General features: G+C 40.4%; 3 protein-coding genes, 2 long non-coding RNA genes and 2 pseudogenes across 11 annotated transcripts; 3 read left to right on the top strand and 4 right to left on the bottom strand.

Moving 5' to 3' along the window:
- Positions 1-49,378: 49,378 nt before the first annotated feature.
- Positions 49,379-49,805, top strand: LOC115523047 (annotated as a pseudogene).
- A 25,593-nt stretch (positions 49,806-75,398) lies between these two features.
- LOC115522868 (basic proline-rich protein-like) lies at positions 75,399-77,876 on the top strand. The gene is made up of 2 exons (XM_030328445.1): positions 75,399-75,488; positions 76,770-77,876. Exons 1-2 carry the CDS (start codon positions 75,399-75,401, stop codon positions 77,874-77,876), a joined length of 1,197 nt encoding a protein of 398 aa, XP_030184305.1.
- Positions 77,877-78,082: 206 nt separating this feature from the next.
- Positions 78,083-235,905, top strand: IGF2BP2 (insulin like growth factor 2 mRNA binding protein 2). 2 transcript variants are annotated; one of them, XM_030329468.2, is made up of 16 exons: positions 78,083-78,343; positions 79,927-79,987; positions 192,683-192,731; positions 193,832-193,883; positions 197,477-197,540; positions 199,549-199,821; positions 201,651-201,785; positions 210,716-210,838; positions 211,194-211,329; positions 213,624-213,752; positions 224,915-224,983; positions 225,835-225,951; positions 229,296-229,370; positions 230,745-230,876; positions 232,513-232,626; positions 234,250-235,905. In XM_030329468.2, exons 1-16 carry the CDS (start codon positions 78,166-78,168, stop codon positions 234,394-234,396), a joined length of 1,854 nt encoding a protein of 617 aa, XP_030185328.1. In that variant the 5' UTR covers positions 78,083-78,165; the 3' UTR covers positions 234,397-235,905. The 2 variants fall into 2 exon arrangements, with proteins under 2 accessions (XP_030185328.1, XP_030185330.1); XM_030329470.1 differs by lacking the exon at positions 213,624-213,752 and having other exon boundaries at positions 78,102-78,343.
- Positions 225,129-229,845, bottom strand: LOC115523425. The gene is made up of 2 exons (XR_003971724.1): positions 226,996-229,845; positions 225,129-226,878 (listed from the first exon to the last, which is right to left on the bottom strand). It is a non-coding gene; the product is annotated as an uncharacterized LOC115523425 (long non-coding RNA).
- LOC115523427 lies at positions 230,314-232,519 on the bottom strand. The gene is made up of 2 exons (XR_003971725.1): positions 231,183-232,519; positions 230,314-230,768 (listed from the first exon to the last, which is right to left on the bottom strand). It is a non-coding gene; the product is annotated as an uncharacterized LOC115523427 (long non-coding RNA).
- A 12,828-nt stretch (positions 235,906-248,733) lies between the features above and the next one.
- Positions 248,734-280,968, bottom strand: SENP2 (SUMO specific peptidase 2). Of its 6 annotated transcripts, none has more exons than XM_030328967.2 (17): positions 280,684-280,968; positions 278,425-278,480; positions 273,494-273,627; positions 272,824-272,890; positions 270,716-270,806; positions 267,795-267,963; positions 265,955-266,058; positions 264,550-264,644; positions 264,072-264,123; positions 262,995-263,061; positions 260,929-261,105; positions 259,555-259,686; positions 257,461-257,664; positions 256,405-256,484; positions 253,430-253,514; positions 251,527-251,622; positions 248,734-250,043 (listed from the first exon to the last, which is right to left on the bottom strand). In XM_030328967.2, the coding sequence occupies exons 1-17, from the start codon at positions 280,782-280,784 to the stop codon at positions 249,981-249,983; spliced, it is 1,773 nt and encodes a 590-aa protein (XP_030184827.1). In that variant the 5' UTR covers positions 280,785-280,968; the 3' UTR covers positions 248,734-249,980. The 6 variants fall into 6 exon arrangements, 5 of the variants coding, with proteins under 5 accessions (XP_030184827.1, XP_032450615.1, XP_030184830.1 ...); XM_032594724.1 differs by having other exon boundaries at positions 280,787-280,942; XM_030328970.2 differs by having other exon boundaries at positions 272,824-272,856; positions 280,684-280,940.
- Positions 280,969-282,401: 1,433 nt separating this feature from the next.
- On the bottom strand, positions 282,402-283,460 carry LOC115522867 (annotated as a pseudogene).
- Between the last annotated feature and the right edge of the window lie 4,898 nt (positions 283,461-288,358).

Below are 288,358 nucleotides of genomic sequence, written 5' to 3'. Positions count from 1 at the left end.
GACATTTTTCCAAGCAAGACATACAATTGGCCAATAAACACATGAAAAGGTGCTGAACGTAACTAAGCTTCAGGGAAATGCAAATTAAAACCACAGTGAGATATTGCCTTACACCTGTCAGAATGGCTAAAAACAAAAACACAAGAAATAATAAGTGTTGACAAGGATGTAGATAGAAAGGAATCCCTGTGCACTGTTGGTGGAAATGTAAATTGATACAGCCACTGTGAAAAACAGTATAGAGGTTCCTCAAAAAATTAAAAATAGAAATACCCTATGATGAAATTACTGAGTTTTTACCCAAAGCAAACGAAAACACTGACTCAAAAAGATGTATGCATCTCTGTTTGTTTATTGCAGTATTATTTTTTTTTTAATTTTTTTTTCAACGTTTATTTATTTTTGGGACAGAGAGAGACAGAGCATGAACGGGGGAGGGGCAGAGAGAGAGGGAGACACAGAATCAGAAACAGGCTCCAGGCTCTGAGCCATCAGCCCAGAGCCTGACGCGGGGCTCGAACTCACGGACCGCGAGATCATGACCTGGCTGAAGTCGGACGCTTAACCGACTGCGCCACCCAGGCGCCCCTATTGCAGTATTATTTACAGCAGCCAAGATAAGGAAGCAACCCAAGTGTCCATTGATAGATTAATGGATAAAGAAGAATGGCATACACATACACAATGGAATATTGCACAGCCATAAAATGATGAGATCTTGTCATTTGCAACAACATGGATGGACCCAGAGGGTATTAAACTAAGTGAAATAAGTCAGAACAAAAAAAAGACAAATACCATGTAATTTAACTTAAATGTGGAATCTAAAAAACAAACAAAAAAGCAGAATTGAACTTATAAATATAGAGAAGAAACTGGTGGTTGCCAGAGGGAAGAGGGGTGGAGGGATGGACAAAAAGAAGTGAAGTACTGAAATTACTGTAACATTGTTTACCAACTATGCTCAAATTAAAAAAAATTGTAAAAACAGTATTATATACAGGTTCAACCATTTTGAGGCAAAAATAAACAGAATGAAAAAACAATGAGGAAATCTTGATAGAAAATTGGAAAGTACGACAAAGAATCAAATAAAAATCCAGGAATCAAAAATAAAATATACGGATTAGAAATTCCATTGAGTAGGTTTAAAAGCAGACAGAGACACACAGAAAGATCAGTGAACTTAAAGATATCATAGAGACAATCCAAACTGAAGCACATTGAGGAAAACAAAGCCTAGAAATTGTTAGCAAAGTCTCAGGGATCAATTGTTGGACAATATATCAGGAGATCTACTATATGAGAAATTCAAGGACCAGAAGAAGAGGCAAGAGAAACTGAGACAGAAAAATATTTGTTGCAATATGGAACTTGAATAATGGTCAAACCTTTTTTTTCAAGGTTTCCAAAATAAAAACTCACAGATCTAAGAAGGTCAAAGAACTCTAAGAAGAATAAAAATTAATGAAAACACACTGAAGAACCATCATAATCAAATTTCTGGAAACCAATGAAAAAAAAGAATAAGAAAATTTTTTAAATGTTTTTTTATTTTTGAGAGAGAGAGAGAGAGAGAGAGAGAGAGAGAGAGAGAGAGAGAGAACAAGCAGGGGAGGGGCAGAGAGAGAGGGAGACACAGAATCCTAAGCAGGCTCGAGGCTCCGAACTGTCAGCACAGAGCCCTACGCGGGGCGGAATTCATGAACCGCGAGATCATGACCCAGCCAAAGTCAGACGCTCAACCAACTGAGCCACCCAGGTGCCCCACAAAAAAAGAATCTTAAAAGCAGCCTGAGGGGGAAAAATGCATTACACAGAGGAATAATGATAAGAATTATGCCTGGCTTCTGAAGAGAAAAAAAAAAAAAATGCAAGCCAGAGTACAGTGTAACAGCCATTTAAAGTGTTGTAAAAAAAAAAAAAAAAACAAATAAAACCTGCCAACTAGCATCTACATCAAGCAAAAAAAAAAAAAAAAATCCTTAAAAAATGAAGAGGAAATAAAGCTATTTCCACCAAATAAAGCTCAGAGAATTCATTGCCAGTAGATGTGCTCTATAAGAAATTTTAAATAGGTTCTTCAGGCTGAAAGAAAATGATGCCAGGTGAAAACATGAATTAATAAATGAAGGAATAAGGAACAAAGAGTACTAGAACTGGTAAATATGAAGGTTAAGTCTAAAAGACTGTTTCATTCATTTCTTAATTCATTTGAAAGATAACTACTTGAAGAAACAAGATAACAATGTACTGCAGGGTTTATGATGAAAGTAGAAGTAAAATGATTGTAAACAACAACACAAAGGATGGAGGAAAATGAAAATGAACTATTATAATTTTCTTAAATTATATATGAATTTATATTTGAAGGTAGAGTATTATAAGTTAAAGAAGAACATTGTAAATCATAGAATAATGACTAAAAATATAAAACAAAGACTATGTATAGCTAATAAGCCAATAGTAAAGATAAACTTGGATACTGGAAAACAAAGAATCTAAAAGTAGGTAGGGAAGAAAGAGGAAAAAAGCAAAGACCAAATGAAAAAAGTAGAAAATAAGTATCAAGATGGTAATTTAAGACTGGTAATATCAAAAATTACATTAAATGTAATTGATTAATATTCTAATTTAAAAAGAGAGGTTATCAAAATGGATTTTTTAAAAAAGCAAGAATCAGGGCACCTGGGTGGCTCAGTTGGTTGAGCATCCAACTTCGGCTCAGGTCATGATCTCATGGTTCATGGGTCCAAGACTTGCATTGGGCTCTCTGGTGACAGCTCAGAGCCTGGAGCCTGCTTCAGATTCTGTGTCTCCCTCTCTCTCTGTCCCTCCCCCGCTCATGCTCTATCTCTTCCAAAAATAAATAAATAAATAAACATTAACAAAAAAAAAGCAAGAATCAAGTGTATGTTGTTTAAGAGATTCCCATTAAATAAATGACCAAGAGAGATTAAAAATATAAAGATACAAAGAAGATATGCCACACAAACACCAATCTTATGAAAAGCTGTACAAACACTAATAATCTTATGCAAACACTTATTCTTTTTTTTATGATTTTTTATTTTTAACTAATCTCTACACCCAACATGAGATTTAAACTTATAACTCTGAGATCAAGAGTCCCATGCTCCACTAACTGAGCCAGCCAGGCACAAACACCTATTCTTATGAAAGCTGGAATGGTAATCTTAATATCAGATTACAGACTTCAGGACAAGAGGATTACCAGAGATAAAGAGGGGCATTTTATAATGATGAAAGGATCATATCAACAAGAAAATACAGAATCATAATTCATATGTACTTAATAAGAGTTTCAAAATACATGAAACAAAACTTACAGAACCAAAAAAGAAGAAATAAAAACTTATACTTAAAGATGTCAACACTTCTGTGTCAAGAACTAATAGAAAAAATCAGAATATCAGTAAGACTACAAAAGACCTGAACAACACCATAAACTAACTTCACTTTTTGACATCTATAGATGTCAATACTATATTGAATGACTGCAGAATACACATTCTTTTTAAGTGTACATTAAACATTTATCACAAATGGGCCAAGGAATAAGACACAATAAATTTTAAAAGTTGAAATGCATGCATGGGCAGCTCAGTCAGTTGGGTGTAGGACTCTTGATATCTGCGCAGGTCATGACCTCACTGTACCTGTGTTCAAGCCTTGAAAGGGGCTCCATGTTGTGAGCACAGAACCTGCTTGGAATTCTCTCTCTCTCTCACTCTCTCTCTGCCTCTCCCTCTCTCTTGTGCTCTCTCAAAATTGGTAAACTTTAAAAAAAAGGTTGAAATGATATAGACTTTGTTCTCTGAATGCAATTTCACAAAAACAGAATTCAATAACAGATATCTGGAAAATCTCCAAGTATTTGGAAATTAAACAGCATCCTTCAATTAACCCATGGATCAATAAAGAAACTGCAAGGGAAATTAGAAAATTGCAAATTCAATGATAATAAAGATATATCATATCAAAATTTTCAGGATTCAGCTAAAGCAGTGATTAGGAGAAAATTTCTCAATTAAATGTTTTCCACTAAAAAAGAAGAAAGAATTAGAATCAATAATTTAAGCTTCCATGATTAAGAAGTTAGAAAAAAAAAGGGGGCACTTGGGTGGCTCAGTTGGTTAAACATCTAACTCTTGATTTTGGCTCAGGTTATGATCTCACTGTTTGTGAGACTGAGCCCCACATTGGGCTCTGTGCTGACAGTGCACAGAACCTGCTTGGGATTCTCTCTCTCCCTCTCTCTCTGGCCCTCCCTTGCTTGCTTGTGTGCTCACTTGCTCTCTCTCTCTCTCTCAAAATAAATAAATAAACATTAAAAAAGTTAGAAAAAAATGAGCAAACTAAACCCAAAGGAAAAAGGAAAGAAGGAAGGAAAAACTAAAGAGCTAAGATCAATGAAACAAAAATCAGATAATAGAAGGGAAAAATGAGATTAAAGTTTGGTTTTTGTAAAGAGTGGCAATATCGCTAAACTCTAGTTACATTGACCAAGAGGAAAAAAAGAGAGGATACATATTAATATTAGAAGTAAATGAGGAAACATCACTACAGAGCCTACAAACATTGAAAGGTTAATGAAAGAATGTTTTCAACAACTGTATGCCAACCAATTTGACTACCTGGATGACCAATTCTTTAAAAGACACTATTTTTAAAAATGAATTTGTAATTTAAAGTTTCTCCATAAAAAAAAACAAACCCACTTCAGACCTAGTTAGTGTTAGCACCACTAGTGAATTATATCAAACATCTAGGAGAGACACAATAAAATTTTTTTTAGTAAATAGAGAATAGAACACTTCTCTGCTAATTTTATAACAGCACCACCCTCATACCAAAACCAGATGAAGATATTGTAATAAAAGAAAACTGTACAGTAAATATTCCTTGTGAACGTAAGTACAAGATCTATTCCAAAATGATGATAAATTTAATTCATCAATGTGTAAAAAGTATGCTGCATTACAACTAAATCAATTTTTCTGAAGCATATTAAGTTTGGATCATCATTCAAAAACCAATTTATGTTATTTGCCACATAAAGAGGGGAAAAAGGAAGAAAAGCTTAATGACCATCTCAATAGATGCAGCAAAGGTATTTGACAAAATTCAATACTCGTTCATGATAAAAACTCAACAAACTAGAAATAGAGGAAAATAATTCTTCAATCAGATAAAGGGCATGTATGACCACACTCAGTGGTTAAAGGCCATATATTTTTCTCCCACCATCAAGATCAAGGCAAGGTTGTCCACTCACATCATTTCTTTTTTCTTTTCCTTTAAGAAACTTATTTAATGTTTATTTTTCAAAGAGAGAGAGAGCGCACGCACACACAAGTGGGGAAGGGGCATAGAGAGAGGGAGACACAGAATCAGAAGCAGGCTCCAGGCTCAGAGCTGTCAGCACAGAGCCCAAAGCGGGGCTCAAACCCACAAACTGTGAGATCATGACCTTACACTTAACCAACTGAACCACCCAGGTGCCCTTTTTCTTTTTTTAAAATTTATATTCAAGTTAGTTAACATAGAGTGTAGTCTTGGCTTCAAGAGTAGAACCCAGTAATTCATCTCTTACATATGACTCCCAGTGCTCACCCCAAAAAGTGCCCTCCTTAATGCTCATCACCCATTTAACCCACCTCCCCTTCCAGAAACCCTCAGTTTGTTCTCCGTATTTAAGAGTCTCACATGGTTTGCCTCCCTCTCTGTTTTTAGCTTATCTTTCCTTCCCTTCCCCTAAGGTCATCTGTTGAGTTTCTCAAATTCCACATATGAGTGAAATCATATATCTGTCTTTCTCTGATATAATACCCTCCAGTTCCATCCACGTAGTTGCAAATGGCAAAATTTCATTCTTTTTCATCACCTAGTAGTATTCCATTGTATATAAGTACCACATCTTCTTTATCCATTCATCAATTGGTGGACATTCGGGCTCTTTCCATAATTTGACTATTATTGATAGTGCTTCTATAAACACTGGGGTGCATGTGCGTCTTCAAATCAGCATTTTTGTATCCTCTGGGATACAATTATTTGGATAAGTTCCTAGCACTGCAATTGCTGGGCCATAGGGTAGTTCTATTTTTAATTTTTTGAGGAACCTCCATACTGTTTTCCAGAGTGGCTACACCAGTTTGAATTCCCACCAACAGTGCAAAAGGGTTCCTCATTCCCCACATCCTTGCCAACATCTATTGCTTCCTGAGTTGTTAATTTTAGCCATTCTGACCAGTGTGAGGTGGTATCTCATTGTGGTTTTTATTTGTATTTCTCTAATGATGAGTAATTTTGAACATCTTTTCATGTATCTGTTTGCCATCTGAATGTCCTCTTTGGGTGAGTGTCTATTCATGTCTTCTGCCCATTTCTTCACTGGATTATTTGTTTTTGTGTGTTGAGTTTGGTAAGTTCTTTATAGATTTTGGATACTAACTCTTTATCCGATATGTCATTTGCAAATATCTTCTCCCATTCCTTTGGTTGTCTTTTAGTTTTGTAAATTGTTTCCTTTGCTGTGCAGAAGCTTTTTTATTTTGATAAGGTTCCAATAGTTTATTTTTGCTTTTGTTTCCCTTGCCTCCGGAGACACATCAAGTAAGAAGTTGCTGCAGCCTAGGTCGAAAGAGCTGCCACCTGTTTTCTCCTGCAGGATTTTGATGGTTTCCTGTCTCACATTTAGGTCTTTCATCCATTTTGAATTTATTTTTGTATATGGTGTAAGAAAGTGGTCCAGGTTCATTCTTCTGCATGTTACTGTCCAGTTCTCCCAGGACCACTTGCTAAAGAGACTGTCTTATTTCCACTGGATACTCTTTCCTGCTTTGTCAAACATTAGTTGGCCATATATTTGTGGGTCCATTTCTGGGTTCTCTATTCTATTCCACTGATCTATGTGTCTATTTTTGTGCCAGTACCATACTGTCTTGATGCTTACAGCTTTGTAATACAGGCTAAAATCTGGGATTGTGATGCCTTCAGCTTTGGTTTTCTTTTTCAACATTACTTTCACTATTTTCAGTCTTTTGTGGTTCCATACAAATTTTAGGATTGTTTGTTCTGGCTCTGTGAAGAATGCTGGTGTTATTTTGACAGGAATTGCACTGAATATACAGATTGCTTTGAGTAGTATCAACATTTTAACAATATTTGTTCTTCCAATCCATGAGCATGGAATGTTTTTCCACTTCTTTGTGTCTTCTTCAATTTCTTTCATAAGCTTTCGATAGTTTTCAGCGTACAGATCTTTCACCTTTTTGGTTAGGTTTATTTCTAGGTATTTTATGGGTTTTGGTGCAATTGTAAATGGTATTGATTCATTGATCATCTCTTTCTGTTGCTTCATTATTAGTGTATGAAAATGCAGCCAATTTCTATACATTGATTTTATATCCTGCGACTTTGCTGAATTCGTGTATCAGCTCTAGCAGTTTTTTGGTGTAGTCTTTTGGGTTTTCCATGCAGAGTATCATGTCACCTGCCAACACTGAAAGTTTGACTTCTTCTTTGCCAATCTGGATGCCTTTTATTTCATTTTGTTGTCTGATTGCTGAGGCTAGTACTTCCAATACTGTGTTGAACAATAGCACTCACATCATTTCTATTCAACATTATATTGGAGAGTCTAGCTAACACAATAAAAAAGGAAAAAGAAAGAAAGAAAAGCATACATATTGGAAAGGAAGAAGTAAAACTGTCTTTATTAAGAAGTTACATGATTGTATTAACAGAAAATCTTAAGGAATCTACAAAAAGCTATTATATTTAATAAATAAATTTAGCAAATTTCAGAAAATAAGGTTAATACCTGAGAGTCAACCATATTTCTATACAGTAGCAATGTAAATAAGAAAATTAAATTTTAAAAACATCATTTACAATAGCACCCAAGACATTAAAAATATTTAGGAAAAAACTTCACAGTATGCAAGATTTTTACACTAATATCTACAAAACACTGCTGAGAAAAGTCAAAGAAGGCTTAAATAAATGGGAAGATATGTTCATGGATTGAAAAAAATCAAGGTAAGATATCAATTCTCCACAAGAAAGATTTCTTTTAGAAATTGAAAACCTGATTCTTAAATTTATATAGAAATATAAATGACTGAAAATAGTCAATACAACCTTGATTAAAAAGTACAAAGTTGGAGGACTTATATATACTTCCTGGTTTCAAGATATACTTCAAAGCTGCAGTAATCACTGGTAATATGGCACTGACATAAAAAAAATATGTCAGTAGGAGAGAACATAACTAAAAATAGACCTACTCTTTGGTCAATTGGTTTTTTACCAAGGCACCAAAGGAATTTAATGAAGAAACAAAGTCTTTTCAACAAATGGTGCTGACACAATTGGTTACATATACGGAAAAAGTGAACCTTGACTTTAACCTTGTTTGATACAAAAATTATTTTAAGATGAATTACATAAATTTAAAAAGATAAAGTTATAAAGCTTCTAGAAGAAACCATAAAGTTAAGCATCTAGTTAAGATGAAGTAAGTACACTCTCTCAGCTCTCCCACTGAATGCAACTAACAACCCCAGAGAGAATGCATGGTGTGACTGAAGGCTCTGAAAAGTGAACAAAAGCAGACAAATTGGTGAAGAAAACCAAGACTCAAAGCACTACTAATTCAGCAATAAGTTTCCTTATTTTTCTTCTCCTATATCTACTGAACTCAAAGGCAGCCCAAATCACAGAACTGTGCATCAGGTGTAAATAGAGAGCACCAAGAGAATCCCTCTCTTTCTGGATCAAGGAATGGAATTACAACTTCTACAGGTCAAAGGGCATGGAGAAAATATCCTTCCGTTTTCTTTCTCTCTTTTCCAAACCCTCAGGCAATCAAGTCTTGGTTGCAATCCTGTGGTGGTAATTAGTGTAGGCAGTGGGAGTCAGGTAGACACCTAAAATCTGAGATAAGGAAATACCTCTCTCTGATTGGAGGAACTGTGGTCTGAAGAGAGAGAGTACAGAAATTCCTGTTGCTTTTTCTCTATATATCCCTCAAGTTCTTGCCCCCAGAGGCAAACCTAACTATGGGAAGCCCATGGCAAAGCAAGAAGAATAAAGCATCAACTTTATAGCCAGGGTGCCAAAAAGAGGGTTCCCTGAGAGCTGGAAAATGTGGACAGGGAGGAGAGGGGGGAGCTAAACAAAAGTTCTGAATGAACTCCTTGGCTTATACTCAAGCTGTGGATGCATGGATCTGACCTTAAATAGAATAGCAAGGCTTTGAGGGTCACCTGGGTGGCTCAGTCAGTTGAGCGTCTGACTTTGGCTCAGGTCTTGATCTCACAGTTCATGAATTCGAGCCCTGCATGGGGCTTGGTGCTGTCAGCACAGATCCTCTGTCCCCCTCTCTCTCTGGCCCTCCCCTGCTCACACTCCTTCAAAAATAAACATTTTTTAAAAAGTTAAGAAAAAAAAAGAATATCAAAGGTTTGAGAAGTGAACTATCGGGTAGACTACTGCTCAGGAACCAGGATGGTACCTGGGTGGCTACATGTGAGGGATCAAATGGCACCACAAAAAAATATGAACTTACATTCACATGACAGAAGGTGAGTTATAACTTACAGCCAGAACCTGACCAGGTGGATTGCTTGATAAACAACAATAATAATAATTGAAAAGTAAAAATTATCCATAGGATTTAAACAAGACACAATCTTACAACATATTTTTCAAAATGTCTATGATACTATTCAAAATTATTCAACATAGAAGAGCCAGGAAAATCTCAACAATTTGCCAGGGAAAAGACAACTAACAGAAGCCAACTCTGAGATGACCCAGATATTATAAGTATCAAACAAATGCTTTCAAGCAACTATTGTAAGTAACCATACTCCAAGAAGTAGGGTGAACATTATTGAAATGGATGAAAACTCTCAGCAGAGAAATAGAAGCTGTAAAAATGAACCAAATAATACAGATGGTCAACAGACACATGAAAAGAGGCTCAACATCACTAATCATCAGAGAAATACAAATTAAAACCACAATGAGATGCCACTTTACACCCTTCAGAATGGCAGGTATCAAAAAGACAAGACATAACTAGTGTTGGTGAGGAGGTGAAGAAAGAAGAACCCTTGTGCACTGTTGATGGGAATATAAATTGGTGCAACCATTGTGCAAAACAGTACGGACTTTCTCAAAAATTAAAAATAGAAATACCTTATGACCTAGTAATGAACTTACTGGGTATTTACACCCCAAAAATATAAACACTATTTCAAAAATATATACGCACCCCTATGTTTTCTACAGTATTACAAATAGCCAAGATATGGAAGCAACCTAAGTGTCCATTGATAGATGAATGGATATACATATATATATATATATGTGTGTGTATGTGTGTGTGTATATACACATATATATATTATGGAATATTACACAGCCATAAAAAATGAATGAGATCTTGCCATTTGCAACAATACAGATGGACCTAGAGAGTATTATGCTAAGTGAAATAAGTCAGACAAAGACAAATACCATATGATTTAATGTATATGTGGAATCTAAAAAACAAAACAAAGCAGAAACAGACCTATAAATACAGAGAATAAACTGATGGTTCCCATAGGGGAGGGGCATGGAGGGATGGGCAAAAAAAGGTAAAGAGGAGGGGGGAGGCACAGGCTCCTAGTTACAGAATGAGTAAGTCCTGGGGATGAAAAGTACAACATATAGAATATGGTCAATGGTGTTGTAATAGCACTGTATGGTGACAGATGGTAGCTACACTTGTAGTGAGCATAATATAACATATACAGTTGTCAAAATCGCTATTTTATACACCTAAAACAAGGGCAACATTTTGTGCCAACTATACTTCCATAAAATAAACAAACAATTGCGACAGATATTTTAGAACAGAAAAATAACAAAACTAAAAATTCATTAGATGGGTTCAGTATCAAAACAAAGATAACAGGGAAAAAGTGTCAATGAACTTGAAGATTGAGCATTAGAAATTAGGCAATCTGAAAAAAAAAAAAGAGAAACAAAACACTGGACGGGGGGGCAATGGAAATGAAGAGCCACAGCAAACCTATGGGACAATACAAAAACATCTAACATTTGCATCACTGGAGTCTCAGAACTCTCCTCTCAGAAGGAGAGGAGAAAGGGTGTATTATAAAAGTTAAATTGAGGAAATAATGGCTGAAAGTTTCTCAAATTTGGTGAAAAGCATAAATGTACAGAATCAAGAATCCTCCACCAACCCCAAAAGGTTAAACTCAAAGAAATCTATGCCCAGACACATTATAATCAAACTACTGAAAACCAAACACAAATTTAAAATCTTGAAAGCTGCTGGGGAAAAACAATCCATGACATACAGGAGAATAATTATTTTTAAAACTTCATATTTCTTTTTAGAAACCACAGAGGTCAGAAGGCACTGGAACAAAGACTTCACTGTGGAAAGAAAAGAATTGTCAACCCAGAATTCTGTATCCAATGAAAATGTCCTTCAGGAAGCAAGGTGGAATAAACACATTCACTAGTAAAACAAACAAACAAACAAAAAAAAAACCTAAGAGAATTAGTTTCCAGCAGATTTTCTCTAAAAGAAATGTTAAAGGAATTTTTTAGGCATAAGGGGAATGATACTAGATGGAAATTTCAAACTTCAGGAATGGGAGAAGAACAAATGAAATGGTAAGTCTAGGTAAATATAATACATTACTTTCTTCTCTTTTTTAAAGTATGTACAATAGTTGAAAGCAAAAATTACAATACCATCTGGTAGGGTTTTCAACGTATATATAAATGTATTATATGTGAAAACTACAACAAAGCGAGGAGGGTAAGAGACTTATATGGTGGTAAGGTTTCTCAATTCTGCTTAAAGGGGTAAATATTAATTCTAAGACTATTGTTAACGTAAAGCATGTATTGTAATTCCTAGGGTAACTACTAAAAAAAGAACTGTACAAAAAGATGTGGCAAAACCAAAGCAAAACAATGAATTTAATTAAAATGGGATCCTTAAAAAAAAAAAAAATCAGGGGCACCTGGTGGCTCAGTCAGTTAGGCATCCAACTTCAGCTCAGCTCATGATCTCATGGTTCATGGTTTCGAGCCCTGCGTCAGGCTCTGTGCTGACAGCCCAGAGCCTGGAGCCTACTTCAGATTCTGTATCTCCCTCTCTCTCTGTTCCTCCCCTGCTCATGCTCTCTCTCTCCCTCAAAAATAAATAAACATTAAAAAAAATTTTTTTAAATCAAATAATCCAAAGAAAAAGCAGGAAAGGAAAGATGGAAAAACAGAAGTCATAAATGGAAAGTAGAAGAGTAGACCTAAATCAAAATATATCAGTAATTATACTATATGCAGATGGTCAAACACACTCATTAAAAGACAAAGATTGTTAGATTTAATAAAATAAGAAGACCCAACTATATTCTATCTACTAGAAACTTACTTTAAGTGAAATGATATGGGGTGGGTTAAAAGTAAAAGGATGGAAAAAGGTGTACCATGAAAACAAAAGAAAGCTGGAATGCCTATATTACTATCCGACAAAAAAGACTTCACAGCAAAGAAATTTACCAGGAATAAAGAGATATATTACATAATGATAAAAGAGTTGATTCACCAAGAAGATGTAACATTCCTAAAGGTGTATATACTTAACAACAGAGCTTCAAAATAAAAGAAGCAAAAAATGATAGGATTGAAAGAATATGTGGGAAAATCCACACTTATAGTTGGAGCTTCAACACTCTCAGTTATCAATAAAACAAAATAGACAGAAAATTGACAAGAACATACAACTTCAAAAGACTATTAACTACCTTAAAAAGAGCTGAAGTCATACTAAAGATGTTTTCTGACCATAACAGAATTAAAATAAAAATTGATAACAGTGGGGCACCTGGGTGCCTCAGTTTGTTAAGCATCTGACTCTTGATTTTGGCCCAGGTCATGATTTCACTGTTCTTGAGTTTGAGCCCCATGTCAGGCTCCACACTGATAGTGTGAAGCTTTCTTGAGGTTCTTTCACGTCCTCTGTCTCTGCCCCTCCCCCACTCACACACACATGCATGCTCTTTCTCAAAATAAATAAGCTTAAAAAAATCCATAACAGAAACATTACAAGATGCTAATGAAAGAAATCAAAGACAACCTAAAGAAAAAACATGGTATGTTCATGGACTAGAAGGTTAAATATATTTAGAATGTCAATAATCTCCGAATGTCCTATTCCTTTCCTACAAATATAATCTCACCAACATCATGCACATCGAGTACTAAGCGCCCATTTGTGCACTATTAGTGTCTACCATCACTGCTCAATAAATGGCCTTACTTTGATTTTGGCTCTAGGTTTGGGGGATAAATATAAATGGTTTATGATCTTCTTAGTTAGACAAAATGTGAATATACAAAACACATGAGAAAATAATGGCAACTCTAAAAAAGGCTACAGGTTATGGACCAATGTCAGAATTTGGGCAAGATGAGGTCTGCTACCACAACCAGGAATATGAAGTAAAAACAGAGGCAAGCATGACCTGGAGGATGAGCCCAATTTGATAACCAGCATTTCTACTTTTATGTGTATATCCAAAATAATTAAAAATATATGTCTACATAAAATCTTTTACATGAGGTTTCATAGCAGCATTATTCACAATAGCCAAAAATAAAAAACACCCAAATGTCCATCAACTGAGGAATGGATAAAGAAAATGTGGTATATCTTCACAATGGAATATTATTCAACAATAAAGAAGAATGAAGTCCTGATGCATGCTACAGCAACACATGGATGAACCTAGAAAACAGTACTTTAACTGAAAGAAGACAGACAAAAAGTACCACAGCTTATATGGTTCCAAATGTCCAAAATAGACAAATCTATAAAGACAGAAGTAGATTAGTGGTTGCCTAGGGATGGGGGAGATGGAAGGAATGGGGGTTATGGATAAACAGTATGGAGTTTATTCCTGGGGTGATAAAAATATTCTAAAAATGACTGTGGCTATGGTTGCACAAGTTTGTGAATACAATAAAAACCACTTAATTGTACAGTGTAAAAGGGTGAACTGTATGCATGTCAATTATGTCCCAATAAAACTATTATTTAAAAAAAAAAAGCAACAGAAAGGGAGAGTTACAGCCAAACTATTCTAAATATTTATACAGGGTCACTGTGTAAATGGTGCTCTGAGCCATGCCATGGCCAATATCAGGTCTCAGCAAATTCAACAGTGTATTGGCTAAGATTCTTGTTGCAACTAACCAAAACCTAACACTAGGCTGGCTTAACCAAATATATTCGGAGTTTTTATAACTCTATAAGGACATCTCACATAACCCCGGGGCATTTACAAATAAGCTACGGTTCTGATTTGTTATGCGGTAATAGATAACCAAAACAGATGAATAAGTTGAGGATTCCTATGGGGCTTATTAGAATAAATTATGTAAGATAGGAATCCAAGCTAATTCTTTTCCACACAGTGACACCAGTGTCTCAATACTTGAATATTTCCTAAGACAGAAGGTTATGCTGCCTTATTTGTACTTTGTTCCAGCATAGAATATGATTAATATATAACAGTTACTAAAAAATGCTTACTGAATTGAATTTATATATTCACTTTGAAAATGTGTCATCTTTACTATATTGATCCTTTTCAAGCAAGATTTCTATATTCATGTTTGCCTTTATTAATCCCCTTAGGGTTGTGTTGTTTTCTTTAAATCTCTCTAAGTCAATAAAAAATTCTATTACTATTGTAAACAGAAGCTATTTATACCACACTTCTAGTTATACAAAAATAAAACAGCCAAATTTAAAGAATTTTTAACTGATATTGTGAAATTTTGTCTCAGTATGCATTTAAAATACCTCTAGTAACTTTGTATCAAAAGATACCATTAAGAAAATTTAAAAAAAAAAAGCCACGGACTAGGAGAAAATATTTGCAAATCATATATCTGAGAAATAACTTGTATCCAGAACATATAAAGAGCTTTTACATTTCAATAATAAAAAGACTCTCAATTTTAAAAATGGGCAAAAAACTTGAATAAACATTTCACCAAAAAAGATAGGCAAATGGCTAATAAGCACTTGAAATATGGTCCATGCCATTTGTCATTAGGAAAATGCAAATTAAAACTACAGTGAAAAAAAACTACAATGAGATACCACTTCACATGCACTAGAATGTCTGTAATAAAGACAGAGAATAACAAGTGTCGGTGAGGAAGGGGAATAACTAGAACCCTAATCCATTTCTGGTAGAAATGTAAAGGGGTACAGCCACTTTGGAAAACAGTTCAACAATTCTGTTAAACAAAACAAAACAAACAAAGAAAAAACTTTCTGGGGCACCTGGGTGGTGCGTCTGACTTCGGCTGACTTCGGCTGAGGTCATGATCTCATGGTTTGTGAGTTTGAGTCTGTGTCAGACTCTGCTGTCAGTGCAGAGCCTGCTTTGGATCCTCTGTCCACCGCCCCCTCAACCCCCCCCCCCCGCCTCTTCCTCTTCCTCTCTCTCTCAAAAATAAGTAAACATTAAAAAAAAAAATCCATGCAAGCCAGCAATTCCACTCATAGGAACCTACCCAAGAGAAATGAAAACATATCCATACACAAAAACACATGCGTGCAAATTGTTCCGAGCAGCATTCTTCATAATAACTCCAAACCAGAAGCTCCCTAAATATTCATCACATGATGAATGGAAAAACAAAATATGCTATATCCCTATAATCAAATGCTAATTGGCAATAAAAAGGAATATATTTCTAATACATCCTTTAACATGGATGAACCTCAAAAACATGCTAAGTGAAAGAAGCCAGACACAGACACTATATATGATTCCATTTATATGAAATGTTCAGAAGAGGCAAATGTATGGAAACAGAAAGCCTGGTAGCCTGGGGTTGAGGATGATATGCTGGAGGTGGGAGGAGAGATTAACCACAAACAGGCATGAAGTTATTTTTTGATGTCATGGAAATATCTTAAAAGTGGAGTGTGGTGATAGTTGTACAATTCCATAAATTTCTTCTAAGTCATTGAATTATACTCTTAAAATGGCTCACTGTTATAGTTGTAAACTATACCTCAATAATGCTGTTTTTAGGGAGAAAAAAACACACAGATACCTAATTATGTTAGGGTTTTAATCAAGAAAGGATGCTAGATTGTAATCAGTGCTAGCAAGCACAGCAGAAATCGCCATTTAGTTAAAGGATATGACTTTTTTAAAGAGGGAAGCAACTGTCCCAGAGGAATCTATTCAGGAAATTCTGAGCCACCTTGTTAAAAAAGAATGTTCAACAATATATCATTGGTGCCAACTGTTTCTTTGGAAGCAATTTGGCTATTAACTCCATTCATCCATTCAGCAAAAGTCATAGACTGCTTACTTATTTGCCAAGTATTATTTGTCAAACAAGAGGGGGATAATAAAAAATGAAAGGCATGGCTTGGCCTTTAACCTGTCAACATTTCAAAACTTGTGGCTCCATTAGGAGTTTGGCTCTTCTTCCTTTTCTGACTGCTATCCTCTCTCCTTGACTTCAGAGCCAAGACTCTTATGGCTTCCATGTCCTCACCTCCCTACACACTGTGTTATTCCCTTTTAACAATATTTCAAACATAAAGAAAATTATAGAGGAAAAATAAAATAAACATCCATGTGCCTGAATTAGCTCTTAATCTTTTTAGATCTTTTTTCAGGTTTTAATCTTGGGCCTTCAAAAAAACTAAAATATTACAGACTGAGTTGAACCTTGTTGACACTTCTTTTTTCACAGAGGTAACTGGAATCCTGAAACTGGATCCTGAAATCATTCCCACACATGTTTATATACTATTATTTTATTTGCATATGTATTCATAAATGTATGCCAATATTTTATAATTTATAACCTTTATATAAATGATGTGATACTTTATATTTTTCCTACATTTTGTGTTCTTCACTCAACATATGTTTCTCAAGGTTGATACATATTTTAACTTCTGTTTAGTATTCCATTATATGAATAAACCAGAATTTATTTATCTATCCTGTTGGACATTTAGGTTGTTCCCATTTTTTTTCTATTGCAAACAATACTGCAATAAACATTCTTGTACATATTTTCTAATGCAAATATGCAAGGTTTTTTATGGGCTTTACATGTAGGAAGGAAATTTCTGGGCCATTAGGCTTATGCTATTTTTTAAGTTCGGTAGAGATTTCCAAATTTCTCTTCAACAACTGTTCAATCTACACTCCCACTAGTAGGACCTGAGAATTCCCATTTGTCTACATCTTTGCTAACATATGGTTTTATCAGATTAAATTTTGCCTATATAAAAGATGTAAAATGGTATTTCATTGTGGTTTTAATTTACTTCTTCCTGATTACTAGGGAGGCTGAGTATTTTTCATGTTTGTTGACACTTTAGATTTCCTCCTAAGTTATTGTTATTCTTTAATCATTTTTTATTGGAATGTTTGTCTTTTTCTCATTGATTTGATGTGGTTCTTTAACCTTTGACTCTTACATGTATTTATCTTTTTTCAGTCTGTCTCTTTTTTGCGGTGATCTTTAGTAAAAAAAAAAAAAAAACCTGTTTTTAAATCTTAAATGTCAATAAACACATAAACTCTTCCTCTGTGATCTGTGCTTTTTATATTTTGTTAAGATATCCTTCCATATATTATTTTTAATTTTGTTAGGTGTGCTAATGGTTTCATGTTATTTGGAAAAAAAGTCCTTATCAATTGTAAAAGAATACTGGATTATTTACAAGTGAAACTAAATGGTATCTGGGATTTGCTTTAAACTAGATCATCAAAAAATGGTGGAGGTATGCAAAGGAAACAACACTGGAAAAATGTTAATAATTATTGAAGATGGGTAACAGGTACATGGAGGTTCATTACTCTGTCCTTTATTCTTGGTTTGGAATTTTCCAGAACTATAAATTTAGAACTATAAATTTAGAAACTATAAATTTAGAGATAAGTGCTCTGCTAATTCCAAGGCATAACAATATTCTAAATCACCCACTTTTCCAAGTTTTTATTTAAATTCCAGTTAGTTAATATACAGTGTAATACTAGTTTCAGGTGTACAATTTAGTGATTCAACACTTCCATACAACACTCATCACAAGGGCCTTCCTTAATACCCATCTCCTATTGAGCCCATCTCCCACACCTCCCCTCCAGTAGCCATCAGTTTGTTCATCAGTAGTTAAATCTCTGTCCCTCCCTCCCTCCCTCCCTTCCTTTCTTCCTCCCTCCCTCTCTCTTTCCCATTCATTTATTCATTCATTCATTCATTCACATCCAAGTTAGTTAGCATATAGTGCTGTAATGATTTCAGTAGATTCCAGTGATTCATTCCCTATGTATAATATCCAGTGCTCGTTCCAACAAGTATCCTCCCTAATGCCCCTTACCCATTTAGCTCATCCCCCCACCCACAACCCCTCCAGCAGCCCTCAGTTTGTTCTCTGTGTTTAAGAGTAAGAGTCTGTTTCTTGATTTGTCTCTTTCCCTCCCCGTGTTCTTTTGTTTTGTTTCTTAAATTCCACATATAAGTGAAATTATATGGTATGTCTTTCTCTAAGTTATTTCACTTAGCATAATATTCTCTAGCTCCATCCATGTCCTTGCAAATGGCAATAAATCACTGACTTCTTAACGTGCTGCAAACTCTCTTCTATCCTCACCATTCCATTGAAACTGCTCTGAAAAAGCCATCAAGGACCAAAATGAATGGAGTCTTCTTACTTTACATCTTATTTGACCTCTCTGTAGAATTTTAAAATGTTGGTAATTCCTTTTTTACTTTTAACTTTTTATAATGGGAAAGTGTAAATCTATATAAATGGAGACACAATAATATAATGCCATCCCAAGAGCTCATTACTATCTTTAACAATAATCAACTCATCTTATGTATGGAAAAATAAACAATTAACAAAATGAAAAGGCAACCTACTGAATGAGGTTTGCAACCCACATATTGAATAAGGGATTAATATCCAAAATATATAAAAACTCCTACAACTCAATAACAACAACAAATCCAATTTAAAAATGGGCAGAGGAACTAAATAGACATTTTTCTAAAGAAGATATCCAATGGCCAAGGTACATGAAAAGATGCTCAACATCACTGATCTTCAGAAAATGCAAATAAAAACACCTTGAGATATCATCTCATACCTGTTTGAATGGCTGTCATCAAGAAGACGAGAGATAAGTGTTGGTGAGGATATGGAGAAAAGGGTGCACAGTTGGTGGGAATGTAAATTGGTTCAGCTACTATAGGAAACATATGGAAGTCCCACAAAAATTAAAAATAATTTAAAAATTTTTAAAAATCAAAAAATTAAAAATATCTGGCAATTCTACTCTTGGGTATATACCTAAAGGAAATGAAAACGGCACTGAACAGATAAATGCACTCCCATATTTACTGCAGCATTATTCACAACAGCCTATATATGGAACCAATCTAAGTGCCCATCAAGGGATGAATAAAGAAGATATAGTGTATATATACAATGGAATATTATTCAGCCATAAGAAAAAGAAACCCTGACATTTGCAACAATATAGGTGAACCTTGAGCAAATTATGCTAATGAGGTAAGTCAGAGAAAGATAAGTATTGTATGGTATGACTTATATGTAGAATCTACAAAAGCCAAACTTGGGGCACCTTGCTGGCTCAGGTGGAAGAGCATACAACTCTTGATCTCGGATTGTGGGTTTGAGCCCCATGTTAGGTGCAGAGATTACTAAAAAATGTAAATGAATAAAAAAAATTTTTTTAAGAAAAAGAAAAAAAGCCAAACTCATAGAAATAGGAAGCAAAATGGTGGTTACCAAGGTATGGTGGCTAAGGGAGATAGGGTAGATGTGGTTTAAGGGTAGAAACTTACAGTGAATAATAAAAAGCCTAGAGATCTAATACACAGTATAGTGAATATAGACAACAATATTGTATTATAATGTTCAACCTTGCTAAGAGATCAGAACTTAATAATTCCAATCACTAAAAAGAAAGGATAATTATGTAGTGTGATACTGGTGCTAATTTTTGTTACAGTGGCAACCATACTATAATATATAAATGTCAAATTCACATATCGTACCCCTTAAATTTTCAAATGTTATATGTCAAATGTATTTCAGTAAATACAACAAAATGTGTTATGAAAAACTTTCCACATGAAAAAAAGGAAGATTTTTTAGAAGCATTTTTTCAGCTTTCTAAAATAAGCAAAATAGTCAATTCATAGCCATGCCTGTCATCTATTCTTCCATCTACTTGCTTCTTTTCATATTATTTTTAAAAAAACACAAATATTTTATAACTATTTAATATGCATTTACTAAATTTTAAGGCTTGATTTAAATTTGTGAAAAAACAATGGTATATTTTTAAAAGTAAAAACCAGTATCGGGGAGCCTGGGTGACTCAGTAGGTTAAGCATCTGACTTTGGCTCAGGTCATGATCTCACACCTTGTGAGTCTGAGCCCCATGTCAGTCTCTGTGCTGCTAGCTCAGAGCCAGGAGCCTGCTTCAGATTCTGTCTCCCTTACTCTCTGCCCCTTCCCCGCTCACACGCTGTCTCTCAAAAATGAATAAATGTTAAAAAAATTTTTTTTAATTCTAAAAAACCCCCCACCAATATCTAGAAAAAGAACAATTTCTTAATATCAAATATTCAGTGTTTAGTTTGCAATGGTCTCAAATGTTATAAATTTATGTCTACATTTTACAATTTGTTTGAATCGTGATCAAAAAAAGATCTATACATTGTGATTTGTTGGTATATACCTTCTTTTTAATTTTTTTTAATGTTTATTTTTGAGAGAGAGAGACAGAGTGCAAGTGGGGGAGAGGCAGAGAGAGAGGGAGACAAAGAATCCGAAGCAGGCTCCGGGCTCTGAATTGTCAGCACAGAGTCCAACATGGGTCTCAAACACATGAGCTGTGAGATCATGACCCGAGCTGAAGTCGGAGGCTTAACCGACTAAACCACCCAGGCACACCTATACCCTAATTCTTTCACTCTAGGATCCTCCCCCATTTCTCTTTTTTCCTCGAAATCTGTTCTTTTAATAAAATGGCTCATTTTTCCTGAAGAGTTCCCCACAATCTGTATTTTGCTAACTGAATGCCCATGGTGACATTTAACATGTTTCTCTATCCTCTGATTTTTTTCCTTGTAAATTGATAATTGTATGAAAACAGGAAATTTGGTTATTTCCTCATAAATTGGATGTAAAGGCCTGGTCACATACAGGTTCAAATTTTTTTGGTACAACTTCATGGAGTAGTATTGTGGTCTTCATTAGTAGGCACATGATGTCTGTCTGTCTCTTTTTGTGATGTTAGCAGCTACTGAACATCAGTAACTAGATCCACTAATTCATTAGGACTTGCAAATGGTGATATGTAAAGTCTATCATGACTTTTTCATTTGTTAGCTGGAATACTTTTATAAAGAAATCCTGTCATCTACTATTTGGTTACCCGGTTCCTTTACAGTTCATAAAGGAAAAATAGAACATGATAATTATTTCTTCTTATTTAGCAGTTCTCAAAAAGATACACTGTTTATTTGTATCTTCCAACAGTGATCAATTAATTTGTAGTATTATTAGGAACAATGTTGACTTAAACAAATTGATATAATGCCCCATCTTTGGCTAGTGGAAGACTCTTAAAGTTGGCTTCTAAGTTCTTTTGATAAGACCTTAGTAGTCTTTGATAACTTTCTTGCTCCAGACATGGAATCAGCCATTTCTCCAAGGAATGCTAGTTCCTTTTAGTGGGAAAACTATTTTATGATCCCAATTTGGTTACCAGCATGCTCATTTTTTCAAAAGTTTATTTATTGAGACAGAGAGAGTGCATGAGAGGGGAAGGGGTAGAGAGAGAGGGAGAGAGAGAATCCCAAGCAGGCTCAGTGCTATCAGCACAGAGCCTGATGCGGGGCTCGAACTCATGAACCGTGAGATCACAACCTGAGCCAAAACCAAGAGTCGGACACTTAACAGACTGAGCCACCCAGGCACTCCCCAGCATGCTCATTTTTACTTACTGGTTTCAGGCCTTTGAAATGGACTTCTTTTTCCTAAGATACATTCATCATGAGTTTATAATGACACTTCCAACTCAGAGTGTATACTTAACTTCTATCTTATATTTGTATTTTCTTTTCCCCAGGTTGAGAATGCTGGTTCTCAGTGACACTGGGAATGATGCTAGAGTATCACATAATTACTTATTTTCTTCATCCCACAATACACATTCAACAGTCTCAGAATAATGATGTCAAGACTAATATGAATAACATGATTGCCACAAACAGTTTAAAATTCTTTAAGTAATTTTATCCTTAGGGTATATCCCACTGGGATAAGCAATCAAATTACTATTTTACACTCACTTGAAATAGGTCCCTTCTGAGTGTCTTTGCCACTAACTTGATTTACAGTTTAGTTCATTTATTTTGCTTTTAATTTAAAAAAAAAAGTTTGTTTATTTATTTGTTTTTGAGAGAGAGTATGAGCAAGGCAGGGGTAGAGAGAGAGGATCTGAAGTGGGCTCTGCACTGACAGCCAAGAGCCCGACATGGGGCTCAAACTCACAAACCGTGAGATCATGACCTGAGCTGACAGCAGACACATAACTAACTGAGCCACCCAGGCGCCCCTTGCTTTCAATTTTTAAGAGGCTGTTTTTAAATCTTAATTTTGTTTTATAATTATATAAAGTGTTTACATAGCTGTTAAGTAAAATCCACAAACAACTGTACCTTCTATTCCTCCCCTCTTCACTCCATTCCTCCCTCCTACAGATAATCTTTCAAAAAATGTTATGGCTTATCTTTCCATATCTTTTGAAATATAAGCAGTTCTTTTACATAAATAATTTTTAATAGGAGATCCATTTTATTTGCTCTCTTCCTTTATTTTTCTCTCAAGATATTTTTTAGGATTCAGGAAGACACCCCTCCCCCCCGCCACACAAACACCCCCCAGACAATCCACCTTGAATCCCCCAACACAGAAAAAAGAATCTGACAGGGAGAAGAATCAGGCAAAATTCTTGGAAAATAAGGACTTCCTAGGCAAAAGGGATGTGTTGGGTATTAGAGGAGAAAGCAGTCCTACTCAGCTCCCAGCACCTTGTGTATGGCTGGTGAAGGTGGAAGGCTGGCTAGAGACACTTTTCTCACAAATGTCCCATCTTCCCCTGTCAGAAAGTTAACTGGAGGTTCTGCTAGATGGCCTGGTTTTGTGTTGTGTTTTGTTTTGCTTTCCCCTGAAGATCTGGCTATTTGCAAAAACAAAAGACCAGGTTTGTGGAGAAATCTGAGAAACAACAGTTTTGGTTTCCTAGTTGGTGGGGAGTAAGGAACACTGAGTCGTCCTCCTAAACCTGACCCACTACTGCCCAAGACCTACTTTGGCATCAATTTGTTCAGTGGTTCCACTGACTGTCAAGGAGCAGTCTCCATGTGTGGGTAGAAGAGTGATGGCCCACTACACTATTGTGTTTGCTTCTTGCTGGAAGCTAGAATGGACAGAAACCTAACTGTGTGGTCTCAGCTCTTGGAGGACCTCAAAGACTACTCTATAAATAGGCCAGACACTACAGATTACCTGAAGGACTATGACCCTAGATTCCAGCCCTTAAATCCATAATGCACAGTCACATTAACCTTCAGATTCTTATAGACCCCTCAGGGCATGTCTACTCCTATCTTCTCACCGTTCCTGCTCTGCCCAGCCCTTGAAGACACTCCGCCATGCTGTACTCAGAAACTGGCTCCACTGACCCAATACAGTGAATCTAAGTATTAGGTGAGTGAGGTACTAGATTCCTGATGATACCAATTCTACCACTTGGTCTCTTGTGAAGGGGACAGGCTGCAGGACAGCCAGGGGAACTGGACTACTGCCCTAAGCCCTTTGCTATCTCTAGGAATTCTGAAAGTAACAGCCTCTCCAGGGTCAGCAAGGCCCTAGATTTCAAAATTTCAGAAATACAAAAAATAAAAAGCATGTCTAATATATCCAATGAGCCAATGCTCAGAACTCTAATTCCGCATATACTTATCTATTGACGTGTCATCTTCTTCTGCTGGTCTATTAGAAAAAAAATTTTTAAGACAGTTTTTTAATTTTTTAATGTATATTTATTTTTGAGAGAGAGTGAGAGCACAAGTGAGGGAGGGGCAGAGAGAGAGGGGGACAAAGGATCCAAAGCAGGCTCTGCACTGACAGCAGAAAGCCCTATGTGGGGCTCGAACTCATGAACCATGAGATCATGACCTGAGCCTAAGTCAGACACATAAATGACTGAGCCACCCAGGTGCCCTGAAAAAATTTTTTAAATATAATTAATTTGTATTAATATCTTTAGTACTTAGCGCAGTGCATTTTTGCCCACTATAAGCAGTCAGAACCACATAGTTAAGATTGAGAGAAGCAGAAGATGACAAGAAGGCAATAGGTCGTTCTAGGAGGATTCTCTTCCTTCTGTCCATGTGTACAAGTGAGGCCCTTCAGGGTTCTATCCTGGGCCATTTTCTCTTCTCACCATACACTGTCTCCTGACACAAGTTTAACTGTGACCATGGGTCTCATTGTCTTAATAAGCAGATAACTAACTCCCTTCCCTGAATCCTCAACAAAGGTTCATATATCCAGGAAGCCATAAGACTTCTTTCCTTGGACATCTCGCTGGCATTTAAAGCTCAACATGTTCAAACTAAATGATACACTTCTTCTCCAAATCAGCTCCTCCTCCCACTCTGTATTTCAGTTTGTGTCACCCTTATTCTCCTCCATGTTTTACCTGGAGACCTAAAGAGCAACCTTGACTCTTTCTCTCCCCAACCCCCCTATCCCATCAATCATTCAATCTTAGTGACTCTGTCTTCTAGATATAGAGGAATGGGTCTGTTCACCATCTCTCCTACTGGCCTGCACAAGGCAATGTCCCTTCTTATCTGCAACAACCTCCTAATTGGCTTGTCTTCAGTCTTCTCTATAATATAGACATACTTTCATTTAAATCACAGAGTCAGGGCTGATTTGAACTTGTATCAGTCTTAAATCTTTTAACAACTTTTTAAAAAATGTTTATTTTTGAAAGAGAGAGAGAGAGAGAACACTAGTGGACAGGGACAAAGAGAGAAAGAGAGACAGAGGATCTGAAGCAGGCTCTGTCTGACAGCAGAGAGCCCAAATTGGGGCTTGAACTCACCAACCGTGAAATCATGACCCAAGCTGAAGTTGGACACCCAACCAACTGAACCACCCAGGCATCCCAAAGTCTTATATTTTTTCAAAAAAAAATTAATATTTTTAGGGGCACTTGGGTGGCTCAGTTGGTTAAGCATCTGACTCTTGGTTTGGGCTCAGGTCATGATCTCAGGGTTTTGTGGGTTCGAGCCTTGTGTCACATTCTGAGCTGGCAGCATGGAGTCTGCTTGGGATTTTCTCACTTTCTCTCTCTCTCTGCCCCTGCCCCACTCACACTGTCTCTGTCTCTCTCCAAATAAATAATTTTAAAAATATTAATATTTTTAGTAGTTTTAGAATGCTCAGTTATGAATACAGAAAAGTATACAGTTGTCTTTTTCTTTATATAACTCTGTTTATTGACTTGTTTCAATGAGCATGTATTCTTATTGCATTTGAAAGGAAAATAGGATAAGCTTTAAATGGGGAAAGCTCATGTGAAAGAGAGACTGGAATCGAATTGCCAGAGAAGGAGAATGTTATTATGAAAGCCAAGGCAAGAGAGAGGTTCAAAGAAGAGGGGTGGTTACAATGCCAAGTGCTGCGGAGAGCATTCAAGTGGGATGACAACTCAAAAGCATAGAGTCTGCCAACTGTGAAGTCTTTGGTGGCCATGGCAAGTGCCATTAAGATGGAATGGTAGATACCAAAGCAACTGCAGTGGTCTGTTGCAAAGAGGCAGAGACAATGAAATTTGTCTGTGATGGGCAAGAGAAAGATATGGTGGTAGCTAGTGAAGAATACCTTCGGCAGAGAATATTTTTAAGGGTAGGAGAGGTGAATGGTTTAATAAAGAGACTTGTAGCTCCCAGAATGCTGAAAGAAACAAATAGGCAAGACTGGTGTCTTACTGTCCCTTTATAAGGCTTTAAACCTTGTGAAAGAAGGACTTCCTCCACTTGACCAGCTACAAGGATGACAAAATGACATGGGTGACAAGAATACTGATGCCAAGAGGCTGCAACAGCCAGGCCATCAGAGCAGGGGATAGGAGAAGTGCACAAGACTATCAGGGTATCAAGCCTGGAGCCAGAGCAGAGAATACTTCTTGAAGTGGGAAGGTGGGTGCCTCTAGCTTCAAGAAATGTGGGGTTGAGGAATTAAAAAACAAAAAACACCTTCAATTGTCAATACTTACGGTATTCTATCCTCTTTTGATTGTACACCTTTTGACTGTGACCAGAGTAAGTAAAACATTTTCGCATTGTGATCTAATACAAATATACATAAGAAGCAAAAATTTCACAAACAAATATATATTCCTGCTATGTATAATAAAAGGTAGGGGCACCTGGGTTACTTAGTTGGTTAAGTGTCTGACTCTTGATCTCATGGTTTATGAAATCAAGCCCTGCATTGAGCTCTCTCTGTGCCTCTCTCCTGTGTGTGCATGCACACTCTTTCTCCCTCTCAAAATAAATAAATAAACTTTAAAAAATATAAAGAAAAAGTACTACAAAGTTTGTGTTAAATAAAATACAATATAGAAACGCACCAAATAAATAGTACAAAAACAAAACCTGGGAAAGACTGCAATTTGGAAAATGTGAATCTCGTTTCTAAGTTCATACAACCTGCTTAGTACTTTTCCTAAAGACAATCAACAAACTGGTTACAGGTAGCTCCAATATTTGAATAAATTTTTTTAACTTTTAAATTTTATGTTGAGAGTGAGAGCAGGGGAGGGGCAGAGTCAGAGAGAGAAAGAGAGAATCTCAAGCAGGCTCCACATTGTCAGCACAGAGCCCGACATGGGACTCAAACTCACAAACCGTGAAATCATGACCTGAGTCAAAATAGAGTCGGATGCTCAGTCACCCCTGAATAAAATATTTTTAGCAATCCCTATCAAAATAACACCATCATTCTTCACAGAGCTAGAACAAACAATCCTAAAATTTGTATGGAACCAGAAAAGACCCCAAATAGCCAAAGCAAGCCTGAAAAAGAAAACCAAAGCAGGAGGCATCACAATCCTGGACATCAAACTATATTACAAAACTGTAATCATCAAGACAGTATGGTACTGGCACAAAAACAGACACTCAGATAAATGGAACAGAATAGAGAACCCAGAAATAGACTCATAAACATATGCCCCAACTAATCTTTGACAAAGGAGGAAAGAATATCCAATGGAAAAAAGAGAGTCTCTTCAGCAAATGGTGCTGGGAAAACTGGGCAGTGACATACAGAAAAATGAACCTGGACCACTTTCTTACACCAGACACAAAAATAAACTCAAAATGGATGAAAGACCTAAATATAAGACAGGAAGCCGTCAAAATCCTTGAGGAGAAAGCAGGCAAAAACCTCTTTGACCTTGGCCGCAGCAACTTCTTACTCAACATGTCTCCAGAGGCAAGGGAAACAAAAGCAAAAATGAACTATTGGAACCTCATCAAAATAAAAATCTGCTGCACAGTGAAGGAAACAATCAGCAACACTAAAAGGCAACTGACAGAATGGGAGAAGATATTTGCAAATAGCATATCAGATAAAGGGTTAGTATCCAAAATCTATAAAGAACTTATCAAACTCAACACCCAAAAAACAAATAATCCAGTGAAGAAATAGGCAAAAGACATGAATAGACACTTCTCCAAAGAAGACATCCAGATGGCCAACCGACACATGAAAAAATGCTCAACATCACTCATCATCACAATGAGATACCATCTCACACCTGTCAGAATGGCTAACATTAACAACTCAGACAACAACAGATGTTGGCGAGGATGCGGAGAAAGAGGATCTCTTTTGCACTGCTGGTGGGAATGCAAGCTGGTGCAGCCACTCTAAAAACGGTATGGAGGTTCCTCAAAAAATTAAAAATAGAACTATCCTACAACCCAGCAATTGCACTACTAGGTATTTATCCAAGGGATACAGGTGTGCTGTTTGGGAGGGGTACATGCACCCCAATATTTATAGCAGTACTATCAACAATATCCACAGTTTTGAAAGAGCCCAGATGACAAACAATGGATGAATGGATAAAGAAAATGTGGTATATATATACAATGGAGTATTACTCAGCAATCAAAAACAATGAAACCTTGTCATTTGCAACTATGTGGATGGAACTAGAGGGTATTATGCTAAGCAAAATTAGTTGGTCAAAGAAAGACAAATATATGACTTCACTCACATGACGACTCTAAGATACAAAACAGATGAACATAAGGGAAGGGAAGCAAAAATAATATAAAAACAGGGAGGGAGACAAAAACATAAGAGACTCTTAAATATAGAGAACAAACAGAGGGTTGGGTGAAGGGTTGCAGGGAGGGCAAGAGGCTGAATGAATAAGGGGCATTAAGGAATCTACTCTTGAAATCATTGTTGCACTATATGCTAAGTAACTTGGATGTAAATTAAAAAAAAAAACTCCATAGGGGCGCCTGGGTGGCGCAGTCGGTTAAGCGTCCGACCTCAGCCAGGTCACGATCTTGCGGTCCGTGAGTTCGAGCCCCGCGTCAGGCTCTGGGCTGATGGCTCAGAGCCTGGAGCCTGTTTCCGATTCTGTGTCTCCCTCTCTCTCTGCCCCTCCCCCGTTCATGCTCTGTCTCTCTCTGTCCCAAAAATAAATAAACGTTGAAAAAAAAAAAAACAAAAACAAAAAAAATCCTCTCTGCAAAAAAAAAAAAAAAAAAAAAACCAAAAAAATTTTAAAGGTCAGGTTATTTATAATAACAAAAGAAATAACCCAAATATTCTTTTAGAAAGAAATGGTGATGGGGCGCCTGGGTGGCGCAGTCGGTTAAGCGACCGACTTCAGCCAGGTCACGATCTCGCGGTCCGGGAGTTCGAGCCCCGCGTCAGGCTCTGGGCTGATGGCTCAGAGCCTGGAGCCTGTTTCTGATTCTGTGTCTCCCTCTCTCTCTGCCCCTCCCCCGTTCATGCTCTGTCTCTCTCTGTCCCGAAAATAAATAAACGTTGAAAAAAAAAATTAAAAAAAAAAAAAGAAAGAAATGGTGATAATAACTATATATGAGACATATATATAATGGAATACCACGCAGAGTTAAAAATAAATGAGGACTACATTTATACACTACTATAGAGTGATACTCTGGACATACTAGTAAATGAAAAAAAGCAACCAAAACAAGTGTGCATGGTATGCTAGAGGGATGGAAAGGCTAAAGAAAAAAGGGACAGAAACTAAAACTTTCTGAATATATCTTGTTTGATACATTTGATAATGGAACCATGTAAACATTTTACATAATTATAAGGTGTGTGGTTTTAAAAGGCAATCCCTAAAAATCAGAAGTAAAATGAAACAAATAAACCTAACTCTATATTGAATGAACAGGATAAACACAGAAATATGAATTATTTCAAATGGGTTTAAAACTCTATTTTGTGTGTTCTTGGTGGGATATACCTTACAAAAAACTGAAAAAAATCTTAAACTGTTTTTGGTAATCATAATGCTTGTGTTAGCGTCAGTACTGTTATCCTAAGACTGGTGTGTGTGCATGCGGGATAAAGCAAAAAAGTGATTATGTTGGTATTCCAGTGTGAGAAAAAAAGGAGAACTGGATTCAGATAGATGAGGTTAAGCCAAAATCCTATGGTCCTGGGGCGCCTGGGTGGCTCAGTCGGTTAAGCATCCGACTTCAGCTCAGGTCATGATCTCACAGTCCGTGAGTTCGAGCCCCGCATTGGGCTTTGTGCTGACAGCTCAGAGCCTGGAGCCTCCTTCAGATTCTGTGTCTCCCTCTCTCTCTGACCCTCCCCCCGTTCATGCTCTCTTTCTCTCTGTCTCAAAAATAAATAAACATTAAAAATAAATAAAAGAAATAAAAGAAAAGCAAGGGAGGGTATGTTAAAATGACCTAGGAACCAATTTTAAGAGGCATCCATTGCCCCCAAATGGGACATTTGCTCAGTTGCCCAAATGTCCACAAGAATAATAAATTGGAGGCGGGGGGTGGGGAATGCCTGGCTGGCTCAGTGGGTAGAGCATGTGACTTGTGATCTCAGGGTTGTGAGCTCAAGCCTGCTTAAAAAAAAAAAAAAAAGAAAGAAGGGGCACCTGGGTGGCTCAGTTGGTTAAGCATCCAACTTTCGCTCAGGTCATGATCTCCCAGTTCATGAGTTCAAGCTCTGCATTGTTCTTTCTGTTGTCAGCACAGAGCCCACTTTAGATCTTCTGTCCTTCCCCTGCTTGCGCAAATGCACTCTCTCAAAAACAAACATTAAAAAAAAAAGAATGGGGGAGAGACAGGAAGATGGCGGCGTAGGAGGACACTGGGCTCACTGCGCGTCCTGCTGATCACTTAGATTCCACCTACACCTGCCTAAATAACCCAGAAAACCGCCAGAGGATTAGCAGAACGGAGTCACCAGACCCAAGTGCAGACGAGAGGCCCACGGAAGAGGGTAGGAAGGGCGGCGAGGCGGTGCGCGCTCCACGGACTGGCGGGAGGGAGCCGGGGCAGAGGGGCGGCTCGCCAGCCAAGCAGAGCCCCCGAGTCCCGCTTGCAAAAGCGGAGGGGCCTGACGGACTGTGTTCCGACAGCAAGCGCGACTTAGCGTCTGGGAGGTCATAAGTTAACAGCTCTGCTCGGAAAGCGGGAAGGCTGGAGGACAAAGGGAGGGTGAGCTGCGGAGCCCCCGGACGACAGAGCTCAGTTTGGCAGGGAACAAAGGCGCTCGCCAGCGCCATCTCCCCCGCCCATCCCCCAGCCAAAATCCCAAAGGGAACCGGTTCCGGCCAGGGAAATTGCTCGCTCCGCGCAAACACCCAACTCTGTGCTTCTGCGGAGCCAAACCTCCGGCAGCGGATCTGACTCCCTCCGGCTGCCACAGGGCCCCTCCTGAAGTGGATCACCTAAGGAGAAGCGAGCTAAGCCTGCCCCCCCTGCCGCCGTGCACCTTGCCTACCCACCCCAGCTAATACGCCAGATCCCCAGCACCACAAGCCTGGCAGTGTGCAAGTAGCCCAGACGGGCCACACCACCCCACAGGGAATCCCGCCCCTAGGAGAGGGGAAGAGAAGGCACACACCAGTCTGACTGTGGCCCCAGCGGTGGGCTGGGGGCAGACATCAGGACTGACTGCGGCCCCGCCCACCAACTCCAGTTATACACCACAGCACAGGGGAAGTGCCCTGCAGGTCCTCACCACACCAGGGACTATCCAAAATGACCAAGCGGAAGAATTCCCCTCAGAAGAATCTCCAGGAAATAACAACAGCTAATGAGCTGATCAAAAAGGATTTAAATAATATAACAGAAAGTGAATTTAGAATAATAGTCATAAAATTAATCGCTGGGCTGGAAAACAGTATACAGGACAGCAGAGAATCTCTTGCTACAGAGATCAAGGGACTAAGGAACAGTCACGAGGAGCTGAAAAACGCTTTAAATGAAATGCAAAACAAAATGCAAACCACCACGGCTCGGATGGAAGAGGCAGAGGAGAGAATAGGTGAACTAGAAGATAAAGTTATGGAAAAAGAGGAAGCTGAGAAAAAGAGAGATAAAAAAATCCAGGAGTATGAGGGGAAAATTAGAGAACTAAGTGATACACTAAAAAGAAATAATATACGCATAATTGGTATCCCAGAGGAGGAAGAGAGAGGGAAAGGTGCTGAAGGGGTACTTGAAGAAATCATAGCTGAGAACTTCCCTGAACTGGGGAAGGAAAAAGGCATTGAAATCCAAGAGGCACAGAGAACTCCCTTCAGACGTAACTTGAATCGATCTTCTGCACGACATATCATAGTGAAACTGGCAAAATACAAGGATAAAGAGAAAATTCTGAAAGCAGCAAGGGGTAAACGTGCCCTCACATATAAAGGGAGACCTATAAGACTCGTGACTGATCTCTCTTTTGAAACTTGGCAGGCCAGAAAGAACTGGCACGAGATTTTCAGTGTGCTAGACAGAAAAAATATGCAGCCGAGAATCCTTTATCCAGCAAGTCTGTCATTTAGAATAGAAGGAGAGATAAAGGTCTTCCCAAACAAACAAAAACTGAAGGAATTTGTCACCACTAAACCAGCCCTACAAGAGATCCTAAGGGGGACCCTGTGAGACAAAGTACCAGAGACATCACTACAAGCATAAAACATACAGACATCACAATGACTCTAAACCCGTATCTTTCTATAATAACACTGAATGTAAATGGATTAAATGCGCCAACCAAAAGACATAGGGTATCAGAATGGATAAAAAAACAAGACCCATCTATTTGCTGTCTACAAGAGACTCATTTTAGACCTGAGGACACCTTTAGATTCAGAGTGAGGGGATTGAGAACTATTTATCATGCTACTGGAAGCCAAAAGAAAGCTGGAGTAGCCATACTTATATCAGACAAACTAGACTTTAAATTAAAGGCTGTAACAAGAGATGAAGAAGGACATTATATAATAGTTACAGGGTCTATCCATCAGGAAGAGCTAACAATTATAAATGTCTATGCGCCGAATACCGGAGCCCCCAAATATATAAAACAATTACTCATAAACAGAAGCAACCTTATTGATAAGAATGTGGTAATTGCAGGGGACTTTAACACCCCACTTACAGAAATGGATAGATCATCTAGACACACGGTCAATAAAGAAACAAGGGCCCTGAATGAGACATTGGATCAGATGGACTTGACAGATATATTTAGAACTCTGCATCCCAAAGCAACAGAATATACTTTCTTCTCGAGTGCACATGGAACATTCTCCAAGATAGATCATATACTGGGTCACAAAACAGCCCTTCATAAGTTTACAAGAATTGAAATTATACCATGCATACTTTCAGACCACAATGCTATGAAGCTTGAAATCAACCACAGGAAAAAGTCTGGAAAACCTCCAAAAGCATGGAGGTTAAAGAACACCCTACTAACGAATGAGTGGGTCAACCAGGCAGTTAGAGAAGAAATTAAAAAATATATGGAAACAAACGAAAATGAAAATACAACAATCCAAACGCTTTGGGACGCAGCCAAGGCAGTCCTGAGAGGAAAATACATTGCAATCCAGGCCTATCTCAAGAAACAAGAAAAATCCCAAATACAAAATCTAACAGCACACCTAAAGGAAATAGAAGCAGAACAGCAAAGGCAGCCTAAACCCAGCAGAAGAAGAGAAATAATAAAGATCAGAGCAGAAATAAACAATATAGAATCTAAAAAAACTGTAGAGCAGATCAACGAAACCAAGAGTTGGTTTTTTGAAAAAATAAACAAAATTGACAAACCGCTAGCCAGGCTTCTCAAAAAGAAAAGGGAGATGACCCAAATAGATAAAATCATGAATGAAAATGGAATTATTACAACCAATCCCTCAGAGATACAAACAATTATCAGGGAATACTATGAAAAATTATATGCCAACAAATTGGACAACCTGGAAGAAATGGACAAATTCCTGAACACCCACACTCTTCCAAAACTCAATCAGGAGGAAATAGAAGGCTTGAACAGACCCATAACCAGCGAAGAAATTGAATCGGTTATCAAAAATCTCCCAACAGAGTCCAGGACCAGATGGCTTCCCAGGGGAGTTCTACCAGACGTTTAAAGCAGAGATAATACCTATCCTTCTCAAGCTATTCCAAGAAATAGAAAGGGAAGGAAAACTTCCAGACTCATTCTATGAAGCCAGTATTACTTTGATTCCTAAACCAGACAGAGACCCAGTAAAAAAAGAGAACTACAGGCCAATATCCCTGATGAATATGGATGCAAAAATTCTCAATAAGATACTAGCAAATCGAATTCAACAGCATATAAAAAGAATTATTCACCATGATCAAGTGGGATTCATTCCTGGGATGCAGGGCTGGTTCAACATTCGCAAATCAATCAACGTGATACATCACATTAACAAAAAAAGAGAAGAACCATATGATCCTGTCAATCGATGCAGAAAAGGCCTTTGACAAAATCCAGCACCCTTTCTTAATAAAAACCCTTGAGAAAGTCGGGATAGAAGGAACATACCTGAAGATCATAAAAGCCATTTATGAAAAGCCCACAGCTAACATCATCCTCAACGGGGAAAAACTGAGAGCTTTTTCCCTGAAATCAGGAACACGACAGGGATGCCCACTCTCACCGCTGTTGTTTAACATAGTGCTGGAAGTTCTAGCATCAGCAATCAGACAACAAAAGGAAATCAAAGGCATCAAAATTGGCAAAGATGAAGTCAAGCTTTCGCTTTTTGCAGATGACATGATATTATACATGGAAAATCCAATAGACTCCACCAAAAGTCTGCTAGAACTGATACATGAATTCAGCAAAGTTGCAGGATACAAAATCAATGTACAGAAATCAGTTGCATTCTTATACACTAACAATGAAGCCACAGAAAGACAAATAAAGAAACTGATCCCATTCACAATTGCCCCAAGAAGCATAAAATACCTAGGAATAAATCTAACCAAAGATGTAAAGGATCTGTATGCTGAAAACTATAGAAAGCTTATGAAGGTAATTGAAGAAGATTTAAAGAAATGGAAAGACATTCCCTGCTCATGGATTGGAAAAATAAATATTGTCAAAATGTCAATACTACCCAAAGCTATCTACACATTCAATGCAATCCCAATCAAAATTGCACCAGCATTCTTCTCGAAATTAGAACAAGCAATCCTAAAATTCATATGGAACCACAAAAGGCCCCGAATAGCCAAAGGAATTCTGAAGAAGAAGACCAAAGCAGGAGGCATCACAATCCCAGACTTTAGCCTCTACTACAAAGCTGTAATCATCAAGACAGCATGGTATTGGCACAAAAACAGACACACAGACCAATGGAATAGAATAGAAACCCCAGAACTAGACCCACAAACATATGGCCAACTCATCTTTGACAAAGCAGGAAAGAACATCCAATGGAAAAAAGACAGCCTCTTTAACAAATGGTGCTGGGAGAACTGGACAGCAACATGCAGAAGGTTGAAACTAGACCACTTTCTCACACCATTTACAAAAATAAACTCAAAATGGATAAAGGACCTAAATGTGAGACAGGAAACCATCAGAACCTTAGAGGAGAAAGCAGGAAAAGACCTCTCTGACCTCAGCCGTAGCAATCTCTTACTCGACACATCCCCAAAGGCAAGGGAATTAAAAGCAAAAGTGAATTACTGGGACCTTATGAAGATAAAAAGCTTCTGCACAGCAAAGGAAACAACCAACAAAACTAAAAGGCAACCAACGGAATGGGAAAAGATATTTGCAAATGACATATCGGACAAAGGGCTAGTATCTAAAATCTATAAAGAGCTCACCAAACTCCACACCCGAAAAACAAATAACCCAGTGAAGAAATGGGCAGAAAACATGAATAGACACTTCTCTAAAGAAGACATCCAGATGGCCAACAGGCACATGAAAAGATGTTCAGCGTCGCTCCTTATCAGGGAAATACAAATCAAAACCACACTCAGGTATCACCTCACGCCAGTCAGAGTGGCCAAAATGAACAAATCAGGAGACTATAGATGCTGGCGAGGATGTGGAGAAACAGGAACCCTCTTGCACTGTTGGTGGGAATGCAAATTGGTGCAGCCGCTCTGGAAAGCAGTGTGGAGGTTCCTCAGAAAATTAAAAATAGACCTACCCTATGACCCAGCAATAGCACTGCTAGGAATTTATCCAAGGGATACAGGAGTACTGATGCATAGGGGCACTTGTACCCCAATGTTCATAGCAGCACTCTCAACAATAGCCAAATTATGGAAAGAGCCTAAATGTCCATCAACTGATGAATGGATAAAGAAATTGTGGTATATATACACAATGGAATACTACGTGGCAATGAGAAAAAATGAAATATGGCCTTTTGTAGCAACGTGGATGGAACTGGAGAGTGTAATGCTAAGTGAAATAAGCCATACAGAGAAAGACAGATACCATATGGTTTCACTCTTATGTGGATCCTGAGAAACTTAACAGAAACCCATGGGGGAGGGGAAGGAAAAAAAAAAAAAAGAGGTTAGAGTGGGAGAGAGCCAAAGCATAAGAGACTGTTAAAAACTGAGAACAAACTGAGGGTTGATGGGGGGTGGGAGGGAGGGGGGGGTGGGTGATGGGTATTGAGGAGGGCACCTTTTGGGATGAGCACTGGGTGTTGTATGGAAACCAATTTGTCAATAAATTTCATATATATATAAAAAAAAAGAATGGAATTATTTGAAATACTTCAAATATGTTCATGAATTTGTAACGATCCTTTAAAAAACAACAGCAAAACTTATTAGTCACCTTTGGAAGATGCTAGGGAATCAAAATATTCTTTTGAAATCTTGCACTTTATCTTGTTTTTCCTATACAAACTGTACCTGAGGGTAAACAAACAGTTGAAGAGAAATTTCTGTTTATATAAATATGGCAGATAATAAGTGAAGAATGAGATGGGGCACCTGGGTGGTTCAGGAGGTTGGGCATCTGACTTCGGCTTAGGTCATGATTTCACAGCCCGTGAGTTTGAGCGTCGTGTCAGGCTCTGTGCTGACAGCTCAGAGCTTGGAGCTTGCTTTGGATTGTGTCTCCCTCTCTCTCTCTGCCCCTCCCCTGCTCATGCTCTGTCTCTGTCTCAAAAATAAATAAAAACATTAAAAAAATAAGTGAAGAATGAGATAAAATTGCCATTTCGCAAATAATAATGAAATGATGGGTCTTGGTATCGATCGTCAGTGATTACTAGTATCACATAAAGAGACGACGAGACATTATATACCTCCTGATAGAAAAATACACCTATTTATATCTTGCCTCCCACCCCCAAAACTGAACCTCAATCTGATGAAGCCTGCAGATCTAATTACCAATTTACAGGAAATAAATTGGACAGAGGACCATGGTAAGCAATACTACAGGGACACAATCAGCAAAATCCAAAATCCAGACTATGGAAAACTCTGCAGGATAAGTGAATTGCTAGGAAAAAAAGAAAAGAAACAGAGGAGAGCTATTGGATAGGGTTCAATCAGGAAAGAACCTCTTTTGGTGATATAAAGGATTTATTACAAGACTTATACCCAACATAATTGGGAACCAGTTGGGTAAGCAGTCAGTGTCAATCAGTTACCCCTGCATCTGGTGCTGGGCCTGAAGTCAGGGAGGCTGACAGGGGGAGCAAGAACAAGCTGGGAACCCTATCTGTCTCTCATTAGAAACTGTGTTGGTCTCTCACCAACGCTAAGCTTCCAACTTTGATGATGTGGGTGATCTACAGAAACACTAGTGTAATTCTTAATAGAGCTGCACATAATGCTGGACCATTAACAATTATGTTCGCCAGTTAAACTTGAACATGCCTCTATTTTTCACTTCATCATTTTTTACTCTTAAACAATAAATTTTATTCTTTAAATAATCAATTTTAAAGCATTTGGTACAAGTTCAGTTAAAATGCTACAATCATTACAAACTCAAAATATATTGCATTGATAATAATGCCTTTTCTGAAAAACACAAAGTTCTTATCTAAAATCCATTAGAAAGTATCAATAATTCTGCCAACAGCAAATAAAATCATACTAAACTTTGCTTCAAACTTAGCTGCAACTATACAACATTAACCCTTCCATTTTCATAGTCAAATTTATCACAATATACCATGGAACAAAAGATCAAATGACCCAGTGCTAACGAGCTCATGAATTCATCACATCCCTCTCTCTAACCCCATTCATTGCAATTGGTCCAATATGGCATTTTTGCTAAGCAACCTTATGATGAAACTCTGGTGTTTTCTTTAAAAATATTTTTTTAAATGTTCTGGTTTTTTTGAGAGAGATAGAGTGTGAGCAGGTGAGGGGCAGAAAGAGAGACAGACAGAAAGACAGACAGACAGAGTGCAGGTGGGGGAGGGGCAGAGAGAGAGGGAGACACAGAATCAGAAGCAGGCTCCAGGCTCTGAGCTGTCAGCACAGAGCCCAATACGGGGCTTGAACTCCTGAACCACGAGATCATGACCTGAGCTGAAGTCAGATGCTTAACTGACTGAACCACCCAGGCACCCCTGATGTTTTCTATTCCATTATGTTATAGTATATTATATTTAATTTAAAAATAAAAAAGCTGGTCAAGAGCTACTAACTTGATTTCATGACCTAGTAATGGACTGTGCCCTTGGCTGGGTTATATCTACAATATTAAAATTCCCCTTCTGTTAATGTTTAAATTCACTTAACTCTTTTGAGTCTCTGTATTTATTTTTATTCTCCACGTATGTGCTTTTTGATTTCCACTGTTCTTACTGTGATCTTTACAAGTCAGGGATATGATAGAAATTCTGAATGTGGGTGATTTTGTAAGTCATGCCATGGTTTCTTTCTGCCTTCAAACAGAAAAGTCAAACTTACTATACAATAACTCAGTTTTCTTAGATTTCTTCTTATCCAACATCGCAAGGACAGGTCTTAAAGTCACTCTTATCATAGGTTCCTAAAAGTTATTTCTCAGTTTCTATTTGCAACTCACAAAATTCTATCTTTTTAAAAAAATTTTAAACACCTGACAAAGAGGTATCTTGAAAAGGAATGAATGGATATTTTTCTGATTATTCTATTGCTATGTGACAGATCACCCCACACTTGATGGTGTAAAACTGTAATCATTTTATTATGCACAGCATTCTGTGGGTAAGTAATCCAGGGAGGGCACAGCAGAATGGGCTTATCTCTTCTCCACATGTCTGGGGCCTCATTGAGACTAATGGTTTCTTCACTCATATGTCTGGTGGCCTACCTGGGATGCCTTGAGGCTGGGCTCTGTGGAGTCTGTCGACTGGAGCTCTTACTGTGGCCTCTCCCTCTGATGTGGGTTTGTTTTGCATCTTTTCGTATACATGCCCTGAGATTTAGGTTTCTGGGTTGGTGTGGATTCATCACTTATTTGTTCAGTAATATCTATTCAGATTTGTATTACTTTGCTTGATGTCTTTGGCTCATTTATTCACCCGCAAAATATTATGGGTCTGGTTGTTTCAGGCACAGTGCTGAGCACACAGATGCAGAGCTTAGACACAGCTTTTCCTTCAAGCACAAATGCACTTTAATGAATGAGCATAGACTCCAATATCAGGCAAACTGCACCTAGAATCACAGCTTCATCACTAACTAGTTGGAACCTTGCTTGAAAAATTACATAGGCCCTTGTCCTCTTTTTCCTCCTGAGGATTACTCGTTTAACTAAGACAGTGCCTGGAACTTGGTGGAAACTTAATATGTTTATTCCCTTTAAAAAAAAAAAAACTCAGTGGAAAATTACTAATTATATCCATACATTCACAACAGCATGAAAGGGTTAATATAAAGGTGTATATATAAGATAATCGGTGTACAGGAAAGCACCACCTGGCTTAGGCTGACATCTTGAGAAATTTCCCATAGAATAGTAATTCCCATCTGGTGTGGGTCCGAGGAAGGAGTATGGAAGCTGATGGGGAATCTTTGCATTGAAGGGCAAAGGCTCAAAAAAATGCATTCAATATTATAACATTATTTGATAAATGAGGAAGTGAAAAAGTATGGTTCTGACAAGGAAGACTACATAAATACAAAATCACTCCAGATGATAGATATTCAGATGTAGAGGATATATTCTGCATATAAGCAATTCTCAAAGAGGAATAATCAGAGTCTCAGGGGAAGGCTGGTATGAAATGAAGACATACATACACATACATATATCCGCTAAGGGTATGGTTTAAAATTTTTTTTTAACGTTTATTTATTTTTGAGAGAGAGAGAGAGAGAGAGAGCACATGAGCAGGGCTCCAGCCAGGCTCCCCAAGGGTATGTTTTTTTTTAAAGATTAAGAAACTTCGGTAAAAAACATAGTGACTAAGCCTTGAATAGCAAGTAGGAATTAGCTGGGTGGAAAAGAGAAGAAAAGAAAATTCAGGGTAATAGGACCAGCCTTCACAAGTGGTCTGGGGTGTGACAGAGCTGGGCTAGTGGGAGGACTGCAGGTGGTGTTACATGGTTGTGAGTGAGGGGTAGATGAGCATAGAAAGGTCGGCAGAGACCAAATCTTGAATCACTCGTATGCTCTACTGAGGGAATACTGAAGGCAGTTGGGAGTCTCTGAAGGATTCAGAGGGAGAAAGTAACAAAGGCAGATTTGCTTTTCTAATAGTACCCATAAATTTCCTTCTGCAGTCATGATTTCTTCTTTGAGCTCTCAGAAAGTAGTAAGTACAAGTTTATTGACCCTGGCCTTATTCTTAGCTGGGAATGCTGCTTCTGCCCTGGTAGATGTCCTCTTTTTTGTGCTTTCTCTTTCTGTCAGAGATTTCAATCCTTATGGATTGCACAGGTGGACGCAGACAGGTGTGCTGTTTTGAAGCGGATCTTACTAAATTGCTACTTTGAACTGTCACCATTTTGGTTTTTATTGTCTATTTTTAAAAAATTTTTGTTGAGTTTATCTAGGAAGTTTCCAGTGCCGAATTTACTGGGAGATAGCAGGAGGAAGTGAAAAACATAGTAGGCTTATAGTTCAAGTACTTTGCCCTGCATGACTTTGAGTAAGTCACAACCTCTCTTAGCTTCAGTTTCTTCACTTGAAACATAGAATAATCATCTTGTAAAACTGGGGTGGGGATTAGAGACAATGTTCACCAAGTGCCCGAATCATAGGTGTTCAATGACAGTAACTTTTGCAGATGTTGTCAGTGCCCGCTCCCTGCCCTTAGCACTCATTGTTCCCATATAACTAACAGCTACTCACTTCAAGCACCTGTGACTGCCTGCAGGCTTTCTCTAGCCACAGAAGTGCGATCAGCCCTAGCTTGGCGTAGGCTACAAATGCCAAGGAATTAATGCCCCCAGAAGCAGCCCTTTCAACCAATGGGAGTCTTTAGATTAAAACTCCTTCTTTCTTGTTCTCTGAGTGAAACAAAGCGAAGCCAATTCTACATATTGTCCCAGAGGTCTCCAATGGATTGTTAGTCAATAGTCACCAGTCATACTTCTCATTAAAGAGCACTGTATTGGCTTCTTTCCCTTCCCAGTCTCACTTCTCTATGCCCTACCAGTGATCACCTCCCAAATATATTACTTGCACTCAAATCCTTGTCCCATGGTCTGCTTCTGGGGAAGCCAGCTGAGGACAGTAACTATTGCTCATTCATTCAATAGTTATTTTAGTACAGACAATGTGTCAGGTACTGTTTTTTTACTACTACTCCATCCTCCTATACAATCCTACATCTGGGATTTCTGGTTTCTTACATTTTAAAAATTATATTATTAAAAAACTAACGGAAAAATGTAAGGAAAACTCTTCTCCATAATCTCAGCAACTTAACACAAAAGCTACTTCTATGTCTTCCTATTCCCTTCTATTCTTTATCCATGCATGCACATATTTCACAGTTGCAGTTGTAGGTACAATCCAGTATTCCGTGGTTTTTTTTTTTTTTCCACTTAGTTTCCTACCATACTCATTTTCCCTATCCTTTACAATTAGCACTTTAAGGCCTGTGTTATATTCTATTACCCTACTGTAGGACATTGGGATGGTTAATTTTATGTGTCAACTTGACTGAGCCATGGAATACCCAGGTAATATTTGGTCAAACATTATTCTGAATGTTAATGTGCTTAGATGAGATTAACATTTCAATTGATAGAATAAGTAAAGCAGACTGCCCTTTCTAGTGTGGGTGGGCCTCATCTAATCTGTTGAAGGACTGCATAGAAAAAGGCTGACTGTACCCTAAGTAAGAAAATTCTTTCTGTCTGTCCACTTTTGAATTAGGACATCAGCTTTTTATTTCCTTAGACTCAAACTAAAATCAGTTCTTCCTGAGTCTCCAGCATGTCAAGTCACTGTGCAGATCTTAGGACTTAGGCCAGTCTCCATAACTGCATGAGCCAATTCCTTACAATAAATCTTTTTATACACATATACACACTATTGGCTTTGTTTCTCTGGAAAATCCTAATACAGACATGCAGGTTGTTTTTATTTATTCCAATTATGGCTAGCACTACACATAAAGTCTTTACATTCACAATCTACTTGTTTTTAATTTTATTTTTATTTTTTTAAATGTTTATTTTTGAGAGAGACAAAGCATGAGTGGGGGGGGGGGGGCAAAGAGCGAGGGAGACACAGAATCCAAAGCAGGCTCCAGGCTCTGAGTTGTCAGCAGAGAGCCTGACACAGGGCTCGAACTCATGAACCATGAGATCATGACCTGAGTCGAAGTCAGACACTTAACTGACTGAGCCACCCAGGTGCCTCAAATCTTATTTATCTTAAAATAGCAGTACACGAACACTGTACAAATTGAAAATATTTTCCTTCCTCCACAATGAAGCTCACTATTACAAATTTCTTGTACATCCTTCAGGAAGTAGACTATACCTGTATCACACAACTGACAGCATGCTACTCATATCATCCTGTGCTTTTTCTATTCAATGATTCAGCTTGGTTATCTTTCATGCCAACATGCACTGCCTCAGTGCTTCTGACAGGCTTCTTCCCTCAGCTCCCCTTGCTGCTATTTTTTGTGACAGTACCTCCTCAGCATAGGGACTCCCTCTTAGGCAGAAAAATCACTATCCACCTTCTCTACTAATTCATTTAATCACTCTTTTAGTCACTTGACAAATGTTTACTGAATATTTACTATGAGCTGAGCACTTTGCAGGCCATGGCACAGAATGGTGAGCAGAAGAGGCCATACATATCCCTGCCCTTGTGAAGTTCAGTTTAGGGACACAGAATAATGAGCCAGAAATTTCAGAGAATCCAGGTGAGTGAAGTGATGAAGGGTGTGTGTGTGTGTGTGTGTGTGTGTGTGTGGGTGGGTGGCAGGGGGTGGGGGGGGTGGCAATGGATGACACAAAAAGGAAAACCTGGCCCAGAAGGGCTTTCTGAAATAAGTGTCACCTTGCTGAGACCTGAAGAATGAAGAGTAAGCCAAGGGAAAGGACTGTGGGAAAGATGTCCCTTGCAGGAGATGATAAGAGAGGAAGAAGACAGGAGAGGGAGAATGGAGGGAAGTAGAGACAACTTAATATGGGGAATGCTTAGTGGGCCAGAGAGATGAGGCCAGAAAAGTTGGCAGGAGCCAGGCCATGGAAGCCTCATGGACTTTGTCCTAGGGGCACTGAAGGGTCTGCTTTTGTTAATTCCTTCAGTTTGATGTTTTCTGTCCTTTAAATATTTAAATACTTTTAACCTATTAATTTTTTCACTACATACTCTGCATTATTGTTCAGTGCTGTTCTAGGGTTTACAGTAGGCATCCTTAACATATGCAGCTTAATTTAGAGTTTATATTGTATCCCTTTATGTAAAAGGTAGAACCTTAAAACTACATGGGTCCATTTACTTACCCACTCCCATCATCCTTTATGCAACACTTGCCATTTGTATTGCTTCTGTGTACCTTATAAATCCCACAAAATTGTTAAATTTTGTTTTAAACAGTCTTATCTTTAAACAATTAAAAGGGAGAAAATAGTCTTCTATATTTATCTAGATATTTACCATTTTTATGTTCTTCATTCCTTCCTAAAGATGAATGTTCTTCATTCCTTCCTTCCATCTTAGGATCATTTCCCTTTTGCCTGAAAACTTCATTTAGCATTTCTTATTGGAGAGCCCCAGGAAAAAAATTAACTGATTTTTAATGTGCAAAAACTATCTTTTTATTTGCATTGTTGAAAGATATTTTTGCTGGGAATATAATTCTGGGTTGACAATATTCTCTAGCATTTAAAAAATGTTGTTACTGTGAGCAATTATACATCAACAAATTGGATAACCAAAAAGAAATGGATAAATTCCTAGACACATACAATCTTCCAAAAGTGAATCAGAAAGAAAGAAAATCTCAACAGACCAATTAATAGTAATGAAACTGAATCAGTAATCAAAAAATCCCCAACAAACAAAAGTCCAGGACCAGAGAGATTCATAGATGAATTCTACCAAACATTTAAAGAAGAGATAATATCTATTCTCCTCAAAGGATTCCAAAAAATAGAAGATGAAAGAAAGCTCTCAAATACATTCTATGAGGCTAGCACTACCCTGATACCAAAACCAGTCAAAGACACTACAAATAAAGGAAACTACAGGCCAGTATCCCTGATGAACATACAAACAAATATCCTCAAAAAAAAATCAGCAAATCACATTCAACAATACATTAAAAAGATCATTCACCACAATCAAGTGGGATTTATCCCTGGGGTGCAAGTATGATTCAACATTCATAAATCATTCACTGTGATGATATACCACTAACAAAATGAAAGGTTAAAATCATATGATCATCTCAACGGATGCAGAAAAAGCATTTGACAACATTCAACATCTGTTTATGACAAAACCTCTCAACAAAGTGAGTATACAGGGAACATACCTCACCATAATAAAGGGCATATATAACAAGCCCACAGCTAACATCTACTCAATGGTGGAAAACTGAAAACTCTTTCTGTAAGATCAGGAACAAAACAAGGATGTCCATTCTCACCATTTTCATTCAAGATAGTACTGGAGGTCCTAGCCACAGCAATTAGGCAAGAAAAAGAAATAAAAGTCATCTAAATTGGCAAGGAAGAAGTAAAATTTCCTATTTGCAGATGACATAATTCTACATATAGAAAACCCTAAAGATCCCACCCAAAACTGTTAGAATAAGTGGATTCAGCAAAGTTGCAGAATATAAAATCAATACACAAAAATACATTTCACTTCTATCAGGAAGAGAATTTTAAAAATCTGAATTACAGCTGGATCAAAAAGAATAAAATATCCAGAAATAAATATAATGAATAGGTGAAAACTGAAAAAATACATATCTATATTTCAGCATACTGAAAACTATAAGACACTGAAGAAAGAAACTGAAGACACAAATAAATGGAAAGATATTATGTGCTCATGGATTACAAGAACATTGTTAAAATGTACATAATATCCAAAGCAATTCCAATGGTACTTTTCACAAAAATAGAACAAACAATCCTAAAGTTTATAGGGGACAACAAAAGACCCAGAATAGCCATGGCAATCTTAAGAAAGAAGAACATAACTTGAATCATCACATTGCTGATTTCAAATTATATTACAACTCTGTAGTAATCAAAACAGTATGGTATTGGCATAAAAACAGACACATAGTAGAACAGAAGAGACTCAGAAATAGATCTATACATATATGATCAATTAATTTATCACAAAGGCACCAAGAATATACAATGGGAAAAGGATAGTCTCCTCAGTAAAAGGTGTTGGAAAACCTGGACAGCCACATGCAAAACAGTGAAACTGAACCCCTATTTTACATCATATTCAAAAATCAACTAAAATGGATTAATTACACATAACACCTGAAAACACAAAACTAGAAGAAAACATGGGGGTAAACTCTTTAACAATGGTCTTGGTGGTGATTTTTACAATTTGACACTAAAAGCAAATGGAACAAAGCAAAAAATAAACAAGTGGGACTATATCAAACTGAAAAGCTTCTGTAAAGATCAACAAAATGAAAGACAACCTACAGAATAGGAGAAACTATTTGCAAATCATATCTTTGATAAGGGGTCACTATCCAAAATATAGTTAAAAACTCATACAACTCAATAACAACTGCTGTACAACAAAAGATATGGAGACCATGCAGAGAACAGGCAAAAGTGATGAAAGCATGGTAAGGAAGGGAACTTCCCCCACCCCATCATGCTACGAACTGCAGAGGGGAGGGAGAGTATAGGGAGAACATGAGCAGATTCATCTGCCCTGGGGCATGGATGAAAAGATGCAGTTTATTATTTATTATTTTATTTTATTTTGGAGAGAGAAAAATTATGTGAGTGGGGAGAGAGGTGGAGGGAGAGAGAGCTAGAATTTCAAGCAGGCTCCGCACTCAGCGTAGAGCCCAACGTAGGGCTCGATACCACGACCCTGGGATTGTGACCTGAGCAGAAATTGAGTTGGTTGCTCAACTGGATGACACCCCCTAGTTGCCCTTTTAAACTGCTGCTTTTCTGGGATGCCTGGGTGGCTCATTCTGTTGAATGTCTGACTCTTGATTTCAGCTCAGGTCATGATCCCAGTGTTGTGGGATCAAGCCCCATGTTTGACCCTGTGTTGAATATTGAGCCTGCTTGCGATTCTCTCTCTCTCTCTCTCTCTCTCTCTCTCTCTCTCTCTCTCTCAACACTGCTCCTCTCCCCCACTCATGCTGTCTCCCTCAAATTAAAAAAAAAAAGGCAACTAGAATATAAAGGAAGCCCTAGAACCCTGTAAAACAGCAAGGAAGCTGCTGGAACTCTCTCCAGGTCAGAGGTGCTGGTGAATGCCACAGTTTACGCTCCCCCTCCACCATGATAGCACAGATGGAGAACTGTGCAGGTGCCATAGCATGCCTGTTGCCTCAGTGAGCACTGGGCCTATAGTTCACACCAGCCCTGGATGCTCTGGGGCACAGAAAAAAAAAAAAAAAGCTGTGGGGAAAAAAAACAACTAGAATATAAAAGATCCAGCCCTAGAACCCTGCGAAGTGATGGGAAAGCTGCTGGAACTCTCTCAGGGTCAGAAGGGATGGCTAATGTCACAGTTGTGTCCCTTTTCCACTTAGATAGTATGGACAGGAGCAGGGTCCAGGTATCCCAGCCAGCGTCTCATCTCAGCGAGTCCTGGGTCCCTGGCCAAAACTAACCCCAGCCATCCCACTGAGGCCACCCCAGCATACAGCACACTGGGATACCTCCTGTTAGCTTTCACTACCGCCATCGTGACACAATGACACAGGCACAAATCACTTCAGAACACTCTAGGCCCATACAACTTTGACTTCAGATGGCTTGCTAGGGCACCCCTGGCACAGAGTGCTCTGAAAACCCTGGCTGATTCCTGCCTAGGCTCCAGCCACCCCACCAGGGCACCCTTTGTGCAGAGAGTCCTGGGAAGCCCTCACTTGTATCTACTTCAGCTTCAGCTGTCCTCCCAGGGCATCCTCTGTATAAAGCACCCTGGGACCTCCTGGCCCATGTCCTACTTTGACTCCAGCGACCCCATCAGGGAACCCCCCGCCCCCACACACACACACATGGAGAGCCTCAGGACACCCTGGCTTGCCCCCATTTTAGCTTTAGCTGTCCTGCCAGAGTAACCTTTGCATAGAGAGCCAAGGGACTACACCAGCCCACACCTACTTCAGCCTTAGCTGTCCTGCTAGGGTGCCCTCTGTAGGGAGAACCTCAGGACCTCCTGACTTGCACCACTTCAGCTTCAGCTGTCCTGCCAAGGTACCCTCTGCACAGAGAGCCCTGGGACTGTCCCAGCCTATATCCACATCAGCTTGGCCTTCCCACTAGGGCAGCCTCAGCATGGAGCACCCAAAGACTCCAGACAGACAGCCAGAATCACCAGGCATACATAGTCTACAGAGGGGACGACCATACTTCAAATTTAGGAGAAAGAGCTATTCCTTCAAGTTTAGGAAAAGCAGCTATTCTGCCTAATTCACAGAAACAAACATAAGAAAATCAAGCAAAATGAGACACTTTCCTTCAAGTTAGGAAAAGCAGCTATTCTACCTAATTCATAGAAACAAACAGAAAGTCAAGCAAAATGATGCAGAGGAATATGCTCCAAACAAAAGAGCAAGACAAAAACCTCAGAAAAAGAACTAAATAAAACAGAGAAAAGTAGTATGTCTGAATAAAGAGTTTAAAGTAATAATCATAAAGATGCTCACTGAACTAGAGAGAAGAGTGGAAGAGCTCAGTGAGAACGTCAACAAAGAGAGACAAAACATAAAAAAGAACCTATCAGGGTTGAAGAATACAATAATTGAAATGAAAAACCCACTAGAAGGAATCAACAGTACATTAGCGTATCGCTAATGGACCAGAGATCTGGAAGATAGGGTAATGGAAAGCATCCACATTGAACAATAAAAGGAAGAAATAACTTTAAACAATTATCTGTTGGACAACATCAAATGAACAAATATTTGCACTATAGGGGGTCTCACAAGGAGGCGGGGGGGGGGGGGAGCAGAAAACTTATTTAAAGAAATAATAGTTAACAAGTTCCCTAACCTGAGGAAGGAAATAGTAATCCTTGTTCAGGAAGCAAAGAGAATTGCAAACAAGATAAACCCAAAGATGTTAACACCATAACACATAATGATTAAAATATCAAAGGTTAAGGATAAAGAGAATTTTAAAGACAGTAAAAGAGAAAAAGTTACATTCAAGGGAAACCCCATAAGGCTATCAGCTAATTTTTCAGCAGAAACTTGATAGGCCAAAAGGGAATGGCATGATATATTCAAAGTACTGAAAGAGAAAAAAATCTACAACCAAAAATACTCTACTTGGCAAAGTTATCATTCAGAATTGAAGGATAGATAAAGAGTTTTCCAGACAAACAAATTTAAAGAAGCTCATCACCACTAACAAGAAGCGTTCTTTCAGTGGAAAAGAAAAGGCCATAATTAGAAATAAAGAAGTTGTGAACAAAAAGATGTAAAATATGACAACATATAAGTAAGACATGGTGGACAGGGGAGTAAAAAAGCAGTTCTTTTAGAATGTGTTAAAACTTAAGTGACCACCAACATAATATAGACTGCTATATACTTAAAATGTTATATATGGATCTCATGGCAACCACAAGCCCAAAACCTACAACAGATACACACAAGATAAGGAGAAAGAAAAGCAAGCATAATACTACAGAAAGCCATCAATCACAAGGAAAGAGAGCAAGAAGGAACAAAGAACTATAAAAACAACCAGAAAGTAACAAAATGGCAATAAGTACATTCCTGTCAATAATTACTTTAAATATAAATGGTCTAAATGCTCTAATCAAAAGACATGGGGGTGGTGGAATGGATTAAAAAAACAACAAAAATCTATATGCTTCCTACAAGAGACTCATTTCAGAGGTCACAGCTGTGAGCCCTCCTCTGCTTGTGCTACCCCCACCACTATTGCTGGGAGGTCTGAGTGCCTGAGCTGCAAACCATGGCCTACTGCTGGCAGGAAGGGAAGGATTTAATTATATTTGTGACCAAAGAAGACCATTAAACTCCAGCAAAGCAGAGCTGGTGGCTGATGACCCCAATGATCCGTATGAAGAGCATGGATTGATCCTGCCAAATGGAGACATTAATTGGAACTGCCCATGTCTTGGGGGAATGGCCAGTGGCCCCTATGAGGAACAGTTCAAGTCAGCCTTTTCCTGCTTCTACCATAGCACAGAGGATGTCAAGGGGTCAGACTGTGTAGACCAGTTCTGGGTCATGCAGGAATGTATGCAGAAATACCCGACCTCTATTCCCAGGAGGATGAGGAGGAGGTGGAGGAGGAAGAGGAAAAGTCAGCAGAACGTTTAGAAGAGACAGCTCCCACTGAGGCCACTGCAACCAAAGAAGAGGAGGGGTCAAACTAATAAAAGGACATAAGGCACTGGGCTCCAGTCCTTCTGCCTAGGAGTGATATGAACCTTTTGCAAAATGCCTTTTGGTCATTCTCTGAGAAACTGTCCTTCCCTCTGTTGTTCTGTGCATTATAATGTACAAAATAACTTATTTTGATGATCTTGATGGTCTTGGTCTTTTGACATATACACTGGAAAAACATGTATGTGTGTCTCACATAAACCTATCAGCAAATGTAGCTGTCACTTTTGAATTCTTTTCTCAGATTATCCTGAATTTTGTCACTTTGAAATAATGTGCTATGATCAGCACATTATCTGGGAGTATCTTGTGAGTGAGCTGATTTATTCTTACTGATTATATTAGATTTCATACCCCTTTAGGAAGTGAAATAGAAACAAGAACATCTTTCTTTACAAATGCTGGAGTGGGGCCATTCCTAATACAAGAGGCCAAATGATCAGATACTTCTTTCTCGAAAACCATCCTGACCTTGAATATATGAGGGAATACTATATTTCATTTCTGATGCATTTTGGTTTCCATTTTTACCTCGACTCCCAGTGTTTTCTGTGTTTGGAAACTGGAGCTTTGGACCCTCTGATTCACAATCCCTTCCTAGGTGAAAAGAAAGGCTATTTTTGTTGTTGTTGTTATTCCAAAAACCCTAGTTTGGGGCCTGTGTTCACAATGGCTCTGTGTGAGCCTGCTGGGAAACAATGTTCTTGAGAGGTGGGGACGTAATTGTTACCAAAATAACAGCCAAGAGAAGAAACAATGTGAATTAAGTAGTCAATTAAAAGGAAAACATGATAAAAAAAAAAAAAGAGAGAGAAATACTCACTTCAGATGTGAAGACACATATAGACCAAAAGTGAAGAATAAAAAAAGATACTCCATGTAAAAGGAATCAAAAAAAGAGCCAGGTAGCAATACTTACATCTGACAAAATAGACTTTAAAACAAAGACTGTATCAAGAGACAAAGAATGTCATTACATAATAATGGGATCAATCCAACAAGAGAATAACAATTGTAAATATCTATGCACCCAAAAGGGGAACACCTAAATACATAAAGCAAACATTAATAAACATAAAGGGAGAAACTGATGCTAATACAATAATAATGGGGAAGTTTAACATCCCACCTACATCAATGAATAGGTCATACAGGCAGAAAATGAAGAAACAGTATCTTTGAACAACACATTAGACCAGATGGACTTTATAGATATACACAGAACATTCCATCCAAAAACAACAGAATGCACATTCTTTTCGAGTGCACATAAAACATTCTCCAGGATAGATCACATTAGGCCACAAAACAAGTCTCAGTAAATTTAAGAAGACTGAAATTATATCATGAATCTTTCCCAACCACAACAATATGAAATTAGAAATCAATCATAGGAAAAAAATTTTAAAAACACAAACATGTGATGACTAACCAGCATGCTACTAAACAACTAATGGGTAAATGAAGAATCAGAAGGAAATTTAAAAAATTCATGGAGACAAATGAGAATGAGAATGAAAACACAGTGGTCCAAAATGTTTGAAACACTGTGAAAGTTGTTCTAAGAGAGAAATTTATGGTGATAAAGGCCTACTCCAAGAGACAAGAAAAATTTCAGATAAATACTCCAACTTTACACCTAAAGGAACTAGAAAAAAAAACGAACAAAATCCATGGTTAGTAGAAGGGGGGGAAAAGATTAGAGCAGAAATAAATGAAATAAAGACTAACAAAATAGAAAAGATCAATGAAACCAAGAGCCAGTTCTTTGAAAAGGTAAACAAAATGAATAAACTTTTAGCCAGATTTATCAAGAAAAAAAAAGAGGGAAGACCCAAATAAATAAAATCATAAATGAACAAGAAGACATAATAACCAACACTACAGAAATACAAAGGACTATAAGAGACCACTATGAAAAACAATATGCCAACAAATTGGGCAACCTAGAAAAAAATGGACAAATTCCTAGAAACATACAATTCTTCCAAAACTGAATCAAAAAGAAAGAGAAAATCTGAACAGACCAATTACTAGTAATGAAATTGAATCAGTAATAAAAACATTCCCAACAAACAAAAGTCCAGGACCAGATGGATTCACAGATGAATTCCAGCAAACATTTAAAGAAAAGTTAATATCTATTCTCCTCAAAGGATTCCAAAAAATAGATGAAAGAAAGCTCCCAAAATACATTCTATGAGGCTAGCATTACCCTGATACCGAAACCAAAGACATTACAATAAAAGGAAACTACAGGCCAATATCCCTATGAATATAGATATAAGAATCCTCAACAAAGTATTAGCAAATCACATTCAACAATACATGAAAAGGATAATTTACCATGATCAAGTAGGATTTATTTCAGAGATGCAAGGATGGTTCAATATTTACAGATCAATATGATACATTGCATCAATAAAATGAAAAATAAAAATAATATGACCATCTCAATAGATGAAGAAAAAGCACTAGACACAATTCAACATCTGCATGATAAAAACTCTCAACAAAGTGGGTTTAGATGGAACATATCTCAACATAATAAAGGCCACAACTAATATCATACTCAGTGGTGAAAAACTGAGAGTTTTTCTTCTAAGATCAGGAAGAAGGCAAAGGTGTTGACTTTCCCAACTTTTATTTAATATAGTACTAGAAGTCCTAGCCACAGCAATCAGACAAGAAACAAAATGCATCCAAATTGTAAAGAAAAAGTAAAACTGTCTCTATTTGCAAATGACATGATATATGTTGAAAACCCTTAGACCACACACACACAACCTATTAGAATAAATGAATTCAGTAAAGTTGCAGGATACAAAATATCAAAATCAGTTGCATTTCTATACACTTCTAATGAAGTAGCAGAAAGGAAAATTAAAAAAACAGTCTCACTTAAAATTGTACTGAAAAGAATAAAATCTGTAGGAAAAACCTTAACTGAGGAGGTGAAAACTCTGAAAACTCTAAGATACTGATGAAAGAAACTGAAGACAACAATAAGAAATGGAAAGATACTCCATGCTCATGGACTGGAAGAATATTGTTAATAATAAGTTGGAGGTTTCACATTCCCAGATGTCAAGATATACTACAAAGCTGTAGTAATCAAAACAGTACAGTGCTGACACAAAAAGAGAGACACAGATCAATAGAACAAAACAGAGAGCACAGAAATAAACCCATGCTTGTGTGATCAATTAACTTATGTCACAGGAGGCAAGAATGAAAAAGACCGTGCGGGAATGGGCAAAATGGGTGAAGGGGAGTGGGATATATAGGCTTCCAGTTATGGAATAAGTCATGGGGATAAAAGGTAAAACATAAGTAATATAGTCAATGATATTATAATAGTGTTGTATGGTGACAGATGAAAGCTACACTTGTGGTGAGTACAGCATAATGTATAGACTACTTGAATCAATATGCTGCATACCTGAAACTGATGTAACAATGTGTATCAACTATACTTCAATAAAAAAGTAAAACTTCCAAAACTAAATAAAAAAACAGGCAGAGGACCAAATAAAATCACTAATGAAAGAAGAGAAATAAGGGTGCTTGGGTGACTCAGTCGGTTGGGTGTCCAGCTTTGGCTCAGGTCATGATCTCACGGTTTGTAGGTTCAAGCCCCGTGTCAGGCTCTGTGCTGACAGCTAAAAGCCTGGATCCTGCTTCGGATTCTGTGTCTCCTCTCTCTGCCCCTCCCCGGTTTGCGCTGTCTCTATCTCTCAAAAATAAGTAAAAATGTTAAAAAAAAAAAAAAGAGGAGAAATAACAACTAATAACACAGACAATTACAGCAGAATGTTATGAAAACCTACATGCCAGCAATTGGACAACTTAGAAGAAATGGATAAATTTCTAGAAACCTATAACTTACCAAAACTAAAGCAGGAAGAAATAGAAAATTTGAACAGACTAATTATCAGCAATGAAACTGAATTAGTAATCAAAAAACTTCCCAACAGACAAAAGTCCAGGATCAAACAGCCACACAGATAAATTCTACAACATTTAAAGAAGAGTAAATACCTACTTTTCTCAAACGATTCCAAAACATAGAAGAAGGAAAGCTTCTAAATTCATTGTATGAGGCCAGTATCACCCTGATACCAAAACCAGAGTAAAACTACAAAAAAAGAACTACAGGGCAAGATTTCTCATGAATATAGATGCAAAAATCCTCAACAAAATATCAGCAATATGAATCTAACAATATGTTAAAAAAATAATTTACCATGATCAAGTGGGACTTTATTCCTGGAGATGTAAGAGTGGTTCAACATTTGCAAAACAATCAAGGTAACACATCACATCAGTAAGAGAAAGGATAAAAGCCATATGATCACTTCAACAGATGCAGAAAAAGCATTCAACAAAGTACAACATCCATTCATGATAAAAACTCTCAACAAAGTAGGTTTAGAGGGAACATACTCAAGATAATAGAGTCGTTATGTGAAAAACACACAGCCAACATCATACTCAAAAACTGAGAGCTTATCCCCTAATGTTTGGAGCAAGAGAAAGATGTCCACTCTCACCACTTTTATTCAACACAGTACTGGAAGTCCTAGCCACAACTATTAGACAACACAAAGAAATAAAAAGGCATCCAGACTGGTAAGGAAGAAGTAAGATTCTCACTATTTGCAGATGACATAATACCATATATAGAAAATCCTAAATACTCTACCAAAAAACTATTGGAACTGATAAATGAATTCAGTAAAGTCACAGGATACAAAATCTATATACAGAAATCTGTTGCATTCCTATATACTAATAATGAAGCAGCAGAAAGTGAAATTAAGAAAACAATCACAGGAGTGCTCAGTGGCTCAGTCAGTTGAGCCTCCGACTTTGGCTCAGGTCATGATCTCGTGGTTGACCAGTTTGAGCCCCGCGTCGGGCTCTGTGCTGACAGCTCAGAGCCTGAAACCACCTTTGGATTCTGTGTCTCCCTCTCTCTCTGCCCCTCCCCCGCTCATGCTCTCTCTCTGTCTCAAAAATAAATAAACATTAAAACAAAATTTTAAAAAAAGGAAAACAATCACATTTACAATTGCACCCAAAACAATAAAATATCTAGGAATAAACTCAACCAAAGAGGTAAAAGACTCGTAGCCTGAAAACTATAAAACATGGATGAAAGAAATTCAAGACAATACAAAGAAATGCTCATGGGTTGAAAGAACAAATATTGTTAAAATGTCGATACTATCCTGGGCACCTGGCTAACTCAGTGGAGTATGCAACTCTTGATCTCAGAGTTTTAAGTTCAAGCCCCACATTGGCTGTAGAGATCACTTCAAAATATAATCTTTAAAAATAAAGTAAAATGTCTATATTACCCAAAGCAATCTACAGATTTAATGCAATCCCTATAAAAATACCAACATCATTTTTCACAGAACTAGAACAATCCTAAAATTTGTATGGAACCACAAATGACCTCAAATAGGCAAAGCAATCTTGAAAAAAAAAAAAAAAACAACAAAAAAGGAGGTACCACAATTTCAGACTTCAAGTTATATTACAAAGCAGTACTTAAAACAGTATGGTACTGGCACAAAAATCCACACATAGATCAATGGAATAGGATAGAAAGCCCAGAAATAAACCCGTAATTATATGGTCAATTAGTCTTCGACAAAGGAGAAATGAATATACCATGGGATAAAGACAGTCTCTTCAACAAATCATATTGAGAAAACTGGACAGCTACATGCAAAAGAATGAAACTGAACCACTTTCTTTCACAATACACAAAAATAACCCCAAAATAGATTAAAGACCTAAATGTGAGACCTGAAACCATAAAAACCCTTCAAGAGAGCACAAACAATAATTTCTTTGACATTGGCCGTAGCAACATTTTTTCTAAATATGTCTCCTGAGGCAAGGGAAATAAAAGCAAAAATAAACTATTGGGTCTACATCAAAATAAAGTTTCTGTACAATGAAGAAAACAAATGAGCAAAGGAAAAAAAAACCAGAAAGACAAAGCAAGAAACAGACTCTTAACTGTAGAGAACAAACTGACAGTTACTAGATGGGAAATGGGTGGTGGGATGGCCGAAATATGTGATGGGGATTAAAGAGTACACTTACTATGATGAGGAAAAATAAAGGAGGAACTGAATAGACATTTTTCCAAAGAAGACATTAAATGGCCAACAGGTACATGAAAAGGTGCTCAGTATCACTAATCATGAGGGAAATGTAAATCAAAACCACAATGAGATATATCACACCTGTTATAATGACTGTTATCAAAAAAAAAAAAAAAAAAACAAGAAATAACAAGTGTTGACAAGGATATGGAGAAAAGGTAACCCTTGAGTACTATCGGTGGGGCTGTAAATTGGTGCACGTATTATGGAAAACAGTATGGAGGCCCTTCAAAAAATTAAAAATAGAGCTACCATATGACCTAGCAATTCCACTACTGGGTTTTTATGTGAAGTAAAAGAAAACACTATCTCAAAATGTATCTACACCTCTATGCTCACTGCAGCATTATTTACAATAACCAAAATATGGAAGTAACCTATGTCCATTGATGGATACAAAAAATGTGATATCTATATCTATATCTATATCTACATCTATGCATGTGTATAAAAAAGAAGGAAATCTTGCTGTTTGCTATAACATGGATAGACCTTAAGGGCATTATGCTAAGTGAAATGAGTCAGACAGAGTAAGAAAAATACTGCATGATCTCACTCTTACGTGGAATTAAAAACAAAAAAACCCCACAAGCTCACAGATGCAAAGAATATTGGTGGTTGCCAAAGGCAGAGGGTGGAAGGTGGGCAAAAGGGTGAGTGATCAAAAGGTACAAAAAAAAAAATGTTTTACTGTCTCCATGTTTTCACTAAAAGTCAGCAGTTAACTGAAGCATTGTCCCTCTGCATGCAATGTTTTCATGATTCTTCCCTTTATCATTTTTCAGCAGTTTGCCTATAGTGTTTGTAAGCATGGTTTCTTTATATTTCCCCTGCCTGGATTTCACTGACTTTAATTGGTAAATTCTACCTCTTACCAAATACAGGAAAATTTTATCTATTATTTACTAAAGTTTTTTTTTTTTTTTTAACCTCACTCTGACTTTCCTTTGATAACACATATCCTGAATTTTTTATATTGTCCCACAAGTCTTGCAGGCTTTTTCTTTCTTTTTCCACCTTTTTTCTCTGTTATTCAGATTGCATTATTTCAAGTTCACTGGATCTTTCCTCTGCCATCCAAAACCTGCTGCTAAATTCAGCCAGTTAATTTTTCATTTCAGATATTGTATGCTTCAGTTTTAGAATTTCCACTTAGTACTTTTTTTTATAGTCTGGATGCATCTCCTTATGTTTTCCTTCATCAGGAGCACATTTTTTCTTTACTCCTTTGAACATGGTTATAACAACTTTTTGTTGTTGTTGTTATAGTAACTTTTAAATCTGTATCTGCTAATTTCAACATTTGAGTCCTCTCACCATTGGTCTCTGCTGATTATCTTTTCTTTTGAGAATGGGTCACATTTTCCTGTATCTTCAAATATATCTTGGATCTCATAAATGCTATATTGTAGAAATTCCAGATTTTGCTATACTTCTCCAAAGGATTTTTTAATCAACTAGCAGTTTTCTTGGACTTAAGCTGTAAACTCTGCCTTTTGGAAGGTAGCTCAAATGTCAATTCAGTTCTTCTTAAACTCAAGTATCTCCAATGCATATGTGGTTCAGGGGCCAACCAGAGATTTGGATAGCTTATACACAGAATTTAGGGGCTTCTCTCCATGACTCTCCCCTTTCTGAGATTCCACCTTCCCCTTTCCAGTACCTGGGATTTCCCTGAACTTTGTCCTGTGATGCTTTAGATCAGAAAGACAGAAAGAGTTCTGTTTTAGTCAGATCAGACAGAGCTGACTGTGGCTTGTCTTTAGGCAAAAAGCTTCAAAAGTGGGTAATTTTCTACGACATTCTTTCTCTGAGTATTTCCAGAATCTGCTTCCTTTTGATTACTCTCCAATGTCCTCAGGTTTTGTGCTTTTGTATTTTGTCCAATTTATAGTAGTGTGTGGGAAGACTGAGTCTGCCAGAAGCCACTAAGCCAAAAAACCAATGGTGTACTCTTGTTTTGAATCATATGCTTAGGATATATTTTCAGGATGGGGCGCCTGGGTGGCTTAGTTGGTTAAGTGTCCAACTTTGGCTCAGGTCATGATCTCACACCTCATGGGTTTGAGCACTGCGTCAGGCTCTGTGCTGACAGCTCAGAGCCTGGAGCCTGCTTTGGATTCTGTGTCTCCTTCTCTGCCCTTCCTCCACTCACGGTCCTTCTCTCTCTCTCTCTCTCTCTCTCAAAAAAAAAAAAAAATTAAAAAAAATTTTTAAGTGATATATTTTCAGGAGTGGGATTTGAAAAAAAAAGGTACAAAATGTTTTATAATTTGCTTGCTCATAGATATTTCTTATTAAATAATACTAAACATTTAGAGAAACTCTCTTAGATTTATTTTATTGTTTTGATTGAAGTGTTTAAAAAAATGTGAATAGGGACCATAAATGTGGGACGAGTGATTAGACTTAAAGATTCACAGACTGAATCACAGTTCTCTAAAACTCACATAAGATGCCCACAGTGACTTGGTTTCAGGATCTTCCAACTCCAACCTCAAAGGCTACTGAACCTAGAACCTTATATCCTTTAGATTCATACATTTGCTGTGGCCTCATGAGCAGAATGTATTCCCATGACCTAAAAGAAAAGGACTTCCTGATGAACTCTGGAAACCAGCTTATTTCTTCTCTTTTTCTTACTGTTCATCCTTACTCTGGGCCTGGCCCACAACAACTGACTTTCCCTACCCTAGAACTTGAGAGATTTGAGGTTTGTGCTCCTTTTCTCTCAGAATGCCATGCATTTCTATGTGAATTTTTCCCTCCTCACTGGAGACTAGCTCTCATACCAAGTAATGAGGCAGTCTGCATGAAATAAAAGGCCTTGCTATCCCTTTCCCAGATGGTAAGAACTTGTAGACCTTACATTTGTATGACCAAATTTGGACTTGTATTGCCATATCAAGAGATTCAGTTTTATTGCTTAACACGAACATCTTTATGATTCACATCTGCCATAATAATTCTATATAAAATATAACAATCCATAACTAACTTAAAACTATAATCATTTATTTTTTACTAAGTATCTTCAAGGGCACCTGGGTGGCTCAGTCAGTTAAGCGTCCGATTTCAGCTCAGGCCATGATTTCGTGGTTCGTCAGTTTGAGTCCTGCATCGGGTCTGCTGTCAGCACAGATCCCATTTTGAATCCTGTCTCCCTCTTTCTCTGACTCTTCCTCGCTGTCTCTCTCAAAAATAAATATTAAAAAAATATTAAAAAAACAAAACTGTGTACCTTCAGATTATCTGGGATTTAAGCTTTATGCTGCAACCTGAGTCTATGTTTGCTCCATGTTTTCTCACTCCCTTTAGACCAGAGGTTGCTTGATTGTTCTCATGGCAAAAGGCAGGAGTACAAGAAATAAGGCTCAAATGTGCTAGTCCATTTGAAGCCTTCCTTTGCATTACTTCATCCTTAACCCACTGGCCAAAGCAAGTCACTTGGTCAAGCCTCATATCAAAATAAATAGAATCCATTCTATCCATCATGAGGCCACAACAAGGGTATGAATGTAAAACACTCTTACAGGGCAGTGAGTAATTGGGACTAATAATTCAATCTACCACACTTATGGTATCACAGTTGTATTTATTTTCCACATTTTTAAAATGTTTATTTTGAGATAGAGGGAGATCGAGAATCTTGAGCAGACTCCATGCAGTTGGCACAGAGCCCATGCTCACCAACTGTGAGATCACTACCTGAGCCAAGAGCAAAAGTCAGAGGCTTAATTGACTGAGCTACCCAGGCACCCCTTCCACGTGGTTTTTAATTGTTTTTAAAGTTTATTTATTTTGAGAAAGAGAGGAGGGGAGTGGGGCAGAGAAAGAGGGAAAGAGAATCCCAAGAAGGCTCCAGGCTGTCAGCACTGAGCTGGATGCAAGGCTCGATCCCACAAACTGTGAGATCATGACCTGAGCCGAAATCAAGAGTTGGTTGCTTAACCGACTGAGCCATCCAGGTGCCCCTCCACATGGTTTTTTAATTTAAGGAACATTCAGCAGACGTTAGAGCATGGACTTTATAGTCAGGTAGACTTGGGTTTGAATCTTTACTCCAGCATTTTGCTACCGATGAGAACTTGGGCAAACACCCTCACTTCTCTGAACCATGATTCTATTAATTTAAACCCTATAAATACTTTGGCATGTTTATTTTTTCTATGCATATATTAATTTCCTCCACAAATATGTAATAATACAATATATTTAAAATTTTTTTAACTTCAAAATAGCATTTCCCCAGACAGTAAAAATGTTGGGAAAGAACGATTTTTTTTTCTGCTCCGCTCCCCAATTCTTATCAGAGTTAAGGTCCTAGCGGTGAGGGCGGGGGTGTGTCTCAGGCTGTGCTCATGACAGAATCATATGGAAACCTCCATAAAAATATGGACTCTGAAGGCCCCCAGACTTGCAAAGACAGAACTCCTGGAACTGGGCTACAGTTCCCCACTCCCACCTTTAGGATGGTCTGATTTTCATAGTCAGTGGAGGAAATTAAATTCCTAAAGGGACCCAAGCCACTCTTTTCCTTCCTGAAAATCCTGGATACTCTGAATGGTTATCCACATATTTTAAACTGCCTGCCAGGTTCATGGAAAAGCATAGTTTTTAACTGCTGCATAATTTTGATCATATGGATGTAAATTTATTTTCCTTTTGCTGGGCATTTGGGTTGCTTCCAATCTGTCCCTATCTCAAGTAAATTATGTTGCAATAAACATATTATACATAATTCTTTGACCATATTTCTGATTATTTCCAGTGGAAAGATTCCTAGAAGTGTGATCACTGAACCAAAGGGTATAAACATTTTGAAGGCTCTCGTTAAGCACTATTTTGCCAAACTGCTTGACAAAAAGGTTATACCAATTCACTCTTCACACTAGCATAATCTTTACATAGTGTTGTTAGTGCTTTAAGATGGAACTCTAAAGGGATTATTTTCACTTAGGGTGAGAATGTGAAACTGTCACAGAACAGAATCAAATGTGGCACATTTAAATATAAATTTCTTTTAACAACTGAAGTTGGAAGCAATAAAATCTGTGGATATAAAAATCTGAATGACAAATGGAAGAGAGGAGTAGGAAATAAACCAGAACCTCTGTCAATACACTTCTAAGAAAAAGAGGAAAAGAAACAAAACAACAAAATGAAGTCCAGCTAGAAAATAACTTCAGGACAACAGAGGGGGCTCAGAAACATGCTGAAGAGGAAAATGATGTAACGGGAAAACACCTTATGTTCTAATCAAATTACTGGTACACAGAGGTGATCAGAGGAATTCACACTGATGTGAGGAGAGGGAAAACACTGAAGATGAAGCCGGTAGTAGTATTCGGAGCGCAGCCTGCAGATTCCACATCATTAGGGCAATCCAAAGGTTCGCTGGGCTCTGCTCATGTCTAGATCAGGTGGGCCGGGGCCCCACTGTGCCCACCCAAGGTCCACAGCCCCACTAAGCCTTCTGCTGATTCACAAGGGTATATATTTTGGAGAGCCCCTCTCCTCCCAGCTCTGGTTCTTCTGAGACCATCTCTGTTCTCCAACATGTCCATATGGTTCCCTGCTCCTCTTTCAGCAAGCTGCCACTCTCACAGAACATTAGTGTGTTTAAGTTTATGAAGACATGGAGGGTTTGGGGGAAGGGTCACACTGCCCATTATGCCACAAAGCACTTAAAATGACATTTCAGGCTGTCTGGTTTATAAACGTCCTTTTGATCATTCCCTACTGGTTTCTCCCTAGGTTTTACTGCATGCAGGGCCCTTATTCCCACAATATCCAACTCCTCCCCTCTCTTCATTCCCCCATCCTGTAGGGAGCACCTTCTCCTCACCCTGACCCCCAAGAAAAATTAATTTCCTGCTTCTGTAAGTGCAGCCTTCTGGCCCTTTTTGGTTGCCTGAGCCCTAGCCAGCCCTTACGCCCTAGGGGCTTATCATGGTATTTCCTGAAACTAAGACAGCTACTTTCCCAAGAATTCTGCTAATAGATCTTACCGCTGAAGAACACTCCCAGAAGATGATTAGAGTCAGCACTCTGCCTTCTGCAGGTAACCAAGACTCAGATTAAATGAACTGTCCCAAATTCCTAAGAGTGAAGTGGTGAGGACTAGTCTCCAGGTTTTCTGTTTCTAAAGCTGTGTCTTTTCCATGTCAAATTTATGTTTATCACGTGACGGTGGCCACTGTTTGGCTTCTGAGTTTAGTAAGTGTACTCTAAGAGCTTCAATCTCTCATCAAAAGCAGCATCCCTGCCATCAATCTTTGTGCCTTTTGTTTCTGGCAGGAGTAACTGAGTTGGACAATTCAAAATTCTTTACTGCTGGATTCAAAAAGTCTGACAACTGCTAAGTTGAATACGATCATAAAGCTTGTAGATACAGTAATCATCCACTTGTACCTCAACCTCTTCCCTTCTCTCTGAAAAGGCAGCCAGACCAGATGAAAAGCTTAGAGTTGGGCATAATGCTAGTCTTGAAATTTAATCATATTTCCCGCTGACTTCCATTATCAATTTGATGATGCCTTATCACAGAAAAAAATGTTTTGCTTGTAAGAAAAACAATACTTAAGACCACAGTAAGATTTAATAAACTATTCTTTTAAAAAACAATCAAAGAGAACCACAATGCATAGTCAGTGGACTGAACCAAAAGCAAATCGATATTTTATAAAGTTGCAGAAACCCTCCTTCCGCTGACTGCAGCACAGTGAAAAGATGCTCACTGGTGTCTTGCCTGACTTTTACATTTAGTCTTTCAGTCTAGGGCGAGCCCAGGATACATTTCCTTAGAGGTAGGGGTTAGAGATTTGTTTATTTCACTGACCTGGTGAGGGCTGCTGATAGGTCTATGTTAGGTGTTCTTCTTAATTTAGCAACAACCATAAAAAAATTGCCTATAAGCAGCTGCATGTGTGTTATTTAAAACTATCCATATAAGCAATATTAAACTTCTGACAAAAACAACAATTTTCATTTTGGCATAGTACTTAGCTATTCTTTTTGCTGGTATTAGCTAATCAGATCATTTGCTCCTGAAGATCACTTCTGGGGTGATTGCTAAAAATGTCTTTCATATAAAGAAGGATTTTTTTTTTTTTTTAAGTTACCCGGGAGGGTATATATCCAATTTGTCTAAAATGGGGAAAAGTTTCAAAATAAATGTTTAAAACTTGAGTTACCTGGGATATAAAAATAGATACCTCCCAGGGCGCCTGGGTGGCTCAGTCGGTTAAGCGTCCGACTTCGGCTCAGGTCATGATCGCACGGTCCATGAGTTCGAGCCCCACATCGGGCTCTGTGCTGACAGCTCAGAGCCTGGAGCCTGTTTCAGATTCTGTGTCTCCCTCTCTCTCTGACCCTCCCCCGTTCATACTCTGCCTCTCTCTGTCTCAAAAATAAATAAACATTAAAAAAAATAAAAAAAAATAGATACCTCCCATTAAAACTAGAATTTAGGGGCACCTGGGTAGCTCAGGTCATGATCCCTAGAGTCGTGAGATCGCACTCTGCATCAGGTGCAAAGCCTGCTTGGGATTCCCTCTCTCCTCTGCCTCTCCCTCTCCCCTTGCTTGTGCTCTCTCTCTCTCTGTCTCAAAATAAACTTAAAAAAAAAAAAAACCTAGAGGGGTGCCTGGGTGGCTCAGTCAGTTAAGCATTCGGCTCAGGTCATGATCTCACACTTGGTGAGTTCAAGCCAGCTTCGGCTTCTCTGTGGTCAGCACAGAGCCCGCTTGGGATTCTCTCTCTCTCTCTCTCTCTCTCTCTCTCTCTCTCTCTCTCTCTGTCCCTCCCTGCACATGCACATACATGTACTCTTCCCCTCTCACTCTCAAAAATATAGAAACATTTTTAAAAATTTTAAAAAAAACTAGAATTTAGTCTACCCATTCTAATATCAATGGTATCTAATATCATTGGGTTTTAATATTTAGAAAAGAAAATCTCAAAAACCAATTATGAAACATGGTATGGAGGATTATTCAGTTGAATACAGTAATACATCCAGCCATGCTTCCTCCTTCCTCTTCTCAGAAACACTGAGAACCAGAGATAATTTCCCTGGCTTTGAACAAAATTATACCAGGCAGTACCATATTGTGTCTTCTCTATCAACATTACCAGAAAATGCCAACAATGCTGGACTTCTAGAAATTTTGCTTAGGTTTATTCTATTTTTTTTTTAGAGAGAGTAAGCAAGCGAGGGGGGAGAGAGAAAGAATCCGAAGCAGTTTTCATGCTCAGCATGGAGCCTAATTCAGGGCTTGATCCCACGACCGTGGGATCATGACCTGACCCAAAATCAAGAGTTGGATGCTCAACCGACTGTGCCACCCAGGCGCCCCGCTTATGTTTATATTTAAAAAAATTTTTAACATTTATTTCTTTATTTTTGGGAGTCAGAGAGAGACAGCAGGAGCAGGGTAGGGGCAGAGAGAGAGGAAGACACAGAATCTGAAGCAGGTTCCAGGCTCTGAGCTGTCAGCACAGAGCCCAATGCAGGGGTCAAACCCATGAACTGTGAGATCATGACCTGAGCCGAAGTCAGATGCTTAACTCACTGAGCCAAACAGGCGCCCCTGCTTAGGTTTATTTTAAAGTCATGTATAAGTCAAATACTTCATTTGAGCAAAACTGCTAATTAACAACTCTGGTTTGGGGACAAGTCTATTTCTTCCTTTGACATGTTCCCCTGTTTCCAACCCCCTTTCTTTTTAGGTGTATTTGTTAGAGAAAAAGTTAAAATTAAATCTATATTCACAAAAATTGCTGAGCACCATTTCTAACCTGGCACAGATGTTCCAAAAACACACAAGATAAATTGTAAGTGTCCGGTGAGGAGGGCCATAGCCAAGAGGGTTACGAATAATGGCAACCAATCCTATTGCCATAGGTTACCTGCTGGTTTTGTTTAGCTCAAGTTCTTGCCTTTCTAGGTCTAATGGCCATCCCTTGTCCCAGATCTGACTCACAGATAGTCTCATTTCACCCTGCTGAAGCCAGAAGTAAGAATCAGGTTCAGTTCTAGGCATCACAGAATTGCATATGCAATGGTGGGTGATAGAGTGAAGAACAGACCCTCGTTCATGTGGGGGAAATTGAAGGATGGGGTATTTGAAAGAAGTGGAGGCTATGATGACTGATAACACTAAAAGGCCTAGAGGAAGCTGTTCTTTGTAGCTCCACAAAGAACAATGCCTTGCCTCACCTCCCTAAGTCTCGGATTCTTCCTTTATAACATAAGTCAGTGGGCTGGAAGATCTTGCTCTAAATGGCTTTGAGTCTATAATTGGCTGGGAAACTGATTTCAGCCCAACTCAAGGAAAATCTTTCTTCCAATCAACCAATCTTCCAGTAACAGGCAGCTCCAGGACATGGTGAGCTTCTAGTTCGTATGGGCAGAGTTGGGACAATCATCTATCAGAAAGCCTATGGCAGGATCTCCTGCATCCTCTGGGAAGATGGACTAGGTTACTGTTAAAATCCTTTCCAACTTTGTCTAGAAATTTTCCTGTTTCAAATAGTTGCCAGGAGAGAAACTCCCATTGTAGTGATGCTAAGGTGCTCAAAGTCAAGAACGTCAGGAGGAAGAGGGAAAGCAAAACAGTCTGTGTAGTAAGACCGCAATATCCTCATCTGAGTGACAGGCCTGGTGCCAGATACTTGATAAATAGTAGTTCCATAGGTAGGTATTGTTCTCCTTTTACAAAATGGAATTGAGGCTCAGAGAGGCTACACAACTTTATTAAGGTCACACAGCTAGTAAGTGGAAGTTAAGGAATTCAATTCTAGGTCTACTGACTTTAAATTCAGCACTTTCCACAATGTTTCCCTATCTCGAAGGAGCAGTGTACAGTGCAGGAGTGTACAGGAGGCAGAGAACATAGAGAAGGCGTAGAATACCAAGGAGGCCAAATGCAGTATAAATAAGAAACCCTGAATTACAGACTAAACTTCCATGGCCTGTAGGCAGGGAGAGGGTGTTTACTTACATGCTGAGTTTGAAAGGCCACTGTACCAATAATGAACATCCAATTATAAAACAAGAGGCTCCTGGTGTTTCTGCTGACATGACTGTTTTGGACTGAATGTTTGTCTCCCTTCCAGAAAATCTGCCAGATTCCCTCACTAGGACTATCCCCAATCTCTTCAGGCATTTACCACTTTTCCACCTTTATTATAATTACTTGACTCATGTTCCTTGAGACCATAGATTCATTGACTAAAGTTGTTTTGTTTTTTATTGTTATTTTATCCTTTTATTATATGCTGTACATCTATATACTTAAATGCATCATACCACTGCTTGGATAGCTTCCATGTGCCCCTCCAAATCCACTCCTCACACTTCCTTGCCCTATTGTGTGCTGGAAGCTGCCTCTTACAAATGGCACTAATGGGATCCCTTGCACTCTGCCTTCTGCTTTGGTTCAGCCATTAGGAGGCACAGGCAGGAGTGGGAGAAGAGTAAGACGATACTTATTCCCTCAGCTTCCAACTTGTCAAGCTGCAGTGAGCAGTGACCATGTTCTACCCAAGTCTGAGGTTTCTACTAGGTAGTCTGCCTCTCCTGCAAATCTCTTGATTCCATTAAATTGTCCCTCCCTCCCATCATGCTTGAGGCTAAGCTCCCAGTTGCTGCTTGAGCAGGGCAGCTTTACCAGCCCTTGTTTATACCACCTAACCCCACCCAACACTTATAAATAGTGCTTTATCAGACTTTCAATCACTTGAGAGTGTCATGTTTCTTACCAGGATCCTAACTAACACATGTACCAAAAGCCTCAGGAAGGAAGGAAGGAAGGAAGGAAGGCAGGCAGGAAGGCAGGAAGGAAGGAAAAGAGAAAGGACTCTCACTCTCATAGCTCTTACCTTTGGTAATTATCTATGTATTTGGAACTAATTTGCTTATATCCTTCCTTGATTTATCAATTTTGGCCATTATCTATCTATTAGATGGATTTCCCATTGAGGTCAATGACACTTAACCCTTCCACATCTCCCTCTTTCCAACACAGTTAGAAAGCAAGGTCTTTTGTTAGATGAGACCGGTGAATGAAAAGACAGCTTCTGTTCTTAGATAGGATGATTCAACATCAAGAAGACGTCTGTTATCCTTAAGTTAATTTATAACGCAATGCAATCTCAAAAAATACCAACTTTTTATGGAGCTTGACAAGCTAGTACTAAACTTCAAATAGAAAAACATGCAGGGGTGGGCTGGCTGGCTCAGTTGGGCATGTGACTGTTAATCTTAGGGTTGTGAGTTCAAGCCCTACATTGGGCATGGAGCCTACTTAAAATAAAAAGTAATAATTACAAAAAAAAGAAAAAAGAAAAACAAGCATGCAAAAGTAGCAGGAATATACTTAAAAACATTATTTTATTTAAAAAAATTTTTTTAGGGGCGCCTGGGTGGCGCAGTCGGTTAAGCGTCCGACCTCAGCCAGGTCACGATCTCGCGGTCCGTGAGTTCGAGCCCCGCGTCGGGCTCTGGGCTGATGGCTCAGAGCCTGGAGCCTGTTTCCGATTCTGTGTCTCCCTCTCTCTCTGCTCCTCCCCCGTTCATGCTCTGTCTCTCTCTGTCCCAAAAATAAATAAACGTTGAAAAAAAAAAATTAAAAAAAAAAAAATTTTTAATGTTTACTCATTTTTGAGAGAGAGAGAAAGCGAGCAGGGGAGGGGTAGAGAGAGAAGGGGACACAGAATCTGAAGCAGCTCCAGACTCCAGAGCTGTCAGCACAAGGCCTGATGTGGGGCTCAAACTCCTGAACCACGAGATCATGACCTGAGCCAGAGTTGGGCACTCAACTGACTGAGCCACCCAGGCGCCCCAGGAAAATACTTTTAAAAAGAAAAACAAATGAACAAAAGAACAAAACAAAAGAAAAAGCCACAAGGAGGATTAGGTACATTGGACATGAAAACGTACTATAATGCCTTTCTAACTAAACAGTGTGGTATGGGCAAATGAACAGACCAGTAGAAAAGAAAATCCAGACAAAGAACCAAGTATCTATGAAACTCTACTATGTGATAAAGTTGGCATCTAAGAATACCCAGCTAAAAGGAATACCCAGCTAAAAGGGTTTTTTAATACATAGTACTGGAATAGCTAGTTAGCTATTTGGAAAAAAGGGTAAAATTAGATCCATACCTCATACCATACACAAGAACAAATTCTAAATGGATCTGAATATACAAATGAAGCCGCATAAATTTTATTTTAAAAAACGAGTGAATTCCTCTTAACCTGGGTGTAGAAGAAAATTCTGTAACTATAACTCAAAATCAAATGGAATGAAAGAAAAGATTGATAGACTCCATAAAAGCAAAAATTGTACATGGGAAAAAACACCATCAACAAAGTCAAAGAATCTGGGAGAAAATGTTTACAACATGTATCACAGATAAAGGGCTGCCATTTCTCACATTTAAGTAACTCATAAAAATTGAGGAGAGGGGCACCTGGGTGGCTCAGTTAAACATCTGACTCTTGATTTCAGCTCAGGTCATGATCTCCCTGTTTGTGGGATTGAGCCCTGAATCAGGCTCTGTGTTGACAGTGCAGGGTCTGTTTGGGATTCTCTCTCTGTCCCTACCCCACTGGCTCTCTCTCTTTCTCTCAAAAATAAAATAAACATTAAATAAAAAAAAGAAAAGAAAAAAATTGAGGAGAAACATAGGTCAAAACCTAACAGAAGAATGGACAAAAGACATGAACAGAAAATATGCCCCCCAAAAAGGAAATAAAGGTGATTCTTAAAACATATGAAAAGTTCCTTCTCACTCATAATAAGAGAAATACAAATTAAAACCACACTGAGATACCATTTCTCACCTATTAGACTGGCAAAAATTAAAAGGTATAATCACACACCTTGTTGGCAGGCTGTAGGGGAATGGGCACTTGTATACACTGCTGATGAGAATGCATATTGGTATAACCTTTATAGAGGGGAATTTCACAACATATGTTTAAAACACTCATATGCATATCATTTTTTGACCTAGTAATCCCACTAAGAATTTACCTTGAAGATAAACATCCAACAACACAAAAATGTAAAGGTTATTATTCATAGCATCAATGTTTGTAAAATTAAAAAATACTGGAAACCACTGACATGCACATATATATGGCATACAAGTACTAAGCAGGTATTAAATAAAAAAGAATGAGAGAGATCTCTATGAACTCGTATGGAGTGACTTCCAGGATAAATTAAGTGAAGAAATCAAAGTGCAAACCAGTATCTGCAGTATGCGATCTTTTTTATGGGAAAAAAAGGGAATAAAAAAACCATACATGTGTATGTTCATTTGTGCAAAAAAAAGCCACAGGAAAGACAATCCAGAGGTATTAAGATTGGTTCTTCTCAAGAAACAAGACTCTTAACTATAGAGATCTGATGGTTACCAGTAGGGGGTGGGTGAAGGGTTAAATAGGTGATGGGGGATTAAGGAGTGCACTTGTTATGCGGAGCACCAGATGATATACAGAATTGAGTCACTATATTGTATACCCGAAACTAATATTTTTTAAATATTAAAAAAAAAAAAAAGACTGGTTACTGTCAGGGGCTGGGTAGGAATGGGTTGGGTAGAATAGACATAATGAAAATCATCTAATTATACCTTCTGTGTTGTGAGACCATGTTAATGTTTTATATACTCAAAGCAACAACAAAGAAAAAAAGAAAAAGAAAATTAACAATGATGGGGAGGGCAACTAAAATGTGCAAAACAAATGAACCAACCAAATTTCAAATGAATAAAATAACCTACGCTGAAGGGGGAAATAAAACACAAGTAACTTCTGAACACTATAATTGAACTGTATACTCTCAGACTAAACACAAAAGAATTCTAAACTAATATTAGATAACAGGAAATCAGCTAATAGACTTTTTTTTTTTTTCATGAAGGCATTGGTTAGCAATTCCATGTATTTAAGGATGAAGCAAGTAAGTAAATATATTGTGGATAACGGGAGCCAGTTTTCTCATCGTTGAGAGTTACAAATATGAAGCGGGAGAGAACAGAATGAACCCTATAGTGTTTCACTAGAATCAGAAGTATCAGTATGAACACATGATTTTTAAAATAGCAATAAATTGGTCAGTATAGACAGGCATACATAGATCTGCATGTGTGTATATTTACATAATCTCTTAGACTTTTTGGTTGAGAGGGTCTAGAATCAACAATATTCCAGAAGCAATGAGCATATCCAACATGCAGATCTTTGTTTCTAAATACTGTTCACTGCTAAAGAAGCACCAGGGCTCCCCAGGTAAATAGCTGATTATATAGGACTGAGGCAGAGAAAGTACAAACTGGGAACAAAGTCAGAAGTTTACACGAGTCAGCTTGAAGGGGTTCTTACTAGCTAAAAGCAGGACAATCTGAGAATACTTAACGACAGTAAAAGTTTATAACACTTTGAATAAAATATGAATCCATACTGATGTATTAAAAGGGGGACAAGGGAAACCTCTTCCTTTCAGTAGAAAGCCAACTAATACAAAAGGAATGATGAAATTAGCATCACCATTTGGCAACCATAATACTAATTCGTCTAGGCAAGAATCAATAATAGATACTAAAACTAGTGGTTGAAATTATGAGGAATAACAGAGTATCTCCCCAAGAGTAACTTTATAATAGAGAAACCTGGTGCACACCACTGTCAGCAAATGAGCAAAATTTTATCACCAAAGTTAGTAATGGGACAGATCAGTATCCTAAGCCTACTGATACAACGTACAATAATCACTTCTGTGGTATTCCTGCGAGGAAATCTAGAACTAAAATCTAACCATGAGGAAACATCAGACAAACCCAAATTGAGGGGCATTACAAATAAGTAAGCTTTTCTAAAATCAGTAATGTGAAAGTCTTGAAAAACAAAGGACTAAGGAACTGTCCAGATGAAGGAAATAGACAAAAGAGTGAAATGTAACAAATGATTTGGAATTTTCTTTTGCTCTAACAAATATGATTGCACAATTGGTGAAGTCTGAATAAGGTTTGTAGATTATAGTATTGTTTATTTCCTGTTTATTTTTAACAATTATAATGGGGTTATGTAAAGACTGCTTTTTTAAAGCAGATATAAACTGAAGTATTTAAGCATAAAGGGACATTGTGTCTGCAGTTTACTCTCAAATGTTTCAAAGAGGATAAAACAAATGTGATAAAATGTTGACATCTGGGGAATCTGGGTAAACGGCACATAGGACATCTCTGTACTATTTTTGCCACCTTCCTGCAAGTCCAACATTACATATATATGTTACGTATGCTTAAAATTTACATATGTGTATACATAAACATATCAAGTTTTTATATATGTTTAAACTAAAACAACTTTTGGTTTTTAAAAAATGTAGATTCCTGGGCCCCATCTGTGAAATTTTGGGTTCAGGAGTTCTAGTGGTAGGTGTTGGGAATCTGTATGTTTAAAGTTTTTCTAGTGATTATGATGTTTAATCTGGTTTAAGAATCATCCTCTGCCAGAGAGTAATAAAAATTTTACTACTCAAGAGGTAAAAAAGAGCACCCATTTATCTGCCATCCAGCTTTCAAAACGAAAACAAAACCCAGTCACAATGGAAATTCCATGTATACCTTGCCATCTACTCATTTTTTTTCCCTCCTAGAGGTAATCATCCCAAATTTGAAGTTTGTCATTCCTATGCATGTTTTCATACATTTATACCATATAAATATGTTCATATCAGCAATAGAATTGTTTTGCATGCTTTCAGACTTTATAAGTGGTTCATAACAAACACTTCTTCCTACAATATAACTTTTCATTCGGCAAGATATATTTTGGTATTTAACATTGATACAGGTAGCCTATTACATTGATTTCATCCAGAAGAGAGGGAAAAACTAAGGATTCCAGAAAAAATGAACATGCACATTCTTTGACCTGATGTAAAATATTCAATTTATGATTATACCACAATTTAAAAAAATCCATTTTCTTGATGACGGATCTGGGTTCCATTTCTTCACTAATCCTCATGCAAAAATGAACCTCGTATATATTTGTGCACATATAGAATTTCTTTAGAGGAGAAATTGATAGGTCAAAGGGGGTGCATGTTTATTCATTTTCTCTGGAGTCATCAGTTTTTTTCCCTTTTTGGATCATGCATGGTTGTCCACAGCAATAGGAGAGAAGGCAGTGTCTACGGGCACAGATGCAGGTATGTGGGCTGATAAATTTGTTGAAGTGTTCTCATTGCTTCTATTTTCTCGGTGAAACAGAGAGCAAGGTTATCAGTTGAGACCTAGGGTGGATGAAGAGCAATTGGAGGGAAGAGGATGTGGAGAGAGGTGAGATACGTAAAGGCGATCTAGGAGAATGGGAGATTGCCAGGGAGTGCTATAGGCCTACGTCTTCAGTCCTACTAGATATTGACAAACTGTTCTTCAGAGGAATTATACCAACGTACACTCTTACCAGCAGTGGATGGAAGTTTCTGATGCTGTACATCTTCACCAATCCCTGTATTCAGAATTTCATAATTTTTGCCAAGTTAATGTTTGTGAATAGTTTTAATTTCCTCAATTTCTCAAGTTGAGCTTATTGTCCATTTGTTTCATTTTCTGTGAATTAGTTAATTCATGTTTTTTCCCATTTTTCTAACAGTTGTCTTTTTCTAATTTGTAGGTTCTCTTTATGCAGTTTGGATAATATACCAGTGTTTACATTATGACTATACAAATATTTTCACTGTTGAGCCTATGACCATTGCTCCTTTCTTCTATGACCATGTGTTTTTCCTAGAGTTAATGATTTCCTTTTCCATCTGCCTAGTTTTCCATATACCTGTGATTTTTTTCCCCAAATGCTCCAACATGCTTGGCATCCTATTAGAAACAATTACTATGTGTTCATACAGAAGTTCCATCTTTTCGTTCCTTGAGGTCCTCTCTTACTTAGCCACCTATCCTCTTGTTCCAATCTGTGTTGGTTGCTCTTTGGAAAACTGCATTGGTGGCATTCTGGATCTTCTATTCATCATCTCCTGGGTTGGATTCCAGATTTCCCAAATGTCGTATCTTCTTCTTCCATGGTTTGGCTGACACTTATTCTCTGGTAGCTTCCCCCAAAATGAGGATATATCTGGATCCTTGAATGTCTTTTTTTCCCAAGTAAACTCTATGCCCAGGATGGGGTCAAACTCAGGACCCCAAGGTCAACAGTTGCATGCTCTTCCAACTGAGCCAGCCAGGTGACTGGCTCTGATCTTTTTGCTGTGCTTTCACTAAACCCTTTCAATCTGAAGAACTAGGTCTTTAATTCTGGAAACTGTTTTTGTTGTTGTTGTTTTGGTGGGAGGCATTATTTTCTGTTCTCTTTTTCTCAAAGTTGTTTCTGAGTCAACATTTGAATCTGATTTTAGGTGTGGAGCAGATGCTTTATTATGTCTCTATGCTTTTGCATTTTCCTTCTGCCTAGCATGCAGACTCCTTCTCCTGTCCTAGCAAATCCCTGCTTATCTTTCAAAACCCATTTCTGATATCAGTTCTTCCATGACGATCCCCTCCCTGACCCTAGACTGAACGAGATGCTCTTTCCTCTATGCTCAAAGTCTTTTATGGCATCTCTAATGCCATTGTATAAAGTGTTTATATATCTGCCTCTGCCCCTTTCCCTCCACCCCCCACTGATCCTAAATGCTTTGATAGGACAATGTTTATCCATTTCTGTATTCTCAGTGCCTAACAGTGTGTAATGGCATGAATAAATGAATGGATTCAATGAGGGGAGAAAAGTGAACATTCTCTCCCACTACATGGCAAGCATTGCACAAGATAGGTACAATCTCATATGCCTTCATTTAATCTTTTGAGCAAATCTCAAAGGATGTATAAGCAAATTGCTTATACAATAAATATTACCTGAACTTCTATTATGTGCAAGGTTTGATACTGGCCAAAGGATGAAAAAAAAAAAAAAACAAAAACAAAATTTCATTTCTCTAGAAATTCACCATATAGAAGACTTCTTTTTCCTCATATAATTTTTAAAAATTGACAATTCACATACCAAAAATTCACATTTAAAACCCACACTTCAATGGCTTTTAGTATATTCACAACGTCATGCAACGATCACCACTAGACAAGATATTTCTTATCTGTATGAAATGCCGTGTGTATTCTGGGGTCAAGTCAAAGGAGGAGGCAGTCTACCAGGGGAACAAACATTCCAGAGAAAGGAGATGTGCAATGAAGTAGAGCTGAGACAGCCCAGTATTTGAAAAAAATATGAAAAATACAGAGAAGCAGGAGTTTATGAAGTAGTAGGTTAGACTATTTTACAAATGAGGAATCTGAAACTCAGAGAGGTGAATTAACTCAAATAAGGTCAAACAATTTTTCTTCTACTAATTCAAGAAAAGCTGCTAAAAGACCTTACCCTACCACTACATCATTCCCAATGAGCAAGCAGGTGCTGACGCCACCAAATACTGAATTGGCTACAAATATTGCTTTCCCCCCAGCCTTCTGGCAAGGAGGCTTCATTTTCCCACCCAACTCCGTGCATTACCTAGCACCATTGGCCGTTCAGACCACCATCATTAGTTGAGCAAAAACATTTCTGGTGTGTTTTTGTAGATTCAGAAGGTTAAGGTGACCACAGTGAGGCTATCAGAAGGTGCTCTGTCCACAGACAGAAATATTTTGGTCATGAAAGTCCAAGGGGTGCCTGGCTGGCCCAGCAGGTGGAACATGTGACTCCTGATCTCGGGGTTGTGACTTCGAGCTCCATGTTGGGTGAAGAGATCATTAAAAAAAAAACTTAAAAAAGTCCAAAATGAAGACTTAACACTTCACAGCCTCTGTTTAGCTAAAATATGCTTTCCAGTCCTGTTTCAATCTCTCTGTATGACCAGGAAGAAATTTTACTTTTCTGGACCTCAGTTCTCCTACCTGCAGAGTGACATTAGGAAATCTTGTCCCAGCTACCCCACTGCAAGCTTGCCCAAAGGAATCACTGAAAAATCACGAGGCTCTGTACTGCCTTCAACATTCTTGAGGAAAAGGTTAATATGCCTAAAAGTAATATGCCTAATATAAAAATGTCTCCAAATTTTTGACCTCAGTTAAACAATCATAAAAATCTTGGCTTATTAGGCTTAAGTTCAGTCTAGATTCATCTCCATTTCAACTCTCTAGGAGGGAATAAGTTAGGGGAACTCAGGAGAAAATAAAGTTTTGTCAGGCAGGGGCAATGACTTCTGGATTTCTGCTTTTCCAAGTTGAGGCTGTCCTGTTCTCTACCATGTGAAAGAGCAAATCTGCATTCTAGGATATGAAACTGTGTGTGCTACAAATCAGAGGGATGGTGGAAACATGTCCTCCTTACAAAATGCTGGCATGACAGAAGACACAAAGTACAGCAGTGAACAGTTACTTCTCAGAAACAATTTTCAAAGTGACCAGGTGAAACATGCTGAGAGAGTTCACCAGAAGCCACCTTGGCTAAGAATCTTTAGATCCTTGCTGCCCGCTACAGAATCCATGCTAAAACGTTTGTGGTTTTGCAAACGTAGGACCAAGGAATTGATATGCCTGAAAATATTCCACAACAAAAAAGCTTTACTAACCTTTCAGAGAAGAGCAAGATTAAGTACCCCTGCCACTCTCATTTCTCTTAGAAGATGCAAATTTGAATTATTGGAAATAAATACCAATTAGGGGCATCTGTGTAAATAATCTGAAGATCACTACCTCTTGGTCTGCATAGGTTTATATACACACAGTTTTCATTTATGATTCTCCAGTACATTTTGGTAGGAAAGCATCTACGCTCAGTTTATCCCACTCCAGGAGCAGTAAAATCCAATCCTTTTTTAGAGAGAGGAAATTTGAGAATATTTGAGAGCAAAGCCAGAATTCAAATAACTGCAATATCTAGGTAAAAATGTATCCATTCTTTCTCCTCTGGACAACGAATTATTTAAGGAGATCTCCCTCTCCAAAAGAAAATATTTTAAAGCTCATCAGCTCCTAAGAAAAGCATTAAATGTGTTGCCACTGTCTCAACACCCTACTCAATTATCTTTCATATGGACTTCAAAACAGCCCTTCAAGATTTGGTTGTTTTCTTCTCTTTTCTTTCTTTCTTCCTTCCTTCCTACTGATGAAGAAACTTAGGCTCACAGATGCTGGAACGTTCTAAGCCACACAGCTGGGGGCAGAAAGGAGGAAGGTCTGAGTTCTAAGCCTATAGGCCTTCCACCTGCCAGGGCGTCCCAAACAAGAATTACCTGGGAGTACTTAAGGAAAATACAAACTCCAGGCTCACAGTCAGTCTTCAAAGAAAGGGGCCTGGAAACATGCTTTTAAAAAGACAAACAAACAAACAACACAAACAAACAAGCCGTGCTCCCTCCTACCCCTTGGTTAATAGAAAAGCTTAGGAAAGACAGTACATCACAGCCCAGCCAAGAGATCTGAAGCTGTTCCATTTTCACCAAGAGACCCCCCCCCCAACGTCCCCAAGAACTCTTATTTCTCTCGTCAACCCATCACCCCCACTAAAGCCCCCACAAGTCCAGATCTTGGAATCATCTTCTGCCCTTTCTTCACTACTGAATCCTGCCAATTTTCTTCTTCCCTGCAGAATTTTATTTCCTGGCTGGGACTAGGCTCTAACCACCAGACTTCCAGCCGGGCCCAGGAACTCCCAACCGCCTCCAGCCCTTCTGGCTCCTTCCCTAGCCCCTCGGCTCGGGCTGCTATCAACGCAACCCTGCCTCTTCCGTCGGTCACGTTGTTTCCTCCGCTTGGAAGGACCTCTTTCCTCTCCGGGCCCTTCCCAGCGGTTGGGGAACTCCTACACAGCCCAAGCGCCTCCGCTTCCAGCCACCCTCGCCTCCCACCACCCCTGCTCTGGGACCGAACCCGGCCTCGAAATCCAGCAGCAAGCGTCCGTCCTCCTGGCCGCAGCCCCTACCCCCTCCCCGCTGGCCTCCCCACCCGCCACCTGGCTTCGCAGCGGCCGTTCGGGAAGCCCTCGGCACTTCCCAGAATAGAGAGCAGCTGCCAACGTCAGGCTGCCGCCCGCCGCGGGGTTCCGGGCGCACGGGGTGCGGGCGGAGGGGACGTGACTACGCTCTGGCCTTCCGTCTCCCCCAACGGGCCGGGAAACTGAGGCCCAGGGCTGGCGGCAACTTCTCCAGGGTGCACAGTCCCGGGCCCCAGGCGTCCCGACCCCCGTCCGCGATCCCTCGACCACACGCGCCGCCCGGTCGCCCCGGAGAGCCGGGCGAGGAGCGGGTCTCCGAGCGAGCGCTCCGCCCGGGACCGCGCAGGGCGCCAGACGCGGCCAACTCGCCGCGAAAGTTGTTGTCTCCCAGCCTGCCCTCGCCTCTCACCTCCGAGACACACCTTCTCGCGGGCCCTGGCAGCCGCACTCTCACATCCGGTCCACCTTGCGCACACCCCTCTCCACGCTCTCTCACGGCCCCTCTCCCTCCCACGCCTGCAGCGGGCGGCCGCTCCCCCGCGCCCCCTCGTGCACTCCCACCCGCGGCCGGGGCGCGCCTTCCCCGCCCCGCCGCACGCCTGGCCTCCGCGCCGCGCCCGCCCGGGCTTCTGGCGCCCGGGAGCCCCAGCCCCGGGCCGCGACCCGCTTCCGCCCGCCCGGCGGGCGGCAGAAGCCAGGGTAGCCGCGCGGGGGGCGAGGGGCTCGGCTGCGCGGGGCGGGGAGGGGGCGCTCGCTCGCTCACTCTCGGCTGCGCACACGCCCGTACAAACTCTCACACAGACACACGCGGGGTGCGCTGCCGCCGCCCGCCGCTGCTCCTCCTCCCGCCACCGCCTTGAGAGGGAGAGAGAGGGAGGCAGAGAGAGCGCTTTGTCCGCGCGCCGCCGCCCGGCCCGGGACTCTGCCCCGAGGAGGCAGCCGCGCCGAGTCCCCGCCTCCGCCTCTGCCCCCGGGCGGGCCGGGCCGGCCGCGGTGGGGGGAGCCAGGCTGAGGGTGGGGGTGGGTGGCGGGCGGGCGGAGGGCGGGGAGGGGGGGCGGAGGAGGAGGAGGAGAGACGAGGGCAGCGGAGGAGGCGAGGAGCGCCGGGTACCGGGCCGGGGGAGCCGCGGGCTCTCGGGGAAGAGACGGATGATGAACAAGCTTTACATCGGGAACCTGAGCCCCGCCGTCACCGCCGACGACCTCCGGCAGCTCTTCGGGGACAGGAAGCTGCCCCTGGCGGGACAGGTCCTGCTCAAGTCCGGCTACGCCTTCGTGGACTACCCCGACCAGAACTGGGCCATCCGCGCCATCGAGACCCTCTCGGGTGAGCAGTCGCCGCTGCCCCCTCCCCCCGCCTCGCCCAGCTCAGGCCGGGACGGCGCCCGGAGGGAGGCCGAGCCCGGCGGGCGGCGCCCGGCGGGGGCTCCCGCGCCCGCACACTCACTTCCACGCACCAGACCCTCAACTCTCGCCGCCGGCCCGCTCCCGGGACGGCCCGCTCCCCTCCCCCCACCGCTCCGGATTCCCCCCTTGCCCTCCCAGCCGCAGCCCTGGGGCGACCCCCGTGCCGCTCCGAGGGTGTCTGGGGCTCGCTCGCTCTCTGGGGGCACCCCTCCTTCCCTATGCTCCCGGGCTGCTCTCCAGAGTTTCCCCACCCCCATCCTCAGAGAACCCCCGTTCCCTCTCTTCCCTGACCTTCGCGTCACCCCCTTTGTCAGGGACCCCCTTCCAATCCTGCATCTCTTTCTCTCTTGACCGGACCTTACCCCTATCCTTGCCTCGTGCCCGGGACCTCTCGCCCTCTGGCGTCCCCTGAGCCGCACTCTCCTTTGGAGCCCCCTCCCCACCTCGCCTCGCGGTCCCCCACTTTCGGCACCCCCTCGGCGCCACCCTGATGATCCCCTCCAAGGTTTCGGGACTCCCCCAACCCCAATCCCTGCACGACGGCACATCTCTCTCGGTCCTCTCCCGAACCTTAGTCCCCTCTCGCTCGTCTCTCAAGCGCTCCTATTTTTCTCTGAATTTTTTGTCCGATTTTATTGAGAAGAACTCGGGGCTGGGGGCTTTCCGCCGCCTGTCCCCCCGCCTCCCGCTCGGCCAGAAGCACCTTTTTACGAGGTGCCCTGTCTCAACTCGGTGGGGGCCCGGGCTGAGAACCGGGAAAGAGGCGACCGGGGGGCCCGCGAGAGCGCTGGAGCCCAGACGGGAGACGGAGAGCGACACACACACACTCGCGCGCGCGCGCACTCACCAACTCTCCCTCTCGCACACGCACCGCTCGGAGCCGCGCTCGCCCCAAGGCCGGGAGCCTGTGCCCCCCGAGCCCCGGCCCGGCGGAAGACCCTTCCCCACGGGTGCGCGGGGTGGGGGCGGGGCGGCGGCGAGGCCAAGGTGACACCCTGGAGCCGGCCGGGACTGGGCTCTCGCAGCTGCGGCCCCGGGGTGGGGGGAGGTGGGTGGGGGGCTTCGGTGCGTCTTCTCCGGGCCACCGGGTGGAGAAGTCAGGGAGGGGAGCGCAGCGGAGCCCTCGGGGCCCGGGTTAGCGGAATGGAGAGGTGGGGGCCGGGAGAGGAGCGGGGCCGCGCCAGCCCTGCAGCTTGAGTTTCAAATGAGCTCATCCTTTCAAATTGGCGCCGCTCTTTATTAAATTTGTTTTTCCGGTAATGCCACCCACAGCTATACCTGGGGTCGGATCCGGGCTCGCGCCCTTCCCACCTCGTCCCGAGACACGGGGCGCCCACCTTGCTTCCCACTGGCAACCAAGTTTGCCCAGCTCGAGCCCGGTAGGAGACCCCTTGAGGGCGCCCGAAGGCGGAGCCCGAGCGTGGAGTTCTGTGCGTGCCCCTCCTAGACCCCCGCCGGTTTGATCTAAGGAAGGTTCTGAGTGCTTTAATTTCTGTTTTAAAGGTAAAGTGGAATTGCATGGGAAAATCATGGAAGTTGATTACTCAGTCTCTAAAAAGCTCAGGTAAATATATTTTGCTTAGTTATTTTGTGATAGGGCTTAACGTATAAATACCACAGTACACTCAGTTTTTTAAAAATGTGCTTTTATAGTTAAAAAACTGCTTTTGTTTGTTTTGTTGGTGGAGATAACGTAGTTTAGAAAGTTAGATTTTTTACTTTCATTATATAAGGTGTTTACTGTACTTGGAAAATATCTGGTGCCTTATTGGGGGGTGGGGGGTGGCGAACTCTAGCTGTGTGAAATTCGCTGGGACCGTTAAACTTGTTTATCAAAACTTGCCTCCCACCCCCCTCACTCCCACCCCTACCCCCAGCACAGTGGCTACAAATGCTTGTCAAGACTTCCTGTGAGATGTTAAGAGTAAATATTTACTTTGTCAACTAAATTGCTTAACTAAACTTCGCGATTAATTAGTTTTCTTTTTTAGATAGCTTAATGTTGAATAATAAAATAATTCAGTAAGAGGTCAGTATTTTGCATAGCATTGTAAAGAAGTGGGTTGTTTGGAATGGGTGGCAGTTAAAAAGCCAGACTTTTTTAGTCCCTGAGACTACTGAATATTGCTTCTGAGCGTTTTGTTGTTGTTGTTGTTGTTGCTTTTAAGATATGTTTGAAGCTAAACAAGTATCTCTATGAGTTCTGTAGCTACATTTAAGGGCACTGTTGTTAATGAAGGAGTAAAGAATTTTGTGGAAGTTGGATTTCTCCACAGTGATTTGCCTGCAAGAGAAATATCTCTGTGAGGAGAGAATGAGGGAGAACATCTTTGTTTAAAGCTTATTGTGGACTTTAAATTGGGCCCCTTTATTACTCATTCTAGGTTTTTTTTTTCTTCTCCCATGTGTTGTAACTTAGTTTATATCCCGTTCACATACATTTCTTCACCATTAGTCATTAAGTAGCTGGACTGAAAACTCTTAAGTCTTTGATTTGCCACCTTTACATTTTCTGATACTCAACAGTGCAACCACTTACTTGATTTTTGCCAGGATAAAATAGATTCTAAAACAAACCATAATAATTTTATAAATACTTAGATGTTTTGTTGAAGAGGTTTTAAAAAACTGTGGGCTCATTTTCAGATACTTTTATTTTAACTAAGCAACAGAATATCTTCTTTGCAAATGATTGTGGCGTATCAGAAAGCTTATGCCTTTAAAAAAAGGCAAAAGTTATGATTTGCAGTTTCAAATGAAATATAAAGCTAGTTTTTCTCTCTAGGAACAGATGTAATGTGTAGCTGATTGGTTTTTCAGTTAAGTATTCTAAATTTGTATACTTCTATATATGTGTGTGTGTGTACTTTTTTTTTTTTACCTGAGAAATCCAAGTTGAAGCTTTCTGATGTATTAAGTATTTATTAAGAAATTTAAATCACTCATCTTTTACAACACTTGAAAATTTGATGAAAATATTGAACAAGGTTTGAAAGAACCACCTAAAACATTTGAAGGGCTATTATTCTATAAATGCCGAATTCTATTGGCTGTATAGCTGTTCTGAGTCCTTTTTTGGGTTATAATTAATAAAAAAAAATCACTAGAATTTTAACTTTGGTGAGTTGGTGTCTCATTTCATGTTATGAAGTGCATTATCTCATGTTGCAATGTAAGTAAAATACTAATTTAAAGTTACTAACATCTCCTAAGACTTCTCACAAGTATACTTCTTCTAAACTTTTTCTTTCAAAATGCAGGAGTTATTTGCTGTTAGCCAGAGTGTCATTTAACTAATTTTGTTGTGTTTATGTAAGAGTTCAGAATTAAAAGCATGTCCCCAATTTTTAGTATTAATTAAATAAAGAACAAACTAGGACTTAAACAGCCTTATTAGTACAAGATTTCTTTGAACATGTGGGCAATATAAAATACCTAGGAGGTAGATTAAAATGCGCTGTGTATGATTCACTACACTGAAGACGTCTGACATACCAAATGTATGCATAAGCTGCTGTTTTAGAGGGTTGCATCATTTCTGATTGGATGGCTTTACTCTTTTTTTTCCCCCTTTACTTTATTGGTTTAAAATGCAGGAATTAGTTACTTGTTCTGCAGGCTAAGGGAGAGATGTCTAATGACTGGTGTTGTGTACTGAGCTCAGACCCCTGGGATGAAGCAGCTGTATGTTCTCATGTACAGGGCACTACCACGGTGCTGGCTTTCAAAAAGCAGGGTACTGTGACATTTGAAACCAAAGCTTTTATGTTATATGGTGACTATTTTGGTGTTCCTTTGTTGCATTTCCATGAAATTTAACAAGTTAGAAGCAAATTTGTCAGCGTTAAGTCAGTTCTATATGTGGTTTTTGTGTTAGTTGAAGTGAAAATGTGAAGAAAACAATTCATCCTCATTGCTTGCTTACTTAAAAATCATTCAACAACTGAGTGCTCATTTTCTTTATATTGTTCTGATTTCTTTCTGCTCTCAGGAATGAGTTTTAATATTTACATTCCAAATAGACTTTTTAAAGCTAATGATAATTTGGGAGGAGATGTTTTTATCTTAAGTTATGAAATTATTGGCATGCCATTTGCTTACCAATTGGGTCTTTTGTTAAATGTCATTCTAGCATCATTTTATATGTGCTATTATAGTAGACAGACTATATAACCATTATATTCTCGGGGTCATCAGAAGTAGAAAACTCTTGTTTTTTTTTTTTTTTTCTTTTTGGTACATGTGTTTCATTCTTATTAGATGCAAATTATTGTAATGTAAATCATAGACACACCACCTATTTTTTACTTTCTAAGTTGGTTTCAGGCTCTGCTGAATAAAAATCTTTGGATCTTTTTTCTCTATTCATATTTCTTGGTAGTGTATATGAATCAAAGATTGCTTAAAGAGGAAGAAACTGGAAATTGCTTTAAAAATCTGTTAAAAGTTGTGGAAAATGCCTTGACAGAAATTTCATTTTTCTTGTTTTTAGTTGGAAAAAAATATATATGTACATATCTGTATATGTACCTACACACTTGCACACACACACACACACACACACACACGCACCCACATCACGTATATTGTTTGGAGCGAGAACATACGCTAACCTGAATGTGCTTTGTAACTAAAGTTGAATGATTCTGTGAGAAACAAAACTTTCAAAAATGTGATTTCTGCCCACTGCTAGGAAGTAACCAAGTGGTATAGACATGCTTTCACTGAGATGGTGTGAATACTATGAGATAGTGTAGGAAAAAGCTATGAATTTGTCTTTCATGAGTTAAAAATCAGTAATTGTGTTGTCTCCAATGCAAATGAATTCAGTCTCCTATAGGAATGTTAAAGAAAACAGTATCTCAATTGTATTTTGCTTGTATGTACTACATTGTGTATAGTTGAATTAAATACCAAAAAGAAAAAAAACAAAAACAAAAACAAAAAAAAAACCCATCCAACCTCAAGCCCTTCCTGCAACAAAGGCTTTTGCTGCATCAATTTTTAATTTTGAAAAGATTTTTTTAGGTTAAAATTATATGGTAGGCTTCTATTTAAAGAATTTGTTGAATTAAAAATTGATGCCTGAATTTAATTAAATAGATTCCATGTGTGGATATAATGTATATTAATATAAAATACATGTCAAACTGTAAGATAACTTTAATTTGGCTTTGAGTTGGACATTACATTTCCCATTTTAAAAAAGGCTAATAATTTTTTCATATGGTTCTAGGCTATGCCATAAACAATTACACATTTTTGTAACCTTTAAGAGATAAGTATTAGAATTAAAATACAAGCAATAAAAAAAACAGTTGATAATTCAGGTGGTAGTGTAGGTTTAAAATTCAAGCTTACAAATATTAAAAAACTGGTCATTTGATGTTTTTACCTTATTTAGTTAAATATTAAAAGCCACTGAAATCTACAAATCAAAATAGTTTTTATGTACTGCTTGATTTTCCAATTTGTCAAATTCATCTCCATTTTAAATTTGTATTGTAGCAATTTATGAAAGTTTTAAATGGCTACATAAACATTAATTCTAAAAGGTGATTTGGTGATATGTGATGCATTTGTCAAATTGTGTTTTTTAAAATAATATTTCCTTGTAATTATGGCTGGGGATAAGATGACCAGTAAGGGATGGTCTCAAAGGTTTATTTTTTATTATTTTAACCTGAGATTACATAAAGATGAGAGAAGATTAGTAATATTTTGTAGCACCTTTTATACGTAATGATATAATGTATTTTCTTTAAGAAGAGTTTTTATAAAGGACATTAGGCAGTTTGGAACTAATTGCATATCAAAATCAACATTTCACTATTTTGAGTAAATGTTTTTATTTTATGGAGGTTGATCCAGTTTTTCAAGTGGGGGGGGTATGTAAATGATGTTGAAATGTGCATAAAAGGATAGGAACTTGGGCACATTTATTGAAACTCAGATTTCTACAGGAACTATTTACACATATTTGATACTTCTCAGCTTTCTAAATATTTGCTGTCTATCGCTGAATCACTCTTCCAAGTCTTCTAATGGAATTCTCAAAAGTAGATGAGCAATTGGCCAGTTGTGAGAGGATATTATTTGAGCTAAGTGTGTCATCTCTGTGATTCAGTGGGGTGTGTGCACATGGGTGTCTGTGTGCGTGTGTGCTTTGTGGGGGACAGTAGTTTCAGACAGATGGTATCAGGAGGGAAGAGAAGGAAATCTTTAACTGAGCAACGATTGCTCTGGATTTCAGTCTTGACAGGGCAAATGAAAATTGCTAGGTGTTTGAACTTTGTGACAAAGGGAATCAGTATTTGCTTTGAGTGATGCATGACTCTTATAGGTGCTTAACCTTGTGGAAGCCAGGGCTCAGGTACCTGTGTGGCTTCTTCAGTGAGCTTGCTGCTGGGAGGACCATCCAATGCACAATCTATTCTTCCTTTCTTTTGCTTGGATATCCCTTCTCACTAGTAGAGTTAGTTAGCTCAGTGACTCTGTGAAGGCTCTGATGATCTATGAGCCATTTTTATAAATGATAGAAAATTAAAGATTTGAATATGCATTTTCACTTAGGAATTCTATACTGTGGAAGACAGATTATTTTACATAACAAGTACTCTGACGGAATCAATTTCATTAGAAGCATAGTATTAGACTGGTTTCTTTGGAGACTTAAAAAAGTTGAACTATAAGTTTCAAAATACATTTTTAAAAATTCCACTTAAATGCCACCAACGTGTCTTCATTGTTCTTTTCTGCGTTGAAGAACAGAGTAGTGTGACTTGGCTGAGCCAGTTTTTTAAACCAGTTTCCTAAAACTTTTAGTCAAAAGCATCATGTCTCAAAAGTTATGATTGACTTCTTAATTTGAAGGATGGGATAGTTCTGTTGAACAAAACATGCCCAAATAGTTTATTAGTCAAAGTTTATCCTTTTTACACTGAAATTCAAGTCCAATTACTTTGGGTAGTCATTCAAAACACTATCACTGAAGAAAAACATAATAGCAAATAAACAACAAACACCTACTAGTAAAGATAACAGTGCTTCCTCCCAGTTATCATCATTAAAATATTTTTTAAAATCTTTTACTTTATAATTTAACTTCATGCTTACAAAGTTATAATTTTCATTTGGTGGCATGGACTCTATGGGTTCTATTTTGGGCAGCAAAATTGCAGAGTGCTCAAAGCATTATTTTTAAGGTTTTTCTTTTCCTGTTTTGATCATGTACTTTGGTCTTTCCATAAAATAGTGAAGAAAAATTATTTTCTTTTATAGAAAAATTCAGATTCTGTTGTGCTTTGGCTTCTAAAGATGAGGGAGAATATAGTAATTATTTCTTTAATTTGGTGTAAAGTTTGGTGGCATATGGAGGTAAAGATTAAGTAGACCAGAGAAAATGGATGCTTTTGCACTCATAGCAGGCAGTCAAATCTAAAAGCTAACCCAGCTAACCCATCATTTAATAGATACATGTCTCCTTCCCAAGCCTCTATTTCTCACTGCATAATAAGCTTGCATTTTTGAGATACATTTTGTTCATTTATTCCTGGATTTCCTTACTATTTATCTGTTCTATACTTTATTCTGAAGATGTGAACATTAGTTAGAATTGTTTACTCTCAAGAACATTTCATTAAAGAGGTGTTTTAATAAGTCCAATAAATGAAAAGAGTTCTGATGCATATTTTAGACTTTCTGATATTTACCTATATCATAAGAAATGTTGTTACCTAATGACCAGGAAAATATGTATGGGACCATTGCAGTGAGAATGGTATTTTCAGTTTTTCTCATTATCATATAATTAATGTGTGCCTTAGGGGGAAGCTTGGATTTTTAATTTTTGTTTCAAATGTGCTCAGAAAGGTGGTTTCATGATTCCATGCATTGATATGTGAATAATGCTATTGTTATCGCAGAGAGATACACATATTTTTTATGTGCCTGTATCTTATATTCATATAATACTGATGATGTCCCAGCCTCTTCACATTATTTCATTTATTCCAAATAATAATGGGAAGAAGATGGGACAATTAATATCATCCCCTTTTTCAGATGAGGAAACTTAGTTTCAGAGAAATTTAATAATTTGCCTGAGGACACATACCCATTAAATAGTAAAGCTAGGGCTAGAACCCAGGTCTTCTGATCCTCAGTCCACAGTGCTGAGACTTTTTTTTCTTCACTTGTTTAAATTAAAAAAGTCAATCTAAGTGTTGTATGGTTCAAAAGGTGCCATTCAAGAGTAATGGAAATAACTGAAAATAGATTTGTTTGTGAATGACCCTTTGCAACAATCTTACTCTTACATCATGCTGAATGATCTGTACTTTGTTATTTTTTTTTTTAGGAAAAAAATAATTAGAAACAGTCAATTTAAACATTAACAGCAGCATTACCTCCTTTTATCACCATGCTTGCCCATAGACAGAAATGGGGTTGGATTTTATTGTTGTTGTTGTTGTTACATTGCTTTTTTCAGTGGCTGCATTCCTGTGTTAAGAAATAGAACACTGCCAGGGAAGATGTATCTCTCGACATCTTGAGCCGCACGCATTAGGCAGTGAGCTGTAGCCCTGGTTAAGACTAGAAGCCATGTGGAAAAGGAAAGTCTAGCTCAGGGAATTGCTTGGGTGGGTTCTTCCCAGGTTTTAACCAACCCATTGCTGGAGGTCAGGACTGTGTTCTGGTTTGTTTTCCTGGTAACTGTCAGATCTTTCCCTAGATTTGGTGTTTCTCTGCTTCAGTTTCTGTACAGAATCTGGCCTTTGGCTTCTCCGTGGGGATGGAATGAGTATTAGTAGGACAGCATCCATGAGGTTTTCAGAGTTCCTCATTAATGACATAATCACTCAAAAACATATACTAAATAAGCATGTTAGGTACAGTCCATTTCCCCTTAATTGTAAACTTTTCCTGTATTTATCCTCTTGTTTCCTTTAACTGTTGTGTACTATCATATTTATATGGTGGTGGAGGGAGGAAGGCATGATCAAGAAAACAATAGGTGAAAAGATTATTTTCAACCCCCCCCCCCATTTCTTTAAGTTAGTATAGTCTGGGGTAGGGTGTTGCATGTTCTGTGCAGTTCTGACTTGGAAAATGGGCGAAGAAAGGTAACTAGTAGTTAAAAAGCAGCTCGAAGGGTGGGTGATGTGTATTGAGGAGGGCACCTTTTGGGATGAGCACTAGGTGTTGTATGGAAACCAATCTGACAATAAATTTCATATATTGAAAAAAAAATAAAATAAAAAGCAGCTCGTGTCTTAGGTGCTACACCAGGCCTTATGTGTATCTTATTTTATCCTCACCACAGCCGGGGAAGATCTGTACCTCATCCCTTTTACAGATAGGGCTGTGAAGCTTCTGACTCAAAAGCAGCCCCTCCTTTCACCTGACAAAACCTGCTTGCTTCAAAGAAGCAGTGGCCCTATTACCTTTCCTGCCTCCTAATTGGAACATAGTAACAGCACTACTCCTCCAGCAGGAGCTGTGATAATTTTGCATAGGTCACAGGGTAACTTTGTATATTTTTCCCAATGCAGAATAAAAAATCTACATGTATACAACAGATATGCTGAGGAAGATAAGAGGCTGAAGTCCACTATATATTTAATTTAATATAATTGAGAAACAACTGAAAGTGTTAGTCGTAATTGGAGGGCACTTTCTGAAGTAGTCTTACTGTAGAGGCATTAGTAATTATAAAAGATAGATGTTTTAAAAAATCATTGTGGTTGAAAATGAAGTGTAAAAAAAAGACAAGCCATAATGTATGCATTGTGGGGAGAGGTCTGTATTCATGCCTTTGGCTCAAGTATATTTTTTTAAATCCTGAAAAATACAGCCTTTTTTGTCTAGGACCTAGAATGTTGCACAAAGTTTGGCATGCTTTCATTTTTATCTGTACATAAAAATGGCTTAGAGAAGGAAAATGGGGGATTCTCACAAATTGCTTTTCATAAGATGATTCATCTTATTAACATTAGAAAATTTTAAACCTTTTTGACACCTGGAAACAGTGAAAGCACAAGGAGTAGGAAGATCTATATGTTCTTTTTGATACAATACTGAAACCTACTATACAGTACATTGGTGACTTTGTTTTAGGTAAACAAGGTGGAAGTTACAATCATACTATCAATGAAATAGATATGCAAGAGTTGTGCATCTAGATATAGATGTTATTTTTTGATAACATAATTTTACGAACTTAATTATAATTAAAAATAAAAATAATGAGTTTTCTCAGTCAAGAACCTCTAATAGAGCTTAAAATGTTATCAGAGAAGACCTTTCTATTAACTTGCTACCTCTTCTCTTTACTCTTTGCCTTCAAAAAGCACACCAAAAAAAAAAAAAAATGTAATTGAACCGGGATTCTGTGGACAGGTTAACCTCAAGCCAATTCACAAAATAGAAGATACTTTGAAAAAGCTCATGTGAGGACAGGCTGTAACTAACTGTGTTATATGGAGACCTTTTACTTGAGTCCCTCCTGATCTTTGTGATTTTAACAATGCATATTTGAGAAATGAATGTTTTCCTTGTCATTGTGTGGATAAGATTTTGGAGTAAAATGTGCATCTTTGAGAGAGTAGGAGATAGAAGATTAGACAGTTTAACACTGAAAAAAAATGCACTTTAACCTCTTCAGTTAGAAAGAAAGAAAGAAAGGAGGAGGGAGGAAAGGAAGGAGGACAGGAGATAGGCAGCCATAGGAACACAGGTGACTGAGTGAACAGTGTCGTGTAGCTTGTTCATTCTCTAATTCCAGAGCATGGGGAAAGACTGGTACTCACTGATAGTGTGTACAAGACAGTAAATGATTCCAGCGGTGACAGCAGGACTGGAAATCTCACGCAATTTGTTCTTTTCTTTGACATTTAAAAACTCTAGGAGTATGTGGCTGGCTTGCCCCACAAAAGGTTTTGCATTTCTTTCTATGAGGCCCTGTACTGGCCACTTCCTCTCTCTCTCTCATTCTCCTTCCTCTTTGCATTTCTGTGAGGATGGCTGGGCAGGGCTGGAAGGTGCTTGGTTTGTAGGCCTGCCTCCAGCTGAGTGCCCCCTAGGTGGCTGGGTTTGGGGAAGCCAGGAAGGCATGTGTGCGCTTGCTCAATGTGTTGGAATGTATGGGTTCTGTGGCATACACTTACCGGGAAAGTGCAGGAGGCAGGCAGACAGACAGACAGACACACACACACACACACACACACACACACACACCCCACACACACATTCCTCAGTGGTAGTGGGGGTCAAATGTTGGCTTTTTGTGAGGAGTTGAAAGTTTGGGAAGGAATTTCCCAGTGTTGAAAGTTTGGGCTACTTTCCCGCCCCACTAAAGTGCAATTGTATTTATTCTTTGTAAAGGGAAAACATCTTGGGGTGCCTGCGTGGCTCAATTGGTTGGGCGTCCAACTTCGGCTCAGATTGTGATCTCATGGTTCATGGGTTTGAACCCCACATCGAGCTCTGCAATAACAGCTCAGAGCCTGGAGCCTGCTTTGGATTCTGTGTCTCCCTCTCTCTCTGCCCCTTCCCCGCTCACACTGTGTATCTCTCTCTCTCTCTCTCTCTCTCTCTCTCTCTCTCTCTCTCTCAAATAAATAAACATTAAAAAAAATAAAGGGAAACCTTCTTTGTTGTTTTTTATTTTTTGAATACTGTTGAAGGATAGAAAAAAAATTTGTGGATGCATAAATAATCTGGCCCTTCTCCTAGATCTAACTGTACTCCTTCCTCCTTTCTCTTCATACTAATAGTAATGTCTTTGAATAAAGGACACTGAATTTTTAAAATAAGCTTTTGAAAACTCTGAGTTGTGCTGCCAAAGATGATAAAATCAAGGATCTTTAGAAACCAAGTTTTAAGCTCAGAAACGTAGGATTTAGTCTCCCTCTGAGGAATAGATACTCCTCAACCGAAATACTAGTTGGTGAATATTCTTTTTGTTTGCCCCTTAATATTTTTAAAAACTTACATTTGTTTTTTTATTCACAAAAAGTTTGAGATGACAAAAGTTCTGGTTATTCAATTATTTTAAATAAAGAAGGTAGGGATTTAATTTTATGAAGTAGGTAAGTGAAACCAGCGTTTTGTTTTAAGGGTTCTAAAAGACTGGGAACAGGTGGTTGGTTCTAATACAATTCTTTTTACGTCTTAGGAGATTTGCCAAGGAAGAGTTAGCTCTTTGGCTCATTGATTTTTGTATTAATGGTTTGCTGTGCATGTCTGTTTCAATAATGATTTCAAAACAACAATTTTGATATTGAAAATTTGTGGCTTGAGTTCAAATGTAATGATTATGGTGAAGATGTTAACACTACAGCCTTAAAAATTTCCAAGCCAAAGTGCTTTTATTCCTTATGGCAGTACTTTTAACAGTATGTTCCACAAAGCCTTAGGATTCTGAGGAGATGTCAAATTTATGAGAAGGAAGGAGTGGACAATGTTCCTGGGAGACCCTGGCTTCTTAACTACCTTTCAATCAGAACACAGCTACATTCATTGCTGTTTTATATATTGGAGTTCAGTCTAGAATTGGGTTCAGAAAAGGGATTTGCCACTTTGAGAAGTAGTTTGAAAGTTATCTGTCATATAGTATATAGTTTTGGGCCTTGAATCCATTCCTTGTTCAGGCATTCCCGAAGATCCAAAGCTCTTTCTTGAGGAAAGTTTAGACCCTGCCTTTGCTACTTCTGAATCTACTTTCTGTGGAATGGCCTGTCACTTTTGCTTTAGTAACAAATGTTTGTTTTGCCAACTGCATGCCAGACTACTAAATCTTTGGATTTTTCTACAATCAATAGCACAGAATGTTTGCCCGTCAGGAACTTTCTAGGGAACTCCTTGGCCAATGATTGCACTCTGGTTCTCAACAGAGCCATTAGCGTCAACTGACTTTGTTGAGTGATGGGTCTAGTAACATGGACCCATCATAACTCATTCATTAACAACAAGTTTTTGCTTCAGGAGGTCCAAGCAGGTTGGCCCACCTGCCTCTTCTTCAAGAAAGCATTCCTACTTGATATGGTATCAAGCAAGGTATATGGTGTGGTTCTCGGTATGAAGCAGTGATCTTCAAAATATTTTTGACTGGTTCGAATGGACTCCTAACAAGTCAGAAAGGACATAAACCATTATACTCTAATACATCCTTGCACAGTATCAGTTCTGCATGCATGAGTCTTGTTCAAAAACAGGATGTTACTTCAAACAATATATATTATTCTCTCAGTGATTTCTTAACCTGTGGTCAAGGACTCTTGGGGACAGTCCTTAAAGTCCTTGGACTTTGCTTTCTGTGTTATTTAAAGAGCCTCCTAGATGGTTTTCATGCTGAGAGAGGGAGAGAGAGAGTGAATGTGAGAGACAGACAGACAGACAGACATGCACATGGAGGCTTTCCCCTCTGAGCTCTGCTCTTTGCACTGTACTCCATTGTTCCAGCTTCCTGAAAACTGGTCTTCGAAGATTGCTGATGTCACATCATATATCCAAGTTTTGTTGTAAGACTGTTACAAGAAACCACCATATATTTACCGGGATCCACACTCAAATACTGGCAGGTGATATAAGGGGTGGTGAGGGGAGCGGTTTCTATGAAGTACAGGATGGCTATCTCTTCAGTGGGCTTCAGCCAGCTACTACCATGTGGAAATGTAAGGCCAGTGTTCTCAAACCTGGTTTTTCAAAAGAAGCTGGAAGTCAGAGTTCTTATCTTAAATATTGGCAACAATTCAAACATTTTTGTAGATACTGTGAGGGTCAAAAAGATGATAACTTGTGGGTTGAATCTGGCCCATGGCTTGCTGGTTTGCAGCCTCTGCCCATGAAAATCTGCAACTTCTGTAAAATACTGTTGAAGACTCTCTCCATTATGTTTAGTATCTCCTACCCTTAAGGCTTGTCTGGGAGTGAGAGGGAAAAGTTCTTCTCTTCATAAACTGGTTAAACTTGTATGTCTTATCTAATGATGATGATAGCTCTTTGGGAGCTCATTTGCAGCAACCATCCTTAGTCTAGTTAGTTTTCTGGAATAATTTTTTTCCATTATAAAGTACCTTATACTTTTGGGGCGCCTGGGTGGCTCAGTCGGTTAAGCGTCTGACTTCGGCTCGGGTCATGATCTCGCGGTCCGTGAGTTTGAGCCCCGCGTTGGGCTCTGTGCTGACCGCTCAGAGCCTGGAGCTTGTTTCAGATTCTGTGTCTCCCTCTCTCTTTGACCCTCCCCCGTTCATGCTCTGTCTCTCTCTGTCTCAAAAATAAATAAACGTTAAAAAAATTTTTTTAAATAAAAAAATAAAGTACCTTATACTTTTAATTTTATGTAATAATTTATTGTGTTTCTGTTATAGTAAATCATCTGAAATCCTTTTTTTTTTTTTAATGTTCATTTTTGAGAGAAAGAGAGAGACAGCACTAGCAGGGGAGGGGCAGAGAGAGAGAGAGACACAGAATCCGAAGCAGGCTTCAGGCTCCAAGCTGTCAGTAGGTCACAGGGCTCGAACCCATGAACCGTGAGATCACAACCTGAGCCGAAGTCAGGCGCTCAACCAACTGAACCACTCAGGCACCCCTGAAATCCTTTTGTAAATTTAGAATGTATGTATGCTGAATATGTGACAATCTTAGTTTAATGTATATGCTATTTCATAATGCCTGTTCATGAGAAAAAATTAGTCCCCGTTTTCCTATATTTGGAGGAACATATTTCCACATAAGTTTCAATTATACACTCTCCAGTTAAACACTGGGCCAACTATAGGTAATGTTTTAAACCACTTTTTAAGAAAATATGATTCTCATATGTCTGGCAAACATTTTCTTAAGTAAGAACTTGAGTTCTGCCTGCAAGTGAACATCTAGGATAAGGCAGGTAGTTTTAAAGCATAGAGTGTACTTGGCAGGAAAATTCAGTGGTGAAAAGTAGGGCTTTTAAATATTTTGAAAAATGTTTTGGTTACTCTTGCACTTTCTTGTATTTAAGTTGACGAAATTGAAAGCCATATGGATGCTGCTTCTAGGTCTGGGGTGCAGTAAATACTCATTAAGGCCAAAGTAAATGAAAACTACCAGTTACCTAAGGGACCTTACCAAAAAAAGCCAAAAAACAGACAAAACCACCACAAAACAAAAAAGCTGCTAGGACAGTTGGATTAGCATTTTTTTTTTAATTTTTTTTTCAACGTTTATTTATTTTTTTGGGGACAGAGAGAGACAGAACATGAACGGGCGAGGGGCAGAGAGAGAGGGAGACACAGAATCGGAAACAGGCTCCAGGCTCTGAGCCATCAGCCCAGAGCCTGATGCGGGGCTCGAACTCACGGACCGCGAGATCGTGACCTGGCTGAAGTCGGACGCTTAACCGACTGCGCCACCCAGGCGCCCCTGGATTAGCATTTTAAAAATGTGTCTTTTTATTCTAAAACTTACATGAATGAAATAGCTCATTAGCAGTCACTATAATGGTGAGGTAAGTACATGTCTTGGAGAATGTGAGTTCTCAGTTCATCTGTGGTAAGGCACAATAGAGTGACATGTAGGTGTCTGGGAATTCAGGATTTCATTTGGCTTCCTTCATTTGTAAGGGATCGAATGGTCATCGGTTCCATTAAAATAGCCAACTCTGTTTTTTGGACTGGTCTTTTGAACCTTACCATTTTGAAGTTCCATGAGATCTTGCTCTTGTCTTATTTAATTCCACTGCTGCAGCTTGAATGCCTTGAAAAGTGGAATGAGCTGCTCATTAAATATCTTTCAAGTTTTAAAAATTAAAGCCATAATGTATCATTAATAATTTGCTTTTATTTCTTCTTTTTATTTTCAAATTGAGGGTAGGGAGAAATAGCAGTTCAAAGTTTTTACTCTTGTGAATGGGTTTTTCAGTCTTTGTACTGAATCTTTGGCTTAAGTGGAATGAAATCTTCATGGGCATTTTAGGTACAAAGGCCCTTTAAAACATGAGGTATGTGGGGAGCCTGGGTGGCTCAGTTGGTTGAGCGTCCGACTTTGGCTCAGGTCATGATCTCACGGTCCGTGAGTTCGAGCCCCGCATCAGGCTCTGTGCTGACAGCTCGGAGCCTGGAGCCTGCTTCGGATTCTGTGTCTCCCTCTCTCTCTGACCCTCCCCCGTTCATGCTCTGTCTCTCTCTGTCTCAAAAATAAATAAACATTAAAAAAATAATTAAAAAAAAAACATGAGGTATGCTGCAAAGAACAGTTGTACAGGGCTGCAAAATGAGTATTGGAAAGCAGAACTTTAGATTTGGTGTAACCAGAATAAGTTTTGCAAATCAGTCTTTTTAAAAAAATTAAGTAAGGGTGGGTTAATCTTAGTATTATTAGACTCAGTGTGATTACACAAAAATACAACTTTCTCTCTAGGTATTTCTTTCTCCAACCCAAATTACATTAAAAATCTGCTGGGAGGGGTGCCTGGTGGCTCAGTCGGTTAAGTGTCTGACTGTTGATCTCGGCTTGGGTCTGGATCTTGGAGTCGTGAGTTCAAGCCCCGTGTTGGGTGTGAAACCTACTTAAAAAAAAAAAAATCTGCCCGGAATAATAGAAGAAAAATCTATGTATATTTTTTAAGAAACAAAAACAAACCAAAACACAGAAATAGCAGTCCTCTTATTTCAAGATAGTAGGAAGATACAAGCAAGTTAAGTTGTGTTTTTATGTAGTAACTCAAAGATGATCAAGTTAAGCAGACAGTATCTGAAGTTGTTGTGGGAAAAAATAGACAAGTGCAAAAAATGGCAGAATTTACCAATGGCTGAGATAATTCATACCCAAGGAAATGAATGATCTTAAATGTTAATTGCAAAACAAGATACTGTCAGATGTTCTGTATTAGTATTGATGCATACCGATTACTCCAAAACTTAGCAATTTAAAGCAGCAAACATTTATTATCTCTCACATTTTCTGAGGGTCAGGAATATGGCAGCAGTTTAGCTGGGTGGTTCTAGCTCAGCATCCTTCATGAGGTTGCTATCAAGCCCGCTCATGTGGTTGTTGAAAGGCCTCAGTTTCTCTGTGGCTGTTGGCTAGAGCTTTCAGCTCTTCACAACATGGGCCTCTCCTGAGGTCTGCTCACAGCATGGCAGCAAGAGTAACCCAAGAGAGCTGACCCCACACTGCCTTGTACCACCTAATCAGTGAGTTGCACATCAGCACTTCTGCCTTATTTTGTTTGTCAGACATGAGACACTAGTCTACCCCACGCTCAGTGAGAAGGAGTTACTCAAAAAGAGAATACCGAGAGGTGGGAATCATTGGGGGGAGCATCTAGGATTTAACTAAGTCAATCAGGAAAAGTCAACAAATCAAAGAGAGACTTGCTTAGTCTGGGGCATATACTGAGGAGAATAATCTCCTTCTATTAATACTTAGCCCCTTTTGGAATAAAATGAATTCCTTATAAAACACCAGTAATAACAATTGTGGATTACTGAATCCTTTTATAATTCTTATTTAATTTTTCTCAACACCTTCTAGGGTGAGGAAGACACTACTGTCCTTATTTCACAGATTAGGGATCTGAGGCCCAGACTGTTCACATTACTTAGACGGGATCGTATATTTAACATTCAACCCGAAGTGTTCCCCCCCCCCCCACCGGCCTTTTTGACTTTCTTTTCTCTCCCCTAAAGAGTGAGTTACTTTCTCTTTTATAAAACGCAACTTAATTTTTTCCTTTCAGATTTATCTGAAAGAGCTGAGTTTTTTAATGTTTAATTGAAAAGTTGAAAACCCTGTTCTTGTATCAATAAAGATGTTAGCTACTTTTCTGCCAGCAGTAAAATAGCCTTTTTGCTATTTTTGTAATGGGTGAGGTCTGATTTCTCCAAAATTGTGCCATACTGTGGTTAGCCATAGTCTACAAGAGGAAAATATATTTACCCTTCTTTAAAATCATTGGTTTTCTAAGAAATATGCTATTTACCACACCAAATCTGAGTAAATCTTTCTGAGACAAAATGCAGTGGTCACTTTGATACCAGACAAGGCCAATTCTCTCCCCCACTAAAAATGCAGAACATCAGGCCTTCAGATCTTTGGTATCTACCTTTATTATACATTTATCTCTTGAGGAAATTTGATACAGTTTTTGGTGTTAGTCATATCCATGTTGGTGCTGAAGGGTTCACTCTGTAGCAGTGTCTTGCTAAACTCATGCAATCCTATCAACATTGCCTGTAGAATGTCCTATGACTTCAGTCAAATATGGTATTTTAATAGGCCCATCTTTAAATTTTCATTGAATCTTGGTGCTTACTTTACTTGCATTGCGTATTCCCATAACCCATTTAACCTTTTCTCCTAAAGGTCCTGATAACATGATAGTGTGGAGTGAGGAGTTATTTTGGTTCTTTCCTTCTAAATTTGTGTAGACGGAGGTTTATGGAGTGTTAGGGTCCTTTAGGAGTTACTGCTCTCTAGGAAAGATAGATACTTTTTATGTTGTTAAAAAAAAAAAAAAACCTTTGGGGTAAATACTGAATTTTTTACACACTGTATATTCTAGTTAAACAAAGTTTATTCTGAGTTATCCTTTTTGAGAGAGGATTGTCCCTGAGTGGGTTCTTGACCCCTCCTTATTTTAAAATCTTGATGTATTTTTTTTTCACAAAATAATCAAATGATTACATTAAAAAAATTTTTTTCTCCAGAGATTTTAGAGAGGACCCCCCCCCCCCAACTGCTTCAGTGGAAGGACCAAGTTTAAGATTTATTTCAGATTTTTGTCATCTTCAAGAGTTAGGAGGTTAAAGGTGAGCATGAACAATTCTGGGAGCTCAGAGGACCAATGTGATATGTAACTCTACACCTTTTTTATTATTTTTGTAATATTTAAATGCCAGTAGATATTTGCCCAAAGAAGCGTATTTTTTCTTATTCTTCCTCAGTGACTTATCCTCTTGTTACAATCCTAGCCCGGGGAAGAGGGAGGAGGGAAACAGTCAGAAGCCATCTAGTGGGCTGAAGTGCCTCAGATGACCTGCTTGGATCTCATATAATCTCAGTTATTCCTCCTCAAATTACCTCTCCAGTTGGTTTGTTTTCCAAGTCTTAGAAAAGCAGAATTGCAGGTAAAAGAGAATATTTCCTGCTTGGTCACGTGATGGAGCCTGGCTCCTCACAGAGCCATGTGGGTGTCTCTACCTGCAAAACACCTCAACATAAGAGCTGTCCATATAGTTCCAGTTAGGACATCATTCTTCTGAATGTCCCTGGGTATGTGTAGTGGCCCTTGTGTATGGTTGTGTGTTTTTTGGAGACTTACATGTCCTGGTTTTTCAGAAGTGCTTCTGGGCTAATTCAGTTGTTATCTGACCCTCAGACATTCACTATTGTGTCTAACAGCCTAGGGACCACATAATGTAGAATGAATGTTGTTGGGCATTTTTCATCATCAGATGCATCGGGTCCTCTCTGAAAACAGAAGTATCAATTTTTCTGAATTGCTGTTCAATTCTCAACCTGAGTTTATGGTTTGAATTAAATACATTGAAGCTTCATTGATGCAGGTTAGGGAAGATCAATGATAATTCATCAAATGTCTGAATGGGCAGATTTTTTAAAAATTTATATTATCTTCAATTAAGTATTGCAACCTGAGTAAACTAACAAAATTTTGCTAAAGAGCAGTCCTATCAGACCTTTTTATTGAATATAAAAAATGATTTCTATTCATCATATCAGTTATATGTAAATACTTCTGAAATGTGTTTAAATAGCTTATACTCTTGAGTACTTTAAATTTCCCTCTTATGATCTTGTTTGTATTGATTCTTTGGTTGAATAAGCACCCCTTCCCCTCTTTTTAAGAAAAAGGTAGAGTAGATTCCAGTTTTGTGCTATAACAATTAGAATTCATGACATTTCACTCTTCAGTGGGTTATAATATAATCTCAGTTTTTTGTAGGTTTCCAGTGCCCTTGAGATGCAAATAATTTAATATCTGAGTATTATCCTGTTCTAGAAGAATTTAGGATGATGCCTTTGTAATTTTCACATGACAAAAAGCGGTTAAAAAATCCATCCATTCAGAAGAGAGTTCAATTTAAATCATGGCAGTCCTGTGTCACTTAATTGCCAGAAAGTGAAGGTAATTTTGATCAGAGTAATTACACTTTAATAAAATGGAAATACCTCTTTCTTTCAGTACTTTTATTTGGTTAATATTCATCAAGAAGAATCTAATAACCCAATAGAACTTTAATTTGGGGGCTTTTTTAATATTAAAAAAAAATTTAACATTTATTCATTTTTGAGAGAGACAGAGTGAGTGGGGGAGGGGCAGAGAGCGAGGGAGACACAGAATCTGAAGCAGGCTCCGGGCTCTGAGCTGTCAGTGCAGAGCCCGATGTGGGGCTGGAACCCACAAACATTGAGATCATGACCTGAGCTAAAGTCGGACGCTTAACTGAGTCACCCAGGTGCCCCTAATTTGGGGGCTGTTTAAAGTATCCAATAGAACTTTAGTTTGGGGGCTATTTTATTCTTTTTAATTTTTTTTTAAATTTATTTTGAGAGAAAGTGTGCACACACACATTCAAGCTGGAGGAGGGGCAGAGAGTGAGAGAGGGAGGAAGGGAGGGAGGGGGGTGGAGAATCTCAGGCAGGCTCCTCAGTTTTAGCACAGAGCCAGAACGGGGCGGTGGGGAGGGTGGGGGTGGGGGGGTGCTGGCTGGATCCCATGAACTGAACTGTGAGATGATGACCTGAGCCAAAATCAAGAGTTGGATGGAGCCTAATCGACTGAGCCACTCAGGTGCCCCTGGGGGCTGTATTAAGATTTGATCATTTGACATTTGATTCTGTACTACCTTTACAGGTAAAATTTAAATACATTTTAGTTTTGAAGGAAATACTGTGGGTAACTTCTAAGATTGAGCCTAGCAAGCTACATTTTTAGAGATAGGATGATAACCTTCAATATTCAGCTGTTAAGTAGAAGAGGCTGCCTGGGAGTTGTGTTCTAGTGGGAGGTATAGAGCCTGTGGTCTCCTAACCCCTACTACATCAACACTCCAAAGGGTACTTCCGGTGTTTAACTTCTACACTCATTTCAGTTCTTCTAGCAACGAAAAAGTGTTTGTGGGTGTTTTCATCTTGAGAAAAGCTTTTACTTCTGGATATTTTCTCTGTCGGGGGTCTTTAGAGACCTAAGCTTTGTTGATAGTGCTTCAATCTGGCTGGTGGGTAAGAGGGATTCCATACCTAGTTGGTGATGTTGCATTTGGTTTTGAAATTCACTGCCTGCCAGCTCTCAATACCTCAGGTGAATGTCACATAATGTCCCAATAATTTAAAAAACGTTTTTGAGACTCAGTAAGGAATTCAAGTTATTTCAACTCAGAAGAGCGTTACTTGAGCACCTACTGTGTGTTTAGCCAGAGTGCAGGGCACAGTATATAGGATGCAGAAGAAGCCAGCCCTCAGTCTCCACATTAATGAGCTAGGTTTGGAGGAGTCTTACTCTTTCCAAATTCACAGAAGCAAACCACGAGGAAACTGCTGCTTTTCGCCCTTACTATCCCTGTACCAGCTTAACGGGTTACCATATTTCTGGTTAGTCAAGAATACTTCTCAGATGTCTGTGGTGTGTTAAGTTTGGAAGAGAGCAAGACTCTCAACCTGAAATTGAACCTACCCCCACCTTCCCCACCCCATCTGTATGCATCCCTGGGTGCGTTAGGTTTCCCTTTCAGATTACATTTTTTCATCACTTACTCCCAGGTATTCATCCACACTTATGTGTGAGGCATTGTGTGTTAGGCAATTATTGTTGTAAAAAGTACAAAGGTAGATAAACCATAGAATCTGCCTTCAGGCTGGTAGTAAAATTAGCCTGTAGTTCCTGATCACACCTCTAATGCCCAGGGACAAAGTCCAGGTGCACCCTCGTGGGGCAGGAAGTACACTGCACTGCTATTGTTAAATTTGTTTGGGCAGTGGAAAACTGGCAACTGGGCGATCCCCTTGAAGATACAGGTGTAAGGTCCTCTCCTGTGTAAAGATCCCCCAGCTCCTTCTGAAATGTTCCTCTCAGGTTCTCACTATTTCCTCAGCCGTCACCAGCCTGACAGCGTAGTTACCTGTGTGCACAGCAGGCCTGTCTGATAGTCTCCTCACTGCTCTAGGAAATAATGACTTACTCACGGTGTGTGCCCAGCCATCACATAGCTGGTGCTTGCTAATGATAGAAGTGAATTGTCCGATTTTTAACCTGGTTTAACTTTAGTAACTCAAATGCTTAGGGAATGGTACATTCTGATAAACTAAGTTATCTGTGGTAACTGATGATTAAGCAGAAAATCCTTTCTTTGGCTTGCACTGTTGAAAGCCTTTCTAAAATCTTAGATCTCACCGTATGGAGGAGTGGTCTAATATATTAATCATCAAATTAATTTAGAATAAAATTAATTTAGAATATTGTTCAGCTAGAGAAACTTTAAGGCAGTCCTTTTGTGTGGTCTTTTGACCATCAGTATCACCTGGAACTTGGTAGAAATGCAGATTTTCCACCATAGCCCAGGCCTCCTGAATCAGAAATTCCTAGGTGGGTCCAACAATCTGTGTTTTAACAAGGCCTTTACGTGATTCCGATACACTGAGTTTAAGAGCCACTGGTATAGGTCAATTGTTCTGAACCCTGGATCCATATTATAACTGCTTGGGGAGCTTTATTTGAAAAATGAAGTCCCTGAGCTCATCTCCAGAAATTCTGATTTATTTGGCCTGGGTAGGCCTAACATACCTATTTTTTAAGTGCCCCCAGGTGATTCTGAGGTCCAGCTAGAGTTGAGAACCAGTGATGTAGGGGTGGGACAGAAATTTGGAACTTATTCCACATTATCCTCTGCAGCTCTCTTAAAAAATAAATCCAGGGCACCTGGCTGGCTCAGTTGGAAGAGCATGTGACTCTTGATCTTGGGGTTGTGAGTTCGAGCCCCACAGTGGGTGTAGAAATCACTAAAAAATAATAATAATAAACTTAAAAAATAAATCCAAAGTAATTCTTCTTTCACCTAAAGAAAAATTTACATTTATATTTTGCTTATCAGGGTCTCATTGAGCAAGCAGTCCCTACTTTTCATGTCACTGCCTTAATAAAAAAGCAAGTGTTTTTATGCCAGTGGTATTTTTCCACAGGAATAATGTCATATTTGGGTGTTAACTTCCTGATCAAGGCCTTGGCATCAAATAAATCATAGATGGGACCAATAATATATCATAAAATCAATGATACAATAATTATAAACCTCTGTGGTCATTTAAAATCATAATATTATGGTCCAGGTCCAATAAAATCATCATAAATGTGGTGTGCAACCTAGGATTGCCCCAGATGTCTCAGGGCCATAGAAAAATGCATGTGGTTGTGGTAAACACAGTTTCCTGAATCTATTATGTAATAAATATTTATTAACACTATTTGTATGCACTCTTAGAATTTGGAGAGGAAAGATTCACATAGGCTAGGTCTCTAAAAATGTCCAAGGAAGTCTTGGATGGATGCCTTTTCTACCAGTAGACTGATCAGGAGTAAGCTTGAGGGTGGATAAAAATACTGGGATCCAATCACCGTCTGCTGTTGGTGGAGGTAGTTAATGTGGGTGTTTCTATCCCTGAAAAGCTCTTCTTAACGAAAGGACTGATCTAAGATTTCTCCTCTTGGCCTTAGTTCCTTCAAAGTTCTGCCTCTCAGCCAAAATAAAGGTAAGAGAAGAAATGATATGATCAGTACACTTCACATTTGACTGAAAAGCCATAAGTTGTTCAGTTGTTAAGGCCTGCTTTTTGAGGGAGAGACTTCAGATATTCTCTTCAGGGTGGTCCAGTTGGCATTGGGAGGTGAGAGTATGGGGGAATGGTGTGGTGGAAGGATCCCTGGACTTGGGGCCTGAACACCCAGTTCAATCTGGCTGCGCTCCTTAGCACCTGTGTGACTTTTTTTTTTTTTTTAACATTTGTTTTTGAGAGACGGGGAGGGGGAGGGGAGAGGAAGAGAGAGAGGGAGACATAGAATCTGAAGCAGGCTCGAAGCTGCGTCAGCACAGAGTCCAACATAGGGCTCAAACTCAAACCGCGAGATCGTGGCCTAAGCTGAAGTCGGATGCCCAACCGACTGAGTCACCAGGTGCCCCTTGTGTGGCTCTTGATAGAACACCTCTCTGAGCTTCCCTCTTTTTTCCTGTAATGTGAGCAAGAACACACCTTACTCCCAAAATTGTAAGGATTGAATAGGTTAATATAAGTAATTGTCCCCAGCAAGGGAAGCTTTCCATAAAAGTTACTTTAAGTAGTTGAAATATTGACTGGGGAAACAGATGAGGAATTCTGTCTGTATCATGCCGCTCTTGACCCTGGAGTAGAAAGCCTGCTTCCTGATGGGTACTCAAGCAGATAGAGTTCTGGGAAGCTAGGGAAAACAAGGTGCAAATCCTTCCTGAGAAAGACAATAATAACATCCATGGCTTGGGTCTTGGAAAGGCCCAGGAATGGCTGGAGTTTGAGTGTGTTGTCATACTTGTAGCCAGGTCTGCATGTTGACCTGAGCGCATTGTCAGTTAGGGATCTTGGTGACTGTCTGTTGCTCAGTAACTAAAGTGTTGTTTGGACCAAACTGTTGTTTCAAACTTTTCATGGCAGGTATTCCCTGTTGATTCTGAGCTCAGTGGTGTGCATTGATATCAACTACTATAAAATAACCACAAATTCATAGTGACTTAAATGAATCCACAGTGACTCAGTATACAGGTACTATGCTCTAGAAAATTCTAAAGCAATTATCCAATGTACTGCTAGGGAAGATTATTGCCTGTTATATTAGTCTCAATGATTTTTTTTTCTAGCTCAAGTGTTCTCCTTGCCCTTGGACTCTTGTTTCAAGAATACATTAAGTTCTTTAACTAGAAACAGTTCTTTAATTTTTAATATGCTGCTTATTCAAACAGAAGTAAAGGAAAGTAAAAAATGATGAAGGAACATAGTACTTCTCCAAGTTTTTCCATAGATTCCTAGAACCCACAGAATCCATAGACCTTAGGGATTACCTAGACCGCTCTCTCCTACTGTCTCTCCTTAATGCCCAGAGAGGTAAAAAAAAAAAATGTTACACTGGACATTAATACAAAGTCATTCTCCTCATTGTCATTGCGATGCTTTTTCTTCTACCTCACACAGCCTTTAAATGAGTTCTCACAAAATTTGTTTTTTTTAATGAATATAATTTATTGTAAAATTGGCTTACATACAACACCCAGTGCTCATCCCAACAAGTGCCCTTCTCAATGTCCATCACCCATCTTCCCTCTCCCCCACTCTCCCATCCACCTTTAGTTTGTTGTCTGTATTTAGTAGTCTCTTGTGGTTTGCCTCCTTCCCTCTCTGTTTGTATACGTTTTTTTCCCTTCCCTTCCCCCATGGTCTTCTGTTCAGTTTCTCAAAATCCACATATGAGTGAAAACATGTGGTATGTGTCCTCTGACTGACTTATTTCACTCAGCATAATACCTATCAGCTCCATCTACATTGCTGCAAATGGCATGATTTCATTCTTTCTCATTGCCAAGTAGTATTCCATTGAATATGTAAACCACATCTTCTTTATCCATTCATCAGTTGATGGACATTTAGGCTCTTTCCATAATTTGGCTATTATTGAAAGCACTGCTATAAACATTGGGGTACACATGCCCCTATGCATCATCACAGAATGGGAAAAATTTGTTTTTAAGTAAAGCTAAGTTCAGGAACAAAACAGTATTTTTCATTTTCTTGAAGAATTCATCAACCAAGATGATTTAGTTTCTTTTGTTTCCTTTGAGATACATTTCAGAATAGCACTGGTATACCATATGATCCAGCAATTCTGTTTCTGGGTATTTACCCAAAATAATTAAAAGCAAGAACTTGAACAGTTATTTGTATACCTATGTTAATAGCAGCATTATTCACAATAGCCAAAATGTGAGAGCAGCTTATATTGACAGGGGCGCCTGGGTGGCTCAGTTGGTTGAGCATCTGACTCTTGATTTCTGCTCAGGTCATGATCACAGGGTCATGGGATCAAGCCCTGTGTCAGGCTGAGAGTGGAGCCTGCTTAAGATTCTCTCTCTCTCTTTATCTCCCTTCCTCCCTCCCTCCCTTTCTTTCCTTCTGCCCCCTCTCCAGCTTGCTTTCTCTCTCTTAAAAAACAAAGTCCATTGACAGACGAATGGATAAACAAGATGTGGTATATACATGCAATGGAACATTTTTCAGCCTTAAAGAGGAAGGAAATTCTGACACATGCTATAACATAATTGAACCTTGAAGATATTATGCTAGGTGAAATAAGCCAGACACAAAAAATAAAATACTGTATGATTCCACTTGTGAGGCGCCCAGCGTATTCATGTTCAGGGAGACAAAGGAGAATGGTAGTTGCCAGGGGCTGGGGGAAAGGGGAGAATGGGGAGTTACTGTTTAGTAACTGTTTAGAGTTTCAGTTGAGGAAGATGAAAAATTCCTGTAGATGGATGGTGGTCATGGATACACCAGACTACCACTGTATTAAATACTGTTGAACTATATATACTTAAAAATGTTTTACAGAGCGCCTGGTGGGCTCAATCAAAAGAACATTTGACTCTTGATCTTGGGGTCATGAGTTCAAGCCCCACATGGGGTATAGAGATTACTTCAGTTTTTTTTTTTTTAATGGTGTAAATGGTAAATTTTATGTTCTGTATATTTTGTCACAATAAAACAATGTTGGGGGAGAAAAAGATGTGATCTTCCAAATAAAGTCAAGACTCTGAAAGACTTAAAAAAAAAAAAACACACAAGGAAGGGAACTAACTGGCTGAATGAGATGATAAAGTCTGGTGGAAGGAATGCTGGTCTAGGCTCTAATTCTGGTTCTGTCTTTAACCAGCTCTGTGACCTACCCATTTGGCCATTAGTTTTGTCACTTTGTCATCAAAGTGAGGTTGTCGGCTAGGTCATGTCCAACCTTCCTGCCTGCTCTAGAATTCTGTGAGTCTACAAGTCCTTTGCAAAGAAATACTTTTTTAGGAACAACTACTCATGTGAAGGTTAGGAGCCAGACACATCTGTGAAATGAGGGCAGCTCAGTTCTCTAGGATTTGTTCTGACCAACCCTTGACTCAGGCATGTTTGAAAATATAGTAATCTTTGTAATCTGTCCTTCCTGCCACGCTGCTCAGAGGCAGGACCAAAACTCCAGAGTTGTCAGATTCTAGAGCTGTATTTTAATGTACCTGCTTTGATACCAGGCCCAGAGAAAGGGGCTGTTTCTCCCAATGCTTTTGACAGAGTGTGGCATCAGAAATCAGTTTCTGGGAGCACCTGGGTCTGACTTCAGCTCAGGGCATGATCTCATGATTCATGGGTTCGAGCCCCACATCGGGCTCTGCGCTGACAGTGCAGAGCCTGCTTTGGGTACCCTGTCCCCCCCCCCCCCGCCCCTCACCTGAGTGTGCTGTCGTTTTCTCGCTCTCTCCCCAAAATAAATAAACATTAAAAAAAAAATAGTTTCTGCCTTCAAAGATAGAGCTATTCCTCCTAAGTTGTCTTTATTTTCACTAATCAATGGAAAAGGGTTCTCTCTTACCTGGGCTAGTGTATCAGTTATGTAAAAGTTGTTTCTTTTGGGTTTGGAGCATATAGTTTTGTATGAAGTTAATCCTTCCTCTTAGGTTTCACGCAGACTCATGTTAGCAGAGCTTTGCTTTTACTAACCATACACAAGCTGATTGGCAGGCTGAAGCTTACCTTTAGCACACTGTGAGTGTCATGTGTGGGCAGCATGTGGATATGTTGGGTGAGAAGAGGTACAGACAGCCTGGCGTGAAAAATAGAGGCCATTGACTGTGCTGGTTGTTTATATGGATTATCTCCCATCTCTCGATAGCACTGTGAGTCATGGTGGCAACTTTATTCCTCAGAAGAGAAGATAGAGAGGTTCAGGAGGATTGCCACTCTCCCAAGGCCACCAGCAAGAAAGGTGACAGACCTTAGATCTGAACTTCTGTCTGATTGCAGAGCCTGTGTAGTCTTTCTGCTATATGACACTTTCTAATATAGGAAGACATGTAACCATGCTATTTGATAATGTAGAACTGAAAGATTATTCCAATTCAAGAAGGCAGTAATAGAATCACTAACTAGTTTCTGTTTTTAATTTTTATCCCCATAAGGCTGAGATCTGAATAATCTGTGACTGGTGAGCCATGTTTGTGATAGCTGTGACCAAAAAGCAGAACTATTCTTCCATGCCCTTATATCTTAGGACAATAGAATATTCTATTCCTCTATAGAATAGAGGAGCAAGTGCTGTAGGCTGCTTAGGAGAGGGTCTCAGGTGGTTCAGAGCTATCCTAGGAGTCTAATGCTGGTAGTTCTTCATAAGTCTATTTATGGTGTCTTTTAGGAATGCTTATGGTGTGACCAGATACTCTTCTCATTTTGTTTGCACCTGTGTATTTCTAAGTAATAGTGACTCTTATTCCATCTATTTTTAACTTCTCCTCTAACACTGTAATTTATTATAGCATAGGACTTGGAATTTATCTTCCCTTCCTATTCCACTCATTAGTCATTCATATAGACTCTAACAAGTCAAGAGAAATAGAAAGAATGCTATTTGATATTACTAGTTGAGGTTGTGTCCCCTTTGTGTGTTCCTCCCTCCCCCCCCCCACTCCCCAGTATTTTTTCTTAAGGCTAATGTGGTATCTGACAAATAATTTGTGTTCCATGGATGAATTTGATGAATAGGTGAAGGAGCTTGCAGTTTTTCAACGTTTTTATTTATTTTTGGGACAGACAGAGACAGAGCATGAACGGGGGAGGGGCAGAGAGAGAGGGAGACACAGAATCGGAAACAGGCTCCAGGCTCCGAGCCATCAGCCCAGAGCCCGACGCGGGGCTCGAACTCACAGACCGTGAGATCGTGACCTGGCTGAAGTCGGACGCTTAACCGACTGCGCCACCCAGGCGCCCCGGAGCTTGCAGTTTTATAGAGAATCACTGTTTACGTCTTTGATAACATCTATGCTAAATGAATGTATATGTAATCTCGGTCTCTGTCTCTGTCTCTGTCTCTCTCTCTCTCTCTCTTTACTTTTAGTATTGGGGGAAAAGGGCAGATTCTCAATTCCAGAATTAGTTAGACTTCTATTCTGTAAATCAGTGTTTGGAGTGGTCATAATTTGATGGTGTTTGAAACCAATAAAATAATGATCTGCTTTTTAACAGGATTCGCTATGATTTGATGAGTGATTTGTCTATGATCATGCATTTAAGCTGTTGGCAATAATAGTAATATCTTTACTAAAGTGGAATTCAGTATGAGAAGATGCATCTGAGTTTAATGAAGTTCAAACTTAAAGGTATAGCCACTCCCATCTTCAAATACTCAAATAGTCCATATATATAGGAATATCACACCCACCCCCATCTTTCCTTCTCATATTTTCCCACCGTAGGAGACCCCCATTGTCAAAGATGCCCTTTGTTTCTGGAGCAAAGCTTCAGAGGAGGAGAGAAGAGAAATTGGGAATTTTGAGGGCCTGTTCCTGGAACTATATAGCCTCCCTGTTAAAAATTTTTTTAGAACATATTTCTCTGAAGAAGCAGTATTATGGGAATAATTGGTTATATGATACTGTGAGCTCTTAATGGCTACTTAGGATACTTAGGTGTGTTTACAAATCACCATTCTATTAAGTTTTCCATGGCCTTCTCTCCCTCTTCCCACTTTTACAGTCCTACCTAGGATGAACCTCCTGGTGAGCTGCTAGGTCCTATGAAAGCTGGGCCTCCAGCTGATGTCAGCCCATTCTGATGTGCACGTTAGGGGTAGGGTCTCTGTCATCTTTATCTGTGTGTCTCTAGCTCCTAGTTTGGTGCCTGGCACAGAGGACATGCTACCCAATGCTTGCTGAATTAGGTTAAATTTAAGGAAGAAAAACATTTACATTTTCTATTTTCATCCTCATCAGTTTCTCAAGAACTTTCTTATCTAGAACTTGTCAGCACGAGAAGTAGAACATGGAGTGGGTTTATTCACTGATCCCTTTATTTACTTACTCAGCAAACATTTGTTGGTCACCAGGCACTACTAGGCTCTAAAAACATGGCAGTGGACCAGTATGGTTCCATTGCCTGCTCTCTTGGAGCTTATAGTCTGGTGGGGGGAAAGAAGGGCCATCATCAGGAAGGCATTCATTGGGTTGGGTGGGACGGTTACTGGAAATACATAAATGGCTATTTAAAAAATACAGGGACTGGCTTTGAATTAGCCTGTGTGTCTGATGGCAAAATCTCTTTTCTTCTCCTTTTTTTTAATGTTTATTTTTGAGAGAGAGAGAGAGAGAGAGAGGTGGAAGGCAGAGAGAGGGAGACACAGAATCTGAGGTAGGCTCCAGGCTCTGAGCTGTCAGCAGAGTCTGACACAGGCTCGAACTCACAAACCGCTAGATTGTGACCTGAGCTGAAGTCGGATGCTTAACCGACTGAGACACCCAGTCTCCCCACTTTTCTTTTTTTTAAGTGTATTTATTTATTTTTGAGAGAGACATAGCACAAGCAGGGGAGAGGCAAAGAGAGAGTGAAAGAGAGAGAATCCCAAGCAGGCTTCACGCTGCCAGTGCAGAGCCTGATGAAGGGCTTGAGCTCACGAAGCTGTGAGATCATGACCTGAGCCGAAACCAAGAGTCGTACGCTTAAGTGACTGAACCACCCAGATGCCCCCAAAATCTCTTTTCTTAAATATCAGTGATGAAAAAGTGACTTTTACAATTATTTAGAATTGTCCTTGAAAATAAACTAATGAAAGATGTGATGTGGGCAGTCTGTTTTTACATTTTGTTTGGTTACAGAGTAATGCCCATTTACTTTCTTTTTAAATAAAGTCTTAAAGTTGTAATCTGCAATATTAAAAAATAAACTTTTTCAAATATTCTGCTAGTAAATTATTAATTCTTTGAGTTTTCTATTAAGGCAAGCTATCAGTTTTCCTTGCGCCTGGTGACTAATTCAGTTGCATATTATTTCTATTCATAGTTCCCCAATCTTAGGTAAAACTGAGCGGATTTAATGCGAATAGCTTCATCCGTTTCATACGGGTAAAAAAAAATCATGAAAAAGAAAGTTAAGAAAATCATAATATAAAACCAGCAAGATAAAGGGTGATTAGGCTGGTGCCTGGGTTCAAAGAAAGTGAAATTTTTTCTTGATATTCTCTCTGTGATGCAAGATTTCTTTCCATAGATTAGTAAATTTACATGAGCTGTTTGAGGAGATTACATTCTTACAGTTCCCTTAAAGCTCTTTATTACGTACAGCCTGAAGCCCAGTCACTTCTTCATACTTGTTTCTGTGAGTAAATGCTTTATTAAATGTAAAGGGGCTTTCATGATAAAAATAATTGTTTGTGGATTTTTGGGGAGCTTCTTTCTAAGACAAATGTGGGTAAACAGTACCTCCTGTCAAATCGGCCTATGTAAGGGATTCAAGCACACCTGGTAGCAAAGAGGTTTAACCTAGTTTCTCAGATAAAAACTTGAGGTGGAGAAGGATGAGGAACCATCCAGGTTGAGCTGAAGAGCTGTCACCTTTAGCCTACTTTCCCTGTGATGGAGAACTTTATCCTCAGGTCAGTTAGCCTCCTCAGCCCATCTATTAAGGTTCTTGGTCGCAAGGAACAGAAACTCACTTCATCTAGCTTAAGCAAAAGGGAGGATTTTTTTGCTTACTTAGCCACCTTGCAAAATGAGCTGGGATGACATGGGTCTTAAGGACCTTCAGAATGAGGGACTTGAACACAGCTGTAGGTCTCTGGCTCCTTCCCTCTTTCTTACCACCTTTTGTCTCTGCCTATCTGTTAGTGTCATCATTTTTCTCTTACCTCAGATGGGCTTTCTTTACATGGAAGGTGGTGCCACATTCAGTGTCAACCTGTGGATGTTTTAAGGCCTGTGATCTGGGAGAAAACAGCTTGTGTTCTCTACAGTTTAAGTTTGAAAAATCTCAGTGAAGAATTCTGATTGGCCTGGCCTAGGTCATGTGCCTGTGACAGTTTGTACAGCCAAAGGGATGAGATATATGATAGGCTTGGCTTGTATCCCACACCCAGGGAGGTCACACAGACATTGCCCTGAGGGAATTGTTAAAAACAGCCAGAGCGGTTTCTTGCTTTTTTAGTCCATATAGGACCTAGTTCAAACAACTAGTAAGATTCTTTCTCTAATTCATTGAAAATCATTTAAAGTATTTTGCTGTTGTTGTTTTTGTGAGGTTATGGACTTTACACCCAACTAACCTGTGGTTCCTCTTTGATTTTACTCTGTTTTTTCACAAGAGCACAGACTAGCACTCTGTGCTATAGTGTGTTCTTGAGAATTATGGTTGATTTGACTAAATGAACACCACTGGAGTAAGTAGTAAAACCTTGGTTTGTGAGTATAATTTATTCCAGAAACGTGCTTGTAGTCCAAAGCACTCATATATCAAAGTGAATTTCAAGAACCATTGGCTCAGTTGTGATCATGTGGCATTCAGCATCTCATACCACTCTTATTGCAACACATCGCTCATTTATCAGGTTAAAATTTATTAGAAATGTTTACTCATCTTGTGGAACATATGCAGAACAACTTACTTGCAATCCAAGGTTTTACCGTATATGGAGGCATAGAATCATAAAACTTGAGTGGTGAAAGAGATACTAGATTCCATCTGCCTTTAATAGTTTCACATATATTATGGGGTCTCCAAAACACAAAAGACCCAGAGATAAGAGAGGGTGGGTACTTACAAATGTAGGCCCTATTCTGGGAACTGAGGATAGTGATATAAAACAGATAAAGGTCCTTGCCCTCGTGACAGTAAATTTTTTCTTTCAATATTTTATTTATTTTTGAGAGAGAAAGAGACAGAGTACAAGTGGGGTGGGCAGAGAGAGAGAGAGAGGGAGACACAGAATCAGAAGTAGGCTCCAGGCTCCGAGCTGTCAGCACAGAGCCCGACACGGGGCTCGAACCCACAAACTGCGAGATCATGACCTGAGCTGAAGCCGGACGCTTAACCGGCTGAGCCCCCCAGGCAGCCCCCAGGCGCCGCCCCCCCCCCTTATATTTACCTAAAGAAAAATATTTATGTATTTTTTTTTTTTACCTTAAGAAAAATCTTGACAGGCTAACTAAGGATGCCAAATTTCTTTGGTATTTGGCTGAAATCATACCAGGTTAGAACTTATCTTTTTTTTTTTTTTTTTTAATTTTTTTTTTCAACGTTTATTTATTTTTGGGACAGAGAGAGACAGAGCATGAACGGGGGAGGCGCAGAGAGACAGGGAGACACAGAGTCGGAAACAGGCTCCAGGCTCTGAGCCATCAGCCCAGAGCCCGACGCGGGGCTCGAACTCACGGACTGCGAGATCGTGACCTGGCTGAAGTCGGACGCTTAACCGACTGCGCCACCCAGGCGCCCCAAGAACTTATCTTTTAAGAGTGGGCTGACCCAAGGGTGCCTTGGTGGCTCAGTCGGTTAAGCTTCCGATTCTTGGTTTTGGCTGAAGTCATGATCTCAGTGTTGTGAGTTCGAGCCCTGCATCAGGCTCTGTGCTGGTGACGTGGAGCCTGCTTGAGATTCTGTCTCTCCCTCTCTCTGCCAATCCCCCATTCACACTGTCTCTCTGTCTCTCTGTCTCTCTCTCTCTCTCTCTCTCAAATAAAATAAACCTTAAAAAAAAAGAATGGGCCGACCCAGGAACAGAACTGAAGCTCTGATTGTCAATATGTATCTTTGAGTAATTGTTTAAGAAGCCAAACAAATTATTAGAGAATGATGTTTGTTTAGCAGATAAAATCTTTTGAGGTATGGTGTCTGTTGGAGAAAATAAATAAAAAGAGGTCTTGGTGGTGAGAATGACTAAGAGCTCAGTCTTTGAAACTGACAGACTAGGACTCAAATCTGAGCGCTCTGCTTGCTGATTTGGTAATTCAGGCAAGTTGCTAAATCTCTTCTAGCCTCACATTCCTCAGCTGTAAAATGAAGATATCTGTTTCTTTATGGCTTCTTGGTGAGTGTTAAGTGAAAGTTAAAGTTACTTTTTTTAATATTTTTTTATTGTGGTAAAATGCACATAGTATAAAATTTACAGTTTTAACCGTTTTTAACTATACAGTTCAGTGGCATTAAGTACATTCATATTATTATGCAACCGTCACCACCATCTATCTCCAGAACTCTTTCATCCTGCAAAACTGAAACTCTATACCCATTAAACACTAACTCCTCATTCCCCTCTCCACTCAGCCCTGGCAACCACCATTCTACAAATAGTTACTTTTTTATAAATGGTAAGATCTCAAGAAATGTTAGCTGTTATCCCTCTAGATCAGGAGTCAGCAAACTCCAGCCCACAGGCCATGTTTGGCCAGCAGCCTGTTTTGGTAGGGTCCTTGAGCTAAGAAAGGTTTTTTATATTTCTAAAGGGTTGTAAAAACAAAGCAAAAACAAAATAAGAAGAATATGCCACAGAATATGTAGCCCACAAAACCTAAAATATTTACTATCTGGTCCTTTATAGAACAGAAGCTGTTCTAGATTTAATGTACGTATATATTTTATCATGGGGTTCTTCATGAATCTGATTAAAAATGAGTGTGTATGTGTACATACTCTTCCACGTATCTTATGGAGGTTATATGAACCTTTACCCTAGACCATGAATTCTTAGTGGGGCCATGTTGCCCCAAGGGAATGAAATTGGTTCTTGAAGGATAAGAAATGTTAGATATTATAAGGATTTGCGGCCTTCCAAAGAACCACAGTATGTAAACAGATATATAGTGTACCTCTGGTATTAAAATTTCTTGGGGAGAGGGGCTGGGGTGATTAGAACAAATGTCTAGTTAGGTGGTTAGGCTTGTGAGGGGAGTGATAATGATAAAAAGTTTTAGAAACACTGCCCAAGACTGAATTCTGGAAAGAAAGACATGCGTCTCTTTTAGTCTCTGAATATACCAGCATTTAACAGCAGATCTAGAATATTTTCTTTGATCTGTTAAATTCGTTGTAGCATAGTTGAGTGAATGAAGCCTCTGATCTAGCTCAGTGATCCATTCTGTCTAGAAGTTGCTTTCATAGCAAACTGTATAGCACTAGAAATTTTTAAGTTCTTTTTAACCTTAAATAAGTTAGTCAAATGATTAATCTTTCTGATATAACAGATGGTTCTTGCTTACTAAAATAGCATTTTTATTCTTATTTTTTCTTAGATTTGTTTTTTACGCAATAAAATGAGTGTAGGTGTAAAGACCTCTAACCTTATATCTCTGTAACAGTTATATCAACTCTAAGTTGAAAAGAAAACACAGATATATCATTATTTTACCTGAAAAAATTAAGTCGGACTTAGAATATACGGATTTTGATAGCAGGCCACTGAAATGTCAGGAACTTAAGTGATCCTGATCTTGCCTCACAGGCAGAGACTGTCTTAGGTATCTCTGTATCCCGAGAGCCTAGGACATGGCAGGTGATTGGTGAGTGTGTTTCTGGTACTGACTATCCTGGTGATATTTCTGTACATGCTTCATGGTATCCTGGGGTTGTTTCTACTAGCAGGTTACATTCCTGTAGATACAGTTCTACCTGTCTCACTTGGGTCCCCAGGACCAGTTGGTCTTTCCGCCTCTGTCAATAGAGTTTGAGGATGATGAACAGCAGGGCATTGTTCAAACAGCAGTCATTGCACAGAGAAAGTTTTGATGGTATAACAAATGCTAATGTAGTAGTGCCCAGCTCTGTGGCTGACTGAAGAGTGTGGTGTGGTGAATGGTACCGAAAAAGGCAGAACCAAGGCTTCATGCCCCATCTGGGTTGGGAGCTGGAAGTGGTGTCTGGAGAGGGGGACCTTCCATTCCAGCCTGAGTCTCTGAGGGAACAGCCTACAAGACCCAACAGGCCATTACTCAAATAGCTCTACTAATGTTTCCCTTGGGAATCAGGAGCTATCTACCAAGAAGACCTTTATGAACATAAAACTTGTCTCCTAGTACATATTCTTTTTAACATTTCTATGTGTCTACCATATATGTATCTGCTTTCATATAAAAATATCAAAAAACATTATAAAACTTCATAGGGAATTAATATTCCAGAAGAATTAACATTCATCCATATCCTGAGCCCATTATTTAATGAATCCCTGGGAAGTCTTACATTATAGATGGAGAAGCATAGTTAGGCTATTGATCGGGCATTAGCCACTTGGGCCAGTCAGATCTTGGAAGTTGAAGTGTTGTCACATAAAATGATAAAAACCAAGAACTAGCTGCAGAGGCAGTGGCCTATGGTTAGAATGACAAAGTGATAGCCCTCTTTGGGTCTCCTTGGTTTATGTCCCAGAGTTTGTAATCAGCTGCTGGAGTGGAGTCTCTGGGAACCCTTTGTCCTGCTCTCAAAGATGAGAACTCTGGTGACCGTGGCAGTCCCAGTGGCCCTGGGGCTCCCCGTCACCGGAAGTCCTTCTGCACCTCTGCAGAGCTCCATGCAGCCCCAAGAGGCCCACCACTATTCTTGCTGAGGGCCAGGGTGGAATTAGGCCTTCTCAGAGTAGAGGCAACAATCTCTTTTCAGTAAGAGTCCAAATGTTCAGAAACCTATATATGTGAGGGGCACACTTACTTGTATTACTGTTCATGGGTCCATTGTTGGTTTGCAAGTATTTCACATGTCTCAAATTTGAATCAAATGTATGATAACCTCCAATCTTACAATTATCCTTTTCTATAAACCTTAAATGGCCTAGTTTCACTATGACATTTTAGTGGAATTAAACTTGAACTAAAAATTATGTAATTAATTACAACTACTAATTGAATCTAGCCTGTAACTTGATAACACAAGGCCCCCAGCTGACAGGTGGTTAATCCCTACTGCATAACTTCTTCATATGTGTTCCTTAAGATAGGATTTAAAACAAGACTTTTGGTAAAAATCTCAAGTGAGTGTTATTTGGTGACCAGGCTGGAAAACCAGTGACTTCCACCTCCCAAGCCCTCAGCCTGAGGTCCTGGTCTACCTTCATGGAGACTTCCCTCTATGAAAGTCTTGCAACCCATGAGGCTTGCACGTTTACATATTCTAGTTACTGTGTGGACACAGTTAGTCATGGAGCTATTTTCAGACAAGATCAGTGTAGCCGTGCCCATTGATTTACATTCTGAGCTTCTGGGGATGGACTGAAATTACTAGGAATAACCATTGTTTGATGACTACCTTGTAAGTGCCATGGTATAGTGGAAAGGCTTCTTTTTCAAAATGAGTGTGTGATAATATAATTTTCAATATAAACGAATGTGAACTTTTAAAACATGCTACATTGGAGGGGCGCCTGGATGGCTCAGTCGGTTGACCGTCTGACTCAGGCTCAGGTCATGATCTCATGGTTTGTGGGTTTGAGTCCCGCATCAGGTTCTGTGCTGACAGTTCAGAGCCTGGAACCTGCTTCAGAGTCTATGTCTCCCTCTCTCCCTGCCCCTCCCCCAATCACACTCTGTCTCTGTGTCTCAAAAATAAACAAATATTAAAAAATTTTTTTTCAACATGCTACATTGAATAAAGCCATGGTCAAAAGATGAATGCCAAGCAGAGATGGTGTGCAAAACTTATTTCCAGACTATCTGAAGCAAACATATGGTGCCACTGGTCTAGTTGAGTGTCACTATGGTGGAGAGGAAAGGCGGTAGGTTTTGGAGTCAGATAGACCAACGTTGGAAATTAGCTGTGTTCCTAAGCAGGTTGGTCTTCAACCAGTTTTTACTCATTCAAAAGAAAGAGGGGGAAGGCTAATAATTCTCTACATCATCAAAAAGTTCCTGGCACATGAAGTTCCTGGCACATAGAGGGTGTTTTTAGCAGTCTTCTCTGTTGGGGCAATCTCTTCCACTCTTCTCTCCCTAAAAGAAGAAGGAATGACTTGTCTTACTCTACTGAGTCAGGGTTTAAATTTAGTAAGATCCCAGAGTCAGTACATATATGTTTTAAATGGTTATGTGAAATGTGCCTAATATTTGAAATGAGCCGTACATGATTCATGTTTTTAGCAATCTATATATTCTGCCCGATTCTAAAAAAAATCTTTTTTATAAGACAGTTAATTCATTTCTTAGTCACACTATGAACTCCCAGGACCTTATCCCACGAATGCAGTCCTGGTTAGAGCTCTTCATAGAGCCTTGAATGTTTCAAACCCACTAACCTCATTTTGTACATTTCCCAAAAGCAAGCACGCACGCACACACACACACACACACACACACGCACGCACATACATACATGCAATTTATGATCCAACTTTTGGGAACAATGTTAAAACAAACAAACAAAATTCTTAGAAAGTTGTGAGGTGCCTAAAATAGTTTGATTTTTAAATGGTTTAGGAGCTTTTCCCATAAGACATGGTGCTTGCTGCTATAAATAGAGGCATGCATGTGTGTCCAGAGTATTCTCTGTAGTCCCAGTGCTTAAGAGGATCAAGAAGTCAGTTGTATTATCTTGATATCCAAAGTCCAGTGTGAGCTTTTAACCTTGTTAACTCTAAACTTAAAAAAAAATTATTTTAACTTCACAAAACCTCCCAATTGAGAACATTTCACATGAGAAGTTTTCAGATATCTTGTCACTTTCCTTTTTTTTTTAATTAATTAATTTATTTTGAGAAAGAGAGCATGCAGGGGAGGGGCAGAGAGAGAGAGAGAGAGAGAGAGAATGAATGAATGAATGAATGAATGAATCCCAAGCAGGCTCCACACTGTCAGCGCAGAGCCTGATGTGGGGCTCCAACCCATGAACCATGAGTTCATGGCCTGAACCGAAAACAAGAGTTGGCTGCTTAACTGACTGAGCCACCAAGGCGCCCCCTTTCCTTTATTAAGGGCAAAACAACTAGTCCCCTACCCCCTTCACCATTTGCATCGCCACTAGGATTTTCTAATGGGCTTTGATAATTGTTAAAGCTGGGAGTTGGGTACATGGTATCTATCTACTTTCCTATTTTTTTCTATATAAATTAGAGCAGATGCATTTTTAATAACTCAGACTAGCCAGAATTCAACTTTTTTTTTTTTTAAAATCTATGACTGAAGTAACGTGGTGGTATTATTTTCTTCAGTCTCCTTGGGTTGTTCAAGGTAAGGTATTGGAAAAGAAAAGAAACTAAAAATAATTAGGTATGAGATCCCCAAAGTGTACATACTATTTTAAGATTTCTCCAATATCAGTTCTCTAATAAGCTGAGAGTTTCCAGTCTGAAGCTATCTAAAAACTTCCAGAAAATGGGGGTAAGAACCATATTTAAGTATGGCAAGATGACCAGTGTAGTGTAATTGAAGGGCAGAGGACTTGGAATCACACGTGAGAGCCAAGGCCTGGCTTTGCCACTTACTAGCTAAAGGGTCCTTGGGCATACCACCCAACCTTTCTAAGCCTGTTTCTTCAGCTATAAATTGAAGACAGTATGTGTTCTACCCCTTAGGAGTTTCTTTTTAGCTATTACTGTTATACAGAGGCTGGTGAGTTACCCATTTATCTAATGTGCACCATCATCTGTTGAACCTAGAAACTGGGAATATGTAGCAATAAAAGCAATCACATAGGTAATTTATTCTCAGGTAGCTCATAGACAAATGAAGGGAATACAAAAATACACAGAAAAACAAATACCACTTTTGAAGATATTTTTAAATAGTGCAAAATATGCCCAGTACCAGCTGAATGCATGTATTGAAGAAAACAAACAAAAATGGTCCACCATATATGCAAACAAAACTAATTTCTAAGTATCTACAGTTTGTCAAAGGTCTTTAAACTTCCTATCCATCTATAGCCTTACCTTGATCATATTTTCTCTAGATAAACTCACTTGGTATAAGAAGCTGTATAGCTACTTAAAAAATATTGTCCTACAAGAGGTACATGAATGCATTCTCCTTTCCACAGAAAAGCAAATAGATGCCCCTTCAACTCCCCACCCCTACTCTTAATCCCCTTCATCCCTTCCCAAGTATAATCACTCTTTCCTTTTGGTATCTGCCCTTCCATACCTTTTCTCTTTCTTTACACATGCATATATGTATCCAGAGAAAATACATAATGAAGCATCTGTTTTTCTTTTGTTTTAAACAAGTGTTGTTACACTAAGTGGAACATCCTGCAACTTGCTTTTTTCACCCAACAACATGTCCAGGAGAACTTTCCATGATCTGGCTCATTCATTTTAACCTCTCTGTGTCCTGTTCTGTACTGGTTTGTTTCACCATTTGTCTACTGATGGACAGCTAGGTTGTTTCCAGATCCAGACCATGCTGTCTACACATGTTTGTAATATCCTATTGAAGCATCTATGTAAATTCTTCATGTGTTCTTTAGGGTAGGTATCGAGAAGTAGAATTGCTGTGTTATAAGCTCTATATTCTAAAATTCGACTAGTTAATGGCAAATGGCCCTTCCAAGTAAAATGAACACTATTTTTCACACTTCAGTTTTTGGCCCACCTCCTCTGAGCCACTTAAATAGTTAAAGATTTGCAGAGTATAGTGATGGTGGTCTAGAGTAGAGCAGCGCTTCTTAAATTTAATATGCAGACTGATTACCTGGGGGTTTTGTTACAATTCAGATTATGATGTAGTTTGAAATGGGGCCCACGATGCTTCATGATTTAAAAGCTCCCAGGGAATACAGACACTGCCGATCAGGGACCTCACTTAGAGTAGCAGGAATTTAGAGAACAGATCTCACTCCAGCTTGTTTCTCTGTATTGCCGAAAGTTACAGTTTTTATGGGCGTGTATGTCTGTGCCTTGACATGTGGACATGAGATGTGTCCAGAGGAGGCTCTGTTTTGCCAGAGTATTTAAGCCCTGGCCCTAGAGGTCTAGATCTTAAAGCCCTGTGAACATGTATAGTAAAATGTTGACGGTTGTTGAAACTGGGTGATGGGTACATATAGGTTCCTTGTACTGTCGTCTCTACTTTTGTGCAGAGCATTTTGTAGAGATGTTCATAATATAAACTTTAAAACAAAAGAAAGATCCTTTGAAAACTGAGTTGCGCCTAAGAATTTTCAGCTTGGTACATGCTGTTATGCTTTTCCTAGATTTCCTCTGGTAGATGATTTGAAAGTATTTTATGTTAAAAATAAGTGCAAAAAGAACTTTGTTCTGTATCTACCTACCTTAGCAGCTGCAGTCAGATTCCCCCTTCACTATTCAGAGAGGATGCCTTCCTCATTCAGAGAGGATGCCGCGAAATATGACAGATACCACGATCACAGCATGGTAGTGTGTGCGTGTGATAGCATGATAGCTCTGGAGGTACTTTGAGAGCCTCAAGGGTCAGAATGTGCATGTGCTGGTTGACTGGTGGTTATTTGGAACACTGTTGGCAGGATTCTGAGGTCTTCTCAGGATTCAGCAGGAAAAAAAAAAAAACTCTTATGATTCATTATTAGCAATGTCTGTCAGGTGTGCTGGATTAGAGAATGATAACACAAAGGCTGTCTGTGGTTGGTTGACTGTAACTCAGTGAAAGCACTTGTTTTGTAGTTGAGAAAACAAGGCTCAAAGAATTTCATTGATCTGCTGTGGGTTCGCAGTTAGCGGAAGAACTAAGCCTCCGGATTCCTAGTCCGGTTTCTTCCCGCCGTTCCATTCTGATAATGGAAATCCAGTTATGCTGAAGGGAACTTGCATATTGAAGCCGTTCGGTAGAGTAGAAGGAGCCGTTTGTCTTTTAACTGGGTGATCTTGGGCAAATGGCTTAATCGTAAGGAAGAGTATAGTTTCATCTTACAGAGGTGATTGCTGTCTTTTTACTTGAACAACTAGGAAGCTCAGAGCCGAACTTGCACCTTTGCAGTAGCCACTCTCTAGTCGCCCTTGGCCTGCATAATTGTATTCTAATCCTCCTTTCTCCTCCAGCCGGCCTCTGCCTTCATTTCCTAATCTGATTCCATATTTTGTAGCTCTGATGTATTTGTTTCATTTTTATTTCTGTTTTATTGTATGTCTTTACCATAAGCTGCCTCAAATATTTGTGAAACAGATGGTATATGAATAAAGAACATTGGAATGTTTGAAAGAGTTGTTATTGACAAGACTGATGAGGATGAAAATAGTGTCCTAGTTCTGAGAAAATGTTGGTGTCTGGGGTATCCACTCTCTTTTACTCCCTGGTCCTTAATGGACCCATCTTGCTCACTTCCACCCCCTTTCTCTCACTGTGGCTTTGCACCCCGAGCAGTGATGGCTTCATCTCCACCCTCACCTGAATTTACAGATACACGTCCATATTTCTGACTTCCCTCTTACCAGATGGCTCCATCTGAATATCCCACAGGTACCTCAGCTCAGCATGTTCCAAATGAAGCCCTCATCTCCAAAAACGAAGCATCCTTTCCCCAAAACGCCCTGTGCCTGGATTCCAGTGGCACCACCATCCACCTCGTTGCTACAGTCAGTGACCTGTGCTCACTTTTTACTTTTTACATTCTATAATCCACTACATCTAATCAGCATCTAAGACCTGTGACTTTCACTTCTGCACAATTTTTGGGCCTGTTCGCCCTTCTCCATCCTTTCTGTAAGACCCTTTGGGGTTTTCATTATTATAGTAATGAACACTCAGTCTCCTTCCTGTTTTGTTTCCCCATTCCAGCCCATCCTATGTCCTGAAGTCAAAGGTCTGCATTTCTCTTCAGGCTGAGGTTCAAGTTACTTAGGCCTTTCATACACTTGGCTTTGCTAAGCTTATTAGTCTTATGTTTTGCTGTTCCCCAGTCTTGCCCAGAATGACCTTCTCTTTCCTTGTCCTTTGATGCACTCCAGTCTGCCTTTTTAGACTTGGCTCATCTCTCTTTCTCGGACTTCTTCAAGCTTCTTGCTTCTCAAGATCCTGTACACATCTCTATTGTAGATCTTACTGCTCTGCAACACATTCTGGCATTTGATTGGATGCTGTTTGAGGGTCTGGATTGTGGCTTTTGAGTCTGTACCTCTTGTGTTTAGTACTGTATGGATGACACATATGGTAAGTGCTCATTAAAATGTTTGCTGAATGAAGGCATTACATTCTTGGAACTCTTTTAGGAAACAACACTAGTAATAGTAGTCACATCAACAGCTATTACTACCATTATTTATTGAGCTCTCACATGCCAGATACTCTTCCAAACGCACAATCCTTTGTGGTTAGAAATTAAGCTAGCCTTATTTTACAAATAAGGAAACTGAGACACAGAGTTAAGTAACTTGTCAGAGTTTACCCAGACATAAGTGGTGGAGTCAAGATTTGAACCTGGGTTCCCTCTTGACCATCACATATGTTGTCTATGAGACCTTATCTGTGAGAAGGCAGGACTTCACCCAGTAGTTACTTTTTGAAGTCACTTCTATTAGTGTGTGATTTTGCAGTATAGGAAAACAAGAGGATATTGGAAACCTAGTGAATGTCACTGATGCCATGTGAGCCCTATATAACAGGTTCTTCGCTTCACTCCCTTCTATTCTGGACTCTTCACTCTCCTCAGCTGTGTGGATTGGAATAAGGCTGCTGCCACAATTCTTTGCTTTTCTAGAAAGCACACGTTCTGGAGCTCCTCCAGAAAACTTTGTTCAGCACTGTATTAAGGAGAGGTGGAGAGTGGCAGGCTGCCCTCACCCCAGTGTATCAAAAGAGATTTGTTTCTCCCCTTAATCATCAAAGTCAGGACTTCCTGGAAGGGAGGGCCACAAGTGAGAAGTCTGAGATAGTGAATGGAGCTGGACGAGTATTTGCCTTTGTCAGATCACTTACGCAAGTGTGCTCGACACGTTACAAGTATGACAAAGGGCTTCCAGAGCACTTGTTTTTTAGAGTACTCAGACTGCAAGGAATTACGATTGAGCTAATGCATTGCCATGATGTGAAAAAAAATTATTTAAGCCTAAGGAGTTACATTAAGAAATTAAAACAAGGGGCGCCTGGGTGGCGCAGTCGGTTAAGCGTCCGACTTCAGCCAGGTCACGATCTCGCGGTCCGGGAGTTCGAGCCCCGCGTCAGGCTCTGGGCTGATGGCTCGGAGCCTGGAGCCTGTTTCCGATTCTGTGTCTCCCTCTCTCTCTGCTCCTCCCCCGTTCATGCTCTGTCTCTCTCTCTCCCAAAAATAAATAAACGTTGAAAAAAAAATTAAAAAAAAAAAGAAATTAAAACAAGAAAGAGAATGTGGCATGAAAATGAAATGATAAAAGGAATTGTAAGAAATTGTAGGGATAAGGCCAGTTGATCATTTATCCATTTGCGATGATGTTTCTTTCTGCTGTATAAATAAGCCCCTCTTTGATTTCGTGGACTTGGTTTTTATGTTGGGAATTTAAACTTACCTAAAGTCTGTTGTTGTTGTTGTTTTTAACTAATTGATTTTAGACATTAAACACTACATTTTAAAGCTATATATTTGGAAAATTTTCTACTTAAAATCTTAACCTTTTTCTTATGTTTCCATTTGAATGTATAATCTGGACTTGAACTTTATATAGGAGCAATTTATGTTTCTTTAGCACTTCTGCTTTTTAAATTACTTACAAATCTAATAGATCATTTTATCTTAGCCAAACATTTAAGTTTTATAGTCCGGGTGTTACAATAGTGATTGTTCCTTCTTAACGATATACAGAAATGGGACTGATCTGTTTTACTAATCAGCACACAGAGCAGTTAAATGGCTCAGTTATAGGAGCTGGGTCTGTATCTAGGAGGTGTAAAGATTTGGCCAGCTGTCTTTTTGCAGTTTGCATGCTCCCCACCTCAGTCAAGGGATTTACAGGTGTATTGACATGGTTTGGCCTACCGGGTGGCAATCCCATGATTCGCAGTTTTTGAGAATCTGATTGAAACTGTAACAGAGTCAGCAGGGCTCCCCCAAGCACCTCCTTGTTCCCTCGCTGGCATTATTTAAATTCTGGAAGTTGTGAAGCAGGAACAAGGTCTTCTGCCCATTTGTTAATAGATGGCCTGGCCAGTGACATTATTGAGAGCAGGTATTTGGAAGGATAAAAGAGAAGGAAAGAAAGGGAAATGTAGGGATTATCTTATTGTGATGATAATAGTACAGTGCACTGTATACAACAGACGTAGTACTAAAGTACTTATCCTTAAAGGGAAGAGGAGAATCTTTCACAGAATCACAGGGAACAGATACTTGCAAAAGGGTGAATTTGAAATCTTTCAGATACCGTGTGCAAGCATGGTAACGACCAAACTCTGCAGGGGCTGGGCCTTCTTCCTTCCGCAAATGGAATGTATACACTGAATAAAACTTACTAATGGGGAAAACTAAGGCTCACAATATTCGTTATTTAGCAAATATTTTTGAGTATCTCCTATTGGACAGGCATTGTGTGGGCACTTGTGATATAACTTGTGAATGAACAAAACATAAAAATCTCTACCCTTGAAGAGCAAACATTTTAGGGAAGCAGAAAATAAATACATAAAATCTATGACTTAGAACCTTTTGGTTCTCTGGTAGAAACAGAATTAAGCTGGTTTAAGCAAAATGAATTGCTGCAGGGATGTTTCTGATAGGCCATCTTTGGGACAGATGTCTACTCCAGATCAATCAGATATGGACCCAGAGACAGGGTTCCAGGACATAAACATAGCCTCTAAGAGCCCATTCCTGAGATGAAGAGGCAGTTCTTGAGAGTGTGGGGAGTAGTGCACTACTGAGAGTCTCAAAAATGTGTCTATTAGAGGATTTCTATTTTTCCAGTTCTGTTGCTTTCTTTCATTACCAAGGATGAGTCTTGCAATGCAAGCTGATAGGATTTGAAGTGTACTGTCTTAAAAACTCCCAAGTTTGTGGGGCGCTTGGGTGGCCTAGTCAGTCAAGTGTCTGACTTGATTTGGGCTTAAGTCACGATCTTATGGCTGTGAGATCAAGCCCCGTGTCGGGCCCCATGTTGTCCCCCACCCCTCACTCCCACACTGAGCGTGGAGCCTGCTTAAGATTCTCTGTCTTGCCCTCTGCCCCTCCCTTGCTCGCTCGCTCGCTCTCTCTAAAAAAAAAAAAAGGCTTAAAAACTCCCAAGTTCAAGACTGCTTACTAAAGCTGTAGGTAAATAGGGAAAACAAGAACATAGGAAGCAGAGAAAAAGATTGAAATTGCTGAGAAGAGAACCTAAGTTATCCAGAAGGTTTTGCAAAGTTTACCTCCTTGAGCAAGTGTTTTAGTAGTTTTGGGTAGTATTTCTAACATGAATTTCTCACTTTCCTACTTCTTAATAATGAACATATTTTAACTGTAATACATTGATTACCTAAGGCTCTTTTCAAGTTTTGTAGACCTGTTTTTCCCTATTCTAAATGGTCTCAGGCTTCTTGCTTTTTAATTTCTGCAGCTGTTCCTTGGATTTTGAAATGTCTTTCCACCATGTCATTTGCTACCAGTCCTTCTCAGTTGCTCTGTGACTGCCTATGGGAGTTCCTTCTCTCCTCCCATAATGTATAGTTGCTGCTAATTAAGCCACTTCCCACTTGGGTGTCACAGGTACTGTGGGAAATGCAGTAGACCTCAGGGTGAGTCTTGAGAGTCCGCTAACTCGCCAGGATATGCAAACAAACCATTTAAACTTCTCAGAGTCTTCTTTTCCTAATTTATAATGTTGGAATACAGGTACTTTCTCTATAGGATCGTAACCAAAGGAGCAAATGAAATATTTGCCAAAGTACTGTTAAATGTGTAAAAAAAAAAAAAAATCTACAAATAGAAGCCACTGCTACTGCTGTCACCAATATGATGGTCTCTGTTCTCTGGTTTTGCTTATCCTGCCACATCCCATTTCCCCGAGAGAACTAGAGAGTTTCTGGTAAATCACTAGACATGTTCCCTAGGTTTGGCCAGTCATACTTGACCAGTCCTGAATCCTACTCTGTGGTTGTGTTCCTGCAGACCAAAGATGTAGACTTCATTTTCTGATGTCAATTATACACCCACCCACCACATCCCTTCTTATGAGACATGGATTTTCTTGGCATTTGAGCTGAAGAGGGAGACAGTCTTCCTATTCTACTTATTGAGGGATGTGGAGAAGGGAGTTGTTTCTCTTCCGGGGGTAGCTGGACTTTGCCTGGTTTGTGTGGGCCTGTAGTCTACAACAGCTGAATTGTGGAAAAAAAATATATAGTGGCTGCTGCTATAGGCAGTTACCACTTTGTTAGAGATAAAATATGAAAAGATGGTTCATTCATCCTTATTTTGTGGTTTTTGCCTAATAGATAGTAAGCATGGCAGAGACATAGTCCTCTTGGTTCATGTGGTTTTGTGACTGAGATGAAATCATTTCTAATCTTTGAGGCTGTGGTTTCTCTGTCTGTAAAATGGACTTGAGAGCAAATCAAGGAATGGCCTTAAAACTGAATACCCTTGTTTGATCATGGCTTTACCATTTAAGAGTTACAGGTTCTTAGTAATGTTTGCCATGTCTCTATAACTTTGTTTTTGTGGCTTCAACCTTTTAAAGATACTTATTGATCTCTCAAAAGCCTCAAAGTGAAAGTGTGATGCTCCACCACTAGAGGGCAGTGCTGCCTTAGTCACATGATCTCAACCTGCAAATAGCTGAATTTGAAGCTCCTCCCTTGAGTCTTCCACTTAAAATTTCTATTAGTTCTTTATATATGTTAAATATATATAATAAATACAAAATACAATAAATGTACAGAATACAATAAATAACTGTATGTAAGTAATATGAAATGATCTTTTTTTTTTTAAGTTTATGTATTTGTTTTTTTTTTTCAACGTTTATTTATTTTTTGGGACAGAGAGAGACAGAGCATGAACGGGGGAGGGGCAGAGAGAGAGGGAGACACAGAATCGGAAACAGGCTCCAGGCTCTGAGCCATCAGCCCAGAGCCTGACGCGGGGCTCGAACTCACGGACCGCGAGATCGTGACCTGGCTGAAGTCGGACGCTTAACCGACTGCGCCACCCAGGCGCCCCAGGTTTATGTATTTGTTTTGAGAAAGACAGAGCATGAGCAGTGGAGAGGCAGAGAGAGAGGGAGAGAGAGAATCCCAAGCAGCCTCCATGAGGTCAGTGTGCAGAGCCTAATGTGGGACTTGAACTCACAAAACCGTGAGATTATGACCTGAGCCAAAATCAAGAGTTGGATACTTAATCAGCTGAGCCACCCAGGTGCCCCAATATGAAATGATCTTTTAAAAAATACTTAACTTTAAAAAATAAATATTTAGCATATAGCTCTTTGTCATGGTCTTCACCAACTTGACCTGAATCCTAGAGTAAACCACCTGTCCCATAGTTTTGTGGTTTGTCATCAGCCTTTAGAGGAGCTTAGGATCATAGCACCTCTTACTACATTATCTACATCACCTAGGTTTCTTCTCCCTGCTTCATTTATGGAGATGCGCTGTGTCTGGACTAGGATGCTTACATTAATGGAGATATTCTTGGGAAAGTTTTCAACTTTCCTTGTTGCTTTTTATGCAGAAGGTAAAGAGCTGAATAAACGTTTATATAGTGCCCTAATGCTACTAAGAATATAGAAGCACCTTTTTCTCTTTTCCCTGCATCATAAGGAGGTCCTTTCTCTATCACCTGATTGGAAAGATGAAGTGTAGCCCTTCTTTGTGTTTTTCTCAAGTCAGAGTGTATTGTCTTTCTTTTTCATAGACTGACAAAGGTATCATAAGAACTGAGGATCTGACATTTGCCCACATTTCAGATTGTCTTTTTTAAGATAAATTTCTAGAAGTGGAATTAATGAGTCAAAAATCATAAGTATTAGGACACCTGCTAATTATTGCTAAATTGCTTTCCAAAAAGGTTGTACTAATATATATCCCTCCAGCAATCTATGAAAGTATTTTTTCATTGTACCACACTCCAGAATTGGATTCCTCTTTCTACAGCCTTCTTTTAAAAAATATTTTAAAACTGTAAACATTTTTTTCTATAAACATTCAAATACTGGTGATCAGTATTTCCAAAAATGTATTACTAAGTTAATGAGAAATTAAAAAATTGTTCAGTGGTCCAATAAATTTTTTAAATGTTGCATACTTGCTCCTTTTTGAAGATTTACGAAGCACACATGCATGTTAAGGCTCTGAGAAGTCATGTAGTAAAGAAATCTATTTAACTTGGTGCTTCCCAATATTATTTATCTAATTACAGAGTCTTCTTTTAAGAATAACATCTGATAATATCTTATGAAAACAGGATTGTATTTTGGAAAGTGGCGAGGCTTTTAGGAACCACTATCGTATTATAAGGATTTCTTCTCAAGTTGTATTCATCTCTGATCTTCATTCTGGAGAACAGAACCCAGAGCAGCTTGATCGAGTAGAAGAGAATTTATTAAGATATATAGATAGAGCACGAGATGGTTGGGCTGACTGAAGAAACAGACTCTGGGTTGAGCTTCCAGGAATTCCACAGAACTGGCCGGCCAGGGGAGCTGCTGCCTTTGCTACCATCAGGAAGCTTCCGCCAGAGCTGTCTCTGCCAAGATGGGAAACCACTGAGTCCACATTTGTGTGTCTCTGCTCAAGCAAAAAGAGGGGTTGGGGGTGTGGTGTTTGGGATCCTATTTTAGGGAGGAGGGATTTTACGCTATGGTGAACTATCAAATATGGAGAGAATGTTTAAAAGACTTTTGGCAGCCGCTGTTGGAAGACATCCAAGAGGACTAGTTGTGTAATGTGAACACCTCTGGATGTAGGTCAGAAAATTGGAGTCTAACTCTAGCCACTTAGCAGCAAAATGACCTTGGGCAAATCCATTTCAAACCTGTGTGTTCCCATCTCTTCCGAGGGGATAATAATTTCTGCTTATCCAGCTCAGTCTTGGAGTAAAGGTAAAATAAGAGTAACAAGTGTGAATGTACCTGGAAAAACTATAAAGTATGAAATAAGTGAAAGGTATTTTTTCACACCCCAGATATGTCTCTGGACCAGGGGTTGGCAAACTTTTTATGTAAAGGGCCAGATAGTCTTTGCAGGCCATATAGTCTCTTTCTTACCTACTTAGCTTTACAAAAGGAGCCGTAGACAATATGTAAGTGAATGAGTGTGGTTGTGTTCCAATAAAATGTTATTTATGGACACTGAAATTTGAATTTCATGTAATTTTCACTTGTTGTGGAATAGTATTCTTCCTTTGATTTCTTTCAACCATTTTTAAAAAGTGAAAAACATTCTGGGGCGCCTGGATGGCGCAGTCGGTTAAGTGTCCGACTTCAGCCAGGTCACGATCTCGCGGTCCGTGAGTTCGAGCCCCGCGTCGGGCTCTGGGCTGATGGCTCAGAGCCTGGAGCCTGTTTCCGATTCTGTGTCTCCCTCTCTCTCTGCCCCTCCCCCGTTCATGCTCTGTCTCTCTCTGTCCCAAAAATAAATAAACGTTGAAAAAAAAATTTTTTTTAAAAATAAAAAAAAGTGAAAAACATTCTTAGATTGCAGACTGTACAAAAACAGGTGGCTTGGTGGCCTATGGTCCATACTTTGCTGACTCCTGTTTCAGAACATCATACTGAAAATACTTTAAAACGTAGAGTTATTTTGCCTTATTGTAGTTAGCAGATAAATTTGTGGCTTTTTCTGATACCGTCTAAACGAAGAGTGTGCTGTCTTCATTGCTGTCTAGATAGGACTTGATAGTAGCTGCCTCTTTGATAGTAGAATTAAGTTAATTTAGTTGGCATGTTTGGAGACGGGGGTACATTGAGGTGAGAATATTCGGTGAAAGTTGAGTTTGCTACCCAGCCATTAAGTTCTTAGGACCTCCACATTTTCTCTCTTATCTTTTTCTGTGCCTTTGTTTTGGAAAAGGGATGAGCAATCAGGGACTTGTTTTAGGGAAAATGCTAAAGTCACATTTGGTGCCATTCCCCTTCCATGCCCACAGTTCATGCCCCCATTCCTTCTTCTAGAATGTTCTGTATTTGGAGAAGAAGTTTTCCCCCAAAGTCTTATTTTATTAGTCTTTGTAGTATCATTATCCTTATTGGAAAACCAGAACCAGAATGTTTCCCTCCGTGGTCCTTAAGTCCTAAAGAAGTTCCTTCAGTCAACAGAAGCCCACGATCAGTTTTAAATAAATCAACTAAGGTAAAAAAAAAAAAAAAAAAGACCCTGTAGAGCAGTTTCGGTGGCATGCTTCTGAACTAGCTTGGTTTAGAGTTGGTCACCTAAGTACTTCTCTGTGCTTCCTTTCATTTAAATGTACCTTTTTCAGTTTTTCTCTTTTCCTTCTAGGTGGAGGCAGAGAGTTGAGGGTGGTGTAGCTATATTGAAATCTAGAAGTAGAAAGCAGAGACATGGGGGTGGCAGTGAAGGTGGGGGGTGGGGAGACGTGGGAGCAAGAAGGGAAAGGGGCAGTCGGAGATTTAGGTGGGGAGAAGACATGCTTGCCTTCCTGGTTGTACTGCCACGTGGTGAAGCATGAGAGGGTAGAGGCCACCTTTGGAGAAGGGCAGTGCATCTAATGAGTATATGTGTGTTCATATGAGCTTCACTTTCTTAGCTGCTGCCATATAGACTGTGGGATTTACTGATTCAAAGAAACTATATTTAATTTTGCTTTGCCTGTATCCCTTTTATTTGGGCTTTACTAAATATAGCTGGATGGAAGGGAGGGAAGGAGAAAACAGTGTGTAGAGCAGAAGTTAAAACACGCCAGAGCTTTGGCAGCTTTGGGACAGAAAAATAAAACTTTAAACCTGCTTTCTATTTTGAGGCCATCACAAGATGTTTTGTGCTTACGTTCATTCCTAAGTCATAAACAGGGGTAGGAGGGGCTGGGGGATTAAGTAAGTTATCTCTTGAAAAATATTAATTTGAAATTGAGTTAAAATTAGCAAAGGGAAGAAAGGGGAGGAATAAAACATTGGACTCAGCCTATTTGGAAGCAAAATAATAAACACCTCATGGGGGTAGAAGAGGCATGCAAATTTCCTTCCAGTCTTTGGCCTCTGCTCCTGCACAGAGCCCCATTGTCTCTGAGTAGGGGGCAAGGCTGAGTGCTGGGAGAGCTGACTTGGCAAGTAAGGCCTGTCAGTGAATTTTGACACAGGTCAACCTCTTCTTCTTAAGGCTGGGATCTTAGAGTCAATATGATTTCCGATTAATAGGCACTAGCTCTCATACCATGAACCAGTTCATTGTAATATAATTATCACATACTAGATGTGGTAATTGCCTATTTTTAGGCATTTCTGTACTGGGAATCCTGCGTGGTGGGGATGGTCTCTAGGAAAGCATTCTCTAGTCCTATGAAACAAGGCCCCTTCTGGAGAGACTTCCCTTCCTAGAAACCTACTGGCGCTTTGCAGATAAGTCTTTCCACTCTTGCCAGGGCCTTTCAGCTTTGCTGAAGGTAGGAGTGCTTATATAGGCTTTGGTTTTGGGTTTCCCCTTCAGGTGCCACTTGCCCCTTAGGATATATTTGTGGGTCTGCCCTAAGTAGCCAACGCTCTCCTTACTTGCACAGGTGCAGAAACATAAGCAGGAGAAGCTGTGAACGAAACATGTATGCGAAAGCCTCTGCCAGCTACCTCCAGACCCAGAGAGTCTACTTTGTACTTAGACCGTCTTGTAGTCGACCTTCCTAAAGCATAGCCCTAGTGATGTCACACTCCTGCTCAAAAATCTTCTGTAACTATACACTAGAGAAAAGGCTGGAAGGGAATGTGCCAAACACATTAATAATGGCTTTCTCCTTGTGATGAGCTTCTTGTGATAACTTTTATTTACTTTATGATTTTTAGTCTTTTCCAATTATTTTCACAAAAAATATATAAGTGTTTTTTGAGAAAACAATTTTGTGATGATTAAAAAGTACCGTTTAAAAACCTTTAGTGGCTCCCAGTTGCTGATCATAAAACTCCCCACCCAGCATTGAAGGCCTTTGCAATACTGCTCCAGTCTGTCCAGCATTTCCTCCTTCTCTCTTTCTTGGTCCCACCTTCCAGGTTACAGTAAAACAGAGCTACTCATGTTGCCAAGTACATTTGGTGCTTGTCTTTGCTTGTGTTCCTCCCTACCTGTCAATTTTCCATTCTTCAAACTGATTTCAACTTCTTTAGAGAGTATTTTTATCATGTGCTCCTTGTAAAAGACTTGGAAATAGAAAAATACACTTGATCTTGGCCAAGAGGCCGAGAAGTGATGGAAATAGAAATATACAAATAACAAAATCCTTAATCCCACTTCCTACAGATGCACTCTGTTAACATTTTGATATATGTCTTTGAGAAATATTTTTGAGCTCTGTAGCTAAGAATGGTCTAGCACCTCTTAGATGTCTGTTACAGACTTCATGTGCTAACTTGTGCTGTTATTCTTACCTGTCTTACATCCATTCAGGATTTGAAGTTCCTTGACTGTAAGTATAGCTACAAGAGTGATTTTTCATCTTTACAACCTCCACAGGCTTTGAGCACAGTGATTTTCACATAATAAACAGTCTCAAATCATCTAATAAATCATATGAGAGTGATATCACAAGCATGTAGGTTCAGCACAAGGCGTGGTAACAAACACAGACAAAATGGTTACGTTATGAATATGATGCTGAATATATTCATAAATAGTCACAGGAAAAATACAAAAACCATAATATTGGAGGTGTATCTGGAATTGTTAAATGACTAGGGTCCTACTGAGTTAGGACCATTTGGGTACATTGCATGAAGGAGATTCATCTTTGAAGGAAGGAAACACTTACTTGAGGCATCTGTATAGACCATTGACCTCAACCCTGGCCCACATTGGAATCATTGGGGAGTTTTTTAAAATATCCGTGCCTAGGCTGAATCCCGGGCTATTCAGTTAGAGTCTTGGGTGGTGGAGGAGGGGGCTTAGCTGTTTGAGAAAGCTGTCCAGGTGATTCTAGTGTGCATCAGTGATTGAGAAGCACAGTCAAGGCAGAGAAATCTTCCTTTAAAAAAAAAAAAAGTAAACGTCTTGCTGTGACATTGTTAGAGAAACCAGGAGGTGGTCATCTTGACGATGGGAGAGCTCTGGTGATGGTAAGAAGAGCTGGTGCAGATCATTCTGTGCTCTGTGTACTTGAAAGCACTTGGATAAAATTCATCTGTTAGCTTTTATTAAGATAATAGCCTTGGGGTGCCTAGGTGGCTCATTTGGTTAAGTGTCCAACTCTTGATTTCGGCTCAAATCATGGTCTCACGGTTTGTGGGTTGAAGCCCCATGTTGGGTTCTGTGCTGGCAGCGTGGAGCCACCTTGGGATTCTCTGTCTCCCTGTCAAAAATAAATAAACAAACTAAAAAAAGTACATAATAGCCTTTATGCATTTCATTTTACCCAGACTTCCCCCTCACCTTCCAAATGCTGCTTTCTTCTAGAGCATTAACTGAAATAGAATACAGCTCATCCAAGTTATGTTATCATGTTTACCTCTATTATATCAGAGGTTCTTCCAAGGATTTGGCCCCTATTCAAAAACTATCAAAATCATGTTTACTCTCAGTTATGATTTTTCCCACTTTTGTGTCTTTTCTTTCACGTATTAAAGCCTAACACTGCCTGCCCCCCAATAAAATAAAACAGAGACCGCCAAGTGAATTTTTCTTCAAGCTTTTCTAAAACCACAAAGCATGGTGGAATATCTACTGCAGTTTATCACGTGGAAAAGGAGACCTCAGTCCCTTGCTCCAGCTGTCAAGTAGCCACACACCCTAGAATAACACTTTCCACTGTGTGCCCCCTTGGATTTAATAGAGGAAATGTTATTTTCCTGAGTTGTACTTTCATGTTCTGAAACATGTTTGCCTGTTGTCATACAGTAGTGTTTAAATCCAAACCAAAGTGATTTTGTTGCAATGGAAATATTTCAATTAATGTTTATAGTTGGAACATATAAACAAAACTTGAGTTGAAATTAGTTGATTAATCATTGCATTCCTGGGTGCGGGGAGAGTTTTGTTGAACTCTATCAAGGGAAGGATTACTGTGTTCTGTCCGTGAGGTCCTTCCATGAAACTTTTCCTTGAGAAAGCCTGGGTTTTAATGCTGCGTGGTACAGGATATTTTTCTTTTGGCAAAAGCAGAACAGCCAATACCACTAAGTAAAATATGCCAGCACTTGGAACAGGGATGAATACGTCACACCTCTATCAGTAAAGGTGCAGTTCTTACCCTGAAATTCACACACACACATCCTTCCCAGTAAATGCAGGAGTCAGTTATTGAGACACCAGCTCAGCGGCCCAGAGTGATACCTGCCATGTCTCCTTCCTTCTTTTTCTCTATTTCCTCTGACCATCACCTCTGTCACGTTTAGTTCTTTAAACCATTGAATCACCCAACTTTTCCTTCACAGATTCTTGCTGTATGCATACACCTCTTCTTTGCGAGTACAGGAATAAACTGAACATATTCTCACTCAAGTCACCTTTTATGCATTCATCCTAGGACCATATTTTTGGGAATGCCAGCCTAAGTATGCATCATCAAAAGGAAATAATTATGGCCATACAGGAGAAATTTTCCTAGGCTTTTAAGGTATGGTAGGATAGTACCAAAATGTCTGGAGAAAAATTTTATGCATTCAAATCTTGTTCCAAAAAAGTATTAAACATAAATACAGAAATTCTTGAAATATAAGCAAAAAAAACAAATGAAGAAAACAAAAGGAAAATTAAGGTAGTATACTCAAGTGAAGACAGAGGGAGAGTTTGGTCAGAGAAATGTATATGACAACATGCTACATGGTTATAAAAGTTGGGCTGCAAATTCAACTCTGAACTTTCTAATAGGAAAGCAAAAAGAAATGGCTGATTTTTCGCTCCCAAGCTAGGTGGGAGGGGGAGCCCCTTACTGGGCCATCTTGCTGCCATAATGAATGTCAGGTACCCCAAATACCCTCCAAGGATGATAGTTCCTGCCTTGGTTGGGGGATGGGTGAGCAAACACCTAAACAATTTTAAAATAGTGTGAGAGTAAAGTAAGAATGCGCAGAAAAGGCAAAATCCACAGAGACAGAAAGCAGATTGGTAGTTTCCAGGGGCTAGAGAAGGGAGAGTGGGGCATGACTGCTGATGGGTACTGGGGTTTCTTTTGGGGGCAGTGAAAGTGTTCCAAAGTTAGATAGTGGTAATGTTGCATAACCTAGTGGGTGCACTAAAAATCCCTTTAAATGGATGAATTTTATGGTATGTGAATTATATCTTAATAAAGCTATTTCTAAAAAGTTGAACATTGCAATTATAAAAGTAAAATAACAGGAGGAAAATCAGCTCATGAGTCCAAGATTCACATCTTCTACAAGATGCACACTTCTAAGGGACAGTGTCACTGCTTTAAGGAGGTTTGGGTCTATTGGGTAGAAATCAGACTGTGCCGCATCTCTAAATTTCTTTCCATTGTGAACATTCAGTGTTTGACTAACCGTAAACTTTAAGTTTATTTATTCTGAGAGAGAAAGAGAGAACAAGCGGGGGAGGGCCAGAGAGAGAAGGGGAGACAGGATCGGAAGTGGGCTGTGTGCTGACAGCAGAGAGCCTGATGCAGGGCTTGAACTCACGAACCATGAAATTATGACCCAAGCTGAAGTCAGACACTTAACCGACTGAGCCACTTTTGACTAACTGTAAAAAAAAAAAACTATTAGGTTATGAGACAATTGGGACATATTTGAACACTGGTGACATACTTAATAATATAAAGGGATTATATACTCTTCATTGTTAGTACATGATAATGGCATGGTGGTGAGTTGTTAAAAGTCTTCGAGAGATGCATACTGAAGTATTTCTAAATAGATGTTGGGATATCAGGGTTCAGCTTGAAAATGATCCTGTGGACAGAGTATAGATGAAACAAGGTTGGTCATATATTGATAACTGTCCAGGCTGGGTCCTTTATACTATCTCTCAACTTGTGTGTGAGTTTGAAAATTTTCACAGTAAAATGTTGAGACCGATTTTATCATTCTCTGTTAAATACAGAAAAATCTAACAACATAGCCGGGTTTCTTGCTCATGAGAAATTATGCTGTTTGCAGCACCTGCCTCATTTGCTGATTTATGGGTGACTTCTGAGAGATTGGAAGCCTGGGTGCTGGCTCTAGGTCACACATGGAAGTAACCATGAAATTCTAGTAAGGTCATCCGCAGCTTTTTCAACCTTCCCTGTGCTTCTCAGATAGTGCTGCATGGGCTGTGGAAGGAATAGTTGCTGCTCTTCAGAAAGGCAGAAGGGAACACTTGTATCTCTTAAGGGTAGTTTTGCCCTTTAGGTCTCCTTGACTCCCTTTTCTCCCTGCTTTTCTGTGGAATTTGAGTGCTAACGTACTCAAATTTAATATCTTCTTGGGAGGGGAGCTAAGAGAATAGCATTTATCTTTGACCTCCTCTATGAACTTGAAACCCATGCAACTAAAACCATGCCCACACCCCCTAAGACTGGAAAAAACAGGGTCATGTTGAAAGTGGCACATGATTGCAAGTGAATGCCAGCTTCTCTTGTAGTAATTTTTTCAGATACTTTTTGTTTTCAGGAGAGATTGAAGCTGGCCATTTATATTTCCTTCTGTGATTCTAAAGATTGGAATTGTTAGAGAAACATTTATTACATTGATATCCCAGGTGTTACATTAGACTGGGTGTACAGGGTTCATTGTACATGTACTGAAACTCGTTTTTATGTTCCACAAACATTTGTCTACTGTATGCTAGGTGTGTCCTCTTTACAGTGGCTTCCATGGGAGCTGAATTCTTATACTGGTTTTGGATTCCCTCATTAGCTTCTCTAAAGAACCAGCTTTGGGCTTGGGAACAACACTGGCTTTCTGGTAGTTTACAAGCTATATTTAACTAAAGGTAAAATAAATGGAAGTGCTTTGAAGTACAGGCAAATGTTCTACCACTGACCTGTATTCCCCAAAGCGGTTTGAATTGTTGAAGGTGCCAGGCGACTGTGATGTCACTGTAGTTGGAGATGAGTGTTTTGCTTCATAATAGTTAGGGATAATATCGCTTGTGACGTCATTGAAACGTCTGAATCTCTACATGACTTGGACTTGAATGACAGAGTTCCAAGGCCTAAGATAGTTTTATATCTGTCCATCTTAGTTCTCTAAGCCAGGTTTTCCCTCGAACTTGTCTTGTTGGCAGTGCTAATTGGCAGCAATGCTAATGAAGCGCAGTGCCCGGCACTGTGAACACCTCTGCTGCTTGCTATTCTTCTCCTCCAACTGTAGCAACAACTTCCCATCTCCTGAATGGATACCTGTGCCAAGTTCTTTGCATGCACTACCTCATTTAATCCTCAAAACAGCCTTGTGAGGTTGGTGGCCCTCTCCTTGTTTTCCAGAAAGGGAAATCAAAGCTAAGCAAGGTCAGATGTCTTTCCACACCACTGGTTAGTGCTACATCTAGGAATCAACCCAGGTTTTCTTACTTTCAAAGCCCATACTCTGTTCTATAAAGTGAGTTCCCTCCTCTTGGTGTTTGGTAAATATTTGCTGAATTGATTCGTATTCTGGATGTTGGACAGCGCTTTTGCATATCTCCTAAATTTATATGAGATGAAATGGTTAGGAGTCTGTAAGAAATATTGAAGGCATTACATGAATGCCGGGAATCTCTGACCAAACCCATGCCTAGACATACGAAGGCCAACCCACCGTACTGTCTTCTGTTGCCATTCAGAAGTGTGCCTTCTGCTGCTGCATCAGGGTTTCACAAAGTGGTCTCAGCGCCTAAGGCAAACTACTCACATTTTCTGTGGGAAGGAAAACTATTGTTCTTGGGGGAGGTGGCCAGTTAGCCTAGTTGGTTTTGGAGCATAGTGTTACTGAAGGTTCGTCTCTTCAGATATGAGCCAGTTAGCTTGGATGCATAAATAACTTCTGTCACAGGCAGGTCAGGGTGTGTGTGGGTGAATAGATTGGCTCTATAAGGACTAATCAAAAATCAATCAATGAACATTTACTGACCATTTGCCACATGCCTGGCACTATGCTAGGAGTGCTGAAGGATTAAGGAAAAAAATCTGTGAGATACAGCCTCTCAAAGGTTTACACCCAATTGGTGCAAATGTGACTCATAGAGAGAGAAAAATATGAACACAGGAACCATATCTGTGTGGTTTTTTTCATCTTCTCATACTCAGCAACCAGCTTAGTGCCTGGCACATCATTAGAATGTGATATTTTTTAAATGAAAGTGCAGAGGAGAAAGATTAGTAGCTTTTTTGATGGCTTTGTAGAAGAAGTTGGATTTTAGCTGGACATTTAAATATGGATACAATTTAAGGAAGAGGAGAGGGGTGGGAAAGTGGGAAGGATATTCTAATTCCAGGAGACATTGTCAACGAGTACTCTGGAAAAACAGGAGTGCATGTACAAATGTGCCCAGAAAGAGAAGATACCAGTTTTGCTGGGCCAGAGATATCACTGGAACCCTGGAGTATCTTTAGTATTGGATGAAGACATTCAGATTTTATTCTGTAGCTATCTGAATTTCTGATCAGTGGAAAGATACGATCAAAACAGATGGCCACGGATGGAATGGACTGATGGGTGGGGAGGCCAGTTAAGAAGCTACAGTTACATTTAGGTGTTTGGGTAATAAAGACCTGAACTAGGATATTGACAGAAGAAGCTGAAAGAAAGAGACAGATGAAAGAGTTATTGTGAAGAGAGAAGAAACAGTGCTTGGTGAGTAGTGACTGGATATGTGAGTCTAGAGAAGGCTAGGAAGAAGAATAATCAGAGATGGTCCAGTGATGCTGAACCAGGGATCTTGGGAGAAGGGCGATGGTACTGTTTTATTAAGTGTAACATGGAAATCAGAAGAGGGAGGTGGGTTTGAGGAAATAAAGTTTTAAATTCGAGGCACTGGGACACCAGAAGTAAGCATTTGCTTAGTAGTAGGAGAGGATAACTGTGCCCTGCTGGTGTCTTTGGACTGGGCAGTTGCCATATCTAGGCATGGCAGGATGGCAGATCCGTGGGTCCCCCAGGGATGACTTGTTACCAGAAGTGATAAATTATTTATAAATAAGGGATATTTGAAGTGATTCTATTAGATAATAGATATAATGTTTTTTGCATCTTTCCTAGTAATATTGGTCCTCCCAAAATGGGAAGGAAGACGTATGCTTTGAAGCAATTAGTGAGAAATGAGACTTGGAGGGGCTGGGTGGAGGGGGCAAAAGGCCCCTGTCAAGCATAGTGCCTCCCTGTAGGTGCTTGAAGTGATATCCGTTGTGGATGTGGAGGCCATGCCTGTACGTGCTTCCTGAGAAGAATGTTGTGTTGCAATGATTCCTGTGCTCAGGATCATCAAGTTTTATGAGAGTGTTTTTGATAGGTACAGCATAAACAGGAAGAGTTGGATTTTTCTTCACATGGAGTCTTTGATTCTTTAACAACATCAATTAATTAAAATGTGCAGTGTTAAGACTTCGATTTGTCTCTCCCCAACCACTCTGCATTATCCCTGTAGTGAATACGGAACTGAAGCATAGTAAATAACTTTCATAAGTCTTCATTCTTTCTCTTTTTTATGAAAAAAATGTTTTAAATGCTCTTCTTCTTGGGGTGCCTGGGTGGCTCAATCAGTTAAGCATCTGACTCTTGGTTTCAGCTCAGGTCATGATCTCGTAGTTCATGAGTTCAAGCCCTGTGTCAGGCTCCGCGCAGAGCCTGCTTGGGATTCTCTCTCTCCCCCTTTCTCTCTGCCCCTCCCCCACTCACGCTTGTTTCCCTCTCTCTCTCAAAATAAACAAACTTAAAACAAAAATGCTCTTATTCTCTTTAGACCCTGAGGGATGTATGTAAAGTATATTCTGATTTAATTTCATTGACAAAATGAAATTTCTCATTAAAACAAAAGTGAGGAAAAAATGTTCCACCTACATTGGAGTATAAAAGTTTGTGACTACCTGCTCTCCAATATTAGAATATATAGAAACAAATAGAAGTGTTCTTCATGAATTCACGTTTTTCTCTGATTGAAGAACATCAGTCCACAAGTTCATTAGTTAATAGTTTTTTTAGCTTTTATCAATCCAACAGTTCTATTCTTTTTATTTTTTTTTAATGTTTGTTTATTTTTGAGAGAGAGAGAGACAGAGTGTGAGTGGGGGAGGAGCAGAGAGAGAGGGAGACACAGAATCCAAAGCAGGCTCCAGGCTCTGAACTGTCAGCACAAAGCCTGACTCCAGGCTCGAACTCATGAACCGCGAGATCATGACCTGAGCCAAAGTTGGACGCTTACTGACTGAGCCATCCAGGTGCCCCCGAACAGTTCTATTCTTACACATGGCTCAGTGATGGAGAGCAATAAGAGTAAATACAATATTTATTCTGCTGGGTCCTAAATGTACAGAGCAGCATATGTGAGAGAAAAGGTTCCAAAGGGTTAAATAGGTTGTTGCCAAACCATGCCATGAAATCCTTTGCAGCCATTAAAATTAATGTTGTAGAAGAATATTTAAGGACCTGTACAATATACTACGTGGAAAAGATTGCAGAACAGAAATTGTATGGTCCCATTTTCTTTTTTTTTTTTTTTTCAACGTTTATTTATTTTTGGGACAGAGAGGGACAGAGCATGAACGGGCAAGGGGCAGAGAGAGAGGGAGACACAGAATTGGAAACAGGCTCCAGGCTCTGAGCCATCATCCCAGAGCCCGACGCGGGGCTCGAACTCACGGACCGCGAGATCGTGACCTGGCTGAAGTCGGACGCTTAACCAACTGCGCCACCCAGGCGCCCCGATCCCATTTTCATAAACACGTACACAACTGTAGTAACATTCATCAGACTATTAGCAGTGGTTTTCTTGTGATAGAATCACTAGTGGTCTTAATTTTCTAATTTCTATATTTATCACTTTTCTAATAAAAATGTTATAAAACTGAAACATTTTTTAAAAGTATGGAATGTGCACTGAATTACATAAATTTCAAAGGAAATGGCATGCTTTCAGGTGGTGTGATGGTTTGCTTATCTTCGGATGACTGAATTAATAATGGCCCACACCCTTCTTCCCTTTTTTCAGAAAGACGGTGTTTTGAACAGTGTTGACAGAATAGAGGATGCCTGGAAGAGTTAGGTGAAAGTAGCCCAGGGAGATCTCATACATTAGCATATATGGAGGGTCTGGATTGGAGCAGAGGTACAAGGATGGCAGGAGGACAGGAGATCCAAGGGGACTGGTAATGATGTTTTCTCACGAGATGCTCTTTCCCATCTTGGCATCTTGTTGCAGTCTGGGTAGGTGGGAGTCGTCAGTGGAGGAAAAGATCCTGGATTACAAATGTGAGAATTCCTAGAAATCTTCAGCAAGGAGTAGGCATAATAGCATCAACCCTTACTGAGTTTTCTACGAGTTAGACCTTGGGCTAAGAGCTGTGGATGTAAGTTGACCCTTGAACAACATGGGTTTGAATTGCATGGGTCCACTTATGCAGTTTTTTTGTACTACGGTATTGTAAACATATTTTCCTTATGATTTTTAACATTTTCTTTTTTTGGCTTACTTTATTATAAGAATACAGTATAGAACTCATATACAAAATATGTATTAACTAACTGTTTATGTTATCAGTAAGGTTTCCAGTCAACAGTAGGCTATTACTAGTCAAGTTTTTGGGGAGTCAAAAGTTGTACCTGAATTTCTGACTGCATGTGGTGGCGGGGCAGGGGGGTCAGCGTGCCTAATCCGTGCATTGGTAAAACGTCAGCTGTGTTATTATTTCATTGAGTTTTCACAACCATACCGTGATTTATAGGTATTATTATGAGTTGCATTTTACAGATGAAGAAACAGTGGCTCAGAGATGAAATACCTTACCCAAGTGCTCACCATTTGATAAGAAAAAGAGTCAAGATTTGAATTCAAGTCCATCTCACTCTAAGAATTTATAGGGGACAAAATGCATGTTGTTGCAGGTGAGATGATTCCTAGGCTGAGGGAATTGCTCTCTTTTGCTTTGGAAGGTCTCACAGTCATCCAGAGAGGTTTATAATACATAGATTAAAGATCAACAGATAATAAATTCTCAGTGTCAGAGTGTGGGCCTATGTGGGCATTTCCTGGAGGATCCTTCACCTTGCAGCTTTCCGGTGCTGTTGAGGGAATGTTCCCCACAGAAAAGTGTCCTCTCATGTTTATACACCCCATGGAACGTAGAAGCCAAGATAGTGATTCTGAAAGTGTGGTCCCCTCACCATCAACTGGGAATTTTGTTGGAAATGCAGATTTTAGGCCTCACCCCAGATCTGTTGTACCAGAAACTCTGGAGCTAGGTCCTGCAAAATGTATGTTAAGTCCTCCAAGAGATTCTGATGCAGGCTGGTTTGAGACAATTGAGCTAGGATATAGCCCCACTTTTAAAGAGTTTATAGTCACATATTAAATCAGCGAGAGGGATAAAAGCCAAAATGCCAGTGTGGTTTTGGTGTACTTTTAATTTTTGTTGAAGATGCGTAAATGCCTGATTTATCTCAGGAACAGGCTCTTTTCTCCCTGAGCCAAGCTAATTCATGTTCTTGGCTTGGTGTCAGGGACCCTTTTAACACACCGCAACTTTGCTAATTGTAATAGTGCCTTTGTCTTTCAGTGAGAGATCATATCCTGGCTAATTCCAAGCCCGATTATAAGCCCTAATTCCCCCCCAGCCTCTCCACACTGGTTAATAAAAGAACTTGAACTCTTCTCTCAGAATTACCCAGAGGAAGAAGTGATGGTCATAAAACAACAACAGCAACAGCAACACCTTGCATTCCAGAATATTACTAGTTTCCAGAGTTTTTAAATATGCACCTGGAAGGAAGTGGCGTGGGAGTTACCATAGAGATTCCAGGATAGATGGTCACAAAGACTGCATGAGGAAGAGGCCAGTCTCCATTCAGAAAAGCAATTTGCCTGTTCATTTCATTGTTTACACTTCTTGTATCAACCTTAGTTACTTGTTTGCACTATGGACTCCAGCATAAATTATAATCATTAGTGTCTAATCAGTTGATTATATGTCCTAATATCTCTGAGTTGAATCTTCAGATGAAGACCCCCACTTCTTGTTTTTTTTTTTTTTTTTCACTCTTGACATGTTAAGGCCAGGAGTCTAATAAATAAACTACAAGGTAATTATATCATTTATAGCACAGCCTTGGCATGTACATGTTTAGGTTAAATTACCATTTTCAATACAACCAAGCAGGAAAAGGGAGAAATTCTTGAATTACTCTACATATTTTTAAATAATTTGGATGGCTGGTGAGAGGTAAAAGCACCTTATGGAATTTCTGAGGTTATCAATGACTTTGGTGCTACTTGTGTCAACAACTTGGGGAACAGGTTTCTCAAAATGTGATTTATCAGACTGATTTTTAAATTGTGTGGGGATAGCCAGACCTGCTGGAACAGGGTTGCCAGACATGAGGCTGTGTGGGTAGGCTTAGGTGGGGTGACAGTTGGTATATTCTAAACCAAGACTTGGGGAATTCAACCTCTAATGATTGTTACATAATATGCCCTACCGCTTCCTACTGCTGGCCTAGAATTTGCTGGTTGGGAATTTTTAGAAATAACACAAATTCTACAACTTGGAAGAGAGCTTCTGTATAACCTATTGCTGGGGGCAGGGGGATTGATATTTGAAAATGTTGCTGTTTGACTTTCCACCATAGTAACGGCCACAGGCTTTGTGGTGTATTTTTCTGTTTGCTAGTTGCTGCTTCTGGTGTTAAGGCACAAAGTACTTATTTACTGACACACTGAGCACAGGTAGGCAGTACATCATATATCTGATGGTGTGTCCATTATGCCAATCCATTAGTCCTTCCTTTGACTTTTTCACTGGTGCTGAGGGAAAGCTGAATAGGACTGCTTAAAAAAGTGATAGGAAGGAAACTTTTATAATTTATGTTTATGATACTCTCAACCTGTTAAAGAAACTAGTTGTCCATATGTATTTTTTTAACGTTTATTTATTATTGAGAGACAGAGACAGAGCATGAGCATGGGAGGGCCCGAGAGAGGAGAAGACACAGAATCCAAAGCAGGCTCCAGACTCTGAGCTGTCAGCACAGAGTCCAGCGTGGGTCTTGAACTCACAAACTGTGAGATCATGACCTGAGCTGAAATCGGACGCTTAACCGACTGAGCCACCCAGGCACCCCTATATGTATTTTTTTTTTACTGTTTATTTATTTTGAGAGAGAGGGTGTGCGTGCGGGGGAGGGGTAGAGAGAGAATCCCAAGCAGGCTCTGTGCTGTCAGCGCAGAGACCCACACGGGGTTCGTTCCCACGAGCCATGAGATCATGACCTGTGCTGAAATCAAGAGATGCTTAACTGACTGAGCCACCCAGGTGCCCCAGTCCATATGTATTTTTTTAAATCCTGTAAGAACAGAGCACCTAGACCATAAATACCGAAGACCATCTTCAAGCCCAGGGATGGTGTCTGTACCAAAACATAAGGATAGTAAAAAGAAGTGATTTCAGAGTATTACTAGTTTTCAGAGCCTTTAAACATGTTAACATCTTAAAATCAAAATTTCTTCAGAGCAGTAAAAGTGTACTTGTTTATACTTTGTATGTCTGAAGCTACAAATAAGCAGATAATTAATGTTGAAAGCATAAGAATCCTAGAAAATTAAAATGTAGTAATTTCATTGGTACTTGCTAGATAATTGATAATTCCATGGGTAAATTGTCCTTAACTGCTAGTGACTTGGAAATGATTTATTTTGGAGTTTTCTGTGTCTCTGACTTATTTCTGTGTTTTACCTGGTTTTGCTTTTGTTTTTTATTTTGCTTTGTGCTCAATCACCCTTCCAAAAGAAGGCAGGTCCAGGATGAAAAAGAGCCTGCACTCAAATTTAGCACAGCCACCTTTGGGTACCCAGATCTTTACAGATCAACTTTTCAACTTGAAGCATCAAAGAGATCCTTTTTTTGTCCTGCTTCCAGACATTAGGGCATTTTCTCTTCTCCCATAAAATATTTTGGGTAATTTCTATAGGAATCTTTAGCTCTAGAATCTATCATTTAATTTTTTTTTTTTTAATGCTTATTTGTTTTCAAGACAGAGGGAGACAGAGCACGAGTGGGGCAGGGGCAGAGAGAGAGGGAGACACAGAATCTGAAACAGGCTCCAGGCTCTGAACTGTCAGCACAGAGCCCGATGCGGGGCTCGAACCCATGAACTGTGAGATCATGACCTGAGCCGAAGTCGGATGCTTAACCGACTGAGCCAGCCAGGTGCCCCTCTAGAAATTATCATTTAAGTGGAAATCTAAAGCGGGGCACCTGGGTGGCTCTGTGGGTTAAGCGTCGACTTTGGCTCAGGTCTGATCTCACTGTTCGTGGGTTCAAGCCCTGCATCGGGCTCTGTGCTGACAGCTAAGAGCCTGGAGCCTGCTTTGGATTCTGTGTCTCCCTCCCTCTCTGACACTCTGCTGCTCATATTCTGTGTGTGTCTCTCTCTCAGAAGTAAATAAACATTAAAAAAAAATTTAATGGAAATCTAAATAAAAATTATAAATAGCTATTGTGCATAACGTGGTATATGTTCTTATTAGCTTTATCCCCAATTCTGTTCCACTCCTATATAGTCTTCCTCCTAGAGGCTCACAAAGCATATAAATCCAATGATGCTTCATACCCATGTGAGACCTGCCTTTTTTGATCCAGAAGGGAGACATTCAGTTTAAGCTAGGGGTCCAGTGCTGGAAAGACTAGTAAGGCTAGGAAAGCTTTTGAATTATATCCTACCCTGGCTGGCCTCCCTAGTGCTGCTCAGGAAGATAATTAATCATCATCAAGTAGATCAATACTGTTGTAACCGGGGGATGCAGAGTTGCCCGCATGAGAAGCAGCTCCGTGGCAGAGCAGTACTTGCCACTTAAAGCCCCTGTCCTTCGAATGCTGATGTTTGGAACCGGGATATCTTATGTCCACAGTTACTATGAACAGTCAGGTACACCTGGCCCCAGTAGCTCTGAAAGATGGCTTTCTATACCATCGAATGCCCCCCACTAACTCAGGATGTCTCCAGGCAAAATGTGCCATGCCACATACACTGTATTTTATATTATATGGAAAACGGGCTTGTGTTTAAGAATGGGACGAACTTAGTATTGACTCAGGGGCAGAAAGGGGTGGCTTTCCCAGCAAACCGTAGCTGAACATTTTGGTGTTTTCAGGTAGGTTTTGGAATCACTGTCTCTGGGGTCCTTAGATGATAGAGTAGATTCTCTAAAGTCTGGAGTGGTTTAGTTGTGGTACCACCTGAAGGAAGGTCATCTTCCCAGACCTAGGTTCTTGGCTCCTCAGTTAGCAAGGAATGTAAAGGAACGGACATGGCCTTGCCAAAAAGAGAACTTTCAGACCACCCACCAAACCAGAGGTAGGCTAGGACTTTTTTTGTATGTACAACCTTCCACAGCTCATGATTTTTATTGCCACCCAGTGGCATTTGCAGTATAAAATGGTGCCAGTGATATTTCAACCTGTTAGGAAACAGCTAAACTGTGTATTGCAACCAGAGCTATTTGTTTGGTCAGCTACTCCAGGCTTTCATTTTTGTGGCCAGTGTTTTGTTTATGAGTGTCCTCTCCTCTATGGTTTCCGGCTTCAGCGACCAGGGGTGGGAGTTGTGGGGGTTCAGGGGAGAGGACAGACAGAAGATGGTTGGGCTCATTTCATTTCCTGAATCATGTTAGGCGTTCTTGCATTTCTTGGTTCCATCTTGGCTGGGCAGCATTTCCCACTAGTTTGTCAGACCAGCTCTCCCAGCCACCTCCGGGGGCGGGAAGGAAACCCACACCTTGCTCTGTGTCACCAGTTAACAGGCAGAGTTTTGTTCAGTAAATATTTATAGAACCTCCCTACTAACCTCGAACCCTGCGAACCTTGTACCTTTGAAAAGTTTATTCTCCCTCCCTGGCCTCCCAAGTAACTGTTTGGACCTGGGCAGTACATCTCAGAAGGACAGTGATAGTGCCCTTTATCTCAGGCTGGGCACCACAGAAACACATCCTTCCTGATCTTAACCCTGAACTTGGTGGACTGTGCCCTTTTTTTTAGGGTGAGAGAGCATTCATGGGAAAGGGGCAGGGGTAGATTGTCTCTCACGATTTCCCCCTTTGATTTGTCAAGTTAAAACCTGTGTGATCAAAGGAAGTGCAGAGCAGTGTATGGAAAGGAATAAGCCTACAAAAACCCAGTGAACTACAGGCTGTCCTGACCCCGTACATAGAAACAATAAGATCATCAACCTCCAAGAGCTGTTAACTTGTCCGTGAGAGAGAAAGAAATTAGATACAATCTGAATATCCAACAATAGGGAATTGGTTAATAAACTAGATTTTATCTTTAAGAAATACCACATTGAATTTTTAATGCTGTATAAAAATGTGATATGTGGGAGAGAAATGGAAAGCATGATTCCAGTTTTATAAAAACAAAGAAGGGAAAGCATCAAGTTGTTAATAGTTTCCTTTGGGAATATGAGAGATTTTTAACCTTCTTTTCAGATTTCCTGCAATGAACATTTATTACCTTTTGTTCTTTTTGTTGCAAACTTGTATACAAAAGTACATAAAACACATAGATGATGTTGAATGAATGAGTCTAAAGTGAATACCTGTGTAACCACTACCCAGGTCAAGAATGTTAAAAGCGGCATTACTTTTATCATTGGAATACTGATAATAAAAATTTTATTAAAAATTACATTTCTGGAGGCCCTCACATGGCTATGGGAGGAATAAAATAAGACTGTATGTGAAAGTGCTTATGCTTATTAAGTCCTAAAACATCCATCACACATAAGCAGTCATCTCTCTCCTCTGAGGTGCCAAATAGGACAGGTGCACATGAGCAATAAGTCATTGCTGAAGTCTAAGGCTGCTTGTGTCATACAGAGATTTGCACTGAAAATGTATCAGTGATACCACTTGTCCTTATCTGCGTGTTTCTTCCCTCACAGGGAAGTTCTGCTGCATAGTCTTGGACACCAGGAGAGGTATTTGTGATGTAAAAACCTTTTTCCTTCATTTTAGACTGGATACCCTTGGTTTTCTTTTGATTCTTTGGGTTATTGCATATGGTGGAAGAAGGGTGTGTGTGTGTATTGATTTCACCAAAGTCAGAATTCCAAGCAGTATTTTTTTTTTTTGCTTTATTATTGAATTATCTAGTTTCTCACCTCTTGATTTGAAGTTTGATTGGAAACAGGCAATGAAATCGCTCATAATTTAATCCCTTCATCTGTTATTGTTGTCAAGACTGCTCTGCAATTTGTTGGGCCACATGCAGAATGAAAATAGGAAGACCTTTTTTCGAAAACACAGGAAAAGTGTTGTTAAAGGTGCTAAAATATAAAGCTTTTCCCTTTCTTCCATGGTCTCTTTCTTGACTTGTCATAGTGTATTTTATTTGCTATTCAATGTCATTCTAAATAAGAGGATTTTTATGGGGCACCTGGGTGGCTCAGTTGGTTATGCGTCCAACTTTGGTTCAGGTCATGATCTCATGGTTTGTGGGTTCGAGCCCTGTGTTGGGCTCTGTGCTGTCAGCTCAGAGCCTGAAGCCTGCTTAGGATTCTGTGTCTCCCTCTCTCTCTGTTCCTCCCCTGCTCACATTCTGTCTCTCTGTCTCCCAAAAATGAATAAACCTTAAAAAAAAATTCAAAGAGAAATTAAAAATTTTTAATTATTATGAATTTTAGAGTTTATCTTTATTTAATATGATGCCAATTTATTTTATTTTTATTACGTTTTAAATTTTAATTCCAGTGTAGCTAACATACAGTTATATTAATTCAACAATTCTGTGCAATACTCAGTGTTCATCATGATTAAGTATAGTCTTAATCCCCTCCACCTATTTCCCCCATCCTCCACCCTACCCCCCTCTGGTAGCCATCTGTTTGTTCTCTATAGTTCAGTGTCTGTTTTTTGGATTATCTCTTTTCCCCCCTTTGTTCATTTGTTTCTTAAATTCCACATATGAGTTTAAAATGCAAATCTGAGCATTTAATTCATATGCAGAATCACCAAAATTATAAAATTTTTATTTCATAGCTCATACATAGCTCTTACTAGAACAGTGGAAATACTGCACCAAACTTACTTGGCTGTTTTTATTTCACTTAATATGTGCATGTTCTATCAACACTACCTTTGGCTTACTGATAAAGGGTGCCCTATCTTTTCCTTTCTTTTACATCAAACATCATTTTCAGTGTAAGGAGTAGCTTACGTGGGAAACTAAAATGAGTGAAAAAGGATATTATAGAGTTCCTTGGTCATTCATGTTTCTTAGGATGGTATTGCCTTCTTTCCATCTTCAAAACAAGCTCTGGTGCCAATGGAAAGCATGCTTTCTTAGGTCTGCACCTCCACTTACTCAGTCATAGACATTGCATGCTTACCTTGAACTTGCTCTGAGTCTGGCTGAAATCGTACATGTGGTGGCTCCACTAGAATGCTGTGTTCATAGGACATCATGAGTGCTGTATGCAAATGGAATGACAAGGTATGGCAATATGCAACATTGCATGTATCTCCTCTGCTTGCACACCTGCTCCTGTTGGACTTCACTTACAAAGCCCAGATTCAAAGACAGAATTATTAAGAATTCCTGTGTAGTGCCAGGAGAGCATTAAACCAAGCACAGGCCCTTTAGAGTTCAGGGCCCTGAGTGACTGTACAGGTCGCCATGCCCAGGAAGCTGGCCCTGACTATTGTTATTTTTGTAATCCTAATGACTGGTTCTTGTTTCACCCTTCCCATGGTTTTCTATTCTGGGTTTTGAGTCCTCCTTATCTGTGATCCTGTTGGGCCCAGAATTCTGTTCGTGGTGAATTCTAGGTTTTTTGACAAAGATAAATAGCAGTTATTCGTAGTACAAGGTACACTTGCTGTTGATACCAGTTCATTTTTCATTATGTGTTTATCAGTCAGACACGTTAGCCCAGGAATTCTGAATAGGAAAGAAAGAAAGCTGTGTATAAAAGGCCAAGCTCTTAGAATTTAAGAAGGTTAATAATAATCAGCATTTATAACTAGCAGCTTCAAAATTATACTTTTGCTGGTAGCAGGGTATTCTCCCCGTGTTACTGTTGGGTTTATAAAATCGTTGGTGGACTGGTAAGATGTTTGCAAACCAGTAACTTTCTGAGCTTATCTCTGAGACGTTATTGGAGTATTTTGCCCCTGTGCCTTGGATAGAAGATGCCTCAGAAAAAGATTCAAAAATTCTTTACATTTGTAACTAATCTTGATAGTCTGTTGAGTAAGTGGAGGCCACAAGCCTGGTTGTTAAGAGCACAAATTCTAGGGGCGCCTGGGTGGCTCAGTCAGTTGAGCGTCTGACTCCTGCTCAGGTGATGATCTCATGGCTCTCGAGTTTGAGCCCCACGTTGGGCTCTGAGCTGTCAGCACTGTAAGAATCTGGAGCCTGCTTCGGATTCCGTGTCTCCCTCTTTCTCTGCCTCTCCCCAGCTCGTGCTCTCCCTCTCTCTCTCTCTCTCTCTCTCTCACAAAAATGAATAAACGTTAAAAAATTTTAAAAAGCAAGCACGAATTCTGGTTGGACAGACCCTAGTTCACATCCTGGCTCTATCTCTTACGAGGTATATAACTTTGGGCAGGTCACCTATGGCTCTGAGTGTGGGTCCCTCATTTATGAAGAGGCAATAATAGAGTAGCTTAGATCAAAGGATTTTGCTTGATAATATACAGAAAATGGGTTAGTTTGATATTTGACACAGAATGGGCATTCACTTCTGACTATTATGCTTAGTAGTATATACTGGGGAAAAAAAAGACTACAAATGACTGTAAAGTTAGAAGGCGAATAATATAATTATTTTCAGATTAACATATGGTCTGGTTTTGCCGGAAACCCAGCAGGTAGACATGAAGCACAAAGGAGGAAATGGTATTGTCTGTATGAAACAGAGTGTTTGAGAACAGAAGTTGTGAACTGTTCGTTTCAGTATCCTCAGCCCAGCACAGTGTCTAGCACATAGTAGGTGCTTAATTAAATGATGAATGAATAAATAGGTAAATATTTTATTTTTCACCTCGTATGACATCTGTCCTTCTAAATTTACAAATAAACCAAGAGATAGATATACCTTGTGGTTTTCTGTGTGTTTTTTGCATTTTGATGACTGATGACAGAAAAAAAAAAAAGAAAAAAGACAAAACCTGGTGGCATCTTTACTTTTAATAAAGATAGGATAACTGATAATTTCCCATATCTGAATACAGGTTTGATCTCTGAATCCTGGGCTCAGTGGCAGATGGTCTGAGCCTCCACTAGGATCTGGGCTGCATTGTGGGCCTGGACAGAAACTGAAGCTCCATGTGGTTGCTTACCTGGGCTCTGGAGTCAGCCTTCCCTAGAGCTCCCGGGCTGGGCCAGAGAAGCTGTCCCCATCATGCATGCAGCGTCAGAGATGTTAAGTGTGTGCTCCCAGCCAAGCCCAGCTGCATTCCGGCAGGTGGTGGTGATTCCTAGGGAGACAGGAGAAAGCCAGGCTGTCATGTAGATTGAGGGAAGGTCTGTTTGCCTTTTGATAACAAAGCCTTTAGGAAGATAGTTGAGCCATAGGGTGCAATTTGAAGGGCTTAAATTTAAATGAAAATAATTGACAAAGTAATTCAAAAGCCATGTTCTAATAATTTATAGACCAGAGAGGCCCTTTTGTATGTGATTTTCTGCCAATTCTATTTAAATCCTCTGCACTTTAAACATCAGAGGATTAGTGACCTGGAGAGGTGTTTTCAGCTTTGAAAATTATGGAATAAATGAGAGGCTTTTGACTTAGTACAGTTGCAGTTGCCCCTCAACCCCAGTTTACAGTGTGCTACAGAAATTCATGTTCTGCAAAAGTATGTTTTTCAGAACAGTTAAATCTCAGACACGGGTATTTATATTTGCCACTAATGACATGTGAAAACATGTAAAAGGGTAGCTTTTATGGATATTTTTATGATTTGAAAGTGATATGATGCCAAAATAGATTTTTATATTATTTCTGAACTGGGTTTTGTGTAGATGCAATTGACACATTTTTTTAGGAGTAGAAGGGAGCTTTTAATCTCATTTATATTCCCTCCTACCTTATTGAGAAAACTATTTTTTTTGTTGTTGTTTAAATTCCAGTTAACACAGTGTTATATTAGTTTCAGGTGTACAATGTAGTGATTCACCACTTCCGTACATCACCCTGTGCTCATCCCAAGTGCCCTCCTTAATCCCCATCACCTATTTAACCTCTCACCTCCCCTCCGGTAACCATCAGTTGTCTGTAATCAACAGTGTGTTTTTTGCTCTCTCTCTTTCTCTCTTTCTCATTTTTTCCCTCTGCTTGTTTGTTTTTTTTGAATGAGGAAACTAAGGGTCATTAAGGATTAAATATCCTCTTAAAGCTTGGCAATCTAATTTTTAAAGATTATATTCAACAGAATGACTTCCTATTCATTTTTTGTGCAACAGTGTTCTCTGTGAAGGAAGCAGGAGAAACCTTGCACCCTTAGTTGGTGAATGAAGCAGCAGGAAGATTTGCTGATTGCTTTTCCATGGACAGAAATGCAACTGCAAATGATAGAGATGAATGATAACAATAGAACTACCCATGAGTCTTGAATCTGGGTTGCTAAGACTTTATGTAATAAAACATATTCATGGGGAGAATTATAGCAGCTGCACAAACCAGCAACTGGTTCCTGTGCCTGGATTACTCTCCTTTTTCCTTCCTTTTCTGGTCATGACCTGCTCACCCTTCAAAATGCAACTCGGATGTCACCACTTCCTTGAAGCCTCCCTGACTGCTCTGGGCCGCTTCTTTGCGTTGCTTTTGTACATTAGATGTACTTCTCAAGGAAGGAGCACTTTCCACAGTGTTCTCCCATTATTGGTGTTTATCTTTTGTATTGGATTTACGAGCCCTATGAGGGCAGAGTAACCTTTGTGGTCTAACCCCCAGTATATTGCCTGGAAAGTAATAAGCACTCAAAGCTTCTGTTGAACATTCAACTACCAGAAGGCAACACCGAAATAGGTACCAGGTGGGAATATTTTGTGTTGGTAGAAATGAATTTATTTTAGATTTTCTCCTGTTTTTATTTATAATTTCTAAAAGCAATCCATTAGATGAGGAAAAAAAGATAATACTCAACATGGGCAATAGTGTAGTAAGAGATACTCATACATTGATGATGAGGGTATAAATTGGCACACATCCTTTCTGGGAAACTATTTGGAAATTTGGGGCTTAAATATGGGCATAACCTTTGACCTAGTAATTCTGTTTCATACAATTTGATTCTAAAATAATAAATCAATCCAGTGTTTTAAAGCATAATCAAAGGAACAACAGTTATATGTCAGTTATACCTCAATAAAGAAAATTATTTTTAAAGTCCAGCAGCAACAGCTTTCTGATATTATGTGATCCACTGCACGTATGTGGTGAGTTCCTAAGAACTTGAGGTGATGATGATTAACTTCTTAAAGTCCTTCTTTTATGTTCACCGAATCATCCAGCCCATTGCCTTGCATGTAGTAGAGTTGAATAAATACTTTCAGTGAGTAAATAAATGAGTAATTCCATACATTGAAATAAAAAGCGTCAAAGCCTTAGAATAATGTAACCATTACTCCTGACACCACCACTGGGTTTAATAACCATTAATTGACACACTTGTTTCCAATCTTATTTTTCTTTGTTTAGGCCTTTACAGTGATACAACTAATACGTGCACATTCTTCACACATAGTGCTGTATAATCTGCAGAGTGATTTTGTATTTTATCTTCTCGTAAGCAAGTCAGAAGTATCACCCCCATTTTATAGAAGGGACAAATGAGGTTTAGAGCTGAGCCAGGATTAGAACTATCACTTCTGACTCCTGGCTCAGTATTCTTTTTACTATAGGAGTCTTCGGGAAACTCTTAGCAAACTGGGAGTACCTAGAATGTTTATTAAGGGAGGGTGTGCATCAGTTCCAGAAAGATGTTGACAGATTAGAAGGAATTTAAAGAGGAGCCAACACTGCTGGAAGGAAGGACATAGGAGAGATGAAAGGAGCTAAATATGTATAGCTTGGCCAAAGGATGATTAAAGGGGATATGATAACAGTCCCTAAGAATGTGAAGGATGTAAACATCATGGAAAGAGAAAAATGTATTTAGAACCAATCAAAGCAGTGTATAGAAAGAAATAAAAATTAATGCTAAACATCAAGAAAAGCTGTTTCATGGAGAGACTTGCTAACTTGTAAATTGGAATCCCAAGAGAAGTATCAGAAGCCCCATATATAGGAGGCATTTATGACTGAGCTTTCCTGCCTACATTTGGGGAGGGCTTTCTAGTTCTAATTTTGATGACTGAGATCATGGCCCTTCCTAGAATGGATTTGCCACCCAGTTTCTGATTGCACAGTTTTGCATATCAGGGTCAAAAGAAAGAGTCTTGTTACACTCTTGTAGAAGCCAAACTCAGGCACGTCCCTGGCGTCATGCAGTCCAACCTTGCTGACTGTCCATGAAGCCTAAATTGAAACCCTAAGAGTGTAGCTGTTTTAACTCTGCCATCAGAAGTTGAGTGATTTCCTCCCTCCATGGTGCCCCCTGCTGGGCATTTCGGGTTGTGTGCAAGAGGAGCCTCCTTACTAGAAAATGAACAGCCACATTGGGGAAGCAAGTAGAAACCTTCTGAGAGAGCCTGGGAGGCACTGCAGTCCTTTTCCTTTGAACGCAGTAAGACACTGACATTGCATGGGTAGGGAGTGATCTTGTACATATTGCGTGTGTGAAGTCATGTCCCCAGGAGAGGCACCAGAACCCATGGGGACATGAAATAAAATCTGAGGCTGAAGCTGTAAAAGGTATTCACCATTCAGGGGCGCCTGGGTGGTGCAATTGGTTAAGCGTCCGACTTCAGCTCAAGTCATGATCTCATAGTTTGTGAGGTTGAGCCCCATGTTGGGCTCACTGCTGTCAGCACAGAGCCTGCTTCAGATCCTGTTCCTCTCTCTCTCTCTGACCCCACCCCTCACTCTCTCTGTCTCTCTCTCTCAAAAATAAATACATATTAAAAAAAAATTTTTTTTAAAGACATTCACCATTCATTGGGATGTAGCCACAGAATTATCTCTACCCACAGGAGTCATGCAAGAGAGATGTCCAAACTAAACAAGAATTTAGAGGACACTCTTAAAAGGAGGGTGGGCTCTGGGCTGATGGCTCAGAGCCTGGAGCCTGTTTCCGATTCTGTGTCTCCCTCTCTCTCTGCCCCTCCCCCGTTCATGCTCTGTCTCTCTCTGTCCCAAAAATAAATAAATGTTGAAAAAAAAATTAAAAAAAAAAAAGGAGGAGGGTGATATTTAGAATGGGAAAAGATCAGAGGTCTGTGGGGGGCCCTTGGAAGGAGCTGGAAGGGACTGAGACCTGCAAGAGTGGGCCACCCTACCTCTGAGTCCACCTGAGGCTGGGCTCAGTGCCATCTTAGACCAAAAGATCAAAAGGTGCCAATGTAGCTTCAAGCTCCTGGTGCAGGAGCACCCAGCCTTAGTGGTGTGGTGAATTTGATCTAGAAAATTGAATAGGACTGAGAATGGCAATCTGGAGTCTCTTTGGGGCCTGTAACAATAACACTAAGAAAACGTCCTGTGAGGGAGGGAAGATTCTTAGAAATCAGACCCAGCAATCCTGGCCAGGCAGAACTGATTTAGGACTGGAGTTAACAAGTGTATGCTTGTTGTTGGTAAACTACCCTTTTCTTCTGCCCTTGCAGCCTTCTTCAATGCTACTATTCCTTCCCGTTTATTCACTCACTTAAACTCAGTCAGCCCCACTTCACAGCCAGCGAGGAGCTCAAGGGTGAGGATCAGGGGGACACTGGGTAGTGTCAGAGCTGTGATTATAAGCCAGGTCTTTAGGTTTCTAGGGCAAGGAGCTTCCCCTCTGCTGCATAAAGCTTATTATCTCCTCCCAGGGGAACTCTGTCATTTAGTTTTTCTTTCCTGACTGAGGACTTGGCATCAAATCAGCCACAGATAAGACAAACAGTGTCGTAAGCAAGGTAGGAAAGCTATATACTCCTTAGCAATTTATATTTATACTCTGAATCCTTTAAGATAGAATTTGCTGTGCACATAGATTATTAAGGGATTTCAATATATTTTCACATGTACACATTGTCATAAAATGCAGTTCTGTTTTGACATAAAGCACATTAAGTTGTTTTCTTGAGCAGTCACTGCGGTTCAGAATTCTGTCTGTCCTTTTAGAATAAGGACTGCCTTTTGTGGCTTGAGAGCTTGCTGTGTGCTCTTTCATGGATGGGTGGTATTAGGGTCTTCACTGTACCCTGTGAGGGAGGAGCAGCTCTTCTCTCCATTCTGCAGCGGGAGACTGAGACACGCTGGAGTTGAGTGATTGGCCAGGGTCACAGGGTAAGTGGCAAAATCCGGATCTGAACTCATGCCGTCTGGCTGCCAAGACCTTAACCATTGTACTGTGCTGTCTCTCACAAGAGAAGGCCTTTGGAGTTAACGTTTTAGCCTGAATCTCCTAAGATCTGTCCAAGAAATCTGAGTTTTGAGTTAACTTCCCTGTGCTAAGCAACACTTAAAATTACTCTAGTTCACATTAATGCTGCCATAGAACACTGTAGACAAGTGTCAGCACACTTGTCACCTCATTGGAAACCCATAAAAGTAATTGCCAGGTGTTAACACACACTTAAAAAACAAAACAAAACAAAACAAAAAAACACCTTTAACACTGCAAAGGCGAGCATAGTCTCCTAGATCTACCCAGTGTATAATTCTTTGCTGAAAGTAAATGGAAGGGACGGGTTGAACGATTGAGGTATGGGTTTTGATTATGCTCTTAAAGGGAAAGGAAAATACATATAGGATTTGGAAATGAGAAGACATTAATTTGAATTTGGACTCTCTTGTTACTCTGTCTTTACCCCTGGGCCAGTCACTTTACCTCTGAGTGTGTTTCCTCATCTTTAAAATAAGATTGGTAATTTTCACCCTACCCACCCTCACAGAGTTATTGTTAGAATTACATGAGATAATATATGCAAAAAGGGTTTAACCTGCATAACTGTGCAGATACTCATTATCTTGAGGCTCAGAAGTCCGGGAGAAGAGGTGCTTGAGCAGAGGTGGGAATTTAAGTTTCTCTTGGCTACTGTATTAATAAGGAAGTGTGCACCCTCTTGTGGTGAAGTGTGGGGTGAAGGGAACCTTCTGAAAAATACTGGAATATTGCTATTGGAGTCTTTAAAATTTGTCACCAGAAATCCTTTCCCAGTAACGAATATACACACTCTTTCTAAACAGATCCTTCAATTTCAGTGTGAATAAATTGGTTTGTCTTCACTCAGTTTTGTTTGCAAGTGAGAGAAAACTATATTTTTTTCTCCAATCAGAATAAATGTTATGTTTTCCTCCATTTCTTTCCTGTTCCATTCATAGAGTCTTGCTGTGTTTTTTGTTTTTTTTTATTTTCCTAGACTACTATATTTTATTTTGGTTTCCATTGTCTGTTTGCATTTGCTTTTTTTTTTTTTTTTTGCTCTGATTTATTATCTGTTACATTTTTAGTGTATAGTTAGAGTATATTATGCCTGCTTGTGCTAACAAGGGCCTCTGGCACCCACCGTATAGTAGATACTCAATAAATGGTCTTGAAGGGATGCTGACAATCTTCTTAAGCTTTTCCTCAGTTCCTTTCCCTTTTTTACCTGTGGGTATCCCATTTTCCTTGACATCAGTTTTCTTGGAATATACAGAGATAAATTAAGAAGTGTGGCATTGCACTCACTCACCATTATTTTTCTCCGTTCCCTTGCTAGTAAAATGAGGGTGTGAGAATAGGTGATTTCCAAGGTTCATATTCTGTAGGAGTAAGGAAATAAGATGACATTCCTTGGCAGGACCTACGGAGGTTGTGAATGTCTTATTGTGCTTGTAAGCTTTATTATATCCTCCCTCGGTTCCGAGGCAAAAAAAAGGGAGGGGGCATCAGAACAAGGTATAGTGAGTGGAAGGAAGGGAAGGGGTGGGTTGAGCAACAAGATAAGAGAACATTGTGTGTTGGGGTGGGGGTGGGGATTAACAGGACAGTAGCAGCATTCCAGAAAGAAGCTGTAACATCCTGAGCTATGTGAAAATTTTTCATAACTTATGCACATTGTATTGTCTGTGATGCTCACAGGGGATTATCTGACTCAACATCCTTTATTCCCACACATTGCTTACATTAAATTTAGGGGAAAAAAATCTTTCTCTAATTGACTTATAAAGTCCCTGATCATGTAGCAGTTCAGACTACAGCAGTGCTTTTTAATTGGCTTTATATGCTCTTCATTTTACTAAAAATTTCTTCTTCAAACCTGATTCTTTTTTTTTTTTTTTTTTTTAATTTTTTTTTTTTTTTTTAACGTTTATTTATGTTTGAGACAGAGAGAGACAAAGCATGAACGGGGGAGGGTCAGAGAGAGGGAGACACAGAATCTGAAACAGGCTCCAGGCTCTGAGCTGTCAGCACAGAGCCCGACGCGGGGCTCGAACTCACGGACCGCGAGATCATGACCTGAGCTGAAGTCGGCCGCCCAACCGACTGAGCCACCCAGGCGCCCCTAAACCTGATTCTTTAAAGGCATTTCATTGGTTTTAGAGGACTTAGTACACAGATATCACAGATAGAGGCCAGTGTCCTTACAGGGAGGGACCTTGTAGTGTGGGGAGGGCGCAGGGGAAGCCTGCCTTGAATTTGGTCTCCGTTTTACAATTTCAAGATTCATACCAATCTAATAAAAGACTTGATAGTCAAAGTGTCAGTTGAGTGACATGCTGAGAAGAACTGTAGCCCTGCACTGTTACTCTTGGCTAGCCGATAGTCTCTCCCCCTGGAGAGGTCAGGTTGCCGCTACAAGATTGCTTGGTGCGTGGTGGGCAATTAGTTTCATTAATTGAACAGATCTTTTTTGAGTTTCACTCTGTGTGCCAAGTACTGAGCAAAATGCTGGATTTAAGACAAAATCCTACCTTTCAAGGCCTTATACTTCCAACAGTGAGCCACGTAAGCAAATATTATAGCCACGTATGCTTGGTGCTGCAGAAAAGGGACGTACACGGTGCTTGGAGGCGGAAGGAAGAGATGAGCACGTACTGTGCCAGAAGTCTCCTTCAAGGAGAGTAAGAGTTTCTCGGAACAAGACAGAGAATGTGTACTCTCTGGGAATTGCAAAGAGTTGAGAATGATCTTCAACACTTATTGTCATTAAGCCATAAAACCTGATGAGAAATGGAGCCCTTGAAACTTACTAGCTGAGAAATCTGTGAAATGCATGGTGGCTAGTTAATGTATGCTCTCACCTGGAAAATGATGCAGCTGTACCATCTGCTCTTTGGGCTTCTCTTCTAGGTTCCATGCTGTACAGCAGCAGTTTTCAAACTTCTGGTGTCTGGACTTTATGCTCCTACAAATTATTGAGGACTCCAAAGAACTTTTGATATTCACCATACGTGAAGTTAAAACTAAGAAAGTTTGAAGATATGTATCAATTCACTTAAAAACAATAGGGGGTGCCTGGGTGGTACAATCGGTTAAGCGTCTGACCCTTCATTTCGGCTCAGGTCATGATCTCACAGTTTGTGAGTTTGAGTCCTGCGTCAGACTCTGCCTTGATGCTGACGGTGTGGAACCCGCTTGGGATTCTCTCCTTCTCTTTCTGCCCCTCCCCTGCTCTTTCTCAAAATAAATAAAAATGAACTTAAAAAAAATAACAATAGTAAAACAATTACATGTTAATATAAATAATGCTTTCTTAAAAATAGCTATATTTTATAAGGCCAGAAAATGGAGAATATTGGCTTTGCTTTTGCAAATCTCCTTAATGCCTTGCCTAAGAGAAGGCATATACATTTGCGTATCTGCTTCTGCCTTCAGTCTGATATATTATTTTGGTTGAAATTCATGAAGAAATCTGGGCTCATCCAGATATACAGTTGGAAAGAGTCTTTCAAAAGCCTTTTCAGATAATTGTGGATATTCTTCTTTGATACTACATCAAAAGTTGATTTTTTTTCTTTAAGGTTAGTTGCCATATAGTATCTGAAACCATACCAATGAACTTTAATATTCTGTTACATTAGAATCTTTTACTAATGCAGAAATTTGTAATATCATACCTTAGTTGGTTAGAAAATATTGGTTCACTGGGTTATTCAGATCTTCCACATGTTGACATGTTATATTTTACAATATCAAAAACTCACAGTCGTCGGTATCATGACCAATCTCATCTCCGAAGTCTTTTTTCTATTATTTTTTTTAATCTGTATTTATTTTTGAGAGAGAGAGAGAGAGACAGAGATAGTGTTCAAGCAGGGGAGGGGCAGAGAGAGAGGGAGACACAGGATCCAAAGCAGGCTCCAGGCTCCAAGCTGTCAGCATGGGAGCCTAATGGGGGGCCCGAACTCATGAACAGTGAGATCATGACCCAAGCCAAAGTCGGATGCCCAACCAACTGAGCCACCCAGGTGCCCCAGATTCTTTAAATGTTGGTAAGCTGCAAGCTTATGATGGTAAAATACAAGTTTCCCCAAATCCCGCTTTTTGCTGGAAAGGTCATATTCTCATTATTAGCAAGCAGCATGAATACTGTCAGTTGTCTTCTGTGAAGTAGCAGTTCCCCTTCATTTATTTTCAAGAGCATGTCAGGTACCCAGTTCTGAGCAATTCTCAATTCTGAATAGCTGTGGCTGCCTGTCAGGCATGTTTTGTTTTGTTTTGTTTTGTTTTGTTTTGTTTTGTTTTGTTTTTTCAGATAGAAATGGTATTCCGTGAAGAAAGTGGCTATTGCAGCTCACAGCTCAGTCACACAAGTTCTTTTCCTTGAGACACCCATCTTACTTCGGTCTGCAAAAGCGCTTTATGTGTCCTTTCCATTTGAGCATGCAATATTTTGGAAGACCAGTGCTCCAGGGTCAGGATTTTTAAAAATTAGTAATTTTTGACCAGCGGATCAAGGGCTCTGTTAGGGAATACAGAACAGTGAGAATGCAATGACTGTTGGTACATTTTGGTGCCATTGCCTTTATTCATGCTAAAGTTTCAGCAGGTGTACCTATGAATGCTTTTGCACCATATGTGCAAATGCCAACACAGTGAAAAAGGCAACATTTTGGTATTATTAGGAAAATAGTTTTAGCCTTTTGCAACTGCTGAGTCTCAGGGATCCCAAAGGTCTGCAAATCACACTTCAAGAACTATGTGGGGGTAGTGGTTAAGAGCATGAGGTCTAGATTGCCTGTGCTTAATGCCTTTCTGCTACTGATTAGCTGTGTGACTTTGGGAGGATATTGAACCTCTGTGTGGCTGTTTCCTCTCTGTAAAATGGGTGTAATAATAGTACCTGCCTCATTAAATCAGCTAATCAGCTTAATAGTTAACCCATCAGTAGGTAATGATAAAACTTTATTACCTAGTTGATTGATTATCTAAGGAAATGCTGAGTTGCCCAGAAACTGCCTCTTATGTTAGTCTTCCACGATGCCTGAGATGTCCACCATTATAATTAGTTTTTGGTACCCTTATGGTGGTAAAATACTATTAACTGAGTTAAAACCCACATCCTAGTGAGGATAATGTATCAGCTAACAATTTAGCAGGGGGTTGGTTTATCTAATTAACTCAACACTCTTGCCAACGGAGTCAAGACTGAGGGAATGGAGAAGAACAGTGCTTGATGAAGGGATGGAGATGAGAAAATCCACCCCCAGGAGAAGTGAGGGGTCCATTGGACACCTAGCTCTCTGGGGAGGGGATGAATGCCTCCCATTCATTGGGATTGGTCCTGATCACGTCTTTGTCCTTCGTGAGTTGCACACATAGTTCAGGCATATGTAATGTAAATGCCCCTCCCTGTGCATTCTCCAGTTCCGTCCAAGGCACAATCATCTCTGGGCGGTACAATAAACTCATTAGTTCAGACCTGACTAATGTTGAACTTGTGACTATTGGGAGGTAGGCGGTGCAATGCACAGAAAAGAACATGAGCTTTGCAATGAGGCATGTCAGGACTCAAATCCTGGTTCTCTTGTAAACTAGCTGTATGGCCTTGGGCAAGGGGTGAACCTTTCTAGGCCTCGGTTTTATCTCTGTGAAATGGGGCTGCCATTACCACCAGAGGGGGTTGCAAATATTAAATGAGATAGCTGATGGTAGGTATTCAGTAAATGCCTATGACCTTCTCCATGCCATCTTCATTTATCTCCAACTCCACCACTGGTAATTTATATTAAGGCTCTAACTACCGTTCAGTGTCATCATTGCTTTTTTCACTTTTGTTAAGAAATTGAGTTTTTGGAAAAAGGTTGATACTGTCCTGGAAGGATTATAATGTGGCTTCTTCTCCAGGGATTTCCAGTAAATATTTCACAAAACCATGAGCTGTCTTCTTCACTGTTTCTGGGGACCCCGGAGGTGCTCTGATCCAGAACCCCTTGGCTCCAAGGGTCTGCCCTTTTGTTCACCAGCTCAGCCTGGAAGTAGCCCCGTTATTGAGTTCATCCCAGCCACTTTCATGCTAGCTGCCCAAAGTGAAGAAGCAGAAGGAAGCCATGTGTGGGACAGCTGGCACACAGCCACCTCTCCAAAGTCCATCCCCAGTCGCCTGTTCCCTCCTGATTGCCACCCACACTGATTCTTCCCCAGTGCCTTGTCTCTCTGGCTGTTCTTAGAATCCTCATTGTTCCTGGAATGTCTTTTATTGTTTCTAGACTCTGGGTGGCTGCACCTTGTTTTCCATATCACCCTTGGTGAGTTTCAGAAAACCTTATGGTCATTAACGAATCTATTTTCACCGCCTCCCCAGAAACAAGCCTCTTCCGTGTTACAGATCAAAGAACCTATTACTGACACAAAAGGAATCCAGCCAACTGGCCTTCCCCCCCACGGGAGGCAGGCCCCATTCTAATCTTGCCTTGGCTTTTGACTTGCTGTGTGGCCTTTGTTTCCTCATCCAATGATAATATCTACCTCACAGGAATGTTGTGGAGTTCAACAAATCCTAAGAACTGTTCCTCTTCAAGGCTGAAAGATCAGTATCTCATCTACTACAATGCCAGAGAACTCAAAGCACTTCGTAGGAGTCTAATCTGTCCCTTATCTTGGTAAGGTAGATTAGTGGCAGGTGTTGTTGTGCCCACTTTGTACCCTTACAGACATGCCTTTCACCATCCAAACTCACAGGAAATTGTCTATCTGAATGGATACTAAAGACTGATGTACTAAGCAGGCTTTGTGCCATTTCACTCTTCTGTTTGTATGTCTGATTCCACTTTAGGTCAGGGGTGGAGATGGTCTCCTTTTTGGTTTCAGTCCCTTTTTCTCAATACTTTATCTCTTTGACCTCTTGGCAGTATCTGGCACTAATAATGATCACTTTTTCCAAAACTTGTTTGTGATGTTATACCCTCAGGATTCTGCCTCTGTGACTTACCAAACCTGGTCCCTCTCGCCTGTTGTTCATCTAAGTAAAGGCTGAGGTTAAAACCTTTTCTCAGCATAATCTCAGAGGTAGTCTCATCCATTTGCAAGGTTTTAACCAAAACCAGTGTTCCACTTCTAGTCTTAATTTTTTTCTTGCTTGACACTTCTTAGATTATCTGTATATCATGCAGATTCAATATGTTTAGAATGGAATTTACTTTCTTCTACCCACCAGAAAAAAAAAATAAGTCCCTCTTCTGGACGAACTTAATTCTGTCATGGCCTCCACCATTAATTCAAACATTGGAGTCATTTACGCTCTCTTTTTCTCAGCCCCCACATCTAAACTGTCCCCTGTAAACATCCTCCCCACCCCAGTGTTCAGGCTTGCATCATATAAAACATGCCATATTGTATCACTGGTTCCCTACTGGGTCCCTCTACCACCATTGCCAGTCCACTGCATTCAGGTTAGCCATCTGGTGAAAAGGATTTTCAGACCTTTCTATTGCCTTAAAGCAACTGTAGTGATTAACTGTTGCTATGTAACAAACCCAAACTAAGTGACATAAAACAGCCACCATTTTTTTAGACTCACAAATTGTCTGGGTCAGGAATTTGAAAAGGACACAGCGGGTTGGCTTGTCTTTGCTCTGTGATGTCTGGGCCCTCTGATGGGAAGATTCAGAGGCTGGGGTGTGACTTGACATCTGAGGGCTTACTTACTCACATGTTGGGCGATTTGATGCTGGGTCCTCAGCTGGAGCTGTCATCCAGAACACTGGTCTCTCCATGTGGTTGCTTGTGCTTCCTCACAGCATGGTGACTGGGTTCCAAGAGCAAACATTGATAAGAGAGGCAGGATACGGTCTAGCTTCAGAAACCATATACTGTCACTTTTGCTGTGGTCACTGGCCTGGTGGATTCAAGGGAGGGAACATAGAACGCCATCTTTCAATGGAAGAAGTATTCAAGTCACATCGTAAGAACATGTGGATGGTTTTGTTGCTGTCGTCGTGGAAAATACAATCTGCCTTTAAGTTAAGACTCCTGAATTAATGGGAATGCTTTTAATTATGGCCCAGCTTACCTTTTAAACAGAACACGAGAGTTTCTACCATGCATGAGCACTTCTCATGTGCCAGGCACTGTGTTGAATGCACTGTGTGCATTCTCACCTAATCTAACAATTCTGAAAGTCTAGATGAGAGAACTGAGGTTAAAGAAGCTTTGTCAAGGGTCATCCAATTAGTACATAGCTGGGTAGGGTTTGAATGTAGAACCTTTGACTCCAGTCTTAACCTCCATGGTGTCTCCACTTATCAGGGAAAAAGCCCAAGTACAGAAAGAGATGGGGAAAATGACAGCCATTATAAAAGCTTACTAGGAATTAGTTTTAATTTAGACACTGACCTCCCCACTTGGCCAGTTGTAGTCCTGCAAGGCTCTCAACTCAAGGGAAGGAAGACTCTTGTTGGCTGATAGTTCAGGCCAGCTTAGTCCCTGGACTGCACTGGCCCCTGTGGATGGGAGCCCAGGGAATGATCTCAGTGACTGTCTCTGTGTCTGCCTTTTCAGGCCTCAGCCAAACTGTTCCACTCATGTGCTCTCTGGGAAGCTTGCTTTCTCTTCTGTTCTCTCCATCTGTTCATTCCTTCCTGGTCCCGGTGCCCATTTAGGCCTCCCTGCCCCTACCGTGTGTTCACTTTGACCTCATCCTCGTTGCAGCCCCATTGAGAATTAGAGATTTGTCTCTGCAAGGTTTGGCTTCTCACTGGATTTGGCTCCTCTGGCTTCCCTCGGTTTGCCCAGCCTGAACCTGCTTTCCTGGGGTTTACTCTCAACCTTGCTCCTGCTGTTTTCCCTGCAGGATAAATGTCCTTTCCTCCCCCCCCCCCCTTTTTTTTTTTTTTTTTTTTTTTTTTTTTTTACCTGGATGATGCCTACTCTTTCTTCAAGGTTCAGCTCAGGTTTCTACCCCTCTCACTCACGGCTGGTTGTGGCCACTCCTCAGAGCTCCCAGAGTTTCTTGTACATTCTTGTAGAATGGTTTCCCCTCCATTCTGTACTTACCTGTTGTTTCGTTCCATGTGACCCTTACTAGCTTGGGAGTTCCAGCAGGGAAGAAACTGCCATTCATCTTGGAGCCCTCAGTGCCTGTTAAGAGTTGAGCGTATCAGAGACACTCAAATCCTCCTGGGGTGGTTGGTGCCGTGCCTGGAACACCAGCGCTTGCTCATGTCTGTTAATGGATTGACCGAGGTGGGTGCTACCGACAGAGGTATTGGGGTGGGAAGAAGCTTCAAGGATCTTGAGACTCAGAAGCTGTGGCTTCTTATCTACAAAACTGTTGTGTGTCTTTGGACAGATCACTTCTCTGGGATGCAGTCTTTGAGATGAAAGGGTTTCCTCTAAGGACCTTCCCAGCCTTAATACTCTATGAAGATAACTTTATCTGATAAGCTTTTGACTATCCATACAGTACCATGGAGCTAAGTAGTGAGTTCTAAGTATTGGAAATATGATCCAATATCATTATTTCCTGAGGATAGGATTTAGTTACTTGCACAATTTTGTTTTTTTTTTTAATTTTTTAAAAATGTTTGTTTATTTTTGAGAGAGAGAGAGAGACAGAACACGAGTGGGGGAGGGGCAGGAAGAGAAGAAGACACAGAATCCGAAGCAGGCTCCAGGCTCTGAACTGTCAGCACAGAGCCCGACACGGGGCTTGAACCCACAGATAGTGAGATCATGACCTGAACTGAAGTCGGATACTTAACTGACTGAGCCACCCGGGCACCCCACTTGCACAATTTTGATTGTGCCCCTGGTGGGGGAGTGTGGCTGACTGGATTTGAGAGAATCATAAACACATCCACAGTCCATAAACCCTTTGCCTTTCCCACATAAACCTCAATGGATCCTAAATCTCATAACTTACAAGTCTCCATTGAGTTTTATTGTCTTCTCTCCAGGTTAGCCAGTAAGAAACGTTTAGCAATTTTTAACTCTTAATTATCAAAGCAAGACAAAAGGACATATCCCTTTGGAAAAAAGACAAAAACAGTGTTTTTATGGCTAACAGTTTTATAATGAAGTCTTGTCTTGAAAGCATGCCAACATAGTAGGTTCTTATGACTCAATTATGTACATATATAAGATGTACATAATTCTGTGTACGTTACTATCCATTTACTGTATGATTACGGTATGTGTGTGTATGCACATGTATTGCGTGCATGTGTGTGTTGGGTGCACACGTACAGTTGATCCTTTAACAATGCAGTTTGATCTGCACAGGCCCACTTAAATGCTTACATGCACATTTTTTGTATTGTAAATGTACTTTCTCTTCCTTGAGATTTTCTTAATATTTTTCCCTATCTTAATTTATTATAAGACTGTAGTATATAATACATAGAACATACAAAATATGTGTTAATCAGCTGCTTATGTTGTCAGTAAGGCTTCCAATCAACAGTAGGCTATTAGTAGTTACAATTTTGGTGGGCCAAAAATTATGTGCAGGTTTTTGACTGTGTGAGGTGGAGGGTCAACACCCTTAATCCATGCAGTGTTCAGGGGTCAGCTGAGTTTACATAATTACACAGCATCAGGCCTGAATTCTCCACCCACCAGCCCTGATGTAAAGAGGCCACATAATTTTCCAGTGAGCTTACGTGTGAGTACATCTGAGGGTCATTTCCTGGAGCTTCTTGTAGAGCCTCCACCAAACTGATCATTCTTAGCTTGATTATCCCAGTCTGGATCTCACAAGCCTCTTACTTTACTTTTCTGTCTCCACCCTCCCACTATATCACCTGTTTCCAAGCTCGCTCTCCCTCCTCCAGAAAGCACAGAATTGGCATAAAATTGAAAACTTAATAAATCTGTCAGGGTTGCCCCTCATTAGAGTTTCATTTCACAGTTGAAGTGTGAAGGAAGGCAGTACTGTATGAGGTTCTTGTTACAATCCCTTCTTCAGTTTTTGAAAATAACCCACGAAGCTGAATTACTCTTATCTTGTATCTTGCTCCTGTGGCATGTCTTGACAGTGATTTGCCCTTCTTGTGCCTCAGTTTCGCCCCCTACAGAATGGGGATAAACAAACACCGCCACCTGGAAGTTCCTAAGGGCCGCCAATGAGGCTGGTTAGTGGTGAGTGAGTGGTTGGTAAATAGAAGGCATTATCTGCCACCCAGAAGAAAAGTGCCTCACAGACAGACCCAAAGGCTGCCCTGACTTGCCAGAGGAGCATTCTTTGTAAGCAGGAAGAGTCCGGAAGGAAGCTAACTTGGTGAATTTTCCCCAGGGTCTGTTGGTCCTGATGACAGGGAACTCACAAGGTGGGTGTTCCTGTCTTTTCAGATGAAGGTGAAGGGAGTGGTGGTCAGAAAGGGAGGAGGAGCACAGGTACCTAAGAGACATACTTGAGGTTTTGATTGATAAACAGCATTTTATTAGTCTGAAGGAAACCAGTGTAAAGTACAGGTTTTGGAGGAAGAATTGATTTCCAATAAAATCTATAGTTCATTTGCTGAGATGAGCAGGTAACAAAATTCAAAGTTTTAACCATAAAAATAAAATGAAGAGACAGGAAAAAAACCCACCTGGAAGAAGAAGAGAGTATGAACCTATCCTTTCACATGTGAGTTTACCTGGTTAAAATTTACACACTAACTTTTTGTTATTTCGAATAAGATCCCTGGAGTGTTTTGCTCTATTGACAGTACTTAGGAAGTGGCACTTGAGAACGCTTTGTGACATCTACCCACTTAACATATGCACACACACACACACACACACACACACACACACACACAGCTTCTAGGTGTCCTCGATGAACTTTCTTTTCTTTAGCCAGGCTACCCGTGGAGTACTTTGCCAGCTCTGTATTAACTGCACTTGCATGTGGCCTGTTTGTAGCCCATCTTCTCACTCTAGAGGTACTCCCTTTTTGGTTTCAGAATTTGTTTCTGATCGTGCAGAGCATGTTCCCAGCCCTGCCACGCAGTCCAGCGTGAGCAGTTCTGTAGCTCTGAGCCTGTTTCCTTATCTGAAAAGTGAAGTTATTCTGAGATTTGAAAGCAAGCTTCTTCATAAACCTTTGGAGAATGTGCCCTGAAAGATCTCAGGCTCAACAACTGTGGGTGAAGTAGCTTCAGCAGCATGTCCTCTGAGTGCCCTGTGTCCTCTCACATCATCTAGGTAAGAGCTGACGTAGGCAACGTGCTGAGTGTCTTGCTGGTTTGCTGGAGAAGGCTCGCTCTGCTCAGCGGAGTCAGGTGCATCCCTGTCCAGCTTCCACTTGGTGATGTCATGTTAGTGGCTTTAAATTAGCAGTGCTTAGAGTATTTACACCACGGAAAATGGTGGAACTACAAATTGCTGCCCTTCCCACCGGGTTTATGTGTCAGTCAGTGGCCCTTGGGTCCAGTACAGCTTGCCTCTCTCATTTGAAGTCGCCTTTAACAAGGCCCACTTATTTGCAATCCATCCTTTACTCCCCAGTCAACATTCCTGGTCACTTCAGAGTCATCACTGTCTTGTTTCTGTTTCACTCCTAGAAATGTCCATGCAAATGAGATGAGGCACATGAAAGAAGAGGTGGCCTTGGTGTCTTGAGCCTGTGGTGGCAGCAGATTCCCACACTCCAGTGATAGACATCATCATTCTAGCAAACCCAGTCCATTTTGGCTTTTACATTATTGTTACCCAAAGATAGGTGGTATTTTCCCATCTTGTTGAGCTTTGTCATGCCCCACTATCTGCCTCACAAATAACTGGAATTGCAGATTACTGCCCAGCTCAAATGCCTGCAGCGATCTCCCATAGCCTGCTGTATTAGTGCAACGCCTCACCCAGTAAGATAAGGCCTGTGCAGTTGTCCCAGCCTAGTGTTCACCTGTCTTCTCATTGGGTGTACCCATCGGCCCTTGCTTAAATGCAATCTGTTATTTCTTCTCCCTACCCAACCTCACGTGTGACCATCACAATCCTATCTTGGTTCACGCAGAATATCACCTGGCAAGGCATGACTGGGGGCCTGGTTTCCCAAGGATGGGGCTCCTTTAAGCTGCAAAGGGCAGCAAATTGGGAAGGTCTGGGAAGCCCAGAATAGCCCATAACAAAGGAAGTTCTTGACACCAAAAGATGCAAAACCATTATCTCTGGTGTTACCTTGCCCCTTGTTCATCTTTCTTCTCAAGTTTCGATCATGGGTTTGCTCTTCCCCTCTTCCTGCTTCAGTTTTCCATTTAGATTTCTTCTTACCTATCTACCAGTTGCAGTGGGGGGGGGGGGTGGGGGCAGTTTCTGACTTAATTTCTGGCAGGGTTATTGCTTTGGCCCTTGAACTACACTCAGCATTCTTCCTTGGCTCTAATATACAACACCTGGCCTCCTGGGTGCAAGGGTCAGTTTTTTTGTTTGTTTGGTTTTGGATTTTTTTTGGGTAAAGAGCTAGGTAGTAAATGTATTGGGCTTTGTGGCACATGGTCTCCATCACAACTACTCAGTGCTGCCATCGTAGTGGCAATATATGTGTAAACAGTATGTTTACAAGGCATACAGAAATGGGAGTTTCAGTAAAACTTTATTTACAAAAATAGGCTTTGGGCTAGGTGTAGCTTACCAGCCATAACTTTCTGGCCTTACTCTAGTCAAACACTTGTTAATATCCACTTCTTACACTTGTTCATGTAACTGTTTGCCAGCCTGGATACATGATGTTCTTTCCTGTAGCCCATGCAAGAGATCATGTCCGGGACATGTCAGCTGGGAATCCTGCAGCCTCTGACTTGAGAGTTCTAGAGAACATTACTTGTCTCATTTAATCTACTCATGAAGGAGTACTAATTCAGAACTGGTGAGAAACCAGAGTACTTCAGTACTACTGAAATGAAAGTACTGGTGACTTGGACATCAGATCTGTGTTCAGATTCCTGGCTTGTATTCTGAGGGCTAGTGTGGTGTAGAGTAACATTTCCCAAATTTCAGCCATCAATGTTTTCTGCCATATCTCCACCACCTGCATATTAACTATTTTATTTTCCTTTAAAGTGATCCCCCCTTTAAAAACCTTAACTTAGGGGTACCTGGCTAAGCTCAGGGGTACCTGGCTGGTTCAGTCTGTAGAACATGTGACTGTTGATATGGGGGTCATGAGTTCAAACCCCACATTGGGTGTAGAGCTTACTTAAACAAAAAGCTTAAGGTAAGTTTACTTTTAAAAGAAACTTTATATTATTTATCTAAATGGAAAATCAGCCCCATTTGCAATAAATAAAAAGTAACCATAAAAAATAAAATACACTATGAATAAAATGTCACTAAATTCTAGCTACTGTTACTTGTTGAAAGGTTCTGAACCTGACATCATCTGCTTTTTTAAAGAGAGAGGAGCATTAGTATTGAAGAGGTATTAAAAACCGTCCAGCTGCAGCCTCAGACTTTTTCCTTGATGTACAAAGAAATATTAGAAAATAAGACAAATGTGATATGTTGTTTTTTATTGCTGGATTTGCTCACCTCCTGCAGTTACTGCATGGAACCATTGGTCTCATGTTCCACCTAAAAATACTACCAGAATGAAGGGACTAATGACTTGGGCATTGGATCTATGTTCAGACTCCTGGCTTCACCTTGGATTCCCCAAGTGCAAAGTGAAAGCAGTTAATACTTATTTCACCTTCATACATGCAGCAGATAGGAGCCACATAATGACAGGGCCAGGCTGAGCAGCAGTGTGGGGCTCTTTTAGGCACCTCACTTAGTGTTCATAGGATACCCACCACAATGCCAGTCCCTCCCACAGACACTGTTGTCCTTGGAACCCTGTGACTTCAAAATGTCTTGTACAGTTCTTACAGTTTCATCTGGGAAATTTCTATAATCGGCCCCATCACATCACAGCTGAGGGACCTTGGGCAAGTTACTTTCATTCCCTGCCAGCACGCTGGCCTGTGTGAGAATTAAACAAGATGGCTGTGGGGCACCTGGGTGGCTTGGATAAGTGTCCGACTCTTGATTTCAGCTCAGGTCACGATCTCACCGTTGGTGAGTTTGAGCCCCACGTCAGGCTGTGCTGCACTGGTTTTATCCTTGGTGGTACCTTGGATGATAGGTTTTGGTGTCCGGTCTCTTCCTCACCTCCTGGACTGCGTTCCTGGAAGGCAGAGAGTAGGACAGGAGTCTTTCGTCTACATCACCACCCCTTTGCACTTACAGCCTGTGCACACGTGTCAGTGAAGGGAATGGGAAATGTAATTCCTGTTCATTCTGGCTTCCCTCTCTACCTCCCGAGGCCGGAGCCTTTGGCCTTACAAACTCTAATGGATCTCAGTAGCCCGTGTGGAAAATACTAGTATGGTAGACGAAGCTATGCCCATTGGTGCAGGCCTGGGATGAAACTGTGTCTGCTTGCCCTCTGCTGGCTGCGGGTGCTGGAGGATTTGTGTGTGTCGCCTCCCGCAGTCCCATTCTGCACCATTTGCCCTTAAGCCGGTTAATTCTCTGCCATTTCAAAGCTCACTCCCCACCTCCTGTGATCCTGCTGATTCACAGTCTTTCCTTTAGAACTTTTGTTTGTTACAGATGTTTTTACAAGTTCTTAGCCATGGGGTTCTTTTCTTCTAGCCTTTACAAACCATTTTTCTTGGCTCACAGATTAAAGTCTGTCTATCTGTGTCATTGAATGAAGATTTCTAAGACTTCTCTGAGTCTTATTCTCAGGATAAACCACTCACAGCATAGAAATTCTTCCTTCAAAGGTTTTCTTTTCTTTTCTTTTCTTTTCTTTTCTTTTCTTTTCTTTTCTTTTCTCTTTCCTGGACAACTTAGTTCTAGTACAGATTTCTATGGGAGGAAGAGACATCTGTGTGTTCTTGAGGGAAGACAGCAGGCAGGACTGGAGAATTCTTGACACAGAGGAGGTTCATAGAAAGAGGCCATCTGGCCCCAAGAAATTAAGTAGCCTGCCATAGTCGTATATCTGGGTGGTGACCCCATGCTCAACAGTCCTGGTGCCTCACCACTCTGCCTGTGACCTCCCAATAAACTGGAGTCTAAAGGCATCAGGGAATGAGCTTTCTTTCAGAGCTCTCTGTCCATCAGAGTGCTGCAAGGAACGTGGTCAGAGATGGAGTGGCCTCTTCACGTTCAAATGACCTGTCCCGCCCAACGTGGGTTGAATTGAGAGGTCCAATTACGTGGGCTTACAGGGCAGCTCCTTCTGATACCTGTTCATTTGTTTATAGTCATCCCTTGAGGATGGAAAGTGCTGGGTAATGAGGTGTGGAAATCACAGGGAGCAGAGTCTGGCTGGGCAGAAAAGATGTAAACAGCGGGTGGAGATAAATGCAACAAAGAAGGCAGAGCTAAGGGCTGGGAGCACTGACCTTGCCAGGATAGGCAGCCTCCCCCCAGTTAAGGTAAAATTTTAATGCTGGCACCTAATGTTAACCAGACGATACCTGGAAATGAAGAACGTCCCCTGCCCTCATTCTGATGATCAGCCAACTCCGATGAGGTTGGTTTCCCCATGTACCAGCCTGGCCCTGAGTAAATACCCTCCGTAACCAGATCAGGGAGCTCAAGACAGCCAAGGGTGTGCTCCCTGGTGCTGCTCCTCTACACCCTCCCTGAAGGAAGGTAGGAGCTGAATCCCCTATGAGGATAGGTTGGTGACATGGATGTGGTAGCCAGCCCAGCAGTCCTGGCATCTAAGGAGGGCTGCAAAGTAAGCCAGCCTACTCTCCAGAGTTTGGTTCTGTTTAGCAGAGGCGTTAAGGAGAGACCTCTGAGTTTTGTTTTGTTTCTGTTGAATATAGAAGGAGGAAGATAAAGGAAAAGAGGCATATCCATTTTCAGCACCCAGCATATTTGTAAGATTGCACTACAGACCAAACATAGATCAGTGTTTGCTAGGTAGCTGCTGAAGAAAATATCAATTAATCCAAAACACGGTGCACCTGGATGGTTCAGGCAGTTGAGCGTCCAACTTCAGCTCAGGTCACGACGTCATTCATGGTTTGTGGGTTTGAGCCCAGTGTCGGGCTCTGTGCTGACAGCTAGGGGCCTAGAGCCTTCTTTGGGTTTTGTTTCTCCATCTCTCTCTGCCCTTCCCCTGGTTGCATCCTCTCTCTCTCTCTCTCTCTGTCTCTCTCAAAACAAAATAAACATTTAAAAAAATATTTTAAAAAATCCAAAAATATGTTGGGAAGAGGAATCCTTATTGCGATAAGTAAATAGTCTTCTAAGGGCATTACTTTGATGGAGGCATTATTTATGTGGATTAAAAAAAAAAGTGCTAGTGCGTTTGTTTAAAAAAATCAATTGTAGGGGCACCTGGGTGGCTCAGTCAGTGGAGCGTCCGACTTCAGCTCAGGTCATTATCACCCGGTTCATGAGTTCAAGCCCTGCATCAGGCTCTGTGCTGACAGCTCAGAGCCTGGAACCTGCTTCTGATCCTCTCTCTCTCTCTCTCTCTCTCTGCCCCTCCCCAGCTCATACTCCGTCTCTCTCTTTCTCAAAAATAAATACTGAAGAAATTTTTTAATCAATCATGTTATTTAATCCTACCTTTCACTAGCCTAAAACATAAAACAGTCTTACTATTTTTAATAGATTTATCTATTGTAATCTCAATAGGTATGGTAAATACCTGCTAGGAACAGAGAAGTGTATTATAATGGTAGTTTGTGGCACTTAATTTGTTGGTTAAATATACCTGGCAGCCCCATGTCAAGGAGAAGTGAGGAAGGGTCAGCAGATTTCCCCAGTGGTGGTGTGCACACGGCCGCAAGAAAGGGTATAATTAATGCTCATATCCAGATTTTCAGAGCCTCAAGGCTCTTTTCTCTGAGGAAGGAAACCAGCAAGAAGAAAGAAAGCAACAGCTTCTGAAAAGAAAGTTAATGCTGATGGCTGTGTTTATGTGTCTCCAGTGTTTCACCTGGTGGTCACCAATCCTGCAAAGGGCCTGATGTTTCTTTTCTGGGTCTTGGTGGGAGGTTTATCATTTTCATGTTTCAGCTCAGGAAATAGTTCCTGCCAGCATCTCCAGCCTGCTCTCTTGACCTTCCTTGGAAGCATTCTTTGCTCCTCTCAAACAATGTGACCTGGCCACCGTGCCTATGTGTACCTCATTGCCTTGACTAGGAAGGCGTTTCTGGACCTTTCTCTGCTTGTGACCTTGCTTCTAGACCCCTTTACACTCCCAACCCTTACCTTTGTTCACGTGGCCCACTCTGTCTCCTACTGCTCAGGACTTGGCTGAGGTGCCTCTGGGGGCCCTTGCTGGGTTCCCCTCCTGCCTGTCTGAGCACCCTGGCGCCCTCCAGCATGACGCAGGCCTGTCTTGTAGCAGCGTGGCTGAGAGCGCACTGGCTTCTTGAGTGGCGGTCTTCCCAACCAGACTGTTGGTGCTTCATGGTAGAGGACTGGCTCTTCATCGGTCTGATGTCTAGCATAAATGCTCAGCAAGTATTTGTCAGGTAACTGAAATGAGTGGGGTTACTCAAATCCAGAAGTCACCTTCTAGAATCCTGAAGTAAAGGAAGAATTCTGTCAAGTTCCCCAGTGAAGTGAGGGAGGTTCTTCAACATACAAAGAACGATCGACCTCATAAGTAATTAAAATGCAGGTAAGATAGTACTTTTCATCTCTGAATAGGCAGAAATAAAAAAAAATGATAAATGTGTTTTCACATATGTGAAGAAACATCACTGCATTTGTATTTTAACATTATGTGACCCAGTAATTCTACTCCCAGGGGCTCATCTTCCAAGATACAGTCACACATGTGCAAGATTAGTAGCTGGCCAGATAGATACTAATGACAGCGTTTAGGTTTTTGTTTTTGTTTATTTGTTTTGAAATAGAAGAATAGAAACATTATATGTCCGTCAGGAGACCAGTTAATTATGGTACTTTCATAAAATTGACTATTCTACAGTCATCAAAAAAGAATAATATAATTTTATGTGTTTTAGTATGAAACAGTCTCCAAGTGAAAAAAAAGTGTATACAGAGCACTAACATTTTTATTTTGGGGAAAAAAGAATATGTACATATCTGTTTACATATAGAATACTCTGGAATGATTTTTTAAAAATTGGTATCAAGAACAAGAGGGTGGAAGAATAGGTACAGAAGGGAGAATTGTTCTACTATACTCTTGGGTATCTGCTGAACTTTGTGCGTAGAATATCTTCCTTCCTTCCATCCTTCTTTCTCCCTCCCTCTCTCTCTGTCTCTCTGTCTGTCTCTGTCTCTCTCTACTATTTTAGAGGGAGAGAGAGAGAGTGCAAGCCAAGGAGAGGGGCAGAGGGAGACAGAATCTTAAGCAGGTTCCATATTCAGCTTGGAGCCCAACACAGGGCTTGATCCCACAACCTGGGATCATGACCTGAGCTGAAATCAAGAGTCAGGCACTCAACTGACTCAGCCACCAGGCACCCCTGTAGTATTTGTTTCTAAAAAGTACATTTGTTTGAAAGAAACCAGTTGAGCAGTAGGTATAAGTGTTCAGATTTGCTGAAATCTGCAGAATCACTTTAAAAGTCACCGGGAAGAACTCTGTAATACAAACACTTTTCCTCCTGATGTTCCCACACACCCTCCCACCCTCTAGACCCTGCCTTTGAAGTCTCTCTTACTTACCTGTTTCCTAGTCCCTTGTTCTAGAAGAACCTTGGACAATTATCTACTGGTGTCTGCATTAAATCAAGCTGAACATGGCTGCTTTTCCAATAAATGTGCGATGCCTTAAGTTTCTCTCACCTGCTGTTAAAGCATGTTGCTTTAAAAATATGAATGTGGGGGGTGCCTGGGTGGCTCCATTGGTTAAGGTTTCAACTCCTAGTTTTGGCTCATGGTTCCATGAGTTCGAGCCCTGAGTCTAGCTCCATGCTTGCTGATAGCACGGAGCCTGCTTGGGATCCTCTGTCTCCCTCTCTGTCTGCCCCTCTTTCCCTCTCAAAATAAATAAATAAACTTGAAAAAAATTAAAATATGAATGTGGGCTTTTCAGAACTATTTAGATCAAAGTTGAAATAACAAGTAGAGTATCACTACTATACTAATTAACCGACATCTGAATTATGGGCCAGAACTCTGTTTCTGTGTAGTGGAAATACAGGCTTTGATCTGGTGGTTTTGACATCAGTGGAATTCCTTGGAAGCAATTATAGTCTCCTCATTCACAGTCCCATGCCAAGACCAACATACACCTATAGGAAATGGGCAAGCTCCTACTTAGCTGTGCGATACCCTCCATTCCTAGTAAATATCATGAACTAACATCACACATTCAAAATCCAGATACCAGAGATTGTGCAAGAGTAATGCTGGCCGTAGTGAAAGTGTGAACATAACACTTCTGTAATAAGGTAGAAAAGGGAATAAATGGGGTAAATTGTGGCTGTTGGGGTAGGCTATGATACAAGTACTGTCAAAACCCCTTTTGGGATCGCAAGCCATCCAGTTATAAAACACTGTGGACTCTGGGGACACCTGGGTGGCTTAGTCGGTTGAGCCTGCCAACTCCTGATTTCAGCTCAGGTCACGATCCCAGGATCGTGGGACTGAGCCCCTCATCAGGCTGTGCGCTGACAAACAAATAAATAAATAAAATGACATACTATAGACTCTGTCATCTAACTTATTTATTGATTTGTTAAAAATTGTGATGGCAAACAGGGGTGCCTGGGTGGCTCAGTCGGTTAAGCATCCAACTTCGGCTCAGGTCATGATCTCACGGTTCATGAGTTTGAGTCCTGCGTTGGGCTCTGTGCTGACAGCTCAGAGCCTGGAGCCTCCTTCAGATTCTGTGTCTCCCCTCTCTTTCTGCCCCTCCCTACTCGTGCTCTGTCTCTCTGTCTCTCTCTCTCTCAAAAAAAAAAAAAAAAAAAAAAAAATAAAAAAAGTTTTTTTTTAAATGTGGCCCAAACAAAATGCAAGCTTTGCTGAATTGTTTGGTTTGTGGTTTTTTTCCCCATTTCCATTTGTAGCTTAAATCCATGAGATATCTCTTCTGTTTCTTACCTTCTCTTTGTGACAGTTTTGTTTTGCTGCTAAAATGAAGTGAATTTTAGTTTGGAAAAGCATTTGGTCTATTATCTTGTCTAACTGTCTCATGTCTGAGGCATTAACCAGAGAGGTTAAAGGACTAGTCCAACATCTGTCTGATAATGTGTCGGAAAGGGAGTGGGATTCAAACTCAGCTGGGTGCACCTTCCACTCTGCTTCTCTCTTGTGCTGCAATAATGGCAGTCTCTGGTAACAGAATGTTTTATTAGGGATGGGGAGAATGACTGAGTTAGAAAATCCAGGGAATATATTTAAATTTATATTTTTTTCTCAAATCATATTTCCCTAAGAAATCAGGTCCTTTTGCTTCTAGACATTAGTATATAAAGTGTTTGCATTTCCACAAGTTTCTAAGGAATTCTACAAGTTTTGTATTTTCTACCCAGGAACAAAAGTGCTCTCACCAAAACACAATAATCAGGGTGCTCTTAGTTTGCCAGTTGTACTCCTCAGCTTCTAAAATTATCCTGAAATGGATTTTTTAGCCTGACTCCTAAGGTGACTCTGTGTAACTTCAGTAGCTTCTGTCCTGGCTCACTGCTAGTGACATAGTTGTGACTCACCAGATGAAGTCAGATTCATTGACATTTCCTAGGAAAACCAGCTCTCCTGGGCACATCAGAACCAAAGCTGGGAATGAGAGAATGTTGGAGGCTGTTGTGCATCTCTCACAGTGCACACTTCATAGTGTGCACGCAGTTCACAGAATGCTTTTTCATAATTCCTAGGGGTGGGGCAAGGGACACATTAAGAGGGGAGGGCAGTTGCTCATCACAACACTAAGGAGACTGGGACTCTGTGAACAGTGGAGGGGAGGGCACTCACTTAACTCTCTTCCCTACTCCAGTCCTGTTGCTGAGGACCTGACCCCAGGCAAAGGAAGAAGCAGGGTCCTGGGGTGGGGGGTGGGGTGGGGGGCAATGCTGGGCTGCATCCAGGGAAGGGGAAAGAAATGGGGAAAGGAATTTGAAGCTGTGGTCGCAGGACCTCCTACGGCCACCTGCTGAGTCAGGTAGGTTGTTCACCTTTATTCAAGTCAGGTGTTGAAGCCTCTGTGCCACTTCCCACTGATGGATCCTGCTGGGGCCCACCCAGCCAATGGTGCTGGCTTAAGAGGAAGTGATGAAAAGTCAGGAACCAACCGAGACAGATGCTCTGTTTACAGTCGTTGTAAAACAGGGAACTCAGAAGAGAGTGAATCAGCAGCTGGAAAGAGTTCTGTGTTTAAGTGCCAGAGACGTTAACCCTGTCATGCACATTCATTCGTTCATTCATTAAGTTTACGGAACGACTCCTGTACAGGCCACCAGGCTAGAAGCTGTGGCTGTGCAGGGGTAGTGATAGGGTGTGCATAGTTGAGGAAGGATACAGTTCACGAATCTTGCGTTTCTGTTAGCACTCCTGGGAAAAGTTCTCTGTGCAAAAAAATCTAGCCTCTCAAAATTGGTTATAAATCAAATTTGTGTATTTGAAGTTTTCTCCCTGCTCATGTGTTTCATTTCAGAATTGATGTAAGGGGATCACAAAATGAATCCTTTTTAAAATAAGAGCAATTTATACACTCTTTCCCTAGTTCATTCATATGTTTTTATTTTTTTTTAAAGCTCTGCATTTTCTTTTCTTTTTTTCTTTAATGTTTATTTTTGAGAGAGAGAGAGAAAGACAGCATGAATGGGGGAGGGGCAGAGAGAAAGGAAGACACAGAATCCGAAGCAGGCTCCAGGCTCTGAGCTGTCAGCACAGAGCCCAATGCAGTGCTCGAACTCACAGACTGTGAGATCATGACCTGAGCTGAAGTCAGATGCTCAACCGCCTGAGCTACCCAGGGTCCCCTCATTCATATGTGTTAAAGTTGACTATTAGAGGATTTAAAAAGCAAATTGCATTCTATTCAAATAATGTAATTTTAAGAGCTAGTGATTTTCCTTTCTTTTTTCATCAGTACTTTATGAGATACCAGTTGGTCACTGTTTTTTTTTTTCCTTTGTATCCTGTGAACTGTGTTTGTCTTTTTATTGACATGTGTGAAAAGTTGGTTTTCTTACTTCTCTCCCAATTTTGATACAAACTTTTCCCATGACCTTTTTTATCTTCTCCAGAGCATCCTTTTGTATAGCAGAGAAAACTTTAGTGGGTCCAGTGCCACGGGGACTGCAGGTACAGCTGCAACGAAGAATACTGTGCAGAAATAGGTGCTTAAAAATACTTGGTTACTTGTAGCTAAATCCTAAAAAATTTAAGTTAGCAAAAAGCAGAATTAGCCTTTTTCCTTAACTGTTTTAGATCAAGGCACCAGCTTTAAAGTGCTTTCTTGTTTTGTTGAAATTAAGTTGAAAGTCCTAAGGCTTGCTGGGGTCAGTGTTGTCTCCTTTTTACTCTCTAGAACCTAAGCATCATGAGGATATTGGTTGTTGTTGTTTGCTAATATAATGCAGAACCTAAGACAAATGCTTGGCATACAACAGGTGTTCAGTGAACGTTTGCTAAATGACTTTGGAAAACTTTAATCTTAGAAATTACCCTGTTCTCCAAAATTGGATAAGATGTCGTCTATTTAATCTCCTGTCAGAACATTGGATAGAGGTGGTTTGGATTGCTCACACCATCCCATCCCCCAGTGTAGGTGAGAGGTTACTCTTTTTTTTTTTTTTTAATATTTTTTTAAGTTTATTTTTAAGAGAGAGTGTGTGTGAGCAGGGCAGGGGCAGAGAGAGAGGGGGACAGAGGATCCAAAGCAGGCTCTGTGCTGACAGCAGAGAGCCATTTGTGGAGCTCGAACTCACAGACTATGAGATCATGACCCGAGCCAGAGGCAGACACTTTACCAACTGAGCCACCCAGGCTCCCCGTGAGATGTTACTCTTGTGTGAGATGGTGAATCCTACTTGCTTTGCAAGGCAGGGGGAGGGAATTCCTTTGTGAGGGAGGAATATGTGACTTGGCTGACCCTTTCCTGCCTTTCTCTGCTTATTGGGATTTAGGGCTATAGTGGAGATGAATTTAATTTTTCTTAATCATCATCATGACTATAATGAAATGATCAAAGTCTTTTATAACTGCTGGGAATAATTCCTTCTTTTCAGAAGTAAAATGTTGTTGGTTTATCACTCATTCCCAGACTTTGAGGACTCAGAACTTCTGGCTTGAATTTTTATGTTAATTGTGAAACTGTTTCTTCGGTAGGTCAAGGCATGCTGACGCATTTCTTGTCTTGAGGGTAAAAACATCACCTCTATGTGAGTCATTACATCTAATCACGGGAAATGTATGTAGTGGCTACTGTGTTAGGAAATATCTTGTCCTATATTTTTCGGTCAGCAGCCTATTGCATTGAGTCGATGAGCATAAACTGGAGTGGAAAAAAAACCAAGTGGCTTGGTTGAAGACCAGTCAGTGTCTTCAGTAAGCACATATTCCTCTTATAGTTGGAAGTTAGAATATGGGATGGAGTGAGCCAGGAAAAAGAAGCCAGCTGTCAGCAACAAATGCTTCTGGTGAATTTGCTGATTGCTAAGCACCTGCTCCGTTCCAGATGTTGCTTTGGCTGTGGAGGGGAGAAAAAACGAAAAAGGACCAGGTAGGAAGGAAGGAAGGAGCGGGACAGATTTGTGTGCTGTTTGGAAAACTAACAAAAGCAGTTATTGAAAATGGGTTGAAGAGTTGCTGGAAGGATGTCACAGTTGTGGGTGACGAAGCATGTGGCTCCCTTTGCCTTTACAAAGATGATTTTGTGTTTACCATGCACCACACAAGGCAAACATTTATATACTCAGATTATAACTTGTGTTGCATCGTGTTTATGTATATCATTTATCTTGGCTCAAATTATGATGTGTAAATATGTGTTTTTACCCTGGTTAGTCTTAATTACAGATAATGAGTTTGAGGGACTTGTAAAGAGTAATCACTTCTGTAGAAACACAGTTTGGTTTTGTTAACTGGAATCTCCATCACAGCCGAATGAAAATATTAAGGAAAATCCTTACTCTGTTTAGATCTTGAAAAGCTGGAAGTTGGTGTGCAGAGTTTTAGTTCACAAACATTCAGCCTTACCCTCTCAAAATCTCACCTTCCTGAATTCAAATTCATGTTTGTACTCTGGCACACATAAATGTTCTAGCCTTCTGAGGACCTTGTCTCCCTGTCTGGGATCCACTCCGCCTTTCCCCATACAGCAATCTGTATTTGGGAGAGGGTTCTTAAGCTTTATCATGCCTCACGAGGTTCAGCACAGCCCTGGATTTGGCCAGTGTTACTAAGCAAAACTATGAGGCAGATCTTTCCTATACTTAGTCCCACCCTCAGGCCTTTACAAAGAGGTATGTATGGCTCCCAGCCATGGGCCAAGAGACCCTGACTGTCAACCAGGAGTCAGCTGACCTGGTGAAAGAGTTTACTAGGTAGTGCCTTTGTTACCTTTTCTAAAAGGCGTTTGTATGTAAGTAAATTCTTTTGAGGAGCAAAGAGTGAGCAGGTTTGGTGAAGTTTTCAAAATAACCCTTCCTAGAGGAGGTGTTTTTGGTCAGAGTCTATAGCGAGGTTGACACTGAATGGGAAAGGCTAGATAGAAGTCCAATCCTAAGACCTATTTTCCTAGAATTTGCCTGAAAAGGCATATCTTGTCCGAAATTCATTGCTGTGTGTGTGTGTGTGTGTGTGCATATATATGTGTGTATATATATGTGTGTGTGTGTGTGTGTGTGTGTGTATACACGTGTTATATACACACACACACATACACATATACATACATATACATAAAGTGTAAATTTTGTTACTGGTGAATCAACAATTCCAAAGTGATGTTTTAGGAACAAAGATTTAAACTTGCAGAGCACAAGTCAAAAATATCACTCCCTATGTGAGATGTAGACAGGGCACTCATCAACTCCTCAGTTTACTTATCTGAAAAATGGGGATAGCAATGCGTACTTCATGTAGGGAGTGGTAAGGCTTAAATGAGACACTTATTAGAATCCACTAAGGTAAGTAATAGTGGCGGTTTGAGGATAGCTTCCTGCTAAAAATACTGTGATGAATGTTTCCGGTGTACCTCTGAACCTTAATTAGACTTCCTTAAATAAAATAACTTGTATGAGGAAGAAATAGTGTTCAGTGAAGCACATGGAGAAGTTCTGGTAAAACTGGAGCTAAATCTATTTTTTTTTCTCTGTCATGTCACAAAATGAACTAAGGAGGGAGATGGTAGATGGGAAAGATGGTATTATCTGTAGGAAATTGTACACAAACCTTGATAAGAGTGGGTCACAATTTTCCTGTGTTGTTTTTGTTTTCATTTTATTTTAATTTCCTAAAGAAGTTTTTGGCAAAGAAAATATTAGTTTCTCTCCAAATAATTATTTAGATTTTTTTTCTCTTTCTTTAGTTCAAATCGTTCTATTCTTTGCCACCATTCCTGTAAAAGGAGCCCCTTTGCCAAAAAGTGAATATGAATCAAAAAAGAGAAAGTTTTAGATATTGACTTTTTTTTTTTTTAAGTTTATCTATTTACTTTGAGAGAAAGCAGGAGGGGCAGAGAGAGAGGGAAAGAGAATCCCAAGCAGACTCCATGCTGTCAGTGCATAGCCGGATGCAGGGCTCTAATTCATGAACCATGAGATCATGACCTGATCCTAAACCAAGAGTCTCAGACACTTAACCAACTAGGCCACCCAGACACCCCTTGACTTCCTTTTTACAGAGCTAAAATATCGAATTTCTGAGAAATCTGGTTGTCTGCTTTACTAGAACAGTGTATGGTCATTACAGCGTACATAGTAAATCCTGCTGATTCCTTTTTTTTTTTTTTTTTTTTTTAAGATTTGATTTTTAAGTAATGTCTACACCCGACATGGGGCACAAACCCACAACCTCAAGATCAAGAGTTGCATGTTCCACTGACTGACGGAGCCAGCCAGGTCCCCCATACTGATTCCTTTTAACAGGAGATTATTTTAACCTTACGATTTCCAGAGCATTTGTAGAATCCTGCAATTGAAATGAAACTTAATGATCTTTTAATGCAAATTACACTCACTGTACCCCTTCCCAGTGGGGGAATTACTTCACCATCTTGCCCAGGAATAGCAGTCTGGCCAGTCTTCTCATGAACATCTAATCATCATAAATCATCCCATTCACTCTTCTCTTTCCCCTTCTCCCTGTTTCAGCAACAATTAAGAATCCCCAGTGTTTTCCTCAAAAGGGAAATCTGGAATTGTGTTAGCAACTTCTTAAAAAGTCAAGGCCTTTCTATAAGCTAGTAGACTGGTTAGGAGGGTGTAGGAGATTAAGTGAGTTACAAAGTCTTGGGCTACTGCTTACCATATTCACTCACTTTTGTCCTGTTCAGACAGTGGACTTTTCATGAGCTCCTGCCTCTGAATGTCAGGAAGCATGAGTATGTTGGGGCCGCTTGGGGATTTATGGTTTTGTGGACTTGAGTTTATAGACGAAAGGAAGTTGTCAGCTTTATAACTACAGTTCTTCTGGCTCAAAACCCTTTGCAGTAGGTCACCACAATAATACCTGATTTAATCTTTTTATGATTTGGCCCATAACACTGTTAATATTCACAAAGACTTTGATCACATAATTTTTCTTGCTAAAAAAATCCCTAAACTTTTTTTTCACTTTTTAGCAGTTTATATATTGAAAGCATCGTTTTCTGATAACTATTATAATACATTTATTTTAGATCCCATAGAGGCAAAGGCAATTGTTCTTTTTTTTTTTAATTTTTTTTTTAACGTTTATTTATTTTTGGGACAGAGAGAGACAGAGCATGAACGGGGGAGGGGCGGAGAGAGAGAGGGAGACACAGAATTGGAAACAGGCGCCAGGCTCTGAGCCATCAGCCCAGAGCCTGACGCGGGGCTCGAACTCACGGACCGCGAGATCGTGACCTGGCTGAAGTCGGACGCTTAACCGACTGCGCCACCCAGGCGCCCCCAAAGGCAATTGTTCTTAATAATTTTGTAACAAAGTGACTAAACAATTTGTTTAATTGACTTTTTAATCATTCCCTGTCCCCTGCCTGTGTGTGTGTGTGTGTGTGTGTGAGAGAGAGAGAGAGAGAGAGAGAGACAGAGACAGAGACAGAGACAGAGAGAGAGAGACAAAGAGGGGGATTTAAGTGACAGTTGGGTAGAGGATTGGACTTGGCTATCTCTGGTGATTCATTTGCTTCCCTGAGCAGCCCTAGGTCCTAGTTCAGCTTAGCACAGAGTATCCTTGTACAGACTGTCCAGAAGTCCTAAGTTTAAGGTTTAAACACATACTAATGAGTGCATGGGATACTAATGAGTGCAGTATAGCACTATACTGACTATAGCACTATATGCTGGGGGAGGGCAACAGGAGAATCATAGTGGGTTTAGTCTTAGCTCTCCCACAGTCCTTGGAGTTGGTTAGCATACTTGCCACTCCATAGGTAATCCATGGTGCTCTAATTTCCCTCCAAGGTGAGGACTGTGTGTCATCTGATGGCACCCAGAATGGCTATGGAAACAGATGGGACCGACCTAGTTAGGTAGAATTCTTCATTGAACCCCACAGAACTCTTTCATAGGACTCTACTTTCTATGTTGCCTCTTTTGTCCACAGTTTACCTGGGGATTCTCTAGTCTCTAGATGACCTAATTTTCAAATGGAACCTGAGATCTTATAAGCTGGGTTCTCACATTTGTGTTAACTTTGTTCTCCACTCAAGTCCCCATCATGGTTAAGGCTTGGGTTAGAGTTCCCAAGGTGGCTGATCAGACTTGTGGCTCATTACCATATACCATTATCCTCTGCACATGCAAGCATGTGTTTTACCCCCAATATAGGTAAAATGGTTAAACTTTTTTTACCCCCCAAATAGAGGTAAAATGGTTCTTCATAATCACAGAAATTCCATGACAATTAAATATGATTGTATTTCCCAAATGCTTGGCCACTTATTTTTAAGCTACAAATTCTACCACACAAAATAATTTCTGCCAGGCTATTGAAATTTATAACACTGGACATCTAGTTTATCTGAAATTCACTCAAGTTGGAACTTTCTATTTCCTCTGGGCATCTACACTACAAAGATAATAACATTTATAAAAAGTATCTGAGGCACTTAGATGTTGAAAAGCTCTATATACCATGAACCAGGTCGGTTAGAATTAGATGAGCTGGGGTTAAGTGTATTTTGTTTTGTAGTTAAGATTTGATAGTCTGTACGTGTATACTGCACTCACTGATTAACCAGAATATAGAATTAGAGTAGCCAAGTTCCCCAAGGAAAGAGGCCGAGCTTCTTTCCTTTTCTCATCCTAAGTGCTTGCTTGAATTATGAGAGTGGGAAATTCTAAATTCCTAAATCCCAAAGCCACTAGGGAAGACCCTGTTTGTCTACATTAAAGGGTATCCTCTGCTTGACTTATGGGTCTTGCTCTGCTTTTGATTAAAATGAAAAAGAAAAAAGTCAAAACCGTGCTCCTTACTGCCCTCTTTACTCTTGTTCCCCTGCCCCCCTTGGTTTTTGGATCTCTTTATTCTGTTTTAATCTAGAGCAATGTTTGGATTTTTTATGACATTGACATTTTGACAAGTCCAGACTAGTTGTTTCCTAGAAGATTTCATATTGTTTCCTTTGCATTGCTCTTTTTTTTGTATAGTACTTTTTTTTACGGTGGTAAAAAATACATAACAAAATTTGCTCTTTTAGCCATTTTTAAGTGTACAGCTCAGCAGCATTAAGAACACTGATGGTGTTGGGGGCGCCTGGGTGGCTCAATCGGTTGAGCAGCCGACTTCGGCTCGGGTCATGATCTCATGGTCCATGAGTTCGAGCCCCACGTCGGGCTCTGTGCTGACAGCTCAGAGCCTGGAGCCTGTTTCAGATTCTGTGTCTCCCTCTCTCTGACCCTCCCCCATTCATGCTCTGTCTCTCTCTGTCTCAAAAATAAATAAACGTTAAAAAAAATTAAAAAAAAAAAAAGAACACTGATGGTGTTGTATAACCATCGCCACTATTTTCAGAACTTTTTCATCATCCCAAGCAGGAACTCTGTACCAGTAAATACTAACTATCTGTTCCCTCTTCCCCCAACCCACTGATCTAGATCTAATTAACTTAGCCAGTATAAAAGTCTGGGTGGATTGTCTTAAAATTGGTAAAAATCCAAAACATTCCTTCATGTGAAAAAAAGTTAAAGGAAATAAATAGAAGACCTTAACAGATGGGGCACCTGGGTAGCTCAGTCGGGTGAGTGGCTGACTCTTGACTTAGGCTCAAGATCATGATCTCATGGTCATGAGATCAAGTCCTGCTTCAGGCTCCGCACTGGGCATGGAGCCTGTTTAAAATTCTCTCTTTCCTTCTGCCCTTGCCCTGCTTGTCTCCTCTCTCTCTCTCTCTCTCTCTCTCTCTCCCTCCCTCTCAAACAAACAAACAAACAAAAAAACCAAAACAGACCCTAACAGATTAACTTTAGTGTATGTACTGCTGAAGTGGCCACACTAACAGGTTAACTTTAAAAAGCAGTGCATAGAATACAGTTTTGATACGTGCTACAACGTGGATGAACCTTGAAAACATTATGTGAACTGTCATAAGCCAAACTCAAGAGGACAAATACTGTATGATTCCACTTACTGAGATATCTAGCATAGGCAAATTCTTTAGTCCTGTTTTTTTTTTTTTCAACGTTTATTTATTTTTTTGGGACAGAGAGAGACAGAGCATGAACGGGGGAGGGGCAGAGAGAGAGGGAGACACAGAATCGGAAACAGGCTCCAGGCTCTGAGCCATCAGCCCAGAGCCTGACGCGGGGCTTGAACTCACGGACCGCGAGATTGTGACCTGGCTGAAGTCGGGACGCTTAACCGACTGCGCCACCCAGGCGCCCCTAGCCTGTTTTTAAGGTAGACTGAAGGCGTCAAAAGCATGCATATAAACTGCCGGTGTAACATACTACTTTTGATGAAGGGAGAAGTGCATAAAGTTTGGGCAGTTGGCAACATAAAGAGATGGGGAAGGAGACAGTAACTGGGTCGTGAAGGGAATTGGATGTGGTGACAGGGAGTCAAAAAAGGCAAGAGTAACCAGTCATATTTGTGCTTTAGAAAGTCACTGACAGGGACACCTGGTGGCTCAGTCGGGTGAAGCATCTGACTATTGATTTCAGCTCAGGTCATGATCTTGTGGTTTGTGAGCTCGAGCCCCACTTGGGCTCTGTGTTGATGGCGTGGAGCCTGCTTGGGATTCTCTCTCTCTTCCTGTCTCTCTGCTCCTCCCCTACTCACTCTTTCTCTGTCTCTCAAAAATAAATAAACTTAAAAAAAGAAAAAGAAAAAGTCAGTCAAAAAAAGAAAAAGAAAAGTCAGTCAGTCACTGGCAGCCCAGGAGGGCTGGCGGGAGAGGAAGGAGTGCAGTACTGGAAGACAGGCCAGCTAGGAAGCTGCTGTAATGCTTCTGGCAGTGAAGATGAGAAACATCATTATGTGTGTTTAGGGAAGGTTGATTTCTTTGTTAAAATAAAGGAACTGTGAGATTATTCCTTTTTTTTTAAGAAACAAAATTATTTTCTTAAAACCAATAATTTTCCTGAGTTATTGTATATGTTTGGCTTCTTAAAGCAGGGCATACTTTTATGGATTTCAAAGGGAAAGAGGGTAAAGAACCCTTCCCTCTTCTCTTGACTACCTGGCACAGGAGAAATAAACAGTTGGCCTTCCGGGGTGGGGTCAGGGGGATCCACATCATAGGCATGCTACAGCAGCATTAGGAGTGCTTTTCCCAGCCCTGGGTTGCCATGTTCTGCTTTTACACTAGACACTTGGCCCCATGCTGGACAGAAGACTAGTAAATAAAGAGCTTGTCCTTGAGGAAATTACCATCAAGCAGAAGGTGGTGGGGGAACATGACAGCCCCAGCAGAAAAATAATTACAGCAGAGAGTGAGATGTTCTAAAAGCTGAAGAGTGCAGAGGAGACAGTTCTGCCTGGAGACGCCTGGAAGTCTCTGCACATGTGAGCGGGGTTTGAAGGACAGTGGAAGTCCCTCCCTGGGGCTGAAGGGGACAAGCATCCCTGGCCCCTGAGAAGGAGGCATAGCATCCAGATCACGCTGTGAAGTTAGCAGAACTCACAGGTCCTGCCCACTCCTGATCCTGAAAGATAATAGCTCAGGATAATCTTCCCAGTTACCTAAGGATCAGTGTAATTGGTTCTCCTATAGTGATCTCCAGTTCCTTTTTCAGTTCTCAGTTCTTTTTCTTTCTTTCCATTCAGACCTAAGATTAGAGATGCCACACACTAGCTTTTTTAGGGATTATTTCTCCTGGAATCGTGATTAACGAACATTCCAGTTCCTGAACTGATTGCCTGATGTGCATTCTTTACATGAGGCATTACAGGGAAACATTATTGTTTCAGACCCAGTTAGTTAGGATTTGCAGTAATCTGGATCAGACAGAGTTTGATGGCTTATACATTAGGAACAGAGTTTGCTAAATAAATTAATATTCTGTTAAATACTATTTCAAGAATACCTAACCTAGTTATGGAAAAAGTGAGGTGTTTGGTTTTGTTCTTTCCTTTTTAAATTTAGTGGGTTCTAAGTGGGAGAGAGCCAAAGCATAAGAGACTGTTAAAAACTGAGAACAAACTGAGGGTTGATGGGGGGTGGGAGGGAGGGGAGGGTGGGTGATGGGTATTGAGGAGGGCACCTTTTGGGATGAGCACTTGTGTGTTGTATGGAAACCAATTTGTCAATAAATTTCATATATATAAAAAAAAATAAATTTAGTGGGTTCTAGTATACTTTTCAAAAATAAATCTTGTATATTCATTAAAGCAGACTTAGTAGGAGTTTTAATTGTTAATTTTTTAAAGCAAGTAAGGCATGAGTACATTCTCGTTTTTTAAAACAAATGACAGAAGTAGCTAAAATTAAAAGTATATGTCCCCTTTCAACCAACTGCCTGTACCTTCCTTTTTTATGCGTTTACAAGCACACACATTTAATAGCATGTTGTATGTTTGTGCACTTAAAAACATGATCTGCCTTGGGCACCTGGGTGGTTCAGCCAGTTAAGCGTCCAACTTCAGCTCACATAATGATCTCACAGGTTCGTGAGTTTGAGCCCCACATCAGGCTCTCTGCTGTTAGCACAGAACCTATTCCAGATCCTCTGTCCCCTCTCTCTCTGCCCCTCCCCTGCTTACACTGTCTCTCAAAAATAAACATTAAAAACATTAAAAAAACCAAGATCTTCCTAATCTATATTAGCTCTTTTCTTACAACGGCATGCAGTGGATGGTTCCTTATGACCGTGCCTATATGTCGACCTTTTTTTTAAGTAATCTGTACACCCAACATGAGGCTTGAACTCAAGACCCAGAGATCAAGAGTTGGATGCTCTAACCGACTGAGCCAGCCAGGCACCCCTGCTTCATTCTCTTTAAAGGTGTATAATGTTCCATCTTGTGGCTGTCCTGTGATTCATTTATTCATTTCCCTGTTGGTCAGTATTTAGATTGTTTGCCATCTTTGCCGTCACAAACAATGCTATGGTTGTCTTTTTTCAAATCTTTGTGTTCATGAATGAGTTTCTTCCAGTAAGACTTATATACTAGTAAATTCTTGGTTAGTATTTAGAGTTGATGTTTATATTTGGAGATTAAAAAAATATTTTTCTTTAGAAATACTCAATTTCTTAAAGATATTTATGAATGACATATCGGATAAAGGGCTAGCATCCAAAATCTATAAAAGAACTCCCCAAACTCCACACCCGAAAAGCAAATAATCCAGTGAAGAAATGGGCAGAAGACATGAATAGACACACTTTTCCAAAGAAGACATCCAGATGGCCAACAAACACATGAAACGATGGACAACGTCACTCATCATTAGGGAAATACAAATCAAAGACACACTGAGATACCACCTCACACCCGTCAGAGTGGCTAAAATGAACAAATTAGGAAACTATGGATGCTGGCGAGGATGTGGAGAAACGGGAACACTCTTGCACTGCTGGTGGGAATGCAAACTGGTGCAGCTGCTCTGGAAAACACTGTGGAGGTTCTTCAAAAAAATAAAAATAGAATTACCCTATGACCCAGCAATAGCACTGCTAGGAATTTACCCAACGGATACAGGAGTGCTGATGCATAGGGGCATATGTACCCCAGTGTTTACAACAGCACTTTTCAACAATAGCCAAATTATGGAAAGAGCCTAAATGTCCATCAACTGACGAATGGATAAAGAAGATGTGATTTATATATACAATGGAATACTACTTGGCAATGAGAAAGAATGAAATCCTGCCATTTGCAGCAACGTGGATGAAACCTGGAGGGTATTATGCTACATGAAATAAGTCAGAGAAAGACAAATAGACGTTTTCACTCATGTGGATCTTGAGAAAGTTAACAGAAGTCCATGGGGGAGGGGAAGGGGGGAAAATAGTTACAGAGAGGGAGGGAGGCAAACCATAAGAGACTCTTAAATACAGAGAACAAACTGAGGGTTGAAGGGGAGTGGGGGAGAGGGGAAATGGGTGATGGACATTGAGGAGGGCACTTGTTGGGATGAACACTGGGTTTTGTATGTAAGCCAATTTGACAATAAATTATATTTAAAAGAAGTATTCAATTTCTTGCAAATTCTGATGTCTTTTCTGTAAATAGACTTGTGACATCTTCTGTGGAGCATTCCGTTGAGCCACTACATGGGATAGTGTCAGCAGTTTTATTGTGAACTATTGCCAAAGGCAGTGTCAGGAAAGGGACTTCATAGCGTAGAGGTAGAAATTAGTTCTTGGTTCATCTTCCTCCTTCCTATCCTGATACCAGATTAGAGGTTCTGTAGACTGGCTTGCCCTGTAGTAAAGCATGAATGCACTCTCATTTTTTTAAAAATTAAAAGTACTGTGTAGGATCTAGAACATAGAAGTGCCCCGCCTTTGCATTCAATAAAAACCATGAGAAAACCGGAGCCCCTGATTTACTTGATTGTTTGTTTTCATGTTTCCTCTGTGTACCTCTCTTTCTTTTCCTCTCTGCATGAATTGTTAACATTTCTTTCTGGGGCTATTGCCCAGATTAAAGCCATGGAAAAACTTGTGGCTGTGTGTAGTTCCTATTTGGTACCTCTGACACCAGAAAAAAAAGAAAAAGTAATGGCAGGTACACTTTTGCCATTACATCCCTTTTCTTACAATGCCCCAAAATGGATATTTAGGGGAATCAGATGTCAAGTCCTTCCATTAAAATATACCTGTCTAATATTTAAATGCTGATTTGTGTTTTCTTTCTAGGATCTGACATATTCTTAAAAGATAGAAAAATTCTTATGCTTCCATTTCTTTCCTTTTCCTATGTAATTTTAATGTTTACTTAAAAACAAGAAACAATCTAAATCACTTAGTTATCAGGCCAGCAGGATGTCCCAGAAAAACAGAAAAATCCTCTGACTAAAAAGGTGAAAGAAGGCCCAAGGGGGATGGGTTGAATGCACTTTGGTACCTCCTACATAATATAAATAGAATGAAGGCTCTGTCAGCATGGGAAGATCTCCAGGATTATACTGTTCAGGTGAAAAAATCATGCAGAGAGTTTGTAGAATATGTAAATATTTCTGTAAGAGAGGGGGAGAAATAAGAATTTATATTTGCATTTGCTGTTATTTGCATAAAGAAACTGAAGAGTACACAAGTGATAAGTAAAAGTGTTTATTTCTGGTAAAGGAAGGGAGTGGGTGGGAGTAAGACTTTTTCTAGCACACCTTTTTTTTTTTTAATTTTTTTTTTCAACGTTTTTTATTTATTTTTGGGACAGAGAGAGACAGAGCATGAACGGGGGAGGGGCAGAGAGAGAGGGAGACACAGACTCGGAAACAGGCTCCAGGCTCCGAGCCATCAGCCCAGAGCCCGACGCGGGGCTCGAACTCACGGACCGCGAGATCGTGACCTGGCTGATGTCGGACGCTTAACCGACTGCGCCACCCAGGCGCCCCATAGCACACCTTCTTATAGTGTTCTAATTTTTAAATTATTACTGTATTATTCAAAGATAAAAGTAATTTTCAAAAGCAAGTTATACATTATTAGGTAAAGGGTGAACTAAATCTGACCTCATTTAAGTCCACTATTTATGTGACCTCACCTGTCACATTTGAGCCTTAGTACCCACTGGGGTAGGGTCAGTTGCAGGACCATCTATTTTGGGGAGGAAGGTACTAAATTCTATAATTAGAATCTGTATGGTAATTTAGGTGCTAACTGCTTTGGCAAGAAATTGAAAAGGCACATGTGTATTTAAGCTGTTTCACTTAGCATATTCACTCTTGCTGGGTTTATTCTTTTTTTCCCCAAAGTAATTGAAAACCTTAAAACATGATGCTCATGAGTCACAGCTGGAATCTCTTGCCGATGCCTCAGTAAACACAGTGAGAAAGTGAACTCAAACTATGGTCTTGAGACATTTTGTCATTTGCTGAAGTCTGTGTCCTAGAGAAAGTGTTATAGTCTGAGCTTTCATTTTTACAGGAGCAGGAAAATTCAGATCCGAAACATCCCTCCTCACCTGCAGTGGGAGGTAAGCCAGTGTCACCTGTGTGTTTACCGTCTTCCTGCCCTCCATCCTCATCTTCCTTTTTAATAGGTCTGCAAAACCGCTCTCCCTCTGTGAGTTCCCTGGGGAATTAGAGGTCCTCATACCTCTCCACAAAGCTCCTGCGTGCTCTGTCTTCCTTTTTCAGTATCCTAATGTATGTGATCTGTCACAGCTTTAGGGTTGTGTTCGTCTCTTTTGTTGTGCAAGATGTGTGCTTTGAGCCCTCCTGTTCTGTCCTCTCAGGCACCAAGCACTGACAAACTATGAAACAAAATGTATACCTGGTTTGTGATTTTTCGGTCATGATTTTGTAAAAGACTTTTTACCTTTCCAAATTATGATTTTGGAAAAATAAAATCAGTGGAAACACAATAAAAATAGAAGATTGTTAGTTTGAGTAGGTTTTTTGTTGATTGTGAATGAGTTGCTATGAGTAATAGTGAAGATATAGTTTCAGAGTTGTAAAACTTCTTATAAGATTGCTACCTTAAAATTCAAGAAGACAGAATGTGAGGAGTGGCCTCATTGCATTATTTAAAAACAAACTGCCCCAATGTTTATTTCCAACCCAAACAAAATCAAAACAGCCTTAAAGGAAATAGAATGTTTTGTCTGACATTTTATTACTTAAAAAAATCCTTTATTATGGAAAATTTCAAAGTAAAAAAAAAATATATCCCACTGCTTTGTAAAATAAGGAGATCCCTAGAGAAAAACAGAAGGAAGAATGGTTAAAACTTGTAAGAAGGGCAAGTAAACCTTGTCCTTTATTCTGCTTGTCCTAAAGCATTGTGCCCCAACCATCACGATGGATGTGATTGTTAACAGTAAGACTCTGAAATTCTGCTGTGTCACCTTAGTGGACAGATTACTTGAGAGCTAATAACCAAGTGCAAGTCCCATATATTTATTCATTTTTAACTGTTTTGATGGAAGACCTGAAATATCAATTTAGTTAGATTATTCCTGTAACTGTCCTTGTTTTGTTTTCATTCATTTGCTGGGAGATATCACTATACTATTTTTGTGTGTGTGAGTACAATCTTATCTTCCTGTTCTGACATGGGATCTCTCTTTTTCAGGTGCTGGATGGACTTTTGGCTCAGTATGGGACAGTGGAGAATGTAGAACAAGGTATTAAGTGAGCAAATAGCCTATTGAATTTTGAGTGGGATTGTTATCTGTTATAGGCTGGGTCAACTCCAAAGACAAATAGTAAATTCAAATTCTTTTGAAACAAGCTTTCTCTGTTAGAGATATTCAGATCTTTTTATCCGTATCTATAAAATTTATTGTTTCAAAGAATATGACTTTCAGGTTTGGTTTATATATAAAGTATATATATATATATATATATATATATATATATATTATATATTCTGTTAATGTGCTCTCAAACACTGTCAGGCTAGGGTAAGCTTAATTCACTTGGAAGTAATTGAATTTATGCTGTCACAGTTTTCCTTTTCCTGGCTAAGAACAACAGATCACTAGTGTCTTAGACTGAGTGTTTCTTAAGGAGTAGGACTCCTATACCAGAATCTCCCACAGTGCTTATGAAAATGCACATTCCTGGGGTTCACCATAAACTGACAAAGTAAGACTCTTTGGGGCAAGAGTTGATGAATCTGTATTTTAAACAAGCACCCCCAACTGATTTTTGTGTGTACTCAAGTTTGAGAGCCACAGGCTTAGGACATCAGTGTTGGACATCCACAGAAAATATATACCCTTCTTTCTGCTGCTCTCGCTTGTATCATCTAAAACATGAAATGCTATGATTTTAAACAGTAAAACGTTTTTCTTTAAAAAGTTTATCTTTTTAAAGAAATTGATACCTCACATAGCTCTTTAAGAGTCCCCAAAAAGTAGATTCCAAGCTCCTGATGTGGCAAGCAGTAACATGTGATAAAGATTTTTTTTCTTTTGGCCTAAAAAGCAGAATGTGAATGCAGTTATTTACTGACTGTGAAGCCCTGGGAAAAGTCACTTAACCCTCACTGACTCAGTTTCCACATGTATAAAATGGGGAGAATAAATTCTATCCCTTCTATATCACTGAGTAGTTGTGGCATCCAAAGTGAACCTGTATAAAAATTTGTAGGCAACAGAGTCCTATATAATCTCAAGGGATTGTTAGGATTCACTTGGGAATGAATAATCACAGAGAACCAATTGTCTGATATGCAATCTGTTCTATCTGCCAGTATAATTAAAGTAATCATTTTAAAGTAGTAATTATTCAGCTGTTCTCCACTCCATGAATATTAAAAATATTATTATTCAATTTCATGCTGCTGACTGCCCATGCCCAAAGGTGAAGGGAAAGAGCTCAGAAAGAAGACATGATTTACAAGGATTCTGTTTCTCAGTTCTTGTTATTTCCCTCAACATGGAGAAGAAGACATTCTAATAAGGATTGGATGTAGTAGGCAAGATGGCCTCACAGACATGAGCCTGTAAAAGTTACTAGCTAAGACAATCTTATAAATTCAGGACACTGCCATGCGAGGAGGAAATACTGCAGGTCCCTGGGGCAGTGACAGCTCCTAGTGCACCTGTGCCCTGGAGACCATCCAGTTTCCAGCCGCCTCACAACTACAGGATAGAAGTGTTGGGCTTTTGTTTTGTTTTGTTTCATAGGTGATTCCTGATTCAGCAGGAAAATATTTTCAGTAGAGTTTTAAGAAACTTTTTAGAGCTTTTATGTCCAGCGAAATAAATTATTCGAATGGAGCTCAGTTCTTTCCAGAATCACAGAACGGTCTGATTTCCTGAAGACAAAGGTCTTTGAATAACAGAATATGACTAAGAAGTGAGAACAAAATCTGAGAATCTGAGAATCCTAGTGGATAGATTTATTCAGGAGGTTCAAAGCCATCCCTTTCTCCCTTTCTGGGAGTCGACAGCCTCATCTGGAGCACTAGAAAGCAGCAAATAGGAACCCTCTGGTACATTCTGTGTGTCAGCACTGAGAGAGGACGGTTGTGGGCTACTCATCCCCTGTTTTGCACTGTGAGAACTTCTCTGGGTAAGTGTGAATGAGAGGCAGCAAGAACACTCCCGGGCAGAGCCGGGCTGGGCTCAGCATTTATGACATGTAAATCTCAATATCACCTCTTTCCTGAAGACTGTGCATCCCTTCCCTTTGAAGGTTGCAGCTATTTTGAAGTTATTGAATAAACAATATTTTTGACTGTGGTCTTTAACCTCTTTGAGAGTCTTATGGAGATTATAAACCAGAAAAATTCATACATCCATCCACACATTTGAATCTTTGGTTGTGGTGGAGGTGGGGGGGGAGGAGGTGTTCGTGATGTGGTGGTGGTGGTGGTGTGAGGTTATAAAATTTCTGAAGCTCTAACATGGATCCAAATTAGGAATCCCTATACTACAAGGTTTTATTATCATTTGGAAGCAGCTTTATCATGGTTTTCTTGAATTAACTCTATCATTAACTTAATATGGTTAACTCCAAGTCTCCCAGTAGCTTAAATATTTTTTTTTTTTTTTTTGCTTAAATATTTTTTAAAAAATTTTTTAGTATTTTATTTATTTTTGAGAGAGAGAGAGAGAGAGAGAGAGAGCAGGGAAGGGTCAGAGAGAGAGGGAGACACAGATTCTGAAACAGGCTCCAGGCTCTGAGCTGTCAGCACAGAGCCCGATGCAGGGCTTGAACTTGTGAATGTTGGGATCATGACCTGAGCCAGAGTCAGACACTTAACCAATTGAGCCACTGAGGTGCCCCATAGCTTAAGTGTTTTTTAAAGGGAGGATCTGACTTAGTCATAGCTACTTGTTTTGGGGAAAAACAGAATTTTTGGTTTAAGTTTACTGGCTTAGATTGAGAAAGTTTTCTCTTGACTTCTGAATTTATTTTTAACTTATGATTTTGGAAGAAGAGGCAATTACGAACCAAGATAAGCCAGCTCACAAGAGTTTTATATTAGCCACTCTTAGAGTTTGTGTTCTCTCCTTCAACCAAATGACTTACAACTTTTCTTTATTTATTATACAGTTACTAATTTAACTCAGAGTCATGGAGCTCAGTCAAAAGGAAACAAAAATATTAATAATTCTACTTTGGGAATAAATGAAGAATTAAAATACTTTCTTATTTTATATGTATATCCAGTAATTTAAAAATAAATGCAAACATAACAGACTTCTACCTTGATGGTGGTACAATAAATTGACATAAACTTTTAGGAAAGTAATCTGAGAATATGCATTAAGAAGCATTATGTTCCATTACCCAGTTATTTTTCTTCATGATTTAACCTAAAAAAGTAACTCAGAACACAATTCAAATGATATTTGCAGTAAAGCTGATTTTTAGCAACACGACTTAGAATAGCAAATATTGGGAATAACTCATTTGTCAACAATTGAGGAATGGCTTGTCAAAAATCATGGCACAATTACTAAAATTTTGTGTAGACATTAGAAATGGAAAATACAAATATAATGAGCATATACATATGCACATGCAGTGGTATTATAAGTGAAAATACAGCTTTGAGCTGTATATACAGTTGATTACAGATATGTATATACAATTGATTACTATTTATGAATGCACATGAATAAAGATAGAGATTCAAATACTGTGGAGTTAGGGTGATGAGTTTTTTGTGCATTCTTCTCTAAAGTTAGTCTGTTTACATTGAGCCAGAGGGTGACAGCTTTTTTGTTCTATGACAGTATAGTTTTTGCTTCTTTCCTAGTCAACACAGACACAGAAACTGCTGTTGTCAACGTCACATATGCAACAAGAGAAGAAGCAAAAATGTAAGTGGATTTGGGCTTCTTTCCTTTTAAATTTTTGGAGGGTTGTCTTTGAATTCCAAAAAGATGCCTACCTTTGACCTGCCTGAGGAGCCTCAGGGCATCTGTGCATGCCTTTGACATGTCAGTGTTGCTTAGGGCATTTATAATGGGATGGCTGTTTTTTGGTTGTACAGAGACTTTATCGTGAAAAATGTTGAGCCTTGGCATCAAAACTGAGGTGGGACCTGTGTCTGGACATGGTCATGAATAGAGGCACCAGCTCTGTGACATTCTGTCCTTAGTCCCTGTTGACCACAGAGCTTTTACCTGAAGCTTCCTCCATGCACTATGAGGAAGAAGCACAAGCCTATTTCTGTCCACACTTGGTGAAGAGATCATGAAACACCCATTTTTCCTCTGTGTAATATTAAAAAGGGGACCCATCCCCATGACATCAGCAACAGGGGGAATTGTCTGGGAGTGGTTAGTCAAAGATCACCTGGCTTGGGTTCTCATTCCTAACCTCCATTTACTTCCTAGTCCCCATGCATGAGTACCTTGTTTCAATGATGGTTAATTTTGAGGTTGGCAATTAATGGACATGGGATTGAGTTTTTAAAACAACTACAAGAAAACAAGTTCCTTTTTGTAGGAGGTCCTTAAAGTGAAATGCCTGTCAGGTCATTGTAACTACAGTTATGGTCACACATGTTTCATGCATATGGCATAACCTTGGTTCCACATCATCCCAGAATTATAGTTTTATTTATTTTTCAAGGTTTCAGCACACATGAAGACATATTTAACCCATCCTCATACCACTAGTCTTTAAGAAGTTAATTTTGCATTGAAAAAGGCAATAGATCATTTGCTGTTGACTTTAGCCACACACATATAAGCAAGATATATGCCAGGAACTCACCTTTAGAGTTTGTATCCAGCTGCCACTTAGGTAGGACCTCCCATAGGTGATATTACTTTGTTGCTTTTATTGAATTCAAAGGTGCTGCTTTGTAATAAATTCACAAACACTAAACATTAATATAGTAGTATAGCATTGTTGTTTTCACATATTGCCAGAAAGCTTATGAAAAAAATGTTCTACTTCCTATATAATTTTAAAAACTCAATAGTGGGATATCATTTATTCCCTATCAAATTGATAAATAATTTTAAATAATACTCCATTTTGAAGACTCAAGAAACAAATGCTGTCTTAACTGCTATGGGATAGTAAGTGTTGAAACCTTTACAGAAGCACACTGAGGGGTACTTAATGATATTGGAATTCTGCATTCTTTCTGACCCAGCAATTCCACTAGGAATTTGTCCTGTGTGCAGCTGTAGTTGCAAAAATGCCCACGACACTTAATAATAGATAAATAAAAATTTTATTATGACATAATAAAAGATTGGATATAGATATGTATCTAACGATAGGGAATGAGTTGCAAAAACTATGATAAATCATAGTGTTAAACAGCCAGTAAAAATTAAATTGCAGGACATTTAGTGACTTGGAAAATGTTTAGAGTGTTAACTCTTTTTTAAAGATTAGAAAATAGTATATGTAATATTAATCCATGTTTATAAATGATAATTATATTTAAGAAAAAGATACAGGATGGACTAGGATTTTTTTCTAATCTGTACTTAACCATTTCTGAATTTTCAGTGATAAATATGTATTATGATCAAGCTGAGAAAAAAAGTGAGTCATAATTTTATACTAGTACTTACAAAGAGTTTTTGATGAGGAGGATACAGCCTCAGGCAGTGGAAAAAAAGCAGAATGCATAGTTGTGTATCAAGTCTGACCAGGCCTATATTTTGTGATAATTTAACTGTTAACTATCAGCTCTGAGGGAGCAAAGCAGGCACCTGCCTTGCTCACCAGGTTCTCCTCAAGGAGTAGTGCTGCTCACGTAGGCAACTAGGAAAGCAGACTGATTGACCCCGTCCGCTGGCCTTGAGGGTCTTCTTTGACGTCAGGGTCTAACAAGGCTCACTTGCTGCTGCTGCGTTTCAGAGCCATCGAGAAGCTAAGCGGGCATCAGTTTGAGAACTACTCCTTCAAGATTTCCTACATCCCGGATGAAGAGGTGAGCTCCCCTTCGCCCCCACAGCGAGCCCAGCGTGGGGACCACTCTTCCCGGGAGCAAGGCCACGCCCCTGGGGGCTCTTCTCAGGCCAGACAGATTGATTTCCCGCTGCGGATCCTGGTCCCCACCCAGTTTGTTGGTGCCATCATCGGAAAGGAGGGCTTGACCATAAAGAACATCACTAAGCAGACCCAGTCCCGGTACGTGCCTCCGGGGCTTCCTTTGCTTCCTTCTGACAGGCCCCCTGAGTGCTGGTGGGCCCCAGTCATCCTAGGTGGCTATCGCTTGCATCAGCAGGGGGGCTGTGCTAAATGGGATGGTGGCTTCTCAGAACTACTAACAGACTAACAAAGCTGGGGACTTCACCTTGCTTTCATGCCAATAGCCTAAAGGTCATACCCTGAATTACTAAAGGTTCTTAAAGCGGCAGAGAATTATTCCCATAAGCTTACTAGTGCTTGTGAATATCACTTTCTAAAACAGCAGAGGTATGGGTCTGAACTTTGTGGGATCCCAGAAAGCAGTTACCTTAGTTCTTACCTCCTCTCTTGAGCTGGAGCCCTGGATGGTAGTCATTCTTTGAGATCACTTAGGTGGTCCCATAAATAGCTACATAAAAGGAGTAAGTGAGTCTGCTGTATTGAGTGAGAAATGAAGTATATTAGCCTCTGTTTAGTCATCTAAGGAGATGGAACTGGTAGTAGGAGTTGTAGTGGTTTGTTGGTTTTTGTATGTTCTTAAGAACACAGCCTGATGTAACAAAGTACAGGATGCAAAGACCCCTGTTCAAGATTTACCACTAAATGTATAATCTTGGGGAAAAAAATAACTTCTCCGAGCATTAATGTCTTGTTCTTTAAGCCAGGATTATTGTTAGAATTAGGACAGCCAGGCAGATTGAATGAAATAATTGCTATGAAAGCATTTAAATTGCAAAACACCAAGTTACTGGCGAACATGAGTTCCTTACACGGCCTAGTGCACTTTATTCACGTCATTCATTGAGTATCTTGTAACCCGAAAGAGAAAAAACACTGTTTTCTTCAAAGTGTCTGAGTTACTGCCAACTAATGGACACTTACAGGTATGAGTCCCAAGTTCATGATCACAGCAGTGAAATGATGACCTAGTAGAAAGGGGAAGTACTGTCTGCTGTTCCATTTATTTTGAAATCAGCCCTTTCTTCCCCTGCAAGTTTGCTTCACTGCAAAAGTAATTTTTAGTTGTATGTCTTTTTGTTCCAAAAATTTCTTAAAGTGGCTTTAAAAATGCAAAAAGTTTAAGTAGAAGTGTAACACGTTAGTTCTCAAAGTATGTGCCCATTTTTTTTTTACAAGTAGGTCAAAGACTTGGATCTGGGCTTTCTAACAGCCAAAATAAGAAGGGATACGATCAATTATGTGATTTTCAGAGTCAACAAAAACAAGGAGGGCCACAACAACCCCATGGAGTCTGATAAAGTCATCAAGCTTTTGAGCCATTAGATTTAAGAGCCTGGAAGAAGGCAGGCTGCCAGGGGCAAGGAAACCAAAAACTTAGGCAGAGAGAGGGGCATGCCTCTGTTTTTAATCCACACTCAAATATACAAAGCTTGCTTGAATTTGGTGTTTGGATTTGGATTAACATGTGGCTTTTAAAAGCTACAATCAGTGCAGAGACTGGCACCATGCCAGCATGCAGCGTTACCCTACTCCCTTTACACTTTGCTTCTATGATCATTTGAAAGACTACACAAAATACTTCATTTACCAAACTGGCTTCATTACCAAGTGGGCTCAGTGCCTTTGTCCCACAGCACTCCTGCAAGGAATACTCCCTTCTAAATGAAACTGCAAAGTATTCAAGTTTGGCACAAGACCTCCTGCACTGCTTGCCACCTTATTGAAGAATGGCATTGGTTGCAAACGTGCTAATGACACTTCATGGTCTCTGTCCTTTTGCTGTACGTTGGCCCCGTGCGACGCTTTCTCAAGACTAGGATCCTGTCCCAGATGACATTGTATTATGGCTTCTGATTCTTTCCCTACAGGGTAGACATCCATAGAAAGGAGAACTCTGGGGCTGCAGAGAAGCCCGTCACCATCCATGCCACCCCAGAGGGGACCTCTGAAGCCTGCCGCATGATTCTTGAAATCATGCAGAAAGAGGCTGATGAGACCAAATTGTAAGTTTGCATGTAACGCCCAGATCACTTAACAGAGAGTAAGAGTAAGTTCTCAGTCTTTTAAGACAAATTTTTTAAAAGCTGTAATTCTGTTATTTAGTTAAAGGGACCAGAGGACAGATTATTTTTAAGAAATTTGTTCCCGGGGCGCCTGGGTGGCTCAGTTGGTTAAGCGTCCGACTTCGGCTCAGGTCATGATCTCGCGGTCCGTGGGTTCGAGCCCCACGTCAGGCTCTGTGCTGACAGCTCAGAGCCTGGAGCCTGTTTCAGATTCTGTGTCTCCCTCTTTCTCTGACCCTCCCCTGTTCATGCTCTCGCTCTCTCTCTCTCTCTCTCTCTCTGTCTCAAAAATAAATAAAAACGGGGGCGCCTGGGTGGCGCAGTCGGTTAAGCATCCGACTTCAGCCAGGTCACGATCTTGCAGTCCGTGAGTTCGAGCCCCGCGTCGGGCTCTGGGCTGATGGCTCAGAGCCTGGAGCCTGTTTCCGATTCTGTGTCTCCCTCTCCTCTGCCCCTCCCCTGTTCATGCTCTGTCTCTCTCTGTCCCAAAAATAAATAAACGTTGAAAAAAAAAAATTAAAAAAAAAAAAAATAAATAAAAACGTTAAAAAAATTAAAATAAAAAAAAAAAGAAATTTGTTCCCAAGAAGGATACAGTAGGAAATAGATGTTTATGTTTATAATATGGCTGTTTCTCCACTTACATGTTTCTTTCGGTGACCTGAATGCTTCCATCACCCATTACTAACATCTGTTTGTAGAACATATAGATCCGTGCTAATGTTGTGCAATGACAGAAATGCTGTATATTTGCACTGTTCAATGTGATAGCCGTAGCTGCATGTTGCTACTGAGTGTTTGAAATGTGGCTAGTGCAATGGAAAAGCTGAATATTTATTTTAATTCATTAAAATTAAACAGTCACATTCATGGCTAATGGCTGTCATACTGGACCGTGCAGGTATGTATGGAATGTACCTTGTCATCAAAACCCATCAGTTACTGTTCCAGAAAACGTTTTTACCACCGTGTTGCACTCGTGTAAATTTTCCTTAAGTAATAGAAACTGGTATCCAAGTAACTCCTCTTCTTCCATCTCCTTCATTCCTTTTCTGTTTTTTACAAAATACTTCTTAGGATTTCTGAGTGTCATACCAATCTGAATGGCAGGTATGGTTCTTACTAAACCCATTGACTTTGTATTGTAAACGAATTAATGATAATGGAATAGACAGCATAACGAAAAAAGTTCTGTCATTTTGGCAAAAATCCATTTATGGGTAGTTTGACAGAGAAGCAGTGAGGGATGAATCAAGTATAAAATTGATTTAGCAAATACAGTAATCTCAAATAAGAGTGTTTTAAAACCAAGAAGATGGAAGTAGTCCTTAAAAGGAAAGCATTGCAAATCTCTTCTCGGATTTCATAAGGGACTCTAACATAGGAATTATTACTTATGAATTATTTACTCTGGGGCTTTCGAAACCCCCCAGATACCATGGCTTAATTTGAATAAGCCCCTCCCCCAACCAGGGTATTGAAAACTTTTAAAAATAGCACCCTTTTTGGTCCCTCAACCTCTGTACAAGCAACTTAGAATATTCTAATTAATCAAAAAGACTGAGTTATAAATTAGATTTTTAAGTTTTTGTGTAGAGCCGACATAGAGTTGGAATATCTTTGAAATTAATGTTTTTGAGTGCCACAGTGTGGTAAGCACTGTGCCCAGAGATGAGGCTGTAACCATAAGCAAGACCCAGTTCTTGCTTTCATGGAGCTTACAGTCCAGTGGGAGAGTCCATTTGCTAAATGGATAGTTATAGGTAATTAAGTACAGCCACAAGAAGTGTGAGAATAGATGGTGGTTGCCTGTAGTTGAGACCAAATCAGGGTTTTCAGAGAACAGGAGGAGATTTTGGGGGCTTCAGAGAAGACCTCCCTGGATAAGGACATTTAAGCTGAGCCCTGAGGGGGATGAGCAGGAGGTACAGGATGTAGAAGAGGGATCCTAAATTTTCTTTTTATTCATTTATCAAGTGTTTGTTGAGCATCTACTATGTTCCGGCACTGTTCTGTGTGCCAGTGAACAAAGCCAACAAAAATCCTGCCCTCTGAATACATTCTGGTGGAGTTTCTTTTTTACTGTTGATAGTAGCAATGCATCTGGTACATGCCTTTGGTCCTAACTAGCAAAAAAAAACATAACAAGTGACTTTGAAATTAAGAAACAATATTGTTCTGTCACATAATGAGAAGTCCAAAGATGGGTGGCTCCAGGGTCAGTTGAATCATGGACTCAGAGACCCACAACCTTTCTTTCTACTTTATCTTCCTCAGAGGTATCTGATGCTCCCTTGGTGATGACAGGATGGCTATAGTAATTTCAGACCTTGTGTCCCCACAAAAAAAAATAGTCAAAAGTTGAAAGAGAGGGCATCCTTGTTCCTTCTGTTTTGAACATTTTTTGGTTCAAAAACACATAAAATTTATCATCTTAACCATTTTTTAATTGGGGTATAATTGATAGATAACACTATATTTCAGTTATCCAACATAATTATTGAGTATTTGTATATATTGTGAAATGATCACCACAATAAGTCTAGTTAACCTGTGTCATCATACATAATTATAATTTTACAATTTTTTTCTTGTGATGATAACTTTTAAGATTTGCTCCCTTAGGAACTTTGAAATATTCAATACAGTATTATCTATAATCACCATGCTGTACATTATATCCCATGACTTATTTATTTTATAACTGAAAGTTTGTAACTTTTGACTCCCTTCACTCATTTTGCCCACCCCTCATCCCCTACCTCTGGCAACCACTAATCTGTTCTGTGTACGTATGAGCTTGTGTTTTGTTTTAGATTCCACATGTAAATGAGATTATGCAGTATTTGTTTTTCTCTGATTTATTTCACTTAACCATTTGTGTGTACAGTTCAGTAATGTTTTATATATTCACATTATTGTGAAACGGATCTCCAGAACTTTTTCATCTTGCAAAACTAAAATTGTACCCATTGAACAACTCCCCTTTTCCCTCTCCCTCTCCCTCTAGCCTCTGGTAACTACCATTTTACTTTCTGTTTCTATGAATTTGACTACTTTAGAGACCACATATAACTGGAATCATGCAGTATTTGTCTTTTTGTGACTGGCTTATTTCACTTAGCACAATGTCTTCAAGATTCATCCGTGTTGTAGCATGCGAAAGAATTTTCTTCCTTTTTAAGGCTGAATAATACTCCATTGTATGCATACATCACTTTTATTTATTCATCCATGGATAGACTTTGGGTTGCTTTCACCTTCTGGCTATTGTGAATAGTGCTGTTATGAACATGAGTGTGCAAATATCTCTTTAAAATCCTACCTTCAATTCTTTTGAATTGAGAAGTGAGATTGCTAGATCATATGGTAGTTCTATTTTTAATTTTTGGAGGAACCTCCATACTGTTTTCCATAGCAATTACATCATTTTATAATACCAGTAATGCACAAGGGATTCAATTTCTCCATATCCTCACCAGCACTTGTTATTTTCTGTTATTTGGATGGTAGCCAAAAGAATGGGTGTGAAATAATATTTTGTGTTCACAGTATCTCTTTGGTTTTTACTTGCATTTCTCTGATGATTGGTGAGATTGAGCATTTTTTCATATGCTTATTGGCCATTTGTATACATTTTTGGAGAATGTCTGTTCAAGTCTTTTGCCCATTTTTAAAATGGGTCATTTGAGGGGGGTGCCTGGGTGGCTCAGTCAGTTAAGCATCCAACTCTTGGTTTTGGTCAGGTTGTGATCTAACAGTTTCGTGAGTTTGAGCCCTACATAGGGCTTCTTGATGAAGTTCAGCCTGCTTGGGATTCTGTCTCCCCCTTGTCCCCCCCCCACATATGCTATCTCGTTCTCTCTCAAAATAAATAAATACACTTTAAAATTTTATGAAAATAAACAAAATGGGTCATTTGATTCTTTTGTTGAGTTGTAGGAGTTCTTAATATTCTGGATTTAATCCCTTATCAGATATGTGATTTGCAGCTATTTACTTCTTTTCCCTAGGTTGCCTTTTCACTCTGTTGATTGTGTCCTTTGATGCACAAAAGTTTTTAAATTTGATGTTGGATTTTTTATTTTGATGTTTGTTGCCTGTGCTTTTGTGGTCTCATGTCTAAGAAACTGTTGCTAAGTCTAATGTCATGAAGCTTTCTCCTGTGTTTCTTCTAGGAATATTATAGTTTTACATTTACATTTATTCCATTTTGAGTTAATTTTTGTGTATGGAGTAAGATAAAGGTGTAGCTTCATTCTTTTTTATGTGGATATCCTGCTTTCCCAGCACCATTTGTCCTTTTCCCCACTGTGTTATCTTGGCACCCTTATCAAAGATCATTTGATCATATATGCAAGGGTTTATTTTTGGGTTCTGGGTTCTGTTCCATTGATTTCTTTGTCTGTCTTATTTAATTGTAGAGAGAGAGAAAGCACATGAGCAAGGAAGAGGGGCAGAGGGAGAGAAAGAGAGAATCTCAAACAGGCTCCACACTCAGTGCAGAGCCCAACACGGGACTCGATCGCACGACCCTGGAATCATGACCCAAGCCGAAATCAAGAGTTGGATACTCAACTGACTGAGTCATGCAGTTACCCCTATTTGTCTATGTTGATGCCACTACCATGCTCTTTTAAATACTGTAGCCTTGTAATATGTTTTGAAATCAGGAAGTGTGAGTTCTCCAACTTTGTTCTTCTTTTTCAAAATTGTTTTGACTGTTCAGGGTCCCTTGCAATTCCAAATGAATATTTCTGCAAAAAATTACATTGGAATTTTGGTAAGGGATTGCACTGAAACTGTAGATCACTTTGGGTAGTGTGGACATTTAAACAATATTAAATCTTCCAATTCACGAACATAGGATGTCTTTACATTTATTTTTGTCTACTTTCTTTCACCAGTGTTATATAGTTTTCAGTGTATAAATTATTACCTCCCTGGTTATTAGGTTTATTCCTAAGTATTTTATTCTTTATGATACTATTGTAAATGAAATTATTTTCTTAATTTTCTTTTCAGGTTGTTCATTGTTAGTGTATAGAAACACAATTGATTTTTGTATGTTGATTTTATATCCTGCAACTTTGCTGAATGAGTTTATTCTAACAGTTTTTGTTTTGTTTTGTTTTCTTTTGTTGGAAATTCAGAGTTCTCTTTATATAAGATTATATTATCTGCAAACAGAGTCTTTAGATTTTCAATTTGGAATTGAATCAATTTCAATTTTTATTTCTTTTTCTTACCTAATTGCTCTAGCTAGCACTTCCAATACTAAGTTGAATACAAGTGGTGAAAGTGAGTATCCTTCTCTGATTCCTGATCTTAGAGGAAAGCTTGCAGTCTTTCAGCATTGAATATGATATTCACTGTGGGCTTTTCACAAATGGCCTTTGTTAAGGTAGTTTCCTTCTATTCCTAGATTGTTACGTGTTTTTATCATGAAAGGGTGTTAATTTTTTGTCAAATGCTTTTTCTACGTCAAGTGAGATGATCATGTGGTTTTTGACCTTCATTGTATTAATGTGGTGTATTACATTGATTTTTATATATTGAACCCACCCTGCATTGCAGAAATATGTCCTACTTGGTCATAATGTATCATCCTTTTATGGTGTAATGCTTTTGGATTCTGTTTACTTGTATTTTGTTAAGGACTTTTGTATCAATGTTCATCAGGGATATTGGCCTGTAGTTTTCTTTCCTTGAAATGTCTTTGTCTAGCTTTGGTATTAGAGTAAAGCTGGCCTCATAGAATCAGTTTGGAAATGTTCCCTCTTCTTCAGTTTTTTTGGAAGAGTTGGAGAAGGATTGGTGTTAATTCTTTTTTTTTTTTTTTTAATTTTTTTAATGTTTGTTTTTTGAGAGAGAGAGACAGAGCACAAGCGGGGGAGGGGCAGAGAGAGGGAGACACAGAATCTGAAGCAGGCTCCAGGCTCTGGAGCTGTCAGCACAGAGCCTGATGTGGGGCTCCAAACCCCCCAAATCACAAGATCATGACCCAAGCTGAAGTCAGAGGCCTAACTGACTGAGCCACCCAGGTGCCCCTGTTGGGAGGTTTTTAATTATGATTCAGTCTCCTTACTCATTATTCATCTGTTCAGATTTTCTATTCAAGGTTCAGTTTTAGTAGGGTTTGTGTTTCTGGGAACATCCATTTCTTCTAGGTTATCTATTTTGTTGATATACAACTATAAATAATATTCTCTTGTAATGATTTTTATTTCTGTGACATGAGTTACACTGTCTTCTCTTTCATTTCTGATTTTAGATATTTGAGTGTTCTTTCTTTTCTTAGTTAATCTAGATAATGTTTGTCAGTTTTGTTGACCTTTTCAGAACAGTTCTTGGTTTCTCCTTTTTTCTCTCTCTCTCTTTTGCTTATCTTTGCTCTAATCTTTATCATTTCCATCCTTAAATTAGCTTTGGGTTTAGTTTATTCTCTTCCTAATTCCTTGAAGTTGTTGATTTGAAACCTTTCATTCTGTTTCTTTGGGTTTTTTTTTTTTTTAAATCCATTCAGCCAATCCATGTCTTTAGATTGGGAAGTTTAATTATTTTACATTTAAAGTAATTACTCATCAGAAAGACTTACTATTGCCATTTTGTTGTCTGTAAGTCTCATAGCTTTACTGTCCCTCATTTTCTCTCTTACTGCTTTCTTTTGTGTGTTTTTTTCTTTGTTCTTTGCTTTTTGGGTGTTTTTAGTTATACTTTGAGTCCCTTCTTATTTCCTTTTATGTGTATATCCTATAGACATTTTCTATTTGATTACCATTGCAATTACATAAAACATCTTAAAGTTATAGCATTCTATTTTAAACTGATAGCAACTTAACTTTAATAATATTCAAAAACTCTGCTCTTTTACAGCTCTATCCCCCCACTTTATTATTGATGTCACATATTACTCTTTATGTATTTTATACCCACTAACAGATTTATCTTTTTTGAAATGTTATTTAAATTCTATGCATCAGAATTCTTATAGTACAGGTTATATTCTATTTGTGTGTTTACTTTTACTAGAGAACCTGATACTTTCATATGGCTTTGTGTTGCTGTCTACTGTCCTTTTTTTCCATTAAAGGACTCCTTTTAGCATTTCTTATAGAGCAAGTGTAATAATAATGAACTCCCTTAGCTTTTGTTTATCTGGGAAAGTCTTATTTCTCCTTCATTTTCAAAGGACGCTTTTGCCAGTTACAGTATTCCTGGTTGATGTGTTTTTCTTTAAGCATTTTGAATATATCATCCCACTCCCGTCTGTCTTGCAAAGTTTCTGTTGAGAAAACTGCTAATAATCTTATGGAAACTCCCTTGTATGTGACTAATCACTTTTCTCTTGCTGCTTTCAGGATTCTCTCTTTGACTTTGGACACTTGAATTATAATATGTCTCAGCGTGGTTCTCTTGGGTTTTGTCCCAGTTAGAGTTCTTTGACCTTCTTGAATCTATGTGTCCATTTCTTTCCTGAGATTTGGAAAGTTTTCTGCCATCTTCAAATGAGCTCTCTGCCTTCTTTCCTCCTCCTGGGATTCACATAAGTATCCGTTAGCATGGCCCATAAGTCCCTTAGCCTTTCTTTGTGCTTTTGGGGGGCTTTTTTCATTCTTTTTCTTTTTCCTCCTTTAACTTCCTGATTTCAAATGACCAGTCTTCAAGTTTGATCAGTCTTTCTTCTGCCTGTCAAGTCTGCTTGTTGAACCTCTTTAATGAGTTTTTTTGATTTGGTTATTATATTTTTTAGTTCCATTATTTTTTTTATAGTTTTTTTCTTTGTTGATATTCTAATTTTTTCAGGCATAGTTTTCCTGATTTTGTTTAGTTGTCTGTCTGTGTTCTCATTGAGTGTCTTTCTGACAGTTATATAAATTCTTTGTCAGGTAGCTCATAGATCTGCATTTCTTTAGGGTTGTTTTCTGGAGTTAAATTTTGATCCTTTGATTAGGCCATGTTTCCCAGTTTCTTTGTATGTCCTTTAATATTTTGCTGGGATTTGAACATTTGAAAAAACAACCATCTCTCAGTCTTTGTGTACTGGTTTCATTCAGGGGAAGACCTTCACTTACCAGCCCTGCTTATGGTCTTAGGGATTCTCAAACCTTTTCTCATCTCTTTCTTCCCCTGGTTTCTGACTGTAGAACTGCAGCTCTAACATACTGCTCACCTCTGTTTTCAGTGCCTTCCAAAACTCTAGCACCAGTCTCCTAAGTGCTCCAAGTCAGCAAGACAGAAACCGACCCCTTGGTGGCTCCTAGATAAGACATATGTTGAATATATGGTCAAGTCTTTGGTTTCCATCCCAGGGGAGGATTCCTGATAAGAGATATTTCCTCCCATTTGCTCCTAGCTATGCTGCATAGAGGAAGGAGCATGTACAGGCACACCAAATGCTGTAAATTTTCCTACTCCTTTTGCTAGAATCCTTTCTTGGTGGCCAAGGTGCTATAGCTTCTCAGCTGATCTCTAGAATTCTCACAGAGGTGTTCTAGTCTCTCTGTTGTTAACTTGATGTCTCTGTGGGGTTAGGAGAACCTGTGGCTTCCTACTCTGCCATCTGGCTGGTGTTCTTCCTTGTGTTTTTTAAGAGCAAGGAAACCTTCCTAAAGTCCTATAACAGACTTCTCCTCTTACTTCCCTGGCTAGATTTGCCTCATGGCACCCACTTCCAATCAGTCTCAACAAGGGAATATAATTATTATGATTTGGCTTATGTTAATCAGAACTCATGTACTCTGGGATCACCATTTGATACCTAAACAAAATGGCTCCCATTTGTAAAGGGAACAAAAGTGGTTTAATAGCTATTAGGAGACGACCAATGTGCCCACCATAAGTGTTAAATTGTTGTTTGTCTCTTTTAGAGCCGAAGAGATTCCTCTGAAGATCTTGGCCCACAATGGCTTAGTTGGAAGACTTATTGGAAAAGAAGGCAGAAATTTGAAGAAAATTGAACATGAGACAGGGACCAAGATAACAATCTCATCGTAAGCCACCCATTCAGATTAATTGTGCCCAAAATGGAGAACTTGAGCATTTTGATATGCCCAACTCCTTCATCTGCTTTTCCTTAAAATGGGAACATAATTATAAATGATGTAAATATATCTAACACCATCAAAACAAATACATAAATAGTTACAGTCAGACATTTTCTACTATGGATATGAGCTAAGTCACCTCTAAGACGTGAGATCAGATGGCAAGTATTTGATACGACAGTGTGTGGTGAGGGAATCCAGTTTTCTCCCCACGTCCTCCACCAAGACTTGTTTGTGATCCTTCTGGGATTTTATTTTTCCTTTTGAAAAAAGGAAATCTCTCTTTTTTCCCGGTGGCCAGCTTGCAGGATTTGAGCATATACAACCCCGAAAGAACCATCACTGTGAAGGGCACAGTCGAGGCCTGTGCCAATGCAGAGGTAGAGATTATGAAGAAGCTCCGTGAGGCCTTTGAAAATGATATGCTGGCTGTTAATGTAAGTGCCAATGCTTTCTTCTCTACTGGTTTTCACATGTGTTTTCAGGCAGGACACAAGCCTCTCTAAGAATAGTTGTCATTCAGCTGGTGAGGAAGTGCCTTAGAATAGATCTGCAGAGTTATTCCTGCCTTCCTGGGGCAAGAGCATTAAAACAAGCAGGAAACCAACTAGTAAATTATGATAAATGCACTGGACAAAATAGTGTGAAGCTATTAAAATCTTAACTTTGAGGATTATAAAATGACGAATTACTTACGATATTAATTAAAAAGAGAAGATAGAAGTGTATTTAACTAGGGTTACAGTTATGTAAAATAGTATGGAGCAAAATGGAAGGCTACCTACAAAAATAAAAACAGCTGGTATATTAGGAAAGTGGGATTTTTTTCTACTTTACAAACTTTCTGTCATGTTGTCCTGTTACTTTTTAAATTTAAAAATGCTTCAAAAGTAAACTCTGATTTTCATCCCTGTCTTACTGATGTGCACTTCTGGATCACCCGGGAAATGTCAATCACCTTGGCTGTCCCTGATTGTTCCGGCAGATGTCTGGATTTGGGCTTGTCCTTCCTGTTACTGCTAACTGATTCTCACTTTACAATGGGGAGACACCAGTCTGACCTTCAGAAATCTTAAAATCTCGTCTGTCAGCAAAGCCCAAGCCCAACTCAGAGAGTCATTTGTTTCACTGTTTTTTATTATAATGATGTTCTGACATAAAAGAGGAAAGGATACTGCAATAAGTCATCATATGCCTATAGTCCATCTTCAGCGGTTATCAACTCATGGCCTGCTTTGTTTCACCTAAGCCTCCATGTGCTTTCCCAGCCTCCCTGAATGACCTGGAAGCAAATCCCAGACCTGGTGATGTTTCATAGAGGAGTAAATGTTGACAAAGAGTTACATAGGCTAAAGCCAGTGCCATCAGTGCACCTCTTTCTAAGGACCCTCCTGCTCAGGTCAGAACACTATCCCCTCCTCGCCCCAGCACCCCCTTAGCAGCCCACATCACATATGGGACATGATGAGTACAAGATCACATTGTCACCTTCTCCCCGTTTGTGTGTATTTGTCTGTGGAAATATCCTCAGATGACATCACTGTCTTCTTTTGGACTCTTGACATCATATGACGTCATCCAGAAAAGCTACAAAAGGGTCTGGGTGCTCTAAGTATCTCCACTTAGCGTATCGTTTAGATTCATTCATATCTGCACCAAAGTCACGCGTTGACAGATGATTAACAAAATTACTGGATCTTATATATCAAATGGGTAAAGGTTAAAGAACCCAGCTCTCCTATTCCAAACATCCTAAAAGCAGGCAAGTTAATGGGTGACCCTAGTCACAGATAAGAAAACAGAAAATGTTAGAGAACTGCTTAGTGTTTAGGGAGATGAAGGGGCAGGGTGGACACAGCCCAGATGACTGCATCCCTGTGCAGTTAATACCCACCCCCTGCCTAGGTGAGCATCCCCATGTTGAAATGTGAAATAAGTAAGCAAGTGAGATAATCACAACACTCACAACTAAATGGTGAAAAATTCAAAGTTGTGAACCATCCTGAACCTGAGAATGGAGTTTACGTGTGTTATAGTATCCTAGTGAAAGATCTGATCTTTCTCTGGATAGAGTTGGAAAAACATATTAACTCAATATTTTTTAAACATATTCATTCCACAAGTATTTATTGAGTACTTACTATGTACCAGGCACTGAGCACACAACACTGAGGAATATAGTCTCTGTCCATGAGGAAGTTATGATCTAAAAGGGAAGGGGCAACTACACAGGCAAGTCAAATACCATGTGATGAGATTTCAAATATTATTTGAAGGAAACACAGGAATGTTGGTGGGGGCACACAGAAAGGTCACTGGAGTGGAGACCTTTGGAGTGAGGAGACACCTAAGCTCAGGAAACCCACATGGCAAGTAGGACTTAGGTCAGGAGGAAGAGAAGCAGTTTCCCTGCATGATGGATAATGTGTGCAGAGGCCCAGAGGGAGAGAGGAGTGGGACTGGGCAGGGTGGGGATGGTGGTTAGCAGGAGAGAAGATATGGTGGCCTGGGTCCCCCAGAGGAGCGTTGTTGGCTGTGTTAAGATGTGTAGACACTCTCAGAGAAGCTTTGAAGGTCAGCTTGAGGTTTGGAGAGCCCACCCCAGCAGCAAGGGGGTCCGTGAGGCCAGGGCAGAGCTGATTAGGAGACCGGACAAAAGATGGAGGTTGACTCAGGCAAGCTGGGCCTCTCTGGTCTCCTCCCCTCATCTTTTCTCCATTTCTGTTCCCAGCAACAAGCCAATCTGATCCCGGGGTTGAACCTCAGCGCACTTGGCATCTTTTCAACAGGACTGTCCGTGCTGCCTCCACCAACAGGGCCCCGAGGAGCTCCCCCCGCTCCCCCTTACCACCCTTTCGCTGTAAGTAGCTCAGCACCCAGAGGTTTGCTCATGTTCTGGGCACCCCCAGGCAGCAGCGTTACTCTGCTATGTTGAATCAGAGCTAAAGCTTTAATTTGGAGGCTGTGCTCATAAGTGATTGTAGGATAAATCCAACATTTCTTAGGACTTCTTCCTAATGGACAGATAAATATTATTAAAAATCCTCTAAATACGTGCTCTGAAACATAGTATATGTCATACCTAGGAAAGAAACTACAGTGCTAGCAAATTCACTAACCAGAAGCCTATTATAAAAAAGGAAATTTGAATTTCTTAATTCAAATAAGAATCATGAGTATTGTTCATTTATTAAAATAATAGGGTACCTGGATGACTCTTGAATATATATATATGTACATATATATATATACACACATATATATATTACATATATTTCTTGCCTGTGTCTACAACTCAAATGCATCATATTTTATTAATAGACAGTTTTTAAAAGAAAATAATACACAATATTTGTTTCTAAACAGCACAATGCCTGGCATTTAGTAGGTTCTCAATAAGTATTTACTGAGTCCTAATTAACAACAAAAGAAGAAATGTGAATGTTCGCAAGTTTTCTAATTGTTGCTTCCATTTACAAGCATTATAGATCAATACATTATCAAATTGGGGTTCAGGATACTTGACAGCTTTTTTTTTTTCACTCCTAATTCTTCTGTATACATATTGCTTATTTTTTTAAGCAAACTTTCTTTCTCCAACGTTCATACTTTTTAGTGGGAAGAATTAGGTTGATGAACACTACCTTGGCCACTCTTTTCTTTTGAGAGGTGGTCTCTAGTGTAGGCATTGCAGCGTGAGCATTCCTAGTAGCTCTTTGGATTATTTGTAGAGAGGCTGAAACCACTGTGCTCTTCTGCCAAGAATATACACACATGAACTGGCACCCACATTTTTAGTCACAAGAATGTACACATTCTGCAGTCTTGTTTGTGTACAGATCTTCTGAGCCATTTCTAAATCTTCATACCATTTCTTTGCAGTTACATCCATTTTCTCTTAAACTAAAGGATGGGGCCCAGTATTGAGCCATGTGTGTGGAGATGAGAGCCGGGATAAGTGGGATCTGGGATGTGACAAGAAGGATTGTGGCAGCTGTGACAGTCATGTGTCTGCTCCAGGGACTTAGAACAGTGATGACAGGTGCCTGTCCCCAAGTCTTTGCTGTGAGATTTAACAATGACCAAGCTTGGGACATTTCAGTGGTGTTGAGACACATCTCCTTTTCTTAGGAGAAAGGCTGTGTCTACTGCCTACAGAAGATAACCTCAGAACTTGAGGTAAACAGTGGGGGAAAGGTATGTTAAAACAGGCCACTTCTAAAATTGGTAATCTGAGGGGGTGAGCAAACCCTTACTCTGAGATTTGGCACAAGGGCCAGACTCCCCCACCACTTATTTTTGTAAATAAAAAAAATTTTTTTTTATGTTTTATTTACTTTGGAGAGAGAGAGAGCACACACATGAGCAGGGTAGGGGCAGAGAGAAGGGGGGACAGAGGATCCAAAGCAGGCTCTGCACTGACAGCAGTGAGCCCAGTGCAGGTCTTGAACTCATGAACCGTGAGACTGTGAGCTGAACCAAAGTCGGACACTCAACCCACTGAGCCACCCAGGCACCCCTGTAAATAAAATTTTATTGGAATATAGCCATGACCCTTTGTTTATATATTGTCTATTTGCTTTTTTTGCTATGATGGTCTAGTTGAGTAGATGCAGTTAGAAACCTAAATTATATATTTGGCCCTTTACAGAAAGAGTTCACAGACCCTTGAAATAAAACCAGGGAGAAGCTCTCATGTGACAGCAGGATATTTTTTCTAAACTTGAAAATAAGGTTTGCCAGTTGGAAAGCTCCTTTTCATCTGAGATTTTCACTAAAACAATACAATAACCATTTTACTAAATAAAATACATAGTTCCTGTTCTTCGTCAAATAGATTTTACTTTCTTTATGAAGCTAAAAGCCATGTGGTTCTGATCTTGATCACATAGATCAAGATTAGATTCTAACCACAGCACATAGTTGCCCCAACTTTCTGTGACTCTCCTTCCCTGGGGCGGCTGTTGAAGTGCAGAGCCAGGGAATGGAGGTGGCCATCACTGCCTACCTATGCAGGACCTAGGACAGGTCCCCAAAGCCACACCTGCAGAGTGTGCATTGCAGGTTGATGGGCCCAGGCATCCTGAGGACAGAGTGGGGTGGGAGCGATAGGCATGTTTTAAATACTTCTATTATTTTCTTGTCATGTAGGCTTTCAGATTTTCAGAAACCTTGGGTATTTCTTTCCTTTTATGTATCACAAAACACCAGTACTTTTGCTCTTGGGATCCAAAGGTCAGGAAGTCTCTGTACCTCTATACATGGAGCTTACACGTGCCAAGGTTGGTCTCTAACCTCTTCAATTTTGAAAGCATATGTGTATGTATGAAAACTTACTATTCTCTGATTATAAAAGTAATATGTACATAGCATTTAAGAAGCAAATAATACAGGGGTGCCTGGGTGGCTCAGTCGGTTAAGCGTCCGACTTTGGCTCAGGTCATGATCTCGCGGTTTGTGAGTTCGAGCCCCGCGTCGGGCTCTGTGCTGACAGCTCAGAGCCTGGAGCCTGCTTTGGATTCTGTGTCTCCCCCTCTCTGCCCCTCTCCTGCTCATGCTCTCTCTCTGTCTCTCAAAAATAAATAAATGTTAAAATAAATTTAAAATAAAAAAAAATACAGAAATGTACAAAGTGCAAGTTTTTTCTCAATGTAGAAATAACCAGTGTTTGCACATATAAGTATGTGTACATATAATTTCTAAATGTTAAATACATGCTACATGTACCTAAAATATATATATTCAGAGGCATTCACTCTGCTGTGGAAATCCTTGTACGTTGGCTCTTTTATCCAGTTATTTCCTCAGAATAAATTCCTTGAAATAGAATTGCTGAGCCAAAGAATATATAAATTTTCTACATGATATATAATTATAAAATACGTAAATGTTGATACATAATACATAAATTTCAATACATGGAGGATGTATACTACTTTTCCCTCCCGCCAATGTGTGATACAGATTTTTTCTCCCATACTCTCATAACCCATGTGATTATCCCTTGCAGTCTGATACTTCATACCTTTCTTTTGTGGCTCAACAGTTTTTACTGGCCATTTTTTCCCCTCTAATGAATTGTCTTTCTATATCCTTCGCCCATCAGTCTTTTGAAAGGCAGTATAGGTTCTGGAACCAGACCACTTGCATTTGAATCTCTCTACTATCACTTGCTGTTTTCAACCTCGGACAAATGCCTTAACCTCTTTGCATCTCAGTGTCCCTGTCGATAAGATGGGGGTGGTAATTGTATATATCATGGTGTTGTTGTAAGGGTTTTTGAGTAAGTTAAAACCTGCACATAATTATTTCTGTGTAAAATTAGTGCTATTGTCATCATCTTTATTTTCCGTCTTTTTGTTACTGATTTGTAACAGCTGATTACATATTAAGGCCATTATCCACTTGTCATACTGTAAGTATTTTTCACCAGCTTGTTATTTCTCTTTGCTTTATTTGTCGTGTCTTGTGCCATAATAATTTTAAATATATTTTGGACAAACTGTTGTATGAAGTAAATCATAAACATGTCCCTTGGCCTGCCTTCTCTTACCCAAATTTTACCCAATAACCACTCCCCCAAAGTATAGCACCTTTATGTTTCCATTTTTCAAAAATGTTTTCTAAGCATATATACAATCATATTATTCAAAACTATAAGTGGAATCATGTCATACACACAGAATTACAAGGGTTTTGTTTTTGTTTCACTTATTATGGGCATTTTTTCACAATTAAACCTAATTCTCTTTAATGTCTACATAGTATACTATTGTATGAATTTACTATAATTTTTCTAACCAGCACACTATTTTTAGACATTTGAATTGTTTCCAGGTTTTCTCTACTACACGTAGGGTCAAAATGAATATCTTTTTCATAAGTCTTTGAGCAATGTGTATTATCCAAAAGTAAATTATCTAAGACTAGAATTATTGCATCAAAAGGTATATGCAATTTAAATTCTCACAGATTTCTCTTCACCAGAATTCATGTAGAAATTTTAAGAAGTAAGGTAGTTAAATCAGTGATGTTTTGTATTTTGGCCTTTGGTGTCATGCTAAAGAAAACATGTCCCATCCAACACTGTAAAGGTATTCTCCCATGTTTTCTTTTTTTTTTTTTTTTTTTTTTAATTTTTTTTTCAACGTTTTTTTATTTTTTTTGGGACAGAGAGAGACAGAGCATGAACGGGGGGGGGCAGAGAGAGGGAGACACAGAATCAGAAACAGGCTCCAGGCTTTGAGCCCAGCCCAGGGCCCGACGCGGGGCTCGAACTCACAGACCGCGAGATCGTGACCTGGCTGAAGTCGGACGCTTAACCGACTGCGCCACCCAGGCGCCCCTCTCCCATGTTTTCTTATAATAATTTTTAATTGTTGGATTTTGAGGATTGTTATTTGTATCTGTAATTCATAGGGAATTTATCTTGACTTAAACTTTGACAAAAAGATCTTTTTTTTTTTTTTTCCAGATGGATAGCCAGTTTTCCCCAAATCACTTCTTGAATAATGTACCATTTAATCACTTAGTTTGAAATTCCAGGTGTCGGGGCGCCTGGGTGGCGCAGTCGGTTAAGCGTCCGACTTCAGCCAGGTCACGATCTCGCGGTCCGTGAGTTCGAGCCCCGCGTCAGGCTCTGGGCTGATGGCTCGGAGCCTGGAGCCTGTTTCCGATTCTGTGTCTCCCTCTCTCTCTGCCCCTCCCCCGTTCATGCTCTGTCTCTCTCTGTCCCAAAAATAAATAAAAAATGTTGAAAAAAAAAAAAAGAAATTCCAGGTGTCTCATACACTAAATTCCCACTTAGTTATCTTCCTGGACTCTGCTCCATTCATCTCTTTGTCTATGCTATAATTACTGTAGTTGTATACTCTCTTCGACAGCTTTAACAGCAGGATTATTTTTTTTCCTAAAAGAATGAATTGGAGAGATGACCAAGTTTTAATATGCTTGGGAAAATTAAAGAATATGTAACTTTTCTGTTCCTTGAAGATTTTATCCATAAAACATCTGGGCCTACCACCTTTTGGAGAAAAATCATTTATAAACTTTTCAGTTTATTATAAATTATTGACTTGGTTTTATTGGTTTTTATTTGTCCATAAAGGTATTTGTTTCATCTAGCTTTCACATGTGTTGGCATAACATTGTACAAAATGGACTATTGCCTTTTAAGTCTCCCAACTTGTGTATTACTCTTTTGTAATTCCTAGCATCATATATTTGTGTTTTCTTTTTTTCCTTAACCACATTTGCCAGGGCTTTGTTTGTTTGTTTTTAATTTCTAAGTAGTTGATGGGTTCTTTTTTGTTATCTTGCAGTTCTTTTCTATACTTGGTATTCAGACAGTGTTATTGCAGCGTTTCTGATTTTTGTGACCTTACTCATGCATGGTCAGTTTTTTAATTCGTGGGCATTTGGAAGGATGCACCTTCTCTGACGGGCTCAAAGTTGTGTTTATAGCTATAAAAGCAAGCTTCTGATTGGTGGCTCATATCCTCTATCTGATTATTTTTATCTGTATGACTTATTATGGGAGGAGTTTGCTCTTCTCCCACCATGATTATGGTTTTGTCAGATTTTTTATTCTAATAAGTTTTATTTCATGTATTTTGGTCATAGCACTCTAGAAATAATCTGGAATTTTATTCCAAACTGTTCGGCTTCTTTTCCTAATGAATACACAGTCTCATAACCTGTGGTTTAGAATTAACTAAACTGTAACTGGTTACTTTGTCCACTGCAGATGGTTTCTTGTGCTCCATATCCTCTCATTTTTTGAGTTATTTGGGGGCTTTTTTGTTTGTTTGTCAGGAATGCTTCCTTATACAACTTTTTTCAGCAATTACACTTATGTAATATAAATTCTAAACCTTTCTAGATCTGAAAATGCCCTTCTTTTCTTTTCCCTTCACATGAATGAAAGTTCAACTGGGTGTCTAGAATTTCTAGAGTAATAGTTCCTCTACAACTCTGAAAACATTACTTTTAGTATTTTTTTTTCAGATAAATGTGCTACCAGCCTGATTTATTTTGTAGATTGCTTTTTTTTTCCTTCTGTCTGTAAGAGTTTTTTTGGTTTGTTTGTTTTGTTTGTTTTTGCCTTTTTTTAGTATTTGCCTTTACACTTGAGTTCAGAAATGTGAGTCTCTGCCCTTTGATCTGAAGATTCACGTTTTTCTTTGGTTCAGGAAAATCTTTTGCTTCTGTACTTCATGTTAGTATTACTTCTGCCTCCCACCCTCCCCCCATTTCATTTTGTCCTTCTGAAATTCCCACTTTATGGATTATAGCTCTTCTCCGTTCTCATATCCAGTTCCTTCTTTTTGTTTTGCATGGGTTAATCTTCTGATGCACTGATGGACTTTTTAGGAGTGTCTTTTCTGCTATTTATACAGCCTTTGTGGAGTTTTTCCTTTCCAAATCAATCTAGGTCTCTGATTGATCTTTTCTCATAGCAGTATACTTACAGATGAATGAAGTCAAATCAAATTTTTTTAAAAAGTTCTGTTTTCTGAATGAATTCACTTGGGCCATTTGTTTGCCTTGCTCGGCTTTGCTCCCTTCTTCCATGCTCCTGACTCTTCATACACATCTAATAATTTTAATTGTCCATTCGTATACTTAAACTCAACAGAAGGCATATTGGAATCCTTAGGGGAGTTTTTTCATAACATGCCATGGGCCCCACCTGAACCAGTGAATTCAGAATGTTCCATGTGGGGCAGCATTGGGGGTAGTAGTTGAGATCTTGGGCTGCAGAGTCAGATACAGATCTGTGCTCAAGTCTTGGCTTTGCCTCTTGCTAACTTAACAGTTTCTAGTTTTCCTCAGCTCCTGAGGTTGTCCCTTGAGAACACATAGAGGTGGATAAGCAGCCATTGTGGAGAGGCCTTTTGACAAGCTGGCGTAGAATGGTGTACCTTCTGAATCTTGGAGAGGCTCTGCCCACGACACTGACCCCTCTGGCCGAGTCCACTCCATCCCCCCAGGCCCATGCCCACATTCCTGGTTCCTAGGGAGAGCATCCACCATCTTTGCAATGTGGCATCAGTCTTTCTTCACAGTACAGCTGTTTCAGTATTTGAAATTTGTATGCCTGACACTTGCTCTGTCCACTGCTCATTTCCCAGCCCTCACTCTTCCCACCCCGTGATTTCTTCATGCTTCAGTTTGTCACCTAAATCATACATCGTGATTATGGTCATACATAGCAGTTTGGGACTAAAGACTCTGCAGTTCTTCCAGGAAAAGCAGGTCCAACTGTTTATAATTGCTTTTTAAATTTTTACTAATGCATTTGATATATACTCCTCTACCTACCCCTCCCCCCCCCCCAGCAGAGTGAAGCATAAAGGAAGAGCAGACACCATTTTCCCTCAAACTGAGAGTATAACACAAACCGGTGGATAATAATGACCACCCACCTTGCAGCCTCTGTTGGCAGGGGGTGGGGACACACTTGGCAGGGTCACCTTTACTGTAACACCCCTCCCCCACTCGCTAGTGTCATAATGCTTCTTAAATTCTTAAAGATAAAGGAGCTTTTTCACCGCCCCCTCATCTCTCTGGCATTGGAATTCTTATCTTGGGATGCAGCCTAAGACCAAAAAGAGCTCATGTGGTTCCTGGTGGCTTCTAAACCTTCAGATGGAGGGTCTGTGGGAGCAATACATGGGGAAGGAGGCGTCTAAAAAAATAGTAATTAAAAATAATAAATAAAAGAGCTTCTCCTTTGTAAAATAACTAGGGACTGTCAAACTGGGACAGTGAGACCAACTGCCGTGTTGGGTTGGGTGGGCTTCCTTGCCGACCTCCCCCTCCTTGGGCCCTTGGTTCATCAGATGGCTGCAACCTGTTTTCCCATTAAAGAGAACATTTATTCAAGTCATCAGCGGGTGATTTCTCTGACAGTTGTGATGAAGCGTGTTTTGAAAACCTTCCTCCAGTTGAGATTGTAGACTCCATCCATAGAAGGTTGGGAAATCGTGTGCTTTAAGCATACATTTCGTTATAAGTAAGTAGTCTTTTAACACTAACAATTCAGCACTACAGTACCCAATGATAGATCCTTCCACTCCTGTGACCCCACTCAGTGCCGCATAACGTCCTTCAGGGGCGTCCATGGTACTTCATAGGGTCAGATCCAAGTTCAGACCAAGGCCCACAAGCCCTGTGTGATCTCAGACTGCCTGCCCCCCATCGTTTGCAGCTTTTACCCTACCGGCCCCTTTTCTGTTTCTCCAAAGGCCAACCCCTGTCCTAGCTCAGCACCTCTAAGAATCTTGCTTACAATGTTTCCTTCCCCAGTGCCTTGTGTGCAGTTCCTTCTCCTCCATGGAGCCCAACTCAGAGGTCACCTCCTCAGAGAGTCTTCCTGGGCCGTTCCAGCTAAATTTGGCATCCCAACCCTAATCTCCACAGCTTTGTTTCCTCACGTTGTCCTGTTCGTTTCTTTCACAATACTTGTCTGTCTCCCCAATAGGACGTAAGTCCCATGGTAGCAGGGACCTTTTCTGTCTTAATAGCTGTGTCCCCAGCACCTAGAACAGTGCTTTGTATATGATAGGTGCTCAGATATCTTTTTCATAAATGAATGAACGAACGATTGAAGGAACCCTCACAACATATTAGAAGATCTAATTTCTAAAAGATCTAGATATTTTATTTCTAGATCTAGACATGATATTTTAATCCATTGTGGATGAGGCTCAGAAGAGTTGAATAAATTATTCCAGTTTGTATGGAGCTGATGATTCAGACTCAGGTCTTATGAGTATTCTGATTCCGAAAACCAACTTAACGTACATAAAGCCAGCACCTCTGCTAGAAACGAGCTCCTGACTGCCAAGTTTGGGATTCTTTCCCCACAAGTTTTCCCACTGTAGTAGCTCGTGAACACACAAGTTTTCCCACTGTAGTAGCTCGTGAACACAAGGAGGAGTGGGGAATTAGTCCTTTTTATACTTTTATAGCTAATTCTCTCTCCTAACCCAAGTGGTAGGTCTAAATTTGATACAGTGTTTATGTTGGGAGTATTCAAACCCAGAATAGGAGTCACACTGTGGCTGGTCTATTCTTGGTCTCATGTGAGTTTGTGGAGGAAAAGGCAAGTCACATTCAAAAGAATTATTGCTGCTCTGAGGCCTGAAAGAAAGGATGTCCTGCAAGAGGAAATGGAGGGGGAGCAAGGGGAAGCATCCTTTCCCCAAGGTAGAGCTTTGAGCAGAAAGCCACAGAAATTCTCCCCTCACCCTACATGGCTCAGGACAGGGACCTGCAGGAAGGGTCTGGAGCTGAACGCCCTTCAAGGAAGAAGCAGGACCAGGTAAGCCCTCTTCACTCAGCTTCCAGTCAGAAGTGGAAGGTGCCAAGGCAATGCTGGTCTCATAGCACCCTCTTGTGGATGTGAGGTGTCACTACAGCTTCCTTCCAAAACCTGAGAGCAAAGGCTTGCATCTACACAATAGTTCCTAAGCACAGCCCTCTGATCACCTAGGCACCTAGGGAAGCCCCTCCTGCAGTGTCCATGTCTCCTCTTTCCCGAGGCCAGAAGTCCACTCTCCAAGCTCAGAAAGGGAAACCCTTTCATTTGGTCCCTAGTGAGTTATAAGATGAAGTTGTGATATGGAACTCAAAGTCCATCTGGAGATCTGGGAGACTGAGAACACGATGGGATTTGTTCAAGGGCCCGCTGACAAACACTAGACCCCTGTAAGAAGCCTGGAGGTCATCTTGCAGGGCGGGTCCACAGACATTGACCCTGTGGTGCTCTGAGCCATTCTCCTCCTTTCCTGTAACAGGTGTGCCAGCATTTATGTGGCCTTATGCAAAGTGCAGTTAACTAGACTGTGGATTCTGTCAGTGTCCTGCCTGTACGAATGTATGATATCAGACCTATTTCTGTCTTGCAGGCCTGTTATGAGGATGAAGAGTTTGTGAATAAATTACCTACCACAGTGCCTTGTATATTAGATATTCAACAAAAAGCAGCTTTTTTTTTAAGTTCATTTATTTTTATTTTTTTATTTTTTGAATTTTTTAACATTTATTTTTGAGACAGAGACAGAGTGTGAGTGGGGGAGGGGCAGAGAGAGAGGGAGACACAGAATCCGAAGCAGGCTCCAGCCTTCAAGCTGTCAGCATAGAGCCCGACACGGGGCTCGAACCCACGAACCATGAGATCATGACCTGAGCTGAAGTCAGGTGCTTAACCGACTGAGCCACCCAGGCACCCCATAAGTTTATTTATTTTTGAAAGAGAGAGCAGGGGAGGGGCAGAGAGAGGGAGAGAGAGAGAATCTCAAGCAGTCTCTGCACGGTCAGCGTGGAGCTCGACGTAGGGCTCGAACACACAAACCGTGAGATCATGACGTAACCTGAGATTGAGAGTCAGTTGCTTAACCGACTGAGCCACCCAGGTGTCCCAAAAGCAGCTACTTTTTAAACGTTATTGTAATAGCTCTTTTGTTTTCTATTCACATTTGTCTTCCTATTCCCTCCCAGCCCTCCCTCACACTCACACATGATGTTATTTATTCACTCATTATCACTCCTCTCTCAGCCTCATTTTCAATCCCTCCATTCTCAATCTCTCCATTCCTTTCAAAACTCTCTGAGGGAGCTCACAGACCTGGCTTCCCAGGAGCACATTTGCTGGCCGTGAATAACTCTAGATTTTGTCCTACTGTCTCTGTGCCTTTTAATCCACAGTCCGTGGCTTCCCAGAAAATAGAAGCCACTGGGCCTGCCTGTCTGAGGGAGGGCAGGTTCAAAGAGTTACTCCCGTGGTGGTAAGTTCCCAGGGGCCTAAAGCATGGTGCAGCTTAACCGTGATAAACATTCAGCCAGGTATTCAGTGCTGCGGTGGGAGAAGTGGAGCAGAGATCTGAGCTGCCAGGGGCCAGATGGAGCCAGGTGACGGTACGCAGAGCCTGTGCTGTGTGCGGGAATCTTGCCTCCCTGAGTTTGGAGAATGTCCCTGTAGGCAGCCGCTGACCGACTATTTCTTTCATGCTGCAGACTCACTCCGGATACTTCTCCAGCTTGTACCCCCCTCACCAGTTTGGGCCGTTCCCGCATCACCACTCCGTAAGTGCCCCTCGGTTCAGCCCGTCGGCCACTTTTCCCTCTCCTTTGGCGGGTACCACATAGGCTGTGGTGGACTGACCAGTGAACGTCCTGGCGTGAGTGCTGGGTCCTGTGTGTCCAGGGCTTCTTGTGAGTGACACCAAACTACCCCAACAGTCAGCACTCCTGCCAATGCTTACAAATCCACAGGTGGCAGGAAACAGGTACATACGAATGATCAAGAGATAAAATTAGGAGATAGTATTTAGCAAAGAAGAGCGTTTCTAAAGGTCTTTGAACAAATGGGGTCGTGTCATTCCCACAGACCCCTATGGGGACGACCCCTGGTCTCTCTGGGCTGTCACCATGTGGCATGGTCACGGCAGGTTTACTTACCTTCTTTCGAACCTGATGTCACTCTGGTGAAGATCCCACCAGTCATGGCTACAAGGTGTGCAGAGTTGTTTCCTGTTCTTCTAACAAAGTGCCTCAGGACCCTGTCCTCAGGCCAGGTATATTTAATAACAGTATTGATTTCTTGGATAAAGACACAGGAGCGAGCAGTACCTATCACATTTGCATATGACAGAAAGCCTGTGAACAGACAGCTTTCTGAATCCAGCAAATTCAGAGCTGCTCAAGAGGAGTTCCCATTTCGATTGTCATGTAGTGCTCCCTGTGCCCAGGTTTGTTCCTTAGGCCTCACACCTGCAGCAACTAGGCCGCAGGAGCATCCCATGCACCATTTTGACCATTTCCTTGGGTATTAGGGCTCCCACAGCACACGGCTCGTCGTAGATGCTAGGTACCTGCTGAGTGCCTGATGGAACAACCCAGTGGGAATGATGTCTTGTCTTGTGCTGCCCTTCCAGTACCCTGAGCAGGAGATTGTGAATCTCTTCATCCCGACCCAGGCTGTAGGTGCCATCATTGGGAAGAAGGGGGCGCACATTAAACAGCTGGCTCGATTCGCTGGGGCCTCCATCAAGGTAAAGCTGCTCTCCACAGCCACCTGTTTCCCGCCTTCTTCCATCACCACCTTCCCACCCCATGTGCCTTGTTCCTTCTGCTAGTCCTGAGCAACGCTGACTCTTTCTGGGGACAGACTCCCACAGGATCTGGCAAATTGGCCCCCAAGATTAATCCTATCTGCTCTCATCTTTACCTCTCTCATTCCTTTCTTGCTCAACTAACAACTGAATTAGAAAAATTTCTAGTAACAGACAAGCCAACCCAGTCCTGTTTGGGCTACCATAGTCTTCTTCTTAAGAAGATAAAGCAAAAAAAAAAAAAAGAAGGAAGGAAAAAAGGAAGGGAGGAAGGGAGGGAGGGAGGAAAGAAAAAGGCTGAGGGTTTTTTCCCCAACCTAAGGGAGCGCACTTCAGCAGAGCATCATTTTCACTTCGCTGTTATCAGTGCTTTGACGCTTTAATTAGTCTCTCTGCTTCACAAATTCTCAAGAAAGTAGTTTGGATGAAAAACTCTTTGGAAAGTGATAAAAGTGTAGGTAAACAAAAGCTGGTATCACAGCCGGACAGGCAGTCCTGGGACTGCACAGAGTGGCTCAGGAAGGAAGGCCCCTTGATTTATGGAAATGGTGGTGAGTGTAGTTACAGACCCACATCCTGCCCCTTCGAGCGCCATGTGAAGAAGCGCCCGAGAAGCTGAAAGGGAAGGATTATTCGACCCTGGTCCTGCTCCAAGCCCAGCTATCGGCTCTGACTCACAGGCAGAATGCTGAGCACGTCCCAAGCCTCATGAAACTCTTTTGAAAACAGAGTTTCCGTTGTTACGTAAAATAATTTGCTACCATGGGACAACCCGGAATTCCGAGCGAGAAGTCTCATGACTTGGAGAGAAAGAATGCTTGCGCTTTCTCCACAAGAAGAGCTGGAATTTCTCCCACAGCAAGTGTGCTGGAGAAGAAGCAAAAACAAAACATTCTGAGTAGTACAGCACAAGAATTGCAGCGAGACCATCAAAGAGTATTATTTGGGCAAATCATTTCCCGTCTCAGGCCTCAGCTCTGTTACCTGCCAAGTGCAGAGTCTAGGCGGGAGCCCTGAGGTGCGGGCGGACTGCAGCGCAGCACACGGGGGGGCCATGGCTTCTAACAGGCTTGTTGCAGCTAAGACCCCAGCCCACATGCCGGCAGCCGTGGCAGGACAGGTACAGCGTGGAGGACCACTGGGCCGGCTGCCCCCAAGGGCCTTTCCCTGTGTCCAGTCATGTGGCCTGAGATACCGTGCAAGAGACAGAAGGAGATGATTTCAACTCAAAGGGGCTCAAGGGATTATGACATGAAATCCTCTCTTTTTCCCTGGGAAAAGTGGGACTTAGAGAGGCCCAGGGACCAGGCCAAGGCACACAAGTGGCAGGACCGGCCCTGACCTCATCGGTTGTGCTGCCCTGTAGTGTGCTGAGCACCACTGGGACTGGCCGGAGCACTTGCTTCCCACTTACTGTTGCCCGTGAGGAACAGGGCCCAGAGGGTTTCACTGAGTGTTGAAGGTCACGAAGGTAAAGAATACAAGAGCCGACATTTGACCAGGTGATCTGATCTCTGGTCCAGTGTTTTTTCCACCTCAGCAACCTGAGTGCTATACCAGAGTCACTCCCAGCTGGCCTTCGGGAAACTAAGAGAGAGGGCAATCCCTTGGGCTCCACCCCACGGCGTCCCCACCATCCTTCTATGTCCCAGCAAGGTTGAGCAGGGGTGTATCACCTGACTCATGGCCTCTGATGGGCAGACACAGCAGGGCAGGACCAGGGGAACAGAACGGGCTCTGCAGGCTGGCAGTACCCCATCATCCTTTATGCTGCACACAACATCCTGCTTCTCCAGCCGCAGCCTTCTTTCCCGATCCCTGCCTGTCTCCATAGCAGTAAAGGAGAGAAAACCACAGAAGCCAAGTATTGGTGAGAGAAGCTTTCTACTTTTAAAAATCAGACCTGGCTTTGTTATTTTCAACAGGACTGAAAGCATTTTCTCTAAAGCAAAATGGATAATCTCACTCTAAAGAACCCTCCATTCCTGCTTTGCCTGTCTTCAGAGACCACAGCTACAGGCACAGGGAGATGCTCCCAGGGCAGGGAGAGAGCTGTACACTTATATGTGGGGGTTGAGTGCTGGCAGGGGCTGGGTTGAGGTGAGGTCGGGAAGATAACACCCCAAGATGCCTTGGTTACAGACAACAGCTGGGCTCCCGTCACTCTCCCTGCAGAGCATCCGCAGGCTTCCGAATGCCACACAAATCTCCTGAGCCTTACTCCCGCCCCTGCTCACCCTGGGATCTCGGCAGTCACCTCCCCTCCGGGTCCTGTTTGTTTCAGTGATAAAACAGGGTTCTCCTTCCTGGTGCTCTCGAGGGAGTTTGCCGGTGGAATGTCATTCCAAAGCTGCAGGAGCACAGGAGTAGCTCTTGGACTGCTGGTCTTAGCTGGTGAATGTCAGACAGTTGTACTAACCTCAAGCTTGACTCATTCCTAAATGGTGTACCCTTAGCTCATTTTAAACTAACTTTAGTTTTGCTACACTGTTTTCATTTTCAAAGCTACCTTAATGATTTTCAGAATAAGGCAGGGTATGCAGAAAAGAATATAAAATGAGTCTAACGACAACAACAACAAAAATCATGCTTGCTTGGTCTGTCATTGAGTTGTGTTACAAGAGAACTCAGAATCACAAATAGAGCAGATAGACTCACAAATAGAAGGCAGCATTGAGCTTGCCAGATTTCACCTCCAAATTTCACAGATGAGGACATGGAGGCCGGGGAGGGGAGGGATTTGCAGAGCAGACACTGGGACCAGGGTGACCTCATCCTTGCTCTGGTGCTGTCACACTTGGTTCCTGTGCCGTGGAGGAGCAGGTCCTGGCCACTCATGCTCTAGCTCAACTCTCCCTTGCAGCCAGTTGCCTCTGTGAGCTGAGAACTAGAACCAGGGGCACCTTTCCTGCAAGTTGGCTCCACAGTAGTGCCTCTGTGGACTTAGCCCTTACCCCCTCGGGGCCCTGGGTGGGCTAGCTGAGCCTACACCTCCTTCTTCCTCCTAGAGCTCTTGACTCCCTTGGCTCGGTAAAAGGAGGCCAGTCATTGCAGGTGCTCGGGGCAGGGACGGGCAGGAACTCCTTGCACTGTTTCCAAGTCTGCCTGGATGGTCAAAGACCCAAATTTGATACTGGGCACTATGGTGGTATCTTCCTAAGACCCAGAGTGAAAGCAGCAGTTGCAAAGGCAGAAACCACATCATAATCCCTTGCTAGTATGAGAGAGGGGACTGGGGACCACAGCCCGGCAGCAGCATTTTCCTCTTGCCTTGTAAACTGCAGATTGCCCCGGCGGAAGGCCCAGATGTCAGCGAAAGAATGGTCATCATCACCGGCCCACCTGAAGCCCAGTTCAAGGTCAGTGCCAGGGGCCACCTCAGCCCTGCAGTAGCTAAGGGCCTTTAGCAGGTGGCGGCCATCTCAGAGGCATGTTCAAGACTGCTTTGCGAGGCCCAGCCTCGATTTTTCTTCCTGCTGCTGCTCACTAGTCTCAGACTCATGCTGTCTTGCCTACCTCCAGGTTGTTCCCTGGAGCTCTGCTTCCTGGAGCACTCCTTCCCTTCTCTCATGGAAATGTAGAGTGTCAGTGCCTAGTTCAAATGACACTCCTCTGGGCTATCTCTGACCCCTGAGCCACAGTTTTGAGGATAAGTGTCTCAGACTCCTTTAGTATTTTATACCCTTCAAGCTGTGGGGGCATAACCATGGGGTGTAAGGGGAAAGAGCAGTAGCTTGTTGGGAGTTTGGTCGGATGCATTTTGTTTTTGCCCTTTTTTCTCCCCTGGGAAAATTATAAATTGAGTTTTCTAAAAGAAACATATTTATAAAAGTATAGTCCTTATCATTAAAAATACTGAAAATTTGAGAAAACATTAACACATGTGAAAACATTTAAGAAGAATAGCCCTTCAGCTCATGAGTGGATAAATAAAATGTGATCTATGCACTCAGTAGGAAATTAGCCATAAAAAGCAAAATTCTGATGCATGCTACAGCATGGATAAACCTAGAAAACACTGCATGAAGTGAAAGAAGACAGACACAAAAGGCCGCATATTATGAGAGTCCCTTTATATGAAATGTCCAGCAAAGGTAAATCCAGAGACAGAAAGTAGGGGCTGGGGAAGGGACGAATGGGGACTGCCTGCTAGGTATGGAGTTTTGCTCCGGGGGACTGGGATGGAGATGTCCTGAATAGTGGTACTGGCTGCTTAATGTAGTGAATACACAGAAAACTCCTGGACTGTATACTTCAAAATGATGAGTTTTAGGCTGTAAGAATTATATCTCAATTGTTAAAGTTTTTTTGTCTTAAACCGTAATGTCTCAGCTTCCCTGGCTGGAGTTAAGACATCAGAAAGCATCCCCAGTCACCACCTACCTCGCCTCCATCCTTTTGTAACCCGGGGTCTAAAAATACCATGATGGGAGGAAGAGTCCCCTGGACAGGTTCGTTCAGCCAGGTGTTCGTAGGTGCTGTGGATAAGGGAACTAAGACCTAGTTCTGCCCCATCACCCCCACCCCCGGCCCCACACCAAGCTTCCAAGAGGCAGCGGTCAGGTACGTTCCTTGAGTGTGGCAGGAACAGCCAGGTCTCTGAAGGAGGGAAGCAGGGTACACAGCTCCCCCGTGGTGGCCCCAGTGAATTCGGGGCTGGGGGTGTGCAGGCCTGGGCTCCCCGACCGGTTCTGGCAGCAGCACGGCGAAGCGGTCACGCCTTGCTCTCTCAGGCCCAGGGGCGGATCTTTGGGAAACTGAAGGAAGAAAACTTCTTTAACCCCAAAGAAGAGGTGAAGCTGGAAGCGCACATCAGAGTGCCCTCTTCTACAGCTGGCCGGGTGATCGGCAAGGGCGGCAAAACCGTAAGTTTGCTCTGAGCTGGCTTCATCTCTTGGGCCCATTCCCTGCCCCAGCCTGACCCGATTTCCTTGAGACCCCCACTGGCTCTGGAAGGACATTCTTCCAGAGCCGAGGGCCCCGAATCTGTGGTACTGGGCCAGGCCACCAAAAACACCAGGGTTCTGTGCCTAGAAATAGGACATCTCAGCTACATGCTGGGAAGTGAAGGTCCTCCCTGAAGAGGAGGAGGCTGCCTCCTGGCCCCTTTAAACCCACACAGAACAGCAGGAAAACACTAGGGAATAGAGCTCCACCCAGTGTATACCTACTTAGCAGACTGTCATCTTCTCTAAATTCACATTCAGAGGCCTTCAGGGTCTGGTGTCCTACACTCTCCCCTCACTTTTCAAACTTTCCATCCTGCAGATTCTGTCTTCTGGCTCTTTCCCAAACCTGCCCACCTGTTACAAGGGAGCTAGGTTAGCAACCGCGTGGTGGGTAAAAAAGGAAATACTTTAAAACAAAAAACAAAAAGCAATGAAGGTTTTCAACGTGAAGGTGGCAGCAACACAAAGTAATTTGAAAAGTGTCAGAGGATCGATTCTGAAGCCTGTAGGAATGAGCAGATAGTTCTGTCAGACACAGAAGTGATCTAGAACGTGACTTACGTGGTGGGCATATGACCCCGAGAGCCCATGCACACTAGCAAGGTGACAGTGTTGAGTGGCAGGAATTTGAGGGATCTCTAGAGTTGTATGTGTGTGCACGTGCACACACCTGCTATTTTCTTTACACAGAAATTCTTACTAAGGACTCAAAGCCAAGTTCTACATACAGTGAGTCACCTTTATACAAAAGAAGAAAGTTGAATGGTTTGTGGATTACTCCCCACATCCAGGAATGTGACCAGTATCAGAGGGCACACACCAGCTCCAGGCCGCTTGGGATACCCTAGGCAAGAGAGAGCAAATGGCCCATGGGGGATTAGACTCCTGAGCCCTTTGATCTCCTATTTGGTCGTTTTAGAACCTGTCAGTGAATTCTGTTCATCAAGCCAACACTGCCCCCCAGAGACTGTGAGCTGTCCACCGGGCCTTGCAGACCCCACCTGTGTGTTCAGCACCCTGCCAGGGCCTGGGGCAGTGTTGGCTTGTTGAGGCTGGTGAGGAGGAGCACCGGAGTGCAGGAGGTGGGCTGCAGGTGAGGGAGAGCGGCACGGGCTGGCCACTTCCCGCAGGTGACCGGCACGGCACTGGAGTGGCAGGGAGAAAAGGTAACAATCCAGCGGCTGAAGCAGCGTAAGTAGGACTCGGAGGCAGGGATGAAAATGAAGAGCAGGCATCAGAGCAAGGTCTGATTAGAAAGGAAAGTTTACTTTGGTGATTTTCCTTCCTTGGTGCTGGGAGAGCCTGGGTCACTGCGAGCATGTGCAGGAACCACACCGCGGAGACTCCAGAATAAGAATTCAGCCCCAAAAGGAGCTCCAGGCAGTCGGAGGCTGGACCCTCCCTGGGCCTCCCATTGATCCCATGTGATCAGGGACTGGGAAGCCCCCGGACATGTTCTAGACTGAAGGAAAGGAGAATAGCCTCTAGCTGCCTTGCCCTCCAGCACGCCCCTCTCCCGCTGCCTCCTGACCCCGCTTTTCTCCCTTCACAGGTGAACGAACTGCAGAACTTAACCAGTGCAGAAGTCATCGTGCCTCGTGACCAAACGCCGGATGAAAATGAGGAAGTGATCGTCAGAATTATCGGGCACTTCTTTGCTAGCCAGGTACCTGTGCTGTGAGGGTCTGGTCTCTCGTGCCAGTCTCTTTTCAGTTCTGAGCTACTGGTGGCCTGTTGGGTTGGCCGTGCCCTGCACCCACACCCCACGACAGATGGAACCTCTACCTGGCTCTACAGGGCAGGGGAAATTGTTCCACACCTTCTCAGCCCTGCTCTCCCCCAGGCCTTCTAGGGGAGCTTGAGGAAGAGGCTAGCACTTTGAAGTCAAGCCAAGCACATCTCAAGCCCCCTGAAATGCTAAAGCATAAGGTCTCCCCTTCCTCTGCCGTCTCCTCAGGCCTCAGTCACCACGTTCCCCTGGTGGGAACTACATACCAGGCAAGGACCCTGCCTCAGGGTGCCCCAGTCAGGCTTTGAGGTGCCAGAATTCTCTGTTAAGAGTTAAACATGCTCATTGCTGGAGACCTTCATTTCTCTGCTGTCCTTCTCCATCTCACCATGACATGCCCCGTCAGAGCACAGGGCCACTTCTGTTTCATTCAGAAGGACCAGTGGACTCGGCATCATGTACTCCTGGTTATTTTTGACGCCTTTATATACATACATTATATACATAACATACATTTATTTATTGAGAGAGAGAGAGAATCCAGGTGTGGTGGGGGGGGGGGGAGGGGCAGAGAGACGGAATCCCAAGCAGGCTCCACACCACTGGCGCAGAGCCCAACAAAGGGCTTGAACCCATGAACCAAGAGATCATGACCTGAGCTGAAAGTAGAGTCGGATGCTTAATAGACTGAGCCACCCAGGGCGCCCTCTTTTCGATGCTTTTGTTGTTTGGGTATGGGGATAGAGCAGTCCCAGTCCTTGCCCTAAACCAGTGAGGGCGGTCAAAGCTTACACTGAAGCCTGGTCTGAGCGCTCCACTTGCTCTCCAAAGCCATGCCAGTGGGACCTGTGTGGGCAAGGCACTTGCACACTAGCTGCTCTCACCCGTGCCCCTTCCTCCAGCCAGAGCCCCGGCCCACACCTCCCTCTTCTGCCGGTCGTGTCCCAGCTCCTCAGGTGCCCTTGGGAATGTGTGTTAACTGCCAGGTCTCACAGGCGTGCAGCCTCAGGGTTCTCCCTGCACTGGAGTACTAGGGTGGGGTGAGGGGTCAGGTTTGGGCTCATGTGTTTTCTCTAGTGCAGGATAGAGTGTCTGGGCCAGTTTCTCACTTCTTCCTCGTCCCATTTCTTGTCCATCTTTCCCAGCATCACACTCATGTTCTTCCTAGTGACTCCAGAAAGGTGGGGGTGGGGGGAGGGAAGGGTTAAAGCTGCCATGTGTATAGTGGGAGGGGGATTGCTGTCTGACCTCCATGAGGCCCCCTCCTCACTGTTCCCTGGCTCTGCTTGGCTTATCTGTCCAGCCACTTGGAAGCTTCTGGCTCCCATCTCCTTATTCCACAACCAGTTTGCCTTGAAGTAGGGGTGGGGGGAACCCTGCCACTTTAGGCAGAAAAAGCCCCCGGAGTGAGGGCCTCAGCGGGTAGACAACAGTTTTTCTGAGCTTCCCACTTCCTTTCCCCAAGTCCCAACCCCACCCTCCCACCCCCCGACCCCCACTGCTTGTCCTCAGAACCGGGTTCCTTTTCTCTCCCCTGTCCCTTCCTCTCCCTTGCTGCAGACTGGCACAGCGCAAGATCAGGGAAATTGTACAACAGGTGAAGCAGCAGGAGCAGAATATCTCAGGGAGTCGCCTCACAGCGCAGCAAGTGAGGCTCCCACAGGCACCAGCAAAACAACGGATGAATGTAGCCCTTCCAACACCTGACGAAGAATGAGACCAAACCCAGCCAGCCAGCTCGGGAGCAAACCAAAGACCATCCTGAGGAATGAGAAGAGTCTGCGGAGGCACCGGGGACTCTGCAGAGGCCCTGAGAATCCCAGGGGCAGGAGGATGGTGGGAGGTCAGACCGGGTCCCTGCCCGGCCTCCTGCCTCCCCCAGGGCCTCTGCAGGCTTCCCAGCCATCCACTGCACCATCCACTCGGATCTCTCCTTACCTCCTACAACGCTATCCCTTTTAGTTGAAACTAACATAGGTGAACGTGTTCAAAGCAAAGCAAAATTACACACCCTTTTCTTTTTGTGGAAATTGTCTCTGTACATGTGTGTACATATTAGAAGGGAAAAGATGTTAAGATATGTGGCCTGTGGGTTACACAGGGTGCCTGCAGCGTTAATATATTTTAGAAATAATATATCAATAACTCAACTAACTCCAAGTTTTAATCAATTATTAATTTTTTTTTTCTTTTTAAAGAGAAAGCAGGCTTTTCTAGACTTTAAAGAATCAAGTCGTTCCTTTGGGAGGTCTAATGGTTTAGTAAGGAGCTTCGAGACCACCCACACAAATTCACCCGAGGGGAATCTCGGAAGGACACTCCAGCAGTTCTGGACACCTGTGTATGTCAACAGAAGGGATTACCGTCTCTCTGAAGAGGAAACTCTGTCTCTCTTCATCCCTGTCTAGCTCACACAACCATTTCTCTTGCTTCACAGGTTTTAAACTGGTTTTTTGCATACTGCTATATAATTCTCTGTCTCTCTCTGTTATCTCTCCCCTACCTTCTCTCCCTCCCCTTCTTTTCCATCCCCATTCTTTTAATTCCCTCATCCCTCTTTCTCAATTCCCAGGTATCTACGCCACCCCCCCCCCCATGGCAAAGCAGTGCTCTGAGTATCACATCACACAAAAGGAACAAAAGCGAAACACACAAACCAGCCTCAACTTACAACTTGGTTACTCAAAAGAACAAGAGTCAATGTACTTGTCCTAGCATTTTGGAAGAAGAAAACAGGAACCATCAAACCAACCAACCAAACAAAGAAAAATTCCACAAAGAAAGAATGTATTTTTGTCTTTTTACATTTTGGTGTATAAGCCATCAATATTCAGCGAAATGATTTCTTTCTTTAAAAAAAAAAAAAAAAAAAATGGAGGAAAATAGCAATTTACACGAGGTCGTTGGCCCAGGGCGTTAAATTTACAGATTTTTTTAAACGAGAAAAACACACAAAAAAAAGCTACCTCAGGTGTTTTTTACCTCAGCACCTTGCTCTTGTGTTTCCCTTAGAGATTTTGTAAAACTGATAGTTGGAGCATTTTTTTATTTTTTTAATAAAAATGAGTTGGAAAAAAAATAAGATCTCAACTGCCAGCCTGGAGAAGGTGACAGTCCAAGTGTGCAACAGCTGTTCTGAATTGTCTTCCGCTAGCCAAGAACCTATATGGCCTTCTTTTGGACAAACCTTGAAAATGTTTATTAAAAAACAAAAAACAAAAAAAAAAGATGACAAGAAAAACAGAGAGAGAAAATATTGGAGATGTCCTGAATTTCAATAGGGTACGCGCCATTAGGGCTTTTTGCGCTAAAGGATGAACATGTACTGGTTTATGTGAACAAGCCATTTTACCACCAGACTGCAATGCCAGTTTCCTCTACTGCAAACAGTGTTCTGTGACAAAAACAAAAAACAAAAACAAACAAACAAAAAAAAATGAAATATATCCAGCTAACAAGATCCTGGTGTCTTGGTCTCTTATTTTACTAAGCATTGCCTGTCCCGAAGTGTCAGCAGAATTCCAGCTCTGAAGGACTTAGGGGAATGGGCAGCCATACTGAGGAGGCAGGCTTCTCCAGGGCACTTTCTGGAAGAAGCTAAACTAAGTCAGTGGTGCTTAAAGTGTGGCCCCCAACTGGCAACATCAGTATCACCTGGGAACTTGCTGGAAATGCAGATTCTTGGGGTCCACCTTGAATCAGGAATTCGGAGGGGCCCCTCGGTCTGCTTCAGCAAGCCCTCTGGGTGATTCCTGTGTATGCTAGAGGTTGACAGCCATGGAACTGGAGGGACGGACTGGCTGCGTGTCAAGGTAGGTAAGGCCAGCCCCTAGCTTTAGGGAACTGTAAACCTGGCCAGCACGGAGTTGATTTTATGTGGGGGAGTGCAAGAGCATAAAATGGCTGACAATTCAAGGGAAGAGGTAGTCATCCCTCCCCAGAAGCCTAAATTGTAAGTATTCCAGGAGATCAGACAGGCAGGGGGTAACGATGGATTGGAGGGCAGGGGGTGCGCTGTACTGGACACATGAACGTGTTGTGAAAAGGTTGGAGGGGAACGGCCCTGCTCCGTTTATGAGCCTTCGTTCCTAGACCTGTGGCGTCTACTAGAAATGGATGCTAGCAGTCCAAGCAATCTTAGGAATTGCGGTGAAAACTTGACTGCCAGTGGGGGTCAGTCAGGCTTTTGGGGGTGATCAGGGCACAGCAAGGACAGGTGGAGGGGAGCTGATGGGACTGCAGAATAGCCACGTCCCCCTTGCAAACAAACTTCGAGGGCTCTCGAATCACTTAAAATTTGTTCCTCACTGATGTCCTGTCCCCATTCCTCACTGTCTCAGAATTCCAATTTCTGTGATGCTGTTGTACTTTTAAAGTTTCCTGGCACAACCGATGCAGCTGATCCCCTCCCTGCTATGGCTGCACGCATACAGGCAGGAACAGACTGTTCCATTCCTGTGGCTCCACCATCCCTCCTCCTCCATTCGGACTCCAGCCCATTGCCCTCTCAGAGGGAGAATCAACCACAGGTTGACAGTGTGAGAGAAGCCACAGGGTTATTTCTGAAAGCTGTGCCCTGGGTTGAGGGGTCTTTCTTAGATGAACAGAGAAACAGCACATTTAAAGGGCTTTAATATAGGCCCACGGGCCTGGTAACCATTCCATCAAGATGAGAAATCAGGGTGAGAGAAGACACAGGAACCTCCAAAATGCACTCTTAGCTCTACTTCTCTGGTTGCATTCCTTGGCCTTTAAAATTGCAGGTGGCACAATCTGAGTTTTAACTCTAGTTCCTAAACTGCCCATTTGCACAGTCATCCCCGAACACGTGAGAGAAAGACAGGGAAAGGAGTCCTGAGGTGATGCCTGTCCTGCCCCGGTGCAAAGCACCCGAAGTTGTCCTGGGTTACAGAAATGAAGGGGAGGTCACATGGAGAAGCAGAAGACGGGAAGGAGACAGCTGGCCTGAAGCAGGAAACGTTCTCCCCCCACAACCCATTTTCTGAGAACCCCAGTGCTGGATGAAATGCTGTCCCACCTTCCTGTAAATACAGCTTTGCGGGTATGTACTGGACCCTAATGAAGTAAATGCTCGCCAAATGGGCGTGAGCTCAGACTGTTGCAAACTTTGTATCCATTTCTTTGAATCCCAGACTTCCTGTCTTGACAAGATGTCCTGACATCCCAGAAAGTCCTAATTGCATGATTTTATGCAAAATAAAGGACAGTTGTTAAATGGAGACTTAGTCCAATAACAGAGGGGTTTCTTCATTAGCCTGCACTCGAAAAGCGCTCCTCCCACTCCATTGCCTTGAATCGAACCTCTTTAAAACCCATGAACCCATAGTGGTTTTGAAGGTACTAGCATCTCCCTAGACTGGGGAGTAGCCTTGAACATCACTTCTGCCCTGGTTACATTTCCTCTAATTAGGCTTCTAGGGGTTCTTGTTTCCTCCAGATGGAGCTCTGGAAAAGGATGACAGAGATTGGTTGCAAATTAGCAGAGGGGTCCGGCATGGAGGGGGAGCTTAAAAACAGGAAAAGAAGAACCCAAAGAAAAGTTTGGAGGAGTTTGACAAAGAAGCAAAGGAAGTGATTAGCCTAGGACAGAAGGAAGGCATCCTGACAAGACAAGAGGTGAGGAGGGGAGAAACACGGACTTCTAAGGGAATAACCTGGTACCAAGTGAGGATGTGAGCGACTCAGTGACTCAGCAGACTGGTGGGATGAGGACGCGAAGAGTATTGAAAAAGAATTGGGCCTCATCTTATTCCTACACCTCTGGGGAAAGATGCGGGCAACAGGCGGTGGGCCCAGGCTAGCAATTAATGAAAGAAGCCCACCGTGTATATTTTGAGAGACTAGCCTAGCCTGGTGTACGCGCATCCAGATGTCTGTCTTAAAGCCTCCGGAGGTTTCTTTGGTCTGCTAAGCACACGCGCCTAGTAATACTATTAGCATATCCCCCAGTCAGTTGTCACTGCTGCCTTTATTTCCTTCTTCTACATTCCCCTTAAGGTGCTGCTGAATCGGAATTTAAAACTTTCCCCATATGCAGGTTAATTTTCTATTCTAGCTCACATCAGCCACAGAGTCACTGTCTTTCTAGAAGCCGGGATTGCTCTTAATAACTCTTCCTCTCTCAGAAACAGCAGGCAAGAGCAGGATACCTCGTAGAACAAAATTATTTTCTACCTTGATCTCAGTACCCTCTGTAGGTCTTTGTAAAAGCAGTGATTCAGTGATACATCCCCAGGCACTTGGTTTGTTTCCATTTTAGGGCACTGCCTCTCATCTCAGATACAGCTGACCATAAGTGAAGAATATATTCATTTGTCCCCATAACCTCTAGTGAGCAAACTATGAATGAAAAACTAAACAGTCTGATCCCTATCAGTTTTATCTGTAATTTCAACAGTTTCCGATATGAAAGATTCAGTGACTTCTATGACTCATGAATGTCCCTGCTTCTCCCATAGTTACGAAACTGCCTCCAGTCACCCTCTGTGAAGTCAGTAAAACCTATCCTTTAACCCTGGATTCACAGAACAGTAGTCATGGCAAAGGACCTTAGAGATCACTCAGTCCTCTTGACTAATGTAGAACATGAGTCATAGAAATCCTCAAATCTCTCTAATAGCTGAAGGCACCATGGGGGGAGGGGGCGGCAGGCAGGTCTGCCCTCGCTCGGCCCCTCACAGCTCTCCCTTCCATGATCAGAAATCTCTCCCAGCGACCACCCACACACAGTGCCTGCTCTGCCTTCCTGAAAACAACCTTCCTACTGTCCTGCAGACAACTGCCTGGTCCTCCCTTCTCCCAGCTCCTCCAGGCCTCATCTCTAGGACTTGCTTTCTCTCAGCTCTTCAACACCATCTTGTGGAGAAATACAACCGGCCCCTGCATCATCCACCTTCAAGTGCCACAGAACTGGTGGTAGGCATGGAGGCCTTGCTCAAGAAACAGCAAGAGGCTGTGGAGGGAGCGGGACAGGGCAGAGCTCAGCGTCACCAAGGGCTGTCCTGAAGCAGGGGGACTGGGACTCTCCTACCATAGCTCCCTTTACTGGGGTCTCACTGCTTCATCAGAGAAAGCTCCGGCCCAGAAATTTTCTCCCTGCTTGCCTGTACTCTAGCGTATAACCTTGGAGACCTGTCTCCTTATATATAAAATAAAAGTTTAGGGGCACCTGGGTGGCTCAGTTGGTTAAGTATCCAACTCTTGGTTTCAGCTCAGAGGTCATGATCTTATGGTTCATGGGTTGAACCCTGTGTTGGGCTCTGTGCTGCCAGTGTGGACCCTGCTTCAGATTCTCTCTCTCTCTCTCTCTCTCTCTCTCTCTCCTGCTCTCTGTCCCTCACCCTCTTACAACACACACTCTCTCTCCGTCTCTCAAAATAAATAAACTTTAAAAGTTTAAGCATAACAAAGTCCTTCCAAGTAAAAAATGGCTTCTGGTGGGGCGCCTGGGTGCCTGAGTTGGTCAAGCATCCAACTTCGGCCCAGGTCATGATCTCACCGTGAGTTTGAGCTCTGCATCAGGCTTGGCTAACAGTTCAGAGCCTGGAGCCTGCTTCGGATTCGGTGTCTCCCTCTCTCTCTCTGCTCCTCCCCATCACACTCTGTCTCTCTTTCTCTCTCTCAAAAATAAACATTAAAAAAAAAAAAAAAAAAGCCTTCTGGTTACCAGCCATCAATGTTTCTCTCATGGCTTCTTGTTAATATCGAACAAGATGATCGGGTGCCTGGGTGGCTCAATCGGTTAAATATCAAAATAATGAAAAGAGCACCAAAAACGAAACCAACTAAACAAAAGCAAAGGGAAACTGACATATTAGAAGCTCTACAGAACTATAGTGGTTCCGTATAGCTTATACGTACAACCTTCAATGCATGCCATGGTCTGGTTGTTCATGGAACCACTTTCGTAAAAGATAGAAAACAATGCATACCTGCCATCTCCAGGATGTACCCACCCACTTCCCACTTCCCGTGGGGCAGAATGCAGATGTGGAGGGTGAGAGCAGGGATGGAGTAGGAAAGGCCACCTTAAAATGCAAAGTGGCAGCCAAGTGTGAGGAAAGCTCTTGACATTATGATGCCTGCTACATCAGACTGGAGGGCTTAGGCTCAAATCGGTACCTGAGAGAGAAAACTGGTTTTAAGCCACTGCTATTTTATGATCTTTGTTACAGCAACAAAGCAGTATCTTTATACAACCAGACAAAGAGATTTGGACCTAGATAGATTCTGGCATATATTTTTGGATAGTACTAAAATTCTAATAGGATACAGACCCCAAAAGAATGATTTACAAAACAAATAACAAGCAAAAATCAAGCTAGTTTCAGCTCTCTCTGCTAAACTACAGAGTGCCAGAAAGCACGTTTTGAGAAGAAAAAGGGCCGTGACTCGAGAATTTGAATACCCAGTCATCTTTCAAGTGTGAAAACTTCAAAAAAGTTCTGTTTGCAGGGGTTCAGATAATATTCCTATGTCTTTAAAAATATGTGAAAAGGTTTCCAACTAAAGAGCCAAATAAAACCCATGTTTAAAAAAGACTAAAAGCATCGAAACCATTAAACTAGAAATGCTTAAATTGTTGCAAATCTACAATTATAACTAAGTTTAAAACAATTCAGTATCAACATTACCCTTGAAGAGGCAAGCAAAATACAGTAATAATAAAATCCCAAAACTTACGTTAACAAAGACCAAAAATGTATGAAATATGTATATGGGGAAAGGGTGTGGGGGGGGGGAGGAGAGTCAAAGTGTCATAAACAGGACAAAATTGATAATTGTGACAGGGTGCTGGCTGCAGAATCAAAATCCATGGTTTCCTCTTCGTAGGCACCCAACCCCACTGTCTCCTAGTCGCCCTTCCCTGGCAGACCGTGTGAACACATGACTGAGCACGAGATCCGGGCCACTGCTACCCTGGCCCATTGAAAACTACCTCCACGACCTCCCCCCATGGGCTCTCTGCTGGCTGCCAGACCTTAAGGATTGCAATAAGGGGGTTGGCAACCCTTTTCTGTAATAGTAAATATCTGAGGCTTTGTAGATAAGACTACGAGGGTGACACACACGATGCTACCTATCCCTGAAAAGGGAAATTTGGCAAATTACATATGCTAGGTATTTGACCCAGCAATTCCACTTCTAGGAATCTATCCCAAAGAGAGGTCAGCGAAAACAGAAAGTGACATGCACAAGGCACCTGCACTGCAGCATTATTTGTACAAAAAAAAAGATTGATAGCCTAAACATCCATCATGAGGGGACTGGTAATGAGGCACAGCCTCCTGAAACAATGGATTATTATGAAGCTATAAAAAAACTGAAGAATGAGGGTAACTTATTTGTAAAATAAATTGAAGTTTTTGAAAAATCAAGCATGTGGTTATTTTTTAATGTTTTATTGGTTTTGAGAGAGAGTGAGAGACCGTGCTAGCAGGGGAAGGGCAGAGAGAGGTGGGGGAGAGAGAATCCCAAGCAGGATCTGTGCTGTCAGCGCAGAGCCTGCTGTGGGGCTCAAACTCATGGGAACTGTGAGCCAAAATCAGAACTGGACGCTTAACCACTCCAAGCATAAGTATTTTTAACATGGTATTTTTACTAGTGTAAAAAAGGAAAGGAATTATGAATGCATATATGTCTAGCTATATTTTCAAAAAAACAAAGATTAAGAGATGACAGGTTATCTAAAGGCACCTGGGTGGCTCAGTCAATTAAGCATCTGACTCTTGATCTCAGCTCAGATCTTGATCTCAGGGTCATGAGTTCAAGCCCCATGTTGGGCTCTGTGCTGGGCATGAGGCCTACTTAAAAGAAAGCTTACGAGTTACCTCGACAAGGAAAGTGAACGGGGTGAAGCAAGTAAACTGTGAATGTATCTTACATAGTTTTGCTCTTGGACTGTTTGTTTTACATAATTAAAAAAGCAAAAAGCAATCTCTCAACACCAAGAACGAATTAATCCAACTGTGTATCAAGTTGATGGCATAATTACTGGAAGAAAAAAGTAAGTGATTTTAAGAGGGTATTTTCACTGTGAATCTCTAGTGAGACATGGCCTAAAAATAAAAGAATTGCAAAGAAATCTTAAGCTGTATTTAGTGGCCTAGTTAGTTGTTATGCTGGTATTGATATTTTGAAATTATTTAAGTATACTACGGGGTAAAACAATTATGTTGATGTTGTTAGCAACCAATATTTTCAAGATTACAATATAAAATCAAGAAAAATCTGATACTCTTACCTTGGAATTGGAAATCAGTAGAACATTTTTTCCCTTTGAAGAAAAAGTAAAGGCCTAGAAACACAAGTTAACCCAGTAGTAATCAGCATTAATAGTGCCCAAATTCTGGTCTCTAACATTTCTCACTAAAATCCTTCAATAAATGGCCAGTTCCAGGTCTGGAGCAGGAGATGTGTAAGATGAGCCTTTATCATACCAGTTAAGCAAGAAAGCCATCACAATCAGGCTTGTGGGATTCTATCACAAGGACACGGAAACCTAAAATAAGGCAATTTGAACATCAAAGAGTAATAATGAGTCAAAACATACATTCTTTCCTGTATGAAATGCATCTCAGGGTAACCAAATAGTTAATAAGTGTCTTTTACAGAAGAATTCAAGAATTCAGTGAACACAGAGGCAATGATAGAATTTGAAAAGTACTGTTTTGGGCCTCTTCAAGAAATAATGGGTCGTCAATTAAATTTAAAACCAAGACGAGAAAGACGGATAGGAACCCTTACAGCCTGACCTCACAGCTCACAACCTTAGCACCGCTAAGCACCAGACATTTTGTGCCACAAGATTCAGTACAACAGGACACTGATGAAGTGTCCTTATCCAATTCAACCCGAATCCAATCAGGCCTCTAGATTAAACTTAACCAGTTTATATGAAATACTAGTGCTTGGAGGAAATTGTCAAACACCACCAAGGAGCTATAAGCCGAATCTGGAATGTGGGATCTTCCACAGGAAAACCCAGTTTCTGTAATAAGTAATAGTACAAGGAGGGAGACTATTGTTGAATAAGAGTCTCAAGAGCTATCATAATCAAAGACGATGTATACATCTTATCTGGAACCTTCATTAGATTTCTGATACCACTGTAACTACCACAAATTTATTCTCTCACAGTTCTGGGGCCAGAAGTCCAAAAGCTAGGTGTCAGCGGGGCATTGTTCTGTGGAAGGCTCTTCCAGCTTTGGTGGCTCCAGGCTTCCTTGGCTTGTGGTAGCATCACCTCAGTCTCTAGAGGCTTCTGTAGTCTTATTGCCTCTTTTTTTTTCCTTAAACTCCAAAAACAGGTTTACAAAGTAGAAACTAACAGCCTATCCAGACCACCATTATTAACACTTGGTATCTTTTTCCAGATTTTGTTTTAGAGATGTGTAAACAACTTTTTCCCACAAAAGTGGGCGTAAAATATAAACACTGCCTAGGCCCATTTAATACCTCCTCTTCTTCTGTCTCAAAACTCAGTCTCTTGGGGCGCCTGGGTAGTTTAATTGGTTAAGCATCTGACTTCGGCTCAGGTCATGATCTCTTGTGAGTTTGAGCCCCGCGTCAGGCTCTTTGCTGACAGCTCGGAGCCTGGAGCCTGCTTCAGATTCTGTGTCTCCCTCTCTCTGCCCCTCCCTGCTTGTGTTCTCTCTCTCAAAAATAAACATTCAAAAATCAAAAAACAAAAAACTCAATCTCTTATAAGCCCTCTGATTGCACTTAGGACCCATCCAGATAATCCAAGATAAATTCCTTTTCTCAAGTCTTTAACTTAGTCATCTTTTGCCACAGAAGGTAATATTCACAGGTTCCAAGGATTAGGATATGGGCCTATCATTTGGGGGAACACCATTCAGCCCACTGTATATCCTCATTAGAAGAACATAATAAAACATTTGTTAAAGGATCAGGAAAATTTGAATATGAACTGAGCATTAGATGGTATTAGCAAATCCTTATTTTGTTAGATGTGAAAATGACACAGTTTTTTGTTTTTGTTTTTTTTTTAATTATTAGGGAGACATCCTTAAGTGGTTAGGTACAATGAGATGTTAGGGTTTTGCTTTAAAATACTCCAGACTCTTCCCTCCCCTATGAAAAAGTAAATCAAGATTAGTCATATTTTAAGAATTGCTGAAAAAGGGGTGATGACTGTGTAGGTCTTAGGATTCCGGTAGTAAAAAGTTTTTTTGTAAAGTAGTTGGAAAAAACGTAAAATTGTCCACTAAAATTAGACAGGAAATGTCTCAGAATGAACTTATCCAGAAGATCTACACATGAAAAATATTACAAGACTTAAATCAGTGGAGGGGCAACTGGGTGACTCAGTCCGTTAAGCCTTTGGTTCTTGATTTCAGCTCAGGTCATGATCTCATGGTTTGTGGGATCGAGCCCTATTTTGGGCTCTGTGCTGACAATGTGAAGCCTGCTTGCAATTCTCTCTCTCTCCCTCTCTCTCCGCCCCTGCCCTGCTCGCTCTTTCAAAATAAACTTAAAAAAAAAAAAAAATCAGTGGAGACACAGATCATCATCTTGTGCAAGCAGAAATAAGTCAAAACACCAACAGGTGCCTTTTTAAATTTTTTTTTTCAACCTTTTTATTTATTTTTGGGACAGAGACAGAGCATGAACGGGGGAGGGGCAGAGAGAGAGGGAGACACAGAATCGGAAACAGGCTCCAGGCTCTGAGCCATCAGCCCAGAGCCTGACGCGGGGCTCGAACTCACGGACCGCGAGATCGTGACCTGGCTGAAGTCGGACGCTTAACCGACTGTGCCACCCAGGCGCCCCAACAGGTGCCTTTTTAAAATACACCTAACCTTAACTCCAAAATTTTAATTAGGAATTTCTCCTAAGAGAATAACCCACACATGGTGCTAGATGGTGCAACAATACTGGATAAAGTAAATTATGTTATAGCCATATTCTAGAACTCTATGCAGCAACTAAATGATGTCAGTATTTATTGACCTGAAAATATGTTCAAGATAAATTAAGTAGAAAAGGGGTTACATAGCCATATAGAGTATGATTCCATTATTTGTTAATAAAATATACGTGTGAACATGTACAACTCACACCCTTATTTACAACATATCAGAAGGGGAAATATACCAAAGGCCAGGATATATACCAAAATGTTAATATTCAGTTATTAACTCTGAATGGTGAGTTTGCAGAATTCTTATTCTTTACCTTTTATCAGCATTTCATTTTTCTACTATGAACACCTATTACTGATACAATTAAAGAAAAATAAAAGTGTGGCTACAGACTTTATGATCACCATATGCGCAGAATTCTTATTCTTTACCTTTTATCAGCATTTCATTTTTCTACTATGAACACCTATTACTGATACAATTAAAGAAAAATAAAAGTGTGGCTACAGACTTTATGATCACCATATGCGCAGAATTCTTATTCTTTACCTTTTATCAGCATTTCATTTTCTACTATGAACACCTATTACTGATACAATTAAAGAAAAATAAAAGTGTGGCTACAGACTTTATGATCACCATATGCCCTAAAGAGGCAGTGGGAGGTGGGGGAGACAGTGCTTCCCTTGCCAATGTATTGTTGAAAGTTCTAAGAACTTTATATTACTTCTCCTGGCACTTTCCAAAATGTGTTCCATAGAACAGTTCCACAGGTGTCACACAAAGAAGGGTTCAATGTCCAAGTTTTCAGAAATGTGAGGTTAAGACATTAATCTGTTGTTTGCTAGGCATTCCAGGAGGAAAAGACATGGGTCACACACATTCTTTGGGCCACAGAACCTCTTCTTTTACATCCTACATAGTAGTAATAGGACTTGTATTTAACATATTTTAGGAAATGCCAACGTACAAACCCGAAGAAAAAGGACTACTTACATACTTACATCGAGAATCTAAAAGCTTCTGGCCCATTTTTCCTAGCCTTAGATTGATTCATCTCAAAATAGTCCCAAACTTGTCATATTTTTGTGGTCTCAAGCTTTATAGTTTTAAATATAATTTGCATCCTGCCGTCAGGTGACTTAGAGCCATGTTTTTTAAACTGGATTCCTACCAGGTGTTGAGAAATCAGCTTGGTGGTCACAAACTACACTTTTTTAAAAACTGAAATAAAACTCAAGAGTTTAGTAAGGGTAATGTCTTTGTGAAACTTTTGTGTCCACATATAATCACATAAAATAAATATATATAATCACATAAATATATATATATAATCACATAAATATATATAATCACATAAATATATATATAATCACATACACACACACACACACACACACACACACACACACACACGTGTGTACTGGTCACAATAAAAAATGCCAAAAAAATTTTTGCCTTAAAAAAAATTGAAAACCACTGAATTAAAGACATGAATTTATTGGTAAATAAGTTAAAATCAACACCTACTGATTTGATAAATACCTATTCATCTATTGGTAAATAGATAAAATCAATACCTATTTCAATACACCCAAACATTTCCTTGTATATGTTAGGTGAATTAAAAGAAAAAGAAGTTATCAAAGCAGTATAGCCAGCTAGATCCCAGACTTACAAACAAGTACCAAAAGTGTGTTTGAATATTAGGTGCTTAGAGTTTTTCCTCAAAGTAACTAGAGATCAGGTTTCCAATTAGTTCACAAAAGCCAATTTAAACTATGTAGCTTAACTATAGTACTAAGGTTATCACAGACTTAAATTTATCTTATTTATTTGTATCTGAGGTTCAATAGATCTCTAAGGACACATTCTCTTACACCCACACCACGGTCCCAGCACCCAACAACTCCTTACAGTGCAGGCAAACATCCACCACTCGACGTGCACTCCCCAAGTTGTGCTTAGGATTTCAGGAGAGGAAAGGATCAGAAGTTCTGACAGTCTTAGGCAACTGAGGTAGACTATGGGGGTCTCCAGAACATCTTCCAAATGCCCCAGCTCCGTGTCCCTCCCACCACATCCCAGCTCTGGTATAAGCTCAAACATGAAAGACGCTTACCAATGGTTTTTGTGTGTGTTTTTCCCATCTTTACGAATCTTTAGGAGAGACTGCCTACTAAAAATGAACGGTGGTCCACTCTACCTTTTTTTCAGATCCCCAAACTACTGCAGTTAAAAAAATATACATCTCACTGGCTTTATGTTGATAATTTGCTACCGGTAAGATCAGCTGTTGATTTTATCACCTGACTGCTTTTCTCATAAGCTGTCTAGATATAAAAATTCTATTACCAACAAGTTTCTCTGCACCAAGAGAGACAGGTTAGTGCCTAGAGAAGCACGGCCTGTGGGATCTCCTATTAAATCCAGGAACTCAGGGTAAACTAGAATGCTATTCTCTAGCTTAACGCTCCGCTCTTACTGATCTCATGATGTCCTGGGAGGTTATTAAGAGCCATCCTGAAGAGTACACATCAGTGGAAAGCTCAGTGAAAGCTGTTCGAAGAAGCCCCTGGGATACTCGTGTAACACGACTGCGTCACTCACCGGGACAGAATACAAACCGCCACTCCTCACAGGATGTACCCAACACAGAACGGATCTTAACAAAGGTGCTCAATTCTCAGGTGAAACCTAAGACAGCCGAGCGGGCACCAGGTTTTTAGTATAAGGCTGACCCAGTCAATCTCTCGGCTTTTTGGCTGTGTCAGCCGCCTGATCCCAAGACTCACCGGTACAGCTCCAGCAGCCTCAGGAAAGGGCTCTGTGCAGCCTAAGCTTGAGGCACGAGCAGCTCACTCTTTTCATCACCATCGGAGCACACGGCCTCTGATGTGCCTGTCAAGTAGGCACATCAAGTTCAGTGCAGCCCCAGGTCCCATACCAAGACTTCCCCTCAAGGGAAACCGGACCCTGCCTCCGCCACCAGCGGCCTCGCCCTCCGGATGACAGACACGCGGATTCGCGAACACGTGGCCAATATTCCCGGTTTTACACCCCCTTGCTTTTGTGCACCAAGGCAAGTGTGGGAGGTTTAAGTAAGGGAAGGGTTAGAAATCATCTCAGCATATCCTTTTCAGGTTCTGCCAGACAACCTTTATTACATCGGAAAAAGCAACACTAGGCACTAGATCTTGCAAAATATGTTCTGACCAACTCTAAACTTTCTGAAATTAAAAATGCGTAACCACTGTAAAGTTTTTAATGAACAAAAAAGTTAAATACAAACTTTCATATGCAAAATAGATTATTGTATAACTGGCAGCCTCACAGCCAAGTACTAAATTTTCTTCCAAATTTCCGTGGGGGTGGAATGGGGGGGGATGTAAATCCTAATGAGTACAAAACTTAATTTCGGCTTTATATATAGAAAAAAAAACAAACTTTGAGGAAAAATAGCTTTTACATTGAATAGTATCTCTTGAAATAACAGCCCAGGCCAGCCCTTACAATTCTGAGGTTTATACTCAACCAGATCTGGGATGAAAATTAAGCTTTAGGGTTTATAGTTACTTCAAATCCAGTTTCAAGAGTAGCCAAGTCAGCTCATTCCCAGAAAGAGCAGTCTCTTTAGGATGACCACCACTCTTCTGAAAACTCCTGGATCGCCAGAGTTCCTAGGCCACCGGTCCATTTTCCACGCCCCCAGGCCAAGGCCGTAGTGTCAGACGTCCTCTGAAAGGCAATGAGAGCCCTACCCAAGGAGAAGGCGTTTCTTTCTCCTCTCCCGCACTTCCAAGCCTCAAGAACGAGAGCTCCAGCTTCAAGTTGGCAGTTTCTGCTCCAGCCTTCGGGAAGTTAATTAACACTTCCTTCCTCCCCCCACTGATTCCCCTCCTGATCTTCAGCTGGGAGTGGAGCTTGATTAACATTCCTTTCAAAAATAAATAGTTCAAACAGGTAATTCAGAGTTAACTGTGGAGCAGCAGCAAACAGCCACTGCCATTATGTTTGTAAATGAGTGAGCGAATGAACACACGTGAACAAACACACAAAAAACAAATCATAGAATAAATCCTGCATTTCCCACATTCATAGGGAAAAAAAAAATCTTAAAAAAAAAAGTATTAATTAGCGTTTGTTCTTGTGTGGGTTGAATAGTCCAGGGCTCTGAGCAGGCACAGGCTCACACACAGGGTCCACGCACGAAGTCGGGCCCAGGGTGCAGGGAGAGGCCTGCGTGCGCGTCCTACAGCCCAGTACCTGTGAGCCAGCAGGGGCGATGCGGGGACTGTTGAACCCACGATGCATGAGGTATATGGAAACATCCGTCCTCCGTGAAAGAACCACCAGCAGCTAGAGGGACCGGGCGGGGCATTCTCACAGCAACTGCTGATGAAGGATTTCCCACACCATCTTCTTCCGGAAGAGAGGCATCTGGTGCTGCAGAGGACCCACAAACGACATGTATGTTACACATTACCGTGCACAGCGTCAACCTGCAAGTGTAATCAAGTAAATAACCCATGTGCTTTCTATAGCCTTGACTCTCTCATGTCATGGTTCAGACTTACAAAGCCAAAAAAAAATGAGGCTATAATGTTATTATATTGCATGTATCATAAGCATCTGTACATGCTAAGGAAAATCTGAGCAGGATGCAGAATTACACAGACTCCACAACTACCTCATAACACAAAAACATGTGCCAAAATGGAAACACCCAGGTGGTGGCATAATACCAAACTTTTCTACTTACGTACATTTTCAGAACATTCTAAAATGAGTATCTTCTGCTTTTTTGAGAAACATGAACTTTATTTAAATAAAGGAAAAAACATTAAAAATTTTCTGTGTACCAAATGTTGTACACTGTCAATTCTGTTCAAATGGCAACTTCAGCCCTTCAGACCTCACGTCTCAGAGAGCAAATAACTCCTTGTATTCAGAAGCATCAAAGAACAGAATGCCTTAATATTCTGCTTTAAGATCATCACTGCAGGAGCCAATTTTCAAAGCAGCAGCACGCAAGACAAATCCAAATCACCTGTAATTCAACTAGTCCTCTTTTAGTGAAATCAGAAGTTCACACCCTTGAGGTACTCCTGATGTCTCATTATAATAAGATGAATACACCACTTTATTATAAACTAGGGCTTTCCTACCTGGAGGGGCCTAACACATCTTAACACATGGATGCGTAGTTATTTTAAATAGCTCGAAACCTGTAGTAAAAAATTACACATTTATTCTTAGTAAAACTACTCAAACCAATTAATAAGTGCCTTTATTTTAGACTAGAATTGTCTTAATTCAGCATAGGAGCCCTAGAAGCATGAAATAGGGTTATTAGTTCTATTCAATAAGTACAGTTTGGTAGACAACATTTATCAAAATGAGGTCTCTTTAGGAAAAATGTGTCTTACAGGGGGTTGTCTTCAGTTACACAAAGGTTGAGAATCCACTATTACAGATTAATTCTCAAGAGTTCCCAACACACTCTAATAATTCCCGCCCAAATGGAGAACCCCAAATAACCAGCACAGAAGGGAAAAAGCAGTATTTGTAGTTACAGCTTACACCTGTGGCTTAAATTCTCACGAGGCCTGATTATCCAGAGGGAAAAATCTTACATGCCTCCTCCTTTAGCTAGAAATATCAGTAATACTCAGAAATTAGAGAGCTCCAGAGTCCAGACATATGCAAATTGTCTCACTGGTCACCAAAGACTAAACATAAGAGCAGTGGCAGTGACAAACGCTGATACCAGCAAGAGCAGGGCCATGGCCAAGGGTTACGGCAATAATAATAGTGGCACAGCCACCATTATTAAGACCTTAATGTGACCCAGGCACTGGTAACATGCTCTAAGTTTATCTGGTTTAGAAACAAGTAAGTAAGTAGGTGAGGAGGGATCTTCACTCACCTGAGTAAATGTGATAGGTTTGTCCCTAGAGATATAATCTGCATATTTACAAGTAAACATTCCACAATCACTCCCATTTAACTGTTGAGGAATCTCCTAAAAATAAAAAAAAAAAAAAAAAAAAAAGGGAGAAAAAGGCATAAAATTTCATCACACACAAACTCCTTTGACTTCTTACAAATATTCCCGTGGATAAACAATATTATAAAGGTGTACATTAAAGGTACTACACAAACACAGGCTTTATGTTGTATAAAAACCCTAACCATGACATGAAGTATGTGACCCACACAGAAAATATTTTTTTGGAAAGAAAAAAAAAAAAGCAAAGTGAGAATTCCTTCTCTCAGCTCTCCTATCAAGAAACCAAACTGAAAGGAAGTTTACTACTAGGAACAGGAATTCTAGTCAGAATGGTTTCAGAAGCACTTTATAACTTTTGAAAAGGGCTAAACGTGAGGAGCACCTGGGTAGCTCAGTCGGTTAAGCTTCCGACTTTGGCTCAGGTCGTGACCTCACAGTCTGTGGGTTTGAGCCCCGTGTCGGGCTCTGTGCTGGCAGCTTGGGGCCTGGAGTCTGCTTCGGATTCTGTGTGTGTCTCTCTCTGTCCTCCCTGCCACTCACACTCGGTCTCTCCCTCTCTCAAAAATAAACATTAAAAAATTTTTTTTCTGAAAAGGGCTAAATGTGGCACAATCAGAAACACACATACAACACAACGAACCTACTTGAAGACTGCACGGTTTAGCTTCTCTCGCCAAGAAAATAGGATGAAAACTTTCAACCCCCACAACAAGCAGGAGAAAGAAAAAAGCTTCTTGATAGGCTTTAACCAAGATCTTGCTCCGATGGCTCAATTTTGTCCTAAGCAAGAGCCCAGCTTCCTGCAAGCAGTGCTAAAGGCATCATAAACCGATCTAAGTGAGGTAAATTCACACACTCCCCAGGCCTCTGCTGCCCTGATCTTGGCCAGACCCTACACACTTTGGCTGCCGACTCAGCGGAGCACAAGACAATAATAAGAGAGAGTCTGAACCCCTGCCGGAAAACATTCTAGATGACAACAGCTAACTTTTATTCAAAGAAATACAGAGGATTATTGTGAAAAAAGAAGACTGTTTGAACATGTGTGACACCCACGCACATGGTAGGTAGCTCGTGCTTTTCTCCTGAGCACAGCAGCTCTCACAGAGCGGAGAACTATGGACACCGATACACAAAGGAAGAGAAGTTGTTTTCTTTATCACGTTCCCCACACCAGAACGTGGCATTCGTCCTAACAGACTCTCCTTACATCTCTCCTCAGGAAATTTCAAAGCTCAACCTTTAAATCATTCAACTTAGAAAGGAAAATCCTGTGGGACAGGTGAGCCATTACACACAGGTGAGGGCTAAAATTGAATTCATGTGGCTTACTTTTAAAAGGAGCCATTAGGACTCAAAATGTATGCAATCTCCAACCCCGAATGAGATTCAAATCTGGCAAGTATAATACAAAGCATATTCACAAACAGCGTACTTGACTCTTTTGAGAACCTGTGGCACGGGACCCTTAAGATCTAAATAAACAAAATTCTCAGAGAAGTAACAAAAACTTTAAACCTTCATTAGCACCAAACAAGAAAAGTGGCTGACTTTAACCTATTTGCTTTTCTGAGAAACATACTAGCATGCAGTTACGTTTACAACTTAAATAAGAAATAAGGCTAAGAAGCAGGCATCTTAGTTAAATCTTGCCTTTCTCAAGATTTAGAAGTAGGTAATAATTCTTAAGAGTACACTTCAGGAGAATGCATGCCTAAGGGTATGAGTGAGTGAGGGGAGGGAGGAAGCCAAGTCTACTAACAGGTCTCTGTCACTAAATGCAAGAAAGCACTTCAGATACAGACGGATCATTACTTACATGTGGCTTCATGCTGTAGTGGGTCCACTCTAAAAGATTTAGATCAGTATTTCTTTTGGTCTTACTTTCATCCTGTAAATACTGACTAAAAAAACAACAAAGAAGGAATATATTGATGAATCCCTGTGGAGACTTACCATTCTGATTACAAAGGACATTACAAACGATGTTAACAGACATGCTATTCACAAATCCATCTCCATTAGCTTTTTTAAAAATGTGATTGCTTCCGGTTTTTAAATTGAAGTTTTTCCTTATAAAAACTGTACATGCTTTAGAAAATTAAAACCTGTAAAATGTCATATGCAAAAGACCTTATAATAGCCACTCCAGAAGTAATTACTATTAATAGTTTGCTGTGTATTCTTCTAGCTCTCCACCCCTAACACACAATGTAAAAACATACACTTTATCCTATTTTAAAAGGACTTCATTTTACAACTCGCTTTTTCTCACTTAACAATAGACATAAAATGTGGTGGGGAATGGGTGAAGCAGGTGAAGGGGATTAAGAGGACACGTATCGTGATGTGCACAAATAATGTTCTATAATTGTCGAATCACTAGGTTGGCTGTAGTGCACACCTGAAACTAATAAAACACTGTGTTACCTATGCTGGAAGTTACACAGAAAGATAAACCAGAAGGTACCTATATACTTGTGGTAAGCACAGCATAGCGATAGAGATGTCAAATCACTAAGCTATACACCTAAAACTAATGTACCATTATGTGTCAACTATACTTCAATTATAAATAAATAGATTAGAAACAACGGGCCTAGACTCAAAACAAAAAGAAAAACAAAAAGAAAAAAATGAAAAAAAAAATGTCATTGCCATGAAAAACAAAAAAAGGAAGACTATTTTAAATTAGACTAAAAAGACATTAAGTCCATGTGTGAACCTGACTGGCTTCCTGGATTTAGAAAAAACTATAAAACATACCTGAAGAAACCAGAACATGAACCATATGTTACATATGACCGATTGCTAATGTTCTTAAGTGTGATAATGACATTGTGATTATGTAAGGAAACTTCCTTGTTCCTAAGAGATATATACTTAAGTATTAAGAGTGATTTAAGGGGCACCTGGGTGGCATAGTTGGTTAAGCATCTGATTCCTGATCTCAACTCAGGTCATGACCTTGTGGTTCGGGGGTTCAAGCCCCACATCAGGCTCTGCGCTAATGGTGCAGAGCCTGACTGAGATTCTGTCTCTCCTTCTCTGCTCCTCCCCTTCTTGCGTGCACGTGTGCACTCTCTCTCTCAAAATAAACATTAAAAAAAAAACAACTATTTACAAAAAAAAAAAAAAAAAGAGTGATTTAATTTTATCCAGATCTCCCAAGGGTCATCAAATTCAACCCAGGCATCTGGGTTCTCACCCTAAGCTGCATGTAAAGTAAACCAGCATGGGTTTGCTAGGGCATGCACTCTCAGTGGGAGCATTACCAGCCCCAAGCTGTAGAAATTGGTTCTGGGAAGGCAAAAATCTTACATATTTCAATGGTTTGTAGCCCTCTAAACCCAACAAAACAAAAAGTCTTATTCCTTAGCACTATTTTGTCTTGCCATGGAGGAATTAAATTTTTCTCTGGGCAGGGGAACTAATAGTGCAAAAAAAGTTCAGAAAAGCTGAACCAGGAGCATCAGGAAAGGGAGAGGAACTCGGATACCCACAGAAAGTGGGGGGGGGGGGGGGAGGCAGAGAAAGAAGAAGAGTGAACGTAACAGAAGTATGATTTTTTTGTAACTTTTTTGTAACTGTAACAGCAGCTTACTTTGCTGTATGATTTCAGTGAGAACATTTCTATGTATGTGATATTACATATGTGTATGTGCACATGTACGTATGTGTGCACATTTTATATACATCCTAAACAAAACAGACTAGGAGGAAATAACTGCTTTATAAACAATTTGGTGTATCTTCTGATTTTTTTAAATCTTTTTTCTCTTCTGTTTAAACTTTCTATTCAAGATAAATAGCTATAAATAAAGGATCTTTTACACAAAAATAATATTGAAAAAGAGAGAAGTGAACTGTTGTTAATAACAAATTTCCTTGTCGTTCATTTAAAAGGCTCCTTACTTAACTATCCTTATGAAAATTATCCAAGTATCTTTACTAAAATTACAAACAAGAACCCCCATTTGCGTCTGGTGAGCCAAAGGGGTTCAAAATAGACTGCTCTTACTGAACTACTTCCTCTACTGTGAAAATCATGTCAGCACGTTACACAGCTAATAAGTGGCTATGGTTTAAAGGCAGGTTTCTAGCAATTACTGTTTGAAATAGTTGCCTACAAACCATATCCATATGCTTGAATTTAAAAGTTACCTCTTGGTTCTGAGATGAACCCAACCATCATGGAAAGCACAGGGACATGACTGGGTTTAAGAATCAGAGAAATAAGACTCTCTAGCTAGGGGTGCCTGGGTGGCTCAGTCAGCTGAGTGTCCGACTCTTGATTCCAGCTCAGGTCATGGTCCCAAGGTCGTGGGATCGAGTCCCCATTGGGCTCCAAGCTGAGCATGGAGCCTGCTTAAGACTCTCTCTCTTTCTCCCTCTGCCCCTCTCCCTCACTCGTGCTCTCTCTCTCTAAAATAAAAAATAATAATAAAAAAAAGACTCCCTAGCTAACAGTTCTTTAGAACATTCAGAAGAATGTATCAATCCCAAAGAAACCTAATTCAAATCACAGGATTCTAATAAGATATATTTTATATTATAACACATGATAAACTTGTTTCTAATGATGCTACTAAATAAAACTTCTCAGTTAAGATCAGATATTAGGTTCTTTTTTGACAAGAAGATGAATTCAAGTCAATTCCTGAATAACCGAGAAGATAGCCTTCGCTTAACATTAGACCATCACCCAACAGAGCCTCCTAGGATTGGATAGAAGATAGACCACCTAACAAGAGCATAATGACCCAACAGTGAAGTTTTTTAGCCTTTACTTACAGGAGAATCTCACAGATCCTGTGGCCCTTTTGTCCCATAGAATCCAGATATTTGAGACACCTTTTTCGTAGGTCTATCACCTATAATGGAAAATTACAACATCCAGAAACATCTTAACCACAACAGGAGAATTTTATTTCTAAAAATAAAGCCTCTTTTAAAAAGTCAATACACATATCAACATAAATGGATGTCTAAGACACATTTTTTATAAAATATCACAGATGATATGAGCTTCATTTCTATAAAGTTATATATTTCAATTCCTGGAAAAAAGCCTAGAAATTTACCAAAACATTAGTGGTCTTCTCAAAGTGAAGAGATTTTTTTTTTTTTTTTTGCTTTTTGCTTTATATCTGTACTTTTCTATAATAAATCTGTACCTTCTTGTAAACAAAACTAAGAAAATCAAATAAAGAGCACATATGTGTTACTAAAACCCTTTCCTGTCTTCCTGTATGCCATCTAGTTTTCTAAGCTGTTCAACTCAAGAACAAAAAAGGACTCTACAGAGTACACTTTATATGTACTACTGGACTCTAACTGGACAGAAAAGGGTAGACTTCATTATCCAAGAAAACAGCTATTACAGAGGTGCCTGAGTGGCTCAATCAGTTAAGCGTCTGACTCTCGGTTTCAGCTCAGGTCAAGATCTCATGGTTTGTGGGTTCAAGCCCCACATCAGGCTCTGTGCTGACAGCATGGAGCCTCTTGGGATTCTCTCTCTCAAAAATAAGTAAATAAACATTTATTATTTATTTATTTTTTGTTTTAAAGTTTATTTCAAGAGAGATAGTGGGAGTGGGAGTGGGGGGCAGAGAGACAGGGAGAGACAGAATGCCAAGCAAGCTCCGCACTATCAGCACAGAGCCTGACATGGGGCTCAATCATGACCTGAGCCCAAATCAAGAGTGGAACGCATGACCGACTGAACCATCCAGGCACCCCAATATATAAACATTTACAAGAAGAGAGGAGGGGAGGGAAGGGGAAGGAAGGGGAGGGAAGGGAACACAGCCATTATGTAAACTCCAACAATTACCCCTCTCAACTTACCACCAGGCTCCAATGTACCTTCCGATGAATAGGCACCAGAATAAGTTCCTGTTCAAAGAGATTGACCCCTTTGGTCCATCTTTTCACTGCTTGGTAACCACCAGACTTTAATTTGGGATAGAAAAAAGTACTGAATGCATGAAGTGCTGGATACCCTTGTTTTTTGTTTCTTTCCACCAGAAGATTCATGTAAAAATTAATGACCTGTAATACCAAGGGAGTAAACATCAGAACACAGCAAGTACATTACCCAAACTACATTTCTACCTAACTGAATTAGGATGAATTGGAGATAAGAAGCTCCAAGAAAAGAAGGTACTAGAGATGGGGATGAAAGGGCCATTTACTGCAGAAAATGGAAAATAAAAGATAATCAGGGCAAAATGGGAGGGACTAAGAAGGAGTGAAATTGTACTTTTGAACCATGAGCCATGGGAAGGAACTCAAGGAGAAAGTCTGCAGTAATGAAAAGGTGTATGTAACTATATCACACACAATAATATGCAAAATATGAAACAGAACTGAAATTTACTATTTATAAATTTTACTATATATAAAAATATTAACAGGAAGAAAATATACCTAAACATTAACATTTTGTTTATCTTTGGTGGCACTTTTGAATGATATTTTTCTTTTACCTTTCCTGTATTTTCCTAATGTTCTATAATAAATATATAACATTTATAATGTAAAACAAAATTCTAGTTTTACAAGAATGTGTTTATGGGTCATTAGTCATTGGGGGAGAGAGGAGGAAGGCAAAGGGGGAAAATGCAGGGACTTTGGGGAGTTAGGGAAAGGAAAGCTAGAAAACATGCAAGAAGAAAGAACTCATTTTAGCTAAGTATATAAGGATACAAGACGACAATTAGGCAAATTTTTTCAGTTATCGCACAAATAAAGAAAAAAGACATTTTACATATACATTTATGCACAATGATCAATCTATTTATTATTGAAAAGATAAAATGGCTCTTATAAGAATTCATCTAAAATGAAGTATCACTTGCTCCTTCCTTCAACTCATCAGCTACACCCAAGGTTTATCAAAATGTCACTGAGCAGGCACCTGGCTGGCTTAGTCTATAGAGCATGTTGACTCTTGATCTCAGGGTTGTGAGTTAAACACCATGTTGGTCATAGAGTTTACTTAAAAACAAATAAATCAATCTGTAAAAAAAAAAAACAACAATGTACTGAAAACTACTATTAAATGAAGTGGTGGATGAAACAAAGCACCGATGCAGAAGAGGGAACCATTACTAATTAAAGGCAACAATCAGAATTGACTACCATTTTAAGGTTTGAAATGTTTCTGGTTTTTTATTTATTTATTTATTTATTTTTTATTGTTTTGAGAGGAGGAGAGGGGCAGAGAGAGACAGACAGACAGAGAGAATCACAAGCAGGCTCCACACTGTCAGCACACAGCCTGATGTGCTGATGTGGGGCTCAAACTCACAAACTGTGAGATCATGACAAGGTGCCCATTTTGTTTCGTTTTAATGTTTATTTATTTTTGAGGGAGAGAGATAGACAGAGCATGAGCAGGGAAGGGGCGGAGACGGAGAGTGAGACACAGAATCTGAAGCAGGCTCCAGGCTCTGAGCTGTCAGCACAGAGCCCAAGGCGGGGCTTGAACCCACAAACTGTGAGATCATGACCGGAGCCGAAGTAGGACACTTAACCAACTGAGCCACCCAGGCACCCCATGAAGTGTTTCTGTTTTATTTTTATTTTTTTTTTTTTAATTTTTTTTTTTTCAACGTTTATTTATTTTTGGGACAGAGAGAGACAGAGCATGAACGGGGGAGAGGCAGAGAGAGAGGGAGACACAGAATCGGAAACAGGCTCCAGGCTCTGAGCCATCAGCCCAGAGCCCGACGCGGGGCTCGAACTCACGGACCACGAGATCGTGACCTGGCTGAAGTCGGACGCTTAACCGACTGCGCCACCCAGGCGCCCCCAAGTGTTTCTGTTTTAAATGAAACTAAAAGTGCGTTATTATAACTGGGTAGAAATCACTTTGGCTGTGGACAGTAACGGTTAAGCATAATGACAGAACAGGGAGGGGAGGGAGAGACAACTTACTTCATCATTGAGCCAATGATAGTTCTTCAAGGTCTGTATATCTCCTCGAGTGATTCGCAACTTGAAAGCGCTACTTAGGATCTCATCCTGTGGGCCATGACCTAGGGCATTACTGATCTCCTTTTCCATGTCCTGAATTAGAAAGTCCAGAGGTTGTATTTTAAATAGAACCAACAGTCAGATTTCAAAAGTCTGAAATTTAAAAAAGCTTTTCATCTCTGTAATACAAAGTAGACTTATTAATGGTTATAAAAAATGTTAGTTCAATTACTAGCTTCTGGAAACAATAATTTGGTAATAACATTTATATTTATAATTTCAATGATCTTACTACCATTTACTGAGCACTCTGAGCCAAACATGGTACCAGATGCTGAAGCACATCATTAATCCCTGCTTGTGGGGAAAGTATTATCACCATTTTACATAAGAAGTAAAACTCAGAGAACTTAGGTTACATGTTCACAGTTATTAAGAGCCCAGCCTGGAACCCAGGGGTGTCTAACTTACTAGTCTTTGCTCCTTTCACAATACTCTTAAAGTATTTTGACACTTTCCTTATTTATCTACTAAACTTTTATTTAAACATAGCAAAGTAATAAAATTAGGACCCGTAAGAGATGATACTATGCAGTTTGGAAATGAAGGAAATAAGCAAACAGGGAGAAACTGGAAAACAAGGCACTGGTCCAGCAACTGAGTCCTCACTGAATAGATGGCTTCTTTACTCTGAAGAATTACACAGATAAACGCATATTCAAGCTACTGAGACTGAATCTATAAACCCAATAGAAATTATTTTCATTCAAGTATTTTAAATCCTGCTTCTCCCACTACACACAATTGTGCTATTTTATGGATCTCTCCACTTGCATGTCCAACATACAGTAGGTGCTCAACAGATACTCACTGCTTAGGACTGACTACCACCTACCAATACAACATTGGAAAATAAGCCACAATGTGGGCTCACCTTTAAAATGAGAATTTACAACTATTTTCATTTCCTTAGTTTTTCACTAATCACTTTTAAAAAATACAATGGACTCATTTCTAATGCTAAACTCATACTATGTAACCCAAAATATTTGAAGGTTAGGGAAAAAAATCTACAAAGAACCCATTATATTCCGAGATATGTGACACATATGTCTGCTCACATTTGCTGAACATTAATCTGATCCTTTAGGCCACCTTCACAGATCACTAATGATCAATGTAACCAGTGACTGGACAGCCCTTAGGCCTGATTTGTTTCATACACTCATCCCTAGCCTGGAGAAACGCCTCAAAACAAAACATTTGTTCAAGTCTTGAATAACTGGGGCTACTTAAAAACACACCTCTTATTCTGATCAACACAAGAAATAATACCTCTGTAAGTTCAAGAAGATCATCCATCCTTTTATCCCTCTCTTTGCCCGAGCAATGTTTTTCTTTTGTCTCAAGTATTGACATTTTCCTCCTGAGTAAGCCATTGCTCCCATTGCCCAGGCGGAGTCGGGCCGACACCTCTTCGGATAGGTCAGGTTCCAGTTGGTGTCCCCTCCTCTGATCAAAAAAGTTTCTATAGTCTATTGACATGTTTGATATTTACACATATAAACATACATAACACATGAAACATAAAACAGTGCCATTATCCTGAAAGAAGAGAGAAAGCAAACCTCCCAAATAAGGAGATTTTGTGTATCTATCTCTGCAAGATGAAACAAAAAAATGTTCAAGACCTAAGGTTCACAGGACACCTCAATTACAAACCATGAAACAGAACACTCATCACTTTCCCTGGAGGCAGAAAGGAAAGTATTTTCAGCTCTCTTATGCCAGTGGAAAAATAAGACGGTTATTAGACATTCTGAAATGTTTAAAAAAAGCAAAAAAAAAAAAAAAAAAGACCCATAATCCCATCACTTAGAATAAAGCATTACGATCCTTATAATAAGTAAACTTGTTCTATTTCATCTTTTAAGAAAAATAATTACTCATATAGAAAAATGTACATTTATGTACCACTTAATTTTTTGTAAAATTAACACCTATGTAAGCACCATTTGGGTCAACAAATAGAACTCTGCCAAGATTCCAGAAACTCTGACAATACCCTTCCATATTGTGACCCTATGTAATGTTTAATATTAAATTTCAGTTATCTAGTAGACCAACTTTTAAAATTAAGAAACTGAGTTACAAATAGAGCTTCAGACTAGGACCACACTAGTCTCAGCATGCTTAGCCTGTACTCTTCACTCTAGCTGACTGCCAGGTATACTGGTCCTAGGAAACTAGCAGCTGGTGGCCCCTCCCCACATTCCCGGGCAGCAAAGCCTTCAGGTTCAGCAAGAATAGAAGCAAGAGATAGTTGGGTTCTTTTGTTTGTTTTGTTTTTAATGTTTATTTATTTTTGAGAGAAAGAGAGAGAGTGTGAGCCAGGGAGGGGCAGAGAGAGAGGGAGACACAGAATCCAAAACAGGCTCCAGGCTCAGAGGTGTCCGCACAGAGCCCAACGAGGGACTCGAACCTATGGACCACCAGATCATGACCTGAGCTGAAGTTGGATGCTTAAGCGACCGAGCCACCCAGGCACCCCAGCAGGACGTAGTTTTTAGCCAGGTTCCAAATATGCTCCCTCTCTTTCTTCTCTCAGGCTTAGTTCCTCTCTTCTTTCAGTTTGTGCTCCATAGGTGATAAATGCTAACTCAATACAAAAGGCTTCGCTCCAAATTACTGGGGATGGGGAAGTTCTGAGACCTAGAACTTAACGAATGACTTAGCCTTCAGACTAATTCTTACAAAAAGGTCTAATGGGAGAAGAAAAACTTGATTATACTGGTACTTCACATAAATCAGTGTCCTAAACTCTGGCATTTCCATGTATCTAAAATGTGAAGTAATCCAAAACTTCAAGCTCGCATTTAATTTAGTAATGTATTTCTTTTGGATACAGAGTGTTTAGCAAAGCACTCTACTACTATTGTTTAAAATGTTAGTGTTGGTATGGGGATCACTGGAACACTTTTTGTTCCAATACTTACATAGAAAAACATTAAATCCAGTTAAGCCTAAGACTGCTAATATTTTCAAATAAATCTGAGATCTTGACTCTGAAAAGAAATCCTGAACCTATTTTTCCTAGAGACATACGGTTTTTAAAAATTCTCCAAAAGAAGCCAGGCAACACAGATAAGGGTTGGGATGGAGGCAAGTTGGTCTCTCTCACAAAAAAAGGTGGCTACCATACAGAGGTAAAACCCCAGGAATTCAGAAGGAAGCCAGAAGTTGTGTATCTTCAATGCCTGCTGCTTTTTCAAAGAAAACAACAAAATTAGAAATCAAAGTAATATTTTTCATCTTTCTTACTTGTCATGAGCACCAAAACTTTAACGTGAATCAGCTGAAAGAGTAAAATGATATAACATTGAACTAGGGTTTCCACTTACACCTTCATTTTCAAGTCTGAGTCCAACTGTCCTCTCTGTATCAGAAATTTTCCCCTTTGAACAACACCTGAGGAAAAAAATTGGGAGAGTGTAGACTGGATATATACTTTTTAATGTTTATTCATTTATTTTGAGAGAGAGAGAGAGTATAAGTGGGGAAGGGGCAGAGGAAGAGGGAGAGGGAGAATCCCAAGCAGGTTCCATGCTGTCAGCGCAGCGCGTGACACTGGGCTCAAACCCACAAACCATGAGATCATGACCTGAGCCGAAATCAAGAGTCGGACACTTAGCCGACTGAGCCACCCAAGCACCTCTAGACTGGATTAATTTTAACCTGTAAATGATACACTAGTTTTAGAAATAAGACTTAATAATTTGTAAATAAAAACTGCCTTGAGTTTATATAGTCCTCTAAACCAAGAGTCAGCAAAGTTTCTGAAAAAGGATCAGATAGTAAATATTTTAGGCTTTGCAAATCTTGTGGGTTTTTTAAGTAATCTCTATGTCCACCATGGGGCTCAAGTTCACGACTCTGAGGACCACATGCTTTACCACTGAGCCAGCCAGGTGCCCCAAGTCTTAGAATTTTTGTCACATTTTCTCAACTTCCATCATAGCTTAAAAGCAGCCAGACAACATGTAAATGAATTAGCATGAATGTGTTCCAATAAAACTTTACTTAAAAAAATAGGCAGGTGGACCAGATTTGGACAATGGCCCATAGTCTACCCCAAACTCTGTTATCAAGGAACTATCATCCAAAATACTAAGGGCACACAGAACTGCCTTCACTGTTCTTATACTAGAGGTGCTAATGCCTAAAGATGCCTACCACAACCACACTCCTATCCAAGTGGTACCTGCCTGCATCTCCCAACCCCTAAAGCCCAGAAGAGAAGAGCACCCTCTGAGCTAGGGTGGGCATTAGACACAACAGCTACCCGTGTACCCATATATGCTAACCAGCTACCAGAGCTGAGTAGAGTTCATAAGTCTTTAGACATAGTTATTCACAAAAATAGCTTACAAAGAAAATAATCCATCAAAAGAAAACTTAGAATGAACTGAACCATGTACCTCTTCTCACTTCTCACTGAGCATAGAGGTCCCCTTGTTTCAACAACTCTATCTGCGAAGATGACAAAGAAAAGATTGAATGTTTCCTTTATTAACCAACCATATAGCTAGAATTTCAACTTACGCAGTTTCCAAAGTATCAAGACATTCACTTATCATTTAGTGCCGTTAGTGAACAGCCAGTGGAGAAATATGAAGAAATTAACAAAATAAATATTAAGAAACTAACTCTAGGCTCACAAAATACTTGCTATGTAGAAGCTAAGAATAACAATCAAGAGGTATTTTATGAATCTACTTCATCTTGAAATTGCTTTTTTACTAAAGTACTTGTACTGAATAAGACCAAGTCAATGCCCTGGGTCAACAATGTTTTAAAGTTTGGTACACCATCTTTCACTAGCACATCATTTCTCAATTCCGTATGCACATGAACTAAGGTCAATACACGGAGATAAGGCTAAATCTGGGAACTCACATTGTTTTGGAACAAACTGAGTTGTTTTGACTCCGTGACTTTGCTCTTCCCCCCAGCCTTTGGTCTTTAATGTGTCCATGTGACTTCTTTGAGAGCTTAGAAACATAAAAAGTGAAGAAGGTCAAATACAAAAGGAAAGTCCACCATAAATATTCATGATCTCCGACTGACAAGCTTCTCGAAATAGGAGTTATTGATTACCCTGTAACTTCAAAATTATGAGAGGATGCAACATAGTAACATCTGGGACTTGGATACAAGGAGTGTAATCCTGATTCTAATACCTCAGCCAAGTTACCTAACCTCCAGTTTCTCTGTAAAATTGGATGTTCTCAATCCCCAGCACCCACCCTGACTAAAAAAACCTCAGTGTGATAAAACTCAGGTTAAAAGATGAAAAATTGTAAATGATATAATGAAATGGACCCTGAAACCATACAATAAAAGCAGGACTGTAAACGGCAAAATAGTTTGAGGATTTTGCCAACATGACAAAAGCAAAAGCTCAGGAAGCATACTGCTGCTTCCAACAGTGGCTAATCAAAACGGAGAAAATATTAACATTCTGCCTAAGAGAATAAAAAAAAAAGCTCACAGACAGCAAGTTAAAATTCCTAGACAAATAATCTTCTGCTATTTGTACATTCAACAAGCTAAACAGTCCTGTGACTTTTTCACCTTCAACTTGCCGTTACATGATTTCCAGGATCTTCCCCACCCCCACCGTGTATTCTCACACCACTTGTTAGAATTATCACCTGTGCCTCAATCCTGAGCTCATATATTTTTTGTCCCTTTTTTACAGGCTAATATAAGGCCAGACATCAGCTCCTTCTGCCACTGTCATCTATTTGCCCAAAGCACTAGAATATTTAATTAACAAACAAGAAGCCTTATAAGGAAAACTTTCTATGACCTGGGGTGACTTGAATCTTGTCTCTGAAGTGGAGGACTTCCAATTGTGCAAAAATGCATTCACTAACATGCCACTGGGACTGTGTGTATATCTGACAGAGAAGCTGGGGTGGGAGGGAGAACTGGGCTGAAAAGGGGAAGGAGGGAGAAAGGGACAGAGAAAGACAAGAGATTGTGGGAAATGTGTGTGCTGGAGTGTTCGAAAAACCTCTCTGCTCAGTAAGAACCTGACTTCAACCTGTAATTCTACTTTTCTATATCAGAGTTTCAAGAGTTCATGTGAACAAAAGAGTCTAAAGCTGACAGAAAATTCTGTTTTGCAAAACCACTGCCGTGTGTCTCATTACGAGATACAACGTTCAGGCATATAACAAGGCTAATTCTCTCAAAGCTAACCTCTTTTTTCAACAAACCCTTCTCACCAATCCCCTCTCCAAAAATAAGGAAAAAGATGTCTGGCAAAGCATTTATTTTGTTAGCTCATTTCTACCTGTGATAAGTTGAAGTTACAGAAGGAACAGAGTTTCCATGACCACCTTCTTTAAGTCGCTCCAATAACCTTCGGTATTTCTCCCTTTCCTCTTTCTGAACACCCTAAGTAAAAGAAAGCATGTTAGTTAAGTACTGTAACATTAAACCTATCATTAAATCATAAACAGAAACTAAGAGGTCAAATGCCGCCCACAAACGTGTTTGTCAGCATTTAAAAAATTTCTTTGAGTTCCCAACTTGATAAATCTGAAAAGAAAAATCCAAACATCTGGCCTGTTTCAAAAAACTGAATCAACAATGTGGAGCTGTGTAGGGCTATTCTCCTTAGATGGGCCATTCACTCCAGCCCACTTCACTCATTTGTGTTACCTGCTTGACTCAGATGGCATCTAGGTTTTTGATAGCAGTTTTTTGTCAACCACAAAAAACTCAACGGAAATAATCCACCTGCATATTTAGAACATTCAGCTTCCACAGTGAATATGGTCTCACTAAGTCACCAATGACTTCCATGGCCAGACCCAGCAGACACTTCTTCAGCCCTCATGTTACTCGACCACTCTCTCTGGCATCTCACCCTGCTGACCTCACCTTGCCTTCCTAGACTATACACTCCTGATTTCTTCTTATCTTCTTAGTCTCCACTGCCTATTTCTCCTTCTGCCTGCCCTCAAATACAGGCAGTCTGCCTGTCATCTCTTCTCACACTACATTCTCTCCCTGAGTCATCTCTCCCTTGATTTATTGAACATCAATACACAGAAGATACAGAAATGTGTCTCTAACCCTGCCTTCTTCTTATAACTCCCATCACCTATATCCAAGAGTCTACAGACAGGTCTTGCGGTTTCACAGGCACTTTAAACAATGTCCCAAAACTGAAGTCATCAACTTCCCCCTACACACACTGGGTATCTTGGTCAGTGACCAAGACTGAAATCTGAGACTCAGGCTCTTCTCTCTAGCTTTGTATTACACTTAACCAATGAAAATGTCCTTGCTAATATTACCTTCTAATATTTCTAGAATATATCCTGTGTGCACCTCATATATATTTGCTCAGTCTCATCTCTGACTTCTCACCTAAGAGGTACTGAAGCCTACTTCCATCCCTTCCTCCCTCTGCTTGCCTCTGTTGATTCACCTAGTTAGGCACAAGCTCCGAGAGGATGGGGGCTACATTTTATTCAATTTTTGAATTGAACTGAATTGAATTTGAATTGAATTGCTGACAACTAGCACAACACCTGGGCCTCAAATAAGTAATTCTTACACAAATTGAACTAAGTGGTTCAGAAAACCATCCAGCAAATTGCACTAGGTGATGGTCCTGAGAAATGCCATGGATACACGAATAATTCTAAATTTTCCTAGAATAAGCAAAGATTTCAAGAGGGAAGTAAAAAGAAGACTGTTGATGAAGACATCATGCTAAGTACCCTGAAAAGGGAAGGAAAAAGCAGACGTGTTCACCATTTACTTCTCTTACTTAGCCACAGTTATTACACCTTATGAAAGAAACAAGTTAAAATAATTCAAACAGCGAAAAGGAATACAATCTCCTCTCTTTCTAAAATGATTCCTTTTTCTGTCCCACAGTGAAAAAGAATCTGAAAACTGACTAACTTATATACGTATAGAAGCCTCCAGAAGTATCAGTGGTTACTTGTTTAGCATCAGACATGGTGGTGGGGCCGCGCACTAAAAGGGAGACTGGGAAATTTACAGTGTACATCCTTTTCGTACCTTTTGAATTTTGTACTCCAGTACACATACTATCTATTCCCGTAAGAATTCATAAAATATTTTTTAAAAGAGATCAGGCTAAAACGGCTTACCTCCTCCACAGTACAGTGGGGACGCCTCAGACCCTTGCCACCCTCTTCAGAAATCATCTCTGTTACAACCTGTTCCTGAGGCTTCCAGGTTAAAGAACTTTCTGAAGGGCCTTTGCTGTGGCGACGGCCACCGGGTCTTCTACTATACCCTTCTGAGTTCAAAGTAAAACTGCGAGACAGAAAAAAAGAAAAGAAAAAGTTATCGCCAAACTGCTTAAATTGCCATCATTTAATCTCCCAAACCATCCTGTGATTAAGCTGTCTGTCCTAGGTTGAGCCTGCTCCTGGCAAACCAGAAAACTACCACTCACAACAGTTAAATCTGTCTCTAAAGTGGAGGGCACCCCAGCATTCCGCCCTGGAATGTCTGTTTGCAGCCAACAGGGCTGCCACACGGAAGCCTCTGCCTTCTTCCTCATGCTCACATGTCCAACCACAACTCTGGATTTAGCTGTGTTATTACACATACCCTCCTCAGACACTACACTCTCGCTTTAGTCACCTGCACCAGTGGCATTACTGATTCGTGTGACTCCCTGTTTACTGTGTCTATCCCACACTAAACTTCAAATTCCATGAAAACAGAGATGACATCCTTTCACCACTGTACCCCAGTACAGGACCTAAGCCAAAAGGCACTCAGTAAATATCCACTGAATGCTGAATTAATGAATGCTAAAGAAATGGAAGCCATGAAGCCCCCACCCAGTCCTTGTTGCTGGTGACAGAGCCTGCTTCTCCTGATGTCATCAGTAATGCATCAAACTGGTATCATACCCCTCTTGATGAGACATTTTAAAGAAGATAAACCACTGATGTAGTATTTTTACAAAATGAAAAAACCAAACAAACAAAAAAACACTGCATAATCTTGAACAAATAATAAGTAAACATCAGACAAAATTAAAGAACGTTCTACAAAAGAAATGCCTTCTACTCTGTAAAAATATCCATGCCATCAAGGACAAAGAAAGGCTAAGGAATTGTTCCAGATTAAAGGAGATCAAAAAGCCATGAAAATTAAATGTAATACATGATCCTGCACTGAATCCTTGACCAGAAAAAAAAATAATCTCTATAATGGAAAGATTTTAATGAGATTATAGAATAGTATTGTACCAGTGTTAAATTTCCTGATTTTGTTAATCTGTGATTATGTAAGCGAATGTCCTCACTCTTAAGAAATAAACACGCTCATGGGGCGCCTGGGTGGCGCAGTCGGTTAAGCGTCCGACTTCAGCCAGGTCACGATCTCGCGGTCCGTGAGTTCGAGCCCCGCGTCGGGCTCTGTGCTGACTGCTCAGAGCCTGGAGCCTGTTTCCGATTCTGTGTCTCCCTCTCTCTCTGTCCCTCCCCCGTTCATGCTCTGTCTCTCTCTGTCCCAAAAAATAAATAAACGTTGAAAAAAAAAATTAAAAAAAAAAAAAAAAAGAAATAAACACGCTCATGAGCTTATGATTAAAGGAGCATGAGCCTAAGACTTACTCTCAAAAGCTTCAGAAAAAAATATTAGGTATATATGACAGAGCATGATGAAGCAAATGAGGCAAAATGGTAATAACTGGTGCAAGAGGGGGAGGGGCAGAGAGAGAGGGAGAGAATCTTAAGCAGGCTCTACGATGTCAGCACAGAGCCTGACACAGGACTCAATCTCATAAACCATGAGATCATGACCTGAGCCGAAATCAAGAGTCAGATGCTCAACTGACTGAGCCACCCAGATGCCCCTATAGAGTTTTAAAATACATAAAGACAAAATACATGAAGCAAAAACTGACATAACTAGATGGAAAAATAGACACATCCATAATTATAGTAGAAAACATCAACACTCCTCGGTCACCAATCCATAAAAAGGTAGGTACAAAATCAGTTAAGACCCTGGTTGATGCTTATGGTAATTCTCTACAACAACAGTGTAGACTATACGCACATAATGGTAATTTTAGAGTGGAAACATATCAATCACAATTTGTACATATAATTTTGGAAGACATAGTGTGCCATACAATGTCTCCTAGGAATGTGTTTACTCTGCAAGGAAATTAAATGTTGTTCTACAATAAATGTTAGCGAATATAAAAAAAAGAAGAAGAAGAAGAAGAAAGAAAATCAGTAAGACTGTAAAACATTATCAGTCAACTTGACCTAACTGGCAATCTAGAACATTCCACCTAAAAATAACAGAATACATATTATTTTCAAGTGCACATTGAACATCATCCAGGCAGACCATATTCAGGTCATAAAACAAATATTAACAAATTTTAAAGAACTGGAATTATACTACAGTATATCTCTGACAGTAATGGAATTAAATGAGAAATAACAAAATGATATTTGTACTTTCTTGCTTAACCCTACAATCAGCTATTTATTCAACAAAGTGAGAACACAGAAAGGAGAAGAAAATTACTAATAAAAACATTTCATAAAGCTGATGTGTTTAGTATACGGAAACTTATCATGGTTTCTGCACTTTCTATATGTATATTATGCTTCCAAAATAAAGTTTAGGGAAAAAATTAAGTTTAGGGGAGGTGGGGGGGGATGGGTGAAATAGGTGATGGGGATTAAAGAGTACACTTATGACGGGGAATTGAGCAATGTGTAGAAATGTTGACTCACTCTATGGTACAGCTAAAACTAACATTAACACTGTATGTTAACTATACTAGAATTAAAATAAAAAACTTAATAAAAAAATAAAGTTTAGAAGTGAGCAACAAATCTTTTTTAAAAGGTTTTCAACATCAGATGCTATAAGCATATGATGATATAGAAAGAGTAACACACACCTGAGTTCAAATCTCTCAACAGCTGTATGATATCTGGCAAATTACTAAACTCGGAGTACTTCTTAACAAGATTACATAAAAGAATAAGTTTCCATTTACAGGAAGGCAGAATTTAACACTTACCCAAAGGAAGGCAGGACTCTGCGAGGCTGATCTCGGGTTACTGTCACTCTGATCTTTGGATAGTCACTTATTCCATTAGGAGATTTATTACCTATTTTAAAAATGCATTTGTAATTGTAAAAAAAAAACAAAAAACAACAACCCAACCCAAAAACCTGTGAACAGTCTGCATTAGAAAATCTGTGAGCAGACTACATTGTAGAACTAAATACCCTATTCTTTCAAATTCTATTACTATATAGCACAGAGATCCAGTACAAATTGTAAAAGTTGAAGAAAAAGCAATAGTGCTTAGTTTGCCTTGGACCTCAGAGAGACCGTAAAAATTCACAGGCAAGCTCTTCAAGTTTCACTTGCATCCTGGGACCATTAAGAAGCATGGGGAACTCAGTGATTACAAACTCCCTGTAATCTAATCAAATTGAGTGAGTTGTTCCAATCATTTCTTCTTCCCAAGAAAACAGAAGTTATTATTACTATTTTTAAACAGAAGTTATTTTTAAATGAAAACTTGCTATAGGCTACTACAGTTCACTGGAAGCTTCCAACACTTATGAGATGGTTACTATACCTCAAAAACAAGTAACCACACTTTCATCAGCCCCATTCACTGCTGGAGCTACTATAGAGGTGTAGAGTCTCTGAGGACTCCAAAATGTAAGAGATTTAAAACTGAAAGTTTTTTCATTTAAGTCTGTAGCAGCAAAACTTAAACTGACCTGAATTCATTTGTTTGCAAAATCTGATGTGAACCACTGTTCAATCCTAATGGATTGTTAACAATATTCAATAAACACAACATATCTAAAATATGAAAGATTCTAAATTCCAAGCCCATCTTCAAGGGTTTCAGATAAGAGACTGTACAAGAAAGGTGCCCTAGAAATACCTGTGTTTCTCTGACTAGGCTACACAAATACACAGAAACATAGTGTTGGTACCTCAGGCACAAGACAAATGTATCATCCCTTCCATATGTCCAACTTAATAATAAATAACTTTTTTAATAGTTTTTTTTAATGTTTATTTTATTTTTGAGAGAGAGAGCAAAAGCAGGGGAAGGGGGGGGGGGGGGGGGGGAGCAGGGGATCTGAAGCAGGCTCCAGGCTCTGTGTTGACAACAGAGAGCCCAATGTGGGGCTCAAACTCATGAACTGTGAGATTCTGACCTGAGCTGAAGTAGGATGCTTAACCGACTGAGACACCCAGATGCCCCAAAGATAAATAACTTTTAATATTTATATATTCAAATGATATGAATAGATTATAAAATCTAATTTGTATTGCTTCTAAAATGAAAGACTGCAAAAAAAAGTATCATTTTTGTTCCAGGTCTTTTGGAACTAGATTCTCAGACTCAGGGGTATGCATTTACTCCCCTTTGCTCTTCTCTTCTACCAGAGATACTTTACTAAAAAAGTTTGAGTAGCACTACTGTAAGGTTTTTGTCATTTCCTCAATTTCTTCTATTTTTGATCTCTGAACCCACAACTTTTCTAAAAGCTTTTTTCTCTTTCTCTCAAACTTCATATGCTGTGTGACAGAGATCACAGCCATTTTCAGGAGTCTGGATTCTTCCTATTCTTCCCCATGATAGAATTTATACAGTATGTACAATAATTACAATTCAACTTTGGGCTCCAACAATAATATGGAGATTCGTAATCCATAAAAATATGAGAACTGGAAACTTAAAGTTGCTTCCCCATCAGATGATGTTCCTCAAAGGCAGGGTTTAATTATTTTGTTATTTGTTTTATATTTTGTTATGAAAAGTTTTAATTATTGTTTTGTTATTTTGTTATTCTTGATAACTTAACGCATGCCTAGCACAGAGTAAGCTCTCAGGAAATGTTTTTATTTGTTTTTTTTATGAATGAACCTTGAACTAAGTCACATTAAAGACACTGATAATACAAATAGAAAACACAACCAGTAAATTCAATGACAATTCTAAAAGAAAGCTATTTCATTTTTAGAATGGTAGAGAGAATATGTCTATGTTCTTATCCCAACCCAAATCAGTATTTTCCTTTCATATTCTCAAAACTCAGAAAACAGAGGCAGAAGGAGGTAGAGGAAAGCAGAAAGATTTTTGACCACCTCACCCAGTTTCAGCATGTTGTTCCAGGATCCAGAACCTGTCAGTTCACAAGATGAAGAATTCGAAAATACCTTAAAATCAAATAGAACCACCTCTGTAGTATCTAAATTTTAGAATTTAAGTAAGTTCTTAATATAAAAAAAATCACTCTATTGGTGATTATTTTGCTAGCTCACAGAAGAGACATCATTAGTGAGACCAAAGGTTTAACTGGTGACGACTCACAAAATTATGTACAAAATAACAATTCTAGGTTCTTTACATATAGTACTTAAATAAGAAAAGCAGATGTATTAGTAGCTGGGCTCTTTATAAATATTTTTTAACTGCATAATTTCTTAACTTTTAAATTCTTGGCCTTTATATCAACATTAATAAAGAATGGTTCTGGGGGGAAAAAAAAAGAATGTTTTTGGAATCAATGTTTCTGGGAAAAAGTCATTCTACTCATTAATTCCTAAAAAGAGAATATTTCTTTTTTTTAATAAAATGTTATTTATTTAGTAATCTCTGTATCTAACGTGGGGCTTGAACACACAACCCCAAGATCAAGAGTTGCATGCTCTCTGACTGAGCCAGCCAAACATCCCATAAAAAGAGAATATTTCTAAAATTTAACTTTAATGATGAAGTACAAAAATCAGTAGCCCCAATGGAACCCTATCCCCACTGACCTCTCCTGAAGGGGCCACATTCCGTGTTCCATTACAAGCAGAAGTTACCATGGGCTTTGTGGTCAGCTGGAATGGGAATCCAAATAAACTGGCAGCATTGTAGAGACTGGTTTTCACTTGGTGAATGAAATAATCTAGAAAATATAGTATAGATTACATACACATATAGAGTAATACACTTCTAGCAAAAAATTAAGAGTATGTCTTAGAAAGGCCTCTCTCAATCTTTATTAGAAGTCCTACTTTCAATCACTGAGATAAGACGGTAACTGTAAAAGTAATTTTTCTCCTATCTGAATAACTGAAATTCCAGCATTCCAGCATTTGGAGGTTTTTTTGTTTTGTTTTTTGAGTTGCTTTTTGGGTGTTTTTTTTTTTTTTTTAAGTAAGCTCTAGGCCCAACATGGGACTTGAACTCACAATCCCAAGTTCAAGTTCAAGAGTCGCATGCTCTACTAACTGAGCCAGCCAGGTGCCCCGTAATTTTTGTTTTTCAATAAAATATCTCTTCTGGGATGCTATACAAACATGAAATGATCACTTCAGCAAATCACATACTAATTCATAAAAAAAGTCCTAAAATGACAACTTTTTAAAAATGTTTATTTAGAGACAGAGAGAGAGCATGCACAAGTGGGAGGGGGCACAAAAGAGGGAGAGAGAATCCCAAGTAGGCTCTGCGCTGTCAGCAGAGCCCTACACGGGGGCTCAATCTCAAGAACCATGAGATCATGACCTGAGCCAAATCGAGAGCTAGACACTTAACAAACTGAGCCACCCAGGCACCCATTGAAATGACCACTTTTAAGCAATGAGTTCTTCAGAATATATAAAATAAATAAGCCAGAGAGATAGGGGCATAACTTAACCTGCAGCATATAGACACTAAACGTGGCAGAATCCGACAGGAAGCACTATAATTTACTCACTGGTTTGTTCTTACTTCCTGGGAAGGTAACAATACACTCCTAAATAACTACTTACTAAGTGCCTATTATACATTGGCTACTTCCAAGGTGGAAATTAGTGAAGTATAAAACATGTAGCTCTTAAACATCTCTGATGAAATAAGGCTATTCCTCTACTGGAGAAGACATGTTAGATCTGATGCCCCTCCCTGCCACCAAAAATAAAGATTACAAAATAAGTAAGTAAACAAATAAGGGGGAAGGGTAAATTTCAGTACTTGCCCCACTTCCTCTTCTTAGGACACTACCCCTTTCTCATTTCCTACACTGTTGATTGGTTGTCTACAATTTCCTTTCTATTTCCCAGTTAAGGTATTTTAAACCACTAGCTTGAGAGAGAAAGAGACCATCAATTTAGCCACACTCTGCTAAATTTTTTTAGAGAAAAAAAAAGCCTGAAACTGAAATGGTGGCTCTTAAACAACAAGCACTCCAGAACATATAAAATATAAACAGAAATAGAAAGATAGGGGAATAACTTAAACAACAGGGAGATGGGGCACCTGGATGGCTCAGTCAGTTAAGCATTCGACTTCTGTTCAGGTCATGATCTCACGGGTTCCTGGGTTCAAGCCTCAAGCAGTGCTGAGCCTGCTTGAGATTCTCTCTCTCTCCTTTGCTCTCCGCCCCTGCCCCACTCGTGAGTGCACACATGCTCTCTCTGTCAAAATAAATAAATAAACTTAAAAAAAAAATCCAGATTATCCCTCTAGTAATGTATCTTATATTCTGCTGTGTTTTTTTTTTTTTTTAATGTTCATTGATATTTGAGAGAGAGAGAGCACACACGTGGGAGGGGCAGAGAGAGAGGCCCCAGAGGGCATAGTATACTCATAACTAACATAGTTAAATAATGGATGCTAAAAAGCATTGTAACACTTATTTTCCTACAAATTTGTCAGAATCTGAGTATTCCTTCTTTTTTTTTTAATGTTTATGCATTTTTTGAGAGAGCGAGAGAGAGAGAGAGAGAGAAAGAGCATGAGCTGGGGAGGCGTGGAGAGAGAGGGAGACACAGAATCTGAAGCAGGCTCCAGGCTCTGAGCTGTCAGCACAGAGCCCGACGTGGAGCTCAAACCCAGGAACCATGAGATCATGACCTGAGCTGAAATCAGATGCTTCGACCTCGACTGAGCTACCAGGCACCCCAAAATCTGAGTATTCCTAGAGACTAGGCCAAAAAAATCTAAATGACTCAAAAAAGAAAGGGGGAGGGGGGAGAAACGAGGACAGGAGAGGAGGAGAAGAGGAGGAGAAGGAGGAGGAGGAGAGGAAGAAGGTAGACGGCCTATAAAATGGGGATAAGACCACCTTACTTTCTTCACACTAGACTAGGTTAGATCTCTTAAAACCCCTCTGATCTGTAAGATCATAAGTCTGAGATTCTAAGGCTCCCCTTTTCTTTTACCCTCCTTTCTTCCTCTCTCAAAAGCAACCAAGAGAGTTGTATTATCCAACACAGTTGCCAGTGGCCACATGTAGTTACCTAAGTTTATATTTAGTTAAAATTAAATTCAGTTCCTCAGGCACACTGGCCCCATTTCAAGTGTTCAACAGACATCATCACAGAGAGGTCTATTGGATGCAGTGCTGTAGACCTTTACAAACTCTGCCAATAAGTATTACATCCTCTACCCACTGCTTCCCCCTTGGTTCCCATCTATAATTTCAATTCAGAAATTATAATACATATTTCATGGAATCATGGAGGGAGAGATCTTTAACATGGAAGTCCATGAAATAGATGATTACCCTTATTATTTAAGGAACCTTCTATAATATCATCAAAGTTCTTTTGTTTTTCTTGTTTTGTTGAAGTATAGTTGACACACAATGTTTTGTTGGTTTCGGGTGTAACCACTGCCAAAGTTTTTTATTTATATAAATAACTGTTACTTACTTATATTTTTGTTTAAAATTGACTCATGTTTTTTGCTAATAAATGTATTTGAAAGGTAATTTTATAACACTACTCTAAATGTAAAGAAACATTCTTTGCCTTATAAAGAAATGAAAACATAAAAATGTTAAGTTCTAGCTGGGCCTATTAAAAGAAGGGAGAGTCACATGTAATAGCAAGTAATAAAAACATACTAGCATTAAATCAGGATATTCTGCTTGAAATAATCAGAAAATTAAAAACACTGAAAAGGATACAACATTTTACTATGTAACATAATTCACATGTTACTTAATGCTATGAAATGCTGTATCCCTAAAATCCTTTCCTAACTGATACCCATCTTGTGCTTTGAGAAACACTGTCCCAGTGAATATAAATTCCTCGCAACTCAAAGTCCTCTTTAATTTGACATACTTCTCTTTAGCCAACTTCTCCCCTGAATTCTATTCACTATTTCCCTAAACTGCACAACTCTTCCATACTGTTTCCCTCTGCTTAGAATGCTTTTCCTTCCTATTGCTCTGCTGACATCCCATCCACCCTTTAAGATCCATCTTACAGCACTAGCTCTTTCATCAAATATTTACGAGACTTTTAATCAGCTGAAAATTGGACAGTATTTTGTTACTATCTTTCTTATTTCATTTATCACATCCCTACTGACATTAGTAATAATTTATATGCTTGCCTTATACCCTCTACTATACAATTATATACCTCCACAATTGTAAGGTCCTTAAAAATAGAGACCCTGTCTTACCTCATTTTTCTATTTCCTGTAGAACCCTAACACATTGCTTAGCAGTAAGACATGCTTAATAATTGCCATTGGATTAAATGAAATCTTTTTTTTTTAAGTTTTCTTTTATTCATTTTTTTTTTTTAAATTTTTTTTTTTTCAACGTTTATTTATTTTTGGGACAGAGAGAGACAGAGCATGAACGGGGTGGGGGCAGAGAGAGAGGGAGACACAGAATCGTAAACAGGCTCCAGGCTCCGAGCCATCAGCCCAGAGCCTGATGCGGGGCTCGAACTCACGGACCGCGAGATCGTGACCTGGCTGAAGTCGGAACGCTTAACCGACTGCGCCACCCAGGCGCCCCTCTTATTTATTTTGAGAGACAGCAAGAGAACCAGCAGGGAAAGGGGCAGAGAGAAAGAGAGAAAGAATCCCAAGCAGGCTCTGTGCTGTCAACGCAAAGCCTGATGGGAGCTCGAACTCATGAACCATGAGATCATGACCTGAACCCAAATCAAGAGTTCGACGCTCACAGACTGAGCCATCCAGGTGCCCTGGATTTAAGTGAAATCTTAACAGACATTTCTACTCTTAACTACCACATCTGGAGGAGATCAAAATTCGCATTCATGTTTTCAGACAGAGGAAATATTATTATAGCACTCCATTTTGCCTTTTTTCCTTTAATCTAGTTTTATTCTCTTCTAATCAAGCTATTCTAGCCCTCTGGATCCAGAGAAGTAAACAATTGGGGGCAACACATTAGATTCATTTCACATCAGCTATTTGAACTAGATGCCTCAATTTGAAGTAGTTTTTACAGTGTTTTTTTCCTCAAAAATAAAAGCGCCTTTTCTTTATAGAAAGATTCAGAATTTAAAAAAAAAATTTTTTTTCAACGTTTATTTATTTTGGGACAGAGAGAGAACAGAGCATGAACAGGGGAGAGGCAGAGAGAGAGGGAGACACAGAATCGGAAACAGACTCCAGGCTCCGAGCCATCAGCCCAGAGCCTGACGCGGGGCTCGAACTCAACGGACCGCGAGATCGTGAACCTGGCTGAAGTCGGACGCTTAACCGACTGCGCCACCCAGGCCCCCAAAAGATTCGAATTTTAAAATACACATTCAACACACCGGCTTATCTATCTGGAAGGATACTTAAGACCCTGATAACAGTCCCTAGAAAAGATAACTGAGTAGAAAAGGGACAGGAAAGAGACTTACTTTTCACAGCATAAACTTTTTACCTTTGAATTTTGTTCCATGCATATACTTTTCCTACTAAAAAAAACCTAATTTTTAAAATTCATATTCAATACCTAATCTTGGTCTTTTGGCTGGTATTTCATCAGTGTCCCACTGTAGAAAACAAGTGCTGAAAAGAAAAAGAGAAAAAAATATATATATTTACATATACACACACATATCCATTTCTATAAGTAAACCTAATATGCATTACAACACACCCCCTCCATCCACGTTGTCAAAAAATGAGACTCAACTGATGTTTGAAGAGAAAACACTCCTCTGTAGTAGGCCTTCACCATTTGAGGACTTAACACTCTTGTTTAAACTATTTGAAAGAGACCCAAAACTCCCTATCAAATGATATCTGTAATCTGGCTAAAGTACAAACTTGAAATTGGGCCAGAAATCATTTGGCTAGTAAATGAACATAGGTGACAGCCTAGGACTGGTATATCCTTTTTCTCTCCAGCAATGATTTTAAAACAACAAATAACTTCCTTTTGAAAGATGACAACTCTCCCACCCTCACAAGAAAAGCCATCCTCTATACTTTACTAGAAGCAGACAATATAAGAAGCCTTAAAATATAGTTCTTAGCCAGAAAAGGTGTTATATTTAACTGTATTTTTTTAATGTTTATTCATTTTGATAGAGCACGAGCGGGGAAGGGCAGAGAGAGATGGAGACACAGAATCCAAAGCAGGCTCCAGGCTCTGAGCTGTCAGCACAGAGCCCGACGCGGGGCTTGACTCAAGAACTGTGAGATCACGACCTGAGCCGAAGTCAGATGCTTAACCGACTGAGCCACCCAGGTGCCCCTTTAACTGCATTTTTATCATGGAAACTATATTACAGTTGTAATAAAAAATTGGGGAATTCAGGAAAGTTTTTGGGCCTATATATACCTCAAGAATGTTAAAATCTTACGGTATACTATAATCATCTTTCTAAAGATAATTATAATTGATCATTTTTAACCAAAAAAAAATTAACAGAATAACTCCCAGGAGAATACCATTCAGTTAATAACTTTGAACATCCCAGTAAGACCTCCTGGCTTCATTTTGACTGAACATGGGCTTACAGGTGAAGAATTGTTTTAGATAAAGGATGTGGGGTGAAGAACAGGTTTTGATCTCCAAACCATTGTTTCACTCACTGGCAGGGATTCACAGCAGAAAGAAAGGACAAGGAGAGGAAATTAATATTCTCTTATTCAATAAATATGTACCAAGTACCTATCATGCACCAGCCTCAGCACAAGGCCGCTGAGGTAGAATAAACAAATACCATCCTTATAATATATTAAGCATCATTTAAGGCACTTTACAACATGCTCCCAAATGATCCTCTTATCAACCTCACAAAAAGGTAGAAAAGACTAAGTTGAAACCTTGGTTTCTCTAGAACACATGATGGAATGTAGCCAACAGCCTATTTCATCAATGATCTGATTTTCAGACTCATGTATTAAATCATCTTGCTCTCTCAAGCTCCAAGAAACTATCCTTCAATAATCCTGGGCTTAATAAAAAAATGAAATTAACACGGTCACTAAAAGTTGATGGGGGAGTAGAGAATTGGTATGGTCTTTTATTCTCTAGATTAATTCTCAAGCAAGGGGTACACACTATGAAATGAGACAAACCAAGGGGCAGATACTAAGTAAGAACAGTTTTAGTTTCCCCCCAAATTTTTTAAGCACAAACTAGTGATCTTTTTAAAGAAATGAGACACCTAATTTTCCCCCCTCATATACTAACTCTAAAGCACAGAACCATCCTCCCTCCCTCCCTCGCAAAACACACACACACAGTTTGACAGCTGTTTCAGAACAGCTGCTGTTCTTTGGTGCTAAGAGAACAATTCTTGTAGTCAAAACGGCTTTGATCAAGCTATGAATCTCACTTCCTTTAGCTGCACTTATTGCCTACATATGACACTTGGGAGTGTGCTGTGTAAACAGTGAACCACAACACAGACACTATTCCTTCAATCGTTACTTTTCAACTAACGAAAGAGTAGCAAGATACAATAAAACCCCATTTGACAGCAATCAGCTCGGACTCTGACAAGAACATCAAAGATCCTAACCATCACGGTGCACTCCAAAGACAACTAGCTCGTTCCATCAGCAGCAGCCGCATCGCACAGCGTGGAGCGAGCGACTACGTCACCAGGATACCCGCGACTCCCACCTCCACCGCCTTGGCCTGGCCAACTGTTTCGGCAGAGCAGGGCCTGCCTGGCTGGATCAGCGCTCTCGGGGCCGAGCCCCGGGTGGGGGAGGGAGTACAGCCAGGCTGGCGCTCGGCCCCCTCTCCTCTCACCTGTTCGAGCGCCGCCTCTTCAGGAGGGCCCGGGCAGGGGGCACCGGCCGGTCACAGAAACGGAAAATGGTGCCGAGAATCCTAACCAGCCATTTGTACATACCAGGCCCAAGCAGCAGCGGCGGCCGACACACCCCGAGAAGCAAACCCCAGAGCTGTCGCCGCCGCTGCCGCCTTCGCCGCCTCGGCCACCACCGCCAAGGCTCAGTCGCCGACTTATGACGCGATTGGAGGGCCCACAGATAAAACGTCCTGAGGGCTATAGGAGGCCCCCGCCTGCCACCACTCCTGACGTCACCTCCTCCCGCCGGACCGGAAAGCATCTTCGTCCTCAATCTGCGCACGCGCAGCTTCACCCCGTACCACATCCCGAACCTAGCAACCAGAAGGCGTGCGAAACTGTCTCGGTCCAATCGTTGGCGAGATCGAAAGGGCTGTGGGCGGGGCTTTCTGTTCGGCGTAGCCAGTCGCGACACCGCCCGCCGGACAAGGCCCACAGGCCACAACAAGTGAGGCTTCCTCACCTGGGAGCCAGCGCTCCGGAGGCCTGAAATATACTGTAGGTACTCAGTAAATGTTTGTTGAGGGCACAAAATAAAGGTAGGTCAGAACAAATGTTTACCCTGCTGAGTGCCCTTTGGTTTGCATATACCTAAGGTCTAGTACTTTACCACGTACTGTCATGTTCGTTTCTCCCAGCAACCTCAGGCGATGGTGAGGAGTCTTGTGCCCATTTTTAATAAATCAGGAAATCAAGTACAGAGCGATTAAGTAATTTGCCTAAAGTCACAAAGCTAACTAGTGGCGTAGCAGGATTGGAACCGGGATCTGAGAACCAGCGCCAGTCTCTCTCCTGTGAGGCGAGTTTACTGGAAGAGACATGATTATAAATTACAAGATAATTGTGTGCAAAATGCAGTAGGAGCCAGAGAAAGGAAAACTACACCTTGGAGAGGGATAGGGAAGGGCGTAATTCAAAGAAGGCTTCACAGAAACTTAAAGACAAGAGGTACCTGTGGCCTAGTACCTGCTAGTCTCCACCCCTGGGCTGGCAGGGAGTGCAAATTAACTCTCCCTGTTATCTAGAGGTCATACTTCTGGTTAATTATCAATAAGAGAAAAAAGTCCCACCCTATTTAGGGACAAGAATATCCAGTCCCCTCCCCCAAACATTGCTGGAATCCTTTTCTGGCCCCACAAATCCATCCCTGACTACACTTGACCTTTACCTCTGATTTAGTTAAGGCCAGACTTCAGGCTTCCTTGAACTTAACACAGGCACTCCCCATTACAGCCTCATCCTGTACTCAATAAAGTGTTCTGGAATTCTGGTGCAAGATACCACCTAGAGCTCCAGAACCACCTGTGGCTATCACCACTCTGGCTTGGGCATATGGGAGGCAGTTCCTAGAGAGTGGAACCAAATCCTAAATGTGGACATAGGCCCCTTCCTTAATTCTCCAAAACACAGTTAACACCAGACTGGTTTTTTTTTTTTTTAATGTTTATTTATTTCTTGAGAGAGAGAGAGAGACAGAATGTGAGTGGGTTAGGGGCAGAGAGAGAGGGAGACACAGAATGCGAAGCAGGCCCCAGGCTCCGAGCCATCAGCACAGAGCCCGACGTGGGGCTCGAACCCACGAGCTGTGAGATCATGACCTGAGCCGAAGTCGGACGCTCAACCGACTGAGCCACCCAGGCACCCCAACACCAGACTGCTAATGAAAGTTTGAGAATAGAAAGACCAGAAGTTTTGTGGGGTTTTTTTTTTTAAGAAACTGTTTCATTTCCATCAACCCTATTCCATTTTGTTTGCCGTTGTAGAAAAGCAGCTTAAGACCACTCGGTGTTGTTCCTATCCATTCAGTGGTCTCAGCAGTGGGAGCTGCAGAACAGTCTTCACTGGCAGGCTGAGCACTCCGGTCTTCAGTAGAGGACTGCTGAATAGGCATAGAGGGCACCTGCACACCTTCAGTTCAGTCTGCAACTTCAGGTTGAGTAGCAGTGAACTCAGGAAGCTGCTCTTCCTTTTCAATCTCTTCAAGATCTCTGTAGAAGAAGAGACAGGTAGGACCTGATGGTGCCATAGATGTGCAGAACTTCCCAGGCCAGCATCCACCACATCAGACCCACTGAGTGAGCTCTCTTGTTGTAAGCGATAGCAATGTCTATATAGCACATAGGAGAGTTTGTGTTACATGAGCGATGGTAGGCAGGTTAACATAAGATGCCTCTGTGAGAGGCTAGTGGTCAGCCCTGGGATCTGTAACCACCAGAAGTCTCGGTTCCAGGAAGGCTGCCTGGATCTACTTAGTGAAGTTTCCAGGGGTGAAGCAGCCAGCAGCAGGGAGTGGCTCCAGTAGCAGCAGCAAACTTCAGCACAGCTCTCTGGCCAGTGTTCCCAGATGATATGACACTGACATCAGCTGGGTTTTCAAGGCTCCAATGGCACAAGCTGCCAGCAGAAGCTTCTCTCAGGTTCTCTTCAGATTTATGATGTAGATCCCATCACTTTTCCTTTTGTAGGTGTACTGTTCCATTTGGAAGTCAAGGTTAGTGCCACTTAAGTGGGTTCCTGCTGCAAGGAATTTGAGGACATCCTCCTTTTTCATTTGCAGGCCATCATGGGCTCTGAACATTGTGAAAGTTTGCTTTAAGCTATGATGGGAATGTAGAACAAGACCGCTGTGTGGCCCCTCTCTGGGTAATTTGGAAAGCAAAGACCAGAAGATTTAGAAGTGGCTATTATCATCCGTAGTCCATTGCTCATTGCCTCCCAGAAGGACTTTACTCCCCTCAAGGTCATCTCTCTACTCTTTTACAAGCCACCAACAGAAGAGAATTTTCTCTCCACCTCTACTCCAACCTATTTCAGGCTGGACTCCCGGTTAACTTAAAAAATAGTCTACCATGGCATTATTATGCACAGCACTTGAGCTGTGTCCCATGTGTCCATTCCACTATAAAAGATGGCCTTTGCCTTCACTGAACCAAAAAGAACACTCAAGCATTGCAAAGGGATTTTCTGAGACAAAAGAGCAGTCTCTGTTCAAAACATAAATGGGAAAACTGCAAGGTGTTTTAGAATAGCAGCATATCTCAGGTTTGGGCCACCAAGATTTAAGAAAGATTGACACCAAGTCTCAGGCCACTCCAGTACAACACATTTTTTTTTCCTCCCTCACTAATAGCACCTGCGCATACCTAATGCTGAAATGTTAGACCCTCTCTATGAAAAGTGGAGGGCTTTGGAATTGCCTCAGTCGAATCTCTGGGCCTCATCAGGAAGCAATAACTCTCGAGTGCAGCAACTGCCAGCCACTGCCTGCACCTGACATTTTGCCACTTGGTGCACTCGCTGTCCTATCATCCCCAGGAGAGGCATGAGCCGATGCCCATCCAGTGGTCAAGGAGTGGAACCACGCTTACTCCAAACCCACCACTGTTGCACCCATTCCTGGACTCAGGAACTCTTCACCAGAGGGCTAGAGGAGAAAACCAAAGCCATATGGAGAAATAAGGACATTGAGGTTTGGATAACTTGCACCCGTGTACTGTTGGAGGGGCACATCCTCATTGCTTAAGTTTTCATTAGGCTATCCTAAACGATTGCCCAATTTTCTGAAAAACAAAATGGCAACAAAAAACTTTGTTGACAAAAAACAACAAAAAACTTCTCTTCCCTCTTCCCCTCCCCTCCTCCTCCTCCTCTTCCTCTTCCTGAGATCCTCTCCTTCAAGCCTTTCCAGGGTCCATCCCAATTTTCCTCAAAACCTACCTCTCCTCCACAGAACAATAAAGACCCAGCCCTCCAATTCATTGCTCAGTCTTGAACATTTTCCCTTTACCGGCATTCTCAGAGTATTAAAAGATTTATTGTCAGCTTTGGTTTTGCTGACCCCTGCCCGAACTCTGGTCCATTTGATAGAAGTAGATTGAAGCCCATAGGTGAGATGCTGTTGGTTTGGGCTTAATGTACCTAAAATCCAACATAGCTCATAACCCTAAATATTAATTTCCTTCTGGGGACCAACTCTGGTATTCAAGAAAAACGTATCCTCCTAATAATGAGGACTTTGATCTTATTCAGTCTAATAATAACCTTGGCCTTATTATCCCAAAGCAAGTGTAGTTCCTTGTCCTAGATTTTATTAGAAAAGTTGCTCACATTAACTTCAGGTTTGGCCTGCCTTGTGAAGAAGTATCTGACCCTATTTTCTAATCTATAAAATAGAGTTAATCAAATCTGCCTCTCAGATCTGTGGGCCAGTTAAATGTGCTTACGTACGTGAAGGACTGACTTCAGTATCCTGCATGGCTAAGTGCTTAATGTTTCTCTTCCCTCTTCTTCCTTCAGTTATCTAATAAGCCATTTAATTTGTCAGTTCTACATCCTACACTTTCCTGCATTCTCCATGGATCCGCCTTTTCTCCTCTCCAAACCCATCAAACGTACTATCATTCAAGGCCTGATCACTTCTCAGGCCTTCCCAAAAGCCACCTCCTCTTGTATTCTGTCCCTTTTCTATCTATTTGCAGGGTGATCTCTCTTGTGTTGTCTTTTGTTGTTGTTTTGTTCTCTGCTGTGGCTGTTGTTGCTAAGGAAGGTAAATTTATAGTGTTCTTATTTATTAAGGAAAGTAAATGTATAAATTAAATTTGTGGTTTTCTGTTACCATATCCTAAAAGTGGTTGGGTTGATTTTAATCAAATTCCAGATGTTTGGAGTGATCTGACTTCAACTATGGGTACAAGATTCTCATGACCAGTGCTTGGGAAGCCAGCTAAGTAAACATAAAAACAGAAATCTGGTTCTAATAATAATAATATTTTAGATCCAAATAAATCTAAAATATGTGCTACCAGCGTTCCTGAGTCGCTCAGTCAGTTAAGGGTCTGACTTCGGCTCAGGTCATGATCTCACGGTTCGTGAGTTTGCGCCCCATGTCGGGCTCTGTGCTAATAGCTCAGAGCCTGGAGCCTGCTTCTGATTCTGTGTCTCCTGCTCTCTGCCCCTCCCCAGCTTGCACTCTGTTGCTCTCTCTCTCAAAGATAAATAAACATTAAAAAAAAATGTTTTTTTAATAATAAAATAAAATACATGGTACCAACGGATGTTCAATATTGGCACTACCCCCAAATTTTTTATTTTTTGAAATGAACTTTTAACTAATAAAAGCATTTGCCTCTGTCTTGCCCGTGTGCATACAGGCCTTGCTAGAGCCTTCTATCCTTGAAATGCTCTGGGCAGCACTCTGCAAACAAGCAGTTATTGAAAGCGCTGGACTTGCATTTATTTTATTTGATACATTGTTTGTAAGGAAATCATGGTTTCTTTCTTTCTTTTTTTTTTTGACGTTTATTTATTTTTTGAAAGACAGAGACAGAGCGCCAGCAGGAGAAGGGCAGAGAGAGAGGGAGACACAGACTCCAAAGCAGGCTCCGGGCTCTGAGCTGTCAGCACAGAGCCGGAAGCAGGGCTCCAACCCAGGAACTGTTAGATCATGACCTGAACTGAAGTCGGAAGCTTAACTGACTGAGCCACCCAGGTGCCCCAGGAAGTCATGGTTTCTAAAACAAGGTAGCTCTATTCCATGAAGAATACTTCTTAGGCCAGGAAAGTAGTATACAGACATTTTCCCTCCTGTTTTTTAATAAACTACAAAAACAAAAAGTTAATAAGCTAACCTAAATGTGTTATTCTCTCTATATATTATTTCTTACATTTGTTATATATTATTGTGGCATATATTATTTATTATGTTTATTTGTATTACATGATACTAATACATTAACATACAAAGAAGTGAACAGGAAAAAAAAACTTACGTTCTTGCTGCCTTGAAGATAAAATCCACTATCTTAAGCATGGCATGCAGAGTGCCTCCTACCCTGACTTCAAGTTCTTTATCATTTCCCTATGCATCCATCCAAACTGGCAATCCACACTTCTTTTATAACTCCAAGTTTGTTCCCTCTGCCTGAATTGCTTTTCCTCTACTTTCTTCACCTCACAGGCTCCTACCTAGTCTTTAGAATCCAGCTCAAAAAGGATGTCCTGTGTGAAGCTTTTTCCACGGCCCCTCCCCGTGGGATTCCCAGCAACTTACTGCTTCCTCCTCGGTTCTATGGAAGGTGTATCCGTAACTCTATATCAGTATTACTAGTATCATTAATATGTCTGTCTCCTTGTGAGAAGGAGCCATCCCCTATTTTCTCCTCATTATTTTTTTAAATAGAAGCTTGAGAAATGTTCAATAAATGAAGGAATGAAGACATGAAACAAATACATGGATTAGGGGAAAGGTACCCTGATCTCCTTGTAGAAAATGAATCAAGGAAACATTTATTTCTCCAAACGTGAACAGCTAGTGAGATTGTGGGGTCACTGAAGCAGATGAAAGGACAAAATTCTATGTGATAGTGAGTCATATACCAGCTTAGAGCATTAAACCAGGGTGAGAGAGGACATAGGTCACCTTTCCTGACAGCTGAAGCCAATGAGAGTTATAAAAACACCTCCCTTCAGTTCATTACACTTCCATACCTGTTTTTCCTGTCCACGCATTTGGAAGCTTGCCTGCCCCCTTTCTAATCTGCTCTCTGTAGCAAGTGATTTCTAGGTTAAGAAGAAGAAAAAAAGCCAATACATAATACTAAATTGGAAATGAGGCAAACTGTGTTATTCTTGAGTTGTGGTCATTTTTCAGAATCATCGTATGAAGAAAATTGATTGATGATGATGATGAGAAATAAAGACATGGTTTTCCTCAGGATACCTTTGAGTAAATGTTAACATTCAAATAGTTATGAGTTACCCCATCTTTTGGAACTTTGAAAAACTTTTAGTTACTTTTTAAATGTTCATTTATCTGAGAGAGAGAGAGAGAGAGTGAGCAGGGGAGGAGCAGAGAGTGAGAGACACAGAGAATCCCAAGCAGGCTCTGTGATGTCACCAAACCCTGAGATCATGACCTGAACTGAAACCAAGAGTAGGACAGTTAACCAACGGAGCCACGGAGGCACCCCTAAAAACTTTTATTTTGAAATAATTATAGATTCACGGAAAGCTGCAAAAATAGTACAGGGATGTCCCATGGACCCCCAGTCAGTTTCCCCCAATTGTAACATCTTACATAACTAGAATGCACTATGAAAGCCAATAAATTGACATTAGTACAATCTACAGATCTTATTTACATTTTACCAGTTTTACATGCACTTGTGTGTGTGTGTGGGTGTTTGTGTGTGCGCGCGCACGGTTCTATGCAATCTTATCACCTGTGTAGATTGCTGTAACCCCCACCACAAGCAGGCGACAGAACAAATTCACCTCTCAAAGATTCCCTATTCTCCAATTCTCCCTCGCTTTCCTCTCCCTCCATCTTTTGAAATGCTTTCTGTTTTTTCATATTTGATATTTCTAAGTCTCTCTTCTTGAGAGGATGGGTCCTCCCATTGATACCTTGTGCTATTTTGAACGCTGGAAGTAGAAAAGCACAGACAGCTAGGAAGTTGTAGGAAAACTTGTGTGCCTACTGGCAGGAAAATCAATACTAACACAAAAAACCCTCCCAACAGAAATTATTCTTATTCCCATAATTGGCTGGTTTCCAGGAAAATGTACATTGGCTCTGTCTAGATAAAGACTTGGCGTGGTACTAAACTGATAGGA

The sequence above is a fragment of the Lynx canadensis genome, chromosome C2 (assembly GCF_007474595.2).
Source record: "Lynx canadensis isolate LIC74 chromosome C2, mLynCan4.pri.v2, whole genome shotgun sequence".
NCBI lineage: Eukaryota > Metazoa > Chordata > Mammalia > Carnivora > Felidae > Lynx > Lynx canadensis.
Note: the sequence above shows the minus strand (reverse complement) of the source record. Positions and strands in the feature narration are given on the sequence as shown.

Coding starts and splice junctions, on each gene's coding strand:
- LOC115522868 (XM_030328445.1), top strand. CDS start 75,399: ATGTCCTCCTTACAAAATGCTGGCATGACAGAAGACACAAAGTACAGC. Junction 75,489..76,769: donor ACAATTTTCAAAGTGACCAG/GTGAAACATGCT, acceptor CTCCTTCCCTAG/CCCCTCGGCTCGGGCTGCTA.
- IGF2BP2 (XM_030329468.2), top strand. CDS start 78,166: ATGATGAACAAGCTTTACATCGGGAACCTGAGCCCCGCCGTCACCGCC. Junction 192,732..193,831: donor CTCCTCACCTGCAGTGGGAG/GTAAGCCAGTGT, acceptor TCTCTTTTTCAG/GTGCTGGATGGACTTTTGGC. Junction 201,786..210,715: donor GAGGCTGATGAGACCAAATT/GTAAGTTTGCAT, acceptor TGTCTCTTTTAG/AGCCGAAGAGATTCCTCTGA.
- SENP2 (XM_030328967.2), bottom strand. CDS start 280,784: ATGTACAAATGGCTGGTTAGGATTCTCGGCACCATTTTCCGTTTCTGT. Junction 267,964..270,715: donor AGAGTCCTGCCTTCCTTTGG/GTAAGTGTTAAA, acceptor TCTGTCTCGCAG/TTTTACTTTGAACTCAGAAG. Junction 251,623..253,429: donor ACTACAGCATGAAGCCACAT/GTAAGTAATGAT, acceptor TTTTATTTTTAG/GAGATTCCTCAACAGTTAAA.